At 36.5% G+C, this 285142-nt stretch overlaps 4 protein-coding genes, 23 long non-coding RNA genes and 1 other non-coding gene across 29 annotated transcripts; 23 read left to right on the top strand and 5 right to left on the bottom strand.

The window, feature by feature from the left end:
* Positions 1–1126: 1126 nt before the first annotated feature.
* LOC133530924 (uncharacterized) lies at positions 1127–2624 on the top strand. Its single transcript, XR_009801399.1, has 2 exons — positions 1127–2099; positions 2568–2624. It is a non-coding gene; the product is annotated as an uncharacterized LOC133530924 (long non-coding RNA).
* A 5993-nt stretch (positions 2625–8617) lies between these two features.
* On the top strand, positions 8618–10363 carry LOC133530986 (uncharacterized). Its single transcript, XR_009801423.1, has 3 exons — positions 8618–8642; positions 9550–9612; positions 10309–10363. It is a non-coding gene; the product is annotated as an uncharacterized LOC133530986 (long non-coding RNA).
* Positions 10364–12831: 2468 nt separating this feature from the next.
* Positions 12832–17288, top strand: LOC133531188 (uncharacterized). Its single transcript, XR_009801493.1, has 6 exons — positions 12832–12872; positions 13608–13631; positions 15308–15331; positions 16474–16497; positions 17116–17136; positions 17249–17288. It is a non-coding gene; the product is annotated as an uncharacterized LOC133531188 (long non-coding RNA).
* Positions 17289–18461: 1173 nt separating this feature from the next.
* LOC133531189 (uncharacterized) lies at positions 18462–21686 on the top strand. Its single transcript, XR_009801494.1, has 4 exons — positions 18462–18472; positions 19364–19381; positions 20486–20657; positions 21620–21686. It is a non-coding gene; the product is annotated as an uncharacterized LOC133531189 (long non-coding RNA).
* Positions 21687–49224: 27538 nt separating this feature from the next.
* Positions 49225–52719, top strand: LOC133530874 (uncharacterized). Its single transcript, XR_009801387.1, has 3 exons — positions 49225–49257; positions 50467–50523; positions 52683–52719. It is a non-coding gene; the product is annotated as an uncharacterized LOC133530874 (long non-coding RNA).
* Positions 52720–54596: 1877 nt separating this feature from the next.
* On the top strand, positions 54597–57252 carry LOC133530931 (uncharacterized). The gene is made up of 2 exons (XR_009801408.1): positions 54597–54815; positions 55962–57252. It is a non-coding gene; the product is annotated as an uncharacterized LOC133530931 (long non-coding RNA).
* Positions 57253–60429: 3177 nt separating this feature from the next.
* Positions 60430–62098, top strand: LOC133530916 (uncharacterized). The gene is made up of 4 exons (XR_009801392.1): positions 60430–60533; positions 61024–61047; positions 61334–61357; positions 62023–62098. It is a non-coding gene; the product is annotated as an uncharacterized LOC133530916 (long non-coding RNA).
* Positions 62099–77381: 15283 nt separating this feature from the next.
* On the top strand, positions 77382–77840 carry LOC133530883 (uncharacterized). Its single transcript, XM_061868940.1, has one exon. It carries the CDS (start codon positions 77382–77384, stop codon positions 77838–77840), a length of 459 nt encoding a protein of 152 aa, XP_061724924.1.
* A 4936-nt stretch (positions 77841–82776) lies between these two features.
* On the bottom strand, positions 82777–85405 carry LOC133531162 (uncharacterized). The gene is made up of 3 exons (XR_009801486.1): positions 85375–85405; positions 84273–84299; positions 82777–82919 (listed from the first exon to the last, which is right to left on the bottom strand). It is a non-coding gene; the product is annotated as an uncharacterized LOC133531162 (long non-coding RNA).
* A 490-nt stretch (positions 85406–85895) lies between these two features.
* On the bottom strand, positions 85896–91115 carry LOC133531083 (uncharacterized). The gene is made up of 6 exons (XR_009801447.1): positions 91094–91115; positions 90560–90607; positions 89620–89667; positions 88178–88189; positions 86389–86415; positions 85896–85931 (listed from the first exon to the last, which is right to left on the bottom strand). It is a non-coding gene; the product is annotated as an uncharacterized LOC133531083 (long non-coding RNA).
* Positions 91116–101600: 10485 nt separating this feature from the next.
* On the bottom strand, positions 101601–103811 carry LOC133531093 (uncharacterized). The gene is made up of 3 exons (XR_009801449.1): positions 103775–103811; positions 102070–102102; positions 101601–101633 (listed from the first exon to the last, which is right to left on the bottom strand). It is a non-coding gene; the product is annotated as an uncharacterized LOC133531093 (long non-coding RNA).
* A 4972-nt stretch (positions 103812–108783) lies between these two features.
* On the top strand, positions 108784–125877 carry LOC133530882 (uncharacterized). Its single transcript, XM_061868938.1, has 17 exons — positions 108784–108804; positions 109629–109673; positions 110765–110782; positions 111359–111373; positions 113686–113703; positions 114145–114207; positions 115623–115640; positions 115831–115848; positions 116309–116332; positions 116424–116453; positions 118537–118557; positions 118879–118905; positions 119898–119918; positions 122854–122883; positions 124367–124381; positions 125080–125118; positions 125842–125877. The coding sequence occupies exons 2-17, from the start codon at positions 109644–109646 to the stop codon at positions 125875–125877; spliced, it is 423 nt and encodes a 140-aa protein (XP_061724922.1). The 5' UTR covers positions 108784–108804; positions 109629–109643.
* LOC133531236 (small nucleolar RNA U3) lies at positions 110059–110167 on the top strand. Its single transcript, XR_009801509.1, has one exon. It is a non-coding gene; the product is annotated as a small nucleolar RNA U3 (small nucleolar RNA).
* A 2301-nt stretch (positions 125878–128178) lies between the features above and the next one.
* Positions 128179–135489, top strand: LOC133531199 (uncharacterized). The gene is made up of 4 exons (XR_009801496.1): positions 128179–128204; positions 128551–128586; positions 133628–133648; positions 135467–135489. It is a non-coding gene; the product is annotated as an uncharacterized LOC133531199 (long non-coding RNA).
* A 3007-nt stretch (positions 135490–138496) lies between these two features.
* On the top strand, positions 138497–155129 carry LOC133531088 (uncharacterized). 2 transcript variants are annotated; one of them, XM_061869187.1, is made up of 11 exons: positions 138497–138515; positions 140973–140990; positions 141359–141373; positions 147418–147444; positions 147901–147921; positions 148487–148519; positions 150794–150829; positions 153114–153146; positions 153764–153802; positions 154555–154590; positions 155008–155129. In XM_061869187.1, exons 1-11 carry the CDS (start codon positions 138510–138512, stop codon positions 155104–155106), a joined length of 363 nt encoding a protein of 120 aa, XP_061725171.1. In that variant the 5' UTR covers positions 138497–138509; the 3' UTR covers positions 155107–155129. The 2 variants fall into 2 exon arrangements, with proteins under 2 accessions (XP_061725171.1, XP_061725172.1); XM_061869188.1 differs by lacking the exon at positions 154555–154590.
* A 3042-nt stretch (positions 155130–158171) lies between these two features.
* Positions 158172–160001, top strand: LOC133531206 (uncharacterized). The gene is made up of 3 exons (XR_009801498.1): positions 158172–158212; positions 158704–158778; positions 159615–160001. It is a non-coding gene; the product is annotated as an uncharacterized LOC133531206 (long non-coding RNA).
* Positions 160002–167848: 7847 nt separating this feature from the next.
* On the top strand, positions 167849–175097 carry LOC133530932 (uncharacterized). Its single transcript, XR_009801409.1, has 3 exons — positions 167849–167868; positions 168135–168167; positions 175065–175097. It is a non-coding gene; the product is annotated as an uncharacterized LOC133530932 (long non-coding RNA).
* A 1279-nt stretch (positions 175098–176376) lies between these two features.
* On the top strand, positions 176377–178064 carry LOC133530925 (uncharacterized). Its single transcript, XR_009801400.1, has 4 exons — positions 176377–176417; positions 176827–176865; positions 177095–177186; positions 177976–178064. It is a non-coding gene; the product is annotated as an uncharacterized LOC133530925 (long non-coding RNA).
* Positions 178065–181766: 3702 nt separating this feature from the next.
* Positions 181767–184629, bottom strand: LOC133530881 (uncharacterized). Its single transcript, XM_061868937.1, has 2 exons — positions 182353–184629; positions 181767–181814 (listed from the first exon to the last, which is right to left on the bottom strand). The coding sequence occupies exons 1-2, from the start codon at positions 184627–184629 to the stop codon at positions 181767–181769; spliced, it is 2325 nt and encodes a 774-aa protein (XP_061724921.1).
* A 10877-nt stretch (positions 184630–195506) lies between these two features.
* LOC133531131 (uncharacterized) lies at positions 195507–197889 on the top strand. Its single transcript, XR_009801468.1, has 3 exons — positions 195507–195875; positions 196896–196922; positions 197850–197889. It is a non-coding gene; the product is annotated as an uncharacterized LOC133531131 (long non-coding RNA).
* A 1526-nt stretch (positions 197890–199415) lies between these two features.
* On the top strand, positions 199416–201462 carry LOC133530927 (uncharacterized). The gene is made up of 3 exons (XR_009801402.1): positions 199416–199447; positions 199818–199862; positions 201201–201462. It is a non-coding gene; the product is annotated as an uncharacterized LOC133530927 (long non-coding RNA).
* Positions 201463–224129: 22667 nt separating this feature from the next.
* LOC133530930 (uncharacterized) lies at positions 224130–225660 on the top strand. The gene is made up of 3 exons (XR_009801407.1): positions 224130–224284; positions 225293–225310; positions 225599–225660. It is a non-coding gene; the product is annotated as an uncharacterized LOC133530930 (long non-coding RNA).
* An 11111-nt stretch (positions 225661–236771) lies between these two features.
* Positions 236772–237912, bottom strand: LOC133530933 (uncharacterized). The gene is made up of 2 exons (XR_009801410.1): positions 237328–237912; positions 236772–237271 (listed from the first exon to the last, which is right to left on the bottom strand). It is a non-coding gene; the product is annotated as an uncharacterized LOC133530933 (long non-coding RNA).
* A 20142-nt stretch (positions 237913–258054) lies between these two features.
* On the top strand, positions 258055–261387 carry LOC133531168 (uncharacterized). Its single transcript, XR_009801488.1, has 4 exons — positions 258055–258077; positions 259842–259883; positions 260687–260790; positions 261311–261387. It is a non-coding gene; the product is annotated as an uncharacterized LOC133531168 (long non-coding RNA).
* Positions 261388–268780: 7393 nt separating this feature from the next.
* Positions 268781–270192, top strand: LOC133531025 (uncharacterized). Its single transcript, XR_009801435.1, has 3 exons — positions 268781–268819; positions 269335–269361; positions 269923–270192. It is a non-coding gene; the product is annotated as an uncharacterized LOC133531025 (long non-coding RNA).
* A 2116-nt stretch (positions 270193–272308) lies between these two features.
* Positions 272309–274954, top strand: LOC133531013 (uncharacterized). The gene is made up of 3 exons (XR_009801428.1): positions 272309–272335; positions 273591–273635; positions 274940–274954. It is a non-coding gene; the product is annotated as an uncharacterized LOC133531013 (long non-coding RNA).
* Positions 274955–277542: 2588 nt separating this feature from the next.
* Positions 277543–280344, top strand: LOC133530849 (uncharacterized). Its single transcript, XR_009801384.1, has 5 exons — positions 277543–277616; positions 278376–278393; positions 279171–279200; positions 280002–280010; positions 280293–280344. It is a non-coding gene; the product is annotated as an uncharacterized LOC133530849 (long non-coding RNA).
* A 1981-nt stretch (positions 280345–282325) lies between these two features.
* LOC133531185 (uncharacterized) lies at positions 282326–284663 on the top strand. The gene is made up of 4 exons (XR_009801492.1): positions 282326–282341; positions 283897–283929; positions 284369–284398; positions 284649–284663. It is a non-coding gene; the product is annotated as an uncharacterized LOC133531185 (long non-coding RNA).
* Positions 284664–285142: the final 479 nt, after the last annotated feature.

Here is a 285142-nt window from a genome sequence, read left to right as displayed (position 1 = left end):
TGGCCATTTCCAATATCGATCGTAGGGCTGCACTCGCGAAAGCCTCATCATCGGTTATCATAAATATTACTATTATGGTTATAAATAATCATATAGGTATACCATGTAGCGAGTGGATATCTTATTTTAGTGCATTAAATATAAGTGTTTATTTTTCTTGCTTTAAACTTTTCTTTGTACTTATACTATTCATCCATGTTTACAAATAATTAATTATTCTCTCAAAAAACTGGCATATTCCTTTTCTATATTCTAGTGATTTTACAATGTATGCACTTTTTTATTGGAAAATGTACAACATTATTTTTTATAATAATGTAGATATATTTTTATTTTATTTTTCTTGTATTATTTTTATTAACTTTTTATAATAAATGAATATTTATGGTGATTTTATAATCATCAAAAAAGTTATCTCGGAATTTAGGTGTAACAGATGTTTATACTATTTTATATTATTTATTGCAGCTGGCTGTACGTATAGTTTTTTATTGATATTAACATGGTAATATAAAAAAAATTGTGTACCCATAATAAGTCAAAATTCTCTTCGATGTTTTGTTTTTGACTACTCTGTCACGCTTGTTTGTCTTCTATAAAATAAATAAAAAAAACTGTAAACTTTCTAACTGTAGCTCGATGCTAGATTATAACTATCATACACGAGAAAAATTAAAAACTAAATTTCACCTCAAAATACCTATTACTTTCCAAGCTTTTCTTTTTACTGAAAGACCAAAATTTCAAAATTCAAATTATTATTTTTCAGATGGTAAGTCAATTTCTGTTTTATTTTTGAAGTATTGTATGTATGTTGGTCGATGACATTATATTAGAGTGGTCCAAAAATACAAAGCTATGAAATATCCTTTTCTAGAAGGTTTCTTTAATCCAATATACATTTTATTATTCATACTTACCAACATTTTGAGCAATTAAACATCATTTAGAGGTTGCTATAAATGAAACTATTTTGCCGTCCAAATTTTATTTTAAAAAATCCAACGATAATTCTTCTTTGAAAATGTATTTACTGGCCCTTTATACGTTTTATGCATTAGTTATAAGTATGTAACAATATGCCGGTAGATTTTTTTACTTTTAGGTTAGTTTGCTAGCTATGAGTTCAACTAAATGATTAGCAATGAGTTGAAATTTGGCACATTTCATAATAGACTAAAGAAAGCCTTGTGGAGATCTAATTTACTGTAGTTTTTATTCTTCATACAAATTTGGACCACTACACTATATGTTAAGAATATGATTGGTAACTTTTCCGTCTGTTATATGAAATAAACCATTTTTAGTAGTAACTTAATAAAGTTATAACTATATAATGTTAGATGATATAAAAAAATATATCATCTAACATCGTTACAAGAAACGTAAAAAGGAATATTAAAAAACCCCTCCTATGAAAAGTCTAGGAATAAATACTTACATTGAATGCTTATGCATAACTTTAATTATTGGATTGTTATAACAACTTAGGCATTATTACGGAAAAGTTATAATATTTTTAAATAATGAGTGTGCCTTATTTTGAAAGTATTTAAGAATGATGATTATGAAAGTCATGTGACGAGAAAGGTATTACGAATGAATGTGGAGGGATGGAACGGGAGAGGAAAACCTAGGAAACGGTGGATGGATTGTGTGAGAGATGACATGAAACGAACGCGAGTGAATGATGAGATGACGGGTGGCAGAAAAATATGGAAGAAAAAGACATGCTGCGCCGACCCCAAATGAATGGGATAAGGGCAAGCGAATGATGATTATGATTATGTTTCTGTAATGTTTGATTTCTTTTTTAGGTTTGATTATATATTTGATTATAAAATAATAATAATTATCTGAGTATTTGGATTAAATAGTTATTTACCTAATTGACTGATTAATTATGATACATCTTCGACTTAAATCTTCTAGTTCCTTAACCCCCTTGAGTTATAAAATGGTTGACGACGTACGTACGAGTTGCATATTTACTCATTGTTTCGAGGTTTTTGACGTAATATGTAAAAAAATTATAAATAAATAAACAAATAATAAAATAAAATTAATTTCAGTACATCAAAACTATAACTGCCAAAAATGTAAGTATTTGTTTAAGTGCGTGGTTATTCAGTTCTTACATAATGATAATAAATGAGAAAAAAACCATCAACGACATTAAGTAGTAATTATGAAATAACTTTTAGGTATATTTCTAAAAAAACAATGCTTTTGGAAATGATCTCTTGAACTGGATATTACAAAAAATATAACAATATTTGAGAAAATAAAACTTAATAAATACCTTCCACAAAACTTATATTGAGCAGGATCGATTATGCCATTAATGAGTTTTGTGTACAAATACCTTCTATTCATATATTTAAATAAGCATTAAGCCATTAATCCATTAAGTCTACCATTTGTATCTTCATGTATTGTGCAATTAAGTTAAGTAAATAAATAATTATATTTGCTTGCAAACCTTTTTTCGTTTCGTATAAATATACGGAGACCGTTGTTATGCGTAGCCCGATTTCGTTTCTAAAAAAAACTGCTCTTTATTTTAGGAGGGACAACTGCAAATGATCGTTACAAAACTTAGTGCAATGAGAAACAAGCTTAATGTAAGTATTTTTAAAAATAGTATATTATACAATAGTGATATAATGGTGAGCTTTTCAGTCGTGACCGTGATAAGGCCACGAAACTCTTCAAGATTAAAATAAGATCAAAGCCATAAGAATGTTTCTTAATAAAAGAAAAAAAAAAAAAAAAATAAGAAGTGATAAAATCTTAACCGGACTCTAGAGGGCCTACCGAGAATTACGTTCGACGTGTTGCCTCTCTGTCGCACTTGTAAATTCGTATGTAAGTGTGAAAGGGAGGCAGCACGTCGAACGTGGTTCGTGGTAAGCCCTTAGTACTCGTTGTCGGTAATTTATTCTGTTTTTTCGGTTGGCGTACCTTCGGTGTCCATAATCAGATCAGTTTGAAATTTATCTATCATTTAAGTGTGCTCTTACCTGCTCGTTGCGTGCACGAGTCTTTGTTAATAAGTTCAGCTACGCAAGCCACACGCGGGCACATGAACATTGAAGGCTGAGTGAAGCAGTCGCCATGGCCGAAACCGGCCGGTGTAACACAAGAAAACCGAAAAAATTTCACAGTGTATTCCTTATCACATTTGGAGACTAAAATGTCATACTTATACTTAAACTTTTCTGGATTTCGCCTAGTTTCAGAGTTAATACCAATTAAACATAAAACACCTTCTTATTGTAACTTAGTGAAAAACGCCTTTTTGATCGCGATGATGCCATTATGGGGCGTAGTCTAAATGACCTTATTAATAGATCCCAAATAGGGACAAGTAACCTTTGCAAAAACTAGGTTTTACAAAAGAAAACGTAAAAAATCATTTTTAGTACCAGTTTTACCATAACATAAACTTTTTATGTACAAATATATTAAAAAATTTAAAAAAAGAAAACTATTATAATATTTCTTTTTGGCGAAATTTACTTAAACTCAAAAAATTTTTTCCTTCTTTTGGCCTTAGAATTGCGTGGTTACAATCTTCCGGGTTCCACGTGTTACACCGTGTATATATATATTCTCCCATATATTATATGCATAGGCTTGCTTTATCCGGGAACCGGATCAAATTTAACTCATTTTACAGACGGACACCAGAATAAGTAAAACTATAAAAGTAAATCTAGTAAAATAACTAATTTTAATGTTTTATCTTCAGACGGAAGAATTAAACAACGGGGAACAAAAGGTATTTTGAGTTATTAATTTACTAGTTGTCTCTTATTTGTTATATCGTATTTTGGACCTCAAACCCGTTAAGATAGAAAATTCTTACAGTAGATGTCGCTATGTGCAATATAAAGAACGCTGCCCTCTCCACTCATAGACTGGGGCTAGAAAAGAGCTGCTGCAACTCACCCGATGCAACAGCGTGGCTCAACTGCCTAAATTTATTAGTTCGCGATAAAACTGTAAAATTGTATCTATGTAATTGTTGTAAATATGCTATACGATTATATGAATAAATATAAAGAATAGCAGCGTTTTACCTTACAATAAAACTCTTATTCACCACGGTCGCTGGTGGAAGGGATTAAAACTGGAAATGGAAACTTAAGGTGCAAATACAAGTATGGCGGTTGGTGTCAGTCAATCGTGAACGGTTACGTCATCTATTATATACAGTACACCTAGTGTAGATAAATTCGATTTCGAAACGTGACGTACGCGTTTGCGTTTAGTCTCATTTTGTATTGGATTTAGAAAGAGCGCGCCAAGCGGGACGTTTTTGAAACTCAAAATCCTATACGAAATGAGACTTAACGCAAACGCGTTCGTCACGTTATGATGTCGATCAAATTTACACTAGGGGTACAGAAGCTTAATGGAAAGATGCGAATGCTTCTGGTAAGCTTCCGTATCTCAGTTGGTAAAGAGCAATCGGGTCGGTGTTTCGAAATGTTTCAAGTTTGAGTCTTGCTGAATGAAGTACTTTTTCCATGTTTACTGTCGATGCTTCTCCCAGATAGTGTAGGCGCTCCAAGTTTTACTTGTGAAAATAAAGGTAAGCAATATTAAAAGCAAAATAATTATAAATGTTAATTTTCTTCTATTGAAAAAGACTTACCATAACTTTTCGGATGTAAAACATAATATAAATATAAAATAAATAATATTATTGTAATTACTTTGTTTCAGCTGGTAAATAATCAGAATTTATTTTTAATTAACATTCAACATGAACCTGAGTGTGCACATCAATTAGCGCAAGCGATCATATCCCAGGATAACATATCAATAACATATATAATAATAACATATCATAACATAACATATCAATTGTTCTCGATTTCAATTGTTTTGACAGCGCACTCTATGACGCCTTAGCGGAAATGCGTCGAACGCCACTCAGGTGTAACGTAACACCCCAACTTGCTGTATGTCAAATATGGCGTGATGAAACACTTCGTAGATGGCATGATTCAGTCGTTCTCCGACTGTCGTCAAGCTCACCATACTTATTAACCTATCGAATGAGCTAATGCTTTTACGGATACTGGAAAGCGATATGTAAATGTACTACATACCTATACGAGGCCTGGATGTTAGTGAGATGACGATATGAGTTGTGCTGGTGTCCGACTTTTTTACCTACATATAACATGAGTATCACATGATTATCCACCTGGTTTCTTGAGCTTAATAGTCGCCTCCAAACCTCCCCTTATAGCGACCCCATTCCTCACACAAAGTTTACCTTAAGTTCATATTAGCCTCACTGGATCACTGTTCACTTTGAGTACTGATAACGTGGGTCACAATATACCCGAGACACATAATTATTCTAATAACACCATAAGATCGTTCTTGACTTGATCTAAAAGCAAATATCACTGCCGCGTCGATTTGTTCGCACACAACCTCCTTTTTCCTACTGTCGTTCTCATCTACCCTCTCAACTTCCCTCAAAAAATCCCAATAACCTAGAAGCGGTTACTTAAGTTAAACGTGACTACTAGCGCCATCTACTCCATGACGTTGGCAAATATTAGCTGGTTCGCAATACGTTCGCGACACTCCCGCCCAGAAAGACAATGCTACTCTTAATTAAAATTAGATGTCTATAGGCAAACATATAAATAAATCAACAATCAGATAATAAGAACACTTGTGAATAACGATGTGTTTGAGCCGTCCATTCTAGAACCGCATGGTTCACCCTTTGCGTCGTGAATCGGCACGGCCTGACACTTTGTGCAATTTCTGATGACGTTACAGAAATGTGCTGAGACACTGCGTTTCTGATATCGATCCAATCGTGCATCTGGTCTGAGTTGAGTTGTGAGTCTGGTCTGAGCATTCATCAATGTTTGTGCTGAGCCAACTATTAACAGGATCCTAAGACTGATCTGAATACTGATCAATTTCCGTACTAAACTGATTGAAAGCAGGATCCTGAAACTGGTGTGAGCGTCCATCGATGTCTGAGCTGAGCTGAGTGGGATCACGGCTGCGACCTGTCATATTTGGTCCATTACTGGTCTCTCCGTCAACCCATGACCAATGTTATTTCCTACACTCCCGCGCGTACGGTTCTAGATTGTTCCGAGCAGTCCCTAGTTGCAATTTAGGTCACAAGAAGAGACCTCGTCATGCGGCCCATGTGTCAGAGAGTGGCAATGCGATCTGATATCAAATATCGGTATTGTTAAACAGTGAGAACTCCGTTCGCGATAGGTCTATCCCATCTATAACTACCGTCTGTGATTCGCTCTGTCACTTTGCTCCTTTGACATCGTTATTAACATAATAACCTATTTCACCACTTCAAGTGTCACAACTATTACTACAGTAGACGTAAACAACTGTAACTGTTTTGAACACTGCGACGATCGCGTGATCGAAAAGAACATACGTTTTTATATGCAATGATAGTTACCACACAGACAAATGCGGCCGTCTTATCCGAACGGGTGTATGTAACCTAAATTCCCACTACTTCTCTTTACTGAATATTACTCGCAGTAATCTACTATGTTAAATATTCGCTTTAAATCTATTCGCTTATCCATTAAGGCCACTGTTGACATTTCCATCTCTGGGTGCACCCACTTCATGTCCGGCAGCCCTCCCCAGCCAAGGGAGAATCACGCTATTTTTATATAATCACAAATCAGAATGTAAAATAGAATCTATCTACAACTCGACCACACTCCTTTTTTTTATGCTAATTGGACATTCAACAGACTTGTCAAATCAGGCTCCCACTTTGAACCGTCAAATCCAAAACAAGTGATGTGACGGTTCGAAGTGGGAGCCTGATTTGACAAGTCTGTTGAATGTCCAATTAGCATAAAAAAAAGGAGTGTGGTCGAGTTGTAGATAGATTCTATTTTACATTCTGATTTGTGATTATATAAAAATAGCGTGATTCTCCCTTGGCTGGGGAGGGCTGCCGGACATGAAGTGGGTGCACCCAGAGATGGAAATGTCAACAGTGGCCTTAATGGATAAGCGAATAATATTTGACAATATACATTACTAGCAGTGTAGTTGGTGAAGTAAGCGGAAACCAAATGGTCTGGCGAGATGTCCTTAATATAACAAGATGGTTGGATGGATCTCATATGGGTGTTAGGCGCAACGCAAATTATCAAATTATCCAACCATCTTGTTATATTAAGGACATCTCGCCAGACCATTTGGTTTCCGCTTACTTCACCAACTACACTGCTAGTAATGTATATTGTCAAATATTATTCGCTTATCCATTAAGGCCACTGTTGACATTTCCATCTCTGGGTGCACCCACTTCATGTCCGGCAGCCCTCCCCAGCCAAGGGAGAATCACGCTATTTTTATATAATCACAAATCAGAATGTAAAATAGAATCTATCTACAACTCGACCACACTCCTTTTTTTTATGCTAATCGGATCCCAGCATCTCCACCATGTCGTCAAGCTCACCATACTTATTAACCTATCGAATGAGCTAATGCTTTTACGGATACTGGAAAGCGATATGTAAATGTACTACATACCTATACGAGGCCTGGATGTTAGTGAGATGACGATATGAGTTGTGCTGGTGTCCGACTTTTTTACCTACATATAACATGAGTATCACATGATTATCCACCTGGTTTCTTGAGCTTAATAGTCGCCTCCAAACCTCCCCTTATAGCGACCCCATTCCTCACACAAAGTTTACCTTAAGTTCATATTAGCCTCACTGGATCACTGTTCACTTTGAGTACTGATAACGTGGGTCACAATATACCCGAGACACATAATTATTCTAATAACACCATAAGATCGTTCTTGACTTGATCTAAAAGCAAATATCACTGCCGCGTCGATTTGTTCGCACACAACCTCCTTTTTCCTACTGTCGTTCTCATCTACCCTCTCAACTTCCCTCAAAAAATCCCAATAACCTAGAAGCGGTTACTTAAGTTAAACGTGACTACTAGCGCCATCTACTCCATGACGTTGGCAAATATTAGCTGGTTCGCAATACGTTCGCGACACCGACAAAGTACCCTCAGTACAAGCCTTATAGAGCTTACTGTAGGACTTAGTAAATTTGTGTATGAATGTTTAGGCATTATAATTTCACTTATATATATATATATATATATATATATATATATATATATTATACGACATTATTACACAATTTGACTAAGTCCCACAGTAAGCTCAATAAGGCTTGTGTTGAGGGTACTTAGACAACGGTATATATATATAATAAATAAATATTTCTAAATACTTAAATCCATAGAAAACACCCATGATTCAGGAACAAATATCCATGCTTTGATATTTTTCACTTTAGCTATGATATGGTGTTAAATTAATTTGCTACATTTCCGTTTACTAGTAAAGCATGCTGTGTACACTTGTTTTGGATGACGTGCATTTAAGCCATGATATGCAATTGTCTGTTTCTCATGATTTATTTTAATACTACGTCGGTGGCAAACAAGCATACGGCCCGCCTGATGGTAAGCAGTCTCCGTAGCCTGTGTACGCCTGCAACTCCAATATTACGCATTTTTGTAATATAACTTTTTTTCTGTAGTTAAATCGTGTGCTCGTCGAGGTATGTATAAAAATAGGTTATTATTATAGGGATTATATATCGTGTCATTCACAATGACGCGTGGCTTGACTCGTATTATAATTTTATTAAAGGTTAGATTTGACAAATCTACGCGTCATCGTGGATGACACGAACTATAGCAGAGCTACTGTTTATAGTATAGTAAACACCTCTATAATAACAGGCACCAGTATTGGGATGGTATAGAAAAATCCTGTAAAACAAGTATTTACCATCCGTTTTTATTCGCTGGCAACATTTTACCATAAATAAGAGCCAAAGAGCTTTAATTTTTCATTGATGTTTGTTAGTTTGAAAATGATCGCGCCGTACATCCCATGACTGGAGCAAAAAACCACAGTTTTAATTGGTTACGAGTAATAATATTGAAACCAATTGCAGTAACTTTAATTAAATAGATAGAAAACATAAAGGACATTCAACTTTTAAAGCGTAAAGCGGCAGAAATTTTACAGGTGTCGGTGAAATATCAAAAATACTCAAAATTTTCTCTTAAATGTCCCATGATTGGTGCAGTTAACATAGAGAAGAAAAGTCTAAGAATAGCTTAGAAATCATCAGAGTTCAACAGCCAACCCACGAACAGTACTTGTATGTCCTACATTGGTAGATTTTCTAAGATCCAGAACTATTTTATAACCAAACCACACAGACATCGGAATTTACCTTAACTCCGCAACAGTAACAAGCTATTGCAGTCATTATCCGAATGTCACATTTAATTTAAAAATAAAAACTAGGCGATTTTTTTATCAAGCGATATTTACCAAATGTCTATTTGACGGAGCTAGACTCACTTGCGTTTTTTAATAAATATTTACTGTTGTTTCGAACTAGGCACATTCCAACAAAGAGTGTGTTAAATAATAATAATAAAACATTTTAGGGTTTGGGAAAAGAGGTGCTGAAGTCGACGGAAACATTTCAAGAAAAGTTGATGGAAACATTGGTATGTTATATTAAGTTGCAAAATGTCATGGAATAAAAAAAAATGAAAAATAATTGTCCGTACGCAATTAAACTAGGCAACCTATTTGCCTTAATGCCTAGTAATATCATTGTATAATTATTATAAAAAAATAAGAAATAATAATTTTATAATTGGGTACTTGACACATGTTGAATATTATAACAAAATATAGTTAAATGGATAGAAAATAAGCCAACCATTATAAAAAAGTTGAATTTAATAAATTATATTGAGATTATAAAAAAACACAATACTCCAGTCTCAAAAAAAAATTGTCTTTCAAAAACAGAAAAGAAAATGATACCATTATATTCCTTACATTTTATTGAAAAATAAATTGTACAACAACTATATACATAAACGCAATATTTCAGGGTCAAAATGGCAATTTCCTTGATCTTCCATACATTTAGGACAGACTTATATAATGTGACGTCACATCATATTATCATTTTATTAGAGGCGTTTGAATCGTCGAGTGCGAACGTCAGACTTTAACTCTCATTTCTGACCTTTGTGTTGCTTAAATGCCATGAGTCCTATATAGACATTGGATCCTCAGGAAAATCAAGATCGATTAACATTATTTACAAAAAACTGTCAAGTAGCCAATTGTGTATAACCTAAACGAACTCTACTGCATCTGAGCTCATATACATTGCTTTTTTTTTTCAGGATAAAGAAGATGCTCCTATGTCAGCGAAAGTGGTACGCTTATGTTTTTAATATATTTGTAGAATAATATTATAAAAAGTTAAAATTAGAATAAGCATTACTAAAGCAGGGACGCGTTCCATATAGATTTTCGTACATTGATTCGCCTGTTGACATATCTATTGTATATGTCCGATTTCTAAGATCAAGTTCGCCATACTCGTACATATTCTATGGCTACTTACTGACAAAATAAAAAATAAACAGACGGTCCGTTCCCGCCGTTCTTGAAAATACATACCTAAACTTGCCCGTCGCACTAGGGTTGCTTCTGTATTAATTTCGAATTTTAAAAAGGAGTAGGTAATATAAGTTTACAGACATACATACATCGATTCGTTTATACATACATCTTATCATGTTTACATTCCTTAGATACTGCATTTTGACGTACATGACAGTAGGTACCTAACTACCTACGTAGCGGCGGGGACGTCAAGTGAGCAACGCGCGCACAGCTCGACTAAGCTCTGCCCGAGAGCGCCCGAGAACGCCTGTAAATGTAACGTCTGTGTACGTAAATGTCACGTCTGTGTGCGTGCGGCGAAAATGGCACTTTGTACTGAGCGAACTCTGCTCCGGCACGCGCCGACGCTATTTACTTTGCGCTGACAGTCTATAATCTTTGCGTCTATAATCGCATAATTATATTGTTGTCCCGCCCATGACGCCGGTTGTCAATGACACTGTGCGAGCTTGACAGCAGGTTGCGTTGTACTATCACAGAGTATGGCCACCTCTTGTCTCCATCCTCAGATCAGCTCGATGGTACCATAATATTGCATTGTCACCCGACTTACATATGCATGCAAATTTTCAGTTTAATTGGAAGAAGTGGGTCAAATTAAATGCATACATTGCAAGTTAAGTAAAAGCTTGTAAAATAAACTATATTTATCTTATCTTTATCTTTGGAGCGTCTATTGAGCGTCGGCGTCTAGTCATCGCTTTGAAAAATGGTGTCATTTTGTCAACGTTGTGACGAGCAGCAGCCACAAAGCAGGGATCGTTACCGGTATTCTGATCAGCGGTTTTAAAGTAGGTATAACCGATTATAGTTGTATTTAGCTATTTATATCACTAAAGCTTTGATTACCGGTATAATGAATAACGGTATTCATTTCTATTAGCGATTCTGCCATTAGACAACAATACCTGTATTTGACAATTTACCCTTAAAAACCATTACCGGTAATGTATGTCAATGTCAATATACTCCTTTATTTCTTTCTTTGAAGATGTTGTGCTTTGCCGTATTGCTAAGTTGTCAGAACATTTCAGACTTGGTACTTTGGCTAGGCTTTTCCTTTTCGAATAAAATGAAGGACATCGTTACATAAATAATTTACTTTCAGAAGTAAATAATATTAATCTAGGTACTAATACTACTACTTATTCTACTACCTACTACTACTTCTACTACACTTTAGCCAGCTATTAGAATGTTATCGCCTGATGTTACAATATTACACCTATTTCTTGTGATTTACTAGTAGTGTCTGATTGACATCTTACTTTTCAAGTGCAATGAAGAGGTATTGAATAAAGGTATTTAATACGAGTATTGTAAATAGTCTATAAATAGCGGTGAAAACAAAAGGGAACTTAAAACCATACCTCTAATAGGAATATAGGTATTCTTTTTTTACCGGTAATACTTTGCCAATTTATTTACAGGTATTAAATAAAACCGCTTGTACAATCCCTGCCACAAAGTTGACTAGACACAGACGGCCGAGAAACGCTAACAGTGTGAGGTCTCTCAAATAAATGCTTGTAACAAAACATTGTGCTCACGTATATACTCGTATTTCTTTACAGCTGGTTTGTAACTATTGATTAAAAATTAATATTTTTGTTTCTTTTGTTACTAAGATAAAAACTTTATAATCATATTTTTTGCATAAAATAACTAAAGTAGAGATTTAAGATATCAAAAATAAAATGATTTTTTTTAAGTAGGAATGTATCTACACTCAATTTCAAAGGTACTATTTTCCGTAACGTAAACAAACAATAGTACGTAGGTCCCTCTCTCTTGCCTGACCCTGTGGCCCTGACCTCCGGCAGCTTGGGACTTGCCCCTTTGCTGGCGGCACTCTAAAATCTAGATTACGTTTTTTTTTATAAAGTATATATATTTTTGTTCTTTTGTAAGTGCTTTTCTATTCATATTGTAAAAAACCTAAGCTAAGATTCGAAATGAATAAACGCAATAAATAAAATACTTAAATAAATATTTGGGGACATCTTACATAGATCGACCTAGCCCCAGACTAAGCAAAGCTTGTACTATGGGTACTTGACGATATACACATACTTATTATAGATAAATTAATACTTATCTACATAGAAATTACCCATGACTCGGTAACAAATACCTGTGTTCATTGCACAAATAAATGCCCTTACCGGGATTCGAACCCAGGACCATCGGTTTCGTAGGCAGGATCGTCAAAAAATGTTTAAATAAATAATCTACATTCTATATTTTTTATAAATAGGTCGCGCAAGTTTTGTCACAGGTAAGACATTCATATTTCTGGAACAAGTATTATTATTTTAGTTGTTATTTATTAATAAAAAAAATATTGCACATAATACAAAAATCGTTGGCTAAGAGTGTATTTCTGCCGAATCCATTTATGAAAATAGTAAAATTTATAGTCATTAAAGTTAAAAATAAATACATTTCAAAAATGGATTTCGCAGGTTTACACTTTTAACCGACGAAATATGTACCTATTTTGCATGCAATGCATATGCATTAAGTATGTTATGCCATATGTATGTCGTTGTGATTTTTCAATTAAATTTTTTTACTAGCCTATTATGGTGTGTGCCTTTTGGCAAAGGCCTCTCCCCTTGTCTTTCATAATTTACAAATATACCTTAAGCGGGAAGAATAGCTTTGCGATCCTAGCGAAATAACGGTATTTTTTTTTATGAAATTCCATTTCAGGAAAAAACGTTTTCCACTAACTAAATCTGAACAAATCACTGTGATTTTGATATCGATCGCTTCAGCATAATATATTCTAGGTTTATAGGTTTCGCTTTAAAACAAAACATTTTTTTTTGTATTGAAAGTAAAGAAAAGGAACCTTGTTTTTTTTATTGTATCAATAACATACTAAATACGGAACCCTAAATATCATGGAGAATGAAAAATATTTAGAGGTGAAAAAACGTTTTCTCTTTTTATATGGACGCGTATACTTCTCTCCTAAGGTAAAACGAATGCATTTTAAACATTTCAGAAATTAAGTGACGTAACCAAGGAGGTAATGTATTAAAGAAATATTTATTATTTTATTATTATTATTTTCAATACACACTTTGGGAAATTCATTCAATTACTTTTATATATATATATATATATATATATATATTGGTTACTCATACTGTTCAGTGGAGATCTAGTGGCTGGTTCAGTTGAAGGGCGAAGGACAGAAAGCCGTCTTGATGGTCACATTTTGTATTTAATGAATACCACAGAGATGTACTTATGCAATTAAACATGGCGACAGATTGCCCGACCGTCGAGAACGGAGCCAGCGTGAGAACGAATGTATGAATGAATGAATATATACTGTTGGAGTTGCCAACACATACTTTGAAATACTGCCAAGATAGATTTAAATAACAAATTACCACTTTTCAACCATTAGTTATTCGTGTGCATAAAATAAATATATAGTACCTTTATAATTATTTTCTTGAAATAAAAAATATATGTTGACAAGTAGTTTTTAATGACATATTTTTTGTTTCTAAAAGAGAACCATTATTTTAGTATAGTGTACATTAAATTTAATTAGTGTACTGTACAATAATAAATTATACTCAAATAAGCAATTGATATTCAAAGGAAAGAACTTTGTATGAACATTTCAATAAACGAATAATTTTTATTGCTGTTGAGTGTCCTACACCAACTTGAAATGTTTAAGTTTTCCTACAAATAAATGTAAATAACAGGAGTTGGCTTAAGCAATATTTTCAAACATCTCTGTGTGAGACAAAATAATAAGGGGCCTGTATGGCTACCACCAGTTTGACACAGACATATTCCCTAGCGTGGGCGACCACTTCGACTCTTAGTTAGTTCGGCGCTCGTGCGCCCGAAATGGCTGACGTAGCCGGTCTTCGAGGTGAACTCTGGCGCACATTGAGGGCACGTGATGCCAGCCACGTAGTGGTAGTAGATGGCAGCAGGATGGCGTGTTTTCAGCTCCTCGCGTTTAGCGAGGTCAACTTTAATTTGCTCCTCGAAATCGCGCACTTTGTCCTGTACCAACCTGCGCCACTCAGGACGCTGTGCTGCCAAACCTTCCCACAGATAAGGCTCGATGTTACATATTTTCATGTGCCATTTCTGAACATCTTTGTATATTCATATTTTCATTATAGATATATAGAAAGCAGAGCAAAAAAGATCTTAAACGTTTTAACAATAACAGTTTTGAATGATTCACGGTTAGTTTCACTAGATCCCCGGTTTCCTAGTTTCCTGGTCAATTTAAGTCTAGTTAAACGATTTAACAACTATCTATAAGGAATAGTGTTCAGGTGTCAACAACCAGGTTTGTTAAATGGAAAGTCCTTCTTAAATGTTTACACCTAACTAACCTAACAATATTTAGGATGACCAACAGGACAGCGTCCAGTTGGTCGATCCAAGTATGTTCTTTTGACTGCTCGATCACCCATCCTTTCGAGGTGGCCAAGCCAACGGAGACGATGCGTTTTGGTCTCAACTATTATATTCGGCTAGGCAATCAGTTGTTCAGATAGAGTGGATGTAGACCTCCGTGAACCCGACGTCGGCGTAAGCTGACCTATAGATTCGCTCAGGATCGAGAAAACTGGCAAACTGTTGTGTTGGAGGCCAAGACTCATTTTTAGTCATCGCGCCAGCTAAGTAACTAACCTAATTAGAAATGGTTAACCTTTTCAGGAAATAAGGAAACTAGTATCTGAGGTAATGCACATATTATTATTTAATTACCTATGCAAGAGTTTGTTGTGGGTAGTATAATAGGAAAAAATCAAACTCTAGCTAGAAGACACGCTAATACCCTTATTTTGTTACACTAATTATTATTACAAGATTTATAATTTTATCTCAACTATAAAGTGCGCTCAACGACTTTTGAAATGTTTATGTTTGTATTTTTATTTAATTAATTGTTTTCACACTGTTTTAACATGTATTTGGACCCGGGTATGTCCTTAAACTACGTCCAAAAGAGAGGTATGGGCAATGTGAATGTCATCTCGCCTTGTGTGGTAGGGCACAGCACAGCAGATGTCATTCCAGATCTAGAGCAGAGCCCAACTGGGGAAGTACCTCCACCTTACAGAAAACCGTAGCCAAATAACACTTGACCCTACTCATAGTGTTGTGTTCCTGCCGGTGAGTAAGGTTGCCAGAGCTCAACGAGGGTGGGGTTAGGGTCGGCAACGTGCATGTAACTCCACTGGAGTTGCAGGCGTACATAGGCTACGGAGACTGCTTACCATCAGGCAGGCCGTATGCTTGTTTGCCACCGACGTAGTATAAAAAAAAAAAGAAAAGTGAAATTATATATTTAAATGTTGCCAGGTGAGCTGAAGAGAATTATCGCATTTGAGTGTCATAATTATCGTACCGATGAAAAAATAACGAATGCCTTTCAAAAAGGCACTACGCCTCTTTTTGCAAAATAATCTTACATGTGTTCATAAGTTTTATTTTAGCCTAAATCAGTTTTATATTTGAGTATTTTTGGGATGATTAAGGAGCCGAGCGCCCTAAAGGTGCCAATTGTAGTCTATTTCTGAGGGAACGTGTCATATTTTTCTTCGAATTCTACTCTTTTTGGGTGGCATCGTCCAAGTGCTGCAATTATCTAACTTTTACGTACGATAATGCTTTTTCAAACGTACACAGTAACGGAGCCCGTATTATCGTACATGTACGATAATTATCGTAAGCCTGGAAGCACTTCTAATAATTCTGAGTCGAAACAACCCAAATTTTGATATTTTAAAAAACACGTACACGAATTCGTGCATGTCATTGTATTGCAATGTTTATGAATACAAAATTAATGAAATATTTCTTGTTTTACTCCATTCAAGGATTCTGACGACGATCCAGAAGCTGTAAGAATAATAGATATTAAAAACCTTCGTTTGTTTTTTTTTTAATTACAAAGAGATGATAGATTATAAGATAGATTAGAAGATGAGATAAGAGATTATAAGAGATGTAAGCTTTTAAAAATTTATACCTATTGAATTAATTTTTCGCTCCTAACCCTTATAACAATAAAACATTGCGAAAAAATCGAACGAAAGAGCATAGATAGTTAATATACAATGATTTGAGTAATCATTTTTCCGTACTATTAATATCCATTTAACATAGAATAGTTTCATTACGGATCTTATGATGCTATGCAAAGGAAGCCACAGGCTGAAGGTAATAAGATAAGTCCCGCCGAGTTTCTTGCCGGTCCTTATTGGAATACCCTCCTCCAATTGAGGGAGGATTTAAATCTCGGGTCAGAAGTGTAGGGTTAGAGCCGGTGTAGCTTTATTTGACGTCTATGAATAATAAAATATCTTTATCTTAACTTTAATGTATAATCTGACAGAGTATACATTATACATACATATACATATACATGTATGTTAGTCTATAAGGTATGTGTAATATGGACCTTGTTGTCTGAATCAAATGTTAAATAAATAAGTAATTATCTTATTATTTTATTTTAGGGTAGCAACGGTTATGAACAGGTAATTCGTAATAAGTGTTTTGAATACTTTTTTATTTTTGTTTCATATGATTAAATACATCTGTGCAAACGAAATCGCGGGCACATTTTAATTAATTTATTTCACGTTTTAGACGGAGATAGACCAAATTAAGGTACATTATTTGTCTTCATTTGTTTATTTTTGCCTCCAAAATTATAAAAAAATCGGGGATGGCGGCATCAGGGACTGAGCATGGTTTACGTGAAACGGGTTATGGACATCTATTGCATAGGCCGAGCTCCGCGTAGGGCCAAAGCGTAGCCGGAGGTTAGTACTCAAATAAGGAACTATATAATAGTATAATGTTTAAATGCCGAAGGCCCGAAGGCTCGTAGATGTTCTAAGTACTAAGTCTACTAACCCGCGCCGGCGCGGCGCCGCGCCGTTATAGATTCTAATGTATAATTTGACGAGATGACCATGTAAGTAAGTAAGTAAATATTCTTTACAGTACATATGGTGCTACTTTACCGCACTAGTGCGAAAATTAGCATATTACGTTACTGTGTCGAACATTTAAAGGGCCATATGTACTGTAAAACGTTGTACGATACATGTGCGAATAGGTAATTCGCAACTCGTGTCGATTTAAAACACTCCCTCCGGTCGTGTTTTAATTTATCGCCACTCGTTCCAAATTTCCTATTTTTCGCACTTGTATCGTAATGTACTATTATTGCACCAACAATTATACATTTTACATACACGTACTAGAGTTATAGTGAATTGTGAAGAGCCATTTTCGCTTTGTCTTACTATCAGAGCTATTTTGCGTCAGTTTTGTGCATTAATGCTTGCATACGGTAACCTCAATCAAGAACGGTTGTAAAATTTATTTGAAAAAAGTCACATTTTTATATTTTGCAGCTTCTTATAATCCCGCATATTTTCATTTAAATAGAGTAATTTCTATCAAATGACCGCGCCATAACACTTTTCGTTGCGTCTAGTTGACACAACTAAGAGTCTAACTAACTAGACTGACTAAGAGTCTAGTCTAGAGTGAGTTGTTGATTCAGTTTTTGATCCGACCGACGCCGTCTACGGTATTTTATTAAAGACGTTCGCCACACGTTATACGTCAAAAATGTCAATATAAAATTGTAGTCTTCATTTTTAACCAGTGATTGCGGAGTTCCCAACTGTCATTGGTTACAAACCAAGAAAAAACCTTACAGCTATACCTGTTTTATCATGACAAGATTTTTTTTGTCGTAATATTGTGTTTGGTTACCGCAATAGTTACTAAATAATAAATACGTGTAATTAAATTTTATTTACCTTGATTTATTGATTTTTTCACCAGCCCTACCCAGTAAGTGTTCATTAAATATACATTACATTTGTATGACTAGAAATAGTGCCATTGACGATGCTACGCAGATTTGTCAAATCTAACCTTTCTTTTGAAAGCGACTACAAACAGAGAACCCGCCGTGTGGGTTCCCGGCACTCAATGTGTTTTAAATATATCCCGTGAAGAATTAAGGTCGATTTATATCTGCAGACATTGAGCGTGCTAAACACGTGCCGAGCATTTTTTTACCGTACAGTTGTCTGTCGGTATCTGTGCGGCCGTGTAACGATAGATATGAAAAGCTTGGGTGCACTACATTTTTTATAATTCAGTATTTTGCTCAACGCATTAGCATTGCCATTCAACGTGGCAATGCGGCCTGCCTTCTGGGCACACTGCCCATCGGCAGTGACTTGGAGGACGTGTTTTATTTATAGGACCTTTATTTTAAGTTTATTTATAGTTTTTATTATTATTTTTATGTTTATGTATAAGTTTTTTAAGTTTAGTATTATTTATGTTTAGATTATGGAAGTTAATTATTTCGAATATACGGACTTAAAAATTATATTACAATAGACATTATATCAATGACAGTTTAGATGAAATCATAATATATCGAAAGAAACGTATAATAAAAATTACATTATAACATATAATATTATGTCAAATGGCGTTATAACAAATATATGATAGTTTTTTTTATATAATATAATTATTGAGCATTACACCCGAATAGCTTAATAGATATTGTATAGAAGAATATTATATTTTGTCTGGCATGGCACGTCTTTGGCACGCATAATGTCTGTAGATCTAATATAAATAAATCGACCCTTAAAAAGACTAGAACATGAGGTTAGCAGCGACCAAGGAACATATTTAACAGTTGTCAATTTTAATTTACAGCCAATGGATGATGATGAGGTAAAAGGGATAGTAGTATTTGAATGTGGGTATCCCAAATACTTACTGTCGCGCCTATACATGAACTTCAACCATTGTGGTGCGTCTACCGCGACCACTGGAAGTTGAAACCGAATCAAGAATCTGGCATTCTCACATAGTTATCTTTACCGACTTAGTCGGTCCATAAGTTCTGTCATAAAGGTTTTTGTTGATAAAATGTAGAAATGATAAAAAAGTTTGTTTAACCCTTTGAACGCCAAGAACCCATAAAGTCTTCGTTACTAGTCGTGCCAACAGCATCAAGAACAAACCCTGTGTGCCACCGCGCCGTCGCGCGCCGTGGGCGCAGGCTAGGTGGTTTACCTATACCGTCATATAAGGTTCCCGCCGCGCCGCGTGGTTCTGTACCTACGTGGGTTCAGCGCCTAACCAAAATTTTAATGAGTTAATGACACATATACATAGGAAATGGAATCGAACCAGTGTCCAACTAGAGAACAATCAAATTATTTTATGAGGACGTTAGCCGCGTAAGCTAAAGACGCGGGTTCAGTTCCCGCCTCGGCCACCGGTAAAATTGTTCACATTTTCTTTAGTGTATCTATTTGAGTTCCAACCAGTGTCCTCTGCAATCGCGACAGATGCTACAGCCCGTCGACCACCAGGATCACGCCGGCCAGTGCTGGACAATTGTTAATTAGAATTGACCAATAACCATTACAAATTGAACCGTAAAACGTAACGGACGATTACATTTTACGCTTCAATTTGTAATGGTTAATTGTCAATTCTAAATTTTTTTACATTTTTATTAATGACATATGATGATTTATGTAACATATTTTCTAAAAACGTAATTCTAAAAACGTTCGGCCAACATTGATATCGGCATGCCACTTTCCAAGAATTAGCAACTTCATCACTTTTTCCTTTGTATATCAAATTTATTTCAGTTTATATTTTTAAGGATTATCTCTACTTAGCATAACGCAAATTTAAATACTAAAATAATCATTTGTTGCGACAGTAAACCAAAATGTTCACCCCCAGATAACTTTTAAATATGCACTTTTCAATGCTGGTTTTCAGTCACAACTAATATGAGTATCTTTTTATTCAAAGGGCGTTGACGATGAGGCAACATTAAGCGACGACGACGATGCAAACATGATGCAGGGGAATGGACATGGAAAAGGATATGGACATGGAAAGGGTTCCAAAAAGCAACTGTGCATATTCTCACCCGAGACTAGAGAGTACTGTGTTAGTCAGGCAAAGGAGCTGTGAGAATTGAGTAAGTCATAGAAAACTATGGCTATATTGTTATTGAACAGTCCTTTTTACTAGCTTCTATTTAGCTATGAATGTATCGGGTCAAATTTTGCAAGCTAAATAAGACTACGGGTCCCATTATTCGATTGAGCTTAAACTTAACACAAAATAATAGGAGGACTACTTATACTAGTTAAGAGCTAATCTGATGATGGACACATGAGGTAGCTATATGAACTGTATCATAAAACAACACAACTTAATGGTGTTGGGATTTGTTCGAATTTTCTCGATGAATATTACTTACCTCTTCTTCTCATGGGAGCCTAGGGTCCGCTTGGAAACTAATCCCGAGAATTGGCGTAGGCACTAGTTTTTACGAAATCGACTGCCTTCTGAACCTTCCAACCCCGAGGGTAAACTAGGCCTTATTGAGATTCGTCCGGTTTCCTCACGATGTTTTCCTTCACCGAAAAGCGACTGGAAAATATCAAAATATATTTCGTACATAAGTTCCGAGAAACTCATTGGTACAAGTCGGGGTTTGAACCCGCGACCTCTGGATTGCAAGTCGCACACTTTTACCGCTAGGCCACCAGCGCTTATAATGAATAATGAATATTACTTGCCTGTTGAAAGAAAAGTACAATCGGCGATAAAATCTTGTATCACAAAGTTTATTTTTACAAAATATTTTTTACATATAAAACTACAAAGTAATTTAAAAAAAAATGTAAATAGCGATTGCTTCCTAACAATCTTGTTACATGCCCAACCCGGTATAAATCTATGTATAATACTAGTTTTCTCTGATAAAGATCGTTTCGTTCACGACGACGTGTGAATTGGCTTGTACAGTCAATATTATTACATGTTAGATTTGACAAATCTACGCGTGATCGTGGATGACATGAACTATAAACTATGTAATACAAAGAAACTAGAGCGACTAGAAGTTTTAATCCAAACATAATTTTGTTTCAGATCCTGATGACATCATCCACATTTATTCAAGTGTTAAATTTTTAAGCGAATTAAATTTTATGAGTTTTTTCGTTTTTTATTTACCATTTTCATTATTTACTCGCTAGAAATCCGTCCTCATCAGCTCCGTATTCCCAGGTCCATCCTAAAGATGCTCGATATGATTAACAAAATTATTTAAATGGTGACGTTGGAATTCATCAGACTACATCAGTAGGGCTAAGATGGTCGGCTCTTTATCATTTGTTACCATGCCTGTCACATTCTAACAAGTACGTAAGTGCGAAAGTGATGCATGACATGCCAGTTCACAAAAATGTGACCATGATACCGCTGCAGCATTATTTTGGTAGCTCAGATGCTGGGCTAGTGATCCAGTAGTCGTGGGTCAAGTTCCACCCAAGACTGAATTGTTCCACTTTTAATTTGTTTACCTGAACTGAACTGAACCTGTTTGGTGCTGAACCAGCAGTACTGCCGAAGTAATGCGACTAGAGTTTGCACGACCGATTTGAAATGTATGGGAAGATCCGTGGATCCGGATCCAGATCCGAATAATTTCGTACATTTTGGATCTGGATTGCAAACCCTAAAAGTGACAAGATACTCGTATTAGTGCCGACTACATTACTGCCGCAAATATTGAACGGGCAAATCAACGTTTTGACCAACACTTTTGAGTGTCTTGCGTTGTTCAAAATGTCTCTTTTTTAACTTAAACACTATTCTATTTATTAGGTTTAACAGTTGTGGCCTAATTGTTAAACATACACAATAAACTGAAACATTATTTAAAGGGAAATTTTAAAACGAAAATAAAAGTTGTGTGTGTTGCGGACAAACTCAATGTTTAGCTGCAGTAATGCAGGTATAATCTGATGGTGTAGTATGAACACACCTCTACCGAATCTCAAGAAGACATCATATGAATCAGGTTCCATTTTACAAGCTGTTATTTAACTGGCCCTGTTAGTATGTATGTTAGAGTGGGTCAAATCTTGAAAGCAAAATTTCCCGATTTCCTATTGACCAGAATTTTGTGAATCGGATGACAATCCAATATTATGATAACATGATGCTGATCTGATGATGGAGATAGCAAGTGGCCTTGGGAACTCTGTGATCATAAGGATCATCCCTGTACTGGTCAATATAACGGGTAAGCAGACGCCGTAGACTGTGTAGGTATTACGTATATTGGGACCGGTTCATGAGTTGCCATGAGCTCATTAAATATATAATAGTTGTTTGTGTACCAAGGGAGGAAAAGTAGGAAATTGCGTGCCGCGTGTAAAATCGTTGCCCGAGCCGAAGGCGAGGGTGGCAAACACGCGGGATGGAATGTCCTACGTTTCCTCCCGTGGTGCGCATACTATTTTTCTGCTCGACGGAGGCGGAAAGCGGGAACTTCGTTTAGCGCAGCGGGAGCAAAGTTGACGCTTTCCGCCCGGAGCGCAGAAAAAATATTTTATTAGTTTGTCATAAATAAAAGTAAGAAGTACGTAAGAATAGTCAAAATATAAGCTATTTATAAATAATGATCCTTTTACTTGTAAAAGTTTTTAGATACATCTCTAAACATTTCTTGAGTCCACAACAAAGAGTGGCAGCGCCACATTAAGTCATATACCTACCACATACCAGATACTTGGCGGCTCTCCCACACTCTGTCGCACCCTTGTGTCCTGCCAAATGTATAGAGCTAATATATCGTCAGTTTTGCATAAACACTAGAATTTTAGGGCAGAATCTATCCCGAACCTGAACCTTAATACCCTTGCGAAATGTTACCCTTGTAAAATAAATAATAGTTATTTGTTTTATATAGTATATATAACTCCGCGTGCTAAATTTACTACTTAGCAAGCGTAAGATTTCGAAATTTAAGCACGTGCATATTATACTTGTAACGTTACATGCAAGCATGAAATGTACACGCTTAAGTACCCACTTAGTCGCTCTTAGCTCATGCTTACTTGAGAACTTAAGAATTTAAGGTTATTTTTCTATGAAACGTGTTGTGTGTAGCGGAAAGGATAGCTAATCGTTATGAGCTAGATGATTCTAAAAAAGTTTAGAATGTATAGAAATACCTTGACTTCATCGTTTAATAACTAAACCCCTTATTCATAAACGTCACCTAAAGTTGACAAGCCGCTTATAATCGTTTGTCCCTTTCCGACTTATTGGTATGATGGAAAGGGACAAACGATTATTAGCGGCTTGTCAATTCTAGTAGACGTTTATGAATAAGGGGGTAAGGTTACTTAGACAATACATTATTAGTAATAATAAAATGAAACATTGAGAATTAATACAAGCATGATACGCGCCTTATAAAAAATTCCCACATCAATCAAATAAAGCAAATCTGCTAATGTTGAATAATATTTTCAATAAAGAATTGACTCCCATTTTCACTATGTATGTTTAGTTGGAATTCATTTTGAGACAGAACATAGAATTCTTTGACTACCAATTTTAAACATGATCGGGGCAAAAATGAAGGAATACAAGACAACGGCCATTTCTAAACAATTTTACCTTCAGGTTAGGGACTCTCGGATCCTCAGATAACGATTTTCGACACGGTTAGATCAAAAATTAAAAAAAAATCTTAATGGCGATTTTTTTAAACTATTTTGACTTCTAAATGCATATCTCGTTTCTTTGCTGGGCACATCGCGCTTCTTTTTAATTAAATATGTTTAAGGTAAGTAGGTAAGCTAAGGTCCTTAAACATATTTAATAAAAAAAAAAAAAAAAAAAATTATTCGTTAGCATACATGATTTTTACAATAACAGGGTAGATGTCTCTTTTTAAGTATTCAGAGATACTTGTGATAAGAGACACCGCTCTTCCGCAGTAAAGTATCTTAACTAACAAAGGCGATACAGATTAACTTAAAAAAAAAACAGAAAATGATACTACAAATGAGACACTTCTACTGCTTCTTAATGTTTCCTAATTTTGTGTAGTTGTTAGTAAACTACATACCTATTAATCATTCGCATTGTATTTATTGTTGCTGTAATGTCTCATTAATCAGTTAACTGATAATTTCATAAACGATTGATTATTCGCTTAAAGAAATGACATGTTCAATTAAGATTTGAAATGTTTATATAAAGGCAAGATTTTGTCAGAAGTTATTGCTGTTTAACTGTCAACATGCAGTTGGTTTGGGTTTTGTGTCTATTTGTCGCTCTCACACAGACCCAGCCACCCCCTAAGAACGTAAGTTTTATTTAAATGAAACCGGCCAAGAGCATGTCGGGCCATGCTCAGAGTAGGGTTCCGTAGTTACTCTTCCGTCACAATAAGCTAAACTGGAGCTTAAAGTATGGTAGATTGTTAACCAAGGGATGAACTGTGGGTGTACGTCTTTTTACTATGAAGGGGAAACTTTTTGCAATAACTCAAAAACAGCTAAACTGATCATATCCGCTATAGTTTTCATTTAATGTCTTTCTTAAGCTCTACCTCCAAGATTTTTTTCATATTTTTTGGACCTATGGTTCAAAAGTTAGAGGGGGGGACACATTTTTTTTCTTTCGGAGCAATTATCTCCGAATATATTCACTTTATCAAGAAATGTTTGTTGAAGACCCCTATTAGTTTTGAAAGACCTTTCCAACGATATCCCACACTGTAGGGTTGAGCAAAAAAAAAAATTCACCCCCACTTTAAGTGTAGGGGAGGTACCCTAAAAAAAAAATTTTTTAGATTTTATTGTACGACTTTGTCGGCTTTATTGATTTATATATCCATGCCAAATTTTAGCTTTCTAGCACTAACGACCACGGAGCAAAGCCTCGGATAGACAGACAGACGGACATGGCGAAACTATAAGGGTTCCTAGTTGACTACGGAACCCTAAAAAACAGTTGTATATAATTTGTTAAAAGCATAATAAATATCTACAACAACAACAATACAGCGTGAAAGATAATACTATGTAATGTAATGGTTTAAATAGACTGATTTAGCGCTATGGAGAGCACACTTCTAACAGTTTTAGAGATAATCGGCCCGATTTGAAGAAAGATTAAGACACGGTTAAAATCTTTAAAAGATGGACTTTAAAACCAGAACTTATCGTTATCGTATCTCATTCTTAGAATCGGGCCGAATGTAATAAAAATACTGGGTTTTTAGGTTGCTTAAAGGAAAAAACGGAATTCTTATGGAATCAGTCGTTTAACTTGTTTGGCGGTCTGTCTATCCTTCTGTCACAGTCAATTTTCTCAGAAACTACTGGATCGATTAGGTTGAAATTTGGTATATTTTAGAAAAACACAGAAAAAAGTTCTTTACCATATTAATACAGATAATAGGATAACTATAAGAAGTCGGTATTCAAACGAACAACGAACTAAAGAAAAAAACACATCGTTAAAAATTATATGAATAAATATCCTTTATTTATTTTGTTTTATATCCTTATAAACAACTATTAAAATAATTTACACCTTTTAAACTAGAATAGAATAGAATAGAATAGAATATAATAGTTTATGGTATATCAAAAGCGGTGGTGGCCGAGTGGATATGACATCCGACTTTCAATCCGGAGGTCGTGGGTTCAAATCCTGGCTCGTACCAATGAGTTTTTCGGAACTTATGTCCGAAATATCATCTGATATTTACCACTAGCTTTTCGGTGAAGGAAAACATCGTGAGGAAACCTGCATACATCGGCGAAGAAGTTCAAAGGTGTATGTGAAGTTCCCAATCCGCATTGGGCTAGCGTGGGGACTATAGCCCGAGCCCTCTCGCGCATGAGAGGAGGCCTGTGCCCAGCAGTGGGACGTATATAGGCTAAATTATTAGTATATTATTATATGGTATATCACGGTAGAAGCATGAATGGAATGGAACATATAGGTATACAATACATGTGACACCCTGTAAGGGCAGAGCAATATAAGAGGGCTACAAGTAGGTGATTAAATTACAATTATTTCGCACATTTCATTATATTAATATTACACATACATTCACGCATGATCATTTGATTGTATTATTGAATTATTTCCTTACATAAACAAAGCACGGCAATATTTTCATTTACTGACTTTATCAAAATACCTATTCATTAGGATTATAAAAACATCCATTAATCAACCTACATTGTCCAGATATTTCATAGAGTTTGGGAGGTGGTTGCAGATTTTTATATTTTTTTACTTTATTTTTTTTTTATTTTTTTTTATTGGGAAACATACAGCACATAATAAAACAAAATGGTAAAAATTATCTAAATTAAAATATATCTAAATAAGGCCCCCGCGGCATTGCGCCAAAGATGCTGGCAGCATTCCCTCGCTGAATGGCAATACTTATGCGCTGCGAGAGAAAGCTGCCAGCTCTCTGGTCACCGGTAGAATCTTAATTTATTTATTTTAACTAATATTTTTATTTTCTGTTTTCTAGCTGGTAAGTGTCTATTTCTACTTCTGAGATTTATTAGTGAAGTAATATTCCTATTCATACGGTTCACCCTACCATTAGAATAAGGTAAATAAACTAGAGATCGGAAACCGGTATTTTTTTATGGGAACATAAACGGTAATATTTGTTCTTTGTATATTTCATTTATAATTGGGCAATGTAATAATACGAAGTCGTTATCTAATAACACAATTTCGAGAATTTCGAGTATTTTTATATTTTCTCGGCACCTGTATAATTTCTACCACTTTATGCATTAAAAGTTGAATGTTCTATTCGTCCTTGATGTTTTCAATGTATTTAATGAAAGATACTGCAAGTGGTTTCAATATTATGAACAAATTAAAACTATGGTTTTTTGCTTCAGTCATGGGATGTATGGCGCCATTAATTTTAAATAAAAAAAAAACTATGAACCATAAAACTTAAGCAGCTCTATGGCTTCTGTTTATGGTAAAATATTGCCAGAGTTTAAACACTGATGATAATTACTTATCTTACAGGATTTGTCTATACCATACCATTACTGGTGCCTGTTCCATTATAGGGGTGTTTACTATATGTAGGTAGAAAAAAAAATGTTGTCAGATATAGGTACTTGTTTTGTCTTTTTAATTTGTTGCTACATTATCGCATTGGGTTCAGCCTGTAATGATAATTGTATGTGTGGAAATAAAATAAATAAAAAATAACAACTGAGTCCTACATTTTGAGTTTAAAATAAACCGAAATATATGGTTATTTCGAAGTTTTTGCAAAAAACCGGTTCCGATCTCTGAAATAAACTCTGACTATGCTAACGCTGGCAGACATTCTAAAAATACCTGTTGTACAGAAAACTAACTAGAGGGGTTGTGTTACTTTATATTTTGTGTACCTATTTTTGGAGCTAGCTCTGTCAAAAATTATTTCAATGAATATTTTTGTATGTTTAGGATTACACCGCTTTTCTTTCTGGAGTTAACAAGCAACTTAATGGCGTAAGTACAAAAAAACACTTTTATCCTAATACTTTAAAATAATCACGTTAAATATACACTAGATCCAACTTAAGATTGCCTGCCCGTGCATACATATACATGGATGAATGAATACAGATTCACTGATAACTTTATTGTTACTAACTCATAACTTTGTTTTCCGCTTACTGCTCCTACACTAGCTACTTTAGATTAAAACATATTATTATTAAGGTAGGGCACTCAAGGTCTATTAACACATTGGTTATTATTACATTATTTTTTGTATAACCCTTTACGGCCGGGAAAAATATTTTGCAAAGATTCATAAAAAATGCATGTGAACCGTTTTTAATTGTTATAAAATACGCGTATAAAATGTTGAAAAAAATCCTAGTGTCCTTTATCATAAAAAAAATCGCGTGCACGAAAGTGACGTTCAGGAACTATCTGGAAATGCACGAACGTGCAAATTCATTGAGTTTTGTAAAATAATATGACTAAAACGCAACATTTTACAGAACAATGCATGTGTATGCTGCACATGCATAGCATATGAAGTAATCAGTATTCAATTTAGCATAATTATCACAATTTTCTTTAAGAATCAACATCTTAACGATTAAAGAATGATTAAAAACAATAATCAACAATTGTAGAGTACTCTCAATTCAACTACATCTAAAGGAAATGCTTGAAAAAATTATTTTGATGTGTAACGAACACGTTGCATTTAATACAACGAGTAATAGCCCTGCTGAAGCAGTCTGAAGCAGTCTGAAATTGGCGGGCTCTTGGAGATTTGGTATCGTCAAATTGAAGCATCATCTGAAACATCACTCAGACGCCTCAGACATGCTTCACTACGTCGTTTTCTTGGTGGTTTAACCAACATTTCTAAGATTTTGAAGCGAAAATCGAGTAAATCCAGTATTTCGCACCTAGGACGGCCTATGGCATCACAATCAAGCGAATATCCATAAAATGAATACTGATTCATTCACATGTAAAAAGAAAGAAAGAATTTAGTTTCAGTGTCCATCTCCTTGTTTAAAAAAAGGTCTCCCATGGGTTTATTAGTTCATAACTTTTTCTGAAGCTGTAACATACACGTATGACCGAATCTTTATCTCTCATCTCTTGACAACCTTAATGCTGATCGTTCCCGAGCAGTTGGACAGTAGGAAAACATATTTGTTGTCTTTCCTCCGAACTAGTGACACTGGGTCTGTCACCATCAGCAGATCTTTAGGTACATCTCATCGTATTCGTCGTTGATTCTTTGATTTCGTTTTCAATTCATTCAAAAAGCGAATAAGGGAATTCTTCGAGGTCATCGTATAATTCCTCAACATGTGATATACTCGTATCATTTTTGCACAAAATTTCAAGGAATTTTTTGCCTCTTAATGGACGCTTAAAAAAAACACAAATCTAACATTACAAAACGAAAAGTATTATAAAACTATCAAACATATGACTATTTCTTTTGATTTGATTTTCTGCGCAGAAGCCGGATAGACAAAAACTTGCAAATAGTTATGACCATCGATTTACGGGCTATGGCCGAACCCACAAATTCGTGCACTTCTTTTTTACGAGCATGTAGTTTCCCCTTAATAACTTATTGTTACTCTAATTTGTGATAAATAAACACACATAACTCTTTTACTGTAATAATTAAGTATTAAATAACAAGTTTGATACCAAAATTATACAAAATTAAGAACTTACGTGTGCCACTGCTCCCATCAAAAAATGCCACCATCTTCAAAGCAGTCTCGCGACGGACTGATCCTACTGACCTGCGGTATTTAGTACTGAAACGTGTCGCTAATGTCTGCAGATTCGATCGGAATAGGTCTGAGCTCGAAAAGACAATTTACTTGCGGGCAGGATTTTTTAAAAGTAATTTGCAGAATTATATCGAACCGGTCGTAAAGGGATAAGACTGTAATGTTGCCTAAATAAATTTAAAAAAAAGTATCTGACCCTGCAGCAAGTTTTCATACATTTTATCACGGACAAAGCTCGGAATTGGTTTTAAAAATAGCGGTAAATACCGCTTTTATAACCGTTTTAAGAATTTTACCTAAATTAACCAGTTTAGTCAACGAGCGTCGAGACGACCGGACAGCCTGGTGGTATGTCGCGTAAACAAAGACACCGTCATTGGAAGGAAACGGTTAATCTGACAAGAATTTAATGGAAATGTTCTCCTTAAAACCAGTTTAACGAACGAAGTTTTACGAATGAAACCGAAATTAAAAGGTATTGTGATCAGTTTGAGGATTAGAAGGGAGGCATATGGATAGGCGGGCTCCTCATCAATAATCTACACTTTGCAGATGATACTACCATTATAGACACAATTGACTTAACTTTCTCTGCTTCTGCAAAGGGTATATAAGACAAAACTCATGTTTGTGCAAAGGACAGGCCCGATAATCCGAAAGGGAGAACTGTCATACCTGGACACCGTACAGGACTTCATCTACCTCGGATAACTAATCACTGCGGACGGTGACTGTGAGCGAGAGGTGATCAGAAGAGCTCAGATAGCAAAATCCGCGGTTCAGCGGTTATAGAAGATCTGGAGGAACAGAGGAATCAGCAAAGCAACCAAAACCAAGCTAATGCGCACCCTGGTCTCTGAAAGCGAGTATTCGGAGTAGAATTGACGCATTTGAGATGTGGTGTTGGCGCAAGATGTTGGGGATTTCTTGGACGGTGCGCTGGACTAATCCGTCAATCCTGTAGGACTAAGATGGTCGGCTCTTTATCATTTGTCACCATGACTGTCACGTTCTAACAAGTATGTAACTGCGAAAGTGACGGGCATAGTGACAAGTGATAAAAATGAAACCATGCTGCCACCACTGAAGGTATTAAAATTCCAGTGCCGGTTGTCATCAATTTGTCTCTAGCGGATCCTTAGTTACTCTGGACACGTAGCCAGACGGGAGCCCGACAACTTCGAAAAGCGCATTAAGTGTGGCATGGTGGGTCGAGGGTACGGGGTGGAACTTGTACAGAATGCCTGCCAGGGATCAACACAGGCGCCTATTATTAAGAAGGAAAGGAAAATCGTGCAGAATGAAGAGCCTGCCTTGGTGTCTTAATACCTCAGACAGCAATTTTTCATAGGATAAAAAAAACTTCAAATTCTTTGACTTTGTTCCTATGCAAATAAAATAACATTTATTTTTTTATATTTTTCAGCTGGCAGTAAGTACCTACTCTAAAGCACTCACAATCAAATTTAAGGGCATATTCAGTGTCGTGTTGTGATGAGGAAAAAATAGAAGAATTTTTTTTTGACGCAAATAATTTTTGGCCTGTGTATGGAGGGTTGGCCGACTTGCACGACCTGCTCCATAGAATTTTTTTTATCGCCTCAAAAATAACTGTTCTTTTACTTTTAGCACGACAACGAATAAGCCCTTAAACGGATACCCACTATCGTTGTTACACCATGTATACAGTATTTTAAATGATCAACATCGAATGATAAGTATGTAATAGAATAACGTACATTTGTAAGCAAGTAAGTAGTTTTGGTAAACATGGCATATGACTGTAAATAATAAGATAGAAATAAGAGGGTAAATATATTTTTAATAATTACAGAAAAGGCCAGTTCTCCTGTCAGGGGGATCAAAAGATAGACAGGTAACGTTACACTATCTTTTCCACATTAGGTACTTGGTACTTTAGGTACCTTTTCCATACTTATATCTGGCATTTACTTATATAATTATATAGTATTTGTATTTTAATATATGTATGTATATATACTTATATATCCTTTTTTATTTATATTTCTATGATATAATGTTTTGTTTTGTGTTTATTCTGTGCTAGACTTCTTTTATTGCATCTGGAACACCTACTGACATGACATAAATTTATTTAATTCCGCTACCTAAAGTTTGTCTGGAAGATCTCGCTTTTTAGCGATAAGACCGCCTGTTGTTTACTTCTTCTTCTTAATGTGCTGTATTATCTGTATTGCGGTGTGCCATAAAGAGTATTTGTATGGTATTGTATTATACTTGTCTTAGATCACATGGACTCGGCTTCGCTGGCCGACAATATTTCTGTACGATGGAAACGGAAAACGGCGCCTACGTTTGGCACAATGTGCCGAAAGTTGACGATTCTCACTCAGTAAACAGAAACATTCTTTTCAACGCTTTTTTTGGTTGCGGTTAACGTAACACGCTTATTACTGCACACCTTGAAAATTAGTTTTCATTTCTACATGTAGAAATTGTAGAATGTCACGCTAAAAATTATGTTTTCAGACTCTGAAAGAGGCACAACTTGTTGCAGCAGTAAGTATATAATTATGTATAATAAATATAACTTCTAGCTCGAGTATTTACAGATCAAAGGATAAGGTGGTTTTAAAAAACCATATTTTTTGAAAAAAGTCCCAACCATTTCTTTTCTAAGTATTACAAGAAATATATCCTTTATAATAAAAATCCATAATTCTTTCATATTATATTGGTATAGAAAAATTTCGAAGGATTTTTCCTTATCTAAAATTTACATTCATATATAAATAAATAATTTCTTTATTCAGACAAAGTGACAGACATAGAACTCTTCCAACAGCATCCTAGCTGCGTTTGAAGAAAGTTTTTAATTTCAAATTTATTATTATCAATTAATTTTGTCACTACATTATTGTTCAAGACAAAATTAAATAAATAAATAAATATTATAGGACATTATTACTTTATTACACAAATTGACTAAGTCCCACAGTAAGCTCAATAAGGCTTGTGTTGAGGGTACTTAGACAACGATATATATAATATATAAATACATAGAAAACACCCATGACTCAGGAACAAATAGCCATGCTCATCACACGAATAAATGCCCTTACCAGGATTTGAACCCGGGACCATCAGCTTCGTAGGCAGGGTCACTACCCACTAGGCCAAACCGGTCGTCAAAATTATTTTATAATTTTGTTCATATTTGAAACGGTTTCGAGTCTCACGGAAGTCTTGTAGTTAAATTTATGTTCATTTTTTTGTTATAATTTTTCAGTCAGCCAAAAAACTCTTCGCCAAGACTCATAAAAAGGTAAGTAATACTAAAACATAATACTTATTTTTTTTTTGGGTTTTCCACGTGCTAAAGCAAACATATAATTCAGCCTATATCCGTCCCACTGCTGGGCACAGGCCTCCTCTCATGTGCGAGAGGGCTCGGGCTATAGTCCCCACACTAGCCCAATGCGGATTGGGGACTTCACATACACCTTTGAATTTCTTCGCAGATGTATTCAGGATGTTTTCCTTCACCGAAAAGCTAGTGGTAAATATCAAATGATATTTCGTACATAAGTTCCGAAAAACTCATTGGTACGAGCCAGGATTTGAACCCGCGACCTCCGGATTGAAAGTCGGACGTCATATCCACTCGGCCACCACCGCTTATAACGAACATACATACTAAGCAAACATACTGCAATTTATTAGACGCGTTTTACCTACCAATAAAACGCATATTAATTTACTTACCTTATTCGAAGCTTATTAATTGAGAGAGGCACATCGTTTCCCGCCATTGTATTGCTATCTCTTTCTAACGTATGGCTATATTTCACTCTTTTTCCCCCACCATTAGTGGACCACCACCTGGCAGTGGGGATGAGTTTTACTTAAACGAAATCCCAGAATGGCTCGTCATTGGCTCGAAATTATTTTAATGCCACCAGGCAGAGTTTACTCATAAGCTTCGAATAAGGTAAGTAAATTAATATGCGTTTTATTGGTAGGTAAAACGCGTCTATTAATTTGACTTGACCGTTATTCGAAGCTTATTAATTGAGACCTGTTTGTTATCGCCTGGTGGTGGTGGAAAAGAAGACGCCAATGTGACCTTATAACGTGATGATAAATTTGACAGGACAGAAGTGTATTAATATCTTAGATTCTGCAATTAAACATTTACTTCAAGAACATTCTATATATTATAATAGACAAATTTTTATCATCACCGTTTTATTAAGATTAGATTAGTTTTCTACTTAAGTGTGATACCGAATCAACAGTAGAGGATATAGGCATCACTTCATGCCTATAATATCGACAGAAAGTATTTTCTGAGCGCCAATTACCATGCACTAGAATGTCGTCTACAGGGAAATTGTCCACCCAATGTTTTGATGCCACAGCAGAGCGAATGCTGCCTGGGGATGCAGTAATGCCTACTTCCTTAAACAAGCTTTTAATCCATCCCGAAATGATCGTTCAGGAAGCACCTTTAATATCACCTCTTAGAGTAACAAATAAATCATATATGTTGGCTAACTCACGCCTACGTTTTAATAAGGAAATAGGATGCCACCCAAAACACAGGATTCAAGTTTTGACAGTAGTGTTGCAGGTTTCTGCAACAATTCCCATCCCGACTGCCTATAATCAGCGCAGTCCGTCTTAGACCCAAATGTCGGCCAAAAAACAATAGCATCGGCAGATTGCACAAAGTGTTGACAATCAATTTTCAACAACATCAAATCATGAATTCGTCTGCCGGAGCAAAGAAGCAGTAACATAGCAGAAAGTGCTTTCTAAATTAACTTTACATTTATTCAGATGATCGAGAAGAATTTCAATATTCTAAATAGGTGGTTTTTGGCCAATAGATTTCTGTAAAGCAATTGATTTAAGGACATGTTTAACAAGAATGTGTGAACTTAATAGGCTAGTATCCTCAGTATTACATTATGTTGACACTACGGACTTGTAACGCAATATAATTCTGTACGAAAGTTTATATATCAAATGAAGGTCTGACAAATATTTTGCTACGTCTGAACCTGGTGGTTTCTTACAGTTTACCATATGACTGGTAGCCCAGACGACCCACTTCTTCCACGCTATGTCGTAAGTATTCCCGGTAGACGTACGCCAAGATTGTTCGAGCAATTTTAATTGATCAGAATACCAGTCAGTTAAGATCGCTGATCACCCCCACACTTCCATACTTCTAGGACCATGTCCTGTACTTTCGGTGCAGGCAATCCCATCGTGACGTCGATCAGGAACCTTTCCAGGGCCCGCAGAGTGAATGAAGCTGCTAGAGCGCGTGACCTGATGTCCGCTCTGCAATAAACGCGATCCCATCGTGGTACTACTAGCAGATACGTGCCCGTTGCTTGGTTGAGATGGGCTAGCACTTTCGGCACCAGGTAAGGAGGTGGAAACACCCAGGCTAGGTTGTAATTCCATGCGTGTGAAAAGGCGTCGTGAAATAATGCCTTCGGATCATTTTGGTCCAGTAAGGCGTAGTTTGACACTACATGCGCCATGTGAGACGCAAACAAATCGATCTGGGGAACACCCCATTTTGAAAATACTTTCTCTAAGGCCCCCGGGAGCAGGTGCCACTCCGGGGCTTGATGAAGCCGCGACAGGTGATCTGCGTGGCTGTTGTATTTTCCCGGAATGTGAACTAAGTTCAGATGGATGCGGTATTGCTCTAAGATGCAAAATATCTGGAATGTTAATTCCAGGAGTGGATTCGATTTTGTTCCACCCTGATTGCGTAAGTAAGCTGTAGGGGCCGTTAGCCCTTACACTTGCTTGATGCGACTGGTAGCGCTGGTGGCGGAGGTAGAATAATACACTGAAGGTTGGATGGTTACTGAACGATTTATTGAGGAAAACCAGGGTTTATATAGTGGCTGTCTACGTGCATGGCATTTAGGTGACATTTAACAATATTAAATATAATTATAATTTCTTAGATGATTCATACCCTTGACATTTCTATTGTGCGTTAATTAATCTATTTTCTATTTTCTTAATGTCACATGACGTATGCATCACGTAGGGCTTACGCTATAGTTTATCGCAACGTAAGCATGTACAGTAATGAGACTGTACATAGGATAGGAAGGATACCCGAGATAGGATCTAAGTTACAATGGCTTAACCAATTAAAGGCTACATGGATAATATTACATTAAACAATCTGGATAGTGCTACATTAACCTAACCTAAAGGTCACATAGCTAAAGATACAATAGTATTTATAATCTTAGATTTCCTACTTATAATTACAAAGTGTTTTGTTAATATGTAATGTGCATTCGAGTTTTAATCTTATATTCTACAGGTAGGTGTGAGATTTGACAATGTTTCTCTTAGATAATAATGCTTGTCAGCTATTATATCACTATCACTTAGTAAGGATGATGGAGATCCCCCTTTTTTGGGATTCTGTTAGTTTGGTAGGTTATTGTTATTGGTTTCATATTGCATTCTGGGTGGTCTTATATTTTCATTATTATTTTAATGGCAGATTAACCACAGTACGGTTTTTGGCATCATGGAGTCCGTAGCAACCCTTGTGCATGTTCGCTCGCGCAGTGTCGCGTTTGCCGAGCGCCACGGGTTGCAGTTCCTTTACTCGCGGGTGCGCTATGACCATCCTCGTTATGGGATGGTATATCAATCTTGTATGATAACTCCCGAGGGCCATCCCTTTATCACTCTCCAAACTCCTGCATTGGAGCTTGGGGAGAGATTTTTTGGAGAACTGTCCTTCACGGCCCCGGATGGTGTACTTTACGGTGCGGAGTTTGAATTGTCGCCCAGCCAGTTGTTCTGGTTCGTCATTTGGGCCCCGCTTGACTTTGACTGGCTGTGGGGCTTTTTGGACGTGCGTGAACTTGGGGGCGATTAATTCAAATTCTTGCCAATTCTAGTGTGTGTGTGTGTGTGTGTGTGTGTGTGCGTGCGCTACTGCTACGTTCTTTGGATAGGTAAGTTGTAATATTTAATAGTGTTGACCATTAAATCTAAATTAATCGAGGTTGAATCCCACATTGCCGCTGGTGGGGAGGTGTTCGCTGGGGCTGCTTGTCGATTCTGCTCTGACTTGTGGTTGGCGCCTCTCCCTTGGTGTCGGCCGAAGCTCGATATCCTCGTAGTGCGGTTCCACTGCTTGCCTTGAGCATAGCTTGCGCTTCCTTAGTGCGCACAAGTTGGGATAGCACCTTCCCACCCTCCAAAAAATGGCAGCGGAGACAGCTGCGGCCAGCAAAAGGTAGCATATGGTATATTGATGAATGTCGTGGGTAGTGAGAGCTGTAGGAAGGTTTTGTTCCTTATCCCTTGCGTAATTTAATTTTTTCTCGATTTCCTTGATTTCCGCGTCATTGTTTGCCGTATAGTATAGATGCGGTATGTTATGGTAGGTTAGATTTGCAATCTTATTAATTGATGACGTTACTGATGGCACGTTGATATAGTAGTCCATCTTCACTTTGCTGTTGTAGTGATTTAACGAGTGAATAGTTAAATATTTAGATTGTAGTACACAACCTTGTGCTAGAGTGACTATTCCGGATGACGTCATAGTGTGTGACGTCACGTCTTCGTCACAAATGGCTCGTAATGAGCATGTCTTGCAACATATAGCAAGCCAAGTGTTCGGTGAGTGTAACTCGATCCAGGCGTCCTTGCATGACGTGTGCGTTATGTCACACGGTGTGCTCGTTCGATGACCTATTAGTTTTGCTTCGCATGGGATATTTTCATGGTGAAGGCTAAACACTGGTACGTTTTTGTTGCATATAAAGTTGTCGCTAGTTTTTATAGTTGTTACACGAGTTAGACCATCTGGGCCCGGGTGGACGTCTATGACGCGGCCAAGGGCCCATTTTGCAGGCGGTAAGTTGTCCTCCTTGACAAGGACTATGTCGCCCTTTTCAATGTTTTTGGTAGGGTTGTTCCATTTGCTTCGATGTTGGAGTTGAGTTAGGTAATCATAAGACCAAGCCTTCCAGAATCGCTGTGCCATATGTTCAATAAGTTGCCATCTTCGACGCAGATCGATGTTTTGGGTGAGATTGTGATCCGAGTGCGGCAGTGACAGGGTCGCGGATCCGGTTAAAAAATGACCCGGTGTTAGGCAGTTGTAATATTCGTCGGGGTCCTCCGTGAGGGGACAAAGCGGCCTTGAGTTTAAGCACGCTTCGATCTTCGTCAGTAACGTGATAAATTCTTCAAAAGTTAGTTTTTGTTCCCCGAGTACTCTTCTTAGGTGGTACTTTAGTGATTTCACCGCGGCTTCCCAAATTCCGCCTCCACTAGGCCACGCAGGAGCATTAAAGTGCCATTCCACTTCCAGTTTTCCAATTTCATTGAAAAAGTTTGAGTTGGTTAGCGTTTGCTTGAACTGGTCGAATTCTCGGCGCATAATCTTCGAGGAGCCAATAAAGTTTGTGCCGCAGTCAGAATAAACATGTTTAGGTGTGCCACGGCGTGCACATAATCGCTCAAAAGCGGCGAGAAATGTTTCGGCGCTCATGTCCGAAGTAAGTTCTATGTGTACAGCCTTTGTGGCCATACACACGAAGATGACTATGTATCCCTTCGATGTCTTGATACCTCGTCCCTTATTAATTTTGACTTCTACGCTTCCCGTAAAATCTACGCCAGTATGCGTAAACGGCCTTGATGGGATAGTTCTCTGCGGGGGTAAATCTGCCATAAGTTGGTAGGTGCTTGACGGCTTGAATCGGTGGCAACGCACGCAGTGTTGCAATTGATGTTTTACCGCCCGGTTTCCACCGATGATCCAGTAACGCTGTCTTATGAAGTTAAGGGCTACGCGAGCTCCGCCGTGCAATGTTGCCATGTGCCCGTGGTGAATAACGAGATGAGTCATGCGGCCCTTTCTGGGTAAGATGACTGGGTTTTTCATTCCATAGGGCAAGTTGGAGTTGTTTAATCGTCCACCAACCCGAATCAACCCTTTTTCATCTAGGTAAGGCTTCAGTTTGTACATGCAGCTTTGTTTTACTATAGGCTTATTTTTGGCCAATAGTTTGTATTCGCTATCAAATGCGTCCCTTTGTGCGCATATGGTTAAATATTCATTTGCAGCGAGCAGTTCATTTGTAGTTATATAGTTGGTTTCAGGTTTCTGTTTACGCCGCAAGGTTGTTGTGAATCGCATTATCCACGCGGTGATTCGTATGGCTCGTGATAAGGAACTGCATTTTTTAAGTAGGTCATATATGATGTTATTGTTTTGATTTGTAGTTAGGGTTGTCTCTTCGTTTTCCGCTAGCCCGATGTTAGTAGTGAAATGGCAAGTTGAGGTTTGAAGTTCGTTTTCCAGATTAGTTTCGGGAAGTGACGGACCGTGCCACCAGAGGGTGAGATTCACCAGTTTGCTTGGGTACACGCCTCGTGAAGCGCAGTCACTTGGATTATCCTCAGATTTGATGTAATTCCACTTGTCTGCTGGTATTATTTGTGTGACCTTTACTACTCGGTTGGCCACGTATTTTTCCCATCGTGACTCGTCCCCCTGTAGCCATGCGAGGGTTACTTGGGAGTCGCAAAATGCTCGTATAGTTACATCGTAGTCTTTGTAGGCTTCCAATACCTTCTTCATGAGTTGGGCTAGTAGTAGGGTTCCACATAATTCTAATTTTGGTAGAGTAGTTTTTTGCGATATGGGGGCCACCCTAGTTTTCGCTGCTAGTAGAGTTGTTCGCAGCTTCCCGTTGTCATCCTTAACGCGAGTGTAAATGACGCAGGCAAACGCTTTCTCACTTGCGTCAGAGAACCCTAAAAGTTCGATTTGCTTTGATGTTCCGCCGATCCATCTGTTTAGGTTAACCTTGTTTAGTAGTTGTAGTTCCGTTTTAAGTTTTATCCAATCTTCTTGGATTTGATGAGGCAGAATTTGATCCCATGAAATATTACTGGTCCAAACCCTTTGGAATATTAGTTTTGCCGTCACGGTGACAGGACTATACCAGCCTAATGGGTCATATAGGCGTGATATTTCAGACAGTAGAGTCCGTTTAGTTAAGTTTGACGCTGTGTCGTTTTGTAGTTCCCAGCTGAGTAGGAACGTGTCCGAGCTTGGGTTCCAGCCAAGTCCTAATGTTTTCATAGATTCTTCATGTTTGAAGTCGTATATTTGTGTTGAAATTTGATCTTTGGTTAGATCCTCCAGCAAAGTTGGGTCGTTAGCTGACCATTTTCGTAAGTTCATACCTCCACCTTTGAGAAGGCTTATTAGTGAGCTCTGTAGTTCTTTTGCTTCTTCGATTGAGTTGCGACCGCTGATGAGGTCGTCAACGTAGAATTCGTTCTTTAGTGTTTCGGCAGCTTCGGGATGTTTGTGACCATCGTCAATGGCCAACTGCTTGAGTGTTCTTGTTGCTAACCAACCTGCACATTTTTGGCCGTAGGTTACTGTACAGAGTTGGTATTCCTGAAGTTTTTCAGAAGGCGAGTTTCGCCATATTATTTTCTGAAGATGTTGTTGGTCCTCAGAGATCCATATGCATCTGTACATCATTTGGACATCAGCGCAAAAGGCGTATTTGTAGGACCTCCATTTTAGTATCAGGGTTTGAATGTCCCTTTGTAGGTTAGGACCCTTTTCTTGGAGGCTATTTAAGCTATAGCCGCTGCTGGTTTTTTGTGATGCATTATAAACAACCCTTAACTTTGTGGTGGATGCTTTTGCCCTCAGCACCCCATGATGCGGAAGGTAACAGTCTTGTGCTGAGGATGAATTAGAAGGCTTCATGTGCTGCAGATCGGAATATTCTTTCATAAATTCCCGATACATTTGGGCGAATTTTGGTTGCCTTTGCAGTTTGCGTTCTAGTTGTAGAAACTGAGAGATCGCTATTTGTTTTGAATTTCCCAGCTTTTTTTCGTATTTTGCGCTTAGTGGCATTTTCACAATGTATTTTCCATCGGGGCCCCGCTTAACAGTTTGCTGGTAGTAATCTTCACATTTATCGTCCGTAGACCTATCCGCGTCGTTTTGCGAGATGTCTTCATTTTCCCAAAATTTGGTAAGTTCATCCATGTTAGTTAAGGCTGCGTGGCAGCTGGGTGAGGTGGGAGTTGTCAGGCTTCCACTGATAATCCAACCTAGCTGGGTTTGTTGGGCAATTGGAGCCCTTTTACCAGCTTTTATTAGCCCGTTCATGAGGGCGTCAGCGTAGACGTGGGCCCCGAATAGCAGGTCTATGGGGCGCGACACGTCGAAGTCAGGGTCCGCTAGTTTTAAGTTTTGTATGTGCGGCCAGTCTGCTTTCTTGAATGTGGAGTTAGGTAAGTTCCTAGTTATTTTGCGGACGATAAATGCTTTTGTTTGAAATGTATAATCGGAATGCAAGGACTTGCCCTTAAGCTCTGCTTTTCCTTTGCAGGTTAAGGTCCCGATTCCAGTTATAGTCCCATTTAGCTTCTTCCTGGGTAGGTTTAGTAATTGTGCGGCATTTTCAGTTATGAGATTTAGCTGAGAGCCTTGATCTAGTAATGCGCGTAGTGTTGTAAATGTCCCGTTGCTTGCTTGAAGTTGAAGCTGAACCGTAGTTAGCAGGACTTCTACCTCATTTGTTGCTATATGATGGCTCGTTGGTTGTTGAGTGGAAGTTGATGGCTTTGGCCCGAATGGAAATTTTGTATGTTTAGAAGTTATTTGTTTCTTCATGTTATTATTGTGCAATAATGAATGATGTTTCATGTTACATTCCTTGCACGTATTTTGAGATCTGCATTCCCTGTCCCTGTGATCGGACAAACAGTTTTTGCAGACCTTTAGTTTCGCAACCATGCTGTTGCGTTGCGGTATATCCAGGTCAACAAACTTCTGACATTGTCTCAGCGAGTGCCCCCCTTCGCAAAGTGGACATTGACCGTGTGTTGCATGGTATGTTTTGAAGTTATTCTTGAAATAGTTAAAGTTATTGTAGTTAGGCTTCTTGGTTTGATATTCCTTAGTGAAGGGTTTCACGGATGCTTGCTTCTGTTGGGTGATGACATCCTTTTTAGCGCGTTTCATGGTTTCATAAGCCATGAATTTGCTCTCTAGAAAGTAGAGAAAGTCATGTAACACCGGAACTTCCCTGTGGTCTTGGAGGTCCCGTACGTAGTCGCTGTGTGTGGATGCGTCCAATTTCAAAGTCATCAAATGAACGATAATAGGATCCCACGTTGTGGTATCTAAGCCGATATTTGTTAGTCCACTTAAGCATTCGGTTATGACGTCATGCATTTTCTTCAGGTTGTAGGCATCTGGTTGTTGAATGGTAGGCAAATTCAGCATGGTGTTCATAAAGGAAGTAAATTGAAGACGCCGATTGTCATAACGCTGATTTAAAATGTCCCAGCATGAGTTGTAGTTGTCTGCGTTAATTGTGAGATGCTGGACCAATCTTTCTGCTTCTCCACGAAGTTTAGTTTTGAGATGCTGCATCTTCTGTGCCTTGTTGATTGTTGGATTGTTGTGGACGGTTTCTACGAAAAGATCTTTGAACGAAATCCATTGGTTGTAGTTTCCCGAGAATTCGGGTATCGAAATGCGAGGTGCCGATTTTTGATAATGTGACGTTGTCCATATCTTGCTGTTGAGATCCTTTCGCATGGAATCGTACCTGTTTTCTATGTCGGTGAATATATTGTAGTAAGTTTCATGAGCGCCTTTGAGTAAGCCATCTATCTCCCAGTGTTGTTTGTCTATGTCCGTCCATTTTGATTTTAGGATATTAAGATTATCTTCTAATTCCCATTTTTCATTGTTAGGTGCAATGGCAATTTTTGACATCGCTCGGTCGATTGCCTTGAAGTTGCATTCTTGTTTGCTTAACAGTTGAATGACGTCACTGGTTCCGGTTTCCGTTTCTTCCAGACGCTCTGTAAGGTCGAATTGTACTGAACTCTTCGCTTCAGTTAGCTTGTGAATCAAGTTTAGCATATCCGCCTTAGTAACGTCGTACATGTTTTTTGTTTTTGTGTGGATGTCTTCCTGAAAGTAGGTGATGTTTTTGTCCTCGATTTCTGTTTCGAGGACCCCATGTTGGCTCTCGAACTTATCCCATAAGGCGTCGAGATTGGCCAGCCGTTTGTTTAAATAGTCGCGAGTTTTCCTGTCCGCTGAGTCTTTCTTGTAGTTGGCGCACAGGGACTTGATGCTTTCAAAGCAGGCTTGTTGCTGCAGGAGTTTGCTCATGATGAGTTGAAGGCTAAGCTGTCGCTTGAAGTTAGTTGTTATGTCCAATCACCGCCGGGTTTCTTGTTACCGTGACAGGCGATAGGATAGCCAATTGTTAAGCTGATGTTCTCAGTAGTTTACCGAGTATGAGTGAGCTGACGAGTTTGATCGATGTGATTGAGCTTGCACCCCGTCTGTTGTAGTTGTAGGTTCCGGAGCGCAGCGTGGGTGGAGTATTACCTCTGGTTCAGCCCGATGTCCGTGCTCACAGCTCACAGGCAATCAGTGCTTTTAGCACGATATATGTGCCTTCTCAATTTACTGGTGAGACCCGCTTGTGGGAGGCCAGTAAACCGATTCACTATCGTAATAAGCAACAAAACACTAAATACCTTTTGTGAGCAGCGAAGGACCCGGAGAGGTTCGAAGGACCATAAAATGTAGGGGCCGTTAGCCCTTACACTTGCTTGATGCGACTGGTAGCGCTGGTGGCGGAGGTAGAATAATACACTGAAGGTTGGATGGTTACTGAACGATTTATTGAGGAAAACCAGGGTTTATATAGTGGCTGTCTACGTGCATGGCATTTAGGTGACATTTAACAATATTAAATATAATTATAATTTCTTAGATGATTCATACCCTTGACATTTCTATTGTGCGTTAATTAATCTATTTTCTATTTTCTTAATGTCACATGACGTATGCATCACGTAGGGCTTACGCTATAGTTTATCGCAACGTAAGCATGTACAGTAATGAGACTGTACATAAGCTAACACAGTTTTGTTGCCGCATTGGACAAGTACTGTAGAGTTGTTCAGGTACTGACAGTGACCTTCTAATACCCTTTGAACAGCAAGCATCTCTTTCTGATTGGAATGCAGCATTTGCTCCGATTTTGTCCAAAATCCAGTCAGGGCTAGATCGTCGAATTGGGCACCCCAGGCCAGGTCTGACGCATCTGTTGTTAAGAAGTGCGATGATGGGGGCCGGTGGATTGGCGAAGGCGTGCGACAATGATGCAACCACCACATCCAGTCCTCCTTTACCCGGTCAGGAATGGCATAAGTCTGACTTGAAAATCGTGGTAAGGAGTTGAGAAGGCTAAGTAGGGCTCGGTCGTTCAACCTCCCCTTCGGAACCGTAAAACTTGCGAAGTTTAGAAGTCCCACTAACCTCCCTAAATTTTTACGGTTGGTTTTCGCAGCGGAAAGCATTTGTTGAATTTTGCCTAACAAAATAGGGATCTTTTCCTCTGGAAGTCGTTTCTGGTTTCCCCAGGCATCCCACCAGACGCCTAAGTATACCAGTGCTTATTGGGGAGTCAATTGAGATTTTTCTAATTTCTAGTGTTTCTAAATCCTTTATGACCACCTTGATATGCCTGGCAAGTATATTCTTGTCTTGGTGAGCAATAAGGAAATCGTCGAGGTATACTATTATCCTTATATTCATGTCCCTTAGAACCTGCGCTATCCAATTGGTAAGGTCGCAAAGGTTTTCGGCGCAGTGCTGAGCCCGAACGGTAAGCAGGTCATCTGCATGAGCTCTTGGCCGTAGATAAGGCGTAGAAATCGCCTGTGTGGTGGGCTTATCGGCAGATGGAAGTACGCCTGGGACAAGTCTACCTTGCATAACCAGTCTTTCGGCTGAATGAAAATTTGGCACGCGGTGCACGTTTATCAATCCAAAATTTTCGGTCATTACATACCGGTTTAAAGCCTTCAAATTGAAAATAGGCCGGGGCGAGCCGTCGCTTTTGGGCACTATAAACATCGTTGATATGAAACTGGGAGACGGATCCACTACCTCTAGCACACCTTGTTCCTTCATTTGATTGATGATCTGCGTCATCTCGTCTGACTGCGGGCATTTGAGGTTGTTGCCGCAACAGTTTGGGTAAACCAGAGGTGGCTTCTGTAGGAAGGGTATGCGATACCCCTTTAACATCCGTAACACGGGATCCAGTGCGTTCGTGTTCTCCCATATGTTGTAAAACTGTGCCAGCTGGCCTGCCCTCAACCTCATGTCAATATTTACCTCTCTTATTGTACCTGTACCCCGCGGGGGAAGCTCTTTGTTTTCGAGCGATTCTGGGCTGATGTTGGGGCCTTTGCTGGTATTGTCTCGACCGACGTCCCCGAAAGGATCCACTGGACCCTTTCTTAAATGCACTGTTACATCCTTGCGAAGGATAGTTATGATTGTAATTACCCCTCTGGGGAAGATATGGCTGCGCGGCAGCATTTTCTTGGCAAGCATAAGCCTTACACGTAAAAGTGGTGCTTGCATGTGGATGATTGCAGTAGCCCTGCGAGGGCACTTTATGAGGCACTGCTCCCTGCGAGGGAGCGCCTGTAGTGGCCTTAAACTCATCTGCTTGCGAAACAGTGGTCTTTTTGAGAGGCCAGAAACACTTACGAGCTCCACCATAGCGCTCAATCTTAGCGGTGAATGCTTCGGTGTTGAAAAGCAACGAACTAGATGGTGGTATCTTGCGTATAGCCACCTTAAGCAAAGGCTCCTTGATATGCTTCGTGATACTATTTGGTATCATTTTATCACCTCGGCTCTGTGTCCACAAACCAGTTGTAACATGTCTTCGGATACTTTGAAGAGGTCGCCGCCCAAAAGGACGCTACTAACCTTGTCACGAAAGCTTTCGTACGAAAACTGTCCACCTGACTTAGTATAATCAAGTATTTCTGCCACTGCAGCGTGCAGGGCTTCTTCTTGTTTTATCAAACAAAACGTAAGGGCGCCATACGCTTTGTCAGAATGCACCAAATTAGGATATGTGTCACACTGTTTAACCTCTTCGTTAACCTCCAAATCAGTATAACCCGGAGAGTCCGGAGACCTACTATAGATTTTCTGAGTTTCGGAATAGCGAATGTCATTCCAGCCCTTACTATCGAAGCGTTGCACCTCACACAAAAGTTTTATTTGCTGTTCTGTAGCTTCAAGAATTGTTGGTTCCTTTAATATGGTTCCGAGGCCCAAAACAAAAGGTTTGGATGGGCCTGGCTGAGGTTCCGCTTCGGTATAAAGTTCTCGACTGACATTTTCCGAAACTATGGATATGCATCACAATCATCGTCACAAGTGTAATAGTTATCAGGATTAACAAGTGCTCGCAGCTCGTTTACTTGTTTAGTTAATGTATGGAGCCTGCGACGGGACTTTTGTCTGCCCCCCCTCTTCTTGCTGCGATAACGGCACTTGCGTTTCGAATCTGACCTTGAAGAGTCTGAGGAGTTCCTCTAGTTAGAGCAGCCACTATCACTACTGCTTGACTCACTAGATACATTCTACACATCCATAATTCTACAATACAAAACAACAATAAGAATCGAACGGCAAAAACCGTTTAAATAATTATAATTTTTCAACAAATTTGAGGGGTAGATTCGAAAGTCTTTGTGCAATGGAATAGAAACAAAATAAATAGCTACTCGAAGATTACTTACGTGAATAAGTTTTCACAAATAGGTAACCTTTTACTAGATACTCGCAGGTAATGAACACGGAACTATAAACTTAGATATTATGCTTGTACTTGAAGCGAGCAATAATTTTAAATAACGGATTTAACCAAAGTCGTACTTTTTGTTAACACGACCTATCGCGGCGGGAAACGAGACGCCAATGACGAGCCATTCTGGGATTTCGTTTAAGTAAAACTCATCCCCACTGCCAGGTGGTGGTCCACTAATGGTGGGGGAAAAAGAGTGAAATATAGCCATACGTTAGAAAGAGATAGCAATACAATGGCGGGAAACGATGTGCCTCTCTCAATTAATAAGCTTCGAATAACGGTCAAGTCAAATTAATATATAGTTATAATTTGAGAAATCTTCGAAGTACCCACTCTCAAGGTTTCCTTAAGATTTGAGGGGAAATGTGCAAACTGTTGTTACCCTATACATAAATTTACAGTGAAATAGAATTTGTATCAAATAAACCATAAATCAATTTCAACAGACATTGTACATTAATATTACAATTGAAATTAATTTCAGCTGTCTGTGAGTATTGCTCATTTTATTTTTAAATATAATTAGAATTACCATCAATTTTTACCATCAAATATATTCTCTACATCAAGTTATTTTATTATTAATTTCACAGCACATGAGTATATTATATATACCAAGGCATTGCATAACTACAAAATAAATGAAAATATAAAGAATCTTCTTCTTCCTCGCGTTGTCCCGACATTTTGCCACGGCTCAAGGGAGCCTGGGGTCCGCTTGACAACTAATCCCAAGATTTGGCGTAGGCACTAGTTTTTACGAAAGCGACAGCCATCTGACCTCCCAACCCAGAGGGTAAACTAGGCCTTGTTGGGATTAGTCCGGTTTCCTCACGATGTTTTCCTTCACCGAAAAGCGACTGGTAAATATCAAATAATATTTCGTACATAAGTTCCGAAAAACTCATTGGTACGAGCCGGGTTTGAAAATATGAAGAATATTTACACAAAAAAACACACAGACACAAAGCGACGTCGCGTAGATCTACATATTTATTTTGCGTCGTTTGATCGTCGTAGAATTGAAATGATTGAAATAAAATCAATTATTATGTTATATTGAAAAATGTATTTTACAGTACATATGGGGCTACTTTATAGCACTACTGCGAGAAGTAGCATATTACGTTACTGTGTCGAACATTTAAAGGGCCATATGTACTGTAAAACGTTGTACGATACATGTGCGAATAGGTAATTCGCAACTCGTGTCGATTTAAAACACTCCCTTCGGTCGTGTTTTAATTTATCGCCACTCGTTTCGAATTTCCTATTTTTCGCACTTGTATCGTAATGTACTATTTTAATACAGTTGCTCAAAAAGTGCTATTTTACCTAGCTGTTTAGAGTGCGGAAAGTTGGATTTCGCGAACTAGTGCTTTTTACTTTTCCACGTGTTCCAATTCACGACTACTTATTGATGAGTGTTAATGTTAGTTTCCTTTAAAAGCCGTAATCAACATAAAAACCTGCTGTTAATGTAAAAATAATAAATTTAAGCATATTTCATATATTCTTACTTACCTCTTCATCATTATAACACGTTTATTTTTTAATATTGAATATTGAAAAACCGTTCTTAATAAGTTGTCTGAATGGAACGGAATAGCTGCCGAAACGTCTGTCAAAGCAGAGGCGTTTTTTCTCACCGCAAGAATGTTTCAAGTTTCTAAAGGCAACATACGATATTGTTTTCATACAATTTAAATATACGATACACAAATAATCGTAAATAACGATACTTATGTAATAATAATATAATATTTTATATTTACAATTGTTTCTGTCTTATAGTACATGCATAAAAAAGTACTTGTTGTTTTTCTTATTTTTTCGCAACTGTATTAAAAAAACGTCGTTCGTTACACGTGCGGAAATGTCATCATACTTTCCGCACTAGCATCGAAATGTACTATTTTTTAGTTGATTTGGTTTTGAGCGCCTGTAATGTGCTGAGCTGAGCTGAGACCAAATGTAGGCCTCAACTGATCGCCTTCTCAAAGATGTGTAAAGTAATGATGTTTTATACGCACTTTCAGGTGGTAAGTCATTATTTAAAGATTTACTTTAAATAATGTTTTTAAAATATATTAGGAAAAAAATTAATGAAAAGATAAAACCACAAAAGTTAAGAAAATTTGCGTTTAGGGAAGACCGAGGTGAGTTAAAATAGAGGTTAGTTGAAACAACGTCACTTTTGCGGTATTTATAATCGTCTCGAAGCAAGGACACATATTGAGGGACCAATAGAGTAGAACGCGGTAAAACATCGTTTTCCACAACTCCAAGTTACAGGGTGCGTAGCCAACATGCCAATCGTTTACGCACCGTAGCGAATGAAACGCAACTTTACTGTCACTTTCGCACTAACATGGAATTGTGATAAAACAAATTTATAATTTGAACTGTTGCTTTCTTTCTTAGACGTTCTTTTTTCAGTACACGTTCCAATACTTAGCCTAATATATTTTTATTATTTATTAACTGATAGAGAGACACAAAGCGTTTCGTTATCCTGGCGCAAACGATTGTCACCTTGGCTATACAAGACACCCAGTTCTCTCAAAACTGGCGTTGTTTCAACCTACCCCTGTTTTAACTCACCTTGGTCTCCTAATATTTAACTCATTTCTGCATACAATTTTAGCACATCGGCAAGGCAACAGCTGAAGATGTAAGTATTTATTCGCACTAACCTCAGTAATACACTAATGTTATATTACATTTATTTGACGGTCTATATAGTATAAAGATATACGGCCCAATTCGAAGAATGATTAAGACACGTTTAAGTTCTTGGAAAGATCTTTAAAAGAACGATAACTAAACGACATGTCAAAATTGACGTTTATTTCGATTCTGCTGTGATCCCAATAAGATCTATCTACGATATTTCTAACGTCAAAGTGACATTGGTTGCCCGAATCGAGCTGCTTCTATCAAATACGACATGCAAACGATAACTAAATGAGAACTTATCTAAACCAGAACTTGTCGTTATCGTATCTCATTCTTCGAATCGGGCCGAAAGTAACCATGTTCTAACCCATTCAGTGCTAATCATGAGACGTTGTCGGTGGCACTACTTTTGCCAATCCAACTCTACCAAGAAGCCTAGCAGACCCTTGATGTTGCCGACGACTTCTGGAAGAGACCCCGGCGAATCGAGGTGTTGTGCCCGGTATTCTGCCATTCGAGAATGATGTGGGCGGCTGTCTCTTCTGCCTCCATGCACGCCCTGCAGAGGGGGCTATCTGTAACACGTAAAGTTAACAGGTGTTTGTTTAGTGGGGCGTAGCCAGTTATGGCCCCAGTCCGAAGCCGGAGCTGTGGCCTTTTCAGCTGTCTCAGCCTCCTTGACAAACCGGGGTTGATGTTTGGGAGGGCTTCTTTGGCCTGCCTGCACGTGCCTAGGTTAGGCCAGTACTGCTGGTGTTTTACCTCGTTGTTCTGTCACAGCATGTTCCGGAGACAAAAGAACAACCCAACTCTGGTAACCGTCTAAGAGTGCATCGTTCTTACGGTAGATGTCGCTAGGGTCCACTAGACCCATATGGTGGAAAAATTTGTTGCCTATGGATGAGCTCTTGGTGGCTCAGATGGCAGTGCGCTGGAGTATCGACCCAGAGGCCGTGAGCTTAAACTCACCCAAGACAGTAATTTATTCTAAGCTTAATACTCTTAGCATCGTTCGCAGACGTTTCTGCTTGTTAAAAATTAATTAAGTTATATCAGAGGTCACTAAATTTCTGAAAGTTTAAGAAATCTAATGACTACTTTTACTTTTTTCTGTTTAAATATAAAAAAAAAAAAAGTGGACATATTCTAGGGCTATAATAAGGCCTTGTTGTTTTTTTATAATTAAGTAAAATAATTATTTTAGGGTGGAAGACTACAAATCATCGTCGAAAAACTAAGTGAACTGAGTAAAAAAGTTAATGTAAGTATTTTTTAATATTGTAAAATAAAAACAATACCGTTTTTTTATTCTTCAAGTGTCTTTTATATTCAAAATCTATTGATTATCAATTAACATTTCATACCTGTGTAGTATTCAAAAATGTGGATTCTAACCTGGGTTGTAATGTGTAAATGTATGTAGAAAAAACCGTTCTCTAAAAATGACATCAGCAAAGCGGATGTCATTCCAGATCTGGAGCAGAGCCTAACTGGGGAAGTATCTTACTGAAAACCGCAGCTAAATAACACTAGACCCTACTCATAGTGTTGTGTTCCTGCCGGTGAGTAAGGTTGCCAGAGATCAACGAGGGTGCGGAGTGTTAAGAGTATAATTTCTATAGTATATCTCTATCTATCTTTTTCTGAATATACCAAAATCCAGCCAAGTGCGAGTTGGAATCGCGTACGAAGGGTTCCATACTATTACGTAAAAAACGGCAAAAAAAAACACGTTTGTTTAATGGGAGCCCCACTGAAATATTTATTTTCATCTGTTTTTAGTATGTCTTGTCTTGTCTTGTGTTGTGAAATGGCACGTTAAATCTCACTAGATTATAGGTATGTTATCTATGCTCATACTTCTACTTAACGTATTACTCAATTTTTAGTGTACCTATTTAGTTTAAGATTATTTTAGAGCGCACCGCCAACAAACTGTTTGACAGTTTGGCGAAAAATTAGATTAAGGTACTTAAAATATTGTATTTGTTTGTTAAATAATAAAAAAAAAGCAACAGAAATACATCATCTGTGAAAATTTCAACTGTCTAGACAACTGTACGGTTCATGAGATACAGCCTAGTGACAGACAGAGAGACAGACAGACGGACAGTGGATTCTTAGTAATTTGGGTACGAAACCCTAAAAATTTGTAGAATCTTTTAAATCTCTATTCCAAAAAAAACATTTAATCTTATTTTTGCTTAATTTTATTTTATATTTGTATTTTTTAACTAAAAACTTCTTTAGCGGCGCTGACACTTTTTGTGATGGGGAAAAAATGTTAAACTCGCGACAGGTCACGTGACCGACAGATTGAAAATTCGTAAGACGGACACGTGACCTGATCGAAAAATTGTTACAATGTCATTGAAGCCAGTAGAACGCAATAAATGAATATTGTATTTTACCACATAAATGATACTACTTTTATACTGATAATTAAAGCAATTTGTGGATAATTATTCCCTATTCCAAAATATCAAAAATGCACTACGTTAATATTCAAGTTTTCACTTCTGCCGGCACTCCTGGAGTGCAACCCTTTGTTTTTATTAGTGAAAAACTCTTGCGGGCTTACAGGTGACCCCAAAACGCTCACAAGAAAATACAAAGTCAATCTAAATAAATTAAATAACACAATTATACAAATTAAAATTAAATTACGTCAAATTACAATTCGATAAAAATTAAGTTACAATTAAATTTGATTATGTCAAATTACAGGTGAATAAATATTAAGTTACAATTAAATTAGGTATAGGTAATATAAACACTAAATTAAAAATAAATTAAAATAAATGTCAATTTCACAAAGAAAGCACACAATTATTTATTTACAATGAACGGAATAATAGATCTGAAAATTGAACTATTTTTGCTTTTAATAGGGAGCGTGCATGAACTGTAGGAGGCAGCACAGGAGCCGTCAGATTTTTGGCGCGAGGCTTAAATGTGATGTTTATTGTTTCGATGTAGCCCACAAGATGGCAGAACCTACTACGCATAAGAAAACACGTTACGTGTAAATATACATGTTTATGGTTCCGATTCAGGCCACAAGATGGCAGACCCTCCAAGGCGCACGAACCCCATAGTGCCATGTTATTGGCAAATACATCAGCGTCCTGGATCTGGGAAATAAACTGATGGATCAGTGTGACGGCTCTTGGGGGCCGATTTTTGAATTTCGACCACTCGATTTCGTGTATTTTCTTAAATAATATCTCCACTACTAGGCATTTAAATTCCACTCCACTCGATTCCCTATTTCTATCGCTCATATTAAAAAAAATAGCATTTCGCCGTTTTCCATAGATTTACGAGTGACGAAATCGAGCGCTCGAAATTCAAAAATCGGTCCCCTCGTAGTAGCTGCATTTATAAAATTATTTACAATTCGGTTGTAATAATTTACAGAGTGACAACCTAAGCGACGATGAAAAAAAAGTAAGTTCATTGACTTTCACCCGCCTGTGCCTATCTATGCAATAATATCATGTTACACCGTGTATATTTATTATGTATATTTTTATTGTAAAACAAAATATAAAATCGATTTTCATGACGTATTTAAATTAAGAAAAATGGATACAACAACAAAAAAATGTACCCAGCCAATTTGTTTTTCTCTACTTACCCTTTTTCGAAATAATTACAACTAGTTATAAAAAAAAAAGTAAAACTGATTTGTTTATTTACATATTTTGCAGCTGGTACGTATTACTTACCTATTATTTATTTAAAAACTGACAAACGTATATATATATATATATATATATATATATATATATATATATTTTTTTTTTTTTTTGCTTGTGGCCTAGCGGTAAGAGCGTGCGACTTGCAAACCGGAAGGCGCGGGTTCAAACCCAGGGTCGTACCAATGAGTTTTTCGGAAGTTACGTACGAAATATCATTTGATATTTACCAGTCGCTTTTCGGTGAAGGAAAACATCGTGAAGAAACCGGATTAATCCCAACAAGGCCTAGTTTACCCTCTGGGTTGGAAGGTCAGATGGCAATGGCTTTCGTAAAAAGTAGTGCCTACGCCAAATCTTGGGAATAGTTGTCAAGCGGACCCCAGGCTCCCATGAGCCCTGGCAAAATGCCGGGACAACGCGAGGAAGAAGAAGAGATAACAGTAGTTATAAAAATCATGTACCGTCTGTGCCCACATAAACATTACAAAATTAAAAATACATTACAAGCTATATCAACACGGGCCCTTCTTATCTCTCTCTCACACTGCGTACTCGTGAGCGAGAATGATATATGCGTGCTCAGGACCACGGATACCATGTTTAAGTATTTCAATTTGTTGTAAGTTTTAAAAAAGTACACAGTAATAGTTCCTTCAAAAATAAAATTGCGCATTTTTCGAAGCAATTTTCATATTTTAAAGCCTTTTGAATAAATTGTTGCAAGTTTTTAAATGTATTTTAGACATATGTTCGTGATTTTTTTTTTATCAAGCGAAAGTTAAAAAATCAGGATTTGTATTGCTAAAGTCCCTAGATAAAATCCTCAAGATTTCTAGTGAATTTTTTGAGAGCTGTATTGTTTTAAAACGTATTTAAAACCGACGTCGGAAAAAAAGGTAAAAAATAAATAAAATAGTTTTAAATACGTTATAAAATGTGTTCAAAAAGCGAAAGTTTTAAGAGGAAAAAATAGCTGTGCTATTCCTAACGAAAGAACGGTACTTTTTCTATGAAATTCCATTTCGGGAGAAAACGGTTTCCACTAACTAAATCTTAACATACCACTTTGATTTTGATGTCGATCGCTTCAACATAATGTATTCTAGGTTTATAGGTTTCACTTTTTTGAAAAAAAAAATCTATAAACCTAGTTTTTTATCGTGTCAATAACTTAGTAAAAAACCATGGATAATGCAAAATGTTTAGAAGTGGAAAAACATTTTCTCTTTTTGTATGAACGCGTAGATACGTGCTATACTTGCCTCTTAAATGTTACAAACTGTTTTTATCTAAAAAACCGTACAAGTGCGAGTCGGACTCGCCCACCGAGTTCCGTACTTTTTAGTATTTATTGTTATAGCTGCAATAGAAATACATCATCTGTGAAAATTTCAACTGTCTAGCTATCACGGTTCATGAGATACAGCCTAGTGACAGACGGACGAACGGACGGACAGCGGAGTCTTAGTAATAGGTTCCCGTTTTACCCTTTGGGTATAAAAGCCTAAAAAGCGGTTCCTACGATTTTTCAAAAACTCCGCTCTCTGAACCAGCGGCACCTTAATAGTCACTGTTTAACGGCACTTTACTTATTTCCTCTAGTTGAATCACGTGGTCAGTCAGGTACGTATTCGCCTTAGCTGAAAGGTATGGTTTTTTCTTATATTGTCTGATGCAGAAGTATACGCAACGAAACGACGCAATGAAATAAACAACAGTAGATTGTTGACCAAGGGAAGAAAGGAGCCCATTTCTGACGAGGTGTTTAGACGCTGACAGAATGGACTGAGAGTGCCTGTAATCCGAGTCAGAGCGGGTGTTTTTCACCCGAGTTAATCACTCTACAAAGGTGAGAGTCAGAATCGCGGGTGTACCTAAATAAAATTAAATGAAAACCATACCATATTTTTGTACCTAATTTGTACTATTTAGTACCTCGTTTAAAAAAATTTGTACCTCACGGTACGTAAAGTTATCATCAAAAAACAGGTCACCCGCCATCCTGACAGTCAGAATGGCGGGTGTACTTTATTACGCTATGTTCCCGTGGTTATTGATAAATTCTATAAAAGCCAAATTTTTGTACCTTTTTTGTACCTTCATATTCAATTATAATATGAGGCATTTTATTTGTGCTTTCCCAGTTTTACTCATTTTATATTTTGCTTGCTATTACAATTTTGCAGGCGTTATAATTTTTCAAGTTATCGATTTAATTTTTAAGAAAAAACGCTAAGGTACAATTATTTTTATTACACCAGGATTTAGTACCTTTAATGTTTAATCTGTTAAGTTCAAATAACTCAGTAAATCATGTCTTCAAAAAGGCTAGGCGCCAATTCAAAGAAATCTTCCTAAGAAAAATCATTTTTAAGACATGATTTTCTGAGCTATTAGAACTTAACAGATTAAACATTAAAGGTACTAAATCCTGGCGTAATAAAAATAATTGTACCTTAGCGTTAAAAAAGGCTAGGCGCCAATTCAAAGATATCTTCCTAAGAAAAATCATTTTTAAGACATGATTTTCTGAGTTATTTGAACTTAACAGATTAAACATTAAAGGTACTAAATCCTGGCGTAATAAAAATAATTGTACCTTAGCGTTTTTTCTTAAAAATTAAATCAATAACTTGAAAAATTATAACGCCTGCAAAATTGTAATAGCAAGCAAAATATAAAATGAGTAAAACTAGGAAAGCACAAATAAAATGACTCATATTATAATTGAATTTGAAGGTACAAAAAAGGTACAAAAATTTGGCTTTTATAGAATTTATCAATAACCACGGGAACATAGCGTAATAAAGTACACCCGCCATTCTGACTGTCAGGATGGCGGGTGACCTGTTTTTTGTTGATAACTTTACGTACCGTGAGGTACAAATTTTTTTAAACGAGGTACTAAATAGTACAAATTAGGTACAAAAATATGGTATGCTTTTCATTTGATTTTATTTAGGTACACCCGCCATTCTGACTCTCACCTACAAAGTGTTTTACAAAACATGACTTACAAGGAAAGGTACCCAACTGTCCGGTTCCGATTTGATTTATATTAGAGTAGTCTAAAATAACGGACACGTATTTTTTTTAGCTGCCCAAACTCAAGCTATTGGGAGAAATTGTCCTCCAAAGTACTAAAAAGTTACTAAATCTTCTAACTCCTATAGAAAGTGATGCTCAAGCAACTTGCTAGTTAATGGCTGGTTTGAGTATATGTTTGAGAGCAGGAAAAAATAATGAGCGCGTGTTTTGTTTTGCGCCATCGAATAAATTTACACTAGGGGTACAAAGCTCATCTAAAAGTATGGAAAACAAGAAATATAATACAGTTACGTTTATGTATATAGTTCTATATAATCTTTTTTTTGTATAAACTGTAAGGAATCGAATTGCTTCCTTCCTTTTGGAAGTTAAAAAAAAGCTTTTTTTAAACGTTCAGGACCTGTATTTTTTATCAATTCCATATTATTCTAATATTCACATTATTGTGATACATTTCACATTTTCTATCTATATTACAAGCTTTTGTTTAATTTGCCTTGTTAGTATGTATGTTATTTTGTTAGTCTCAAATCTTGGAAGTTAAATATGACCCACTTCCCGATTTCCGATTGAGCTGACATTTTGCACACATATGTAAATCGGATGACAATGCAATATTATGATGACTTGATGACATCAAGTTGATCCGATGATGGAGACAGGAGGTGGCCATGGGAACTCTGTGATAAATAAATATATGATAATGTGAAAAAAAAAACTTGTGTTTGGGTTTTTAGAATTGTCTCAAAGAGTATTAGTTGCTCGTGAAAAGAAAAGTACAGTCAGCGATAAAATCTTATATCAAAAATGAAAATTTTGCCATAAACTTAAATACTACCTATGTATATTATTAACGGCATATTGACCCAGGACGATTCATTAGACCTATTTTCGACTCCTGAACCGAGATTCTTAGCCACAGCCGGGCGCTACCTCGAGGCCATAGTCGCCCCGAGCACCATTAGCACTAATTAGATAATATGTACTTATATTTAAATTCTGACTTCTTGTTTTTGGTAGTAATTGAATATAGTTATGTTATAATTCAATTTTTATATTCCTATGTGTCGTGTCTGGTGTATACTGTAAGTGACATTATAATATATATATATATATATATACTCTTAGACCAAGGCAATACAAGTATGGCGTTTCAAATAATTGTTTTATTTTAGGGGATTCAACATGAGGCCACAAAGGCCATGTCAAAGTTACAAGGCAAACTAATGAATACACTGGTAAGTAGCACACAAACGTTTTTCAACAAAAATGCCACTTTAATTTAAGCTCCAATAGGTTACAGGGGCCCACTGATTACCATCCATATATTTATTTGTAAACATAGGTTTTCACAGATCATACAAATGTAAATAAGAAAGTATCACTATGCTTAGCCATTAGGCATACAAATATTGTCCAGATGGTGCATGCATATTTACAAACTTAATCTATAAATTATAATTTAAAAAATTAATAATATAATTTAATGTAATTTAATAATTGACATTCGTATATATACCTACTTAATTAATACTCTGAATTAGACAGGTATTCTCCAATCGAGTAGTACGCTTTCCTAACTAAGAATTTAAACAGACTCTTTTTGAATAATCCTATGTCATCTAATTTAGTAATATGGTCTGGCAGTTTGTTATAAAGTTTAGGAGCCATGCCGAAAACACTTTTGGCAAGAAAAGTTTTTATTGATCAGTCGAACGCCTTGCTATATCGGCCTGTCAGTTATTCGCGATTGTCAGGTTTTGCGAATAACTGACAAGCTGATATCGTCCAGCGAACTGGTAATCAGCGGGCCCCTTTAGACCGATTGGACTGGTGTTACAACAGGTCGCAAGTCGAAATCTTAGCCGAAGCGGAATAAAAAAAAGTCAAGTAGTATAGTTTTCAGACGTATATTCTTGATAAAAAAAAGATTATTGCCACTTAGTTCATTATTTTGTATTCCCGCTGTATATACACTATATGGAAGTACATAATATATTAACATACCTAGGAAGAGACAAATAAAGAGCTTACGGTTATGAGTAAAAATAATATAAAGAAAACGTTACAGCAGTAATATAATTATTTTGTAGTCAGACTAAATGAATGAAAATGAGAATAAAAATAATTTATTTGACACAACACACAATCTTGAAATTAACATTTTACATACTTTTGTAATTTGTTGTTCCAAAGAGGAACCACTCGGCATGTGTCGGAGCATGTGCGACGACGTCGATTTTCAGTGGCCCTACTTAGAACCTAAATCTTAAAATAGAAATAAAATACAACGTAAGAGTACTAAAAACAATGCGGAGCAGGTAGTCTTATAAATAATAGCCAGCAAAAACAGAATTAGAATTATTTAAAAACAGATGTAAACAAGAGATTACAAGAGAGAATGTGGAATTGAATTATGCAACATAAACTTTAAATCGCAATAGACACACGTGACTAGGAGGGACGTTGTAATTTCCTATTGAATTAAAAACGTGAAGCAGCGTTTCTTATTGGCGGTGGAATATTATTCCAGCATCGCGTGACATTATTAAATAAGTGACATTATGCTGTATTTTTTATATTTGCAGAGTAACGAAAACGCACCTGCTGCAGCTAAATTGGTAAGCTTTCAGTATACAAAATGGCAAAAAAAATACAGTCTGGACCATCTTGTATTTTGAATAGAAAATACATTTACATGTTTTAGACATTGATAGTCTCATATGATGATTGCAAAAAAATAAAGTGTAAGGGGCTCGAAACGTCGGTATATATATTCATTATGTACACGATATTCTCTCTCTGTTTACCATGCTTACTTTTTCTTTCATACCTACATTATTGAATTAAACTCATAAAAAAACCAAGTAAAAATTTTAATAAGTACCGTCGACTGGTTTTCAACATTGCCTATCATGCCAAACTTTGCCTGACGTGAACAAACAATGATTCTCTATCAAATAAATGTGTATGTCGTATTCCTTCTTTCCATTATTAAATATAGATAGCGATTTGGTAGAGTACCACTGTTTTGCAAGCCTGGCAATGTTTGGAATGATTAGGCAATGTTGCAGCAGTTGATTGTACCTACGTCGATATGTTTTCTGAAAGAGCTACGTATTTGTATGATTTGATGTACATATAATTATATTTTAATTCAAATTTCCATACAGAAAAGTACCTACTATATTATTTTCTTTCTATAGTAATTTAAATTTTATTTTTTCTTATTTAATGCATATTAATTATAAGATGTAATATTTTGAAAAGATGTGTCTCGCCGAGCTTCTTACCGGTTTAGGCTTAGAGCCGGCGTAGCTTTATTTGACGTTCATAAGCGCATTTTAATATGCCTACTTGAATAATAATCTATCTTTATCTCTTTATCTATACCTACTAATAACGCAATCGGCTGCCCGTACTCCTAACGAGGACCGATTGACCCTCACCCAATTATCAGTATAATAAAAATAAAAACGAAAATATTTTAATCGAAAGTTCTAGTCATGATCAAGTAACTAAAATAACGAAAGTCATATGTAATCTTATACATATAAAAAATAAAAAGCCACTAAAATTTTAAATTCGTTTCAGCTGGTTCGTACAATTTTATTTCATAATATGTTCAATTTTATAGAACGTTGAAATATTATTAAGTAAAGCTTCTCTCTCACTCACTCAACGTAAACGTGAGCGAGATGGTTGTGCGTGATTTGCGTCAAATATTAGGTTTAACTAGAGAGTTACTTCAAACAAAAACGTCACTTTTGACACTGACGTATCTATATCGTATCTAGACCTAATATTTGACGTATCTTAAAGTTTGAATCGGACAATTATTTTGTACCCTAAGCGTGTTAGTGGTGTTGTTTTCTATTTTCAAACCACTTTGATTTATTCTTATCTCAATTGCAAATATTTGACATCCGTCATTGACTCAAGTCGCGACATAATTAAAATATTTAATAAACAATTTTGTTTAAGTATATAGATATAACCTAAGTAGCTTTTTTACATTGGCACTGCTTTATTGATTCTACAAAACTTATTGCAATGAGCATAGCTTGCCCTGTCAATCCCTAGAATTATGTCAAATTCTTGTTTTTTTTTTTGGGAATTTTATGCCGTGGATGACAGCCCATTAAGCCAAAAATCATAGAACGAAATTAGAGACAGGGGCAGATGTAGCTCACTTCGCGATTTCGTCGCGCCGCCGCAAGTACATGCGGCCCACACCAATTCTGGTGTCTAGCAGTAGTGGTTGCCGCGCACCGCTACGGAATGAACCTTGCGGGTATATCATCTGTCGTAATAGACGCGTTTTGTTAGAGAGTGAACCATCTGTACGTAATACTATTATTTATTTTATGACAGCCCCATGCTATGATGGTGCCATCTATGCAAACCTTTGACAGTTGCCAACCCTATTGTCAGTTTATTATTGCTTATTTAGGTTTAGTATGTATATTGTATATTGATTCAAAAATATAATTAACAGCTATCTCAAGTCATGGCGAAGGTAAGACACATTTTATTGACTAAGTTTAAAATCCTTATTTTTCTTCATCATTATCATAATCAATTTTCTTTGCTGTATCCGGCAATGGCGACTCCATTACAATTTTATGAAATTATTCTGTAAAGCCCTAATGTGGCTCGCAACACCAAACGTTGTCTTGAAGATACGGTCACACGATGCACAATGGAGTTGTCCAGTCGAGTTGCGGGTATACGCCGTGTACGTGAAGGGATTTAGGTCTTGCGGATATGAAGTTTAGCATCTAGGTCTTCCAGACGCTGCTGCTCAAATTGATTTACTTTCTTATGAACACTAGAACGGCATTCCGATCTTTGTAATGCAATGTCCTCCCAGCAGTCAGTCGGTATACTCAAGCAACGAAGAGGCGTTTGAAAAAATCAAGTAACTCTCAACATCTTTTCTTCAAGTAACTTATCATTTACATTTCCACGCTTTAAAGAGGTAATTATATACATTGAACTTATTACAGCAATTAAAGGATACGACACAGAAGGTAAAGTTGACAAATTTATCATATTATAGTTCGTGTCATCCACGATGACGCGCAAATTTGTCAAATTTAACCTTTAATTATATGACAATACAAGTCAAGGCACGCGTCTACGTGAATGACACGATCTGTGTTACAAGCTTTTATTTAACTTGCATATATATTTGTACGGGTCAAATCTTGCAAGACAAAATTGACCCACTTCCCGGTTTCCGATAAGGCCGAAAATTAACTAACCTATGTCTACAAATAACAATTTTATACATTAATAATATTGTATTTATTTCAGCAAGCTCAAAAACTGACCAACACGGTAAAGTAAACAAAATATTTTTTTTGGCCTATTTGAGTGCCCAGGCTTATGCCCAACAGTGAGACCACTGTTGGGCATAAGCCTTTGCCATTTGTGTCCCAAGGGAGGAAAAGTAGGAAATTGCGTGCCGGGTGTAAAATTGTCACCTGAGCCGAAGGTATTGGCTAAATGTCTTTTTTTAAATAGCCGAATGTCAAATTGACTTCATTTCACATCGTCCAAATCGGAAACAATCTCAATGTTAAAAAGAAACGTTAATTTAAAAATATTGATACTTTGAAAAAATTATACGCATTCTGGAGATTTGAGCATTTTGACATAATTTCGTTTGATATCTAGGAATTTGCTAAATTCTTGTAATTATTTTGTTAGTTAATTATGTAGGAACTGTAATTAGCTTTAAGTAATATTGTATGCCCCTACGGGGTGTCATGGTCTGACTTGTTTGTATATAATAATATATGTTGTATATTGCATCTTAATTGAAATGTACATGACTTCACAATGAATAAATGATATGATAAATGGCTAAAACGAAATCAGTATACAATGAAACTAAAGCAAATATGTTAAGGTGGCTTTTTCATCCTTTGTTGCTGCAAAGTCTGAGTAAAACTTAACTTAGACGGCCTCTTTTTTAATAGAATGATCAAATAATCCCATAGATGGCGCTCTAACTCCTGAAACACACCACACAGACGTCGGACATATTTTAATTCAGAAATAAATATGTCTTAAAGCTATCGCAGTTTTATTTAAGTCCCTAAAAATATTTCTAATTCTATTTTAGATTATAAATGACAAGGTACGTAAATGGCGTAGGCACTTAATTACTTATAAATTTATTTATGAGTTCAATTGATCAGCAATCTACAATAAAATCCTATCTATTGACGTTTTGTTATGTAATAATTATGTTTTTCGGGTTCCGTACCCAAAGGGTAATAACGGGACCCTAAGACTCCATTATCCGTCTGTCTGTCTGTATCTGTACCAGGCTGTATTTCATGTACCGTGATAGCTAAATAGTTCAAATTTTCACCGCTATATCAACAAATACTAAAAACAGAATAAAATAAATATTTCAGTGAGGTGTTATACTAAAAACATGATGAAAGTGGAAAAACGTTTTTTCTTTTTGTATTTTCGACCACGTGGTATGCGTCCCTCTAAACAATAAGACTTATATTGCCTTATTTTTTTCTTCCTTACAAAAGAGTGGTCATTACTATGGATGGCTATCATTTTTTTTCATTCAAAGCTAATTAAAACTTCACCTTCTCACACATCAAACTTCTCACTAACTTGTCGCGTTTTTGTTTAAGGAAACGTCACTTTTGACACTGACAGATCCGATCCATATCGTATCTAGACCCAATATTTGACGTACCTATGTTAAAGTTACTTTAACATTCTAATCGGGCTGTTTGTTTCTAAGCTAAACTTATAATATAACACATGACGTCACTTACCGTCCTCATTTTATTTTTCTTTAGGACGATGGCGTTGAGCTCGTATGTTTTTTTTAAATTATATTTTATTTTTTAAGAGTTAGAGTTCTTTAAGAGTCGTTTTTAAGTTCTGTGTTAATCGAATTTAAAAAATAACATTAAGTATCTAAATGCTTAATGCTATTTTGTATACTGATGGCATTATTGATATACACTCTAACAAGCCCTTACACTGAAAATAATATAATCTTCCGAGCACAAATGAAAGTGATTTTCATTAATATTAATACATAATAATAACGTTTAATTCAGGCCAAGATTAAATTACACAATGAACATCAAATAAAAATAAATAAACTTAGAATTAAATTACACAATTAGAATTATACAAAAATACAAAATAAGAGAAATTACATCAAAAACAAAATTAATTTTCAAAATTAAGATTAATAACTATTAAGATTAACTGGTTTATACAATATCAGAAAATGTTTGAAAAACAGTAAAATATAAAACAGTAACGTTAACTGGTTGAACATTTTTAAGAATTGAAAAAACGATAAAAACAAACGAACAGTCACTACATTTTAGCTACTCAAAACAGTAAAATTTACAGTCTTTTCGGAACAGTAAAATTTACTGTTCTGTTCGATAGTCTCATATGGAACTATTTAAAGCATTAAACGTTAATCTAAATTTCAATTGTTTTAAATGTTTTTTCTCAGTGTAATAATCGTTTACGTCGTCATTTTGATGTTTGCGTTTGTCAGAAAAGGACAAAATTTAACAGAAGTTTGTTGTGTTTTATGTGGGGGTAAAACGTTAAGGTTTCTTTTACCTAACACAGTCAACCATTGGCATTTATCTAAGGACGGGCCTTACAGGCACTAAGAATGGTGCTAGTTCAGTGGTGTCACTCACGAATTCGAGCCAATCGTGCAGTCTAACGCAACTAGTTGCGTCCAATCGCACGCGTGATGCGAACTCATCAACAAATTGCGTTGTGGCGTTAGACTGCACGACTGGCTCGAATTCGTGTGCGTGACCACCGCTGTACTGAGGGCCTACTGCGAACCAGGTTGGACGTGTTGCCTCCCTATCACACTTACGCACAAATTTACAAGTGCGACAGAGAGGCAACACGTCGAACGTGGTTCGCGGTAGGCCCTCTGGCCCCATTCTATTGCCCGTAAGGCTCGTCCTTAGAAATATGTCAATGCAGTAAACCTTGATTACATTGTCAACTGAATAATTGTAGAACGATTATCTCTAATACGATAATTACCTCTAATAGAATTACCTCAGAGGGCCTACCGCGAACCACGTTGGACGTGTTGCCTCTCTGTCGCACTTGTAAATTCGTACGTAAGTGTGACAGGGAGGCAACCCGTCGAACGTGGTTCGCGGTAGGCCCTCTGTTGATGGAACAGTCAAGTGTAAAAATATGGGTGTACACATCTTACTCAAAAATATGTCCCATAGCATCTTATTCCAGTGTAATAAGAGCGTAGTACCATATTTACGAGACGATTCTTTCGATACATATTTTTGCACTTGCTGGACAAAGCAAACCTCTACAGTGTGTATTTTTGATATAATCGTAAACTTAAACTAAACGTAGGTTTTACTGCTATAAAACGATTCTGAAATATTTTTTATTATTCAGTCCTAACTCTGCAGAGCATAATTAATTTATTTATTTATTAGTATTTCTTACATCATGGTCACTTGTTACAGTTGTGACGTTGCGTCATTAAATGTGACGTTTTGAGTTAAAACAAAGTAGTGAGACTATGGAGTGTGGAATTAAGAGGAGTGGCATCTCTTATGGTAGAACTGTTGCAAAAGTGTCCAGCTGTCAGCTATAAATAATAGTTCCAAATCTCTCCAGAGTCCTTATTGACGGAATGAATTGCGCTGTCTATGATTTGATTTTTTTGTTCAAGTACTCTAGGTATTGTAGCGCCACCTATTTAAAGTTTTTTGATGACACTTTTTGGTACATGGAGATTTCGTACCTTCCGTAAGTGAGACATTGCATTGAAAGCTTTGAAATAAATATAGGATACTATATTGCTTTAAACTGTTGCTGTTAATGTGTAAAGCTACTAAAACCATTAGAAAACTAAGGGATTCAGATAGGGAGCCACTTAATAAATACTTATTTAAGCGACATTATCTTTGAATTTGATATAACATCAGTTTCTTGACGTTTATAAGTCGTACTTTAATTTTTATTATAGACAAAATTTCTAATTTATCTACCTATTTTTCAGTATAAGAATGCATACGTATGTTTTTCAAAATATAATTATCGTAAAATTTATTACTGGAGTCTATCTGTGCTATCTTATCTTATCTTATGATTTCCGGGTGCCCTTGCGGATACACTCGAAGATACACCCAAAAATTGTTAGGTTTAAAAAAAGAACAGGGTCACTTTTTCGGAAAGTGCTACTCTCTCCACAAATATGGTCGTTATCAAGCTGATCAAGTTACATATCAAAAGTATCTTCCATTCTCTTATAACTGAACAAAATAAAGATGTTCTAATAGGGTGACTGCTATAGTTTTTGGCCCCTCCACAGTAATAGGCCAATCTTGACAATAAGACATATTGCTTTGTTTTTTCTGCCTTTCTATGGAGTGATTATTACTATGGATTAGGCCAATATAATTTGACGTATCTCAAAGTTCGGAGCAGGCGAATTGTTTCCTGTCCTGTCCACATTTTCTCTTTTGGATTTTTTTTTTAATACTACGTCGGTGGCAAACAAGCATACGGCCCGCCTGATGGTAAGCAGTCTCCGTAGCCTATGTACGCCTGCAACTCCAGAGGAGTTACATGCGCGTTGCCGACCCTAAACCCGCCCCCCCGTTGAGCTCTGGCAACCTTACTCACCGGCAGGAACACAACACTATGAGTAGGGTCTAGTGTTATTTGGCTGCTGTTTTCTGTAAGGTGGAAGTACTTCCCCAGTTGGGCTCTGCTCTAGATCTGGAATGACATCCGCTGTGCTGTGCCTTACCACACAAAGCGAAATGACATTCACAATGCCCATACCTCTCTTATGGACGAAGTTTAAGGACGTACCCGGGTCCAAATGGATATGATTGAAAACCTTTTGACACAATTGGTTTTATATCAGACACAGAGTTCGGAGCATTATAAACATTGTAGGAATTCTGCTTCTCGCATTTAATTTTTATACTTAATAATAATAAAATCAAAAAAAGTCAAAGGTATAAGCAAAAGCGCATAGCTATGGTTAATATACATCAAATTATGTAAAAATCCCTCCTCTTAACTAATTCTTCTCGTTTTTTTAAGGACGATGGCTTAGAGCTGGTAATGTTTTAAACTTTATATTATTTTTATTCTTTTTAAGTGTTTGTTTATATTTAAGTTCTGTATTAGTCAACTTAGGTACTTAATGTTATTTTTTTATACTATTGTCATTATTCATATATGCCTGTCAAGTCTAACAAGGCCTTAATTATTAGACGTTTGCGTTTGTTAGAAAAGGACAAAAATTAACAGAAGTTTATAGTTTTATGAGGGTGTAAAACGTTAAGGTTTCTTTTCGTAGTAAACCTTGATTAAAGTGTCACCTATAATATAGTGTGTGAAAAACGATAGCTAGAACTAATAGGACAGAGCAAATTCTCTACAGTGTGTATTTTTGATATAAGCGCAAACTTAAAATAGACGTAGGTTTTAGTGCTCTAAAACGACTCTGAAAGATTTTTTCATTAAGTCCCAACTCAAAGAGCATTCATTATTGAAAATGTTTTGAGCGACAATGTATTTCTTACATTACGTCACTTGTGACAGTTGTGACGTCACGTCATTAAAAGCGACGTTTTGAGTTAAAACAAAGTAGTCAGACATTGCTTGCAGAATTATTTTAATGGAAAAATAAAAGTCGGGATTTTTTATTATAAATTATGAGTGTATTCATTAAAGCTCAAACGAGAGCGTCAGGATGGCAGGTGGACCTCAGCAAAATTGAACAAAATATTTATAATCATATTGTACCTTCGGTGTACCTCAGTGTATCTTTAATACAATCCAGTGTACCTCTCCCTAAAACGAGATATTTAACAAAAAAGGTCCACCCGCCATATACAATATAACTGCGTAGGTACTTTTAGTGCAGTATAATGCAAGATTTCATAGGTCCACCCGCCATCCTGACGTGAGAATGGCGGGTGGACCTTTTTTTGTTAAATATCTCGTTTTAGGGAGAGGTACAATGAATTGTATTAAAGGTACATTCATAGTTTACAGAGGTGCAATACAAATACATCCATTTTGCGTGAAATAGTGCAAGATCTAATACGACCTTAGTTGGATCATAGCTCGTTTTAGGGATAAGTAAACTGATTTATATTAAAGGTTTACAGAGGTACACTGAAAGTACAATATAACTGCATACTTTTAGTGCAGTATAATGCAAGATTTCATAGGTCCACCCGCCATCCTGACGTCAGAATGGCGGGTGGACCTTTTTTGTTAAATATCTCGTTTTAGGGAGAGGTACACTGAATTGTATTAAAGGTACACTGAGGTACACCGAAGGTACAATATGTTTATAAATATCTCGTTCAATTTTGCTGAGGTCCACCCGCCATCCTGACGCTCACATTTAAACTATTAAGGGCCTGTTTCACAATGTCCAAATAAAGTCCTGAATAAGCTACTTGCCACTTACGTGACGGATAAAGTCATAGTTGGCGTTTCACAATCTTCAAATAAGCTTAACTGGTAGATAAAATGCTAATTATTGCAGGAAGTTTTATCTGGCAGTTAATTTATTTGTTAATTAAGCTATCCAATACTTTACTTGGACATTTTGAAACAGGCTCTAAGTGTACACATTTTTATACTAACAAAATATGGGCCCAAATTTTAGTCTGAAACAAATGCATTTTTTTATTGACTATTGGCATCATCGGTTGGACAGAGAGATAGAAAAAAGAGGGTCAATATACGAAATTCTTCATGCTTAGCGTCCTTACTGTGTATTTACGACTTTTCCTAAGACCATATATTAAGGGGCTCCCCGCGGTTTTCATTGATTTTTGACAAGTTTTGAGCCATTACTCTTACTTTAGCTCTACAGATAGATTTATAAGACAAACGGCTATCGGTTATTCAATCTTTTATCTCCATATTCGTCTGCCGGATCTTGAAAGAAATTAACACTTATTTTTTTATGATTTTTTAAAACATTGTCTAAAAATCACTTTTTTCATAACTCAATTTCTGTGAAGGATACTCGTATACGAAATCTACATATTTCGCTTCGTCTTTGACGTCTCTAAAAACTGGTCTAAAATTTTTAATTTTAAACTAATTGACGACCGGTCTGGCCCAGTGGGTAGTGACCTTGCCTATGAAGCCGGTGGTCCCGGGTTTTCCTGAGTCATGTGTGTTTTCTATGCATTTAAGTATTTATATATTATATATGTACCTAGAACACAAGCCTTATTGAGCTGTGGGACTCAGTCAATTTGTGTAATAATGTTTTATTTAACACAAAAGTTATGGGCAGAAAACCAGTTTTTTTGGCCTAAAATTGTTCAACTTAGATGCCAAGACAGTGAACTTTGAAGTAAATATGGGATACTATATTGTTTAAAGCCGTTGCTGTTAATATGGTAAGCTACAAAAAACATTAGAAAACTAAGGGATTCAGATCGAAGGTCATCGACGCCAAGGAGCCCCTTAATGAACACTTATTTTAGCAAAATTTGTGATAACACACATTTATTGACTTGTATAACTCACATTTTAATTTTTATTATGGACAAAATTTCTAATTTATCAATCTATTTTTCAGTATAAGAATGGAGGCGTATGTTTTTCAGAATATAATTAACCTAAAATTTAATACTGCACCTCTGACACCTTTGCGTAATATATCCAAGTTATATTTTTATGTCTGTGGAGCACTTGGCATCACATGGAAGGATCGCGTGACAAATGAGTCTGTTCTAAGCGAGGCACAGCTCCCTAGTATCACAGCCATACTAAAAAAGAGACGACTGAGGTGGCTTGGACATGTGTATCGAATGGAACGCACTCGTTTACCTCGTCAAATCCTGCCAAGGGAGGTGGCAGACGCAAAAAGACCAGTCGGGCGGCCAATGCTGCACGTCAACGACTGCGTCAAGCGTTTCATATGGTCGCTATTCATATCTCATATAACCAAAGAAGACCGACCCATGTGGCGTCGTGTTGATGGTCAATCCAAGCCCGACGATGCCTGGTTTACCTCTTTAAAAGAGAAACGCGTGAGGCGCCACGAGCAGGCCTCCAACCCTCGCCCACCTGGAGAGCATACACCTGCCGCGTGTGTGGATCGGATGTGGATCGCGGTATCCTCTCTCGCATAGGGCTATACAGCTACGAACGCAAGTCTCGTTACCAGGATGCTGCTTAAAATATCTCACACAGATGAAATGTGTCATTAATGATGACATTCCCACACTTTATTATTGCAAATGCCATGCATAATTAGCTTCGTCCGACACTATGCACTTATTCTATTAATATTTTTTTTAATTTCAGGGAAACCGAGGAGCATATGTTGAGTGTTTCTTATTAATATAATTCTTTTTTTAATATCCTTTCAAATTGAAGGCAACTTTTTAGTATACGCATTTTAAAATATGCAGTATACGCATAATTGTATAAGTGTGTGTGTAGGGTATAGAAAATACCACTTAGATACTTAGACGGTTGACGCTTGACAGTCCTCAACTTCCTGCCTTGCACAACTAAATGGATCAGATCTGTCAGTGTCAAAAGTGACGTTGTTGGTCAAAGAAATGTCATTTGTGACACTGACAGATCCGATCCATATATAATCCAGATTGAATTCATATTCGGCTTCCGGTTCAAGCGCCATCTTAATAGTCACGCCTCGTGATTAATTTCTTTGTTTTTTGCTCATTAATTTTGTTTAAAGTGTAATATCGGTAGTTTATTATACAGTAACCTAATGTGGTAGTGTGCAGTGAATGGAGAATTAATCTTGAAACGCGTTTAATCACCATTTTGGAGTCAATGGCCGGTTGTCCACGTGCTGCTTGCCAGCTATCGCTTTACAAGAGCTGATAAAATCACCGTACACCATCTTGTACTAACCGTACAATTTTTGTCGTTTTTAAAGCTCCTATGACCTTGAAACTGGCGAAATACTCCCACTAAACTGAAGCCATAATTAAAAAAAAAAAGAAGGAGAACAATTCATATTCTCTAATTAAAATTAGAATATGTGTGGATAAACTGTCACCTGTGGTATTTCTAGACCGATACGACCTTCAAGAAACGAGCGTACTCCAATATATGCCGGCTATAGGTGCCGGTAGAGGTGTGTACACACTCGTATCGTCTCACCTTTTTCCGTCGAGTCGGTTTTGTGCCGAGATTCTTTGCGAGTGTGTACAGCCAGCATTACAACGAGGCAAACCAATAAGGACCGTCCACGATAAAAAGTGCAATGACCTGGTATATATTTCTACCGAATGCAGTTTAATAATCTATATATAAAATTCTATAGAAAAAAATCATTGCATTAAAATGTATGGGTGGACTGTAATGAATGGGTATATAAATATGCGTTTTCGCCGAATATATTCCATCTTACCTTACATTTCTTGTACAGCGTGTTTTGATAATCTTCACTCGCTTCTTGCTACAATTAGGGAATGCTAACCGGTTAACCGGTTAACCGGTTACCCGGTAATTTGACCAATATTACAGTCGGTAAAATACCGGTAATTTCCAGCCGTAACCGGGAATTTACCGAACGTTGTATAGGCAAATAAAAATGTAACAACCTGTTGAATTAGCCCATCTATGTCTTCGTACTTATAAAAAAAACAATTACTACGGTTTACGATTACGAAGAGACACTTAAAATACTTACTTTTCTGCATCTTATGATCTCGTCGGAGTAGGAACTAGGAAGCAATGTTTTGTGACAAATGAGTGGTCGCTAATCCCTCGCCCTTTCCCTTCTCGCCACCCCTACCCGATCCGCCTTACTATGTTCAGTGTCCTTTGTTTTAGTCTGTAGTGTCAGACAAGTGTGGAATGCGAAAGAACATTTTCTACCGCTGGTTACTTATGTTCAAGATATCGTTCACGAATGTCTAAGCAACGTTCTATATTTTATATATAATTAACAGAATGATCTGATGATGACATGTTCCTGATTCCAACTCCTATCTTAAGAGCCCGGTAACGATTTTAGAGCAAAAAATTTAAATTGAAAGATTTAGTCGTTGTAATTGGACACCTTTTGTTACGTAATATCTAAATAACAAGTATTGGTTTCTATTAGCACGTTTTTTCATCTTGCCTTTTAATAATGAGGTCGCAAGCGTGCGTCCCCGGTAATAGGTGACGAGAAGGGATAGTTTTTAAAAATTCATATAAATTATGGTAGTAAATTATACAAAATGATGTATAAGAACAGTTTCAGCAAATGTTGTAGATTGTTTAAGTATCAAAATTACGTTGAAATTAAGTAAATTTTCAGAGAAACGCTCACTTGTTTTGAAGTAATTTCTGGAGAAAATTGATTTCGTCTAACTTTCATTTACACTACTTCAAATTTATAGTAACAAAAATGTAGTTTATTAAAGTTGAAGTACAGGATATATGTAATACAAAATTACCATTTTTAGCAGTCCAAACTTAACGAAATTTACAAATAAGATCGACAAAATCACTGCTTTTCGCGCGTTTACCTAAACGTCCATCAGAAAAAAAATCATTACTAATTAAGTGAGTCTGTTTAAAAAAAAAATATAATGAAAGATAACAAGACGTGCTAATAGAAACCAGTACTTGTTATTTTTAATAGTTAACAAAAGGTGTACAATTTCATGCGCTTAATCTATCGATTTGACATTTTTGCGACTAAAATCGATAACGGCCTCTTAAAGTGCAATTTTAAAATAACTAGTGTTAAAATGATATGAAACTAATCTTGCTGTTAAATATTTTTTTTTCTTATATTTACTAGATTTTAATGAATGTTGATTACGGTTTTAGTTACTTTAATAACAATATTATATTGATAGATGTGTAAATGCAAACGTGTGTGACATTTAAATGACGACTGTCACTTTTTTGTTACCCTTTGATTACTGCGATTTTTAAAGAATTAAAAAAGTTTAATGTTGCTTATTTAATGTACAAGATCATTTCGCTTTGAAATGATACATGTTTGATTTTTTATTTAATATGATTAGTAAATATATCTTGTTTAATGTTTATAGTTTATTTTCATTATTTTGTTTTGTCGATGTTTCTATAACGTGCTGTTGATTACTTTTAAAGGTTACTGACGAAAATAAGGACACAATCAATAATAATGCAAAATCAATGTTTTTTATTTCATAAACGTATAACCGGTAATTTACCGGTTAACCGGTTAGTGGGACCTCGCGTCGGTAAATTACCGGTAATGAAAAACGCCCGGTTATTGCATTCCCTAGCTACAATGACAGAACAGTATTTATATATATATTTTAATACCACGACGGTGGCAAACATGCATACAGCCCGCCCGATGGCAAACAGTCACCGCAGCCCATGGACGCCTGCATCACCAGAGGTATTACATGCGCTTTGCCGACCCTTTAAAAACCTACTTACACTCCTTTTTTGAAGAACCCCACATGATTTACGCATATTAGAATATCATCTTACCAAAGAAAAACGTTTTGAAACTCATTTCTATTTGTGGTAGTCAGGAAGACTTTCTACTCGAAGCACTGAAAGTTGCTTTTGTATGGGAGGTATTTTTTTGTCAAAAAGTCAAGTTCACCAAAGATCAAAATCCATAGAACTATCTCAATATGAATACAATTGGAAAATGTTTTCTACTGTGAAGAGAGGACGTAATACGGTATAATTTGTATTATCTAATAAAAATATAAATAGAAAAACTAGGTAAAGACTGCGAGAAGACACTGTACAAAAAAATATTGGTACCATGAGATATATATTATATTGCTAAAATTGATAGACAACCTAACGTAATACTTATGCTGCAAATATCATTCTAAAATATTAATATTGTAGTAAAAATATTATTGTATTTTGAATAAACTGATATTAAATTAAGATCAACTTTAGGTAACCTAATGTAATATTATGTTTGTATTTTTATTATGTAGTTTGATATCCACAAATTAATTAAAATGCGTCCTGTTTAAAATTGAAAATTCACTTTTATTTAAAAGATTACCATATCATGCAGGACCACTTTTTATCGTGGACAGGCCTTACTTATGCTGAATTTAGGGGTGTTTCAACTATTTCTTGTTAGTTTGTCCGTCAACCAACCAGCGTAGTTTGCTATAAGAAATTCTACCTTCTTACTAATATCCTTTGTTATAACTACCAGAAAAATTATATATGGTTCGTTGCCAAGAAAAAGTCGATTCATCATAGGTGTTCTTAGTGTCCAATAAATATGTATATCTGTGTCATTTCAGCAAACGGGTTTCACCCCGAGTCCTGAAAGGGTAATTCATATTAAGTTTTTTTAGTTTTAAGTATTTTCTACAGTTGCTACAATTTCTTGTATTTAACTTACCCTGTAGTGTATGGCCGAGCTTGCCGGGGCCGGGGACTCTTAGCCGTTTTTCGAGTTTTGCCGTTCATGGCAGCCTATTGTGACGGACGGTTAACTACTGAATCCCAGACTGAGCATGGCCCGACTTGCTCTTGACCGGCTTATTTCATAGAATTAACATGCAATACAATACAATCAATGAATTTTCACTGATTGTAGTTATGTATGGAAATAATTATATTTCCATTTTATTCTAGATCAAGGAGTTGGCGGTAAGTCTGAACTGTGTAACCTGTGTAACCAATGTTAGTTTATATAGACCAAAGATAAGGTCAGAATTCCATTTTTATCACTTGTCACTATGCCCGTCACTGTTGCACTTACATACTTGTCTGAATGTGACATGCATGGTGACCCTACAGTAGGGCTAAGATGGTCGGCTCTTTATCTAATCTAATCTAATCTATTTTTTTTAATAGCCTGTTTGAGTGTCCCTCTGCTGGGCAAAGGCCGCTCCCCTTGATTTCCACGATTCCCGATTTGGTGTTTCCTCGGGCCAGTTATTCAGGCCATCTCCGCCTGGGCCTGCCCCGTACACGTCCCTCTACCGGCATCCACTTGGTGGCTATGCTAGCCCACCTCTCTGGGTGCATGCGGTAGACGTGACCGGCCCAGTCCCATTTTAGCGTAGCGGTTGTCTCGCCGACGTCAGCAATGCGGGTTTTTGAACGCAACGTGGTTTGGGACAACGCCCAAGTAGCACAAAGCTGCATTATATAATTCCACACTAGGTCCACATCGGTTGTTTTAGCACTTTTAACGACTTATTAGTGTCCACGCGAACTGTCAAAGCTGCATAAGAAATATCGTGACACAATATAGTGCATTTTTCTGTACAGTGATCCTATTAAGCGCTACACAGACGACACAGAATCACTGCTATTCAGCGTTTAGTAACGTTGTACCCTGTCTGCTGCAAAACCGCATTTTGTGGACACACATAGTGCTGTTCTCTGAATAATGGTTCACAGGTGTACCTTTAAAGGTCTTGCATTTTAAGAGAGAACATGTGAACCTCTATAAGGCAAACAGTCACGATGTGTAGTTCATAAACACAGATCTTAAACTCAGATCTTATCTCTTTGCTGCTTAAACGTACACTTTTACGCCATTAGTCAGCTGATAGAGTTTACTCGTATATCAGCATCAATATAGGTCACAATTGTAGCAAGTGTGTCTTTTATGCAGCTACACAGCAGCGTACTGCTATAAATCTGTACACTCGTGCCCGTCAATTCAGACATGGGCTGAATAATAGAATTTATGTCGGCATTTAGTCTGCTGGTTGAGTTATAATTTACCAGGAATTGAATTTTTATGACATCGGTGGTGTGGTGGTGTGTTTAACAGCTTATAATAGTATAAATTATTTACCTTACAGATAATAAAAACTAAAAATGAAAGGAAAGTCATGCATGGTTTTAGTTTAGTAACAACGGAACCCTAACAGCTCGAATCCATAGACGGAATATCTGGTTAACTGGTATAAATGTGAACCTTTACCACCCTACACAACGATCCGTTACTGATTTCTTTATCACAAGTGCTTCACTTTTCAACTCAAAGCTGAATTGTAACCCACACGTGGCCATTTATATGGCATTGAGCACTAAATTGAAGTTAACACTGACCACCCGTTTATCCACCATTTTAAGTACGCAACTCGTACTATTATAAAGATTTAGCTTTTATCCTTTTGGTTTATTTTAGTAAAGGTCGATATGGAACTGATTTAGATTAAATATAAATGAATATGTAAACAGCTTACATGTAAAATGAATATGTAAAAAAAAATATACGTGCAAATAGCCTATTTCATTTTAAAACTTTTTCACGTATTTGTAGATATTAAGAGAGCGCGAGGAAATTTTGACCTAAATATATATGGTATTTCACAATAAAGTTACATTCCCGATAAAACTTCACACATAAGTAATTAAATAACCCAAAGATTTACTTACCTTAACTTTATATTTGTCCACAAAATGGCAACTTCACGCACAACACGACTTATTAGTTTGCACTTCAAATGCCTCTCTCGTAGATACTGAGTAAAAATTAAAAACGCGTTTCTGCATTGTGCCACAATTTTACTGATAAGTTACTGTTAGCTTCTTTAAAGCATTTAAGATGTTCACACTTATCCCAATTTTGCGGATGAGTATGAGTATGGCTGCATATTAGCTATAATTAGGACCAAGTACCTCATTATTCAGGCTATGTTCAGAACTTATAGTAGCTGTTACCATTAATAATGCTAATATAGTGCAATTGTAACTCAATTGTACAGCATTTAGCCACGTAATTTGTGCCCAAACTAGAGTTACAGCAGCATTATACCAAGGTATAGTGCTGATATACAGCAATTTTAGCTGCTAATGGATCCATGGTGTACTATAAAAATGCAGTTATACAGAACCTTTGTGCTACTTGGGCGGGAACGCAATTTTGTCACTATTATTACAAAAAAGCCAACCCTTTTTTAATGCAAGACACCACTTTATTAGGAACCTTCAAGGTGGTTCTAACTACTTTTTACAAGTTTTATCTTGCCCTGTATGTTTGTGTGGGTAATCTTGGAAGCTAAATTTGACCCACTTCCCGCTTTCCGATTGAGATTAAAATTTGCATAAATATGTAAATTGGATGACAATGACATGGAGTTGTTCTGAAGATGGAGACAGACACGGCGTAAATAATAAATAAATCATTTGTTTAAATTATATTACGTTGGCGCAACCGTGTGATAGATATCATCACAGCGAGCGCGCTTTTTGTACCTATAGAGCGTTTTCACACGCGGTGCGCGCGCGCCACGTTTACTTTTGCAGTTTTGAAGTTTCTGAGGTACAATAGATATCAGGTTCATTAGAAACATTCGAATCTCACGGGAAGTAGAATCGAGTGCCATCTTTAAAAATCATGAAGCTAATTGCTTTGTATTCTTATGAAGCTTTGCATTATATTATATCTTCAGCACCTTGTGGCATGGCCTTTTAGGTTATCTGACATATCTGTAGGGCGATGGCCCTGGCAGCCACCGCAAGTGGATGCGTTCAGTTGTACGAGGCCGTACCGTACAGCTGCGATCGTGGCCCACAAACGGACTCGCCGGAAGATCAGCTCTGACTCTCGGGTCAGCATTATGCTAAGGCGAGCCCATTTCGTGGTAAACAATATGTCTGAATACTAGTTTTAAATATCCCTATAATACCTTTGTATGTTTATTACTCGTAGTTTCACGAAATAAATGATTTATGATTATGTATGCTGTAAAGTGGATTAGGCAAAAAGAAAAACGAACTTAATAAACACTTTAATAAACGTGTATTTTTCTCAAATATTCAGGAACAGCGTGCTAAGTATGAAGCAGAACAAGCAGCAGCGGCAGGAAATGGAGGAGCAGGGGTAGATGATGATGAGGCTGTGGCAGATACGTCAAGCGGGTTGCAGGGGGTAAATGAAGGCGGTGGAGAAAAAAAGAAATTGTGCGTGTTCCAGCCTACTCGCGAGTACTGTGTCTCTCAGGAGAAGGCCCTATAATATTTGAGGTACTGAGCTTGGCCATGGTTACTTGTTCTCAGTCGTTCATGCTTGACAGAAGTGTCGCGATTGTGTGATGGGATGTATCTGTTATGGATAATGCAGCCCTTGCAATCGCCACGGTTTTCTGCGTTACGGGAACAATGGAGTATGATGATTTATGCCGCAGCTTTTATCAGGTCAAACGCGTAGGGACCGACCTTGTCACCGCTTGTCTTCCACTCGTCTTTGGTTGACAAGTCGTTTTTATTCATGGGTTTCTTGCAAAGCTTTGCGAATTATAGAACTGCGCAAAGTAACACGAACTCTTGCATTGTTACTCTACGCTAAAAGCTTTTAAGACGAATGCGAGAACTAGGCAAGAATATGGTACCAGACGACGGTTTGAAGGTCATGTGGATGAATCAACTACCAGTACAAGTACGCACAGTTCTTTCTGTCAACAACGAGTCATCGCTAGATATTCTCGCCGCCATGGCCGACAAGATGTTAGAGCACGCCGAGCCAGTCACCGTTGCTGCAGTCACACGAGCCACAGATTTTCAAGCCCCGCAAAGCAGCGAAAACACATTTTTTGAGAAGTTATCCCAGAAGCTCGACAATTTAACACTCGAAATTGCAGCCCTTCGGTCCGGCGGCCGGCAACGCTATCGCCGTCCCTTTCGCTCTCGCAGCCGTTCCCGTTCGAGATCTATGTCGGCGCATGGAAATTCACGCAAGCCCGGTGATCCTGGATGGCTGTGCAGATATCACTTCAGATTCGGAGACAAAGCACGAAGATGTGAATCGCCGTGTAGCAAGAAGACTAGCTCATCGGAAAACTAATGCCTACACCGACTCTGGCGGGCCTCGGTGTACCTCCAGTCAGCAACCGCCTTTGTGTCATCGATCGCAACTCTCGAGAACGTTACCTCGTCGACACTGGCGCCGAAATATCAGTACTATCGTCGCATCACAAGAAGAACCAGTTATCAAGCACCTACAAGCTTTACGCCGCAAACGACACGCCGATTAAGACCTATGGAGAGAAAACAATCACTCTTAACTTGGGGCTACGGCGCGACTACCGTTGGACGTTTATCGTGGCTGCCATCAAGACCTCAATCCTCGGAGCTGATTTCCTTCGGCACTAGAAGCTGCTACCTGACCTAGATCAAAAGAAGCTCATCGACAAAACCACTAAACTCCAAGTCAACGCATTAACAGTTCGAAGTACTCAAGAAACCGTCTATTTGATCAGCAGCAATCAAGCCTACTACGAGATTCTCAAACAGTATCCTAATGTACTACGACCAATGTCTTTGAAAACGCCGGCCAAGCATAACGTGCAGCATTTCATCGAGACTACGGGCCCCCCACTCTTCGCCAGGCCACGCCCACTGCCGCCCGACAAATATGCAGCGGCGAAGGCCGAATTCGAACGCTTGATGGAAATGGGCATCTGTCAACCCTCAAACAGCCCCTGGGCAAGTCCGCTGCACGTTGTCAAGAAAAAAGATGGTTCTCTACGTGTCTGCGGCGATTATAGACGTCTGAACGCCGTAACACAACCCGATCGCTATCCTTTACCTCGAATTCAAGATTTTACGTACCAGTTACACAACAAGAAGATTTTTTCAAAATTAGACCTGAAGATGGCGTATTTTTGGATCCCCATGAACAAAGAAGACGCGCAGAAAACTTCAATAATCACACCGTTCGGGTTGTTCCAGTTTAACTCAATGACGTTCGGGCTCCGCAACTCAAGCCAAACATTCCAACGATTCATGCACGACGTTCTACGAGGCATAGATGGCTGTTTCTGTTACGTCGATGATCTTCTCCTGTCCTCTGAAAATGAAGAAGAACACAAAACACTGCTTCGACAAGTCCTGGAACGAATAGATAAATACGGCGTAACTCTCAATGTCGATAAATGCGAGTTCGGACGAAGAAAAATCAACTTCCTTGGCTATGAAGTATCACCCGACGGCATCAGTCCCACTCAAGAGCGGATCGAAGCAATATCGAATTACCCAAAGCCGAAGACAGTCTGTGAGCTGAGAAGATTTCTAGGCATGTTAAATTTTTACCGTGACTGCCTACCACATCAAGCGGAACTTCAGTCTCAACTCAACAAGTATCTGCACAACTCCAAGAAAAATGACAAGACTCCTATCGAATGGAACACCGAGTCAGATGAAGCTTTCAAGAAATGCCGCCAAAGCATATTGAAAGCAACTACGCTATCATATCCAGTTCACGGCGCTCCTCTATGTATCATGAGTGATGCATCAGACCACAGCGTAGGAGGATTGGTCCAACAGAAAGTTGATAATGTTTGGAAACCGCTGGCATTTTTCTCGAAGGCACTGAGTCCGACGCAACGCCGCTACAGTGTGTATGATCGCGAACTCCTAGCGATTTACATGGCTGTAAAGCACTTCAGACGACTTATAGAAGGCAATGACGTCATCGTCTACACGGACCACAGACCACTTACGCACGCGCTTACGCGAGCACCGAGCAGCAGCGACTCTCCGAGACGCGAGCGCCAACTGCACTTCATTAGCCAATTTTGTTCGAGCATCCAGTATATCCCAGGCGACAAAAACAACATCGCTGACGCCTTATCAAGAATCGAAGAAATACAATGTCCGTCCGCAATAGATTTCGACAAATTAGCCACCGACCAGCGCACCGATGAAGAACTAACAAAATTGAAAACTCAAGAAAATCTGAAGTTCACTGAAGTCACACTACCAGCCATCAATCGACCAATCACGTGTGAGCTCTCAACTGGCACACCGCGACCGTACCTACCTATCGCTTATCGTTATGCGGCCTACAAAGCGCAACACGATATAAGCCACTCAGGTGTACGCGCAACGAGGAGACTTATGGCATCTAAGTTCTTTTGGCCAGCAATGAACAGAGACGTCGCACTTTGGACTCGAGCATGCATTGGATGTCAACGAGCTAAAATACATCGTCACGTGATTCCACCTATCGGAGAGTTCCCGCCATCTCAGCGTTTCGAGCATCTGCATATCGATATCGTGGGACCCCTAAGAATATCAAATGATTATCGATATTGCGTCACAATGATCGACCGCTGCACGAAGTGGCCCGAGGCAATACCAGTACGCGACATAACAGCTGAAGTTGTCGCTAAAGTCCTGTACGAGCACTGGATTACGAGATTTGGATGCCCGCTACGCATCACGTCAGATCAAGGTCGTACCTTCGAGTCAAACCTTTTCAACGCTCTCCTGAAGAAGCTTGGGACCACAAGAATACGTACCACTGCCTACCACCCTCAGGCGAATTCTCAAGTGGAGAGGCTACACCGCACTTTGAAAGCCGCTCTTATGGCAAGGGGCGAAAGTTCAAGATGGTCCGAAGAGCTGCCTACAGTTTTATTTGGATTACGAGCCGCATTACGCAGCGATAACAACCTAAGTCCTGCATTGATGACGTATGGATCCCCACTACGCATGCCAGCTGATTTCTTCGTACCTACAAAGTCGACGATTGAAGATGCAGAGTTTGTACGACGTTTGTCAGAGATAATGTCATCACTTGTTCCTGTAACCCGGACGCACGCCACGCAATGGAGACCTTTCGTGCATAAGGACCTTGCGTCGTGCACTCACGTATTCGTGCGTAATGACACCGTGCGACCCCCGCTCACACCACCATATGATGGCCCGTTCGAAGTCCTCAAACGCTACGACAAGTATTTCAAGATACAAATGCCACAACGAACTACTGTCGTCACTATAGAGCGTCTGAAGCCAGCCTACATCTACAATGAAGACGTCACAAGCGACAGCCAGACTCCTGCATCTAGCCCAAACACTCAGACGTATGTGACGAGATCGGGCAGAGTCACGAAACGTGTTCGCTTCGCTTGAGAGGGAGTGCTATGGGACATGCGCTCGCATCGGCGGCCGGACGCAACTGAGGCGCGCGCAGGCGGCGCGCACGTATTTATGCAGCGGTTGGAGCGAGATGGAAGACAGGGCGTGCTACTCTCGCAAGCGACATTCTCTGCGGTAGTCCTGAATTGCTGTATTTTCTAATACCCACTTCATGCAACCGGCGATTGTGAGCGGGATAGAAGATATGCCATCGCACTCTAGAGAGGTGCGATTTACGTCAAAGGGTAGATTAGATTCTGTAGTTCTAAGATACCTATCTTTCTATTTTTTCGTAGGTTTAGGAATAGTATATAAGACGACGATACATTTCAATAAATGTTCATTATTTAACTGACTATACCGCTGTTTACACTTGACTCCTCCTGCCTGGACCCCCATATTAGAATACGGTGAAATGTCAGGTTCCTCGAATCTGGGCCAGCCTAACTCAGCGAGTACCTCAACCTTACAGAAGATCACAGCATAAAATAGCCAGCACTGTTAGTTACTTTGTAGGTATAAAGTGCTGTGATCATGATTGTACCTAAGTAACAGCTTCCAATAATAAATAAATAAATATTTGAGGACAATCTTACACAAATCGAGCTAGCCCCAAACTAAGCAAAACTTGTACTATGGGAACTAGACGACAATATACATACGTATATTATAGATAAATACATACTTATATACATAGAAAACACCCACTACACTACACGACTCAGGAACAAATATCTGTGTTCATCACACAAATAAATGCCCTTACCGGGATTCGAGCCTGGGACCATCGGATTCATAGGCAGGGTCCACTACCCACTAAGCCAGACCGGTCGCCTAAAAGATTTTTTAGCGACATTTTTAGGGTTCCGTACCCAAAGGGTCAAATACTGGACCCTATTACCGAGACTTCGCTGTCCGTCCGTCCGTCCGTCCGTCTGCCACCAGGCTGTATCTCATGAACCGTGATTGCTAGACAGTTTAAATATTCACACATGATGTATTTCTGTTGCCGCTATAACAACAAATACTAAAAACAGTATAAAATAAATATTTAAGGGAGGCTCCCATACAACAAACTTTTTTTTTTGCCGTTCTTATAAATAATGGTACGGAACACTTCGTGCGCGAGTCCGACTCGCACTTGCTCGGTTTTTTATTTTATTTTATAAAAATATGATAAATTTTGAAGTCACGTTCATATTATTGCAAGTAATGAAGTTGTTACGACGCTGCCAGAGTCTCTACTAATTCAGTGTGGATTCACCAAGTAAGACGAACTCTATGAGCGAATTGAAATAATTTACGTAAAATTTTGTTTCAGGTCAAGGAAACAACTGCATTTTGTCCAGTCCGTCCAATTATAAAGCAAATTAAATTGATTGCGTGTATGTTGGCTTTAATTTTTATATTTTTATGACCATTTCATTGGTGATTAGGTTTTTTTTGTGGTAGCTTTAATTTATTTGTAGTTTTAGCTTATTTAAGTTATTTGATATTTGTGTTATTTATGCTAATTTAAATATGGGTATTGTTCACTCTTGTTATCGTAATACTTTCTACAAAATATGTTTATTAAAAGATGATACGGTGTAAAAAAAAAAAAACTGTTATATTGATGATCATTTTAACAAGAGTTTTCGTTTGTGTATCAAAACCAAATGAGAATGTTTTAAAATTGATTCATTTTGGTTTTAGTTAGTTAAATGGTTATACTTTTAATTTTTAATGACACTTAAAAAAAAGTGCAAGAAAAATATTCCTATACACTTTTTACAACATATTTTTGGGCTATTCTGTAATATGTCTGTGCGCGAGTTTTTTACTTCGATAGGATAGGTGTAAATGACTTAAGACAAACACACTTTATTTAGACTGTTTAATATTCTTAATTGTACTCCTTTTGTTGCACAACGCAATATTTTCTATCCGGAGTGAAAATGCATAAGGTTTTCTTCTGAGATTCTTGTAACTCTTTACCTCTTCCTGACATGGGCCGCTTTGCCTTAGAAATGAGAAAGTTAAGCTCTAGTTTAAAGTAGCATTACTGTTGCAACGTTACTGCCCTAGCAATCCTAACACTGGCGGGCGTCGCAAGTCTTTGCTTTTCAAAGATAACAATAGAAATACTGATACTGATACTTGGGGTAACTCCAGTCAGCAGATCGTGCAGCAAGGACTAGGAAGGGTCGACTACAAGGGGGAGGGGATGTTGATACAAAATAGCAGTTTAAAATAGCATTACTGTTGCAACGTTACTGCCCTAGCAATCCTAACACTGGCGGGCATCGCAAGTCTTTGCTTTTCAAAGATAACAATAAAAATACTGATACTGATACTTGGGGTAACTTCAGTCAGCAGATCGTACAGCAAGGACTAGGAAGGGTCGACTACAAGGGGGAGGCGATGTTGATACAAAATAGCAGTTAGGCTGTAGTTTAAAATAGCATTACTGTTGCAACGTTACTGCCCTAGCAATTCTAACACTGGCGGGCGTCGCAAGTCTTTGCTTTTCAAAGATAACAATAAAAATACTGATACTGATACTTGGGGTAACTCCAGTCAGCAGATCGTGCAGCAAGGACTAGGAAGGGTCAACTACAAGGGGGAGGCGATGTTGATACAAAATAGCAGTTAGGCTGTAGTTTAAAATAGCATTACTGTTGCAACGTTACTGCCCTAGCAATCCTAACACTGGCGGGCGTCGCAAGTCTTTGCTTTTCAAAGATAACAATAAAAATACTGATACTGATACTTGGGGTAACAGTCAGCAGATCGTGCAGCAAGGACTAGGAAGGGTCGACTACAAGGGGGAGGCGATGTTGATACAAAATAGCAGTTAGGCTGTAGTTTAAAATAGCATTACTGTTGCAACGTTACTGCCCTAGGAATCCTAACACTGGCGGGCGTCGCAAGTCTTTGCTTTTCAAAGATAACAATAAAAATACTGATACTGATACTTGGGGTAACAGTCAGCAGATCGTGCAGCAAGGACTAGGAAGGGTCGACTACAAGGGGAGGCGATGTTGATACAAAATAGCACTGTAAGCTCGCATGACTCTGCTGATTCAACCTAAGCGGCAGCGAGTCGGTGGAATATATCAGCATCACATCACACCGGCTAAGCCTCAAACGCAAAATCAAACAAAGTACGCTCGCACATCGGCTCTTTACGCTGTCTGCCCGAGACACCGGAGCACCCAGTCGATAAGACTGGAGTGTAGAGTTTTCAGTCAGGATAGTAGGAGAGACGGGAAAGTTTTGGACCCGAATACAAGGCATCGTGAAGTCAGCATTTAAAAGTAAGGATAACTCGAAAAAACATTTAACTTATGAAATTGAAAAAATCTGAAATTACCTTTAGTTTTGCTTCCTTGACTACTTCCTAAAAAGTTTCAAAACAAGTTCAATGTTTGAAATGCTTATATTATAACGAATTTGACATTGAATGCATCGTGTAAAAATACACGATTGTCATCTGTATTCAGCTGAATATTATTACCTTTTTTAAGTTTGATATTTTTTTGGATATAACTATTTACAACAATATACTGTTTTTTTCGAGGTCATATAACAACGAGTAAGTATTTACAGGTACAAATCATTAAGGGGAAAGGGGACGGCCGTATTTCTCCATACAAACGAATTTCCCATTTTCCTCTCTTAATATTGACATAATGGAAAATATTTTTACTTAATTTTATGTATATTAACCATGTATGCGATTTTTTTTCGATTTTTTGATTATTGTAAAAATTAGAAGTGCAAAACAGTACTCAGGCAATTTTTTAAATGCTCCTAACTCTTATAATAACTAAAAATACGACATATATGCTGTAGTTAGCTGCATAGAGGCATAGCTATAGCTGTTCGACCAGCTGGTAACAGTGCTTTGTATCCTGCGCGGTCGGCTGGACTGTCCTGAGTTAGTTGGCGAGGCATGTCGACTTTTTGTCCCAGACGGGCGTGCGCGGTTTCGTGCTGACCGCCTGCGCCTCTTCGCGGTCCCTCCCGCCCGCACGGTCTCGCGGCGCAACTCGCCCGTTTGTCGAGCGTTGCACACGCTCAATAAGCTCACTGCTCTGCAACACTCCTGCGATTTATTTGCGGACGGCTGGACGGTTATTGAGAAAGATTGTTTAAAAATATGCGAGTTACCGACCTGATTTAATTATTTAAATGTTTAAATGTATTTTATGACATGACGTGTAGCTAATCCATAACCACATAAGCATTTATTATTATTAGTATTTTTAATATATATATAATGACCTTAGTTATAAGAAATGTAATGTCTTAGGCTAGTCCTGTATTGTTACATTCTGTGTTTATTTGAATAAATTGAAATTGAAATTGATAGCTGTAGTTAATATACGACAAATTGTGTCAAAATATTTTCAAAAATGTTAACATCCAGATAGGAAAAAGAGGAGAAAAAAAATAGTAAGGTATTTACTTACCTCCGCGGCCACTTTGGCCACCTAGACGTCATAAAAAAATTAACACAAGACAATCAGAAGCGTTACCACCAGTTTGACACTAACATATTCGCTAGTTCGAGCGTAACTTACTTTCTGTGCATCTCTCGTTGTCCGAGCGAGATGTATAGAAAGTAAGTTATGCAGACGTTAGCGTATATGTCAGTTTGACACTGATAAAGCAGTCGTGGTCAGGCTACTGAAGATATTTTGCTCTTTAATAACAGCAAACATTAATATTACGTTGATAATTAGCCCTCTAGCGTTGAATAATGTTGACAATTTATTTTTATATGGAGTAGCGTTACATAAAATGTTAGTAGACATTTTTGGAAGTCAAGTGTAATCACTAGTTTTTGTACTAAGTATATATAAATCGTACCAAAAATATATTTATTTACTTACCAGCTATAATAAAAATTAAAAAAAAAAATGTAATGTTAGTACCTATCCTAAAATTAGGGAGTGTATTGTAATAACAAGATTTTTGTCATTTTACTTACTTTTATCGCATCGCCCTTGTCTTTTTTATTTGTTTTCTGAATTAAGAGAAATAAAAAATAATTTCATAATTATTAATATTTTTGTAGTAATTACCTAAGTACTTACCTAATAGCGTATTTTTTTTTGATATGAGCTATTTAAATTGCGTTTACTATATTTAAATAAAATCTAAATAAACGAATAATATTAATTTACTAACATTTTAGACAAGCTAATAAGTATAATAAACATGTACGAGTATTTTATAACATTCACACATTTCATTACTTTAACAAGACTTGATTGCATATAATTTTATTAAGCTTTAAAAAAACACCAAGTGTGGGTAGTTCGAAAAACTCGCGCAGCTAGAAGATGTTGACTCCGAGACCACGCGCAGAGACTATGCCGCCCTTGAAACATCGCGGATAATTTTTAAGCCTATGTGCATTTTATAGTTTTTAAATATCTTATTCACGAAGAGCAGAGTCACAAAAGTAAATCAAAACATACCGAAGCGCTTAGAGTCTTCAAATTGCCCTATAACAAAAAAATACATACTATGATTGAAAAAGCCAACCAAAACTGATCTTCTTATTGATCTGATCCATAGATGGTAGGATCGTATAGATGTGCTATAACCGCATGCGCCCGACAAAATTATTTTCCTACTCCTCTACTGTTATCTGTCATTTATGCATTCATTAACACGAATATAAGAACATACATAAAAGATTTCAAGAAAAGTCTATATTGTCTATTCCTCATAAAAGCTCTTGTGCTTTTATAAGCTATAATGTTACTGCGATTAATGGCTACCAACCTAACAAAACCAAAACGAATACAGTTTTAAACTAAGTGCATTGATGCCAACTTACAAAATATTCATTTGGTTGCATAGTAAAAATAATTACGTCATAAGTCAGAAACACGCATGTGACACCCGTAATATAGCAACACCCATAGACTACGAAGACCGCTTAGCGTTGCTTGTTAGTCTCCGTAGGCTACGGTGGCCAAAATTGAGAAAAAACTGTCCAAAAAATTAATTTAGCAAGTAGCAAGTACCAGGGCCTCATGAGTTACGAGGAGGTGTCGCCGGCCGGCCGCGGCCCGGGGCGGGCCGGGCGCGTAACAAGGTATGCTCGCGCGTCTTGGCTATATACTTTTGCTGTAATTTGTTTACCTAAATTAAGATTTATTTTTGTTGACTCGTAGGAAAAATATTGTATGCAACGTTGTATAAGTAGGTCAAAAAATTCTCGTGGCGTATTCCTTTACAATGTTCGCCTACGCCTTCGGCTCCGGCTCACATTGTAACTCACGCCACTCGCCTTTTTTGACCCTTCTTATACAACTGATGCATAAAATACTAAAACACGTTCAACATTTCTGACAACATACCAAAAACAACCTACGTAATTTGGTCGGGTTCATTGTACCATAGAATACGGTGGGCAACAAAAAGCGTCTATGTCATTTAGGACTTATTTGAAGTAGGCATAAAGAGCAAATGAGATTATGACAAGGACAGACAATAATAGCGCTTTCTCTGCCACTCTTACTGAAAGTTCCGTAAGAGCAACTCGTACGGTCATCTCCCCCCTCCCCCATTTCGTCTCTATATTTTTGTACCTCTATGATCTGATCTTATTGAACTAATTTTCTTATTATTAAATCATAAAAAATATGAGTTGAGTACCACCATAAAAACAGCTTAAAATCTAAGCGGGCCATAAACAGATTTCCATGACCATATAATAGTGAGAACTCGTGAAGTACCTACCTAGTTAAGGGGCCCACTAATTATCAGTTCGCCGGGCGATATCGGCCTGTCAGTTATTCGCAATTGTCAGTTTTTGCGAATAATTGACAGGCCGATATCGTCCGGCGAACTGGTATTAATCAGTGGGCCCTTTTAATGTGACGTGTAATGAGCCCTCGTAGACGTCAGCTGGCAACTCCGTGGGTGGGTTGAGGAATGGCTGCTACCCAAAAACGTAAATAACGTTTGGCAACTTTCAGACCAATCGAACGTACACTGATATCAATTAGATGTCATTCAGTTATAGTGCACTTCTTTCGAACTTGTCCTTACTTGTATTGATGCGGGCGAGATGCACGATAACTGAATAACATGATTCAAATATCATTTCGATGTCAGTCTACGTTCGAACTGGCTTGTACCATTGTACAGTAAGCTGCAGAGGTAACTGGCCCTCACTCTGCAAACAAGTTCCTATTCTGGAGCCTTAGTTATCTATGCAGCTTACTGTACATCGAAGTTAGCTTATTAACTTACATTGTTAACGTGCTGAAATATATTTAATTAATCATTATTTTTATAACGCACTTGTCACATAAAACACTCCGTCAAAAAGTGTCTTTGTTATATTTGAATATCTACCTCGTTACGTAAGCGGATGAACAGACGGACAGAGGAGATTAAGGACCTCAACACACGTAGCGTAAGCGTAAGAGACGCGTAAGCGTATCGTAATACGCGCGTAGAACGAGAGCACTACGAGCACGAGCAAGTTCAAACAAGTCCGCACACGAAGCGTCGTCGTAGCGTAGCCTAAGGCATCTGACGCCGGCGATGATTTCAATTACATAACTAATTAGATTACAGTTATAAAACGAGTACGATTACGCGACGGTTAGTGCTCAGTACCCCTACTGTAAATTTATTCGATAGCGAAACGTGACTGAAGCGTTTGCGCTAAGTCTCATTTACGTACGTCACGTTACGCCATCGAATAAATGTACACTAGTGGTACAGTACCTACTAATACGTTAAAACCACTAATCTGTCCAATCAACAACTGTGGTATATATTTTTTACACGTAATTAAGTATTATAGTCAAGACACACACACACACACACCAGACATGTTTTTATCAGACTTGCGAAGAAAAAACTAAATTTTACGTGAAATAATTCTTAAATATGATGACATTTCAAACATTCGTCCGCCATATTGTTATGTTTTGACAGTTTACGCAATGAGGGCACAGACCTATCCCACGTTCAGTTCAGCCACAATTGAAATTGTGTAAAATTATTATAAACGGCTATTAAATTAATCAAATTAAATATTTTAAACATGAACAAAAATAATAAATTATAAACGTTAATATTAAATTTTAAAAGTACAACTCATTTATATCTAGTTGATTCGTATGAGTATTAGGAACAAAATTAAAAAAGAAGCTATAACTCCCTAGGGAGTTACAACCTTTTTTTTCACAATCCATAATTCCAGCAGGAACAATATAGGCCTTTGTCCTTCAGTACACCAGCCTGAAATAAGGCCTTTTTCGAGCAAGTGTGATGAAAAGGTATTTAAGTAATTTAGTTTTGAATCATAGTTGAGAGCTTCGGGACGTATTCTAATTTTAATTACAGGATATAAATTCGATGTGGATCGGATCTATGTGTTAAAAGGACATTTCCTCAACCAAAAACGACACTTTTGACAGTGACAGATCCGATCCACATCTAATACAAATCGAATGAATATCCTATAATTAGAATTAGAATACGCCCGATAGTTGGATCTTTTTACGGTACAAAAAAATGTCTTCAGACAGTTTTTGTGAGCCTAATAACCCTTATTGGCAGAATAAAATGAAACAGAAGATACAATTTTTTTTGTATTTTTATGTTTTTTTTTTCAATAATTTGTGGTTAATTTCATTGATTGTTTTTGGCTTAAATTTAACCGCTGACTAGGTACTTACCTGGTTAATTTCATTTTCATACCGATTTTGGATAGTTCTGAAGTAGTCCTGAAATCAAAATTAATATTTTGAAATCATTTAAAAATAACTTACGACGTATCACCTAATACAGGGTGATTTTGCTATGTCAGACCAAACTCTTTTTTTTTTATCTTTATTAAATAAAGGGGTTTTATCATGTTTGATGATGTCACCCCCATTGTTACAAATCAAAATCACAATTTTACCGTCGCTTAATTCCTAAATTGACAAGTTTGTACAAATCTTTAGCTTTTTTAGACAAAGGGTGTGCTAAAATATCGTTACATGTACCCACATTGAATATATTGATTTTATGCTTAATTATAAAAGCTTGCCTGTCAGCTTCGTTTCGGATACATTCCATCATAATGTGAGTAGCATCTTCTCTTGTCCCACATTCCGTACAGTTTTGTGAATGACTCTTGCGCATCAAAAAAGCAAAGCAGTTAAGTGGAATGTGTCCAGATCGAAGTCTGAGGGCTGTTACAATGTCTAACCCATACCAGATCCTCTAAACCATGGCACTTGACACAGATTAGGTTGAATTGTTCTGTACCATATACCTTTGTTCAGAGACCTCTCATCGAAATGCTCCTTCCATAAATCTCGGCATTTAGAACGTACAGACCAAACTCTGAGGAGTGGATATTCACCATCAGAATTTGGGATTTGGGCTGAAACAACCAACCAAACCCACCTTGGATAAGTACATTTCATTTTCATATCGATTTTTGATAGCTCTGAAGTCATTCTATAATCAAAATAATTTTTTTGTAGTACCAATAGGAAAAATAACTTATGACGCAACAGACCAATTACTAGTACATACAATATGTAATGTATAAGTGATCTTAAAATAAAATACCTGTTGATTATTTAAGTGCGAAATCGGAAGTGGGTGGGTTGTCCAAGTACTCACCGGTTTGATTTCATTTTCATATCGATTTTGGATAGGTCCAAAGTAATTCTAAAATCAAAACAATCACTGGAATACATGAAATAGTATTTTATACAATCGTGATATTATAATAGAGAGCTTTTCAGTCGAGCACCGTGTTTTGGCAATGAAGCTTGCTGAGTTGCCAAAGTCAGGTACGAGATTGAAAAGCTTGATTATATCACTATTGTATACAATACTTTTTCTACTAGTCAATAAAAATAATACTTTAAACTAATAAAATCATACAGGTAAACAAGCCAAAAGTATTGCGAGCAGCCGCGATACCTTCATACTACGTACGCGCCCCGGCCGCCGGGACTTAGAGTAGCGCTACCTCGTTTTCACGCAAAATAGACTCAATAGTTATCAATTTGCGGAGAAGGTCCCGCAAAACTAACTAACGCCCCCTTGATCGGGCTTTTCCGGACCTTGTGGTACGATGGGCGCCACAGGTCCAAGTATGTTAGAGAGAGTGAAGCTATCGACGTGTTAAAATATTTTACATTTACTTACATATGTGTTTTCGATTCGGCCCTGGAAGTGGAAAATAATTAAAATAAAATTTAGCTTGAACATTCCCTAGGTTCCCGTAAAGTTACATTCCGGTTGAGACAGCATTTACAGCACCAAGATATGTTATCCATCTCCTTGACGAATTACTAGAAATTCGTCCTTATTGCAGATGAAGCATAAGGATCCTTTATGCATGGAACGCCACAAAATGAGTGCCGCAAAGCTCCCAACTATGGTGCAAATTCAACTCGAATAATCTTATTTCTTCTTGTTAGTATTATTTTAGTGTCTAAGTTTTGGAGAGCCTAGACTTTAAGGGTAGGCTCACACATGTGAAAAAGGAATTATAGGGTTGTGACAATGCACATTACAAACGATTTTTCACGATTCTTGATTAAATATTTTTATTAAGTAAGCAAACCTTCACAATTGGACGCGATTGAAACGATTTGACGCGAGCGGAATCGATTTGATCGATAAATAAAATCAAACTCTATTGCAATTCAGTTCCGTTTTACATAAAACTTAGTATTAAGTTTTTGGCAAAAATTTCATTTTTGGTACAAGCTTTTATCGCTGACTGTACTTTTTTCCACAGGCAACTAATACTCATTGAGACAATTCTAAAAACTCCAAACACAGTTAGGTTGCGTTGTTTTATCACAGAGTTCCTATGGCTACCTCCTGTCTCCATCATCAGATCAGGTTGATTGTATCATAATATTGCATTGTCACCCGACTTATATACTCGTATGTATGCAATTTTTCAGCTTCAGCGGAAACCGGGAAGTGGGTCAAATTCAACTTGCAAGATTTGTCCCATACATACAGAGCAAGTTAAATAAAAGTTTCTAAAAACGATACTCACCGATATTAAAAATTATTATTTTATTTTTATAATATAATAATATATATATCTTGGTGTATTGTGTATATTATGATGAGGTATTCTAAGCTACGAAGACATGTATTTTTTGTCCTACTTAAGAAAGGGTTGGTCTGAAACATTAATGACATGGAATGAAAAAAATACAAATGTCACCCTACCCTTCGCGGTTGAAAAATACCTATATAAATAAATAAACCTACCTGAATAAATAAATAGGGTCTCTATTTGCAAATTGTAAAATCATAATTCTGCTCCATAGCACAAAATAAAAAATAAACAGAAGGTCCGTTCCCACCGTTCTTGAAAATACATACCTAAACTTGCCCGACTCACTAGGGTTGCTTCTGTATTAATTTCGAATTTAAAAAAGGAGTAGGTAATATTAGTTTATTCATGTTTACATTCCTTAGAGACTGCATTTTGACGTACATGACAGTAGGTACCTACGTAGCGGGGACGTCAAGTGAGCATCGCGCGCACAGCCCGACTAAGCTCTGCGTGAGAGTGCCCGAGAACGCCTGTACATGTAACGTCTGTGTGCGTAAATGTCACGTCTGTGTGCGTAAATGTCACGTCTGTGTGCGTGCGGCGAAAATGGCACTTTGTAGTAAGCGTACTCTCTGCTCCGGCGCGCGCCGCCGCTATTTACTTTGTGTCCATAGGTAGGTCTATAAATTTGTTAATGACACTTACACCTCCTGATTTGGCTATCAAATCTGCTACGCCTCCCTGTAAAAAAATAATCATATTAGGAGCGATCAGAAAATGGATTACAACACACGTTAATATAAAAAAAAGTTTGTAAACTTAGGAATTTATCACAAAAAAAAATTAATAATACAAATATAAATCTTTTGTACTTTCTAAATGAAAAAATGGCTTTTAACATTCTTTATGTCAAACCCTTTGCGCGGCAATGATACATTTTGGTCAAATATTCTGTAATTGTGATTTATCTCTAATAAATAAATAGTAATAAAGTTGTCAATAGTGTTTAGTTGAGTCGTGCGCGACAAAATTCCCGCGGGGTTTTAATGTTCCGTACCCAAAGAGTGAAAACGGGACCCTATTACTAAGACTCCACTGTTTGTTTGTCTTCTCATGAACCGTGATAGCTAGATAGTTAATTTTTCCACAGATGATGTATTTCTATTGCCGCTATTACAACAAATACTAAACACAGAATAAAATAAATATTTAAATCAATCAATCAATTCTTTATTTCGAGATAACAGTGATTCCATTTTTTGTTAGTATTACATAAGATAAGACTTAAAAACTAATGTTAATACTTAAAAGTTATATTAGACTTAATTAATTTAATTAAACTTATCATTATGGGACAACAAACGTGATCAGCAATCATCTTCAGAATGCTGTTTGTGCTATCCCTGGTTCTACGCAGTAAGGAGGCCGCTTTCTTGCGTATAATTGCTGCGAAGCCGTCGGTTCGAGCCTCCGCAAACATGGCGGAGGCGCTGCAGAACCTAGGCAGCCCAACCAGCACCCTGAAGGCATTGTTGTACACCACTCGCAGAGCATTATACGATTTTTGGGTATAGCTGACCCAAAGGCTACCTGTGTAAAAAGATGAACAAAACGCCTTAAACAAAGTTACTTTTACCCCTTTTGAACATCTAGCAAACCTTCGGGCCAGCATGTTCGCCCTTACACACAACGCTCTCCGTTCTCTCTCTATATCCTCATCGTCCTTTAAGTCGTCGGTAACAATATGCCCTAAGTATTTAAACCTATTGACTCTTGCGAGACCGGTCCCGTTGAGTCGAACTGGGGGCACATGCGAGGGGCATTTGTTCCCGGCGTTAAAGACCATTACCTCGCTCTTTTTACCAATGTAAATCAAACCGTGTGACGAGGCATAGGACTCGCATATGGCTACAAGCTTGCGGAGAGCGCCGACCGAGGGCGACAGCAGCACCATGTCGTCTGCGTAACTGATGCTGTTTAGACATACGCCATCAACATGGCAGCCGACATGAGTGCTGCTAAGCTGCTCAATCAGTGCGTCCACATACAGGTTGAATAATATTGGTGAGCTTAACCCACCTTGTCGTACGCCACATTCGAGCCTATATGTTTCCGTAACCTCACCCGCCCATCTCACACGGTTTTCTTGATTAAGATACCAGTACCTAAGAAGGTGAATGAACTCTGATGGTAGCCTTGACTTCTGTAATTTCTTCCATAAGATGTCGTAAGAGACGAGATCGAATGCCTTAGACAGGTCCAAAAAACAGGCGTATATAGGCGTCTTTCTATCTGTGTAGTATTTGACAGTGTGCTTTAAATTAAATGGGGCTCCCATACAACAAACGTGATTTTTTGCTGATTTTTGCGTAATGGTACGTAACCCTTTGTGCGCGAGTCCGACGCACACTTGTCCGTTATTGAGAACTAGACAGATTTCTATAATTATTCCAGTTCGTTGACGTGACCGGGAAAGTAGTATTTAAATATACCCATCGGGAAGTTAAAATTGAAGAACCAAATATAAGTAAAGTTATTAAATGAGTACTGTCTGTGCATTAACAGTGTCGGTGAATAGACTTAACATAAATTGTTGATTGAAAAAAAAACTTTATAAACACTCCATTTGTGTTTAGGGTAGGGAGGGAGTCAAGAAAATGTGACATGTTGTGACAAGGGGGAGGGCAGTTACAAAGTCTGTGACTTTAACTTCATCAGTAACTGAAAATTTCTTTATATTTTTTTTTATTCGCTGTATAGTTAAATAATAACTTTTTGGAACGAAAATCGGTTTTATTCGCGTTATTTTCTTTCCCAATTGGTTTTGTGTTATAAAATTACTAATATTTCTTGTCTCAAATATTTTTTTAATTAGAATAATAATAAGTACCGTAAAACCACCCAACTATAGTCCAAAGCTCCCAACTATGGTCCACAAATAAACTCAATTTTTCTCGTTGAGGTGTGTATTTTACTATATTTTTGTAGTTCTAAGGCAAAGTATGTTTATAAATGGAAGGTAAAACTAGGAGTAAACCACAAGGAACATTGGTATAGATACTTAATTTCCTTTTGAACTTGTGGACCATAGTTGCAGTATTGGACTAGAGTTGGGTAGTTTTACGGTACCTAGTTATTACTGTTTTCGTTGCCAACAAAATTGTCAAAAATGTGAACCAGGGTGAAGGGGCTTGCAAAATATGACCAAGTGTGACAAGGAGGCTCCCCGAGGAGGACGGGTCAAAAAACCTAGAAATTTGTGTGACGTAATTAATGGATGACCCCTAATGATATTGCTAATGATAAAAAGTATAAGATAAATAATATACGTTTTAAAATACAAAAGTTTTAGTTGTAAGGTTTTTTTATAGCCTAAGGTACTTACATTTTCATTTACTACCATATCTAAAATCTAACAAGAGAATAAATTATTACGTGACAGAAAAACGTGACATCTTTAACTGCAATTATATCCCATAAAACATAGGAGACTTCATAATCTGCCTTGGAGGATTTAAAAACAGGAGACGCCTTGACTGTAATTTTCTGTACAATACAGTCTGCCGATTTTTGCGGGGGAGAGGCACGTCAAATGGCTATTTGTACGTAACGTAACGTAATGTCAGATAAACGTCAGTCTATACAATACATATGACCATTGGCCGGGCTTTTCGACAGAGGGGTAAGCTTTTAAAGGCGACTCCAGTTGTTAAATTGACGACCGGTTTGGCCTGGTTGGTAGTGACCCTGCCTACGAAGCTGATGGTCCCGGGTTCAAATCCTGGTAAGAGCATTTATTCGTGTGTTGAGCATGGATATTTGTTCCTGAGTCATGGGTGTTTTCTATGTATTTAAGTATTTATAAATATTTATATATTATATATATCGTTGTCTAAGTACCCTCAACACAAGCCTTATTGAGCTTACTGTGGGACTTAGTCAATTTGTGTAATAATGACCTATAATATTTATTTATTATTTATAAATCCTCCAAGTTATCTGCTAAGTAAGCTAATCAGTATATCAATTGGAATGAAGACACATGTTTAATATATAAAAATAGGTGTATTGATAGCAAATGTATAAAATAATAAAGAATTTATTTATTTCAAGAATTTGGCATAACAAGAAATGTAGTATAGTGATCCCCACACTAGGCTCAGCTTGTAACGGGAATCTCAGGGAAGTATATTATATATAAAATTAAATTAAACCTTAAACTTAAGTTTTATTTACGTTTATACGTCATGTAAGATTTATAATTGTTAACCTTTTCCGAAAGAGTAGTTGTCTCTTAATACAGGTATCTTGAATACTTAAAAAGAGGCACCAGCATGGATATTGAAATGACACTTTAAGTTACTAAATATTATGGCTTGCCGACTGTTGTTGCTTACAAACTAGTTTAGGTCTGACCTCCGATCTGGTATATTTTCTGTAACTTCGGGATCTAGTTATTTTTTTTTTACGAAATAAATTTTATTTTATTTATATTTGACATACAAGATATTACATTGACATTAAAAATACAAGATATCAGACATTTTATAAATTTGTGATTTAAATTACTTTAAAATTTATTTTACAAATGAGAATTGCTTCAAAATATTATTCAAATTAAAGTAGGTAAACTCTACAGTAATACTAGTAAGATACAATAAATTATACTTTTTATGAAAAATTTAACATGTTCTTTTTTTAACTCATTGTGATCAATAGGATGATTGTAGGTACGACTTTTGTATACTTACAAACTGAAATTGTAAAACTTTTATATATTTTTTTTTACTTAAAAATTTTTAATGAAGTACATTGTTTTTACAAAAAGTACGTATTAAGCAAAAATAAATTAACTTACGCTTAGCTGAAATTTAAAGGTAAACTAGTAACTTCATATTTTTGATATATATACAAACAACATAACCTAAATTAAAGTATAACGGGTTGGCTTAAAGTAATGAGAAATTTTATTTTTGAACACCAGAGAATAAAGACAATGGCTATAGTTTTATGGATTTTATAATGACAAACTAGAACATATCCAGCATTAAAAACAAAGAACAAAATGCTCCCTTTCTTTAACTTCGCGTAACTTACTTCTGGCCGTTTGCATTACACTTTGGACAAATTTCAAGTCGAATCTCTTTAGGTAATTACTTTTGGAATTTCATTGTTAATTTTATTTTCTTCTCGAAATAACTTGCCACCCATCGCTATACACATATAAATGTACTTAAAATTGCCCAAAAACCTTCGAGTAGTTGAGCCTAAGGACATTCGGAAGTATGGAATCATTTAGTACTTTTGCCACAAGTGCCTAAAATTTGTCTAAAACACCATCACAATTCACATACATTTTTACCAAAACATGCAACTCTCCGAACGATTCTAAAGCACCATCCACTGCAGATCTGCGGGCAATTTTTAGTGGAATAATATTGGCAAAGATGGCCTTTAATGGACGAGAATCCTTCTTCCTCGCGTTGTCCCGGCATATTGCCACGGCTCATGGAAGCCTGGGGTCCGCTTGACAACTAATCCCAAGATTTGGCGTAGGCACTAGTTTTTACGAAAGCGACTGCCATCTGACCTTCCAACCCAGAGGGTAAACTAGGCCTGGTTGGGATTAGTCCGGTTTCCTCACGATGTTTTCCTTCATCGAAGCGACTGGTAAATATTAAATGATATTTCGTACACAAGTTCCGAAAAACTCATTGGTACGAGCCGGGGTTTGTTTGAACCCGCGACCTCCGGATTGCAAGTCGCACACTCTTACCGCTAGGCCACCAGCGCTTTTTTTTTAATGGACGAGAATATGCCGTAATAATTAAAATTAATGGTAAAACGACAGTTGTGAATATTGACCAAAACGTTGTACAAAGCATTATGTGTATACTTAAGTTATAAATGTAACCAGTTGTCAATATCAAGTAAATACCAAATTAAAACATTAAATATTCACTTGTAATAAAAATTTCTTTATTTTTTTGTACAATAATTGTATACACAAGCTATCTCTGGTAATAAAACCAAAAATCCATTAACCCGCATGTCATATCAATGTGGTTCAGTGAAGGGGACGGATTGAAAATCAGCGCTGCGCAGTCAATTTGTAATGAAATGGTTGACGCAGCGTATGCTGAGCCCGTTCCTTTTGCCGCGCATGCCAATTCTTTTTAAGTTAAACATTGTATTTGTGACATATCTGTTTTTTTATTATGTGGCAATAAATGGTTTCTTATTCTTATGTGGACGGTCAGAAACACTACAAAAAATCTAAGGTGGACTTTATATTATAGGTAGTATTGTTTACTTATAATGCCGAATATGCTCGAGTTCGTCATTATATAATCCAAAAACGAATAGCTTATGGTCTTTTTATTGTGTATTCTAAAATAAAACTTTTCAATACTTTAAGCCAACCCGTTAATCTAATGTAACTAAAACACAGAAATTACTATTCAGAAGCAAAGTACCTAAGTAGGAGAAGTATGAACAAATTGACAAGGTGTTTTGTTTTTGACCCATATGTCGTTATTTAAGGTAATTATAATTCATATCAGTTATTAATACTGATCATAGGTTCAGTGACTAACATTAACACAAACTTTTAATTTAATAGGAACAATATTAAAGGATAAATTGAGAAAGTGATACAAGAAAAAACCATTTTGTCCATATGTAGTAAAATGGGTAAAACGACACATTATCCTCTGTATAGCATAGACTATGTCGTTTTGTCCAGTGTATATGTATGTCGTGTTGCCCAATGGTAAACGCATTAAAAATTATATTTTATTAAAATAACTGCCCATTGTAATAAAATTAAAATAAATCATTTAGTAAAATTATTGGTATTTAGTTTCAATCAAAATAATCACAAATTACTACACATAATTGTCATTGAAACTGAAGAAACTCCTGTATAAGATAAACTTAAGTGAGTATCAAAAACGTTCAAGCTCATTTCAAGAGCCAATGATGCTGTACATCTCACAGGGAAAAATGGCAGCTGTATTGCTGTGTCGATAAACTCACTACAGCCCACCAATTTTGCAATAAGGCCATTGTGTCATTTTGGCCATACATGTCATTTTGTCTGTATTTCCCCTATACTTTTGCTACACTAAAGGTTACGTTCGGATGTCAACTGCAGCGACATCACTGTTGCGACGTCGTTGCCGCTGCCGTGTCTGTTAATTTCCTTGAAACTGGAGGGTAGAGGTAAGGACACAATATCTTATTGGAGAACTGTTGCAAGTGTCCAGCTGGCAGCTGTAACTAATAGTTCGAAATTTCTCCGGTGGCGCTAGGGTAGCACAAGGACATGACATGAACTTAGACGTTTTTGACGAAGTGAAGTGCGTTGTCAGTGATTTGAAATTTTTGTCACAGTCAAAAATTCGTTCGCGATCGTGACACCACCTATTTAAGGTTTTTTGATGGACACTTGTCTTTTCATACACATAGTTTGTTTATGTAGTGTATGCAGGGTTGAGGTAAGGACTCAACCCTGCAGACTTGAAACCATGAGTGACTCACTGAACGTCATAATCGCGGCAGTAATGCGGCGGTAAACGGCATTTTATCAAGGAAATTGACAGATACAGCAGCGGCAACGACGCGACGATGCCGCGTAGTAATGTAGCTGCAGTTTTACCCCTACCCGGATTTTAACCCGTATTGGCCTTAAATTACCTATTCTGCAGTATTCATACTAGTGATGGGTAGGACATCAATTTAAAATGAGTTTGTATGAGTACCTCATTCTCTAAAATGAGGTGTTACAATGTCTTACTTCAAATGAGGAGAGGTACTAGCAGTTTTGCAGCATCGACTATTCCATCAACTCCAACGGCAGCAAACCATATTTAATGTAAATACATATTTAGGCATTGCTAAACTTCCTTTTAAATATTTAATTGGAGTGCAATTCTGGAGGTTTAAAACAGAACTTTAACAACAGAAGACATACATTTAAGAATCAAACGAAGAAGTTGAAGTACATACATCCTATTGCAACTTAATTTGATGCTTTTATGAAACTTGTTCTAATTTAGCAGTTCATTATTTTTATTGTTAGATTGTTCAGTATCAATTTTTGCTACTTGATATCATTTTAAGTTTAACATTCATATATTGAAATAAATACTAACCATAAACTACCAAACAAACAATTAACAAACTAAGGAGAACAAATCCAATATTTTTTGTACCATTATTATATAGAAATTACTAACTTACCACCTCATAATTTATCAGTAATAATATCATTGTAATATGATAACAAACGAAAGCCTCAATAACGTTCGCGCGGTAATGCCACCGGCGTGTAATATACACTTGATTTTTGTATGCAAAAGACACAACGAAAGACCCACAGGTATATTTTATCGCGAAAACAATGTTAATATATTGTTATTTTGGCATAATTATAAGAATGGTCACTGATCACTATTTATAAAACACAACTAAAGATTACGAACAACTTTTTCGAGTTTCTCGTATTATAAATATGTCAAAATCATAAATGATCGAAATAGTTTACGAAGCACGTTAACAAAAAGTATTACAAATTCAAATCGTTAAAATGTACATGTTTATTTCACCTATACAAATTATATTTACTTTTTTTATTAATAAACTAATGTAAATTATCATATTTTGTGTACGCCACTATATTATATTTCAATAATTTAAATAATATTTTGGTCTCTTAAACGATAACTGTTTTTAAGCTAGCTTCGTAAATGCCCAGTGAGACTTGGTTGGCATTTCAATCGCTTATCAAGTAACCATTTCACTGTCCAGTCTAATTGATTCAGATTATACATGACACCAGCAATATGAGTCTTGAGGTCAGGTTATACTGGTATGCGCGTTAGTACAATAATAGCTAACAAATATGGAGGCCTACCGCGAACCACGAAGTTTTGCTTTGCTGTCGCACTTACGTATGAAATTACAAGTGCGACAGAGAAAAAAAACTTTCTTCGGTAGGTTCTTTGATGACTTAGATTTTTCGCTTTTGACAAGTAACTTAGCAATGCTAGGATCAAAATGGCGTAATATGTATGTAAGCTTGCGGACGCTTACGCTTGTTTTCTTTCGTGTTTCATTTTTAACGTATTTTCGATGAGGTGTTATTGAAGCACGGCGCGTGTCTGTCTCACTCCCTCTTTCGGTAAATCCAATTCATTGTTTCATTTTGAAAGGATTTTTGAGAGGATGTCACAGTGAGGCGAGTGAATGGTACAAACACAACGCATTTCTCGGTGGACCTTTTGTCCTTGCAATAAGGTTTGTAGTTGGGCAGTTGATAGTATGAGCGATGAATACGATGACGTCAATGACTCATTTCTTCATTTGAATGTCGGCGAGCACCGAGCGCCTCGCGACTCTTGCGAGTTGTGAGGAACGCGAGTGAGTTTGAAAGGCTGAGAGTTTTTTTTTTAATTTGAAGTGTTTGAGTGGTAAGAGCTGTGTGTGATGCGCGCGAGTAAATGAGTAAAATTAATTGAGGAGTGATGTATGACATTTATGCGGTGTGAAGTTCTGCGACAATTTAACAAAGTGAGTGGTACAAATGAGGTGCCTCACGAGTGAGCAACTCAACACTAATTCATACTGTACCTTCTGGTCATCTACGAGTTTCTTGGCTAGCTAAAAAATCAATTATTGGCTTTTGTAAACGCGTGTGGTAAAATTTAAAATGCAAAAAAGATACATATATTTTTTGTAAATTTTTCTTACGAATCTACTACTTATTTGTATATCTTTGGATTCCCTATAAATCCTGGTCTTTAGATAGGCTTACGTGGGGATATAGATCCAACACGTAGAGGCCCCTTGGAGAGTTTTAATGTCATGTAGAACGCCTGCTGGAACCCGTTTACAGGCGCAACAATAGACACCCATGAACCGGTCGCAGCAAGCATTGGGACTATTGTAGAAAAAGTTTATAGTATAACGGTCTATGGATTGAAGTTTGGGTGGACAATGAGACTGGGTTATTGAAAAGACGTCCAGGCACTTGCCATAACAATGCTTTCACTAGTTATCGAGGCAGACTTATTTATTATTAAGGTAACTTACTAACCTTTGCGACCTTGTTTGATTTGTACTCTGGGAGCTATAAAAATATTTCTAGTATGAAACTTGTCCTACGAGTAGGTATATACTTTTGTGGAATGCATCAAATCATAGCCTAGTCTACCCATAAATTCTATGACAACAACTTCGAATTTACAAATTAAAAATGTTAAATTAAAAGTTATTTTATTAACTTTTAATTTAAATAAATTAATAAATTATTTTTAATAAGTTAATTATTATGTATTCCATGTTGTCATCCCTCTAAAGGGCAAGCAAGTAGTGTCTAATTTACGGACGATTTTTGAGTGAAAATGATTTCTCAGCCTAAGAATTTGCCTAGAATTTATACTTTTTGCGACTTTTTCTAAAACATGTAAAATGACAGTTAAAAGAATTAAAGATTAAGGAGAGTAAATACTTACAATTTTCAAAAGATAAGAATATATAGTTATATTTTTTTTTCGCTAAGTTTGTTGTTAAATTACAAATTCAAATAACTTACAACAAAAGAATCATAAAATTTAATACTTGCTATCCTCTTAATTTATAAAATCCGTTTCAACCACTGCTGATATCACCTTTTAGGACTTGGGACAGCGAGGTTTGTAAATTAATAACCGGCCAAGAGCATGTCGGGCCACGCTCAGTGTAGGGTTCCGTAGTTACTCTTCCGTCACAATAAGCTAAACTGGAGCTTAAAGTATAGTAAATTGTTAACCAAGGGATGAAACGGTACCTTTCACCCGAGTTAAACAAATAGGAGTTAAATTTGCATAATCAGTACCTAATTAAAGTAAGTCTTTTTACTATGAAGGGAAAACTTTTTGCGATAACTCAAAAACAGCTAAACTGATCATGTCCGCTATAGTTTTCATTTAATGTCTTTCTTAAGCTCTACTTCCACGATTTTTTTCATATTTTTTGGACCTATGGTTCAAAAGTTAGAGGGGGGGGGACACATTTTTTTTTTCTTTCGGAGCGATTATCTCCGAATATATTCACTTCATCAAAAAATGTTTGTTGAAAACCCCTATTAGTTTTGAAAGATCTTTCCAACGGTATCCCACACTTTAGGGTTGAAGCGAAAAAAAAAACTTCACCCCCACTTTACGTGTAGGGGAGGTACCCTAAAAAAAATTAAATTTTTAGATTTTATTGTACGACTTTGTCGGCTTTATTGATTTATATATCCATGCCAAATTTCAGCTTTCTAGCACTAACGACCACGGAGCAAAGCCTCGGACAGACAGACAGACAGACGGACATGGCGAAACTATAAGGGTTCCGTTTTATGCCATTTGGCTACGGAACCCTAAAAATGGTTTATCTAAGTTATTTGTTGTTATAATGTACCTATTTCCAATACAATTAGTGACTCTCGACAAAGTTTAGTCGATGAGTATTTTTTTTTTAATTACAGGCTTGATACCTATTGCCTGCGGCGGAAGCACGATCGCATTTTTATCGCCTTTCACGTTCTAAAAAGTATAAAAGTGCGAAAATGTCAGGCATAGTGACAGGCAATAAAATGCAACCATGCTGCCACCTGGTGCCTCATGTGTAAATAAACAAGGTAGTTTAATGGAAAATTCTGAAGTGGTGCGGTGTAATCGATGGCCCAATATAGCGGACTCTCCCCTACAATATTAATACTCATTTTAAAAATAATAATTAAAGATATTTAATGACTAAGGACAATTATTACTTACAGTTTCTTCAGTTACATCATACGGTAGGGCCTTCATAAAATTTACTGATAATTATAAAGTCTTAAAATTATCATATTATCCAATAAAATAGGTATGTTATTTCAAATTATATGAGTTCCTCGTCGATATTAAGACTAAAATAATCTTATTGATGAAATAATTGAAAATAATTATGAAATTAAATACTTACTATCATCTTAAAATAAATATTATCAGTGATTTTATAAATAGAATTCATTCATAAAGTGGGTATATACTTTTGCAGCCGGGCGTACATTACAGAAAAAACTGAATTTGATAGAAATATCAGGAAAAAAACAGATGGAAGTTTGGCGCCACATTTTAACGCGATTTTGTCACTTCAATTTAGCAGAAGCTTAGGTACATTATATCACAGGGTTCTTTATAGTTATTTTTTGGACTTTAATTTGTTTATGATTTTCCAGGAAGTTCCCCAAGCCGACATTTGGCGCCCAACGTGGGGCAAATATTTTTATTATTTTACCTGGTCTAATCGACTGAGCACACGTTGAGACTGGAACAAAGAAAAAGATGTTTATATGGGGTGAATAAGGTAACGCGATGCACTGATATTAAAATCAAACTATAGGCACCAGACTCTTTAGCGCTTGAAAGCCGGTCAATATGTATAGCCACGTTTTAATTTATATATTAACTTTAACACTATGTTTTTTTTTTAATTTTATTAACATTTTATTATTAATACTAATTATTATATTAATCACTTTTAAGTACTGTTATATGACGTCGTAAAGTTTCACAATCTAGGATTTTTTACATGTGAAAAATTGGCAGACTTCCCTCAATTTTATAAGGAGAATTTTCAAAAGAAAAAAATACTTTTAGTGAAATATGTTATAGAAATTTACAAGTACTAATTCAACAATTAATGCTCACATTTTATTTATTTTATATTATTATTTATTTACTTACAAGAGGAGAGTTTGCATTGACGCACACACTTGCAACTAACACGCACAGTAAAAAACCTGTGTACATGATGTCTGTTGACAAATAAATCTAATTTTATCTATAAACAAACCAAGTTAATTGAAAACTAGACGTGAAACTATCAATTTGTACCGTATAATCACCTATCAGGATCAGTAAAACCTTATTGACTACGGTATTCAGAAACACCCAGCTATTAATTGCAGAGAAAATATAACTAATTCTCCAGAGCAGCCAGCACGCCAGATGAAAGTTGATTTAAATTAAATTGGATTCATAAAGCTCTCCTTTAGGCTCACGCTTAAAAAATCAAAAAGGGGCCTAGGCAAGATGAAAATCGTTCGCAGAGAAAAGAATTGAAACGCTATCTCTCTCTATCGCACTATTAACAAAGAGTGACAGAGAAATAGCGTTTTGTTTCGTTTTCTGCAAACAATTGTCATCTTGGCTAAGCCCCCAGGAGTCTAGATACCATCGTTTAACTTAGGTATTGGTGGGTATTTCCACATATATTTCAATATACATGTATTAATATATGGTAATGGTAAAAACACTTTTTTATCAAAAACCTAGAAATAAACTATGTATATTTATTTTTATAACTTAGACATTTATTAAAGATTTGACACATTTCTAAAATTATTTAATTGCCTTTCGTTACTTTTGTGAAATTTCGCTTAAAACAGATTCGTTTTCCTTAGCTTGAAATTGATTACATCATTGTAACTATCCACTTAAGTCGGTTTATAGATACGAGTAGACAGAAGTGCGTCAAATACGATCATGTACACACTGTGGCTACTGTGTTTGTTGGCTACCGCGGGATGGGGCATCGAACAACCTTCCCTGGTAAGTGTTAATACTAGTAAATCCAGAAATGGTTCAAGTACTGAGTCAATCAACTCTTAATAATACTAGTTGTTGCATAATCCTGAAAGCAATGATTTAAAAGAGTACCTAATTCATAAAACTGAGGAACTCTTTATAACAAAGACAAATTTTAAAATTCTACAACAAAAAGTTATATCCAACTTTAAAATAATATTCCCCGTTTCTTTTAAGCACTTTATATTTCAGCTTTCTTTATTTTGGTCAGGAGAAATAAGTGTCCCAATTTTGAAACATAGATTCAAATTTTCTATAAAATATAACCAAATTGAAACACCGAAAATGAACCTTCCCTCGACTCGAAGCTGTTACATCCTCTAAAAAGTCTCAGTGCTCGAAAATGGAGACCTTATGCTCTCCAAATTTTTTTGTTCTAGTGGTTAATACAATTAGTGTCTTGGTTGTTGATTAAATTTCTTTCCGAATATATTATTGATGGTGCATACTTTTCGTTACAGTCTCACCGTGTGTACTTGCAGTTGAAACAGGTATTTTATATATCATTAAAACAGTATCGCATAATAGCTTCTGTTTTTTTTTTTGTAAATTTAAGGCATCATAAGGTTTTGTAAGAAAATGGTAGGAAATAAAAAGTTGCTAACCTTGATTTATTCTACATTTTTTGCAGCTAATAGTAAGTATTTTAGATGAGTATACCTACATCTTTTTTACTTTATTGTTTTTTTTTTGTACCAGAAGAAAAATAAATTGTTTTATTAAACCTAAAAATATGTTTCAAGGCTCGCCCGCGTCCGCTAGCTATAATGGGGCAAAATGTAAGTGATCTACGCCGTTGCTTATTTCCAAATCATTTTATTTAGCTCTGTTCTAATCATGCAAGAAAAATATTTTATTTGCACCAATAACTTGACAATTTAAATAATATATTAAGATATTCTCTATTCCCACAAAAAAATTAAGCAGTGGTATAAAGGTCAAAAAGGTGCTAATAATAAGCAGTATTAATTATCCAAATAAAAATTGATGTTAAAACGTGTTATACATTCAACATTTAATTTCAAATTATTTTAAATTTTGTATTTCTGCAGCCGGCTCACGTAAAAAAAGTTGCGGAGGTAAGTAAATATTAAGTACCTATCTAAACAAACATTATAAGGTATGGACTTATAACATCACCTAATGTATTGCAATATAAATATACTTCTAACTTGAGTAGAAATACATTAAAGTAAATTGTAATAAACATTAAATACGATTTTAATTTAGAAGTTAGAAGAGCAATCGTGAAGAAGATAAAAGCTAAACATGAGTATCACTTATCAAGGCTTAAATATGTACTTATTTTTACAGCTAGCCAAGAAACTTTTCCGTGGCCTAAAGGTAAAGGAAAACACAGGCTTCGTGAATAACATAAACATTAAACATTTTCACATTTTATTTATTACTAAATAGCACATTGTGAATATAATACCAACATACATAATTAACTGGTGTAAATAGGAAATAATTTGTTTATCTTTAACTCTATAACTCTCCTGTCACTTATAGCAGATATATTTATACAAATATAATATTGTATTATATTAAACTTGTTTCTGTCCAGCGATAATCTATCAAATCCTACGCAATATATCTGTGGCCCTAGTGAAAAAGGGTACAAGTCTCTGGCAGTTTAGGTGTATAAAGGCATAAGTGTTACGTGGAACTTACACCCCTTTACACCTGCGCTGCCAGAGACTTGTACCCTTTTTCACTAGGGCCACAGATATATTTCATAAATGGATATTCAATTACCTAATAATATAAACTATTTAATTGTCAAACGGTCCACACATAAATGTGATGAATTTGTATCAGCCTCATTTTACCAACTCGCTACCATTATCGGTCCGAACCTATAAAATGAAAGACAACCGAAATTATTATTTGAGAGCCCTTAAAGATAATATATGTATTAAACCTGAATTAACCCGAAAATTAGCGCAATGCTAGTAATATATGTACGTATCGTTACAATCTCATACAATCTCAAGGTCATACAGAAGACCTATTCTGATTTAACAATTTGTTCCGGTTTTGATCTTGTTTTGATTACTTTTGATATAACGTTAAGAATCGCTCGCGCTGGTGCAGGTAAAATTAAGCGGAATTTGTGCGTGAGAAGCGAACGAATCACGAAGAAGGTCGTATCAAAATAGGCTTAAAACCATAATATATCGTTAAATATTGGGCCTCCTGGTGACGATCTCGAAAATATGTCACGCACACGAGACACAGATGGTAGCTTCTGAGGTCCTAGCGCGAAGAAAGAAAAATCAAATTTATTTACATAAGGCAGATAACGAAATTTTGATTTTAGTTTTGCGCAGTACGCCCTCAGATTTCGTTTTTGATACGAACCTTGCACGAGTTGCTGAAGTCGGTGCAATCCCAAGCATTTCTGGAAAGCACATATTTGATTTTAATTAAATGTTGGATTAAACAAAAAAATATTAATTACAGCTAGACGTAAGATTATTTTAGATATATCATTAATATTGACAAACTAGCATTTATGGCTTCTTTACCTATGTCTATATATTAAACCGAAATAGCTAATAGTCCATTTGTAACAGTTGATTCGAAAAACTGGCGTTTGGTTTAATAACTTACAAATGGAAGTTTTTATTAATTTATAGTAAATTGAGTACTGGTTACTACCTTAAACTACCCTCTGGCCCTACTAAAAAGGAAGACTCCTAACATGACTCTTTGCATAACAGTAAATTTTACACATAATTTTAAGTACCTGCATGTTTTAGTACGTACGTCTTACATACATTAAATTTAAAATTTCAGGCTGTAAGTTTTTGATAACATTAGTTACTCATACATATAATACATGTCGCCAAAAACCACAAATTTAAATGTAGATATCTATTTTTGACTTAAAAAACGGAAACAGTTTAGATTTAACCAATATATTTAGGAAAAATAGAATTACCTAGCGAAGACAAATTTAAACAAATGCATTTAAGGAACATGTTGGTTAAATGGAGAAAACGCTTTTTAACTCATAACCGTGTTCATATATGTAGGAACATAGTTTTAGAACAATTACTAGACAAGTAGACATTTAGGTGTGGTTTTAGTATGTATATTTTTTGTGGAAGGACTGACTACTAATAATTATTTCGTGTTAGTACATAGACCAGTTGAAGACCAAAATCGTAAGTATTCATGAAAGGTAACAATATGTCGTTATTTTGTTTTCTTCACACTTTTCGATACCGAGTGGGAACTGTTTATATAAACACGCCCCCTTAATCTGACAAGAATAGTGACACAAAACAAAATGGAACGCCATTCGATTTCAAAATTTACCAGTAAAATACACAATATTGAATACTTTTTTTTACATAATATATGTCTAGTATATGTCGTGCATATTCCTATTATATTAATATATAGATCATTCAATTATTATTAATGGGAATGTCATAAAGGAACAGATATACAAATGACACTCTCACATATGCATAAGTTATTAAATCGCTAGTGGAATGTCAAAAGAATCATTATAATGCTGTATTAGTAATACAGGATAGGGCTTTAGAAATAGCTCCCGGGCTGGAGCGTCGTTCGGGTTATCTGCCATATAGCGGAGTGCTAGCTTTGTATAGAGAAAACGTGATACCAGTCCGCGGCGCGGGCCCAAATTTCCACACCGTACGTCAACACGGAGTGGACCGTCGCGAAGTAGCATTCTCGCACCGCGGCTCTCCCGGTCCCGGTGATGCGCGCCAGTCAGCGCAGTGCGAAACAGGCGCGGCCAACCCGATTACACACCTGGTCTATGTGCTTTCAATCGGAATTGTGCCACTGTTCTTGATGCAAGAATATGAAGAATGCGAATTATGTTAATTTTGTGATTATTGTGTTGCAGTTCTGTTCATCATATTAATCAAAATTCACTTCATTCTTAATGAAAGCATGCCTCAAATATTGTAGCCTGAAAAAGAATGATTGTGAAAAATTTCATATTTGATTTCAGAAAGCCATCAAAGAAATGCCGACAATATTAAATAGCAAAACGGAGGTAATAACTAAAAACATGTTCTTACTCTTGTAACGTTACATTGAGTTAAAAACTTCTGAACACATTCTTCAAATGCTCGTCTTTTCACAATGAAAATATACAATATTGTATTATATCTCACAGTAAAAATTTCGGTAAAACTACAATTTTGAGGAAAGTATTTCTAAAGAACATGTGTGAAGAAGAATAAGTTATGCTCAAGCTGAATTATTTTTGCCCACGTGTAGAACTTAAAAAGTTTTTTTACCGATATTATGAGAAAATTTCCAACACAACATGATGTCCTTCGGAATCAACATCGTAATAAGAATGTGACTTATCATATCATAACGTATCTTCTTAAATATGAAATTGAACCTGATATGTGTTCGTATTTAAAAAATGATTTATTTTACTTCATAGAATCATTTCTATAGTAAGCTCTTCGCCACAGGCTATCACAATACGTAAGCTGACCCTATCCACGAAGATAAGATGTGGCGCGGTGACGTGGTGCGGGGGTTCTATTCTTTTCAACGCTGCAACTCCCAGCTATTTCAAAAACTGCTTCAGTTATCTTTGTTCTGCTAGGTCCGCCCAGAAGTTTATTCTTTCTGTACCCTCTTCCGCTTCAAAATTCTATAATAATTCCTATATATTTATTTTTCAAGCTGTTCGACTTGAGAATTTTCTGCCTATTGACTTAAGATGCGCTCAGTCTCCTAACTCTTTTAAAAGACTGCTTAAACTCCAATTTCTTATCTCATCCTCAATATTTTTATCTGGTTACTCTTTCTTTATAGCTGGCACTGTTATACATGTATTTATTTATGTGTGTGTATGTATGGATATGTATTTTTATTTTGTTTATTTTGATTAGCATGGTGATGTGTCTGTTTTCTGTGTATTTAGTGAAAGATTTCTTTTACCTACTGACATATGTATTTTTTTTAATTTTCGCTATCCAAAGATTGTCTGAAACACACGTCACGTTTCGTTGTCACGTTTTAGCGATAAGACCGCATGTTGTTTACCTCTGCTTGTGTTTCTGTTTTGTTTTGTTATCTTTTATCGAGGTGTGCAATGAAAAGTATTTGCATTTACGTTTTCAGGAGGATGAGGATTGCAAAGTAAATATATTTGACTCTTACACAGCGTGTCACGTAATAAACGTTAATTTTAAATATTAAATTATAATAAACATACGAGGGTGGTTTGAAAACTGAAAAAAAAGTAAAGTAGTTAAAAGTTTTTTTTTTTTTCAAAAGGAATGAAATTTTTAAGTACCATATTCTAGTTAAATTTTTGAATAAGAAGCGAGTAGTAGCGTGACAGGCAAAGCGAGGATGATCAGCGTTTAAGGAACTTTGGATATACGGAGTATGCGTAATAAAATATATGCAGTACCTTGGTACCTACATATTCCCATTTCAGCTTATGATTAGACAACAAAATCATCCGGTATATATTTTTTACAATAACAGTTTTGGATGATTCACGGTTAGTTTTACTAGACTTAAATCGACCGGCATATACCCCGGGACCGGGATCGAGCGCGGTCTACACAGCTTTGACACCCACCCGCTATCTCCAGTTACCCGTGAACAAGATGCATGTAACTGCGTAGCAATATCGGGAGCTCAAAAACAATATAAAAGGTTATCCCGGTCGATTTAAGTCTAGTATATTTTTTTTTTACATTTCAGATAATTGATTGGGTTGTACGTATGCAAAATGGAGCGAACGCTCAAGCGGGGCGCGGCAGCGGGGGGTACGGCGCAGAGTCCATGAGGCGTATTCTGAATGAATATTGATTGTATTGAATTAGATCTGTATCAGAAATCATCGCATTTATTCGTGATAAACTATAACATACAAAATAAATTTATAAACATAGAATAAATAAATAGTTTACCACGAAATGGTCCCGCCTTTGCGGCGGCGAAAGGGCGGCGATCAACGTCATCTAGTCTGCCGGCGAGACGTCATGATGACAAAAAGGCCATGTCGTACACGTGCTGGTAGATATAGATAACTAGACGATTCGTTAGTTGTATTGTACATGGAAATGATCTGTCAATGTCAGTAAGTAACATTTCTTCAATACCATTACGAATTCAGATCAATTTATACTCCGTTATTACAATCAAAATACGCCTACATGTTAAAAGTTAGTATGCGAACGGTTTCAGTACATGATGTTCAATGCTCAGTAGCATTCACTTGGAAACTTGGCGCCACGCTATATACCCCGCCGGCCGCTCCGCTGGACGCTTGCTATTAAGCCATACACTTTAGGAAAATAATTATAGGTCAAACACATGTTAGAATGCACATTACTTCTGTGAAAGTTAGAAAAAGTTGGCAACTTTAAAAAATGCAGTTGTAAACGGTCATTATTTCATTCAAAATTTGAATTTCGCGCCTTTTTCTATTGACAAGGTGGGTTTGTAAGAGAGTAGGTATATATTCTGTTTTTTGAATTTACGTCTTAAATATCTACTGAAAAAATATCCCGCCTGCACCCAAAGGATGCAGAGTAAAAATAGGGGAAAGGAAGGTAAAATTAATTAACATTGTACTTTTTCTGCTTGAAACACAGGAGCTCCTAGTTCAGGCATTTGTAGACTTTTTATTATCCCTAATCCTTGGTCTTTAAACCCCTTGTAAGGATACTGTTTAGTTTATATAGATATTTTTTCATTATTAAAAAAAAAAAAAAAAAACAAAAAAAAAAAAAAAAAAAAAACTATACTATTAAAAGTACTTGTAACGATCGATCCCTCCATCTTAAATATTGAACGAGCATTCGGGAGGTGACATGACAGTCGATGCAAATTACAAGTGGTTACGTTGATTGTATTATTAGAGAACTCAACTCGAGACAATAATTGCTTACTACTGTCGTGTGGTTAGTTAGATTGGAAGAGGTTATATTCATTGTGCCAAATAAATGTATTTTGATCACACCTACCTTTCTTTTAATATTATGGTTAGACCCCTTATACACTGTACAATACTTTTTTCAATAAATTATTTGTATTTGTTTTTATCAAGATAAGTACTTTTTTGGGGTTTTGGTATAAAAAATGGGACTTTTGTTTAGCTGTATCTTTTATGCAGTCTGTTTTATCTCTAACTTTGTGTGTTCAGATTAATAACTGACATGTAGTATCTGTTTTAAGAATAAAATATTATCATATCGGTGTTAGCATAATTTCCAAATTATTCATTGTTTTCATAACTAACTCAAAGGCAAAAAGGTCCGGGCACAACGGTCCAAAGGGAACAAGGACAAGGGTAAAGAAAAAGATTCGTCAGCAGAACAGACCTAAACATAGATTTTGGAAATATCTTGTTATCTGTGTTTTAATTAAAATCTGACTAATTCATATTATAGAACAATAAAGCCTTGTAAGTTTATACACAGGTTCCATAAATAAAGCTGTTGATTATTTAAATACCTATGTATTTTTTCCTTAAGTGTGTCGTTTTGCCTTGCCGTCCCCTAAATTTAGATTTACAGAACTAGACATAGCAAATGTCTACAGGAATCATTAGGGAGGAAAGGAGTAATGTATGGAAATTCATACTTTAGTTTTACTTCGATTGGCGTTTTCTATTAACGATGTAAATTTATTCGATAGAGAAACGTGACGTACGCGTTTGCGGCAAGTGTCATTTTGTATGAGATTTTTGAGTTTCCAAAACGTCCCGCTTGGCGCGCTGTTCAAAATCCCACACAAAATAAGACTAGTGAGACTAATGAGAGGTCGCAATTCTCAACTGATTCTCGTGAAATATTGTGACCAGATTCCATGATTAAATAAAAAGGTTTTTTTTACCGCACCAGATTTTTTTAAATGCGGAAATTGGCAAGGCCTATGACGCTTAAGATAATTGTTAGTTGACTGTGATAATAACTCAACGAATTAAATGTTTTTCCATTGTTTTTCACTTTAACATTTTTAAGCTTATCGCCAGTTCTACAGCTCACAGAGCAGAATCTAAATCACTTTTTAATTTTTTTCAGACCAAAAGAGTAGAGAACGTAAGACTATTTCTATAATATATTTTTTTTACTATAAAGTACTTACGCCATACATTTTCTAAGCAAGAAACACATAAGCGTTCCATACTATGTCCTTAGGAAAGGACATAGTATGGAACGCTTTAGCATAGTTTGGAATGTAGGAAATAATAATCTAACCCTACTGAAGGAAGGATTCAAACGGAGGGACATAGCTGTAGTTTATAATTATATGTAAGTATGTATACTTAATTTACATTGTATCAAAATATTTTCAACTATGTTAACATCCAGAGAGAAAAACTTTATAATTATGGCATCCGTGGAAATACCTAAAGTCAGGCCAAGATAAGTCAGCAGCGATTTTGATAGCCCAGATGTGGCAAGTGTCAAGTAAACGTCATAATCTCATTAGAAGTTGGCAACAGCATGTAAATTACTTAAAATACATCTCATCAACAGGACTTTAGCGCTTTTAAAGAGCACGAAATAGCAGAGCCTTGGGAAACTTACAAAAAGCAATGGGTGCGTATGTATCATAGAGTTAATTCTGAATATTATACTAAAATGACGGCCATAAAGCCAGCGGTCAATAGCACTATACTGTGAGAGGGACAGGAATATAATTATGCGTGTGCGATAGAGATGGGAAATGCCGGGTACCTACGAAATTCTTCGTGCTTACTCCTTACTGTAGTCACAGAATAAGTAATACAATTATCTCATAGAATAGTTACTGACTATTGCGGTGTTTTATTTTTCAATAATACACTACAATATAGATTTAAAGAAAATGCAATATTCCAGCAAATCTGATAGTAACAGCCTGATTCGGACAATGCTGAGATGTAACAATACGATACTGATCTGTCTAGACCTCAGAGCATGGATGGAATACTACGAGTAGAGTGAGGACAAGCGGCCGGTGGCCGCGTCGCAGTTGTTAAGTAAGACAGTTCACCGTCAGTTGTTACCGTGTGTGTACGAATCCTAAGACACAGAGAATATTCCATTTTTATCCAAAATGCCCAGTTGCACAATAATCTCGACGAATCGATTTCTTTCCACTCCAATGGAATCAGTCTCACATGTAAATACCTAAGTATGTACTACTAATTTTTAAGCGAGCAATTTGAAGGCAACGCGTCATATAGCACCTTATATTCCACTAGATCTGCACTATCTCTAATACTAGGTCCTAAAATAGATAGTGATGGCAGTACAACCCTACCTTTAAACATTTATAGTTCGTGTCACCCACGATGACCCGCAGATTTGTCAAATCTAACCTTTAATGACATGCCATTACGAGTTAAGATACGAGTTATCGTGAATGACACGATCTATACTTGTGATTCCTTCTTGGACAAGGATACGAGTATAATTATGTGATTAAACGAACTTACCGTAAGTGAATGATTTGTCAACCAACTGTCAAATGAGAGGTTTCTTTTTCTTTCTGTTATTTTTTAGCTTTGTAAACAGTGATTCGCGCGGCATGATGGATGCTACCACTTGTAATTCCCTCTTGGATAAGGAGCTTCGTATAATTGTGATCTAACTTCACTTAATGTAAGTTCGTTTGATCACATAATAGTACAAAGGTCCTACCGCGAACTTCGTCAAACTTCGTTCTTTCGTTTGTGTATTTGCATCATTATCACTCTTGCATACTTGAGAATGATGCGGGAATGACTTGTGCTTTGTGTGGGGGTAAAGAACGTGTAACACGCTCAGCGTCCAGACGTGGTCTGGACGCTGAGATGGTGCTAGGATGGGTGCTGCAGCTGTGGCCTTCGGAAACTCCGACCCAATGTATTTTGCTTCCATGACCTAAACCTCTCCACTAAAATTTGTATATTAGTACATGGGCATTGCTGCTAAATATGAAAGTACCAGGAGTGCTCGATAATTGGAATAAAACTATGTACTCTTTTCAGGACGGGCTGAACCCTACCGTAAGACTTTTTTTTTACATTGAACTCTTTGCCGTGTAGGAATCTTAGTTGTCACTTTTACCGTGACCGAATGAAACAAAATCATGATCATCAAATATTACGGCTACAGTCACGAAGCGTCACTAAGGCATCTCAGTTCCATTCTTTTGCTTAGCAGCTAATAAATAATTCAATTTTTATTGGTTTTCAGCTTTTGTCCAAAAACGAGGTAAGTACCAAAAATTTAATTGTCAGCATTCATGGCCCGAATGATTCTTGTTTACTGCACAATTGAGAATCCTTACCTCCTCCTTAATAAAAACCCTACCCCTTAATCCTTATCCTTAACAATATCTTTGATTTTAATTTCTTGTCACTGATAAATAACAGACGAAGGTATATATTTGTTCCTGAGTCATGGGTATTTTCTATGTATTTAAGTATTTATAAATATTTATATATTATATATATCGTTGTCTAAGTACCCTCAACACAAGCCTTATTGAGCTTACTGTGGGACTTAGTCAATTTGTGTAATAATGTCGTATAATATTTATTTATAATATTTAATATTTATATTTCGCAGTATAAGAAAACCCATCTTTAATAATGAGAAAATCTGAATTTTAACCTATTGTGTTGGAATGTCATACTTTATTGAAATAAAATGTTATATTATAAATTTTCAGTTTTTAAAATGCTGTTCTATGCCGGTATGTACCTAAATAATACTGTTGCCAAAACCAGAGAGTATTATCGATTAAGAGCGCAATTTTTTTAATCTTGTCGTTTTTAAACTTTAAGGCATGTATCCACCGACCCAGCGAAGAAAATGTACGTATAATATAAATATCATTATCAGTTTGAATGAAATATCCTGCGCTGGTATATACTTATAGAAACATTATGAAAGAAGACAAATCCGAAATCGAAAAAAATATATCTAAATGGTAAGAAAATACTAGACTTGACGGTGTATAGGTAGGTATACCTATATTTAACTAAGACTAAGGCAATACTGGACAAAAGGAAGGAGCTAGAAGGGCTGTTAGACAAAGAAAGAAGAAAAAGAACCCAAGTAAATTAGACGGCTGAAAAGAACCAGACAAATGAACCTCGCAATTCCTCAAAGCCCTCGAGGCAATAATGACGGAATCTAACTAGTAAAATAAATATCTCAATCTTAAAAAAAACTTAAATTAAATAAATATTAATAAATTACTTATTGATTAGAATGCCCTCTCTGTGTGCATCGCAGAACTAGAAGGCTCACCTGAAAACCCAACTCACGCGCAACGCAAGCAAATTTAGGAAACTTGATAGGGAATTAGTTCCGGAGTTGTCCGCAGCAATGGTAGAAGCGCATCACAGAGACTGCATTCTTTTTCAAAACGAACGGCGAGGTGATTGGGAGGTCGTTGCGTTAAAACAAAAGACATTAAAAATGAAGTTAATAGATAATTTTAAGTCTCAATCCTGGCAATTAAAGATGTATCAACGTTAGTGTCAATGTTAAATAGATAATAAAATCCTAGAGAAAGTCATCGCATTCATGAAAACTTAAAATCTCAAAACTGTAAGTACTGTTCTTTATACTACATCGGTGGCAAATAAGCATACGGCCCGCCTGATAGTAAGCAGTCTCCATACACTACTACACAAAAGATCCCTATGGGTCGGAGTGTATCCGCAAGGGCCCCCGGAAATAAGAAGATAATATAAGATAAGCAGCCTCCATAGCCAATGTACGCCTGCAACTCCAAAGGAGTTACATGCGCGTTGCCGACCCTAACATGCCACACCCTCGTAGAGCTCTCTGGCAACTTTACTCACCAGCAGGAACACAACCCTAGTGTAGGGTCTAGTGTTAATTGGCTGCGATTTTCTGTACGGTGGAGGTACTTCCCCAGTTGGGCTCTGCTCTAGATCTTTAATGACATCCGCTGTGCTGTGTGTGCTCTACCACACAAAGCGAGATGACATTCACAGTGCCCATATCTCTCTTCTCTACTGTTCTATAATAAATAAATATTATAGGACATTATTACACAAATTGACTAAGTCCCACAGTAAGCTCAATAAGGCTTGTGTTGAGGGTACTTAGACAACGATATATACAATAATATATAAATACTTACAAATACTTAAATACATAGAAAACACCTATGACTCAGGAACAAATATCCATGCTCATCACACATACATACATACATACACATGCATACGGATACTGCTTACCATTAGGCGGGCCGTATGCTTGTTTGTCACCGACGTAGTACCAAAAAAAACACGAATAAATGCCCTTACCAGGATTTGAACCCGGGACCATCGGCTTCGTAGGCAGGGTCACTACCCACTAGGCCAGACCGGTCATCTATGACCTCACATGTCTAGCACGTGTTAGCTTTGCAAGATTATTTTGGTTCTACAGCTGGGTTTGCCTTGTTATAGGGGTCCTTAAGTTAACCTAAACGTCCATTGAACGAGGAAACTACGGATGAGCTCCGGCCTTCATTGGGTGGTTTGAAAATGTGATGTCTAACCCCAAACTTTTTCATAGACTTTTCGTCGAGTAGTTACACAAATCTCTGTTTGGACATTTTGCTGGGATATCAGAGCCCCTAGTGTAAATTTATTCGATTTCTAAACGTGACGTACGCGTTTGCGTTAAATCTCATTTAGACACAGCGCGCCAAGCGGAACGTTTAGGATACTCAAAATCCCATACAAAATGAGACTAGACTACGTCACGTTACGCTATCGAATAAATGTACACTAGAGGTACAGTTAGCCGCGGCAGCGACCATGACCCGTGAAACCTGTGTCGAAACATCGGTAAATAAAGGTAATAAAATTAATTCATTATGGACCTTGTTATAAATGTAATTTAACTTAATTTTATTTTGTGAACTTTCAGCTTGCTGACGAATGCCCAAAGGTAATACCTAAAACTGTTTCCTATACTAAGGCTGGGGCGGAGCAGAAGGGTGGTGTTATAAAAACTCCAACAAGCCGTTGATAATCATTTGTCCCTATCTATCAATATGACATTACTATTTGTGAGAAAGAGACAAAATTTTACAATGGCTTACTAAGTTTGATGAAGAAAGTTTCGAGGCTATAATTTTCATTTTACTGATGTGTGCATTTTAATGCTTGGTATCACGTTGAATGATGAAAGTTATTTGATTTATGATTACTGTATAATCTACGAGTATTTCTACCCCAAATACGAATAAAACATTTTCTAAAATTTCAGTGCGATCCACGAATCTACAAAGAAAGAGTACGTACAATATTAATATTTTGTATGTTGTACGTACAATATTAATATTACGTAATATTACGTATCATGCCCAACGGGCTGGTCGTTATTACCAACAGCAATATGCAAGGTTATTTTTTATGATATATCGTAATGTGGAATGATATCTGGACAAAATTTAGTGTCGTGTGAAATAAGAACAACATGGTTATTTTTTTGTAAATTTTCATACTTTTAATAATGTAATTAACAACGGTAAATGTAAGAAAAAGTTTACTCCAGTCCGAGATATTTAACGGAAATTATAGTACTTTAACGCCATCGCTGTCGACAACAACGCTGATTTTTTTAGTGCCAATTTTATCTTCCTTAGGAAAACTTAGTACGCTCGACATATTTCATATTCTCGTACGATGGACCATTGGAGGTCTTAAAATAATAGTTGGGGGGGGGGGAGGGGCTAGAAATTACTGTTTTTATAAAATACAAAATTGAGGTATAAAAACAGTGTGATTAGATTGTGTGGGTTGCGCTATTTTAATGAATAATTTCTTGCGTTTTTTAAAAGTGATCTTGTTTTCCTCAGAATAAATGTACAGTGTATCGATATTTAATGCCTTGACTGTACATGGAAACACAGTTTTTTTATTCTGGTCAATAACCCTGCTTTTCCAATTTTGTTTTCTTCTGTCAAACTGCAAGACAGTTTTTTGGCAGAGGGAACTCCCTTAAATACAGAGGGGATAGCTTATTGCCTAGTTAATCAATACGTAAGTACGGTACATCTTATACAACAGGCGGCCTTATATTGATAGGTTGTAAAAGAAATTATCTTATAATATTAGCCACCAACGCAATGACAGTTTTTTTCATCACTCCATTGATGACAAAAAAAAAACACGTTTATGTATAATTTCACATGTTTGGTGCAATGTGTGAAGTTACTCGTATATGTAAAACATATATATCCATTCAAATTCTAATGTTCATTTATGTTTCCTGTCTTATTTCAGTCTTGTGAATACACACAAAGGGTAAGTATTATATTTGTGTATTCTGTAGCTATTATTTAAAAAAATGCGTTGCCAACAAATAATCATTCATATAAACAATAACTTAAACAAACACCTAAAAAAAATACTCTGTAAGTTAAAAAGTGATTGATTTTGTTGCTTGGAAAGCATCGATACGTAACCTAAAATCCTTGGCACAGAAATTTGGCATGTGAATCGTAAGATTCAGTGGATTCAGCCAGCAGAAGATTCTGAAAAATCATAGCATTCATAGGGCACATTTAGATCATAATACGGTTGTAAAAAAATAAGGTAGATGAGGCATGTAAGGCCCAGCGGGTAACAAGGCCCAGCATTCAAAAATAGCAGTTGCACCATTGGCATATTATAACTAAAGTCGGGCCTTACGGGCAATGAACTTGGGGCCAGTACAGCGGTGTCATGCACACGAATTCGAGTCAATCGTGCAGTCTAACGCTACAATGCGATTGGTTAATGAGTTCGCATCACGAGCGCGATTGGTCGCAACTAGTTGCGTATGGCTGCACGATTGGCTCTCGTGAGTGACACCGCTGAACAAGTACCAGTCTTAGTGCCCGTAAGGCTCGTCCTTAGATATATGTCAATGAGTTGCACTAATATTATTTTTATATCACACCACGTACACGTTGCACACAGAAGTAGTAGATACAACGAGCTGGCAATAACGCTTGACTTTGTACGCGCCGCTATTTTGTCAGTAGCATCCATACAGTCAGAAGCGAAGGTTGCGGCTGCGCTCGACAATTTTTTTTACGATAATAAAGTTTTTTTTATCAAGTTTCTTGATTTATTCTGTGCTCTAATGTATATGTGCCCCAACATAAGTTATCTAACTTTATGAGTAAGGGTTTTTTTTTAATATTACATATATTATTATTTTAAATATTCTCTATTATTCTTGAATTTATACTAGGGATAAAAAGGTGCATTGTCAGTGCGGTTAACAAGGCTCGGTCCCGGGCGTTACTGGTCGTATGAGATGAAATAGTAAATTTAAATACATTAAGATAATTTTGAGTTTTTTTTTCTCTTAACAAGGCCGATTTGATAAGTTTTAAGTAATTACTTACTGACTTTTTGATTCTTTAAAAAGCCTTAAGTTTAAAAATAATTTATAATAAAATTAGGTCGTTTTTTTGAGTAATAAATACAACAAACAAACAATACAATATAACAATAGTTAACAGTTTATGTTAAAAGAGTTGTAACTGATGAAGGTTAATTTTAGTTGTAGCCTACTATTTTCGATTAAAATAGACGATTTCTTATATATTTATTTCCACAGATTAAAAATACCTCCTGCTGTGAAGATATAAAATAATGTTTTTTGTATAAGTTTAAAGTTAAAAACCATTTAAATATGTTATTACTGCCAAAATGCATTTTTTGTGGGCCTGAACGTGAACACCCTGCTAGTGTAATAACTGAATAAGGCCCAAAATAGTTGCTTTATTAAACCTAGGTTTTTAGAGTGGGCCGTAATATTTTTATAACTATTTTGGCATATGAAAAAACTTAAACAAATGTTCAAACTATATTAAGTGAGCTCTGAATAATATCCTAATTATTTTTATAAACATTTCATTTTAAATTATATGTCTCACTAAACTCTGTATCTTTAGGTATTTAAACATTACATGATCAAATAATGTAGGTTTAAAGTCAGGTCGTTCAGTGACAAATCCAGGCGGTTTTGTATTTAGTTGGTTAACGAATAAATATTTTAACTACCCGAAAATGTACAAAATATTTGTTTACTTCTTTTTAAATAGCTAAAGATACATAGTTTGCCGAATGAATAGCAACCTCAAGATTTTCCCTTTCTCTAAGTAATTCGATTCGAAAACTGGTTAGACAACTTATAGGAAAAAAATACGAACAGAAGATTAAAACGCAAAAATAAAACTATTTTTGCACAAAAACTATTAACATGAAAACTGCTCCTAAAAATGTTATTTGATTAATATGTTGTTAGTTTACGTTCTGTTTGTTAAACATAACTAAAAATAACAATTCAATAACTTCGATATCCGCGATCCCAGCACACACGGCCGTCCGCTCAGTGCTCAGCGAGCTGAGTTCGGAGAAGGACCAGAATTCAATCAATCAATCAAAAAATGCGAGAGTACGTACAAGGCGCGCACTGACACAGCTGGCACCTTTAGGATGTTGACAGCTGAAAATCAGAAGAAAATCAGAAAGCTACTACGTTGGGCGTGTAAATAAGAAAGAAAGGCCTTTTACTGGTACCAGTATTGCAGTAGGGCTAAGATGGTCGTTTTTCTATCATCTGTCATCATGCTTGTCAAGTTCTAACACGTATGTAAGTGTGAAAGTGACACATGACATGACAAGTGATAAAAATGCGACCATGATAGGGACCGTACGCGTTGGAGGGTCTGCCATCTTGTGATCCGAATCGGAACCATAAACAGGCACATTCACGTCAAGTGTTTTCTTGTGCATAGTAAGTTCTGCCATCTTGTGGGCTACATCGGAACAAAAAACATCACATTTACGCCTCGCGCTAAAAATCTGACGGCTCCTGTGCTGCCTCCTATAGTTCATGCACGCTCCCTATACCGCCGCAGTTTATAGAAATGATATCAAGCCTGTACCTGAATCTAATTATAATCTATCAAGTTGTGAAGTCGAGGTGTGACCCAGATGTGCTGAAATAACACGTTTAATATAAAATGCTATGTATTATATATGTGGTTCTGTTTACACATTGATTAGTGTGCGAGTTGCTACACTTAGTTTTGACTACTTCAAAATATATAGTATGAATTGTATTTATATATTATCCGTGTGAAATATACATTTAGGTAGATATACAGTTGCCTGATTTATTTTTTATTGCGTAATCCTTGGATAAATCTAATGACTCTACTTTGTTTTTTGTATATTTTAGATGTGGCAACTTGAAGCCTGCCAAGTCCGGGTAGGTAATATACCTATATTTTGAAAATACAACCTTCACCAAGCATTGATGACAGTAAAACTCACTAAAAAATATTGTCATAAGTCAACACCATCCCTATAGTATTCCTGACGTGAATCACTCATTTCATAATGTTAAAGACGCTTGGACCTTTAAACACTTAGAAATGTAGTTAACATTAGTAAAGATGGTGGCGATTTTTACGTAAAGTTGACTACCGATTGTACAAACTACATCACCAGATGTCACTATAAAATTGGTACCATTTAAAGTCATGAATACAACATTAAGAAGGTTGCATATACCTCGTATGTCAAGACCTATCTTTATTCATAATGTGGTTACCTAGCAACTGTTGTTTACTCTCAAAAAAATGTAAACAGAGATACCATTGATATTTACTTATTATTTCTCTATTAAGTTTAAAGTACAGAGCAGAGCAGAGTAAAATTGGAGCAAGCATTAAACACGAGTCAAATTCAAACGGGGAAATTAGAATCCCAATGCTCCCAATGTTACAAAACCTGGAGGTTTTACAATTTTAACAGTGTTCAAGACAATGCCGGGAGGTTTAGATATTTTCGAATGTAAGAAGAAAATGCCATCTTCCTTTGCTCATGCAGCGATGAGGACAAGATGTCGGATGACATTACGAAGATTTGTGCAATTTGATTCCGCTAAGTTAGACGAGATACAGTGCATCTATTACCTCCATAGATGCGTAGACAAGATATAGGAGACCTACTGGCGGAGTCGATTAAAACTTCCTGTTATAACAAATCTCCTATTATTAATAAATAAATACAATAACATTCAAATGACACGGAAAAATCAACGATTGTTTCTGAATGTCATGTTTCAACTTAAAAACTCATCGTACCATCGACGTGTGGCCAAAAAAGCCAGACCGCCACAAAGACATACGTCCTATGCCTGAAATTATTCAGTACAAGAAGGACCCGAATCAAGACATAATTACTAATGCATAAAAATAAAAACCTACTCATTAACAGTACGTTTTTATGTTCATTACGACTTTTAAAGGAAACTAACATTAACACGCATCAATAAGTGGTCATGAATTGGAACAAACGTAATTTAAAAAATACATTTGAAAAGTGAAAAGCACTAGTTCGCGACAACCTACTTTCTGCACGCTATATAAAGAAGCACTTTTTGTGCAACTGTATTAAAAATACATTTACAGATTTTTGAATATGCTTACGTACCTACAAGTGTTTATATTACGAGTAAAAGTATAGGGTAAGAAACACATATTTCTGATCACGACTTATTTACCCTGTAAATCAGCAACGCATGCAGTTTCAAGTTTAAAGAGTAAGTTATGAACAGCGAATAATTTGTCTGAATTTCTCCGTAGTAAAATGTCAATTACCATGAGAAAATGGACAAAAAAAATATGCAAGAATATAACTACCTAATTAAAAAAATAAAAACAAAATTAGTTTCGCTTTATTTTTAGAAAGCCTGCAGCGCAGTAAGTATAATATTAGTATTGATTCGTACTCATAAAGTTACGTATTTGTAATAAAGTTTTTTTATAAGTAAACTCTACCATAATTAATAAAATGAAAATGTTAATAAAAAGGTATAAAACCTCTATGTTAAAATTTTAAATCATTTGGTTTGGTTGTATTAAAAATAAGCTTTTGCCGCTGACTATCGTGTTCTTTCAAGGTAACTAAGACGTAATATTCATTTAGAAAATTCTAACAAACACAATTAGTTTGTGTTATACACTCGGATGCAAAGAAATCGGACCACCCCAGCTTTTTTAACTGTCTTCAAGGACCATTATCAATCATATTAAGTCTGTCGTGTCTTAATTTATCGCTACTCGTTACGAATTTCCTATTTGTCGCACTTGTATCTTAACGTGCTATTACCGCAACAGCGCATATACGCTCTCCTTATTGTTCAAAAAGTGATGAGAAATTTTCATTTTATCTACAAGAGTGCCAAAGAAGCTTGATGCAGAGTTTAAGTGGAATTGTCTTCTAAGTTGATAATTCTGAATGATACATTTTGAAAAGCGTTCATTTGGATTTGATTTTTACTGTGTCACAGTTGACATTTTCCTTGCGTTGGTGTTATGGAAATCCTGCTCGGGTATCAATATTAGCACGAGAAGTTAAACAACAACTATATTAAAACACATATTTCTTTACTTTTCAGACTGGCTGCTCCAATTCCGCGCCGCAAATACATATCCAGGTAGGAGAATGTGGGGAAAAACCGAGACCTTAACGGATATGTTAAAAGGGATAAATGTAAAGATAAAATGTATTCCTTTAAAAGCTATTCAAAAATAAAAACAATCATAATGCACTAAAATATAGCTAAAATACTGTAGATATACAAATGTGGTTTAGAAAAGTAAACATAAAACATATTGTTTTTATTTATTGTCTTTGACATGTTTTTGTACATTATATTATATTTATCAAATGAGATCACTATTTTCATTATCACACATTGAAAAAACAACAACTTTATATCTTTATATTGTTAAGGTTTTTTTTTAATTTATTTAGGTAAACAAAAAGTCACTACAGGAAAGGCTTAAAATATAAAGTATTTTAAACACTGTTTACAGTATGTGTGACCAACACCGTTCACCACTTACTAATTAGGTACAAAAGATTATTCGGAGCATTTTTTTTACAAGTTTTACAACATTTGAGCTGCTCCGCGAGGCATTGACATTGATAAATTCATGAAGAAGATAAAATAATCTTTAACGCTTAACAGTCAACAGTGCATGCAGTGTTACGTTAATATTGAACAAGCTTTTATGAACATAATATATATTGTGTATAATGAGGTTATAAGTTGATGATTAAAATTTTAAAGGAAAATTTTATTTTCTTCTTTTTAGAACATTGAAATAAAAGCTTTTATTTAAAAAAAAAAAATACTTTTATTTTTAATTCTCAGGTCACGCAGGAGGTACTGCAGTTTTTATTTTATTGATTTAAGATACAGAAGTACTTAAAGCTACGGTCGGTACTATAATTATACTATTACTAGAATAAATATCAAGTTAGTTTATTTAGCAAGTACGCATATAACAATGATTCTGAAAAAAAAGGTACACCGACTTTAATCCCACACCACTACTCGAGAAGATATAAAGTAAATGTGATTAAAAATTTGGGTAAACCGCGATAAAATATGTAAGCTAATCTCTGTATCAAACTGTTAAGTGTGGTTTGTGTGAAAAAGCACTGTATAAGAACAATAAGGCAGGCCCTTTATAAGAACAATACTTGCCAAGCGTGTAAATGCAACAATAATTGTGACGTACTTACTCACTTCACGGGCTCAGTGATCTTGGCCTCTGATCCAAGAGAGCGCCACTCTGCCCTATCCTGCGCCACTTCGCGCCAGTTGGGTATTCCGAGGGCGAACAGGTTTGGCGTAAAAAAATATAAATTAGGGGCTGAAGTCACGGGTGCCGAGCTTTGGTTACAAAATGTCCAAGTAAAGATGCTATATGCCCCTTTTCTGACGAATAAAGTCATCGTTTCACAATCTTCAAAAAAGCTTAACTGGTAGATAAAGTGATAAATTTTGCAAGAAGTTTTATCTGGCAGTTAATTTATTTGTTAATTAGCTATCTAACCCTTAACTTGGTGTTTGTGTCTTAGACAAAGCTAACATTATATAAGATAATGCCGCTTGCGCATCCAGTATAAAAACATTTTTAGGATGCTGATGCAGCTATCAGATTTTTGCAGTGAGTCAGGAATGTTCGCGGGATTTGGAACATTCTAACGATAGTCATTCAAAGGCAGAAAGCTTACATTATATTAATGTTTCTTTTCCAGATATTGCAAAAGGTCCTACCTCCAATTATTTATAATATTGCTTTTATAAAATTAAAATTGCATGACACACTCTGCTATATTTTTTAATATGCGTGAACAACAAGTCAATACCACTGATGTATGTTGAGCTCATTGGAACCATTTACTGCCAAAGTAATCAAACTGCAAGTTCCCGGCCCTAAATTCCGCATCAAGAAAGGAGTTTAACTGGGTGTGACTCGGTCTTCATAGTTGTTTACCTCTTGCCTACAGAATGTCTACCAGAAGCTGGTGACCAAGTGGGAAACAATGGGCATTCATGTCGGCAATAATAGGTTTATCAACCTGCGTTTCGCCGACGATATATTCTTGTTCTCCCACACTGCACCCTATTCAGAACAAATGCTACAAGACCTTAGCACGGCAAGTTTTGCTCGGACTTGAAATGAACTGGACAAAAATCCAGTTAATGACCAACGTAGGGTCACGGTAGATGGGCAGGATATACAATGTGTTGACGAATACAGCTATCTGGGCCAGAAAGCATCCTTCAATAACAGGCAGTCCAAGGAAATCGATCGACGCATCGCTAACGCCTGAAAGTGCTACTGGTTCATGAAGGGCAGCCTTCTACTAGCATTTATACGCAAACACGTCGAGATTTGTATCCGGCCTATCCTAACTTACGGCGCCCAAACTTGGTCACTAACAAAAGCCTTAAAGTCCCAACTCAAGTTTTACCATCGAACAATGGAGCGCAGCAGCATACTCAGAGTCCGTAGAACCTCGTCCTCGTCCGTAGAAATCAGATAAGGAAGAGAGAGCTGCGGTCCAAAACTGTTATCGCAGATGTGAGTGTGAAGGCCACCAAGCTCAGTCGGATGCACCCGATGAGCCAAAATAGTGACTGAATGGGCAATCACAGATCACCAGACAGCGGCAGCCCAAACACTAGATGGCGAGACAACCTGAACTCATTTTGGCTGGCGAGAGCATGCACTAAGCCGTGACGAGTGGTAAAAGACAGAGGAGGCCTTTACCCAGCAGCAGTGAGACACAATATAGGCTATCAAAAAATGAACATACATGTACTAACCTAACCTAACCTAACGTTGATTTTGATATTTCTGTTTAGTAATCGGGCATAAGCAATAAGTACCTAAAGGTTCCGTTAACTAAAGATTGTCTGGAAGAGATCGCTTTTTAGCGATAAGACCGCCTATTGTTTGCCTCTGCTTGTGTTTCTGTTTTATTTTACGGAGGTGTGCAATAAAGAGTATTTGTATTGTACAGTCAAAGAATTTAATTTCCTACCCATTTCGTACCTTGTCACAGTGACAATAGTATGAGGTCTCTAGCGAGTTTCATGTTGTTTGTCACTGTGACAAGGTACGAAATTAAATTCCTTGACCGCGTACCTATGTGAACTATTAAACACAAAGCTTATAAGATTTTATAAATTTTCAGTATTTGGATTGCTGTACTGGAAAAGTATATTGCCATTTCTTACTTAATATATTAATATAATTTCTCTAATATTAACGTAAAGCAATTCTGGCCTGACGTGTAATGAATCCCTGTTTGGTTATCATACTTTTTTTCCAAATATAAGTATCCACTACTTAAGGCCGAGCGAGTATAAAAATTGCTGCTTAAAATTCAGTGGAATATAGATATATATAAGTACCTATAGTATTTACCTAAAGTTGATCTTGATACTAGTATTAGAGGTAGACGTTCTATGAGGTTTCATCAAATTTATAATTTTTATGTCTTATATTTTTTATATAATTTTCAGTGGCATAAAATTAAATACAAATATTTTTATAATTTTCAGTGGCAGCATTGCGAAAGTTTAGTACAATCATCGCAGGTATGAAATATTTTATATACACTTTTCGTCTTCATAGCGTTATCCTGATTTTTGTGGAACCTGGGATCCACTTGGCAATCATCCCAGGAATTGGCGTAGGCACTAATTCATATGAAATCAGCTGCTATCTCTGCCCATGAGCTGGGATTTGAAACCTGTGACCTCCAAATTAAAAGTCACGCGCCCTATCCGCTGGGCTACCAACGCTAATTATGTTTTTATACAAACAAAAACATACTTTAGTATACGAACGAGTATAGTTTAACAAAATTAATAAAATCAGGAAAAATAAACTGTGTAGTTTTGTAAATTGGTACACCTTGTAGTTATACCTTGTGGTGTCCAGTTGAACATATTAAAGGTCCTCGGGGAGGGGGATGTGCTGAGGATGTGTGTGTGTGTGGGGGGGGGGTTATCTCGAACATCTCAATTCAATTTTCTACAAATTAGGTCATATTTATATTTACTCTACGATCAATAATTTACAAGCTACAAGATGTTTAGGCTTCGCTCTGAAGAGTAAAGAAATGATAGTGTGTCCCTCTTTAACTTTTGAACCAATATATCAATAAAATCGTGAAAGTAAAGCTTAGTAAAGATTATATTTATTTTCATTTATTGAATATAAGTGGAGTAGACCGATCCCAACTGCGTATAAAATGTGGACAAGGAGGCCACAAAATCGCGGAATCCAAAAATCTAGTTCAAATTGCTATATGTACTGAACAGGGCAATACAGAAAATTGTGCCCACCATGCTATGCAAAAAACGAACATGAAGATAATGCAACTCAATCTCAACCACTGTGAGGCTGCACATGATCTCCTCATGCAGACCGTGCGTGAACTGGAGCTAGACCTAGACCTAGTGCTAATAGCAGAACCATTTACACATCTGAGTACTCAACCATGGGAAACAGACAGTACCACTAAAGCCGCCATTTGGTCTGGCAGCAAGTTTCCTTTCCAGAGTGAAGTAAACAACGGAGAAGCCGGCTTCGTAGCAGTATGGGTAAAAGGAATTCGCTTTTACAGCTGCTATGCTCCACCCAGTCTGTCTAGTGACGAATTTGCAGATTTCTTGGATCGGCTAACTGATGATGCAAAGCAACATTTTCCACTTGTGATAGCCGGAGACTTCAACTCTTGGGCAGTAGACTGGGGTAGCAGGGCGAATGCGAATAACTCACGGGGAAGGGCGCTACTCGAGGCTATGGCCAAGCTGGATGTAATCCTGCTGAACAGCGGTGTATCACCAACATTCACCAGAGGCAATCTCAATCATAGACCTCACATTCGTCAGCAGCAGCGTTACTAAGAGAAGCTACTTTTGGAAAGTGATGGATAGTTACAGCCAGTGATCATCGCGCAATACTCTGGGAAATTACGACTGATCAGAAACCTAGAAGAGCAAATAGGCAAGCCAACACAATTGAGTGGAATGTGAAATCTTTTGACCCAGTTTCCTTTGAAATAGCCTTAGATAGTGACTCAATTATCGTTGGAAAATCTGAGGAAACGACCGAAAACCTCATGATGAACGTTACCTAGGCTTGCGACGCGAAACGCTTCGCGTTCGTGCTTAAGCACGAACTGATGGAAGCGTGTAGGCGAGCCGGAAATAATAAAGCTCCAAAACTAGACGGAGTCCCAAATTGCGCCTTAAAAACAGCTATCAGGGCAGCATCGGCATTGTTCATGGAAGTCTACGACACATGTCTCAAAGAAGGCAGTTTTCCTCGTAAGTGGAAGCAGCAGAGACTGGTATTACTCCCTAAAGGAAAGAAACCACCAGATGAACCATCATCTTATCGTCCGCTCTGCATGCTAGACACAGCGGGTAAGATACTGGAACGGATAATCCACCAAAGGATCGAAGCAGCAGTTGACCCGTCGTTGGCCAATAACCAGTACGGCTTCAGAAAAGGACGATCAACCATAAATGCTATCAATCTAGTCGTGTCATCAAAGATGCCATTGCAGGGACTCGATGGAAGGGTCGTACGAAGAAGTATTGCTTGGTAGCTACCTTAGACATAAAGAACGCTTTTAATTCCGCCAATTGGAACTACATTATGCGGGCACTTGAAAGGAAAAGAGTACCAGGATACCTGCGTAAAATGGTTACGAGCTACTTCACAGATAGGCTTCTAAAATACGATACGAAGAACGGCCCCAAGGAATATAAAATAATTGGAGGAGTACCACAGGGGTCGGTCCTAGGCCCACTCTTGTGGAACATCATGTACGATGGCTTACTGGAATTAGTACTACCAGAGAATGTCAAACTCGTGGCGTATGCCGATGATGTGGCCGTTGTCATCGTCGCGAAATATCTAGATGAGATTAACCACCAATTTGACATCACTTTTGAAAAATAAACCAGTGAATGGCAACGGTGAACCTGCGTCTAGCCGAACACAAAACCGAGGCAGTGCTTATCACTAGTAGAAAAAAGGTGGAAACCATCAGCCTGATAGTTGGAAAACAGGAAATTACATCACGGTACATACATTGTATTTGGGAGTGATGATTGATGCCCAACTTAATTTCAAGCAGCAAGTGGAGCATGTAACTGCCAAAGCATCGGTAGTGAGGGCAAGCTTATCACGACTGATGCCTAAGGTTGGAGGCCCGAAATAGACCAGGAAGATACTGTTGTCGTCAGTCGTGACGTCAGTGCTGACGTATGGAATATCCATTTGGACGGACGCCCTCGGAGTACAGGAAACAAGAAGAAAAATCGCATCAGTATATAGGCTCAGTGCCCTGAGAGTAGCAAGTGCCTTCCGCACGGTGTCTGAGGAAGCGGTTTGCGTCATTGCCGGAATGGTGCCTATTGCTAGGCTAGCCAAGGAAAGACTAGTTCTTTACAGGATACGGAGGTCATCTACGTCAAGTGCTGATGGACTCCGAACTGAAGAACGACAACGCAGCATACGTCGATGGCAAACACAGTGGGATACCGCCACAACAGGCAGGTGGACATACCGCCTTATACCACAGGTAAATGTCTGGTTGAGTCGGAACCATGGCGAAGTCAATTACTATTTGACACAGATATTGTCAGGTCATTGCTGCTTTCGGGCGTACCTTCATCGTTTCAAACATGATGACTCACCGGAGTGCCCGTCCTGTCCTGGAGTTGTTGAAGACGCGGAACACGTGTTCTTTGCGTGTCCCCGTTTCAACTTACTACGCAATGCTCTGGAGACTGCCCTTAAACAGACGATTCAACCAGAGACATTAATAGGAGCAATGCTGTCATCCAAGAAGGCTTGGAACGCGACGAACACTTTTGCAACAAAAGCACTCCAAGACCTGCGTTCAACAGAAAGAGAGAGAAAGGAAGGAAAGAAGCAGCGACTTCAAGCGTAAGAAGGAAAAGCAAGGGCTAGATCCTCTCCCCGCGAAGTAATGCCTAGCGGCGGTCTGTGGGGAAGCAGAGGCCGGAGAAAGAGGAGGTTTTTTTAGTCGGTATTGAACATCTGAGTCGGACATACCGGGCATGGGCCCGATGATACGAAAATGTATTTCACACACACAGACACACGCGCGTGCGCGCACGCACGCAATAGTACCAATTTACAAAACTACACTAATTATTTCCCCTGATTGCCCATTAATTTGACGTGCCTAATATTTAAAGTTGTATTCGCTAGGTGCACGATAGGTAAATGCTGCCCTCTTTTTATGGGTAGTTATAATTAACGTCACACTTTATCCTTTTTTGAAGTGAAAACTTCTTTAGCGGCGCTGTGCACTTTCTATGATGGGGAAAAATGTCAAACTCGCGACAGGTCACGTGAGCGACAGATTCGTCAGATTGAAAATTCGTAAGACGGACACGTGACCTGATCGAAAAACTGTTAGAATGTCATTGAAGCCAGTAGACCTATTGATGCGGTCTTTATTAGACATTTAAATAGGTTCGAATCAAAATTGTTCGTTTCTTATTTCAGCTACCATAAACCTATCGTATCAGTTTTAGAGATTGGCGATGATGGTTCTAGTAATGCTGATGGTGTAAGAGTCGTTGAAATTATGGATAGAAGATGATTTTTCTGAGAGAGGGTAGAACTAGTTTTAAGATTGTTAGCTTAACAGTCTCTTGACGTGAAACATGTATTTCATACAATTTTTTATCTTTTTTTATTCTTTGACATTTGGAGAACCTTTACACTTCCAAATCTTATTAATGTCATTATTATTGTGTATTATTATTTTTCTCAGACCGTGGGGACCTTATACATCTCCAAACTTAACGTATTAACCGTGGAGACTATACGTCTCTGTCATATTGTATAATATACTTGACTTGGTACATACTAGTTATGTACAGAATGTAGCATTAGTTTATGAGACTGCTAGTTTAACAGTCCAGACGCGGTTTATTTATTTAGTATAAATTTTATTTTGACACTTGGAGAGACTTTACACCTCCAAATTTTATTAGTATTAGTACTCTGATATTGGGGACCTTTTACATCTCCAGATTTAATGTGTTTTTAACCACAGAGACTATACATCTCTATTGTATTGTAGTAATTATTTATTTTAAGATTATTATAATGTAATGTTTACCCAGGTATTGGCTGTTGTATTTATAAATGTTGTTATGTATTTTTCATGTCACTATATGATGTTACTATAAATGTTGTATTGACTAGTAAAAGAGCCCTTGAGGCCTACTTGCAGAATAAATTTTTGAATTTTGAGATAAACTTTTTAATGTTAAATAATTATAATAGTTCTAAAGTGTTAAATTTTTAATGAAATATAAATTGTCATGTTTGTGTACGATAGCGCAATAAATGAATATTGTATTTTACCATATAAATGATAGTACTTTTATACTGATAATTAAAGCAATTCGTGCAAAAAAATTCCCTAACCATTCCAAAATATCAAAAATGCACAATGTTAATATTCAAGTTTTCACTTCGGCCGGCACTCCCGGAGTGCAACCCGTTGAATAGCTTTGAAGTCTCTAATGTACGACATAATGTTTACGTCAAAACTAAGTATCTTTCTGCTTTCAGACTTGTGATTATCCTCCTGGGGTATGTATTATAATTTCCTCATTTTGCTATTTACATTAATTCAATTGAAAGCATCTAACGTAAATCAGTTAGTTTAAATCAAACAGAATGTGTTCCATGGTCTATAAAGCTGCATGCATGATAATCTGCTAATGAAAGAAGATATTTTTTTTTTATACTACGTCGGTGGCAAACAAGCATACGGCCCGCCTGATGGTAAGCAGTCTCCGTAGCCTATGTACGCCTGCAACTCCAGAGGAGTTACATGCGCGTTGCCGACCCTAACCCCCTCCCTCCCCTCGTTGAGCTCTAGCAACCTTACTCACCGGCAGGAACACAACAAAAAAAATTAAATTTTTTTTTAATTTTAAACAGAAAAGTTAAAAAACCAGCATGTTGCAACGCCATGTATCCTCCACATAAAACAATAATGATGATGCTTGAACATTTTTAGTTCAATCTATATTAGATATGCGAAGTAAAATCGATGTCTTTAATGTTTTTTATAAAGCCAATAAATCGGTTATTAATGTTATTATGAAAGAATATCTCCAAGCAAAATTGTATGCTAAACGATATAATATAATACGAATGTCGTGTAACATAACCGTGCTTATAGTCTACAAATAATATAGACTACATTATACGTCGATGGTGATGTAATGTTAATAAATAAATAATAAATAATAAATATTATAGGACATTATTACACAAATTGACTAAGTCCCACAGTAAGCTCAATAAGGCTTGTATTGAGGGTACTTAGACAACGATATATATAATATATATATATATTTATAAATACTTAAATACATAGAAAACACCCATGACTCAGGAACAAATATCCATGCTCATCACACGAATAAATGCCCTTACCAGGATTTGAACCCGGGATCATCAGCTTCGTAGGCAGGGTCACTACCCACTAGGCCAAACCGGTCGTCAAAATAAAAATAAAGATTGAATGCGACTTTATTAAATAATCGATGCAAGATGAAATTTGGAAGTAGCTATTTCAAAAGAGAAAGAACTTCTTGAAAGCTAGACAGACAGATCTGCCTGGCAAGAATTTCTTTCTCTACCTTGTGGGCTGATTTAGACGACACGCGAACTCATATGATAGATAGATAGATAGATAGATAAAAACTTTATTCGTTTCCACAACATACATGGTAGGTAGGTATCAATAAGAAGAACATGCAGCTTAGAATTATTCTTAAAACTAGTTTACAATTCTTGAATGCAAAACCATGTGTCGTGGCAGAGAATAGGCGCTGGCTCAGCATGATGACGCGGCAAGCCACATCGCTGATATTCTGCCAGGACCTTACAAAAACAAAAAAGACTGTACAACGCTTAATTCTTATTAATAATAATATGCGATTTTAGTTACATTGCGGACTATTGAGGTTGCAACCAATTCGGCCGACCGATCAAATACCGCAATGTAATGAAACTCGCATACGAGTTCTCGCACCGTGTACTTGAGCCCTATTAGTGATCCCATTAAAGAATAACCCTTGTGGTAACTTCGGGAGCGTGGAAATTTTGAAAATGGCAAATTTCTATAAAACATGAAGCACTTGTAACTTAAGCGACCTTACGCTACTGCAACGCTTAGCATCTTGCTAGTGTTAAGAGGCCGTTATGGATTTTAGTCGCAAAAATGTCAAGTTGATAGATTCAGTTGATGAAATTGAACACCAAGGCGCTGGTAGTGAAGTGGATATTTTCCATTTCCAAAATTATCCAGCTTTCGAAGCCAATGCATCTTACCTAAAACCGTAATAATTCCATCTTACCAAAACCGTAATAATTCCATTTTTATTTATTTCACAGGATTCAGAAGAAACACGACAGGTAAACTATAAAGCCTGCTTTATTGAATTCCGTTAACATTGGCATCTGGGTAATTAATTATATTCAAGGAAACTGAGTGAAGATCACAACTTAAGGAAAATCAATTGACAAAGTTACTGGATTATACATTCCACGACTCTTCATTTTCAGCACAGACTTTAACTAAAGCTGACTTATAAGTAAATGACAACTATACATATACTTTGTATCAAACGCCACTTAGGTATTTGTCAAGAGGACAATTAAAGGAGTATACTTACTTCACTGGCTCAGTGACCCAAACAGGATCTTGGCCACTGACACAAGAGAGCGCCACTCTGCCCTATCCTGCGCTACTTCGCGCCAGTTGGGTATTCTGAAGACGAACAGGTCTTTTATGATTTCGTTATTCCAGCGGTATCTGGGACGTCCAGACGGACGTTTTCCACCCGGGTGCCCTACATACGCTCTTCTTACAGCACGACCCTCTTCCATCCTCTCTAGAAGACCAATAAAATGAGCAATAAGGAGCATAATAAAATGTATCTGACGAGGATTACTTTTGATAGTTTTATCATAGTTTGATAGCTTTTCCAGGCATAGTACGATTTAAGATAAAATTAGAAGCGGAAAAATGTACCGTCTCGTCTAGTGGTCGTGATGGTCGTGAGTTCAACTCGCATCTAAGACAGTAATTTCTTCCATTTTTAAATTTATTCTAAGTTTACGTTTCTACTTGATACTAAATAACACGATTTATCGATTACATATGCGCCAATAGAATGTCAACTTTAGCAATCCGATTGAACGTACAAATTATAGTAGTAGTAGTAAAACACTTTATTGTACAAAAAGAAACATAAAACAGGAAAAAAACACATAGTTTGTACAAAGCCGAACTTATCCCTTTCAGGGATCTCTTCCAGTTAGCCTTTGAGAAATTGAGGAAGAATTGGAGAACGGTAGACATCAAAGCTGTACTAAACGGCATAAAAGAAAGTATTTAATTTCCTAAAAGATAGGTAAACCTATAAGTTCTACAACCTATAATATATAAATGGGATATGAAATAAAACATATATAATAAATAATATATAATAAATTCTTTACTATATAATACATATATACAAAAACTACCTAACCGCACACATCTTTTGGATTAAGTTCAGTCCGAAAGCCACAACTTTTTAATTCGGCTTTAGCGATGCGATCGATTGACACTCGAAGAGAAGACGGTAAGGACTTCCATAATTTGACAGAGTACACAGTAAAAGACTTGTCATAGAATCGACGTTTGTGAGGCGGGATAGCCAGAAAATGATCTGCACTGGAACAGAGCTGATGCTCGCTGCCTTCTGCTAAAAATTTAAATCTCTCCGAGAGATAACGGGGAGAAGAAGGAGAGAATAGGACGTTAACGAGAAGGGAAATTACATGCATGTACGACGCCAAACAGCAGCAGCCATTATCATAGCATATAGCATTAGCATACCTGGGCACCCATTTGAGTTGGGAGCGTAAAGATGAAATGTGGTCATACGTAGGCCAAAAATGTATCTGATGCAAACGTTTTGCAAACGTTCAAGCTTGTCAAGTAGCTCCTCAGTGAGATTCAGAACAGCAATGTCCGCATGGTCAAGAATTATATTGGACTTTCGGGAAATTTGACGTGTCTTCAAATTAATCTTTAAAGCTGAATTAATAAAATAGGTATTTGTTTCCGTATATATTAGTGAGGCCTAGAAAAGGATGAAGTACATAAATTAAAAATAGCACAATATTGTCCTCATGACAAATAAGTGGCGTTTGATACTAAGTGACATATACGTATCATAGCTGCAATTTACTTATAAATCACCTTTAATAAGAGTCTGGGTGGAAAGAGGAGAGTCGAGGAATGTATAATGCAGTAAGTTATTCGTCTTTTGTAATGGGGTTCGTTTGCGTCAAATCCGGTAGTTCTGATTTAGGAGGACTACCAGATTTGATGCAAACGCTAATGTCTAAGTTACTGTATTAGTAAGGGAACTAGGAAATTTAAACCGATTCTTAATTGTATGTAACGGTTAATACCCGGATATTAATCGAAATTTCATACAAATAAAAACCGGTTTACATTCCCTAAAGGGAAACCATTCGTTCTACGATTCTTCTCTTTCCGCACAGTCTACCCCAAATAACTAATGTATTTATATTTATTTTTACTCATATTTTAGGGTAGCAAGTCAAGTAAGGTAATCTGTCATTTTTTAAATTATTTTATTCACCGTACCAGCTTGTTAGGCACGCATACACTGCACCACGGCACGGATACGTCATCGCTATACATCACAACGTCGCGTCATCTGCACTGCATCACGCCTGCGTATGCGCCCACGTCACCACATTACATTGCAGCCGCCCCGCGCCCGCGCCGCGCATCATCGATATTGGGCAATTGGTCCACTCGTGTTTTTAAAACGGAAGAGCAAGCTCACTCGAGGCCTTTTTGACACCTAACATCGTGTCTTAGGACATCGCGTTAGATTATAGTGACAGTTATTGAAATCCCGCCAAAAGCCATACTTTTGGCGGGTAAAGTAGATATGCATTATCTGTGACACTTACTTTACTCTGTCTGTCAAGAGAGAAACAATTTGTAAAAGCATTGATGAGATATTATTGTAAAAGTTCCTGATTAAAACGTCTGAAGAAGAACTACGTTTTCATATTTAAAGAGTCATACGTATCCCCTGAAAGAGGCTCACGAGGTGGGCTTTCAATTCAGTTAAGCTTTAAATGTAATCATTAATTAAATCTCTTTTATTCGACGCATTATTATAATCTATCTCCTCCATTGCTGCCTCCCTATATAATTAGCTCGTAAAGGCTCTCTTTATTCTTCAAAAACTGACTGTTTTACTCGGTAGCAAATTTTGTTTAACCCTCATGCCTTGAAATGAATACCTATAATTCATTGAGAATAAAGTAGGTAGTCAGATTAACTGATAAACCCGATTCTAAATATTATTTATTTAAATAATTACAGCATTATGAATGCTGCATGCAGGTACGTCTCTTCACTACACCCAAGACCATATGAATATATTAAGCGGCCAATTAAAATTTACTTCATGACATCAAAATTATATCTAAATATTACGCGCGCCCATTTCGCTAAAATACTGTCCATACATGACTTATTTCGTTTCATTTATTTATAAATATAACATATTTACACGTCAAACAATTCAGCTAATCGATTTACATTATATATCACTTTATCTTAAGATAATTACAATTTATTTAGCAGAAATACACTTAGGTTAAGTTATTTGTAAAAGACTGTAAGACCAATTCCAATAATATAACGTGATACTAATCTAACATGGTTCAATATGAGATGGTCTCTCTCCTTTAGAGGACCTGCTGAATTGCGCATTATGTCAACCTTCAACCAAAAACGTCACTTTTGACACTGATAGATCAGTACGATATAATTAGAATAGAATAGATTGGTCGGTACTGTCGGTGTATGGATTGAGCGGTCGTCTCATTCAGGCACTGAAATCGCTCTATGAGGATTCCAGTGCTTGTGTGAGAGTAAACGGATCGTACACTGAGTGGTTTAGCATCGAAAAGGGTGTTAGGCAAGGATGTGTAGCGTCACCGTGGCTGTTTAATCTATTCATGGACATTAGTATGCATGATTTGAGAAATGATGAATGTGGGCTGAGAATGAAAGGTTTACTCGTCAAATGTCTTCTTTACGCTGATGACCTGGTATTGCTGGCGTCATCGGGTGAAGAATTGCAGGAGATGGTAACTAGAATGCATAGATCTTTTGAAAGGAAAGGAATGAAAATAAATGTGAGCAAGACGAAAGTAATGGTATTTGAAAAGGGAGAAAGTATGACAAACTGTGAAGTTTTGATTGCTTAAGAAAGAGTTGAACAAGTGAAAGAGTTTGTGTATCTGGGAACCTTGTTCACTAGGGACGGTAAACATGATGAAGACATTGAAAGGAGAGTGAATGCTGGGAATCGTGTGAATGGGGCACTCAACGCTTTTATGAGCAGCCAGAAGGTGTCGCAAAAAGCACGGTTGGCTGTGCATAGAGGGGTGTTGGTGCCTACACTTATGTATGGTAGCGAAAGTTGGGTATGGCAGAAGAAACATCAGAGTCAAGTGAATGCAGTGGAAATGAGAGCGTTGAGAAGTGTGTGTGGTGTAAAATTACAAGATAGAATTAGGAACAGTGTGATAAGGGAAAAGTGTGGACTGAACGAAGATGTAGTAACAAAAATTGAGAAAGGTATGTTGAGATGGTTTGGACACGTGGAAAGAATGAGTGAAAGAAGGTTAACAAAGAGAGTGTATAAGGGAGAAGTAGAAGAGGGAGCTGGAAGGGGTAGACCTCGGCGGACTTTCTCTGATCAAATCGGGGAAATCCTGAAGAAAGGCCAGGTCAAGAGCACCCTAAACCAACGAGCGTGTATGAGGAATGTCATGAAAGTGAAGGAAGCGAAAGAGGTATGTCAGGATCGTAGCAAGTGGAAATCCGTGGTCTCTGCCTACCCCTTCGGGAAATAGGCGTGATTATATGTATGTATGTATGTATGTATGTATAGATCAGTATCAGTACCCCTAGTGTAAATTTTATCAACATCATAACGTGACGAACGCGTTTGCGTTAAGTCTCATTTTGTATAGGATTTTGAGTTTCAAAACGTCCCGCTTGGCGCGCTCTTTCTAAATCACATACAAAATGAGACTAAACGCAAACGCGTACGTCACGTTTCGAAATCGAATTTATTTACACTAGGGGTACAGATTTGTATCATATTGGAATGAGATTTAAGAGGAATTCCTAGTTGCGATTTTTCCATACAAACGCTCTCGACTGTTTCCTCCCTGGATTTTCAACCTAGAGCAATGATTTCTTCAAATAAGATCAATGATGAAATATGATCAATGCCGCTATGTTTTGCTTTTTCGGATTATTTTATTTTGAAGAAACTTATACCGCCTCGAAAATCGCAAAAACGGCTCAATTGAATTGGTTGCAAAAAAGGCGCAGTATGCAAAAAATCAAAACATAGCGGCATAGATTATTTCTTCCTCTTACAGTTTCCGAAATTTCATAATGATTGGTTGCGTGTTGGAGGAGGAAACAGTCGAGAGCGAAATCTGGATTTTTGAGTTTTTTGCGTGGGAATTTTAGTCTGAGCTGCAGTTGTCCTTATCGCACGCACGCACTCCCGCCCCTCGCAGCGCGACATAAACATAGATTTCGATATATATTATAATGAAAAAAAAAAAAACTAAGGGTCAGGCATAGCTATGATTAAAACACATCAAATTGTGTAAAAATATTTTCAATAATGTTAACATCCAGAGAGGAAATTGGGGACTACGTTTGTATGGAAAGGCGGTTTTGGGGTGGTCATCCCCTTTCGTCTTAAGCCACTGAAAAGAAAAATCTTAAACACTTTCCCGTAAAATAAGTACGGTTTTTTTTTTTCAGAAAAAAGGTCAAAATCGGGTGTGTAAATGATTTTGGAATAATTTTCTCATATAGTTTATAAAGTAATATTAAATCCTGTACCTTATTCAAAACCTTATATTATAATGACAGCAGTGCTCGTTTTTCGTGTCGGAGGCGGTTATCCCTATATATTATTATTTCCCTTAAAACGTCAACTTTTATCTTTTAGGTTAAAATTTACTAACACTAGTATTGTAAGTCTGTATTTAACTAACAATCTATGGGTAAATTGGCCTGAAATAAAGAAATAAATTAAATTAAAATAAATTAAATTATCTACTGGCAACACCAGACAGCCAATTGCAAGTCTATATGAAAACAAGTTTTAGATCTGGTTTCCTCATTGGCGTCTTATTTTTCTCCAGGAGCGGTCGGCCTTGGTAAGTCGACATCTAATGAAACTGAACATATTGTTAACTGACCATTTGTAACATTTTTTTAAGGATAATGAAGCCGTCCGAAAAAGAGTGAAGGAAAAGAGAAGCTTAAGAGCCCTTAATCCTTGGAGCGTTCTCCGATTTCACGAAATAACGCTCGATAGATGGCGTTGGCGCTCGGTACGCGAGCGCCGGCAACGCGACGCGCGTTTCAATGCAGACTAGAATAATCTTGATAGTTTTCAATATAATTTCAAGCAACATTAATTTTAGTGTCATATGATATCATATGGGCACTCTTTATTTTATTGTATATGCACAGTAGTTTTTTTTTTATGTACACTACTACTAAGTGTACAGACTACAGAGTGTACTATAACCCTTGCTCTTTATTCTGTCTCTTTCACACCAATGGAAAATGAAGAAGTTACTAAATGACTGCAGGTATAAATAAAGTATATTAGTGCGATAGAGAGAGAGTAGTGTTTCGTTGTCGTATCGTAAACGATTGGCATGTTGGCTACGCACTCATGATACCTAGCCAAGAAGCCAATCGATTGCGCATATTAGTTCGATAGAGAGACAGATAGTGTTTCCTTGTCGTATCGTAAACGTTTGGCATGTTGGCTACGCACCCATGCTGCCCAGCCAAGATGCCAATCGTTTGTGCATATTAGTACGAGAGAGAGACAGATAGTGTTTCGTTGTCGTATCGATTGGCATGGTGGCTACGCACCCATGCTGCGTAGTCAAGATGCCAATCGTTTGCGCACATTAGTGCTATAGAGTTTCAGTGTTATCTGAAATCACGTTAGGGTTTGTATTATTATTTTTGACCCGAATGAAGTCCATCCAGGTTCTTATGATGGAGTCAGGAGTTGGTCACCAGAACTCCTAATCTACTCATTATAATTCCATCGTGCTTGGGCTCAAAAGATTTGCCCTGACGAACACCATCGATCTAGATGAGGTCCAGGGTCTCATGACGAAGTCAGGAGTTGGTCACCAGAACTCCCCAGAACTCCTAATCTACTCATCATAACTCCATCGAGTTTGGGCTCAATAGATTTACCCTGATGAGCACCATCAATCTAGATGAAGTCCAGGGTCTCATGATGGAGTCAGGAGTAGGTCACTAGAACTCCTAATCTACTCATTATAATTCCATCGTATTCGAGCTCAATAGATTTGCCCTGACGAGTACCATCGATCTAAATGAAGTCCAGGGTCTCATGATGGAGTCAGGAGTTGGTCACCAGAACTCCTAATCTACTCAATATAATTCCATCGTGTTTGGGCTCAAAAGATTTGCCCTGACGAGTACCATCGATCTAGATGAAGTCCAGGGTCTCATGATGGAGTCAGGAGTTGGTCACCATAATTCCTAATCTACTCATCATAACTCCATCGTGTTTGGGCTCAATAGATTTGCCCTCACGAGCACCATCAATCTAGATGATGTTCAGGGTCTCATGATGGAGTCAGGAGTTGGTCACTAGAACTCCTAATCTACTCATTATAATTCCATCGTGTTTGGGCTCAAAAGATTTGCCCTGACGAGTACCATCGATCTAGATGAAGTCCAGGGTCTCATGATGGAGTCAGGAGTTGGTCACCAGAACTCCTAATCTACTCAATATAATTCCATCGTGTTTGGGCTCAAAAGATTTGCCCTGACGAGTACCATCGATCTAGATGAAGTCCAGGGTCTCATGATGGAGTCAGGAGTTGGTCACCATAATTCCTAATCTACTCATCATAACTCCATCGTGTTTGGGCTCAATAGATTTGCCCTCACGAGCACCATCAATCTAGATGATGTTCAGGGTCTCATGATGGAGTCAGGAGTTGGTCACTAGAACTCCTAATCTACTCATTATAATTCCATCGTGTTTGGGCTCAAAAGATTTGCCCTGACGAGTACCATCGATCTAGATGAAGTCCAGGGTCTCATGATGGAGTCAGGAGTTGGTCACCATAATTCCTAATCTACTCATCATAACTCCATCGTGTTTGGGCTCAATAGATTTGCCCTCACGAGCACCATCAATCTAGATGATGTTCAGGGTCTCATGATGGAGTCAGGAGTTGGTCACTAGAACTCCTAATCTACTCATTATAATTCCATCGTGTTTGGGCTCAAAAGATTTGCCCTGACGAGTACCATCGATCTAGATGAAGTCCAGGGTCTCATGATGGAGTCAGGAGTTGGTCACCAGAACTCGTAATCTATTTATCATAACTCCATCGTGTTTGGGCTCAATATATTTACTCCGACAAGCACCATCAAATTACCATTATGATGAATAGATTAGGAGTTCTGGTGACCAACTACTGAGTCCATCATGAGACCCTCGACTTAATCTAGATCGATGGTACTCGTCAGGGCAAATCTTTTGAGCCCAAACACGATGGAGTTATGATGAATAGACTAGGAGTTCTGGTGATCAACTCCTGAGTCCATCATGAGACCCTGGACCTGATCTAGATTGATGGTGCTCGTCAGGGCAACTCTATTGAGCCCATACACGATGGAGTTATGATGAGTAGATAAGGAGTTCTGGTGACCAACTCCTGACTCCATCATGAGACCCTGGACCTCATCTAGATCGATGGTGCTCGTCAGGGCAAATCTTTTGAGCCCAAACACGTTGGAATTATAATGAGTAGATTAGGAGTTCTAGTGACCAACTCCTGACTCCATCATGAGACCCTGGACTTTATCTAGATTGATGATGCTCGTCAGGGCAAATCTATTAAGCCCAAACACGATGAGGTTATGATGAGTAGTTTAGGAGTTCTGGTGACCAACTCCTGACTCCATCATGAGACCCTGGGCCTCATCTAGATCGATGGTGTTCATCAGGGCAAATCTATTGAGCCCAAACACGATGGAGTTATGATGAGTAGATTAGGAGTTCTGGTAACCAGCTCCTGACTCCATCATGAGACCCTGGACCTCATCTAGATTGATGGTGCTCGTCAGGGCAACTCTATTGAACCCAAACACGATGGAGTTATGATGAGTAGATTAGGAGTTCTGGTGACCAGCTCCTGACTCCATCATGAGACCCTGGACCTCATCTAGATTGAAGGTGCTCGTCAGGGCAACTCTATTGAGCCCAAACACGATGGAGTTATGATGAGTAGAGTAGGAGTTCTGGTGACCAACTCCTGACTCCATCATGAGACCCTGGACCTCATCTAGATCGATGGCGCTCATCAGGGCAAATCTTTTGAGCCCAAACACGTTGGAATTATAATGAGTAGATTAGGAGTTCTAGTGACCAACTCCTGACTCCATCATGAGACCCTGGACTTTATCTAGATTGATGATGCTCGTCAGGGCAAATCTATTGAGCCCGAACACGATGAGGTTATGATGAGTAGTTTAGGAGTTCTGGTGACCAACTCCTGACTCCATCATGAGACCCTGGGCCTCATCTAGATCGATGGTGTTCATCAGGGCAAATCTATTGAGCCCAAACACGATGGAGTTATGATGAGTAGATTAGGAGTTCTGGTGACCAGCTCCTGACTCCATCATGAGACCCTGGACCTCATCTAGATTGATGGTGCTCGTCAGGGCAACTCTATTGAACCCAAACACGATGGAGTTATGATGAGTAGATTAGGAGTTCTGGTGACCAGCTCCTGACTCCATCATGAGACCCTGGACCTCATCTAGATTGAAGGTGCTCATCAGGGCAACTCTGTTGAGCCCAAACACGATGGAATTATAATGAGTAGATTAGGAGTTCTAGTGACCAACTCCTGACTCCATCATGAGACCCTGGATCTCATCTAGATCGATGGTGTTCGTCAGGGCAAATCTTTTGAGCCCAAACACGATGGGATTATAATTAGTAGATTAGGAGTTCTGGTGACCAACTCCTGACTCCATCATGAGAACTTGGACTTCATCCGGGTCAAAAATAATAATGCAAACCCTAACGTAATTTCAAGTGAAAATGCGTTTTTCAGAAAATCGCAGCCAAATAACACTAGACCTTACTCATAGTGTTGTGTTCCTGCCGGTGAGTAAGGTTGCCAGAGCTCAACGAGGGGCGGGAGGGGGTTAGGGTCGGCAACGCGCATGTAACTCCTCTGGAGTTGCAGGCGTACATATGCGGGCCGTATGCTTGTTTGCCACCGACTTAGTATTAAAAAAAAAGTAACACTGAAAATCCATCAATAAGCGAGTCTGTTAGGCATACTGTAAAAAATGAACTTTTATTAAGATTTTCTAATCGCAGTATATAGCACTTCTCGGAACTCCGTAGCTGATTACGATCGCAACGAATGCCTGACAATCGAGCACAGGTCCGTCCTCTAAGCGCGCTCCGCGCGGACTGAGAGCGGGGCGTCGCTGCTGCGTGATTTATACGTGTTTTAAAAAAATATAAATTTACGGCAATGTAGGTCCCATAGTTACGATTTTTTTTTTATAGGTTAACATAAAGTTACAGTTTGCTATAATATTATTTTTAAAGCAAAATATGCGTACAATTTGCGGAAATAAAATATAATAAAACCCTGTTTTCGCCAAAAAAATGAAGAAAACTCGGAAGGTATTTTATCAGTTTTTTCAAATGAATCTTCGATTGTTAATCATTCCAGCCCCTCGTACGAGATATGTTGAATCAAATTGTAGTCATTCATGTACCAAATGAATCTTGTTTATAGCAAAATTGAGAACCGAAACGCCACATCTCACTGCAAAATTTGGAAAAGACTCCCAAAAAACCTCATTAAAAAAGAGGTTTAAAAGAGAAAATGAAAATTTGAACTGTTGGAGCCCCTAGTTTAGGAAACGATTATTTAAGTACGTTATCAGTTTTTGAATAAATACTAATAGTTACGTCGTAATCTTGAATGAAAAAGGAAGCATTTTACAAAATACGCTCGTCTGTAGGAATAAGGACTCTTAATGAGCATTATTAAAAATAGAAGAGGAAAAATGATCGGCCACCTGTTACGACACGACCACTTCATCAGAAACATTATAGAAGGGAAAATAAATGGAAGGAGAGGGAGGGGAAGGACGAGATTGAAAAGCTTGATTATATCACTATTGTATACTTTTTCTATGAGTCATCTAAAATATATATTTTTTAAAACATTATCATAAAGATTAATGATAAAATAAAATCAGACCTTTACAATTTAATTTGCAATTTAATCCCGTTTTCGGGTGCTATAATTAGTTAGGCAATTTGCCCATAGATGGCGATGTACACAATTATGCTAATAGTATACTTCTGGTCAAAAGTCTTTCGTGATTATAGTTACATGAGAAAATTGAAAGTTTGTACGGGTTTTTAACCGACTTCAAGATTTCAAAAGGTCCTCCTTATCAATTCGGTTGCATGTTTCTTTTTTTACATGTATGTTACTCCATAACTCCGTCATTTCTGAACCGATTTAATAAATTCTTTTTTGTTTGAATTTATATATATACAGATAAGCCCCGTTTTTGTCAAAACTCAGTTCTGATGATGGTATCCATGAGGAATCGAGTGAACTCTTCAAATGTGAAAGGCATACATATAGTGATTTTTGTATTTTCTTTGACAAATCAAGCATTTACATAAAAAAAGTGATATTTGATGAAGTGGAACTGCTGACGATGAACAGAACGGAACTCTTCAACGATGCATAGTTCACGTTTGGCAATTTTTTCTCTTTGCATGTTTGTCAAGCAGTTCGGTTTTCAAGACATATTTTTATATTTCTATCCGATTTCGTTTTTCTAATAATTATCTGGTGCTTTATTTCATGCATGGCGTGAAATAATTTATCTTAAATACAGTCGAATACCCTATTGCGGGTATCTTACCAGTCAACCACAGGGCAAATCTGAACTGTGTCAAGGTGAGTGCAGTGACAAAAAAAACATGTTACCTCTTTTTCTACATAATTAGGCGTAGGACGCTGTCTTTTTAATTTCATCGTATGAAATCCAAAACCAACAATAATCGTTCTTTCGCCGGTCTCCCTCATTGAAGTTGTTTTTTTTTTCTTAAATATTATTATTTTATTTTCAGGAATGCTATAACGTGTACAACAACTGGGTAGATATATTAGATTTATATACTTTATATCCCTTTATTGACCGAGCGTTATTTCTTTAAGGATATGAAGCTTACCTTTTACATAATCCATACTACGACACTTATTATTATTTTGTAGGCATGCTACTTAATATTTATGTATATATATGTTTTTTTTGTTACATCGTGAATCGTTCGTGATCTGGGTTCTAGCAGAATTATCAGTGCTTCACCCGAAAGAGTGGAGCGTATTACTGAGCCAGAACCCTTTTGTTTTGCTGCAACGCACACAGCACACATTACCTTTAATTGATGCTTTTTGTTCTTTATTTAATTTTTATTTTGGTGTTGCTATTGTTTGTAAGCTCTGTAAAACTAAACATAGGTATTTCTTTGACGAAAACCATTTTCGGATAGTCTACTTTTTAGTTTTTATACTCATAATGATGTTAATGAATTGTTTCTTTTTAATTACAGACCTGTCTACTGCTTAATAGGGTACCTACACTTACCCAAGATACCTATATAATTATTATTGCATTCATAATATTAACTATCTTTAACTTTGAGCAACATTGCCTAACGCTGAACAAGCACAGGAATTTGAAAAAATACTTTACTCCTATGGTTAATATAGACGGCCGCTTGGAAAAAACCGCTGCTTTTTCGAGGCAGATACAATTTTGCATGATTGCTGATGTTGAGAATAGTTTCATTCCCATTTATCTTCGCCGGGCACAGTTGGGAATGAATAATTCCTACTTGTCCGCCGGGCACAGGTGAGACGAGGTGCGTTCCCAATTGTCCCTGTCGACCACAAATAAGAATGACTCATTCCCTCCGTTCACGCGAGGCGGGGATAAAAATTGGAATACGCAAAAGCATTGTTTGTATTACATAGAGTCCGTCTAAGCCTCACTACCGCCGTCTAAGCCGTCTAAGTCACTTCCACATACTATCACTGAAAACTCTATGCAGAGATAACTTGGTCCGACTGATTACCTAATAATCATCGGATGAAATTAACGATGAATATACCTATGTTATTTTTGATTATTTTTAGGTATTTTCCCAATGTGAAAAATGCCCGGAACAGGTTGGTACTATACTTATAGTGCACAAATACATATAGTACTTACACTATATGTATTTGTGTACTATTAAAATTCATATGATTTAAATATTCAAAATATTTATTCTGGTAGGTTTCAAGAAGGAAAATTCGAACATACATTCTGATATAAAATTATATGCATGTCGTTTGCACTTGTTCTTTTATGTATTGACGCGAACGAGAACGAATGATAACATAAAGATATCAATTAGATACATACTCGTAATTAGAAGTTCGAATTTGCCTCTGAGGCTCCTTCACGTGTAAAGCATTCTACGGGGTCATAATTTGCCATAATACAGCCAATAGGTACGAAAGGCACAAGCTCCATTAGCACTGTCACTGAAAGTTGTGTGTTTTGAAATTAAACGGCCCGATTCGAAGAATGAGATACGATAACGATAAGTTCTGGTTTAGATAAGTTCTAATTGAGATACCGTTTGTATCGACATACGACTATAATTGACAGAAACAGCTCGATTCAGGCAACCAATGTCACTTTGGCGTTAGAAATATCGTAGACAGATCTTATTGGGATCATAGCGGAATCGAAATAAACGCCAATTTTGACATTTCGTCTAGTTATCGATCTTTTAAAGATCTTTCCAAGATCTAAAACGTGTCTTAATTATTCTTCGAATCGGGCCGAAAATCTTTTTCTACATTATTTTATTTCCGCGCAGAGTGTATTAAATAAATAATGTTGTAATGTGTACGACAAGGTAATTCTCTACTCGCTTGGAATCACTTTCTTATCTCACCCTGGAATACTACATTTTATTGAAGACTTTTACTACTACAAAGAAAGCGTACGGTGGATTTCTGGAAGTAGCTTCACTGGAACGGATTCGTGATTAGCAAGACTACAATAAGGGTCGATTTATATCAACAAACATTGAGCGTGCCAGACACGTGCCGTGGCAGACAAAATAATATTCTTCTATACAGTGTCTATTAATGTATTCATATACAGATACCGTAACGCAGCGCAGACTCGACAGACAACTCTTTAGTAAAAAAATCGGCCAAGAGGCTCGAGGCGAAACAACGACTCTATAGAGCGTCTAGTGGTGCAGGGTAGAGCAAACGGAAAAAGACCGCGTAAAAGGCCACCTATGCGATAGACTGACCAAATCAAATCTACCATGAAGGACCCCTGAAGGCATTGGCCAGAATGCCCAACCGCGAAAAATGGCGAGAAATCGTACGGCAAGCAACATCTGCGCCTGATGTCAGCAGTTGACGACGACGCTCTGCAAAGAGTACAACGACAAAGAAGAAGAAGACAAGCATAAAGGAGTAGCTTTGCAGCGCTGTGTACGTTTTTTTACTAAGAAGAGAAGATATTTTTGCAATAACTCAAAAACGACTGTTCGTTCATTCGTTTTGAAAGACTATCCAATGAGACGACCGAAAGACCCCACAATATTGAGTCAAAGCAAAAAATAGATAAAAATAAAAACATTTTGTATGGGAGGAAAAATAATTACAGTTTATATTTTACCGTACTGTCGCAATGCATAATTTATGTATCCATGCCAAATTACAGCTTTTCTAGCACTAACAATTACGGAGAAAAACCTCGGACAGACGGACATGGCGAAACTATAAGGGTTTCTAGGTGTCTACGAAACCCTAAAAATGCAGGGCATGTGTCTGGCACGCTCAATGTCTGTAGAAACGATCCCCTTAATTTGGCAATGTTCGCTCTGACGAACATAGCTTTTGACCCTCTTTTTATATTTTTTCCTGACCAGAATTATTAGGACTGTTCAGGGTCAGGAGGGCTTGAACTCACTGCCTTGTCTTTTTGTGCCAAATTAAGGGTTTAGTAAGATCGAGTTGATTAAATGTTACCTTATTCATACTCTATCAACCCGCTGTCCGCCCGTCGTGTCCTCGTGCCCCGTCCCCTGAACGCACGACCGACCTCTCCCGAACATTTACGAACACACCATCCAGACGCTGCGGGCGACGGGCTGCTGCCCGCCGCGGGTAGCGGGTGTGAACGACCAAGGTCGTGACAGTCACACGAACCCACCGCCAAAAAGCCTTCCCCTACTATCGAACATCACACTCTCGTTTTAAATCTGCATGGATAAATTACATGAAATTTATCATGACCTTTGACATTGGTTCATGATGGCTAAGATCAGTACTACTGTAGGTCGGCCTTTAGCCTGTCCATAGGACTTTTCTGTTAAACCATTGCGGCTGCGTCCCTGATACACTTTCATGCATTTTTTTTAATTACAGAATCCAGATGAGATAGTAAATCCGACTACGGATAAGGTAGGTACAATATATTTAAATTTAACAAAATTTCTGGTATATTATTATTAGACCGCGAGCCAGGAACAATTTCTATGACCAATCGCCTCCCGGCTGAAAACTCGTGTAGTGATTAGCGGCTAGGTATGATGAACCCTCGTGGACGTCAGCTGCCGCTCCGTTGGTGGGTTGAGGAATGGCAGCCACCGAAACACGTAACTAACTAACTAACTGCTTTGGCTCAGCGATCCAAAAAGAATCTTGGCCTCCGAAACGAGAGAACGCCACCTGTCCCGATCCAGCGCGGTTTCCTGCCATGAATTGGCATTCAGCCGACGCAGGTCCGCCTCCACGACAACAAAAAAAAATTCATCGCCTCCCGTTTGATACTTTGTCAAATGATAGTTCAGATGCTGTTATTAATTTAAAAAAATCGTCAGCCGGTTATTTGTTGTATAGATTAACACAGATATTTCTTGTATAGATGTTTTCTATGTATATAATAAGTATGTATTTACACGTACGTATATTGTCGCCTAGTACCCATAGCTATGCTTCGTTTGGGGCTAGGTCTCTCTGTGTAAGATTGTCCCCAAATATGTATTTATTTAAAACTTAATAGTTCAAAGCATTTTTGTTTCTAATTACTAGGCATTTTCAGAGATATGATTATCAAATTGGCATAATCATTCATAATAAATAATTAACACTTCATAGGAATAACGAAAAGTATTTGTAACTAGGACCTATTTTACACATATAGAATATCTCTTAATCATAAGATCATGAATGCGCTCTTAGCATCAGCGCCCGAGTGTGATTTATTTGCTGGCAGGTGGAGCGAAGTGCGAGATGAATTGTTGAGGTTCTGTGAGACGATGGATGCACGTCCTTCAACTGTTTGAATGTGGTTGTTATATCTTAGTGTGGTAACCTGCCTAGAAACTGTCGATGCCTAATTAGTAATTGTACCTACATAATATTATTAGTTAACCTATTTTTGTTTCAATTTGTTTGTAGTTTTGCGGTGACTTAGTATATACTGTTATGCTGTACAACTATTTTGGAAATAAATAATAATCATCACTTAACCAATTTGAAATATTTTTTCTGATTACAAGTGTACACTTAAGTACAGATTAATGTCAAAGTCTAGTTGAGATGATTGGATCCATGAGGAGTTGAGAAAACCCATCTATCTTATAGGTTGATGAGGTCTGATGATGAAGAGCAGGGTGCGCAGCCAACATACCAATCGTTGATTACAACGGTCACTTTCGCACTAATATAGAAGAGTGATAGGCATCCGGTCTTCCGGTTCCAGCGCCATCATGATAGTGATTAATTCCTTTATTTTTTACCCATTAATATTGTTTAAAGTGTAATATCAATAGCTTGTTATAGAGTAAACTAATGTGGTAGTGTGCAGTGAATGGAGAATTAATCTTGAAACGCGTTTAACCACCATTTTGTATCCAACGGCCGGTAGTCCATATGCCACTTGTAAAGTCCAGCTATCGCTTTACAAGAGTACAATTTTAGAGTAAAGCTCCTAATACCTTGATACTGGCGAAATACTCCCACTGGACTGAAAAGAATGAATGATAGCCAGCATTAGGCACCCAGAACGGACACCTCAAGGACACGATCACTTCGTATGGCGATATATTTAATTATGTCTTCTTCGTTAAGATTGTTCAGCAAGTTTATTGTTAATGTTCATGTTTTTATCAGCATATGTGTCAAGGTCGAGTTCTAATGATGATCCATGAGGAAACGGATTGAGAGAACTCCTCAGATCTTAAGAGCATACTTATAAATATTCATTTTTATTTCATTCTGAAAAACAAGCATTTAAACCGTCCTATTTTGGTGAAATATAACTGCTCACGAAGACCGGAATGGAGCTCTTCCGTGATAAGTATTTTCGCCTTGGGGCAAAGTGTCATTGTTATGAGGTATTATTATGATGTTGTGAAGTAGGTCTTTTTTTTTAATAGGTAGATACAAATTTTATTAAGTAGATACAAATTTCCGGCTATTTTCGAGCATGTCTGTGGACACCGTTAATACAGTAGCATAGTGTGACATCATACTACAGCCAATATCAACGATGATGATAATTATGTACGCCATGAACGCCATGAACGCCACTTGGTGTTCTAAAAATTGTTTTCTACATAATTTATTTATTCGCCATTCGCATAATAGATTGTCAAACGTAATATAAGTGCGATAAGACAATCACCATTTCCTTTGATTTACTTGTATTACAAATAAAACATATTAAATTATATTTTTTCAGAAAACTTCAAGAACGACGTTAAGGCCATTACTGGTAAGTAAGTAGCCTAACTTGAACGGACTAAAGCAGCACCCTTCCGATAAAATTTCATTGTAGTTAATTACTTAAGTTGGTCAGATCTGTACATCATCTAGTTTAACCTTAAGTTCTATTCGCCTCTGTTCCTAGAAGGCTTGCACTTTCCTCTTCATTATAGTTACTTTTATGTCACTTTGCCCAAATTCGTGCGATGTCTCCCAGAGCGAGGGTTCAAAGTCCCATCTCCGCATGTAGTGCTTTAGCACATCTTTGTAACACAAAAGTCGGGCCCCAAAGATCCGAGAGACCCCAGCCCAGCAAGTCACGCTTTCGAGCGAGGCCGAAGGAAGAATCTAAATCTAAATGTTTAAAATCCAAGCCCTGATTTCTTTTGCATGCAAGTACGCCACTGTCAGACGCTCTAGGCGCCTCCGGGCCTATGCCGAGCTCGCTTATACTTGGCCGTTGGCAGAGGAAACTCGTCCTTCGGCCTTGCTTTTTGTCACATTTGGTTCATGGCCGTGATCAGTTCTATAGAAGATCGGTCTCTAACATGTTCACAGGACATTTTTCTTAAATCATTGCAGCTGCGTCCCTGATACACCTTCATGCATCTTTTTATTTTATTTTAGAATTCAGACGAGTTTGGAATCGATAAGGATCCGAATAAGGTAAGTACAATAAAATGCAGATTAAATAATTTCTTTTGTAACGTTATTGTTTCCATAAGGCCTTATGGGGTACCCAAGAAAATTAGGCTTATAAAGCTTGTTTATTTCATAATTCCCACATGAACATCGCATGCCAATATGATTCAAACTTAGCGTTTTTTCATCTGATTACGAGATGCGGGGAGGGCGTCGTTGGTTCAAATAAACATATTTGTTCAAATAAACAATTACACATTTCTTCTAAATTTCAGTTCTTTACGGTATGTGTATCAAAAATGTTATTCCATAATGAACCGCGACGTTGACGCTGCTGTGATAAAATTGGGTACTTTCAGGGCGTCGCTGGTTCAAATAAACATATTTGTTCAAATAAATAATTACACATTTCTTATAAATTTCAGTTACCTAGTAGCCAAAAGTCATATTCCACGTTAAGCCGAAAGCACACAGGTCCTAGTAAAGCGGTTCTGTGCGAAACAAAAGCTTAGTTACAGAACACTCCGGGCTTTCGGCCTTACGCGAAGCTCAGTCTTGCTCGCTCTTGACCATTAGTTTACTTCCAAGCTCTGCTCTATTGTAGCTCGCCCCTTGCTACCGCTCGCCTTGGCCTCGCTTTTTGAGACATTTGAACATCGGTTCATGTCCAAGACTTGTTCTACTGAAGCTCAGCCTTTTCCCAGTCCATAGATGTTTCTCGTAAACCATTGCGGTTGCGTCCCTGTTACAGCCTACGTGTTTATTTTCTTATTTAGAATTCAAAGGAGAAAATTGGATCATATTCGGATCGAGTGAGTAGATATAATATATATTAATATTTATCTAAATTCTATCCTATTATACGTGCAAAGACATACTTTTTTTGTAATGGTATTGTCGTTAGGTAAAATGAGTCGAGCAGTCTCCACGGAAAAACACATAAAAACTTGGTTCAAATTAGCATTTTTATATTTGACCACTTATTTTTAGGAAAAATTATATATTTATGAATCTAAAGGAAAGTACTAACAACGAAAAGTAAGACTATAACAAAGACCACTTATGATAACGCTTGCTCTGCCACACTGACATATATTTCCACAGTTTGCTGACCCCTGGTCATGTCGTTGGGTGTTAGTATTTATCATTTATATTTAATTTATAGTTTTATTCAAATAAAGTAACTTATATAACAATTAAATATTTTTATTTTATGTTTTTTTCTTCAGACAACTGCCAGAACGACTACTAGGGCTACTACGAGTACAAAAACACGACACGAACCAATACCGGTAAGTAGTTTCACTTCAACGGATTTGTTTATCTAAATAAAATTACAACCATTAGTAAGATCGAGTTATTTCAATACTGCTACAATACTAATTATGTATTAAATATTAAATTTATTTATTTTTGAGATATAAGAAAGTAATAAATAACAACGAAAAACTGCAATAGTTCTAAATAAAAATGTATAATTAATTAACTTAAAATACAAATGAATAATTTAATAATTTATTTATTTATATTTTAATTTTGGCTTCGGTTACTGAGATATTTGATCATAAAATAGAACAATTTAAATGGATTATATCGTGTGTAATCTTAAACTATATCTTCATAGAAAATAAGTTTTTCCCTTGTCCCCCCGTCGACCGACCGCTATTAAGAGTTCGAAACGTGGGGGTGTATTTAAAGCTCACTACACGCAGGGTTAGAGGACTGAGGATCAAATTTAGCTCCGTGAATGTCGAAATTCGAGTTCTGTATGCAGCCGAAAATCGGAGTCATGTCAGCCAAAGCTCTCCTGCACTTTGGCCTTCGGCTTTGCATGAAAGTACACCACGGTCAGACCCCTGGGACACCCCCGGCTCTTCGGCCTATAATGAGCTCGCTTACACTTAGCCATTGGTTCAATTCCAAGCTCTGTTAACCTTTGGCCTGACGTATAAGCACACCGTGATCGGCCCAAGGTGGAACGCGGCCTTTGGCCTTACTTTTTTCACACTTGGACATTGGTACAAGGCCATGATCAGTTCTACTGAAGATCAGTCTTTAACCTGTTCACAGCACGTTTATCTTAAACCATTGCGGCTGCATCCCCGATACACCTTCCTGCATTTCTTTTTTTTTTTCAGAATTCAGATGAACACATTTCTTATAAATTTCAGTTACCTAGTAGCCAAAAGTCATATTCCACGTTAAGCCGAAAGCACACAGGTCCTAGTAAAGCGGTTCTGTGCGAAACAAAAGCTTAGTTACAGAACACTCCGGGCTTTCGGCCTTACGCGAAGCTCAGTCTTGCTCGCTCTTGACCATTAGTTTACTTCCAAGCTCTGCTCTATTGTAGCTCGCCCCTTGCTACCGCTCGCCTTGGCCTCGCTTTTTGAGACATTTGAACATCGGTTCATGTCCAAGACTTGTTCTACTGAAGCTCAGCCTTTTCCCAGTCCATAGATGTTTCTCGTAAACCATTGCGGTTGCGTCCCTGTTACAGCCTACGTGTTTATTTTCTTATTTAGAATTCAAAGGAGAAAATTGGATCATATTCGGATCGAGTGAGTAGATATAATATATATTAATATTTATCTAAATTCTATCCTATTATACGTGCAAAGACATACTTTTTTTGTAATGGTATTGTCGTTAGGTAAAATGAGTCGAGCAGTCTCCACGGAAAAACACATAAAAACTTGGTTCAAATTAGCATTTTTATATTTGACCACTTATTTTTAGGAAAAATTATATATTTATGAATCTAAAGGAAAGTACTAACAACGAAAAGTAAGACTATAACAAAGACCACTTATGATAACGCTTGCTCTGCCACACTGACATATATTTCCACAGTTTGCTGACCCCTGGTCATGTCGTTGGGTGTTAGTATTTATCATTTATATTTAATTTATAGTTTTATTCAAATAAAGTAACTTATATAACAATTAAATATTTTTATTTTATGTTTTTTTCTTCAGACAACTGCCAGAACGACTACTAGGGCTACTACGAGTACAAAAACACGACACGAACCAATACCGGTAAGTAGTTTCACTTCAACGGATTTGTTTATCTAAATAAAATTACAACCATTAGTAAGATCGAGTTATTTCAATACTGCTACAATACTAATTATGTATTAAATATTAAATTTATTTATTTTTGAGATATAAGAAAGTAATAAATAACAACGAAAAACTGCAATAGTTCTAAATAAAAATGTATAATTAATTAACTTAAAATACAAATGAATAATTTAATAATTTATTTATTTATATTTTAATTTTGGCTTCGGTTACTGAGATATTTGATCATAAAATAGAACAATTTAAATGGATTATATCGTGTGTAATCTTAAACTATATCTTCATAGAAAATAAGTTTTTCCCTTGTCCCCCCGTCGACCGACCGCTATTAAGAGTTCGAAACGTGGGGGTGTATTTAAAGCTCACTACACGCAGGGTTAGAGGACTGAGGATCAAATTTAGCTCCGTGAATGTCGAAATTCGAGTTCTGTATGCAGCCGAAAATCGGAGTCATGTCAGCCAAAGCTCTCCTGCACTTTGGCCTTCGGCTTTGCATGAAAGTACACCACGGTCAGACCCCTGGGACACCCCCGGCTCTTCGGCCTATAATGAGCTCGCTTACACTTAGCCATTGGTTCAATTCCAAGCTCTGTTAACCTTTGGCCTGACGTATAAGCACACCGTGATCGGCCCAAGGTGGAACGCGGCCTTTGGCCTTACTTTTTTCACACTTGGACATTGGTACAAGGCCATGATCAGTTCTACTGAAGATCAGTCTTTAACCTGTTCACAGCACGTTTATCTTAAACCATTGCGGCTGCATCCCCGATACACCTTCCTGCATTTCTTTTTTTTTTTCAGAATTCAGATGAGGTTTTCAATCCGGATTCGAATACGGTAGGTATAACTTTATATACAAGTACCTAAATTTCTGATAATTATACCTGCGGAGTAAACATTTTTTGTAACGTTATTGGTTTCCTAAGGCCTGAAGTATGTACAGTCGAATCCGTTTATTATGACTCTGGCTAAATTTATGAACCGGTTATTATAAAGTCATTACAGGGTGATTTTTTTTTTTAATATGTATATTATACCTATACATATATCCAATTCCAACCGAAGGCGCCTAGTTAAAGTACAGCTTCGACACTCCGAGCTTTCGGCCTTACGCAAAACTTGGCCTTGCTCGCATGCTCTGGTCTATTGCAACTCGACCCTTGCTATAGCTCTGTCTTTGGTCCGCTTTTGGACATACATTGGTTTATGGCCGAGATCAGTTGTAATGAAGCCTGTTCAGTGTCCACAGGAAATTTCTCTTAAAGTATTGCGGCTGCGTCCCTTATACGGACTACGTGCATTTTTTGTATTTCTGAATTCAAAGGAGAAAATTGGATCACATACGGATCGGGTAGATATTATCTTAATTTCTGAAACTTAAACTGATTTATGTTTCAAGGCTTAAGCCTTGAAACATAAATCAGTTAACGACTTAAGTCCAGCAAGAAAATAAGGCTTAAAAGTCATTTTGTTTTATGATCTCCACGGGAGAACGTACAAAACGTCTCAAAAATTCTCGAAAAATATTTAGAGGAACGCACTAACAACGATAATTTAAACTATAACAAAGACCAATTAAATTTTAACGGTATCTTTCCCACTGTGATAGATATTTCCATTGTCCAGGGCTCCTTGGGTCATTATGAAGTTGATATCTATTATTTTATTAAGATTAAGTCTTACTAAAATACTACTGGCCTTAGCGTCTGTTTCAGACGATCTATGGTGCAATGTCCGAAAAACACCTTTTTTGGTGACTGAAAAGACCGATGCGAGACTAATAACTTACATATAAGTATTGTGCTACCCTCACTTATATATACTTTTTTGGGATTTTTTCAGACAACTGCTAGAACGACTACTAGGACTCCTCGTTCTACTCGTGCTACTAGAATGACTCGTTTCAACTCTATATTTGTAAGTATACTCAGACACACCCACTTTATCAGTACAAAAAGGCGCGAACTTCAAATTTTCTCTGGGAATCAACTCTTCGCGCCTAGATTTTTTAATTTTCCGCCGTTTTTCTACTGACAAAGTGCCATAGTATAACTTCACTGCAATAGTGTTTAGCTAGAATACGAAAGCTAGTCCGACATGTTTCAATCCTAACTTCTTCTTTTTTCCATCCTGTTACCCCCTGCTGGGATGTAGGGCTTTATATACAAGTACCTAAATTTCTGACAATTATACCTGCGGAGTAAACATTTTTTGTAACGTTATTGTTTTCCTACGGCCTGAAGTATGTACAGTGGAATCCGTTTATTATGACTCTGGTAAAATTGATGAACCGGTTATTATAAAGTTACTACAGGGCGAAATTTATTTTTTTCATATACTGTACGTCATTTTGTTTTATGATGTCCACGGGAGAACGCACAAAAACTTCTCAAAAATTCTCGAAAAATATTTAGAGGAACGCACTAACAACGATAATTTAAACTATAACAAAGGCCAATTAATATTTTAACGGTTTCTTTCCCACTGTGATAGATATTTCCATAGGCCAGGGCTCATTGGGTCATTATGAAGTTGATATCTATTATTTTATTAAGATTAAGTCTTACTAAAATACTACTGGCCTTAGCGTCTATTTCAGACGATCTATGGTGCAATGTCCGAAAAACATCTTTTTTGGTGACTGAAAAGACCGATGCGAGACTAATAACTTACATATAATTATTGTGCTACCCTCACTTATATATAAGTATTGTGCTATTATACTTATATATACTTTTTTGGATTTTTTTCAGACAACTGCTAGAACGACTACTAGGACTCGTCGTGCTACTCGTGCTACTAGAACGACTCGTTTCAAGTCTATATTTGTAAGTATACTCAGACACACCCACTTTATCAGTACAAAAAGGTGCGAAATTCAAATTTTCTCTGGGAATCAACTCTTCGCGCCTTTTTTTTAAATTTTCCTCCGTTTTCTACTGACAAAGTGCCAGAGTGTTACTTCACTGCAATAGTGTTTAGCTAGAATACGAAAGCTAGTCCGACGTGTTTCAATCCTATCTTCTTCTTCTTCTTCTTTCCATCCTGTTACCCCCTGCTGGGATGTAGGGCTCGAAGCATTCTCTTCCACTGACTCCGGTCCTGGGCAGCTTGGGTAACCTCCTCATACCCCATCCCCAATACACCCAACTCTTGCTCCACGGAACGGTGCCATTTTGAATAATAATATAGAATATATATGTAATATAGAATATGGGATTAAATTATTTAATTATTTAAAGAAGTGTCACGCTAGAACTGCCCGGGTCCGGGCCACCGAGCTCGCTTACACTTGGCCGTTGGTTCAATTCCAAACTCTGCTCTCAGTCGGTCTGGCTCGCCTATACTTGGCCTGAGTTTCAATTCCAAGCTCTGCTTTCATTCGTTCTGGCCCATAAGCGTGCCGCGATCGGCCCTAGATGGAGCTCAGCCTACGGCCTCGCTTTTTGTCCTATTTGGAAATTGCTTCATTATCGAAACAAGTTTTACTGAAGTCCGGCCGGCGTTTGGCCCGTCCACATGACGTTTCTCATAAACTATTGCGGCTGCGTCCCTGATACACCTTCCTTCATTTTTTATTTTATTTCAGGAATCAAATGAGTTTTTCAATCCAAATCTGACGAAGGTAGATACAATTTATTTATATTTAACAAAATATCTAAGTATTTATAACTACGATTTTTTTTGTAATATTATTCTTTCCATAAGGCTGAATAGGATACAGGAGGAAGATTAGGCTTTAAAGCCCGTTTAATAATGCCCACATGAAAAAACTCCAACATGGTTTAAATTTAACGTTTTTGTATTTGATTACCTACTTTCCTCAAGAATATGAAAATGAAATTCAAATTAGCAAAATAACTCCAAAAGAAATGTACAACTACATAGTAATAACAAGAAGTAACACTACCTACAACAAGGACAAATTTTAGTAACGCTTTCTCTGTCACACATATAGGAGAAGTGCCATGAAAGAGCCAGTTTAAAAGGAGGGCAAATATATAGTTCTAATGAAATAACGAGTGATATTTGATTTCAGAAGTAGTATTTGTTTATTACAGTATTTGTTTGGAAACAAATATATATGAAAATCAGGAGAAATCAGCGTAATATCAATTTCAATATTTGGCTCCTTTATATAAGATTGGTATTGAAAAAGCCACCGAAAGGTTATGAAAGAGCCAGTCTGTAGTTCTATAATTAGTAAGTGTAATTATCTAATGTAAAAATAACTGAGATAAGTTATAAACATATTTTTTCATTATTATTTATAACGAAGTAGATAGTAATTCTAGAACCCAACAGTACTTAGTTTTTTTTTATACTACGTCGGTGGCAAACAAGCATACGGCCCGCCTGATGGTAAGCAGTATCCGTAGCCTATGTACGCCTGCAACTCCAGAGGAGTTACATGCGCGTTGCCGACCCTAACCCCCTCCCCCCCTCGTTGAGCTCTGGCAACCTTACTTACCGGCAGGAACACAACACTATGAGTAGAGCCTAGTGTTATTTGGCTGCGATTTTCTGTAAGTTGAAGCTACTTCCCCAGTTGGGATCTGCTCTAGATCTGGAATGACATCCGCTGTGCTGTGCCCTACCACACAAAGCGAGATGACATTCACCATGCCCATACCTCTCTTGTGGACGTAGTTTAAGGACGTAGTTGGAAGTTATTCTTAACAACCGCTTTCAACGTAAAATTTTCCTAAGTCGTACTAATAGAAATATAATTAATAGGGAATATTACGCGCAACTCTGTGTAGGGGGCGCCACTACCACAAGAAAATCGAAATTCCGTTATTTAACGTCTCTATCACTCTTCCATATTCGAGCGATGAAGAGGCAGACAACCAAATTTCGACTTTCGTGTTTCCCGGTAGGCCCTTTGAACCGCTTTCGGCCTTACTTTTTGTCATGCTTGGACATTGGTACTATCGCTCGAATGGAAAGAGTAATAGAGGGGCAGGGGACCGATTTTTGAATTTCGAGCGCTCGATTTCGCCACTCGAAAATCTGTGGAAACCGGCAAAATGCATTTTTTTTAATACGAGCGATAGATATTGGGAATCGAGTGGTATTGACCACTTGTTTTCAATTCCGTTAGGAGAATAAATGCCTAATAGTAGAGATATTATTGGACAAAATACACGAAGTCGAGTGATCGAAATTCAAAAATCGGCCCCCAGATACCGAAATTTCGATTTTCGCGGTAGGCCCTCATTTTCATTAAAGGTTGGTCTTTAACCTGTTCGCAGAATGTTCTCTTAAACCATTGCGGCTGCAAATACAAATACAAAATACTAATACTTAATTAATAACGCCAAGTTCAGTCTGTATCAAATTTAAAATTAATTGTAATATTATTTGATACACCTTCCTGCATTTTTTCAGAATTCAGACGAGGTACATCCGAAAAAGGTAAGTACAATATATGTATGTATGTATATTCTTTATTGTACATAGAAATAAAAACACGAAAAACACAGTTACAGAGTAAATTAAATCCAACAAAGGCGAACTTATCCCTGTATGGGATCTCTTCCAGTTAACCTTTGAGGAATATATTTATTTTTAACTACATTTCTGACAAATTATACCTGCGGAGTAAACGATTTTTTTGTAACGTTATTGTATTTATAAGGCCTAATAGGGTGCAGAAAAAAATTAGGCTTTAAAGCCCGTTTATTTCATAATATGCACAAAAAAAACGCGTGTCAACATGGTTCAAAGAACCATGCTTCAAAATGCTACAAACCAACAGATCTGAGAAATAATATGTTCATGTAATAGATGTTTTATCAACTTGATTTTAATTAAAGCAAGAAATATTACTTTGCTAATGCGCGAGAAAATAACGTGTTAGTCAATCTGCAAAAAGTTAGTGAGTCAACTGACTGACTGACTGTCAACTGTTGTCAGTTGTCGGGTGTCAGACCGTCAACATCTCCAGCATCTCCTGAGGATGCCTCGTAGGGAGGCGAAACACGTGTCGAGTTTTGTATTTTTGGTGGTGGGTTGTTATATTTATTTGCGTATTTATTTTTGCGGTGGGAGGGTAGGAACATTAATTGCATGTAAAAATACGCAAGTAAGTATAACGGGTTAGCACTGATTATTGACTAACACGTTATTTTCTCGCGGATTAGCAAAGTAATATTTCTTGCTTTAATTAGCATGGATTTCCGCAAAGTAACGCCTGATACTATTAATAACTTGTTTTTATTATATGAACACCTAGTTGAATTGCATTGTAGTAGTACCTCTGTTAGACAACTATATATACTTCTGTTAGTGCTAAAGCAGCATAAGCTTACCCCTTATTATCAAAATAAAATTACAAGCAAACGAACTTTGACTAATGTTTGTGCACCATATAAATGTAGACTAGCTACGGCCAGACGGCAACAAAGATTTATGGGCATCTTTTTATATAATAAGATTAACAAAACCCTAAACATTTATCCCCTAAATAAACATGAGTGTAAGGAAAAACTTAAGTCCTGGTTGCTGTCACTAGACTATGTACAAACTGAGAGCATCTTACCCTGATTTACTCACACACACACACATCTACGCAAAAAAATATATATATGTAAAATAAATTGCACTGTATTCTTATTAGAATGGCATTTGTTTTATAATGTTAAAACAAGCCTTAATTATCTACTTTAAGTCTAAAATGAAAATGGTTAATGTTTTAATAGTTACTATTATGTTTGGGAGAGGACACTGACTTCTGTAACACAGGTTTTTACCTAGCTCAGAAGTCAGGGACTTCAACACTAAAATGTACTTACCTTAATGCCAATAACAATTTATTATTATTTTCGAAAGGGTTGGTTTTCTCAGCTCTAGGCTGGTAATCAGCTAAATTTACGGGTTATTTACCTTATTATTGTAGTAGTACCAAAATATTCAAGTTATAGGATTGGATTGAAATATTCAAATTAGCGCAATCATTCTTTAGAAAATAATGTCAAAGTACAAAGTAACAACGGAAAGTAAGACTATCTACAACAAGAACTTTTTTTAATAACGCTTTTCTTTCTTTCTCTGTCAATCTCATAGAAAGTTCCAAAAGAGTCATAAGACCATATCGTTTGGTTCTGGTTTTTGAGGTGATTGGGCCATATTTATTGTAAAACGTTATACGATACATATGCGAATAGGTAATTCGTAACTCGTTTTGATACAAAACACTCCTTTCCTGTCGTATTTCAATTTATTTCCTATTATTCGCACTTGTAGCATAATGTACTATTAACGTAGTTTAATGTGGCCCTGACACTTATTTTTATACTTTAAAATTAATATTGATGTCTACATTTTTTTTTATAGCCTATTTTGTGTCCCACTGCTGGGCACAGGCCTCCCCTTTTTTCCGCCACTCATCACGGTTTGAAGTATGTTCCCGCCAGTCTCTGCAAAAAGCGTCGAGGTCATCCCGCCATCTCTTTTTTGGTCTGCCTCTGCCCCGGCTAATCTGCTGTGTCCATTCGGTAGCCAATTTGGCCCACCGATCCGGGTGCATACGGCAGACGTGTCCTGCCCAACCCCACTTAAGCTTACCGGCCTTAACATCCACATCTATAATACCAGTTCTGGAGCGCAGTTCGGTGTTCCTAACTCGATCGGTTCTCCGAACTCCTAGTATGCTGCGCTCCATTGCTCGCTGGCAAATCTTGAGTCGGGACTTCTGGGATTCCGTTAATGACCAAGATTGGGCGCCGTAGGTTAGGATAGGCAGGATACACATCTCTATCAGAATGTCTACATTAAGCTATAATTATTAACATAATGCATTATACGTTGTGTGAAACTAGTGCGACAACTCGCTTGGAATAACCCTCACTTGTATTATAACTAAATAATAATTAAGTTTTATATTGTTTTAGGACCCTTCTAGTAGGACTACTAGGACTCCTCGCACTATTACGAAGACTCGGCACAGGTCAATAATTGTAAGTAACTTCACTGTGATTTGTTTAGCTAGAATACAATAATTACCAAGGCCGAGGTGTTTAAATCCTAGATAACGAATACTGGATAAAATTATTAAAAAGATTAGTAGTGTTCAAAAAAACTGGCCAAGTGCGAGTCGGACTCGCGCACCAAGGGTTCCGTACATAAATTGACGGTTTTCGCAATTTTTCCTTTATCTGTGCTATAAGACGTTGCTTCGTACCAAATTTCAAGATTCTGAGTTCACGGGAAAGTACCCTGTAGGTTTTGATTCCCTTGCGAGTATCGAAAATTTGCGGAAATTTGCGGCATAAACGACTGTATCTTTTGATTGCGTTGGCTTAGAAGTTCGATTTTTTCACAGCTCCAAGTCCGATTAAATCTTCAAACATCATAATTTTCTGTACATTTTCACAGTAGAAAATTCTAGTTTAGTGAATTATGCCATTTTCAAAATGATCCCACTTCCGATGTTATAACAATGCACCTTACCGCAAACATTCCATATTTAAATTTTTTATTATTCCAGAATTCAGGCGAAATAATCGTCAGCGGATCAGAGGTACAATGCAAAAGCTGTTTTTATTGAATTCCATTAACTTCGGCGTCTATCTGTGCAACGAGAGGGGTTAATGTACCTATTCGTAATATTTTTGGAAGCGAGGGTGGTAATTCCCGAATTTGCAATATTCTTACCCCCGGAGTTACACACAATGTTTTTCATCACACTTGCGAAGAAAAAACTAAGCGGAAATATTCTTCAATACGGTGACATATCAAACATTCGTCCGCCATATTGTAATTTGATGACAGAGGCATCGAAGGCACTGACCTTTTTGGCATTCAGCCACGATTGAAAATTTTGTAACAATATTTTGAACGGCTATTAAATTAATCAAATTAAATATTTTTAAACATAAACAAACATATTAAATTATTAACGACAGAATTTTTAAAGCAAAACTCATTTATGCTACTTGGTTTGTATGAATTAGTAACATAATTTAAAAAAAGTTAGCTCCCGCGGGAACAATATAGGCCTTTGTTCTTCAGTACACCTGCATGAAATAATATCTTTTTCGAGCAAGTGTGTTGAAAATTATATTATATGGTCCAGGCGCGCACAAGTTTTATTTCAATAATCGCGTAGCGTCTGATTGACGTGACTGGTGACCGAAGAGCTGGCGGCTTCCTCGCACAATGTATCAGGATTGCGATACAACGAGGAAATGCCGCCAGCATCCTTGGTACAATGCCTCAAGGGACTATTTTAGATTTAAGCTCGGCGGTTTCAAAATTTAGATTTAAATTTAAAATATATACTATGTACCTAGCCAAGATACATGGAAAAAAGGTTTTATTATTATTATTTATATAACTGTCAAAAATCTATATATAATAAAGAACTACTCCAACAATAAACTAGTTATAGTAATCATCTGTATATATCCATTATGTATATTGTTATTGTAAATAAATATACCTAGCGTTTAACAATAAACTTGTAATTTTATTCTTTTAATGAATTACAGTTACTTAAGGTAGGTATCCGGAATATAATGCTAGTTAATTGTAAATAAATAAAATAAACACCTTAGTTACTGAACTAAGGACCGGCCAAACGTCATAACCGGCTTCGGTTACGATTATGCCCGGAAAGTAACCGTTTATCGGTTATAATCGGCTATGGTTATTTTAGACAAAAATGATAAATTTACAATCAAGTAATTTAAAAAAATACGAAAATAAAGGTACAGTATTACGGAATGTGAGTATAAGTCTTCGTTTTTTAATAACGAGCTCAACGAGGGGTGGGAGGGGGTTAGGGTCGACAACGCGCACGTCACTCCTCTGGCCGTATGCTTGTTTGCCACCGACGTAGTATAAAAAAACACACACACACACAAAATACAGTAAAAGTGAAAATATGACCATGAATTAATAAATAAAAATAAAATAAAAATAAAAATAAAAATAAAAATAAAAATAAAAATAAAAATAAAAATAAAAATTATTTATTCTCAGACAATTAATACAGTCCATATTTGTTAGTATCAACTTACAACCTATGTTATGTTACCTTCCGCACAATATTCATATTCAATCAGAATATTTTATAAATAAGGGAGGGTAAATTAAGTAGGTATATTTTCGTTATAAAAGTACACGATTGACAAAAATTATAGTCACAGGCGTCACAGCCAAAAAAGGCAGGACTTTGTAGTCATCAGAAAATCAATTCATAGAATTTAAAAGTCATAAATTAATAACCGAACATAACCGCAACCGGTTATTCGAGTTTCCAATAATCGGTTACGAAATGTTGACATAATAATCGGTTATAACCGATGGTAACGGTTATAACCGATTTGCATTCCCTACATTTAACTTTTATTTCCAGATTCTAATCGATGACGAAAAAATTACTTTTGAGTATTTAAATAAAAATCTTAAACAGGTCAGTAATCTATGTGTAATTATTTCTTAATTCCTATTATTCTAATCAGAATATACTCTCCTAAATATTTATAATATTTATGTTTGTTTTAAATAAAAGTTATATTTTTTATGGTTTTGCATCTGGAACAGCTACTGACATGACATAAATTTATTTAAATCTCTTTCTCTTTTCTCAACTTTGCAATGAAATAATAATAATAAAAAAGGATGATTTTCTTATCTTTCTTTTTTTTCTTTCTTGTATTTTTTTAGTATCACTTTGAGGTTATTGAAAGGGGAACGGAAATTTTATTATTTTTGCGCTACGACGCACGGGTTAGGAGATACAGCCCTAGAAAGAATTTTGTATGACTGAAAAAAAAATCATTATATGTAAGTCTGTATCTCCTAAACCGAGCGTCGTAGCGCAAAAATAATCAAATGGTCGTTCCCCTTTAGAAACCCTTGAAATAATAAATAATAATACACAAACAAAAAGAAAAAATATCACAAAAAAAAAATGGAAGTAGGTAAGTCATGTCAAAATTTTAATTGCAAGTTTGAGATAAATACATATTTCTATTTTAGATCGCATCTAAAAACACGGTATGTATAGTTCAAAATCGAAAAATAACTAGACATTGTAAAAACAATAATTTATTTAAGTGACAAAAAATACGATTATATATTTTTATTTAAACGATAATGCAAGTTTTTTCAAACCCTTTCGGTATATCTATATAAGGAAAAGTACACTGTGTACTTAAGGTAAATGTACTTACACACAAACTATTATTTTTATTATTTTTTTTACAACCCAAACCATGTAGACTTCATACCGGTAAAATTAAAAAAAAAGGTATACATTTCAGTTTGATACATTGGCGAAGAAGTTAAATAAGTCGGTAAGTACTCCCTTCGGTCGTGTTTTAATATATCACCACGCGTTGCGAATTTCCTATTTTCTGCACTTGTATCGTGTACTTTACCACACTAGTGCGATAATTAGCACATTATATAACTATGTCGAAAATTTAAAATTTACTTCATTCTCAACTCGTGTCAATTTAAAACACTCCTTTCGGTCGTGTTTCGAATTTCCTACTTTTTGCTTACTGATGTGTCAATCGTTACAATTATTATATGATATGACAATGTGCATGACTTTATAAATTTAAAATATGATGTTTGTGTCGCGAACGTATTGCGAACCAGCTAATATTTGCCAACGTCATGGAGTAGATGGCGCTAGTAGTCACGTTTAATTTAAGTAACCGCTTCTAGGTTATTGGGATTTTTTGAGGGAAGTTGAGAGGGTAGATGAGAACGACAGTAGGAAAAAGGAGGTTGTGTGCGAACAAATCGACGCGGCAGTGATATTTGCTTTTAGATCAAGTCAAGAACGTTCTTATGGTGTTATTAGAATAATGATGTGTCTCTGGTATATTGTGACCAACGTTATCAGTACTCAGAGTGAACAGTGATCCAGTGAGGCTAATATGAACTTAAGGTAAACTTTGTGTGAGGAATGGGGTCGCTATAAGGGGAGGTTTGGAGGCGACTATTAAGCTTCTGTACCGTTATTTGAAGCCTATTTAATATTTGAGAGTGCGATGCTGTTTGACAGATGACGTAGCGGTTCACTATAGGCTGACACCTACCCCCTTTGAACTCGTATTTCAAGTTTTAGCCCCCTCCACCAGGCGCCCGTGGCCTGCGGCCGCGGAGCTCTTCATTGGCGTTCTGTTTGTCGGAACGTTCGGTTCACTGCAAAAAATTCTTAGAAATCCTTAGATTCGTAGAATTTTTTGTAAGTACTAATTAAAAGTATTGTAAACGGTTTTACCGTTCGATTGTTAATATTACTTCAATGATTTGATGGACAGCTTGTGTTCGTCAATGTGTTTAGCAAAGCTGACACCTCATCGATTCGCATCGCGAGCGCAGCGAAGCTGTCGCGTAAGTAAGCGATTCTTATTTTATTTTGTTTACAGCGAATCGAATCAGTTTAAGCACGGAGCAGGTCCTTGAAAAAGTGTAAATGTGAATGGCAGTTTATAGGCCACAGTTTTATTGTCCTCCGCAAGGGAGGTTATAGCGGTTCCTATTACAGTATAGAACTGCCTAACTTAGGAATAACTAAAAAGACGCGCTCTGCGACGTCGTAGCTTATGCTAATCAACTTGTGATTTTGCATTAAGTAACCTTAGGGTAATTACAATAATAATGATCGTAAGATATATATGACCTGATATTTTCCGTGCATTTCCAGATTTTCTGGTACTGTGCTGCTGTGATACAAATTATTTTATTTTGCATTTAAATCGAAATATCACAATAAAGGCTGGATTTGGAAGTACCCCCAATTTTAGAATGCTTGAGAGCTGGGGCTAAAACGCCTAAAATAAGCTAGAATAAGAAGCCATTAAAGAAAAACCATGTTTGGTATTGCCATGGGTACCATTAAACAGTAAAGTTACTCTAGTATCATGCTGGCTACCAAATTAGGGTCCTATCCGCCTTAAAGTCGACGAAGCCCCGCTGTCGCGGGGCTTCTATTTCCGCTCTGAGGGACGAAAGGTAACTAACAAACCTACATCGAAAACCTCCTTTTCGATCTTTTTGTTTATATCCTTTGGAAAGTTTTTTCTTAATAATACCAATTTTGGATGCACAGTACCGTCAATATCTTTGTGAATTTTATTTTCAATTAAGGTATTTGTACGTAATAATAAATAGTGCAACTGCTAAAAGTGCCTTCTAGTTAAAGCAAGGGATTTAAAAGTGAAACTCTTGTATGTAAAACTGACATATCCCCATTCAGTTGTGTTATTGTGAATTTCGTTTAAGGAGTTTTATTATATTTTTATACGTATAAAATTTTAGTTTTGACATGTATAACTGCATACAGGAGGGGCACTATTTACCCCTTTGCTATAACTATAGCCCTTGTGAGAAAAGGAGGTTCGAAGTATCTTTTCATGACTTAAGAACGTAATTGAGACTGGGAGGTCGGGTGGTTACAGACCGCCGCTGCCTGCACAAGGCATAACACATCCTGCTGCGTAAGCAGAGTTGAACAATATTGCATTATGTTAAATTAGCATACTGTAACCTTTCCCACCTGCGCAAGGTGTGGAGAAATTTACTACCATTGCGTAACTTATTGTACCTATACTACCTGTACCTATTATGGATATCCGCCATGGCCTACTACAATAACTATCCTGCTACTTAGCAGAAGGTTTATTAAAATATAAATATGTGCTGTTAAGCATACATACATAACGTACCTAATATTTCCCGCCTGCGTAAGGCGAGTGAATATTACTATTTAGCCAGCTCAAGACCTGCCGCCTGCGCAAGGTGTGCGATTTTCATTATCCTGCTACGCTAGCAGATGAAGCAAAATGGCTACTATAAGACCAGTATACTTAATATAATGAACATGGTTCCAAACGCCAAGACCTTTCCCGCCTGCGCAAGGCGTGTGAAAATGATTAGTCACTGGGGCTAAAAGTTAGACATGGTTTTGATACTGTATTTAGATAAAAGTATATTAAGATCATACAACATGCCTGCGCAAGGTGTGCAACATCCATTTGCCTGCTGCGCAAGCGGGTATCAATTGGTTCAAGGTATCATTAATCAAATATTGGTACTACAAACCATTTATGATACAAGTACCTACTTAACATGTATCTATTTCTATAAGCCAAGATTTCAACTCCCATGTAAATCTCCGCCTAATTCACAATAATAATTCATAATCATTTATTTGCACATAAAAATCCTACGCAAGGCCTTCGAGAAATAATTTTTACTATCGTTTTGCTGCGAAAACACACCCCACTAAACATGAGACTGGCCCAGGAAGACCATAAAACCCTAAAAAGATAAAATAAGCCTTGACACACTCACTGCCAGCGACTCGCTAGGCGTATTCCCTTTTAGTAGGCGCTTTGCGAGACATACTGTTTTCTCGCGTTATCAACTTCGCTCGTAACGCGTAGCTCACGCTGGCACTGAATGTGTTAACTGGCTTTCCGGTGAGTAATATTAAAAATCACCATAAGTGGTTCATACTTCATAGGTGGCCCATTCAGTCATGCTAATAATCTTGATAATCCAGAGTTCATGATACTGATCGTTAAATTAAAAATTTTAAATTTGTTTTGAATTGCCTTAATCAACCGGCCGCCCCGCCGCTACATAGTTCTAATGGTTTAAAGATATAAATATATTACCCTGGACTGGTTCAAGGTTCTTGGCCATTCATCATTTAACCCCATTTGGGTCAAACACAAAAAAGGTTGGGAAAAATGTATCCCGCCCGTAGCAGCATAACAAGATTGCAGCGGCATAGCGTAGCTTGCACTCCGTTAACGTTGCGTTGTCTACAGGAAAGACGTGAAGGACTTAATAAAATGTCTATGACCCACAACTGGTATATAATCATAGCTCAATGCAACTCATAAAAGCAGTCCAAATGAAAGAAAGCCATTTCGGTTATTTTATTAATCTAGATGAATACATCAGGCGTTAAAATATATGTCCTAGATGTCGGGTCGACTTCTTGTTAATAGCCAAAAGTGCTTTTTTGGATAACGGATACAAACCCTTAAGGGTTGAGATACATACATTTACCTATTGGTTCGAATCTACTTTAAAAGACTGTGTGGTTATGATATTCAATATAAAACATTACAAATTTCCCGGGTGGAATTAAGCAGGCGTACATAGGCTACGGAGACTGCTTACCATCAGGCGGGCCGTATGCTTGTTTGCCACCGACGTAGTAAAAAAGGCAAGCAACCTCGAAGGTTATTTCTATACCAATGTTCATTAATTGGTGTCCTATGAAATTATTCCCATAAGTATTCAGTTTTTGGCAACAATAATGTACAAGACAAAGTTTCTGTATTGTATACTGTATGTTACAAAATATATATGTGAGAATCAGTGAGCTCACTGAGATAACATTAGAATTGCTTTATATCACCGTTGATACAATGTAAATGCTAGACAAGTCTGCGCCATTGGGCATGGGCATGCCACAGGTTGAATTACCTACTTAAGTATATATAGTTCTCAGATCTCGTTTAAAGTAATGTAACATTAGTTTTTCTTCAAAAACATAAAAATAGGAAGGCTACTTAATGCCAAATGATTAAATACTGATTATTTTAACGAAGGTCTTTGACCTTACTATCTAACCCGTCAGTCAATAACATATCCTTGGTAAGATAAATAGTTATGTCCATACATCTCGCGCTTCCTTGAGCTTGCACCAGGTAGTACAAGTAGGTAATCCTGAAATAAGGTACGAGTATATTTGTGGACAAAGCTGGGACTACCAGTTAGCATGGCTATTACTTATATGTTTTAAATTATGCGAATTGTAATTTATTCAAACACTTTAGCGAACGTAGATCTATCATCTACGCACAGGCCTAACCTTGGCTTATCAGGAACGCAGACATTGTAATATGTGAAATACCAGACGATACAAAGAACCAAGCGGGAGAGCCTTCTCCTGGCAGAGTTTTCAATATTAAATTGTAGCTCACTAACTGAAATTGACGAGCTTTTAGTGCCAATAATACAGATCTTGTTTAAGATTTTAATCAGTCACTTTATGTTTTTAATATGTATGAAACTAAAGGCCAAGTAAGTATATTCAGGTGAAAGCCTTAAATATACCTATACATCTTGCATGATGGTACATAATTTCAACATGATACTCGTAATAATGATACCTCCAAGAGGAAAAATCCTAGTATTATTTTTGCTGTATTGCAGGCATTTAATTGATAAAGGTTATGTTCTTACCATACTGGCCCTAATTATTGTTCATGTAATAAAATAAAACCACATGATAGGCTGGTTAAAGTATGGGCTTAGGCCCAAAAATATTTTAGAATACTCTCTGGGGTAAGACTACCATCGTAGCGAATATCAAAGAAAAATTAAAATGGTTACAGCAAATAAGATTTGTTGTGTATTATGATTGAAAATTGGATATTCTACGAGCTTATTTACATTCTAAATGGCTATGCACTGTACACAACTACAACGGTGAGAGTGGTAACGGGTTGAACTCTTTTGGATGAGTAACATAATAAAGCTGTTAATAGTGCTACTAAATTAACCTACTATATCACTTACTGTCTATTTGTTATTTAAGAATGTTCAAAAGCGGGAAAATAAGGACAGCTAATGTTAATCCATGAATTAATTGTCCGAGAGCCTGATTACTTCTACAATATAATAGACGGTATTGCATGTTGTGATAAGTGCACTTTTCATATGATTTACTTTGCCCTTAAGACTGTAGGATTTTTGGAAAACAAACAAGCGAAGCTCTGAAAAATGTATATAAAAATCGTTTTTGTGAGCCTATAAGTTAAATTGTATCCTGCCTCATAAGTAAATACCAATATTGGGTAACCATATCTGGGTAAAAGACACTTTAAAGTGTCAATAATCAAGTTTATTTTCTTTTTGGCAAGGTAATATAAGGTCAAATATGAGTCAGTTTGTTAGAATGTGGACCTTGAAATCAATTGAAAGTATTGAAACACAGATAATGATCGCAATGTTATTTTTGGATGGATAAAATAAAAAGTATAATTATGTTTTCATAATTTATTTTAATAAACATACAGTTTTCTATATTTATAGGTCCTATCTATAAATAACATTGTAAAGTAAAATATGTCACTGCACACTTTAAGCCTTTTCACATTCATCCATGTACCCGGATTGTTAAGTACACTTGTACTTGTTGTCTCCACCATTTTCACATATCAGTATAAATTAATCACATTGGCGTTTTCTGACCACCAGGCGATCACAGACACGTCTCAAATATTAAATAGGCTTCAAATAACGGTACAGAAGCTTAATAGCAGCGTTTTACCTTACAATAAAACGCTTATTAAGCGAAATACCTTATTTGAAGCCTATATTTTTAAATTCGCCTGTGGCTACAACACTCAGTTGCAATAAACCAAATCACTTATATAATGCCCGTCGAGGGTATTTTTAACTCACTGCGTTTTGTCCTACCATGCAGGTTGCAATAAGCAACATCTACAGTCTATACATACAAGTCAACTGGTATGTCTCTTCATATTGAAAACGAAATAATAAATAATATTAAATGCAATCGTTTTTCGAATGTGGTATATTGCAACTTCGTTTTATTTATATTTTGAGACCCAATGAAGAGCTCCGCGGCCGCAGGCCACGGGCGCCTGGTGGAGGGGGCTAAAACTTGAAATACGAGTTCAAAGGGGGTAGGTGTCAGCCTATAGTGAACCGCTACGTCATCTGTCAAACAGCATCGCACTCTCAAATATTAAATAGGCTTCAAATAAGGTATTTCGCTTAATAAGCGTTTTATTGTAAGGTAAAACGCTGCTATTAAGCTCAAGAAACCAGGTGGATAATCATGTGATAATAAAGTCGGACACCAGCACAACTCATATCGTCATCTCACTAACATCCAGGCCTCGTATAGGTATGTAGTACATTTACATATCGCTTTCCAGTATCCGTAAAAGCATTAGCTCATTCGATAGGTAAATAAGTATGGTGAGCTTGACGACAGTTTGTCTTAATCTCTAACTTCAAAAAAGTTTCTTGAAAAATATATATTTTTTTATCGTGAAAATATGTTATTAACCCTTGGTAGGTTTTTCTTACTTTTTTGAAAACCCTTTTAGGGTTTTGTTTATTTCGTATTCGTTCCCTTTTTATACTTATTATAAATAGGATTATTTTTAATATAATTTCAGATTTCTGACAGGGAAAAGGACGAAGCTTTAATGGTATATTAAATATGATACACATTAGTTACCTCTGAACTGTAACCTTGTATATTGTAAAAGGATACCATGTCGATATTTCATTTGCCGATTTTTTATTTGACTGAACGCGTTTTTTACAAACACCGTTAATGTTCCAAGTATTTGAAAAAAGGCCCTCTAGAAGCCATTGCGTGAGGTTAGGGCAGGTTGGTGACCCTTCTAAAAATCCAACGGTTTTACGGCCAAATTAAAATTTCGGGATTTTGATAATTGGATTTAAAGTTTTTGGAAATGAGGATGAGATGTGTAACCTTGCAAAAGATTCCCTTTCTCTCCTTCCTTCCACTTTCTTATCACCGTACTTTCTTCCAGAAGTACTTGTTCATCATCTTTTCTGCGTTATTCTGTTAAGGCCTGGGACCCAGAGATCCTGGCTTATGCTTGACAACTAATCTCAATAATGGCGCACCAGTTCTTACGAAAATTACTGTCATCTGACTAACCTTCAAATCCAGCAGGCTAATTGAAATCAGTCGGGGTTTCTCACGTTGTTTCCCTTTTCCGAAAGGCAACTGGCAAATAATAAATGACGTATCGTACATAAGTTCCGAATTATTCTTTGTTACGAGCCGGGATTTGAACCCGTGACCTTTGATTGAAACTCACACGCCATTACTGCTAGGATACCAACTCTTCTAAAGGTGCTTGTTGCTAGAATTATAATAAACAGGTTAAAGGGTTTAAGTTAGTTTGGAATATAGATTACACAGACTAAAATATATCTAAACATAAAACTAATTAAAAACTAACATAAATAACAAAAATATAAAATAACAAAAACTACAAATAAATTAAAAATAAAGGTAATAATAACAAGAGTAATACAGGTTAAATATCCCGATCATCAATATACCGCCTAAGTATTAATAAGAAAAAATAACCCAATTTTATCTCAGACATGCACCTATACAAAACTTAGATATTTTCGATGAATTAATTTCCAGCAAGCTGGAAATCGTTTGAATTACTTAATTTGGTCTTAAATGCGTGCAATCCAAGTTTGTGCGATCTCAGACCTGAAAATGAATTCCTCAAAATGCTTATACGCTCTTAATTGATTGGCCTACTTGTGAAATACAAAAATAAATAAAATGAAACCTTTTTTTATTACAGATGGTGTGTATACGATGACTATTTTAATTTATACTAAAGTATTTAACTCTAATTTTATTATATGAAAACTGGTTATGTAGATTACAAATTTTATCAACATACATATATCTAAAAGGTCAATATTGTTTAACATTTTTTTTTTCTTAGCTGGCTTTTTTAGCGTCCAAGGTAAGAAATATTACACAAAAATATTTAGTTTATTTATTCCTTAAGTTGTACGTTGGCTCAGACACAACATATATAACAATGAAATAATATAACTTTGAATTAATTCCTTATTTTATTTTTTTATTTCTAATTATGCGGATATTTTATTTGCTGAGTGTCTGTTCTGTTCTGCTAAAGGATCAGGGGGCCTAGCCAAGATGACAAGCGTTCGTAGAAAACGCAACGAAACACTATCTCTATCACTCTCCCATATTAGTGCGATAGAGTCAGTGTTTCGTTTCTTTGCGAACTTTTGTCATTGGTTAGGCCTCCAGGACATATTTTGGGGGCAAAAGCTGTAAATATCCAGAATCAAACGAACACTCCTAACTAAATGTCGTTTTTTTTTTCATACATAACTTACCCTCAGGAAGCTGTCAAGGAAGGCAAAAAATCATACTTGAATAAGGTAAGAAGCTGTTTTTAATTAAATCATATTTACATTTCATACATTCAGTATAGGTATATATTTTATATGTAGCTATAATGAATATATACAAGGTGCCCGTGAGCAATAGCGAGAGAGTCAAAAATAAAGGTAAAAAAATGAATTCGCGATAGAACTTGTTATTAAAAAAATATGTGTTCAAAACGCGAAAGTTATAAATGTTGATTTTGCTTTTATTTTCATGTAAAAGCCGTCACATGGTGGACACAAACGGTCCAAGAAGCTGTGCATCTTCACTCCCGACAGAGAATACTGTGTCGCGCAGATGAAGGGACTCTGAATGTGAGTTCCGCTTGTCTTTAATACAGTACAACCTCGATAGCACGAATCTCAAAGGATGCGACAAAAAGGTAATGTTAAAGACTTTTCGTCTTACATAAGATGTCGATTTAGATAAAGATAATTTGATAGTTTATTATTCAAGTAGGCATATTAGAATGCGCTTATGGACGTCAAATAAAGCTACACCGGCTCTAACCCTATACCTCTGACCCGAGAAGATTTAACTCCCCCCTCACTTGGAGGAGGGTATCCCAATATGGACCGGCAAGAAACTCGGCGGGACTTAACATGCATGAAATAAAAAAAAATATAATTTAGATTACTCTAGAAATCATGCAATTACATGCAGTAGCTACATCTATTTATAGATTTTTTTTTTCTATTGAGCGAAAGTCAAAAACCCAGAATTAGAATCAATACAGTCCCTCAAGAAAGGCCTAAAGACTGCTAATTAATTTCATGGCAGTCGTATCCCGTGAAAGTAAATGTTGGTTACTTCATCTTAATGCGGTTTAATGACATTTAGATTACATTTTTATGTCAAATATTGCATGCTATAGCTTCCTGTATGAGATTTGGTTTGACTGATTTGGTTACCCGACCAGAAATATATGATCATTGTCAGGAGGGCGCTGTTATTCTCATGTATAGGGTGACAGTTCAGTTTAGTACGAAAAATTTAGTTCCAATGGAATTCTGCAATATGGCGCGTGATCATATATTACTGGTTACGCTTTACATAAGTTAATAAAAACGAAAGGGTTATATTATTTATTACTTTTGTTTCAGATTACAATCGTTTACAATTTGGGCTATTTCTTGGCGTTATGAAATCAAATTAATAAATATTTTTTAGAATACAATCGATTTTTTAATTATTCGTATACATTATTTTATCTTCAATGAAGAACAGTAATTTTTAGCACTGTCCAATTTTAGGGCGACTGAAAATATATAGAGCAATTTCTCAATCGTAGGTATATTTAACTATACCTCATTTATCAAAACAAACTAGTATATCTAAGAAAGCAATTGGTCAGCGATATTTACATGGCGGCCAACGTTCAGTAATAGTACATTACTATAGAGGCCGGGAAACGTAGGGTTGCATGCCAAGTAGACATATACCGGATAGAGATACGCGGCCGGCAACCCAGTTTCTCGCCGAGATTTGTATAGTGCTTTTCTCAAACTTTCAATCAAAACAAAAAATGTAGTCAATTTGTTTTGTGGCGAACTACTCGGCTCGCCACTCTACCAGCGGTGCCCTACGCGCGTAAGTCCGCGCGCCTGCGCGATGCGCCGCCGCAGTTGCTTAGCAACGAATATGCACAACAAATCACCGTACCGTACCTATATTTGTTGATATTTGAATGCCAAGACGTTGTGTCACAATTTGACGTTAAAAAACAAAAGAAGGTTGCTTTACAGTCCTAGGTGTGTAAAGCAGTATGAAATTCCTTTACATATCATCTTTACTCATCGCACCTGATATTAGTATTTCCGGACCTAATTTGACGTAAGTCATGTCATCATTTCATAGCAAGTTTGAGAAAACATCTTTCTCTTCTAAGTTGCGGACGCTTTATATTCTCTCCTCAATTGGCTTAAAAACGTCACTTACTGCTCACTGCTAGCCTTTCTCCGCAGACTGGTTGCCCTTGGCATAGGCCTCTCCCACAATCCTCCATACGTTTCTGTCCAGAGCCTGTCTTCTCCACAATGCTCCAGCTATGTGCCTGAACTCGCATTCCCATCTCATTTTTTATCCACCATCATTCCTTTTCCTATCTCTTGGGTACCAAGTTGTGAAGTCTTTTGACCTTATTTCTCTTTTGTCTGAAAGGGCACGACCTCTTAACCATACAAACCTAGTACTTGTTTAATAATATTTTTAACATAAAGATAATTTTTCAATAGTTTGTATAGGGTAAAAGTGTGTCTCAAACTGGCCACATTTTTTATTTTAGTTTTAATGTGACAACACTAAAAACATTTGTCTTTATCATAACAATAAGAAATTGACCATGTAACATTTTTAATGAAACGAAATATACGTTTCTATTTCTATCTAGCTGTGTTTTACTATACAGTACTCATTTTCCTCTCAGTATATTAGCATTAAAGAAAGTATGTTTACACGATTTGATGTAAATTTACTATAGCTGTGCCCCTTTTCTAGTTTTTGTTTTAACCTCTAGTCCCGATATCCTAGTAAAAGGACAGATTTGAATCAAACTCAAATAGAATAATAGTATTTTATACAATCCTGATATACTTTTCAGTCGAGTAGCGTCTTTAGGCAACGAAGCTTGCAGAGTTGCCTAAGTAAGGTACGAGATTGAAAAGCTTGATAATATCAGTTTTCTATACAATACTTTTTCTAGGAGTTATCTAAAATAATACTTTTTTGCGCCCGCGCAAATTTAGTCTATTCTATGGGAGCGCGGCGGCAGATGAATGGTGTCGAATAAATGACTAGCATAAACCGTGGGGACTCACCTGTGACGTGGTCTGCAACTTCCTCAGGGGCCCCTGGTTTTGGTTCCTTCGATGGTGAAATGTCGTAATCTCACAGGCTGGCGTCGGGAGACGATTTCTATTTATGCTGTACACTGTGTCAATTTGATTTTGGGTTTTTCGACTCAAGCTTCGACGGAGCGAGCAGATATCGCGCGTTTCGATTTGGAGATCGTTGGCAAGAGAGAATGGCAACACTCGAGCTTCGGTGTTGCGCGCTTTGAGAAAAGCGTTCCGTTTCAGGCTTATCCCGTTTGGAATATGCTAGTCCATGAAGTATTAATTGATTTAAAAATAATAAACGAAAATACGTAGTATTTGTGTGTACATATACAAAAGTACCGAACATGCCGCCGACCATAAAATAATACTTATTTTATTTAAGAACTACTATGCTAACTTAGGACTAAAACATGTGATGCTATACCTAAGTGATGCCTATTCAACAGGCAGGGGGCAGACCTTAACTACAGGTCGCTTGGTAAGAGTATTACCGATGCGTACAGTTACAACTCTGGTAATACCGTCGGCGCCGGGATGCAGTTGATGCACGCGCGCGAGACGCCATTGCAGTGGTGGCAGTGTGTTGTCTATCAACACTACTACAGAACCCTCCCGAAGGGGTGTGTTAGTATTATCGTGGAACCATTTACCTCTTGGTTGTAGCTGGTGTAAATATTCTACGCTCCAGCGTTTCCAAAAATGTTGAACAGCTTGTTGAATAACCTGCCATCTAGCGAGGCGGTTTGGGTTGTCGTTAGACAAGTCAAATTCAGGTAAAGACGTTAATGGTTCCCCGATGAGGAAATGTCCAGGAGTCAGGGGTAATGGATCAGTAGGATCATTACTAAGTAGACACAGAGGTCTTGAATTACATACCGCTTCAATTTGACAAATCAAAGTGTTAAATTCGTCCTGAGTTAGTTTTAGTGTACCTATGACACGATGTAAGTGTCGTTTCAGACTACCTACGGCTCGTTCGACGAGACCGGCAAAATGCGAAGCATATGGAGGATTAAACTGCCAGGTGATTTGCATGTTTGTCAGCTGGTTGTTTATAGCAGTCTGATTTGACTCGTTTCGCAGAAACGTGTAAAGTTCGGAAAGATACCTGTCACAACCTACGAAATTCCGTCCGCAGTCAGAACGGATTGTTTTGCAATACCCGCGTCGGGATATGAACCTACGCAATGCGTTTAGAAAAGACTCGGTTGAAAGATCGGGAACTAATTCCAAATGGATTGCTTTCGTTGATTGGCAAACGAACACGCATACGTATGATTTATAAACTTTCGCGTTACGAAGTTTACTTGATTTAAGGAAGAAGTGTCCTGCAAAGTCAACGGAAGTATTTAAGAAGGGACGAAGTGATCGAACCCTAGTAGTAGGTAACTGAGCCATGGATGGCTGTGGTGCAACAGGTCGTGCACGAACACAAGATACGCAGCGTCGTGTACGCATACGTACAGCATCGCGAGCACACAGGATCCAGTAGGTCTGTGCGAGGGCAAACTGCAAAGTTTGAGGTCCCACATGTAAATGTGTTTTATGATAGTAATCAATGAGAAGATTCGTGAAGTGATGTTTCTTGGGTAACAAAATCTGATGCTTGGCATCATACGGAACATTGGCCCGATTTATCCTGCCGCCGACCCTGAGAAGTCCGGCATCGTCCAAGAAAGGTTTCAGTTTCTGAAGACGTTTTGTACATCTATCATCGTCCTTGAGACGCGAGATGTCTTCGGAGAAATAGTCACTTTGAACAAGTGATATAATTCGACTGAGAACTTGTTTTGTCTCAGGAACCGTGATATATTTAGTCGTCGGACTGTTCGCCTTACGACATTTATTTATAAATCGTAACATATACGAAATGACGCGTAGCATCCTTGGAAGCGATGAAAATCTTTCAATGAACTCTAAATTATTAGGTTCTTTGGTTTGTGTGACAAGAACATGCTTACGACGTTCTTCGTCGGTGTGACATACGACGTTAGTCTTAGGCCACTCAGACTCATTTTTACTGAGCCAAGCTGGTCCCGTGAACCATAGTTGATGGTTCAACTGAGATGGGAGGACACCACGAGACGCAGGGTCTGCGGGGTTGTCTGCGGATTGAACGTGGTGCCACTGTGAGGCAGGCACGTTGCTTGTTGTCTCCGCTATGCGGTTAGACACGTATGTCCGCCACTTGTCTGGAGATGAACGTAACCAGGCAAGAGTTATAGTGGAATCGGACCAAGCGTAGACTTGGTCGAAAGACAATCTACTGCTGTAAGCAGTGAGGACCTTTTTTATCAATTTTGACAGTAGATGAGCAGCGCATAGTTCCAATCTCGGGATAGTAAGCCGTTTCAAAGGCGCAATTTTTGTTTTGCCCATGAGAAGGTGGGTGCTGATAGCACCATTCGAGTCAACGACACGAATATAGACGCAGGCGGCGTACGCCTTTTCAGAGGCGTCTGAAAAGCCATGAAGTGACACTTGATGTGTACTCGGAAGCACGTGACGAGGTAACGCGATGTCTTGCAATAACGGCAATTCGTCGATGAACCGAAACCACAAGTCACAGATACCCTGTGGAGAGGCAGAATCCCAACCTGAGCCTGATACCCATAAAAGTTGGATTAAATGCTTTACAAATACCGTCACTGGACTTAGGAATCCGAGGGGATCGTAAATTTTAGCGATTTCTGCTAGCATTATACGTTTCGTACATTTGCGCGAGTTAGCCACTCCATCCGTTTGGTAGGTGAAAATATCAGATTTAGGGTTCCACTTGAGCCCTAAGACCTTGACAGAAGTGTCAGTGTCAAGTGCTGACAGAATAAGAGCGTCATCATGATTGGATGCATCATCATTTAAATGCGATAAGAACTCAGCACTATTACTGGTCCATTTGCGGAGTTCGAACGTTCCTGCTTTACAAATGGAAAGTAGCTGATGCTGAAGAGTGAGAGCATCTTCAACCGTATCAGCTCCAGTAACGACATCATCAACGAATACTTCGTTAAGAAGTACTTGCGAGGCAAGTGGAAAGTTAGCAGCTTCATCAATTGCTAATTGACGAAGTGTGCGCAAGGCTAGAAAAGGCGCGGAAGCGACGCCGAATGTGACAGAGCACATACGATATTCCTTGACGGGATCATGGGGAGAGAATCTCCAAAGAATCCGATGAAAGTCACGGTGTTCCTTACAAAGACCAATGTAGCGATACATCATTTTGAGATCAGCCGTAAAGACGATTTTATGAAGTCTATACTTCAGTAAAATTTCAGAAATGTCCTGATGCAATTTCTGACCAGTGAGAAGATTATCGTTAAGAGAACGACCTGATGTAGTTTTACATGAAGCGTCGTACACAATGCGATACTTCGTAGTGGATGCGGAACCCTTCACCACAATGTGGTGGGGTAGGTAGTAGGGGGGAGTGCCAGGACTCGCTGAGTCAATGACTGGCTCCATATGTCCCAAGTCTAAATATTCTTGGATACATTTATTATAGTTCTCACTTAAGGCAGGGTCGCGAGACAGGCGTGCCTCTAGTTTAGTTAAGCGTGAGAGAGCTATAGCACGAGAATCGCCCAATGGCGGAACATTCTCCTTGAAGGGTAGGGAAACTGTATATTTCCCATTTGCATCTCGTCTGTGAGTATCAACGAAGATAGACTCACAGCGCAGTTCTTCTTTTGTAAGATGTGGATGTTCTGGTATGGATTCCAATTCCCAGAACTTTTGAAGTTTCATGTCAAGTTGGCAAGTACTCAAGTTGACACTAAGTCGTTTCATACTGTCATATGAAATTCTACCACCTAACATATAACCAAAAATGCTGTTGATGGCCACGGGTGTGCCCGGTGAACCCTTGATATTGTCCAGTAGTAGTATGCTATCCAGATAGTCAGATCCCAGTAGCAGTTCAACGGGCCGCGTCGAGCGCAGTTCTGGGTCCGCTAAATCAAGATTTTGTAGGTGTGGGAACTTCTGAATATCCCCAATTGATTTTGGAATATTAGCAGTGTAGCTTGTAAGATTAGCTAGGATAAGAGCCTCGATGTGAAACTTCGGCTCGGGTTTGTTGTGAGGCGTGACCTCGCACAACACGTAACCACGTGGTTGGACTTCGCCACCAATGCCGGTGAGAGTGGTACTCGTCTGCGCGGAGTACCGCGGCAGGCCGAGACGTTGGACGCACGACTCAGAAATGAGCGTGGTCTGCGCTCCTTGGTCCACAAGGGCGCGAACGGACCGCGGCGTGTAAGGCCCCTGGTTCAGGGGTCGTAAATTTACAAGCGCAGTCGTGAGTAAGACCGTACAGTTCTTACTGGAAGGGTGCTCCGTAGCTCCATGTAATGGAGTGGGCGTGTAGGTTTCCGCTACTGAGCGCAACTCAGGGGAAGACGAAGACTCCGTAGTCAGTAAGACGTTTGGAGAGGGCGCATCTTCATGTAATGAAGAGTGATGCCTTTGAGTGCAGACGCGGCAAGTATGGCGCGACTTGCAGTCTTTAGCATCATGACCAATAAATAAACAATTCGTACAAAGTTTATTTTGTTCCACGAAATGTTTTCGTTCCTTTAAAGTGAGCGTATTAAACTTCTCACATTTATATAAAGGATGTGAATTGTCCTTACAATACGCGCATTTAATTTTAGTTAAATAATCCACCGCAGTTGTAGCATGTACACTCATAGTACGCGAGTTACGCGCAAACGAAGAGTTATTATTGCGCGGTGCATTATATTGCACGTCGGAGTGCGCGCGAGTAAGAGACATCGCACGCTTTCCCGCCAAAGCATGGCGCGATGACGTCACCGCAGCTGACCGGGCCGAGCCGGCCGCTCCGCCAGCAGCAGCGAGCGCGGGCGCCGCGCGCTGCGCAGGCCCCGCGGATGCACTTGAAGTACGCGCGGACGCGGTCATCACTTCGGATGCCGCTAGTTCCTTATCGAGGAAATCGAGTAGTTCGGTAACGTCAGGAATTTCACATGAAGTTTTTAATGATAATTCAAAACGTCTACGAATATGAGGTGTGATTTTGCGTAGCAAAATATTTAAAAGTACGAAACTCCAGTCGTCAACTGGTAAACCTAATGATTTCAAAGCAGTAATATTCTCGTGATAACAATTCATCAAGTTACGTAAACTTGATTCAACATTTTTCTCGTTAACTGACTCACAGTCAAAAATGTTGTCAAAGTGTTTTGTGGAAATAATTCGTTTGTTTTCATAACGCGAAATTAATACCTGTAAGGCATTTTCGTAATTAGAATCCGTAACAGGAATCGATTTGATAAGATTATACGGTTCATCTTTTAAAAACAATAACAAATACCGGAAGCGTTCGACATTTGTTAAAGTGACGTTGTCATGTACAAGTGATTTAAATAAATCATAGAAAGCATTCCATTCAGTTAGAACACCTGTGAATGTTTGAAGCGATAAGCGCGGTAAACGAATATGCGATTGATTTGATTGCTGAGCGCAGCAACTCGCATGTGACACCCCATTAAATCCGCCGCAGACGGACGTAATGCTTTGTTTACGCTCCTCCTTAAGCGTATCTAAGGCAACTTGGACCTTAAAGTACAAAGAATCGAATTTATTTCTCACACATAAATTATCATCGCGGTTGAATGACTCATTCTTAGCCGATAATTTTTCAATTTTCGCTTGAACTTGGAAAAAATGATTTTTTAATTGAGGCTAACTCTTTAACTCGAACTCGAAATTCGGCTGCATTATTCGAACAGTCTACAATTTTTTGAATATTATTAATAGCTAAATCACGTTCGAATGTCAATTGTTCCATCTCCATAGTGGTCATTTTGTAAGAAATTGAGTTATTATACTGTGGAAAATAATAACGTTATCACGAGATAAGAGATGATTAAACTTGTTAATCTGTATAGTAGGTATATATGTTATGTTAAGCTATAAGATTTATAAAATGTTTGTTTGTAAAAATAGTTATATAATTTGTCGCAAATTAAAAGTAAGTTGTAATTTAAGAGTCCTTATTCCTACAGACGAGCGTATTTTGTAAAATGCTTCCTTTTTCATTCAAGATTACGACGTAACTATTAGTATTTATTCAAAAACTGGTAACGTACTTAAATAATCGTTTCCTAAACTAGCGGCTCCAACAGTTCAAATTTTCATTTTCTCTTTTAAACCTCTTTTCTAATGAGTTTTTTTGGGAGTCTTTTCCAAATTTTGCAGTGAGATGTGGCGTTTCGGTTCTCAATTTTGCTGTAAACAAGACTCATTTGGTACATGAATGACTACAATTTGATTCAACATATCTCGTACGAGGGGCTGGAATGATTAACAATGGAAGATTCATTTGAAAAAACTGATAAAATACCTTCCGAGTTTTCTTCATTTTTTTGGCGAAAACAGGGTATTATTATATTTTTTTTCCGCAAATTGTACGCATATTTTGCTTTAAAAATAATATTATAGCAAACTGTAACTTTCTGTTAACCTATAAAAAAAAAATCATAACTATGGGACCTACATTGCCGTAAATTTATATTTTTTTAACACGTATAAATCACGCAGCAGCGACGCCCCGCTCTCAGTCCGCGCGGAGCGCGCTTAGAGGACGGACCTGTGCTCGATTGTCAGGCATTCGTTGCGATCGTAATCAGCTACGGAGTTCCGAGAAGTGCTATATACTGCGATTAGAAAATCTTAATAAAAGTTCATTTTTTACACTATGCTTAACAGACTCTCGCTTATTGATGGATTTTCAGTGGTCCTTTTTTTTTATACTACGTCGGTGGCAAACAAGCTTACGGCCCGCCTGATGGTAAGCAGTATCCGTAGCCTATGTACGCCTGCAACTCCAGAGGAGTTACATGCGCGTTGCCGACTCTAACCCCCTCCCGCCCCTCGTTGAGCTCTGGCAACCTTACTCACCGGCAGGAACACAACACTATGAGTAGGGTCTAGTGTTATTTGGCTGCGATTTTCTGAAAAACGCATTTTTACTTGAAATTACGTTAGGGTTTGCATTTGCATTATTATTTTTGACCCGGATGAAGTCCAAGTTCTCATGATGGAGTCAGGAGTTGGTCACCAGAACTCCTAATCTACTCATTATAATCCCATCGTGTTTTGGCTCAAAAGATTTGCCCTGACGAACACCATCGATCTAGATGAGGTCCAGGGTCTCATGATGGAGTCAGGAGTTGGTCACCAGGACTCTTAATCTACTTATCATAACGCCATCGTGTTTGGGCTCAATAGATTTGCCCTGACGAGCACCATCAATCTAGATAAAGTCCAGGGTCTCATGATGGAGTCAGGAGTTGGTCACTAGAACTCCTAATCTACTCATTATAATTCCATCGTGTTTGGGCTCAAAATATTTGCCCTGACGAGCACCATAGATCTAGATGAGGCCCAGGGTCTCATGATGGAGTCAGGAGTTGGTCACCAGAACTCCTAATCTACTCATCATAACCTCATCGTGTTTGGGCTCAATAGAGTTGCCCTGACGAGCACCATCAATCTAGATGAGGTCCAGGGTCTCATGATTGAGTCAGGAGTTGGTCATTAGAACTCCTAATCTACTCATCATAACTCCATCGTGTTTGGGCTCAATAGATTTGCCCTGACGAACACCATCGATCTAGATGAGGTCCAGGGTCTTATGATTGAGTCAGGAGTTGGTCATTAGAACTCCTAATCTACTCATCATAACTCCATCGTGTTTGGGCTCAATAGATTTGCCCTGACGAACACCATCGATCTAGATGAGGTCCAGGGTCTTATGATGGAGTCAGGAGTTGGTCACCAGAACTCCTAATCTACTCATCATAACTCCATCGTGTTTGGGCTCAATAGATTTGCCCTGACGAACACCATCGACCTAGATGAGGTCCAGGGTCTCATGATGGAGTCAGGAGTTGGTCACCAGAACTCCTAATCTACTCATCATAACCTCATCGTGTTTGGGCTCAATAGAGTTGCCCTGACGAGCACCATCAATCTAGATGAGGTCCAGGGTCTCATGATTGAGTCAGGAGTTGGTCATTAGAACTCCTAATCTACTCATCATAACTCCATCGTGTTTGGGCTCAATAGATTTGCCCTGACGAACACCATCGATCTAGATGAGGTCCAGGGTCTTATGATTGAGTCAGGAGTTGGTCATTAGAACTCCTAATCTACTCATCATAACTCCATCGTGTTTGGGCTCAATAGATTTGCCCTGACGAATACCATCGATCTAGATGAGGTCCAGGGTCTTATGATGGAGTCAGGAGTTGGTCACCAGAACTCCTAATCTACTCATCATAACTCCATCGTGTTTGGGCTCAATAGAGTTGCCCTGACGAGCACCATCAATCTAGATCAGGTCCAGGGTCTCATGATGGACTCAGGAGTTGGTCACCAGAACTCCTAGTCTATTCATCATAACTCCATCGTGTTTGGGCTCAAAAGATTTGCCCTGACGAGTACCATCGATCTAGATTAAGTCGAGGGTCTCATGATGGACTCAGGAGTTGGTCACCAGAACTCCTAATCTATTCATCATAATGGTAATTTGATGGTGCTTGTCCTGACTCCATCATGAGCCCCTGGACTTCATCTAGATCCATGGTACTCGTCAGGGCAAATCTTTTGAGCCCAAACACGATGGAATTATAATGAGTAGATTAGGAGTTCTAGTGACCAACTCCTGACTCCATCATGAGACCCTGAACATCATCTAGATCGATGGTGCTCGTGAGGGCAAATCTATTGAGCCCAAACACGATGGAGTTATGATGAGTAGATTAGGAATTATGGTGACCAACTCCTGACTCCATCATGAGACCCTGGACTTCATCTAGATCGATGGTACTCGTCAGGGCAAATCTTTTGAGCCCAAACACGATGGAATTATAATGAGTAGATTAGGAGTTCTGGTGACCAACTCCTGACTCCGTCATAAGAACCTGGATGGACTTCATTCGGGTCATAAATAATAATACAAACCCTAACGTGATTTCAAATAACACTGAAACTCTATAGCACTAATGTGCGCAAACGATTGGCATCTTGACTAGGCAGCATGGGTGCGTAGCCACCATGCCAATCCATACGACAACGAAACACTATCTGTCTCTCTCTCGTACTAATATGCACAAACGATTGGCATCTTGGCTGGGCAGCATGGGTGCGTAGCCAACATGGCAAACGTTTACGATACGACAAGGAAACACTATCTGTCTCTCTATCGCACTAATATACGCAATCGATTGGCTTCTTGGCTAGGTATCATGGGTGCGTAGCCAACATGCCAATCGTTTACGATACGACAACGAAACACTACTGTCTCTCTATCGCACTAATATACGCAAACGATTGGTATTTTGGCTAGGCACCAAGCAAGTGTGTGGCCAACATGCCAATCGTTTACGATACGACAACGAAACACTATCTGTCTCTCTATTGCACTAATATACTTTATTTATACCTGCAGTCATTTACTAACTTCTTCATTTTCCATTGGTGTGAAAGAGACAGAATAAAGAGCAAGGGTTATAGTACACTCTGTAGTCTGTACACTTAGTAGTAGTGTACATAAAAAAAACTACTGTGCATATAAAATAAAATAAAAAGTGCCCATATGATATCATAACACTAAAATTAATGTTGCTTGAAATTATATTGAAAACTATCAAGATTATTCTAGTCTGCATTGAAACGCGCGTCGCGTTGCCGGCGCTCGCGTACCGAGCGCCAACGCCATCTATCGAGCGTTATTTCGTGAAATCGGAGAACGCTCCAAGGATTAAGGGCTCTTAACATGCAATGTTAAATACAAAGATAATATTTCCCGTCGGTAGAACCCGAGCTAAAGAAATTTGAACTCTGTGCCGTACGCAATACGAGCGACAGTTTACTCGATACTGTTATCGCGACAGTAAACGATATTGTGGTTTTCGGTACGTTATACCAGAACCTTAAAAAATACACTTAAGTACGTAAATACTAAATGTAATGTAATGTACGTTGTACAAAATAAATAAATAATTTGCGACAAAATATATTTAGACCTAGGTATTAATTAGTACTAGGCAAATGACTCCACGCGCGCCGCTGTAATATCTACCGCCCGGTTCTCGGAAATTATAGACGAATGTAATTTCGCAAAAAGTGCTCAAAACCATATAAAACTATATATAATTAGAATGATCTCGTTGAGATCTAACTGTACGTATCAGTATTTTTGAGAAATATTGCACGACGTTGTCGGAAACTCGATATTTTTAATTGTAAGCGGAGGTAGGTTCTCGCTAACTTACGAACAAAGGGAAAGGAATTTACTTGAAATTACTTTTGTACAGCACAAATAATACGCATAAACCGATACCAGATAGTAATATCCGGTTCGAACACAATTATGTCGAATAAATGACTAGCATAAACCGTGGGGACTCACCTGTGACGTGGTCTGCAACTTCCTCAGGGGCCCCTGGTTTTGGTTCCTTCGATGGTGAAATGTCGTAATCTCACAGGCTGGCGTCGGGAGACGATTTCTATTTATGCTGTACACTGTGTCAATTTGATTTTGGGTTTTTCGACTCAAGCTTCGACGGAGCGAGCAGATATCGCGCGTTTCGATTTGGAGATCGTTGGCAAGAGAGAATGGCAACACTCGAGCTTCGGTGTTGCGCGCTTTGAGAAAAGCGTTCCGTTTCAGGCTTATCCCGTTTGGAATATGCTAGTCCATGAAGTATTAATTGATTTAAAAATAATAAACGAAAATACGTAGTATTTGTGTATACATATACAAAAGTACCGAACAAATGGTCATATTTTTATAGTTGACTACAGCGTATCGAAATGAATCTTATAATTGAGTTGGGAGCCCATACTTGAAAAGTACGCAATTATAGTTTGGTATACGATTTCTTAATTCAACCATTACAGTCAATGAGTAGAAAAAAGGGTTCAAAACTAAAGTTGCGACTCTAGGACTTTAGGACTAGGAGTAGGGCTCGGAACCGTTTCTTTAAGAACCCCAAAATAGCCCAATATTTAAATTATTTTTTGTTTTTTACGTTGGACTAAATAATGTATTTAGGTAACAACTTCGTACTATTAGATTGTCCCAATAAAAATGAAATAATAAACCAAAAAAACGAAAAAGAACGTAATAATACCGGTATTTTCTGTATGAAGAAAAAACCGGTGCCGCGCCTTGCTTAGGAGATTGTCTATGGCAACAGTTGGATTAGGTTTAATAAAATAATCAAAAACTACAAGAGATAAATAAAATGGCAGACATATTTGGAGTCGGTCCACGCTAACTCTGCAGCAAACAAGTTTACGGCCCGCCTGATGGTAAGCAGTCACCGTAGCCTATGGACGCCTGCAACTCCAGAGGCATTACGTGCACGTTGCCGACCCTTTAATAACCTGTACACTCCTTTTTTGAAGAATCACATACTGTAGACCCTCGGGAAAACCTCGGCAAGGAGCTCATTCCACAGCCGGCAGCTTTATCATAAACGTCAAATCTCTATAAAATGGAGTTTACCGGTCGAAGTATTTCACAGATGGCGCCAGCATAGTTTGCCCTGTCAATCCCTAGAATTGTGTCAAAAATGTATAACCCTTTAAGACAAATCTCATAGAACGGGGGCAAGCTATGCCAACCTTTGACAGCTGTCAACCCCATTATGACGTTTAAAATAACACGTGTACGATCTGTACTATCAGCCTATCAATCTCGCTGCAGAGTTAGCTTGGGTCGACTTTAATCTTTGTATGAAAAAAAAATGTATTTATTTAGCAAGATTATATTTTATATAAGGCACTTGAAAACAATTAATAAAAAATATTTATTTGTACAGACGAACATCTTCTCAAATTTAAGTTGCTTAATCAATTAAAATAGTTCACACTGTTCGAAATCAGTTAATATGTTGCATAAGACCTAGGATTGGTTTTAAATTCAAACATGTAACTTGAATAGGCGTGATCAATTAATTCATACCACGGACGTAATTCTTAATTAAACATTGACGTTTTGACTCCTTAACTCGAATTAGTATGGCGGTATGGCCCTATCCGGCAGAAAGCACGAAACTTGGCATGCATATAGCTTTTAGGTTTATAAGATAAATAGAAGTAGAAACACGCCGAGAAGTTATTTTCTCCTTCCTTCCTCATCCCACTGATTCAGCCCGGTAGCCTCGAGATCGTACGTGACTACTCCTTAAAAAGAGGGTCCCCAGATCCAAGGTCCAAGGTGCCGAGCAAGGCTCGGAAACTGGTTGAATTTCCAAACCGTTATCATTACTTGGCGCAAAACCTTCTAATTTCGGTTTTGCTGGAAACTGTTATTTTAAACCGGTTTTTATGACAAAAATTAATTTCTAATCAACCGGTTTAAAGCAATAAAAACCGGTTTCTTCCTATGTCGGTGTCTATGTTTACGTGGCACACCACCAGGTCGGCCGGCCGTTTCGGCGCTCGTTGAATAAACCTGATTTTTTAGGTTACGTTCGCGTTCTTGTAAAAGTTCGGAGGAAAACCGATATAAACCGGTATTTACCGGTATTTTACAGACCGGTGCTTGGTTCGTGCTTTCTGCCGGATGGGACCATAGTTGAGGCTAAGAAAGCGCACCTACAAGTCTTATTTTCTTGTAAAACTGAGTGAATCTCAGTCATCTTATTCATCTACGTCCGTGTCTTATTCTCATAGCGAGATCTTTTTTCTCATTGGTTCAAAAGGATCCGAAGTCGACAGTTGACACGTCGGACTTGTATAAAATGACCAGGGATGTCACGAATATCGCATTCTTCATATTCGCGAATGCGAATGCGAATACAAATGTAATAATATGTAGTTGTTTATTACTAATTAGAAAAAAATGTGTTAGTACATAAAACATAGTTACCTTAGAACGGGATGTTATTAAGTGTTGAAAAATGCTGTCTACGGGTCAAAATGCATTACTTGAAAACAGTTGCGCGCACTCACCGACGGCCCGATTCGAGAATGAAATACGATAACGATAAGTTCTGGCTTAGATAAGTTTTCATTTAGATATCGTTTGTATATCGTATAATTGACAGAAGCAGCTTGATTTGGGCAACCAATGTCACTTTGACGTTAGAAATATTATTGGGATAACAGCGGAATCGAAATAAACGTCAATTTCGACATGTCGTTTAGTTATCGATCTTTCTAAGATCTTACGTCTCTTAATCATACTTCGAATCGGGCCGCAAGTGCCCATATGCGACTTACGTGAATCGACGAGACAGGACACGACCTGCGCTCATTCGCATTCGCAAAACATTCATTTCATTTGATGCGAATGCGAATGTCGATGCGAATATTTAAAATGATGCGATTAATAATATAACTATACGAATTCGAATATTCGTGACACCCCTAATAATGACGTATTCTGGTTGTAGACCGTAAATTTCGTGGACATCAGCTGCCTCTCTCTTATTCATCGCATCCCGATTGAAACTTTGTCAGAAAATTGTTTAGATGATATTGTGAATGCTACTTCAAAAGTCATCAGCCGGTTTTATCGCGATGGAAAGACCGTCAGCTGCATCATACCTATTGGTCCTGGAAATCAGATCCTGGTTTTCAGGATATTTTTTTTTCTGTCAACCGCGTACTTGCTATGAAAGTAGTCGTTGATAACAACCACTAACTGACTTTTTTTTATGGGACAATCTTACACAGATCGACTTAGCCCCAAACTAAGCAAAGCTTGTTTTACTATGGGTACTAGGCGACGACGATTTCAGGGTTTGTCCAATGGCTAAGGCCACCCTGTATTATAGAAAAATGAGTGCCATGTAGAGTTCAGTCCAAGTAGAGTACCTTCACTTTCTTTATTAATTTTCTTCTATTAAAAACGCAATTTGCGCGTGAAATTTCTAAATCACCCAATTAAATACTTAACTAAAACCTAATTGGTGAATGTGTGCGTAAAATTGATTTAAACATGCAAAAAAAAACAATTAAGGTAAGTTTATATAAATACGTACGGAAGTGTGCGTAATCCCGGCATTCGGCTACCGCCATGTACACACGGTTGCTGTTGTGTGCGTTGGTTGTCGCTGTGTGCGATGCTCAAGCGGAAGCACCTCTCGTAAGTCTTTTTCTCTTCTTTTCCTAGTTTAATTTTACTTCAACTTTGGGAACAAATCAATTTGCTTTTAGCAAATATTCTGGTTTGTGTTTTTTAAAGAAGTCACACTAAGTACTATAAAGTGTCGAGATAGTTTGGCACCAATATTCCCAGACTGAAATGGTTCTTTTCACCCGAGTTAAACACTCTACTTTTCACTTCGAATACGAGGAAAGTAAAAAAAACACGGCTAACTATAAAGTTCAGTAGTATTTATTGAGGGTGATTTCAATTAAAAATTTAAGTAAAAATATCGTTATTTATGGAATGGGAAATTAATTATCGGAATGGGAATAGTACAACAAATCCATTTTAACCAAAATTTTAAATGCAAAAAGTAACAAAAAACGTACTTAGAAAGTACAGTCTAGAGCAGACACGTATCATTTTCTGCACACTTTTTAGAACAACAACGACCCACTTTCAGAGCATGAGATGCAAATGAAAAATTATAAACTGAAATACAGTTTGTAACAAAACGAAATGCAAAGAAAGAAATCATACTGAGATTTACTACGGGACCAACTCCGAAATCCTGAAAAAAAAATAACTATCCCAAATTTCAACATCAGACCAGCAAAATTTATGAGACGAGTAATTTTTTTCGCGACTTAATGGTTTGACACATAGTAAAAGTTGATCAGTATAACCTAAACATTATTGGGTCTCTTTCTTCGTCTTTCGTTCTATTACATTCTGTATTCTAAAGAAAAAGTGACGAAGGGCTCCATTAGTGGAGGCCGGTTAGCCGCAATAGCGAAAGACGCCGGTTCGTATCCGGCCTCCACCTAAGGGCGTAGCCAGCCTGTGAACTAAAAGAGGGGGGGGGGGGGGGCAAGTTGATATCGCCGGAGGCCTAGGGGAGGCAGAGGCCGCAGAGGGTCATACATTGTATATATAATTTGAGCTCCACGAGGGGCAGCTGCCCCCCCCCTTGCCTGTACCTGCCTACACCCATCCATCACTAGATAGTGGCCGTTGCAGCCAATAAAATACGGCGCTTCGTGAACTAAAGATCTCCTCTGGCAGGTTTGGTCCTTAAGACTTAAGGATTAGGGGGAGCTCTCAACTTTATTCCGGATACCGAATTTGTTTATGGTGTCACATTGACACATTAGATTTAAAAAAAAAACCTTTATTATGCCTTAGCCTTTTTTACAAGCTTTTTTTTAACTTGCCCTGTTAGTATGTATGGGACAAATTTTGCAAGTTACTCGTAAATTTAACCCCCCGGTTTCTGATGAAGCCGAAAATTTGCATCCATATGTAAGTCGGGTGACAATGCATATTATGGTACCATCAAGCTGATCTGATGGAGACAGGAGGTAGCCATAGGAACTCTGTGATAAAACAACGCAACCTAATTGTGTTTGGGGTTTTTAGAATTGTCTCGATGAGTATTAGTTGCCTGTGGGGAAAAAAGTACAATCAGCGATAAAAGTTTGTACCAACCATGAAATTTTTGCCAAAAACTTATTATGCCGTGTAGAAACGCAATGAGGAGGACAACTTTTGGTACTAGATGATGATATTGATTCATAAACTTACATGCAAAGAAAACATTTAATTTATGACTTTTTCATTTACAGTCTCATCTAGTCTGCCTGCGGCTAGATCAGGTAATAAAAAAATGGAGTAATGTTCATAAAAAAAAATTAAACGTATCGTGTATTTAAAGACATTTTTTTTTCTGTTTGCGAATTTATTTGATACAAAACGATGTATGTTTTTGCTCGTAAATTTTTAAAATTGTGCAAAGCATATATATACTATATTTACTGATGATACATAATATTGTTTGTTTCAGCTAATAGTATGTATATTATTATTTACACACTGCAGAGTTCCCTAAATTAAGTCATTAAAATGTCATTATCTCTTTCATAATTTTACTATTATTGAAATACGCTACCACAGAATAATATTAATGTTAAAATTAAATCAACATATAATTTATATCATTTTGTAGGCACAACCTAGGGCTATCGGCGGGAAAAGTGTAAGTTTCTTTTTGGAATAATACGAGTACTAACTAATAACCAACTAAAGATACCGTAAAACCACATCGTAAGTAATACAATACAACACAACACAACGCAACACAACACAACACGACACAACACAACACAACACAACACAACACAACACAATATAATACAATACTCTTTATTGCACACCTCACATAGTTTACAGTAATTAACAAGTAATAGTACCTATTTCTAGTATTAAAACTATGGTCCACAACATCAACACGTAATTTAATATATCTTAGTTTTAGCTCTTCAAGTGGCAGGAACTGACTCCCGGACAATTACGCCAATTAAATTTGAAATTTGATTAATTAAAATATTTCGAAATTCCAACCCTTAAAAAAGGCATGTTGGCTCAAAACTGCGACATTCAATTCATATTTACACCTGAAAGTAAAAATACAAGCAAATTTTACGGCTCGTGTTTTTTATTGTCTCTCGCGCAACATGTTTCGGAGAGCCTAGGTCTCCGTTCTCAAGAACAGTGCCAGTAGCGTTCACCTTCGCCGCGCTTCGCGTACATGTCGCGCGAGTTATAAAAACACGTGAAAATTAGTTATACATATTAGCTAAATGTTACTCGTAGTGTCTCACGAGGTGAAGTGTGTGTGAATTCGAAGTTATCGAGTTTGTTTTGGTATTACGTTGATGTTAGTTATCTCATTTGTCACGTTAGGGATCTTTTCAAGATTTTTTGCCTTAAAAAGCTAGCTAGTATTTATTATTTATAAAATAAACTAGTTAGCTACTTAAATCTTTTTCCAATGTGGCAGAAGACTAAATATTATTTTTAATTGATATTTAAATTGACTAAACCCATTCCACCTCAAATAGCAATACTATCTAGTTTTAGTAATTGTTAGAATGAAATGGAGAAAATCATATAACGTTGTTTTCTATGGATGTTAACATTCTAAAATTTACTATACCTTCCTAAGCCATGTTTAATAAATAGATCTGTACACATATAATATATGATGATTTTGCAGCCGGCACAAGTGCGAACACTCGCACGGGTAAGTATTAAATAGACAATAATATTTGATAATATTTGATTATTTATTACAATTTATTTACTAATATTTGATGTAAAAGAGAATTCACAGTCAATTTAAGCATTCATGCTACTTTCTGTGAAATCGTTAATAATTACCGGTTTATTTTGGTTTGACTCAGATCTTTCCTAGAAATGTGAATGTTTTTTACTTAAGAACTTTATTGTAACCTAAATAAACCGGTTTATTCGACGTGCGCCGAAGCGGCCATCCGGCCTGGTGGTGTGTCGCGTAAACAAAGACACCCACATAGGAAGACCATTTTTAGGGTTCCGTAGCCAAATGGCAAAAAACGGAACCCTTATGGATTCGTCACGTCTGTCTGTCTGTCTGTCAGTCCGTATGTCACAGACACTTTATTCTGAAACAATTTTTTGCTCTAAACCGGTTAATCTGACAAGAAATTAATAGAAATGTTCTCCTAAAAACCGGTTCACGAACAAAAACGAAATTAAAAGGCTTTGCGCCAAATTCATGATAACGGTTTGGAAATTTTACCGGTTTCCGAGCCTTGGGAGGGGGGGTGGAATTATGCATCGGACCGGCCATACGATGGTTGAGAACACGCACTATGGAATGGGCCACGTGTAGATGCGTACGTACCTTTGATGTGCGGACAAAAAACCGACACCGTAGCCATCGCATCGCCATCCCGCCGCGCCATAAGACATCCGACACCACTAATCTCTCTACACGCTGGCCCACCTTAATGGGCCAGTATGATGGCCCATCCTGTAGAGGAGCCATAAAACAAGGCCGATTTCAGAGAACTTTGTATGACATTTTAGTTTGTAAATGCGGTCAAGATTTAAAATCTGTCAGGCTTTTCAAGCCCACGGTGTATATTTTATAATACACAAAAAATTATACCTAATCGTGTACTTTCAGATCGCCAAAAGACTCTTCCATGGCCTAAAGGTAAATAATAAGGATTAAATCTGAAGTAGGGAGAGGGAGGGGGAGGGAGGAGGCAGGGGGTGGGAGGAGGGAGAGGAGGGGGAGGGGGAGGGCTTCCACGCGATCATCAGGAAGCCTTGTAGCTCGCTATTGAGGTTTTAGTCATTCGTTGGTGGTTTTAGACGATAGTTCTCCACTGGTTAGTCCGTCTTTTCCCGGATGGACCAGGAGGCATGCGTAAACGCATTTCTTTCTACGACGTTAAAAAAGGTATAGTAAAGCATATTTTGACTTAAGATTTTTTTTTATATTACAACAAATCACACAGTTATAAGTAGTTTTATAATACCTAAATCATTCAACGACAATTATATTCGTTTTAGCTCGACGTAAGTAATTTTTGTGTGTTATCCTTAGGAATTGAAGAATATTAAATTTGATTTAAATAAAACAATGAATTTAAAGCTTCATGCTGTCCTATTCTTGTGATATTAGTAATATTTAAAATACTAAAAAGTACAAAAAAAAATGTTAATAAATTGTTTAATAAACTTTACCTACCGTTAAAGTTTAAATTGGTGGTAAAAATGGTGTTGCGTGGATTAATTATTAAATATGATTTTTCAGAATGTAAGTATATACTTGGCTACTTTGGACCCACCAAGTAACTTTAAGATATCTATATTTTTACAATTATTATTATTATTTTTACACCTTTAACGAGCAATTGTTTTATAGCATTTCGGGGATCTCGGAAACGTCGATGACAAAACAGGGATTTTTGGGGGCAAAAACTTGATCTACTTAGGTCTTATCTCTTAGAAAATGCGCATTTATGAGTTTTTATATATTTTACGAGCAAAGCAAGGTCTCCCAGATATTATAATTTACGAAAAAATAGAAATAATCATGCCCGAAGCGGTGATTTATTCTTTAAACAACAGTTTATATTCTTTGGCTGGGTATTGTCATAGGGAAAACCTGTCGTATTTGCATCTGCACGTCAATTAGATACAGTCAGAAAGGAAGAGCTTCGCTTCTTCTACTCTGGCGACCTTCTGTAAGTGTAGTATGTGAATAAATGCAAGAGTGCGAAGTAGCGAAGCTTGGTGACGGTTTTACCTCATGAACGGTCTTATCCCACATTGACCTTATGTTTAGTTATTAAATAATTATAATAATCATTCAGCCTATATAAATCCCACTGCTGGGCACAGGTCTCCTCTCACTCTCGAGAGGGCTTCGGCTATAGTTGGCCACGCTGGCCCAGTGCGGGTTAAGGACTTCACATACACCTTTGAATTTCTTCGCAGATGTACGCAGGTTTCCTCACGATGTTTTTCTTCACCGAATAGCTAATGGTGAATATAAAACTCATTGGTACGAGCAAGGCTTTGAACCCGCGACCTCCGGATTGAAAGTCGGACGTCATATCCACTAGGCCACCACCGCTTCTATTAAGTACATAGTTATTTAGAATAGGTAATATTTTGTATACTTTTTGCTGTGTCTAGTTTTATTACTTCCATATTTTTACTATAAAATTTACTGTTTTTTACCAGGCTGTAGATAACGCGGTGGCAAAAGATGTAAGTATTAATGGGTGATTTGTAATTTATCGTTAAAATTATTGACATATCTATGGGCGGGATTTACGAGCACTCAGAATGGTGCTAGTTCAGTGGTCCAATCGTGCAGTCTAACGCAACTAGTTGCGACCAATCGCGTGCGTGACGCGAACTCATCAGCCAATCGCGTATTGGCGTTAGACTGCACGATTGGCTCGATATCGTGTGCGTGACACCGCTGTACTGGCCCCACTGTTATTGCCCGTAAGGCCCGTTCTTAGATATATGTCAATGTTAAATATCTTAGAACAAAAATAGATCTTATTTCTAAATAAAATACTGAATAAAGATATATACCTAGATTTTTTAAATGCCTTTATATTTTTTACAGGGAGGCCCAGTAAAGATTGTGACAAAACTATTAGGACAAAATAATGTAAGTGACTTGCACCATTCCTCGAACCCGGGGTTAACCAGTTAAACCTGGAGTTACCATGGTTACGAGTACAACTTGACACCGGGTTAACGGTTTAACCGGTCAACCCCGGGTTAGTAGGATGGTGAAAGTAGCGCTTAGGAACCTAATAATGCTTCAAATAGTATAAGTAATAACTTACTAAAATCATCCTTTTTAAAACTGCTTAAGAATCCGCAGCAAGCTCGGTTCTTTAAACGATTAGCTAGATTGCTCTGAAACTTTTTAATTCCAAAATATGTGTAACTTTTTCTTAAGTTGTAATTGTTTAGTCATCATTTGTGTACTCACTTGCTTCCTAGAAAACTTAACGTAAAAATTGTAAACTTATACTAACTTAAGTCTAAGTTAGTATAAGTTTACAAGTTATCAGTGGTCACTGATAGTATCAATCTCACTAGTTGCTTAGCATATATTATTTTACATATTCTAATAATTAAATAAATAATAATACGCGGAAATATTATTATTTAATTATTAGAAATTTAAATATATATTTTTGTTTATACTACGTCGGTGGCAAACAAGCATACGGCCCGCCTGATGGTAAGCAGCCTCCGTAGCCTATGTACACCTGCAACTCCAGAAGAGTTACATGCGCGTTGCCGACCCTGAACCCGCCCCCCCTCATTGAGCAGCATTACCTTGTTTATATTTAGTACTTAGGATAAAAAAGACATATGTAAGCAACATCTGTTACATGCATGCCGTGTTTTCCTGTAATTGGGTGAATACTCAAGCAATATTATTTTATAACTTGTCATTTGTAAGTATTATTTGTATTGCACGTGTTGGAAAACCTAAAAAAATAAATAAAACATAATATTTTACGTAAAATTACATAATATGTACCCTGCAAGGGCGCAGCAATCTTATAATTAAATAACAAAGTAGTACAAAAATGTATACAAAATTATTCGATATCACAGGCAGTATTTACAGCAGTGGCAGTGTTTTTTCACGATTTTTTTTTTTTAAGGGCTAAGTGACTGACTTTCGTCATGAATATTTATTTGCCTTTTTTTATAACAAAGTAATGTGGGAAATTGTAAACATATCTTTGACGTCGACTGTTCTACTACTTAGAACTAGGGAAGAAATTGAATTACCTTTTTCAATATTTTGATTTGTTTAATTTTATAAGAGAAAGAAAAAAATACGACTCCTTACTTTGCTGAGGCTGGATTCGATCTGGCGTCTTAGCCACTTTTTCTAGTATAGGTATGGCATCTAATTAATATTTTATTTTGTAGATTTTTAAAGTAAATATAGTATTTAAATTCATTTTGAATTTTACAGGCCAAAAAAAGGGTAAATAATCAAAACTTACTTTAAATTATTTATAAGTGGGAATCAAGGACCTTACAATCAAACTTAAGTCATCTAGAGTCTAGGAGGCTTATTCTAGTTGTAATAACAGGTTATGAATTTGTTCTGTATTTGTTATGGATACGAGTATAATCTGTCATTGTCAAAAGTGACAGTTTGAAAGTAGTTTTTATAGAATTGTGCATAAAAAGGTCTGTTTTGTCAAGGGATGTGACGCGTATTAATTACCTGCAGAAATCCGCCGAATATTCCGCCGAATGTTCGGTTCAGGTCTTATCGAACCAATTCAACATTTTTCAAGTTTTCAACATGTCTCATCATGTCTATAAGTGACAATGGGAAAACGTAACCTTTTTCAGTGTTGCAAACAAGACAAGCATATTTAAAAAAACACCGAATAATTCGGCCGGATATAAACATTGAAAAACTTGCCGAATATGCCGAATACCGAATGTTTACGGCCCATCATATTCGGCCCATGTAAATTATATACCGCTGAATTTAAAGATAAGTTATCTAACAGTATCGTGCCTAATATCAGCTTCTTGGTTCAGAAGTCTTGAAAAAATAGCGTCACGTATTATATATTATATATATTATACCCGACACTAATTCAGTCCCACACAGCCAAAACTCTCAGTTAACTGTACCCCTAGTGTAAATAATTTCGATTTCGAAACGTGACGTACGCGTTTGCGTTAAGTCTCATTTTGTATGGGTTTTTGAACAGCGCGCCAAGCGGGACGTTTTGGAAAGTCAAAAATCTCATACAAAATGACACTTAACGCAAACGCGTACGTCACGTTTCGCTGTCGAAAATATTTACACTAGGGGTACAGATAAAATGATTTTTTACTATTCGATTTGAGTGTCTCACAACTGGGCGAAAACCTCTCCCCTTGATTTCCACAAGAGTTAATTTAAATGTTTAATACTTAACCATTATTTAATGGATTCTCTTGTTATTTTTAGCTGGTACGTAAAATTGTGTTCCTTCTAACAAACACAAGCAGTGTCGTATTCAGTAATAATTAAACGATAATTATTTTGGAGTGTTCAGAAAAAAAATTACCCGTTTTGCCTTATTTATCCTTAATTTTCTATACAAAATTTATTAGTCAGTTTTGTAACGGTCCATACAACATTACTGTTTACACAACAAAACTGACAATTAAAAGTCGGAAACTTTTTTTATTGCTTAAATCGATAGTGCTCGCGATTCTGAGTAGAAATAACTCAAAATTTACTAAGTTTACAAAAAGTACAGGGTACACCTTTTTCTGAAAATGCCCATTTAACTCCCTGAAATTTATCGGAAATTAGTTACGGAGAAATTATCGGTATTAAATTCTTACTGAATCGTGATAACTTACAATCCAAAAATTTTGAATACATTCATCAGTTTATATGGCATTACAATATAATTTTAGCGAGCACCCCAGTATATATTACTCAACAAGGTTTATGACTGAAATCTGTTTAATCAAACCCATCTCACAGTTTCATCCGCTCATCTTCTTCGTGATCTTCATGTTTGACTAATATGGAGATGGCATAATTTATAATCGATTCTTCTATTAAAACATTGGGATCATTCGAAATACAAACTGATATTGATTTTAAATTCTCTCGCACATATTCGTGCACGCGAATTGCACCAAAAGTAGTGCCAAGGTCATATCAGAGCAATAAGGGTGAACCCAGACAAGCGTAATTTCGTGGGTTGTGAGGCGCGTAATTTCGGTTACTTAATTAATTTCTGCTGCATTCAGTTTCATAGAAAATCCCCTGTTTGATTCACACGGCGATGCAAAATGAGTAGCCTTACCACGACTTCCTTATCGGTGTCAAACTGACATATTCGCTAACGTCTGCGTAACTTAATTTCTATAGATCTCGCTTGCACCAATATGCCAATACGATTGAAATGCATACACGCTAGCAAATATGTTAGTACCAGATTCGTGGTAAGGCTAATTTTGTCTGCCGCCATACATTAGAATTTCTGTAGCTGAAATTACGTAGCTCAAAACTGACAAAATTACGTAGCTCACAACTCACAAAATTACGTAGTTCATAACTCACAAAATTACGCTCGTCTGGCTTCACCTTAAGAAAATAAGTTGAGCATTTTAAACTTAAATTCTAAATAGCCACAATAATATGAGCTAACACTTAAAAAAAATTTATACCACGTCGGTGGCAAACAAGCATACGGCCCGCCTGATGGTAAGCAGTATCCATAGCCTATGTACGCCTGCAACGCCAAAGGAGTTACATGGGCGTTGCCGACCCCCTCCCCCCCTCGTTGAGCTCTGGCATCCTTACTCACCGGCAGGAACACAACACTATGAGTAGGGTCTACTGTTATTTGGCTGCGGTTTTCTGTAAGGTGGAGGTACTTCCCCAGTTGGGCTCTGCTCTAGATCTGGAATGACATCCGCTGTGCTGTGCCCTACCACACAAAGCGAGATGACATTCACAATGACCATACCTCTCTTGTGGACGTAGTTTAAGGACGTATCCGGGTCAGTGCCGGATTAACCATTAAGCAAAATAAGCACTTGCTTAGGGCACCACGTCTAGGGGGGCACCAAAATCGTTGGCAAAAAAAACGGGTAGTTTGTACATGAACCTTTGTGCGTCGTGTATAGGGCACGTAAGCGCGTCTCCAACGCAGGCCTTTGCCCCTACGAGGAGGCCCATTCCATCAGGCTTGCAATATCGTCGTTGCGCTGTCCAAAGCTGATATGTGCTCGATTTTTGATTGACAAATAGTTACCTAGCAACAATACACATAAGGTTAATTAAAATCGCGCACTAATCAGATTTGGAAAGCGCACCGACGATACTGATTTTTTCCTCATACTTTACCCATTGGTTCGTGGTTGATTTTTGATTTCCAGTATTCTGCAAATCTGTCAGCCTTTGGGCCAAAGGGCCTTACACCCAACGTAGACCTCAGTTTTAGAAAGCTACTTGTCTTCAATCCTACGTGGAGCTTGTTCTTCAGCCTTCTCGGAGAGTCGAATTTAATAGTAGATCTACTTTTGTCTTAATTTATAATTATGTTGTGTCCGAATTTCGCTCTCTTGCAACTCGGCCTTCGGCTTCGCACTGAAGTCTTAACAGATTTTCGAGGATCGGAATTTGTCACTCATGCTGCCCGAGCTCTTGCACACCAGATTGGTTTGCGACGTATTGCACACGGCCAAGCTGCAGAGCCGCGATCGTGCGAACTAATTGTCAAAGTTTTATTATAAAAAAACTGATGACGGAATCAAAGGCTAAAGTGCAGGTTTGGGGCCCCACGAAGGTCGAAAACCAAAAGCATACGGTTTTATTTGAACCAAAGGTTTCCTTTACCATAATTAATCTTTGTTTTCCTAAGATTTAATTAAAAAGTGATGCCACCCAGATTTTTGATTAAGGTTTTTTCAGCTTCGGCGAAGTCGGTCAGCCGGAGGTCAATAACTGTTTAAGTTTAGATTCTAAGTTACGTTTGGTATCATTTTCGACAAAATCTAAAATGTAGATCATACCAAATTTCATTCAAATAGGTGCAGTCGGTTATTGATTCCCCACATAAACTTCCACCCTCCTTTACACATCCTTAGCGATGATTTTTTAGATTAAAACTATCCTGTCCTTTCTTGGGACTAAACTAATTATCTCTATACCAAATTTCAATTAAATTGGTTCAGCGGTTGAAGCGTGAAGAGGAATATTAAAAAAAATTAAAAGTTTACACGTTTCCACTTCGGAATGGTGTCAATGTTATACTATACCATACTCGTAAATGAGTTCGGCATTCCCGATTTATACGAAAACGATACCAAACATAGCCTACTAGCTTAACTGATGTAGATAACAAGATAAAGTTGAGAGCCCACCCCCTCCTCTAAAAATGTACACTACAAAACTTGGTGGCTCCACTTCTTAACTAAATCAACCCTTGGGTCCTAACTCCTAGGGGCCAATCCTGCCAAAGGAAATCTTCGGTTCGAAACGCCTATTTCATCGGCTGCAACTAACTCTAATCAAGTGCCCTCTTGAGCGAGGCCAAATGCGGAGCAGCAGGAGAGCCATGATCACATTGGTTCGATTTCGTTAGGGCTTATTCATACTCGGCTTTTTACTTTATGCAAAAGTTAGCCTTAAGCCTCACATAAATCAGGCTTTCGTCTCTCCCTCGCGGCTGAGCATTATGCCTTGTGTACAATTCGCCATTGGTTTTTTTTTTTACAGCGCGCCGCCATCAGACTCTCCGGGCGTCTAACCTTGTGAGGACCTCAGCCTTCGGCCTCATTCACACAATTTATCAATTCCAAGTTCTTCTTTCTTGCAGCGTGGCCTTTGGCCTCATACGTAAAAGCGCCGATCGGACCGCGCTTTAAGCCTTATGAAGAGCTCAGCTTTCGACTTAGTTTTTTAAGACACTTGGCCATAGATTCTTGCCGGAGCTCGGCCCTGCTGAAGCTCAACAACCTTAGGCCTCTCATGAATGCGCTTCTCAGAAAAGCTCTCTTTTCAACCCTGTGTGGAGCTCGACCTTAGTCCTCGCTTACACTGGGTATTTTTTCAGTCACAAAACCCAGCTCTCTCGCAACTCCGCCTTTAGGTCTTGCTCGGAAGCGCCAAGTGGGCACTCCGGATCTTCAACCTTATGAGCATGGCCGTTGGATTAGTTTTTTGACTATTGCCACCATTGGTTCAATTCCAAGCACTGCTATCCTGCAGTACGGCCTTCGGCCTCGCACGATTGCCCGCCACGGTAGAAACAACTGAGGGTCAACCGCGAACCACGTTCGACGTGTTGTCTCCCTGTCGCACATACGAATGTACAATTGCCTCTGGGCCTCAGTCCTTATGTAACTTTCGGGTTACTTTTGGTCATGTTACTTCTAGGGTTTATTTGTGAAGTGAACCAAAGCAGGTTTTAATCACATAGTTAGCCGGAAAGGCAAGTACACAATCATAGATATAGGTAATTTCAGTCATTTAGTTCACGCATGCTTTGATAAAGGTGACATTAGGATGGCGACTGCACCAGCATTACTGTTGCAACGTTACTGCTGCAGCACTGTCAATTTCCTTGATAAAATAAGTAATGGATTGAAAATACAAATTGCAGCAGTAATGCGACCATGAATGTCACTTAGTTTACCAACAAAAATCAATGTTGTCAATGTAGCCTAGGCAAAGGGGGCACCAAGATCTAGAATGCTTAGGGCATCAAAATTTCTTAATCCGGCACTGATCCGGGTCCAAAACCAAATTAAATTGATAAATAGCTACAATCTAAGCTAGTTCCTGAATTTTAATTAATTTTCGACATTTTCAACAGAACACAATAGTCAATGGACCGCAGGTAGGTGAAATCTATACTTTCTGGACACAATAACATTTCTCTCCAATTAATGTCAGAACTTTTTGGCATTAAGTTTCTTATTTATGTACAATAAATTGTTTACAACATACATACATACATACATACATACATACATACATACATACATACATACATACAAACAAACAAAACAACGCAATTCAATGTGTTTAGGGTTGTTAGAATTGTGTCGATAAGTATTAGTTGCCTGTGGAAAGAAAAGTACAGTCAGCGATAAAAGCTTGGACCAAAAATGATTTTTCACCGAAAACTTATTTCTATTCCAGTTCTCAGATGTATGTATTAGATTATATTACTAATTTAATTGTCTAAATATTTATGGCACATTATAAAACAGGATAATAGGTAGAAGACTGAGATAAAACCATAGCTAATAGTTGAATTATGTATAAAAATTCGATTCCGCTGTGATCCCAATAAGATCTATATTCTTTTTTTTTTCCTCACGTTGTCCCGGCATTTTGCCACGGCTCATAGGAGCCTGGGGTCCGCTTAACAACTAATCCCAAGATTTGACGTAGGCACTAGTTTTTACGAAAGCGACTGCCATCTGACCTTCCAACCCAGAGGGTAAACTAGGCCTTGTTGGAATTAGTCCGGTTTCCTCACGATGTTTTCCTTCACCGAAAAGCGACTGGTAAAATATCGAATGATATTTCGTACATAAGTTCCGAAAAACTCATTGGTATGAGCCGGGGTTTGAACCCGCGACCTCCGGATTGCAAGTCACACGCTCTTACCGCTAGGCCACCAGCGCTTTAATAAGATCTATCTACGATATTGCTAACGTCAAAGTGACATTGATTGCCCGAATCGAGCTGCTTTTGTCAATTATACGACATACAAACGATATCTAAATGAGAACTTATCTAAACCAGAACTTATCGTTATCGTATTTCATTCTTCGAATCGGGTCGAAAGTAGCACTTTTTGCTTGAAAACATCACATTTACCCCGATGCCTGACATAAAACGTTACATTTTTGCAGACTCGCATTCGCAACCAGAAGAATCAATTTCAGTACAATACACTTATGGCGGTAAGTCTATTATTTTTATTTTAACCATTTATAAATATGCAAATATTGTCAGAAAATATGCAAACTTGAACCCTATCACTTTGAGACAAAGTTCAAAATCACGTGGGAAATATATTTCTTTCGCCTTATAACAAATTAAATTTATGCCGTGTGGTGTGTTTTGTACTGAAAAGAAAGTACCATAATTTTGATTAAAATATCTGCGGTATAAAAAAGTGATCCTAGTGACCATAATTTTGTTTTTCGGGAATAAGAATGGTTTTATGTTAAATTATATACTTTATCTATTATCTTAAAAAAGGCAAAATTTAAAAATAATTGGTTGTTTTAAATGCCAAAAATGATACAATTCAGTTCCATGTTTTTTTTTTTGAGAATATATCTGATTGTTAGCGTAATAACATCGTGGCACATATTTTTGAACCTTCGATTTAAGTATAAAATATGCCTATGAAACCGATGGTCCTGGGTTCGAATCCTGGTAAGGGCATTTATTTGTGTGATGACCACAGATGTTTGTTCCTGAGTCATGGATGTTTTCTATGTATTTAAGTATTTGTATATTATATATATTATCGTTGTCTGAGTACCCACAACATAACACTTCTTAGCTTACCGTGGGACTTAGTAAATTTGTGTAAGAATGTCCCTATAATATTTATTTATTTATTTTTATTGGTGCACACGACAGGAAGTGAAAGTCGTGCGTATGATACGTGCCAATTATCAAGATGATCGTCAAAGTCTTATCAAAACAAGTTCAAATTATTAAATTAGAATCGATCGCCATGTAATCGCATTTTCCCCGACTGACCTTATATTTTTTAATAACGTTTACAGCCACTTAAGAAAAAAAAGAAGGTACAATATTTATAATTTATCTCTATTTATAATCTGAAATTGGTGTGGATATTTTTGTATAACCGGTCGGTTTAAAACAACGCTTTATTTACATTTTTACATTACTGATATATTCAGTAACCCAAATTAAAGCCAACGTTGGGACATCGTTGCTAATTTGGCGAAACTCGCAGATATGTGGTGGCGTCACCGAAATATTTTTATCGCTCATTTTACACGAAACTTTTGCTATAGTTACTTTAAAAACAAAAAACATATTCATCTTATACTTAAAACTAATTAAAAGAAAAACTGTACGTCAATTGGCGCTAAATGAAAACTTTTTTCACGCATGTCACGCATTCTTTTTTTTTTTTAATTCAGAGGCAAACTAAAGTCGGGGCCTATTTCGGTATCATTCGATACAAACTAACGTGCGTTACTTTAAACCGACCGGTGTTACGGTGCATTATTACATTACTCTATAGTAAGCGGATTGCAAAGCCTGTAAGCGACATGTGGGTATAACCGGCCAATTATTTATTGGAATAATTGTGATGATGAGTTAGACAGAAAGTATTGTGTGTAATAAGCTGGTTCAATCTATGTTGCTACGCGGTTATTCAATAGCCCACACTCTCTCTTTCGGATACGCGTATCATGAGGGATCATCCATTAATTACATCACACGATTTTCTTGGTTTTTTGACCCCTCTCCCCCTCCTCGTCACATTTAGTCACATTTGGCAAGCCCCTCTCCCCCCCCCGTATGACGTCACATTTTTGGCAATTTTGTGTTCAAGGACATCGGTAAATCGAATTAGGCATCAAGGTATCATTCATATTTTATCAAAATATTTTTGTCATAAAGAAATATTAGTAATTTTATAACACATAACTGATTAGGAAAGAAAAGTAAACGAATAAAAACGATTATCGTTCCATAAAGTTGTTATTTAATTGTACAGCGATTTAAATATATATATATTGTCGCTTACTGATGAAGTTAAAGTGACGTCACAAAGTTTGTGACTCCCCGTCCCCTATGTCACAACGTGTCCCATTTTCTTGAGCCTCTCCCTTCCCCTAATCGTGTGATGTAATTAATGGATGACCCCTGATCGGTAAGTATGGACGTGTTTTGACACTGTATCATGATACACGGTTATCGATATCGGTCACGGTCAGATATATGATACGCCGCGATCCATCTCGAGTCGGTTTTTCCCCGATCGTCAAAGGGGATACGGATACGCTTTTGGCAAGTTTGTACGTGTACCGATCCAAGCACCGATCACATCAGATCCAGTGCTATCGTAACAATATTTTCTTGTTTTTATATTGTATTGTGTTATCATATGTCTATCGTTTTTTTAACCTACTTGTTATTATAGTTGGTCAAACAAGTTTGTCAGTAGAAATGCGAATTTAAGTTTTCTATGGTACGATAATCCTTCGGCCTACATTTTTTACATTTGCCGCATTTTTTTTACTGACGGAAATTGCTCGACAGACTTTACTATAAAACAGGTTTGCTATTAATACATTTCAGTGAGCGATTTCAGCAGGTGACATTTTTGGTCAGCATCAGCACGCAGCTTAGGGGGCTTAGCCAAGATGCCAATCGTTTGCGCTACGACAACGAAATGGTTTATGTTCCTCTACTATAACTCTTACTCGTACGTATTAGTGGAATAGAGAGACAGGATAGCGGTTAGTTGTCGTAGCGCAAACAATTCTTGGCTAGGCACCTTGTACAGACGAACGATCACAGAAAATAAGTTATTTAAATTCTGATCGACGTTTTCTATGCGTATTCTTGCCAGTGCAGCGCAAAGCAAGCATATGGCATGGGCATATATAGGCAAGGTGGGGTCGCCATATGAGGTTAGGTATAAAAGGAAACAACTAGGTTCGAGTTTAGACGTATAATGCGTTAAATATTACGTACATGGCCTTAAATACTATGGTCACCTATGCGCGTGTGTTTGTGTGCAAGGTGTAGTACACACACACACTAAAAACTATAGTCATTTTGGCTAGACTCCAGATATGTGTGTCAGATCTATCTGGTATCTGACGGATAAATCTGTCAGTTAAAAGAGGCAGACATATCCGATGTCTCTCCAAACAACATCAGCAGTTATGTACAAATTAATTTACACGTTTACTTTGATTCTAGCTGGTATGTATTTAATTATAATATAAAATAGATCAATTGTTTCTTTCATATTTTGTTGTCTCATAATATTGCTTTAATATAACAATATTACATTAACTTTGAATAGTTATTTTCTTAAAACCAATAAAAAACCTTTAATTTTTTTGTAGTTTTATAAATAACGTTTTCTTAATCTCAGTCATACGGTATCAATAATAATTTTAATTCTAAAAATAATATAATTAAATTTTTACGTACTGTAAACGCTTTCCGTAGAGGTTTTCAAGTTTATTTATGATTACAGTTCTATAATGTAAGTATAAAACATTTTATAAAATCAACATTAACGGGTGATATTTGTCGTTATTTAATGTAATAATTTTAAAACATACATCAATTAGTATTTTATTAAGAAATATAATTATGTTCTTCTACGGCTTGGAAAGAATTTGCTAAATTCTGTTTTATTTTTATTTTCAGACGGTACGTAGTTAATGTTTTTATTTATTTTAATAATAATATTGGGTTTTTTAATTCCTCACCAAATATAATAAAAGTAAACGTAAGTACTAACCTTTGTATATTATTTAAATATATATCTTAATAAATAAAGAGGCAGTAGATTGCATATGTATATAGGGAATGCCATGAGGCATTAAGTTCACCATTTTTATCAGTTTTGATGTATAATAAAATTTAAATCAATTAATAACATAATGCATATGTACCTGTCTGATCTTACCTATTGAACTATTATTAGTAGGTATATATTGAACCGGCAAAGAGCACCAGTATTTTATGCTATGGGTTGTTGTTGTTTTGACAACAAACCATTGAAGCGGAGCGTGAAGCTCGCGATCTAAACGCGTAAGCGCCATGAATTTTACAGGTACGTAGTACAGTACCCCTAGTGTAAGTAAATTCGATTTCCAAACGTGACGTACGCGTTTGCGTTTAGTCTCATTTTGTATTGGATTTCGAAAGAGCGCGCCAAGCGGGACGTTTTGGAACCTCAAAATCCTATACAAAATTAGACTTAACGCAAACGCGTTCGTCACGTTATGATGTCGATCAAAGTTACACTAGGGGTACAGGTTGCTATTGCGACAATTTAATTATTTAGTATGGCTTCTCTATAGTAATAACTCAATGACCTGCCATTATATTATTTATCCCAAACTTGGAAATATAGGCTTTAAGATTTATTTTATTATTTTTCAGCATGACTCACATACTCAAATCAACAATTATTACAACAGGCCCCCCAGCCGTAAGGTAAGTTATTTTATAATCCCGTTTTCTTTTCTCCTTGGTTACTTAAAATAATTTACATAAAACTTTTGTTCTCTAAGGGCCGATTTTTCAATCCCCAGTTAAACAGTCAGATAGGTTTTATTCTATAGATAGCGGCAATTTCGGTTTTTCAACAGTCAGATAGCAGTTAACTGAGGAATAAATCCGTTAACGGAGGAATAAAGTTATCTGTCCGTTCAAGAGCCAGTTAGTACCTATCGCTCTGTTAAGTTGGACGTTTTTAGGTTATGTTACAACTTTGAACTGGCTACTAGAATAAAATTTAGAATGTTAATAGAAAAATATTAACAACAATAATAGTACTAATGTGTTAAAAAGTAAATATCTAATGAAAACTATATTCTTGATCTGCTTTTATTAATATATGTAGCATAAAAATATATAAAAAATTATTTAATATATATATCTATTTATTTATTATTAAAAATTCGGTAAATAAATGCACTTCCGATTTCTCAAAGTTCACGTTTTTTCATATCTCTCATTTTTCAATGAAATGATCACAAAACAACTCGGATTTAAATAATAAGTACTTACTTGGGCGACCGAGCTTTGCTCGGTTATAACTATTTATTGTATTATGGTGGTGTACAGGTGATAATCTTAACTACATTTTTTTACTAAATTAAACTTGTCTTAAAAAATTATATATAAACTTGAACATATAAAAAAAAACAAAAGTGGACCAGACGGACAGTGGCTGGCATCTCGAAATTAGCGACCATATTCTGCGTCGAAAGAAAAACGCATGAAAACTCGAAAACACGCGTTTTCCCAAACATAAGACTAATCTAGATCGATTGTATACCCTCAAAAACCCCCATATACCAAATTTCAGCGAAATCGTTAGAGCCGTTTCCGAGATCACGGAAATATATATATATATATATATATATAATAATTGCTCGTTTAAAGGTATAAGATTAAATAACACGATACTGTTGTACGTATATTACGCGGGTAATAATAGTAATGTAATGTAATAGGTTATGTTTTGTTTGGCAACAAACATCAAATGTCAACTAAGCGTTGTGTTTCTGTTTCACTCTAACATGGTGAATTCTGTATCTTTGCATCCTGCTCACACTTGTTTAAAACGAAGTTAGCTGGTTAAAACCACAGATAACTATTCTCTGGATAAAAAAGGAATGAAAAATTGAAAATCTTTAACCAACAAATAAACAGTCAGTTATTTTTATCGGTGGGATAACTATTCGGCGATTTATCTGGGAATTGAAAAATCGGCCGTAATTCTAATGTAATACCTATTTATAATAACAATTATTATTAATCGTATGGCAAGATTCGAGTCGCTTAAGGTATTAGAAAGTATATTAAGAGTTAGAGAACTATATCCAATGTCTTTGCCCATAGGGCTGCGTCTTCACTAGGAGCAAGCAAGTCTTCATGGTTGCCAATAGGGTGCGCCAAAGTTCATATAAAATTGCAAATTCGATTATTGAAACTCCGAAAATGTTTCTCATAAAATTTTACATTCTAATGATCATTACACGTATTTATTTTAAACAATAATGATTGTAACTTCTAATTTATTATATTCATAATGTCATTCCTCATAAATATCTCTATTGCTAAAATTGATGCATATATCGATTATTGAATCTTCGAAAATGTTTTTCATAAAATTTTACATAGTCATTAATTTTAATTTTAAACAAAAATGATTGGAAAATCCTGTCACACAGGTGGGTTAGGTTAGGTTAGAATTGCGACCCTCGCAGAACCGTAATCCTGTTAGAAAGGTAGGTTAGGTTAGGTTAGAACTGCGACCCTCGCAGAACCGTAATCCTGCTAGAAAGGTGGGCGATATTATGCTAGTCCTCGTTTTGACTACTATAACTTCTAAATAATACATATAATTATATATATATATATATATATATATATATATATATATATATATATATATATATATATTCTATTTTAATATAACTTCTGATCAAACAATTGTATGAAATAAGTTTATAAATAAAGAAATTCATACAAATAACATTATGAGCACCGATACATTCTCAGTAATAACATTATGGGCACCGATACATTCTCAGTAATAACATTATGAGTAAAAAAAAACGGAATATGTATCGTTATGAATAATGTAGGTAGTAGTATAAAAAACCATTAAAAAAATATATGAGAAACAATTTTCGGAGAAACGATGATTATGACTACAAAGCGGTATCATTAAAAATATTCGAATAATAAATTGTATATGAGCCAATATGGACCCTTGCCAATAAACTTTCTCTTAGGGCAGTCGACTGTTATGTGGTAGATAGTCTGCTTTAGAGCTCCGCAGTCACACTCTGGTGAGTCTCGCCACCCGCACTTGAACATATAATCGGCACAGCGTCCATGCTCAGTTCGAAGTCGGTTGATCTGGCACCATTCCTTTCTGGGAGCCGAAAAACACCCTGGCTTTTTTGTAGGGTCGAAGTTCGATAGGGACTGTCTAGGCGGATCTGACATCCAGTCCTTTCTCCATTTCTCCTTTATATTGAACCCACATTCCCGCAGAATTTTTGCTGTTTCGTATGGTGGGTTCCGAGATTTCAGGCGGTGCTTTGGTGGGTGTAGGAACTCTTGATAGACGGGTGAGTTTGGGTGCTGGACTATAACAATATACATAATGGATATATTAGAGGATTACTATAACTAGCTTAAACTAACTATTCCTACAACATGCACAATACTACTTATTTTTTTTATTGTCATGTAATATTACATGTTATTTACAGGCCGGTACCGGTACCAGTAAGAAAAAGGTATTATTCACAATTTCTTGTTATATTTTGTCATTCTTTATATAGTTATAGGTAAAAAACTTAAGTAAGTCACCTGTTGTATGTAGTTGTGACGTGTTCGAATAGACAATACATGTTTAAAAGACACACACAAACAAAACAAATGTCTATTCGAACACGTCACAACTACATACAACAGGTGACTTACTTAAGTTTTTTACCTATACGTCACTTAAAATCGATTTTGATATATCTTAATTTGTTTTAATAAGGGCCTGCTTGGCCAAAGTGTGGTTCTATTCATATTCGTCTGTTAAACCGTTGATAATAGTGTGTCCCTATCCGTCATTTTGACTTTTCTATTTGTAACAAATTAATTAATGTTTATAATTTTTTACACTACAATTTAAAACAACAAAAATATTATTAACTAACCATTTAAATTGTTATTATAGCTGGTATGTAAATTCGTTTTTATTAAAAAAATACTTTTACTTAATTACATATACCTACATTACAATAAGATCATTTTCTTTTAAAAACTTTCGATTAAGAATTGTCCGTTGTTTTTGTATCTCATGATAATTATCAAATAATTCCTTCTTTATTAGTCAACTATACCGGTGGATACCAATTTTAAGTAAAAGTTTGATATTTTTGAAGAAAAATATACATTTAACCACAAAAATAAATCGCAATACTCGTCGAGTTAAAAATTAAAAAACTTGCTGCATAACACAACCCATTCGCATATATGAAATTACTCAATGACACAATGCCACGATTTTTTTCTGATTGCAGTTCCATAATGTAAGTATCAAAAATTAGACAAAGTTATTACTGTATTTACTGTAAATGCAGTGTTGCTTAGATAAGCAGATAGGATAGGGAGATAATTACGTAGATACCTACTACAGAACGCGGCCAAAGAGCAAAATATGTCATGATTTTAATTTTGATATGATCGCTCGCAATGATTGCACTGGGAGTATTGTCATTATCCTAAGATAATAATATCACAATTTGTACAATTTGTCTTGTTTCTGACCACTCTGACACGCTTGTATTTGTGGATTCTATCAAATAAATAAATAAGTCGAGTGATATTGCATGTCTCTCTAGCTGTAGATTGTAATTTTCATGAGAAAATTAAAAAAAAAACATCTCGCACAAAAAGCTACACTCCGTCACTTTTTTTGAAGACGAAAAAGAAAACAACGAAAATAATTTAGACCCTACTTAAAATGATATTTGCCACTCGGGAAATATACATTATAACTGTCAGGACTGTTAATTATATGCATGTTAGTAATAAGTATATTGCAGGGTGTCACATGTAAACCTACAAGCTCCATTTAATAATATGTAATGTGATATAGAATAAACATTTTTGAATTTTTAACTTTTGGACCGGATGGTCTAGGAGGCCGATTTTATTTTAACTATTTGTATAGGGCTTGTTCTTGTTTAGATACAATCTTGGCCAAATTATCAAATTATAAAATAAATCTACCAAATGACAAATCGGCCTCTAGGTTTGTGAAATTGAAAAGCTGATTCAAAGTAACAAGTAACATGTTTTACAGATTAGATGGATCATTATTAATTTAGAATTTATATATATATATATATATTCTATAATTTATCTGTGGCTACACTTCTTATAAAACAGTGGTCTGATATTAAACATAGCATAGTGTTTATTTAGATTATTTTATATTCAGCGATTTAGTAAACGTGTTTAATTATGCTTTACTTTTATTTTCAGTCGGTACGCAAGAAATATTTTTTGTATTTATTTACTACCAAAACTGTTTAAAATGAATAATATAACACTTCCCTAATTTTATAAATATTCTTACTGAAATTACACTGTTGCTTATATTTTTACTTTGGTTGCTTTTTTTGTCGATTTTTTCTTGGCTCATTGAGATGAAAATTGACTGGTCTAAATAAATAAGTCCTTATTCTGGGTGTAATAAATACTAAATCACAACTTGTCCCCAAACAATGTGTGTAATATTCTGTTGAGTTACAAAAATACCATACTTCAGAACTCACAGGATTTTTTTAGGGCTCAATTCACCAAATATTATCGAAATAGGAAAAAAAATACATTAAAATAAATATCAGTTTATAGTTTCCTGCTACCCAACGGTTGTCTGGAAGAGTTCGCTTCTTAGCGATAAGACCGCCTGTTGTTATCTAACATTTACGTGTTTTTTTCATTTCCTGTCTATTTTTAACTGTATGGTGCACAATAAAGAATATTTACTTACTTACTTATTCATTGAATTTTTTTTCTCAGGACAATACATATACTCAAGTCAACAATTATTATAATAAACTGAAAGCTTTAAAGGTCAGTTATTTCATAATTTTTAACACCCTATTTCTATCCTCATTTTTAAAGATATTTATATAGGGAAATAAATATATTATATTAATTATATAAATATAATAAACAAAGCTATAAATAGACGAAATCTTTCGCGCACCGAAAACCCTGATGTATGATTATAAAAGTAATAAATATTTCATCTGCTGAGTTCTGTCATTTTTACTTTACCTGCATACCTTACTGCATACTTTGCCTTAATTCTTCGTATCATGTAATACACGTTACACATGTAACATGTAATATTTCATATTATTCGCAGCACGGCAACAAGAAAAAGAAGGTACTGTATTTTTTTAATTTAATTTGTTACCCTTTATAACAAAGTTACAAATTGCAAAAATCTAAACGTCGGTGGCGATCAAGCGTATGGCTAACCCGCCGCGCCGGTCAGCAGATGGCGTAGCCTTTGAGAGTCAACTTTTCTTTGAGAGTCAACTTTGTTCGTAGGGCTAAGATGGTCGGTTTTTTATTATCTGTCATCATACCTTTTTAAGTGCGAAAGTGACAAATGATATGACAAGAGAAAAAAATGCGACCATGATATTAAAATTAAACACTTGAATGGATTCGATTTTAACCGAAATTTTTAATTAAGGAAATGCTTGTTCATTTTCATTTTGTTGTATTTCTTATATAAGCACAATTTTACTGTATGTCTGTCTTAATATTTTCCTCTGTTTTACGAAAACGCATGGTAATTCAATGTAAACAACTCCATAATTTGGTAACTCAGTGGAAAAATACATTTATTTTTTTATTTATTTATTATACGTAATTTAACAAATTTTATCAACATCTCCCTGCAGAGATAAAATTTGTTCAATTTGAAAATTCTGAAACCTTCAAGTTTACCAAATTTTATCAATATCAGATTAAAAAAACCACACAGTCTCAGAACCACACTCACTAGGTGTTAATACTTCCAGAGAGCCTACTTGCTTTAATAATGCAAAAAATAATAATTTATTATTTTGATTGTTTTTATAGCTGGTACGCAATTTTAAATATTTACATACATACATTTTAATACATTTAAACCTACATTAAATTAGAAAATAAAAATTAACCTTTTCGAGCAATTTTAATATTATAAAAAAAAACTTAATTAAGGACATATTAAACGTCCTTAAAAAACTGGTCAAGTTTATTTAACAACAACGACGATTTCGTACAATTCGGACAAACACAAACAAAGGCGGTTAAATTGCCAAGTAAGTTTGGAACTGTTGTATTATATCATTGTACTCCGAAATAATGCTCAATACGAATTCGTCGCATTTGGCGTCGAGACACTTGGTTCGTGAGGCAGAGGGGCACAGATACTCCACAAGGCACTGGGCAAGCGGCTGAGGGAGGCAACGGGCGACCCCCGCGCGGGCAGCTTTCTCGCGCAGAGAATTGCAATCGCAATCCAGCGCGGGAACCCTGCCTGCGTGATAGGTACCCTACCAAGGGCGCAAAATTATTGATAGGTATTTCTAATGGGTGTGTAATGTTTTTAATAATAACAATTTGCGAAATTTCATTTTTCATAATTTGAATTGCATAATTTTGATATGCAGAAATTATGATTTGGTATAAAAACAAATACAATAAAAACGAATTGCATAATTTCGAAAGTAATTATAGTTTAGTAGCATAGTAATGTATTTGCATAACAGGCAACCAGTATAATGTTCACTCTGTATACTATTTTATACTCAGAACGTTTTTTATTCATGAAAACCAACAGCATAATGTTGAAGGTGTGGTTTCACAATCAAACCACGGGAAATCGTTCATAAACTTTATTTGATTGAGTTTGCTGAAAGTTTAACAACACTGAATTACTAATTAATAAAAAAACATAAAACATTATATTTGCATGGAACATAATCGATTTTTCTAAGCGTCAAACTTACCTACATCCGTACTTTACGTCTGTCGACATATATTTTACCGCAAAGCAGCGGCCAGTGTGAGTTGGAACCTTTGTGGTTCCTAAAGGATTCAGATAAACTTCATATAAACGCCTAGTGAAAATGAACAAGCAAAAATACAATTTCCAAGACATATGGTTCTCCCCATATGGTCGCAGTTCTACCTAACACTCCTCCTCGCTTCGCTCGTCGTCGTACCTAACGGCGACCAGCTTTAAAGTTGAATAGGTAGATTGTTGTATAATTTAATAGTTTGATTGACACCAAGTATATTTATCATAGAACACTATGTCACCATTCGTTAAAATTTAGTACTATATTTTAATTATTATACTAAATGTATGTTATAACAAGTAAAATTATTCCTAAGGATTGTTATGAAGAATGTTTTTATGATGATAGAGCATTCTGTCATTAAATTAGTATGACTAACAACTTTATATGTTTTGTTTTTATACATAATGTTTATTATGAGTTTCAATAGTAGTTAAATGAAATTATGCTAAAAGTTTGTATTAAAATTGAACGGCACCCATTTCTAATTTTTAGCTTTAGTTGTTGTATTGTTAGTTTTACTTTTTTGTTCATTTTGTGAGTTTTGATTGAGATTGAATGCAAATAATTTTATTATTTATTTATTTCTTCTATAAAATATCTTACATTGAACAAAACAGAAAAGTGCCGTGAAACCCTATCGGGTTTGTATCGATGCTCTATTCGTGGATACATTTTACATAACAAATTGTTATGATACATGGGATAAATATAAATTATATAAAATTACAAATGAGTTAAGTACAAGTAAACATCTGCGGGTATAACTGAATAGTTCATACTCAAGTAGGTATTAAAGATTAATATAATATTATTGATGCTTTTCTCTGTTCATCAATATAGAAACTCCCTGCCTATTAATTTTAGGCCTCTAAAATCCGATGTCTGTATACAACTTTCCATATTTGAAATCGACGGACAGACAAATAGACATGGCTTGAGGACCTTTCCTTAGTATGTAAGGGTACAAGGCATGGGTTTACCAATTTTAAATAAAAATTATAATTATATTTGACATAGGTTTGAAAGAAGTAAATTGTGGCAGACCACAATTACCAGACCTTATTTGAGTTTTATACAATTTCTCATAATATGGTAAACACAGGGATAGTTTAAGGTTAATGTTTACTCAATAATAATAGTTGTTTGCTCATATTCATATTTTTGATTTCAAAATTATTTTTCAGGCCAATTCTGCTGGAAAGGTGATTTTAACACTTTATTCCTTTGTTATTTTCTTGTTGTATTTTAGATAATTCGTAAAAATAACGTTATATTTTTTAATCATTGTTAGCCTGGTGTCGAAGTAAATATGCATTATTTTTACAACACAATAAATAACTTAACTATAATACTTAAACCCTAAATCTAAAAATAAATAATACTAATCTTGAAATAAAATACTAAAAAGATGCATGGTGCCGTAGATGGCAGCATTTCCTCACTGTATCGCAAGACTACTCGTAATTCTTTGAGCGGGGAAGCTGCCAGCTCCGCGGTCATCGGTGACCTTTGCAATCCTTTTGGATAATTCCTTAAAAGCCCGGTAATGATTTTAGAGCAAAAATTTAAAATTGATAGATTTAGTCGTTGAAATTGTCTTTTCATCGTTTTTTCATCTTGCCTTTTAATAATGAGGTCACTACACTACTTCAAATTTATAATAACAAAAATGTAGTTTATTAAAGTTGAAGTACAGGATATGTGTAATACAAAATTACCATTTTTAGCAGCCCAAACTTTACGAAATTTGCAAATAAGATCGACTAAATTACTGCTTTACGCGCGTTTACCGAAACGTCCATCAGAAAAAAAATCATTACTAATTAAGTGAGTCTGTTTTCAAAAAAATTATTTATTAAAATGAAAGATAACAAGACGTGCTAATAGAAACCAGTACTTGTTATTTCTAATAGTTAACAAAAGGTGTACAATTTCATGCGCTAAATCTGTCAATTTGACATTTTTGCGACTAAAATCGATAACGGCCTCTTAATAAGCTTTAGGGCGCTTGGACCTCATGTGTTCGCCGCCGAGACCCCTATATTTGGTATTTTTACATTTTTTAACCGCTTGTGCCGCAACACCATACAATAAATACAAATACAAAAAAAATACACCATTACTTTACTTACTTACAATTACAATTTAATATTAATTTAGAGTTTTTTTGTGTGAATAATATAAACTTTCTTAATGTAATTGTTAAGTGTAATTAATGTAATTAAATAATTAATTGTTTATTTATTTCTAGTTGGTATGTAAAGTATTATTAAAATACAATTTTATTATAAATACAAAAGCTAATCTGTTTAAGTATATCAGTGCGAGGTGTATCAATAGAATTTAATTTTAGACATTTAAAACTTTTATTGTAATTTAATGGGTTAATACCTGAATAAATAACATTTTTATTTATTTATTTATTTTTATTTTTATTGACCAATCACACAATAGGACTTGTGTTGTAGGTACTTAGACAACGATATACATAACATAATTTGTATAAATACTTAAATACATAGAAAACACCCATGACTCAGGGACACTTATCCGTGCTCAGCACACAAATAAATGCCCTTACCAGGATTTGAACCCGGGATCATCAGCTTCAAGGGCAGGGTCACTATTCACTAGGCCACACCGGTCGTCAACTGTACATATATTATGTCGCTGTTGGTGGTTTATGAATCTTATTATTTGATACGTACACTCATCTGCAAAACTGCATACGTACACTCATCTGCAAAACTGCATACCCATTTTATCAATGGAATTCTTTCGTAACACGGATGCATTTTTGCAGCTACGCTTACCTTCTCGTAACATTTTTTTTATTTTATTTCAGTGCCTATTCTTCGAGGTAAGTATTTTTATTATCCTATTTTTATCTTAAGTAGCGCTTATATAAATATTTATTACTTGTTTACTTCGTAAAGACGAATTCATAGTAAATTTACTAATTACATGAACAGCTTGAGTCCCTAAATGTAAATTAAAGCTTTGACGCCAAGAGCCACTAAAGTGGTCGTGTGCTGTCGTGCCCAACACGCCAACGACCACTAAAGGGTTCATGGCAGACGCTGTCAAAGCAATTTTACTGTCGACAAATAAGGTTTAAATTCGTTAAAAACCTCAGGTTTTCTCAGCTACATAGTTATGGAATTTAATTAATTTAATACAAACGTACTCATGTCGATTGCCACATTTACTAATGAAAAAAAAAATCTAAATTTATTCGAGTGCTTGTTTATATTATTGCAGTGGGTTCCGGTAATAAAACTGTAGCATATTATGTTCTGTATCGTATCATAATACATCTTTCTATGTAATTTTGCTATTTTACTTTCTTGTAGACTTTTACTGTAGTCTTTTTTACTTGCTTTTTGTCTCAGAAACACTTGTGCGAAAAATAAACAGATAGAGATACTTAAAGTTATTAAAAAAATAATTAAATAATAATACTAACGCACAAATAAAATTAACTTAAAAATACTTAAGTAGAAGGATTTTTCTTATACGGTTTCTTTTATTTATATATAGTTTATATTCTATGTTTCGCTTAACCAAACTGACCTTAGTAATATTTTGGGAATTACATAAGTTTAAGTTTTCAGAAAAAAGTTTACCATTTTTTTTACTTTTCAATCTTTCAATTTGAGTAAAAGTTAAAATACATGCTTTTCTGCTTTGTTTTCTTGGCATCTTAATAACATAATGCCAATGTCTTTATGTGTCCTTAATTTCAAAACAACTCAAATGCCTAGCTGTTTCCTTCTTAAAATGGCCGAATGTCATAATGACTTATCCATATCGTCTAAGTCTCAAAACACTTCAATGTCAATAGTTATTTGTACAACAAGAGAGCAAAGTTTGATATTCCTGCGAGTGCTTGTTTTGAGTCCCGTGCAAGCGAAAGATTCTATAATAGATTCACGAGCGTAGCGAGTGAATCTAATTTAGAATCTTGAGCGCAGTAAGGGACTCAAAAGCGCACGAGATGTAAATAACTTTGATCTCGTGTAGTACACACAATTTTTCACGTCAATCAGCCATCAAAAAATACAACCTGAAAAAATGTAATCCGTCTTCATCACTATTTCACTCATGTTTTCTGAAGGTATTCTAACAATTAACTTTAATTACCGCGATAAAACAAAACGAAAGAAATTTCAATAAAATGATACGAAAATAATGAATTAACGAACATCAATTGACAGTTCAATAGTCAACTTTTTTTTGTTAAAAAAACTTTGTAAGATACGGTCCGAATTGCGGATACTACTATTTGTCAACTATAGCAGAGATCGTTAAAAATCGTTAAGTAGAATTATTTACTGCGTAACAATTGCGTAAATTTGTATAAGTATATTGTTTTGATTGTAGAATAAAATACGTAAAATATGGTATTTTTATTAAATTTTAAATTTTGATTTCATTAATTAATTATTACGAATGAAGATTCGTAGGGTGTTTTGGAACGATCCGGTCTGACTTATTTCGGGGGTTTATTATAAACCGTCAATATGTCGTTGAATTACATATGCACTGTTTTGTCTCTTTCTTTTTGCTAATGCCGTGAAAGGGACAAAGACAATAGAATCCAAATACTTCGAACATGTATTAGGCCCCGCACTTTGAAATGACATTCGAATATGAAGGTCACTTGAATGTTATTTTGTCTCACTCAGTGAGCAAAATGCGATTTTGCTCACTGTTTTTAAGCAGCAAATTACCCCTGTTCCAGCTGCTGACGTGAAAAAAAAATTTTTCGTCAAATGCCGCATTTCCGATGGGATTTTTTTTTTTAAATATATTCGGTTTAACTAGGTTTAAAATAAAAGGCATTTTTATAACTTATGTCGTATTAACAATTATTGTTTAACAATCTGTTGGAATTAAAGAGGATGAAATTACATAAAATAGCACTCATTAATTCAGATATTATGACACCGCGTCGATTTGAAGTTTACACAGATTGGTAATGTGGTATTTTGAGAAAAAAAGTTAGGTAATCTGAGACTCAAGTATTTTGACACGAAGCTTTTTGAGATCTAAGAATTTTGGTAAATGGGTAAAATGAAATTAAGGTGCAATGAAACCAAAGCGCATTTCTTTCATTTTCAGGATAGAAAGGCTACAACTGAAGCGGTGCGTAATGTTTTCGACTGTTTTAATAAACTCTTTGTTTTAAGTACTCTTTGTGTTGAGTTAATATAATTCAGTCGTAATATTATAGGCGGTAAAAAAATAACTTAACAGAAAAATAATAAAGCTAATATTTAGGGCATTATTTGTTTTCAAAAACTTGATTTATTAAAATGAAAGATAACAAGACGTACCTACTAATAGAAATCAGTACTTGTTATTTCTACTAATTCACAAAAGGTGTACAATTTCATCGACTAAATCTATCAATTTGACATTTTTGCGACTAAAATCGATAACGGCCTCTTAAGCGTTGGGGAATTCTGACCAGCTCCCCGAAGACTGGCTTACTCTGAAGAAACGGACCACTCAGCTGTTAAAGCACCAATTTGCACCCATGTCCATAGACAAAACTGCATTTTCGTATTTAAAAAAATCGATAGGCCATCGTAGACGCAAGAATCTTTTAAAGAGGCATTTAGTTTTTTTTTTGGTATTTAACACACTCAAGGACACTACGCCAGACACAATAAAAAGAACAATGGGCGTTACGTCTACAGACCTCTACTGTCCACAAACGTGTTAATTCCAGGCTAAATATTTTTTATACGATCACAAGTAATTTAGTATTACGCAAACATTTGACACGCTCCTAAAGCTATACAAAATTATGTCGTACAGTCAGCATCAAAAGTAGCGGATGAAACAACGCGCCAAAAGTATCTGATATTCCGGATAACTTTTCCAAATATACATAAATTTCTAAAATTCGCGTTCATAAGTATATCTTTTATAGTCTTAGTTGTTCTATATTAAAGACATCACTTTTTGTTAAGTTGCTACAGAATGGTCGATACTTGTGAAGCGTTATTTTATCCGCTATTTTTGATGCTGACTGTACCAGACATTTTTGCGCAATGGATGCGTAAAAAAATATTTTACATTCAACTACACATTTTTTATTAATTCGGTGCGACAGAAAATACATATAACTTTTTTGTACATTTCCAGCCAAGAATATGCCCCGAGGTACTTTATTATAAAAAATAAATGTAAATGCTATAAAACCTGTCCACAGACTCCTAGAAATTATTCACTTGTTTACGTCGTTGTAAAAGAAAACGAAATCTAAAGCAATATCATATATTTAAATCAAGTTCAAGATTAGTTTTATTTCATCAATTTTTTATATTTTCAACTATAATTTTTTTTATTAAAAAAGGTTAAGAAAAATGTATTAATAAAACAGGCTAATTTTCCTAATACACAAATTTTATAACATGTTACCTCAAAATACATTAAATTATACATTTTCAGAACTCCGGCAGCGGCGGTGGCGGCGGCGGCGGCGGTGGCGGCGGTGGCAGCGGTGGCGGTGGCGGCGGTGGCAGCGGTGGCGGTGGCAGCGGTGGCGGCGGCGGTGGCAGCGGTGGCGGTGGCGGCGGTGGCAGCAGCGGTGGCGGATCGGTAATATTTAATTTATAATTAATTCTTTATAGACCTATAACTAACAAGTAATTTTTTTTTCGTGAAACAATGACACCGCATAATGTATTTGCATATTTATTACTAAAAGTTATTAGTAACTATCTCGAACGTCAGATTGTGGCAGACGACTGACCAGAAACCGATAGGCCAAGAAATCCTTATAAGGAAATGGGGATGGATCGAACACACGCTCCGTAGACCGGACAACCACCTGTGCAAGCAGGGTCTCCGCTGGCAATCGACTGCCAGTAGACGGTCAGGGCGGCCTCGTACCACATGGAGGCGATCAGTTGAGAAGGCGGCTGGCTCAACTTGACTCGGCTGGAAAGAGCTAGAAGTAGCCGTTGCCCTATGTCTCTAATGAGGGATAAAAGGATTACATCATCATCATATTCAATAGTTATTTAGCCATGACCACTCCTTACCGATTAAGTATGTATATTTGGGTCAGAAAATAACGCTAGACGGCCCTTGTATGCTGAAATTAGTAGGCGCATTCAATTGGGATGGGGCGCATTTGGCAAGCAAAATTTTTGGAATGGTCAATTTGAGCTCTTTCAAATGATATGACCCACTTGATCTAGTCACTAGACTTTGAAATTTTGCCCCCTCTTCATATTGGGCATTTACCATAGTCATCAAAAATAGAATAACAAAATAATACTTTCAATGTGTTTGGGTGAGCGTTGTTCATAACTATTCCAAATTTCAAATCGATAGCTTAAATGGTTCTCGAGATATTTAGCGATGTGACAAACGTACGGACGGACGGACGGACAGAGTCACACCATAAAGGTTTTTTTGTACCTTTTTGGTACGGAACCCTAAAAAGATACTCGTACAGAGAACTAGTTGGAGTTTTACTAAGTAGGTATCAAGAGGCGGACTTATCGCCTATCATTATTATTTTATTTAAGTAAGAAAAAAGTAGGTAGACGATTTTACAATAAAAATAAAGTATATACTGGAAATTGGTAAAAACAAATACAATCTGAAATATTCATAGGTGGTCAATACAAAAAGTAAGGGTAGTACTTATGGATGTTTATGTTGGGTGAAGGCACCCATTTCATCCGTGAACTTTTGGTGCTATGAAAAGTGTAACTAAATGTTCATTATTTTTTTTTCTGAGTAACGACGGATCGGTATTTCTTTAGTTTTACTTATATTCCCAACTCCCAGAATATAATTAATTTTTGGATTTTGCAATTTGAGCGGCAATGTATTTGTGACGTCGCCTCATTAAATGCGACGTTTTGAGTTAAAAGAAAGTAGTGATTGATACCTTTCATACTGATTTATTTTATATGGAAAAATAAAAATCGACGGTTTTATAAAACCTGTGAAAGTGTGTTAATTAAAGCCTTTGGTTATGTGGTCGTTTCAAAAATATACGCTGTATTATTAATATTTTAAGCCTATCGTGTCCCACTGCTGAGCAAATGCCTCCCCAAATTTCTCCCCTGATCTATATCCAGTGCTGTGCAATTAAATGTGTATGAGAAATTTCCACTACTAAAAAGTACCTATCTGTCGGGTGTGTCGGGTATGTCGGGTGAAATAAATTCACTCGTAAACTATTTGCGTTCTGAAAAGAGAAACAAAACGTACATTTCTATTGCAGGGTGGCGGCAGCGGATCGGTATTTTTTTGTTTTATATTAAAAATATATTTCAAATGAAATCGGAAAAACAAAATAAACTGTTATTTCTATTGACAATAAGAAAAAATAGTAGTAGTAGGTAGTCGGTGAACGCACTCATTTCACATGTGAGCTTATAGCGCCTTGAAAATCGAAACTAAAAGTACAATAAAAATGTACAGTAAGTTGCAGAGAAAAGCAGATTACACACAATCCACCAACTTGAAATTTAGACCAACCGCTTTTGAAAACACGTTTGATGTTATGTTCAGAACTTTCTATTTTGATGCTTACGTGGCGAGAGGGCGGCGCAAGAGCGGGGCGGCGGGCGGCGCAGGAGCGGGGCGGCGGGCGGCGCGGCAAGCGGCCGATGCTGTTGTTCAAAACAGATTCATTTAATTCTGTACATTTTGATCGTGCCGCGCGAATCATCGCTCGTGCGTCCAGTTCGCGGCCTCAGTCGCATTTATTCTTGCGCATTCAAGTTGGACCCGTCAATAATTTTATTAAATAAATTGGCATGCATCAAGGCCGCGGCAGTAATGAAGCTGCAGTTGTCATTCAAATGTCACATTTATCCAAGGTTAAGGAGTAGTTATAGATTCTTCCCGTTGTTAATTCAATAGTATACCTTCGTAATATACATTATTTCTTAATTTTCAGTGGAATAAAGAATGGCATAACGAAGTAAGAATAATAATATGTTTAGTTTTACCTATACTATTTTTCATTATCATAAATGTATTTTTTTGTTTCTTTGTTTCCTTTTCATATCTTTTGCGGTTTCTAGCCGTTAATTCAAAATATTATTTTCAATTTTCAGTGGAACGAAGAATCTCATAGTAAAGTAAGAATATACATTTTTTTTCATACTCAGTATTTCTCTTTCATTTTCAAGGTTTTTTATTAAGACATTTGCCCACTGACACTGCCCGTTGCTGATAAAATATTTTTTGTTTTCAGTATAGCGAAGAACATCATGAATCAGTAAGAAAAAAATATTGTTTTGTTCTAATTATATCATTTCGTTATATATAGTTAAATGATAAATATTGAATAATTGTGAATTTATTTGGTTTGATTTTGTTTGATATTTTACAGTTGGTATTTTCCTTGCGTTGGTGTGAAGTAATATTTTTTGTTTCACTCGGTGGCAATTTTTTCAACCCTCGTGCCTTGAAACCCTCGCAACGCTCAAGCTTTTCGAACCACTCGCTACGCTCGTGGTTCAATTTTAGACTATTTTACTTGCTCGGGTATCAAAGTCAGCACGAGAGGTATAACATCAACTTGGCTCCTTTATAAAACAAATACCTATTTTTATTATATTTTCAGTGGAATGAAGAATCTCATAAAAACGTACGAATTTTTTTATACAATTTATTTCATATGTTTTAAGGTTTTTTTGTTATAGTAAATCTTTTGCTTGTTTCAAAACAAAATATTATCTCTTAATTTTCAGTGGAAAAAGAAGTATCATGATAAAGTAAGAAAAAAAACGTTTTAATTATTTTATAATTTTTATAGTTAATAGTTTGTCGAATTTTAAGATGAAATAATCGTTTGTGTCTCAATAAGATATGCAAAATGACATATCATGGCGTGCGTGGGCATACAGATAACATAGAAACTTGTTTGCAGGGAATTCAGTTATCTCTGCAGCGTACTACTGTACATTGAATCCTGATCTTAGCGAGGAATTGAAGTGTCAACGCCCAGGGTGGAATTAATTTTGCTACCATTTTTCAAAATATTATTAAAGTAAACAATATAGTATGCATTTAATCGATTATAAAGAATTTGTAATCGAACAGAAAAGTGACAGTTTCATCTCTTCTAGCAGGAAAGGCCCTTTTCCGAATAGGTTAAGTGAAAACTTTATTTTCTATTTTCAGTGGCACAAGGATCAGAAAAATGTAAAAATACTGTTTATATATATTTTTTTTTTCATTAAAGTTGACTGTACAAAATACGAAAATAATGTAAAAGTTCCGAGCATTTTGTTCTCAAAAATATATATTTTTTAAAAGTGAGAAGAATATATCCCATTTCTTTCATAATTTTCAAACGTTTAATATATACATATTTTTTCAGTGGGACATCGATTCTCATAAATCTGTACGAATTCTTTTATATATATATTTTATTGTATTCTGTTTCCTTCATAATCTTCAAATAATATAAGCGCTGCTGTCCAAATTTAACATGAAATAGTATTTTATACGATCGTGATATAATGGAGAGCTTTTCAGTCGAGTACCGTGTTAAGGCCACGAAGCTTGCTGAGTGGCCTTATTGGGTACGAAATTGAAAATCTTGATTATATCACTATTGTATGTAATACTTTTTCTTTGAGTCAACAAAAATAATACTTTAAACTAGTAGAAGCATATAGGTAAACAAACCAAAAGTATACAACTAACATACGCGAGCAGCCGCGATATAATTCATACGCGTGGTACGCGTCCGGCCTTCTCGTAAGTCATGAACCCATGATGCCCTGGTACTGCTCCTTGCTAAATTAAATTTTGGACAGTTTTTTTTTCGATAGTTAATAGTTCCTGCATAGTTTATTTGTACCGGATAACTTCACAACCGCGGTAGCACGTAAGGGGAGACGCGCGCGAAATCTATTTGCCATTGCAGCCGGTAAAACTCAAACACACCAAGCCTGCAATGCACCTACCGCCAGAGCCATTAAGCTGTTTAATGAGTTTCTGTCACAGATCAAGGACGCTGACGTATTTGCCGACAACATGACACTTTAAAAGCAAAAATTGTTTCCTTTGCAAACCATCTAGTCCGCACATAAATAATTACAAAGTGACATTTATTTTAATTTAATTGTAATTTAATGTTATTTAGCTGTAACTTGACATAATAAAATTTCATTGTAATTTAATGTTATTTAGCTGTAACTTGAAATAATTAAATTTAATTGTAATCTAATATTTACTTATTTGTATAATTTATAATTTATTTATTTATTAAATTTGCATTGTATGGGTATATCGTGTGAGCGTTTTGGGGTCAACTGTAAGGCCGCAAGAGTTAGTTACAATAAAATAAAATAAAATGAAATATTGCTATTTATTTATTTATTAAATTTGCATTGTATGGGTACTATCGTGTGAGCGTTTTGGGGTCAACTGTAAGGCCGCAAGAGTTAGTTACAATAAAATAAAATAAAATAAAATGAAATATTGCTATTTTCAGGGTGTCACATACGTGGTCTAACCTTTGAAGCAATTGTCTCTACTATACAACCTAATATAAATAAATAATTTTAGCTATCGTTTTGTTTCGGCTTCTTGACAGCGGCGGCATGTGATTGGTCAAATTTATTATAGTTAACTAAAGCGTATCGATACGAATATATATAACTTGAAACGGGTCCCATAGTGAAAAGTATGACGTATTTATTCAACCATTACAGTCGGCAAGTAGAAAAACATTGTTATTTTATTTTCAGCACGATGGCGAAAACCACAGGCATCATCATCATGATGTATGAGTTTTAATTTTTATATAATTTTTATTTACTTCAATTTCTTTCATATTTTTCGAAGGCTTAATGTAGTAAAGCTTCTGCTGAAAGGTTAATATAGAATTTTTTTATTTTCAGTGGAGCCAAAATACTCATGATGATGTACGATATTTTTTATTTATTTTATTTTATCTTTAAAAAAATAGGCTTGGTATAATAACGAGGAATGCTTTTTATTTTATTTCTTTCATAAATGTCTTAATATTTGGTGTAGTAATGCTTCTAGCTTCTGTCGAAAACTAATATAAAATAAATTATTTTCAATTTTCAGTGGCATTCAGATGCTCATAGAAAAGTAAGAATACCTATTTTTATAAGTTTTTTAAGATTTGGTTTAGAACATATTAATACGTAATGCCAAAAACTATTAAAATATATATTTTTTTATCATTTTCAGTGGCATGAAAACCATCATGACGAAGTAAGGAAAATTTGTTTTATTTTTTTCTTTCATACCCTTTTTAAGATTTGTTGTGGCTATTGCTGAAAACTAAAATAAAATAGAATTATATATTGATTTAATTTTCAGTGGAGTTCTGAGGCACATAAACAGGTACGGAGATTTTCTATTTTTTTATAAGTTTCTAAGTAATCATATGCCTAATCATTATTGCATCTACTCGTAGACACGAGGCAGCGTGTCTAGCCAAGTTCAAAAGAAGAGAACTTACGACACAGCGGCTGTGTGTTACATTACACGAACCATTTGGAGTCAGTTTTGACCCCTACGTAACTCAAAATCTATTAAGCGTAAACATATGAAATTTGGTTCATTTATTAACACCGTTAAGGCTAAGTAGGACCCCAAATTTTATGAATATAGCTGAACCGGTTATTAAGATACAATCATCTAAAAATTGGGATTTTTCTCTGACTGAGACTGACTCACCTAACATCAAAAACCTAACCTACTTCTAACCTTAACTTCAAACCTTTTTAACCCTATTAGGGGATGAATTTTCAAAAACGCTGAAATTACATTTCACGTATTATATTAAACATCTTCCCCCTTATTCATAACTAAAGCGGCTTGTCAACTTTAGTAGACGTTTATGAATAAGGTAGCTTATTGCGAAGTTTCAAGTTCCTAGCTTAAAATAAAACGTGAGTGCCATACAAACGTTCAACCCCTTTTCAACATCATTAGGGGTTGAATTTTTCAAAATCGCTTCTTATCTCTTGTACACTTTATAAATGCAACCTTTTGTAGTTTCGACTCTGCGTTAATCAGTCAATCATTCAGTCAGTCCGGACACGTGCATTTATATATACACCGTGTTTTTATTGAATTCCGTTAGCTTCGGGATATCGATAAGTACGTTTAAGGAAACTAAATGGCGTAGTCAATTTTCAGAAAAACATTTTTTTTTTTATATTTATAAAAGGTTATTAAATGTTGCATATAGCGTTGTTGTAACACGGGCATTACATTTAACTCAACCAAACAATTGAGAACTGTGATATATCAATGTCTTTTGGAACATCGATCGACAGATAGTACTTACGTTTAGTAGCAAATATATGAACTTGTACTAAACACTAATCAATCATCAACTTAAACAGGCCCTAAGGAAAGTGTACACGCTCGTAGGGGACTTATAAGATAAAAATTAACTATTGATTATCTCCGAAATGGAGTTAATTAGAATACCGGTGTCTTTGAGAAAGTTACTTAATTTAAGCCCAGGGATGCACCTTTGAAAATAATGAAATTATAAAAACACGGTGTATAGATTAATAATAACATATTGTCTTACAAACTTATTTATTTTACCCAACTTTAAAACCCTCTTCTTCTTCTCTGTCTTTTCGTCCTTGACAGAGCGGTCGTGGTTACGTTGAGGCGTCCATATTGGTAGTAGAGGCGGACACAGCTCTTCTCACGATCTCCCGCCATTCTCTCATGTGACTTTCTTGGGAATGTAGCCTCAGTGGTTTCCCATTGCCTTCTGCGCCAGATATTTTAGCAATTATTTAGTTTACAAGGCTCGCTGTAGCCTCTTCCATCCCAGCTGGACTGGCATAGGTGGTTGGTTATTCCGCCATTTGCTCGGACCCTATGTACGTCAACGTTTAGTCCATGGTTTATATGCTTGCTGTTTCTTGTACTGTGCAATAATGTTGAAATCATATTTTAATTTTCAGTGGAGTTCGGAGCAATCCAGAATACATGTACGTTAATTTTTTTTTATTAAAAAAAATCGCTATATAGTATATATTATGTATATATGTCACTTTATTGCACATAAACAGGTTAATTACGATTTAAGATTCAATTAACTTTATAGTCCTTATACTTGCCAAAAGTATAAAAGTATTGAAAAATAAAATGTGCTTTCTCATTCAGGATGATGACGAATCCGGTGGAGAGGTACGCATATTTATATACTCGTATATATATAAATAATTTGGCGCCCTATTATACGACCACAAAGGATACTTACACGATAGATTCGTCAGCCCAGACCGGCGTATAAAAATCAGAAAAAATAGAAGAAACTACACAATGATGACTAAATTACTGTAATTTTAAAGTATGTCGAATTATTAACAGTATTTCCACCTTTCATGATTAAATTATCGAATAGAAAAAAAAAAGAATTATACGACCATAAATCTCAAGTATTTTTCAAAAAAATTCAACATAAATGTCGGAAATTACTGTCGTGGTAAAGAGGCGTAACTACATAATTACTGCTTTTTAGAATACGTAGAACGAAACTAGGCTATGAAAAAGATAGTTATTTAAATACTCTATGCAAAATTGTAGAACAATCGGTACATTGTAACAAAAGTTATTCAGTTCTTTGTGTCTCCTGAAAAGGTTCTTGCTTATACGCCCCTTTAGCATGAAGCCCTCGATATATATTGATATTCCCTGCAAATATTGCTAGTCCCATCCATGGAAATTAGTTGAGTACTTTACCATGTGCAGCTTCCAAGAGCGGCTGGGAAATTCCACTAAAAGGTCTACTTTGTCGGAGACGTGACGTATATAGTTGCTACCATAATACTCTGCAGAAATCTGTACGAGTATTATATTATACTATTGAATTGAAAGGTAAGTTATCGGCTTCTTAGCTTTATCAAAAGTGTACAAAGTAATAGCTTACGTACGTATACGACACTGTTTTGAAATTCCACATATGCAAAGCCGCTGTTCGTAGTGTACCTACATACCGTGCCTACATCGAGCACCTACGCAGGAGAGGTTCTTCTGAAGGTCTCCAACGCTTTTAATTCTATCCTGTTCTGTCTACACGCTCTTGTTCACTCAAATCAAAGATAAAATTCCGGCTACCTATAATTTAATGTTACATATTTTATACCACGACGGTGGCAAACAAACATACGGCCCGCCTGGTGGTAAGCAGTCACCGTAGCCAATGGACGCCTGCAACTCCAGAGGTATTACATGCGCGTTGCCGACCCTTTAAAAATCTGTACACTCCTTATTTGAAGATCTTCTTCTTACTTGTTATATCAAACTAACCTTTTAGTTTCTTACATAGGTTGACTAATGACTCTCCAGGTCCAGCAATTTTATTTTACTAAATTGAATTTGTGTAAAATGTATTGATGAATAAATTAGTTTTCTTATTTTTAGGATAGTAACGAATACGGCGGCGGCGGTAGCGGTGGTGGCGGCGGCGGCGGCGGCGGTGGCAGCAATGGCGGCGGCGGTGGCAGCAACGGCGGCGGCGGTGGCAGCAACGGCGGCGGCGGTGGCAGCAACGGCGGTGGCGGTGGCAGCAACGGCGGCGGCGGTGGAAGCAACGGCGGCGGCGGTGGCAGCAACGGTGGCGGCGGCAACAGCAATGGCGGCGGCGGCGGCAATGGTGGTGGCGGTGGCAGCAACGGCGGCGGCGGTGGCAGCAACGGTGGCGGCGGCAACAGCAATGGCGGCGGCGGCGGCAATGGTGGTGGCGGCGGCAATAGTGGTGGCGGCGGCAATGGTGGTGGCGGCGGCAATGGTGGTGGCGGCAATGGCGGCGGCGGCGGCGGCAATGGCGGTGGCGGCAATGGCGGCGGCGGCGGTGACAGCAATGGCGGCGGCGGTGGCGGCAATAGCGGCGGCGGTGGTGGCAGTGGCGGCGGTAGTCATGTACGTAAAGTAAATTTCTGTTAATGTATTCACTGACCGAAACCGGACTTCTTGCTGAAATTGTAATCAAGGTTCGGTTTTGTTAGTCTTAACCCAAACCGAACCTTCGGTCGGAAACTGCCGAAAATACAGCCATGGTACGGCCAAAAGGTTCGGCAATATGGCCTAAACCGAACCATCGGCCGAAACATTTGTATGGCGAAACCGAAATTTTGCAGATAAGCGATACAGAACCGCGAGTTCGGGTTTCGCCCGAGACAGTGAATTTTCTACTTTTCATTTATTTCTAAGCTTTGTGGTATAATTCGCAAACGCGGCTCATGGGAGCCTGGGGTCCGCTTGACAACTAATCCCCAGAATTGACGTAGGCACTAGTTATTACGAAAAGCGACTGCCAATACCTTCCAACCCAGAGGGCAAACTAGGCCTTGTTGGGATTAGTTCCGTTTCCTCACGATGTTTTCCTTCACCGAAAAGCGACTGTTATATAACAAATGATATTTCGTACATAAGTTCCGAAATACTCATTGGTACGAGCCGGGGTTTGAACCCGCGACCTCCGGATTGAAAGTTGCACGCTCTTACCGCTAACCAGCGCTTCCAATTGCAGACGTTTCTGCTTAAACGTTTCTGCTGTTTCTGTTTGCGTTTGCGTTTCTATTCTATTCTATTCTTAACAAAATTAATATACTTGGCTATGTCTTCACTGTCATCAGTTATTGTACTACGACAGAGCAGCTACAAGTAATAGATGAATAGGTACGGAAATAAAAGTGCAGCTGAATCAGAGTATATACCGGGTGTTTTCTGTAACAGGAGCAATAAATTAAACTGTAGGCTGTACTCCTCAAACTGACCAATATTTGTTCAGCAACTTTTAAAAATAACTTATGTTTTGATTTTTATTACACATTGAACTTAATTCTAAGACACAATGTATTGCGAATTTTGTTACGTTTAACACACAAGCAACGTCAAACACACTGATGTCAGCGTACATTGAAAATAATATTAAATTTGTATGAAAAAGATAAAATCTAAAGATTTCAAATATCAAACATTTATTCAGCAAATAGGCCACAGGGGCAGTTTTACATGTCCATTTTTACAAACAGTAAGAAATATGGAATCGATGAAATAATATATACTTTATTAGAGATGTATACTGTCTCTAAATATCAAATTATACAAAAAAAAATATATTTTTAAAAAGTTGTTAATCAAAAGTTATAAGTATCGTTTTAGGAGTACAATATAAGGTTAAATTATTTTCTCGTGTTACAGGAAACACCCGGTATGGCGACACTGACCTTTTGTACAAAAAAACATATTATTACGCGTATCTCTAACTTTATTCTACTTTCAGGGCTATTACGACTCCAGTAAATGGGTAACTATGTTTCTTTAAGTAATAATTTAAATGATTTCTCAACTTAAATAAATAATAGATTTAAGGGTGTGTTGTACATGTTATTATATTATGGTATTTTTGAATGATTTGAAGTTTGAATTATATAATGTTAAAATTAAGGTACTTATTATATTAAGTATCTTTGCTTAAATAATTGCAATTTAAATGTCTTACGCCTCAACGGCGGTTACCTATCATAATGTCGAAATTCGTTACTCCGAATATTATTAGCCCGAAAACGTTTCCCTTTTTTCCACTTCGCGTAATTATTGATTGCCCGAAATTACGTTTCCCATATTATTATGTCCCCTATTTTTATTTCGTCGCAATTTCATTTCGCTTATGATTCGAATCGCCACTTATTGAAATCCCGAAGTTTCATTTGCCAACTAATTTATTTGGCGTAAAGTTTTACTTCCGAAATATTACTTTTCCGCTGTGTCAAAACATCGAATCGCATGAGTTTGCAATGTGTATGTTTGAGTTTGTCTCCGCGGGGTCGCAGTTCTAACCTAACCTAACCCACTTTTCTAGCGCCAGTTTGTCTCCGCGGGGTCGCAGTTCTAACCTAACCTAACCCACTTTTCTAGTGCCAGTTTGTTTCCGCGGGGTCGCAGTTCTAACCTAACCTAACCCACTTTTCTAGCGCCAGTTTGTTTCCGCGGGGTCGCAGTTCTAACCTAACCTAACCCACTTTTCTAGCGCCAGTTTGTTTCCGCGGGGTCGCAGTTCTAACCTAACCTAACCCACTTTTCTAGCGCCAGTTTGTTTCCGCGGGGTCGCAGTTCTAACCTAACCTAACCCACTTTTCTAGTGCCAGTTTGTTTCCGCGGGGTTGCAGTTCTAACCTAACCTAACCCACTTTTCGTGCCAGTTTTTTTCCGCGGAGTCGCAGTTGTAACCTACTTAACCCACTGTTCTAGCACGAGAGTCGCAAAAATCAAATCATAACACAAAAAAGCGACAAGCAACAAATTTCCAAATGCCGGGAATAATTAATAAAATCTGTTGCAATTTTTTTTATGGCAGTCGGTGTAATGATATTAGGGGAAATGAAATTTAGGTGTAACGTAGCATCGGAATTATGAAAAGTGGGGTAACAAATCAGTTGTCAAACAATAAAGTTGGCAAACGTTCTTCGGGCTATTGAGTTTCGGGAAAACGTTAATTCGGGGAAACAAACCAGCGGCGTTTCGTAAGTATGGTAAACAAAGCAGATGGATTTTAAAAAATCGGGGAACTGTTTTCGGACAAGTGAAAATCGGACAAGTCAGTTTCGGAAGATCGATAGGTTACCCTCAACGGCTCATAAAGGCTGATGTACATAATTCTATATGAATATACTGTCACCTATCTATTACCTGTGATGACGAAATAAATAAAATTTAATTTAATTTAAATTGAATTGGAAAGTCCGTAGTAAGCAAAAAAAATCTTTTTTCAGGAGCAAAAACACACTAAGGAAGAGGTATATAAACTGTTCTGACTGTAATAATATTATATATAATTACAAATAAAGGCTGTCTTTCCAGGATGTTTATTAAGTCACCTGCAATAATTTACGGGGTAAATATAATATACATCATATTGAGCCACTTTTACTATGGGACCAACCCTAAAATCGCGAAAATAAATTTAGCCTCCCATAGAAAATGTCAAGGTGAGACAGCCAAATAAACATCCTGTATAAGGATCTGCCCAACCTAGCATAATAACCATAACTGGCTTTGTTTTTTGGTAAACAAACAATTTAACGTATTCCTTTTGTGCCATAGACTGTTAAGAGCAAAATTTTCTCAATTACTTACTTTAAAGTTTTATTCAAATTCCAGAATTCATGGGTACGATTTTTTTTGTATATTAATTAGTGTTCTATTCTCATAGTAAGCAAAAATCTTTTACAGCTACATCTACTAATGACACTGTTTTTTTTTCAGAAAGAATCACATACCAATAAAAAGGTACAGAAAAGTGTTTTTGATAGTAACAACAATTATTTATATTATTTTATCTATTATAAGTAAAACTACCTTTAATAAAGCGCTGTGAGTTAATGCCCTTCTTCAAACGCAGCCCGCTAAGCACTGAGCGGACTGCCGTGCGTGCACACACAATTTTTGGATAAGTACATATTTTTATAAAAAGTGTCATTTAGTTTTATAAAAAAAAAAAACCATATAATGTATTTCATCATGCGCGCCGGGGCTACAATGCAAAACCGTCGTTGTGGCCCTCATTCCAATTGAGTCAAAGTCAGTATTTTATTTATTCAAATAGGTAGGCCTAGCAACAAGCACTTTTATATTGTCAAGTTTAACCACATCTTAATCTAAATATCAGACCAATTTATTGATGCAGTTATTACTGTTAAAAAAAATGATTATATGTATGTCAAACTTAAATAATCGTTATCGTTAAATACCAAAATTCTATAAAAATACTAGTCTAAAAATTTTGTAGAACTAAATCTAAATATCAAATAATACGCATTACTTAATATATACATTAAGTTATCAATTTAATCATTATTAACATAACCAGTAAATTGAGTAGGTATGGCTGGTCTAAAGAAAAGTAGTCAATATATAAGCATGTGGCTAAAATTTTACGAGATCTACAGTAGTAGGTATTGCGAATAAAACGATATATAAGACGACCCATTGGTGGGTCGCGAGCGAATATTGAACGGGCCCTGAAACATAAGACATTCCGAAGGCCGACATTCCGATCGGGCTATCTGATCGTTATCAATAATATTTTATACGCCCTTTTTAAGAGGGAAAAATAGCTTTGCGATCCTAGTGAAATAACGGTACTTTTTCTATGAAATTCTATTTCGGGATAAAACGTTTTCCACTAATTAAATCTTAACACATCACTTTGTTTTTGATGTCGATCGCTTCAACATAATATATTCTAAGTTTATAGGTTTCGCTTTAAAAAAAAATTTTTTTTGCAAATTAAAAAAAAAAGGATAACCTATTGACCTAGTTTTTCATTGTGTCAATAACATACTAAAAAATCGTGGAAAATGGAAAATATTTAGAAGTGGAAAAGCGTTTTCTCTTTTTGTATGGTCGTTCAAGTGGTATATTACTAAGACGGCCAAGAGGTGGGTTCCGAATTTGGCAGTTTTTGTTAGATGAGTAGGAGCCCAGTCAACTTTGGGAGCCACTGTCCTTTACATATATGCATATATACCTATATATAATGTAGATTGTAAGTAATGTATATAATTTTCAGTGGCATGGTACCGGCGGCCATAATGGCCATAAAGATAATAAATGGGTATGTTTTTTTAATTAACAATCTAAATGATTAATTAGTTTAATTACTTAGTTTCCGTACTTCCATGAAAACAGCCCATAGCGAGCAAAAAACTCTTTTGATTTTGTTGCGGCAAGCAAGAAAGTTTACTCAATTTCATGGTAGATGGCGCTGCTCTGCATACATCGCGCGTTACGAGTTCCCAGCCACCTATATAAGCGGCGGCGGATTGTCAAGCTTTTTATTTTTGCAATATTCTTTAACGAATGAACATGTATACGCGTTTAAATGTTATAATATAAAAGTGTGTTGTAAATGGCGTCTCAATTCTTATTTCACAAAATATGAGTAACTAGTGTGTACAGATTTTTTTGAAAAATGATGGAACCAGAGAGTTCTTGAGGTATACAGCCCACAGAGCCAATATTGATATGATATCTCTTTCGATTTTAATATAATTTTAATACGACCTTGAAGATCGCTCCTGCTGGTTGATACATGCGATATTAAGCGAGTCCAATCAGCAAGACGATCGTCAAGGTTATATCAAAATCATAACACTTTTTATTTTGAAATAACTGTCCTAATTTCACGAGTTCTAGTAGGTATTAGACTACCATTAATGCTTGCCGCTTTCAGAATGAATATTCGATATTTATGATATTTCTGTTTGAAGAAAAAATATTATTACTTATAGATTATCAGAAATCTACCTCGAGCGTTTACATTCCCCACCACAGATAGACCGTATCCCTTTTCAGTATATCAAATGAAATAAAAAATAGACGTTTCCTCAATTTCCTTTTTTTTTCAGTGGAGTGGTGACCGTGTAAATTGGGTAAGTTTTTTTTTAAACAACATATGATTATCATTACCCACACAGTTTAGGTATATGAAAATAACCCGTTGCGGGCTAAAATAAAAATAACTATTTAATAATTTTTTTATTAACTATATGTTAGAATTTGGGGGCAATCTTTATACAGATCGACTTAGCCCCAAACTAAGCAAAGCTTTTATTATGGGTACTAGGCGACGATATGCATACATAAATACATACTTAAATACATAGAATATACCCATGACTCAGAAACAAATATCCGTGCTCATCACACAAATAACCCGGACCATGGGCTTCATACGCAGGGTGAAGCCAATGCCGGATTTAGAGGTCTGGAGGCCTCGGGCAATAAAGGAGTGGGGGCTGCCTGGCTCCAAATTATTTACCAAAGAAAATGGTAAATTTTCCGAAGTCTCTATTGTGGGGGCTGTAGCCCCGGTTGCCCTCCCCTAAATCCGGCCCTGGGTGAACCAATAGCCTAGCCATATATTTTGACTAAGCTGTAGAGTTTGTGAAGTTAGGGCTTGTCAAGTTAGAAGCTTGGCTCTACAAGAGATCTGATAACTTTTTGACAGTGCGAGCCTTATGGTCTCGTCTTGGCAACATTTTACATGAAAATGTTTTTGATGGGATAGTTATTTACGATAAGAAAATAGGAAATTCACAACGAGTGGTGATAAATTAAAACACGACCGATGGCTGTGTTTTAAATCAACACGAGTTGCGAATTACCTATTCGCACGTGTATCGTACAACGGTTTACAGTACATATGCCTCTTTAAAGTTTTGACATATGCACGGAAAGTGCTCATTCCCGCACGCGTACTGGAAAGTAGCACCATATGACTGTATTGTAAAAAAGCTTTTTTAACTTCGATGAGTTGTTCACTCAATTGATATTTTTTTAGGACACAGACAATGGACAGGTACGTCAAGTTTTTTTAGCCTACGATAAAAAAAATGTTTTTTAATGGCCATGCCTTTGGGTTTTTTCTGGGTCTAATAGATAAGCACCATTTAAAAGACAAAAGGAGTGGTCATTTCTCCATACAAACGTACTCGACTGTTTCCTCCGTGGTTTTTGAAGCTAGATCAATGATTTTTTCAACACATATTATTATTATTAATATGTGTGTTTAACTGTTTCGTTTTTATTTCTTATGGCGCTAGTGCACTTCAAATATTAGAAAAACGGCCTAATTTACTAGGCCACAATTCTTTGTGCATGTGCATGGTATTCAAAACTGAAATCAATTAAGTAGCCTAAACAGCAAAACAGTCCGACATAGATAATTTCATTACCATTTAGATCTCAAAATTTCGTTACATATGATTAAGTTTCGGAGAAGGAAACAGTCGAGTACGAAACATTGTTTTTTGAGATTTAAACGCAGGATTTTTCGCCTTATCTGGCTGGCGTTGTCCTTATCGCACTAGTTTTAGGAGCCGCTTCCGTTAGCGAGACGGATATAATATTTAAATCTCAGCTCCCGTATTGTACAACTGTATGCCTAAAGACAATTTTTTTTTTATCAGACCAGCATAAACGTACATGGTGTACAGGTACGAAAAAATGGTGTTTGACTCTATAGGGACATACCTACAGACAAAGAACTAGAGAAATACAGAAGTAAGATTAGAGCTACAATTATCCCACGTGTATGTTTTTTTATATACTACGTGTGTGGCAAACAATCATACGGCCCGCCTGATGGTAAGCAGTCTCCGTCCAGAGGTATTACATGCGCGTTGCCGAGCCTAACACTCCGCACCCTCGTTGAGCACTGGCAACCTTACTCACGGGCAGGAACACAACACTATTAGTAGCGTCTAGTGTTATTTGGCTGCGGTTTTCTGCAAGGTGGAGGTACTTTCCCAGTTGGGCTCTGCTCTAGATCTGGAATGACATCCGCTGTGCTGTGCCCTACCACACAAAGCGAGATGACATTGACCATACTTCTTTTGGATATAGTTTAAGGATATACCCGGGTGCAGTGAGTGACTCGACAGCGCAGCTTGATAACGACAAATATTGTGGTGCCGCGCAAGATGTTTGACAATATAAAACATTTTAGTGAAGTTATTGTGTAGTGGGCTTCGAGCAACACCGGCTCCCGACACTTCGGTAGGGAGGAATCCAAGCGATACACAAATACATAGAGAATGACAAACGTCAGAGACAAATGTTGCAAACCTCGATCTTCTTTTGTGTACGGACGAGTCACAACATGCACCGCCATAGGTACAGTTGTACCTATGCTTCGGTAGAGGGGAAATAGTATGAATGCCGTCTCCCTTCCTGGTGTTGCTCGAAGATTGTGGGTAATATTGAATAACCTGTTAGCAATACGTGTCAGTCATGTAGACCGTTTTTCAAAGTCAAAAATGTAGTTGTGTGTGTTATTGCGTACAGATCTCTCCGTAGACACATTTGCCGTCGGCTAAGAGTGTAAACCTGTTATATCGACATTTGAAATTTATTTATTTTTACAAGCTTTTATTTAGTTTCACCTGTCCCGTTGTCTCACGTCCCGATTAAGCTGAAAATTTGCATACATAAATGTAAGTCGGGTGACAATGCAATATTGTGGCACCATCGAACTAATCTGATGATGGAGACTTAACACCGAGACTTGGCATGAAACTTTGCCAAAAACTTATTAACTTCTTGTACATTTTTGGTTACGACCATGGGCATATATTAGTGACCCAGGCGACCGTAACCATGGCAACTAAAGACAAGAAAAAGTTGATTTACCCTTATTCAAAAATGGCTTTATTTGATTTACACTTTTAATGCTGTTTCTAATCCCACCATACATCGATGGTCAATCTGAGGTGTGTGTGTGACCCATCAGAATGTGTAACCCAATATAGTGACAGTTTCTTAAATATTATTTTATAACCATTATTTTGTTTCATTTTATCTTCAGACTAATATAAACGCCGATGGACAGGTACTGAAAATTGATTTTAACTCTAATATAATTATTTCCTTAAATTCGGTACTAAAGTTTTGTCGACGAAATCAATGTTCGAAAAGTCGAGAACTCACAAGTGCGATTTTTTTGTCTGAATAATCTGGGTCACATAAATAAGAACGATATACTTAAATTTCGTTTCGAAGATCATCACTGCTTCGACTGCGTACTAGACACATAACCTTCTAATAAATTCAAATATCTCATGAAGTTATCAGATTCATCTAATTGCCTAGATTGATTGAGGATGGTTGAGGATGTCGTACACGTACTGACGGAATGTGTCCGGAACGCTGCTCAGAGGCGCGGTCGTGTCAGTGGCAAGTGGCAATGGTAGTAACTAGGATGGTGTAACAGTGCCTTGGCATCACCATCGTCTGATGATGCCAAGGAACTGCTTAATATTTATTTTTCCTCATTGTTAAATGTTACTTAGATACATGTAATATTTTGAATATACGGGAGTGGCTTAGCGTATAGTTAAACCTCCCAGGTTAAATAAATGAAAAAAAAATCGTCATAGCACAAAAACTCCCGTATTCGTATACATACGTCGCATAAACGCAGTCAGAAAAGAAGAGCTTCGCCCCTTCTCTATCGACCTTCAGTAAGTGGAAAAAATGTATACAAATGCACGAGTTAGACACGAAAGAGCTTGTAGATGGTTTCCCCACTGACTAAGTTAAAAAAAGTTAGTTACTTACTGACTTACTTGGCTGGGGCGATGACCTAAAATGAGTCGTGGCACAAGAGCACGCCACGTTGCTTTCGACGAGCGGATTCGCGCCCGCTTTCACCGACACCGAGCTCACGCGTTAGGTTTGACTTCTTCATTGTGTGATCAACCGAACCCCTAGTGTAAATTTATTCGATAGCGTAACGTAACGTTCGTGTTTGTGTTAAGTCTCATTTTGTATGGGATTTAGAAACAGCGCGCCAAGCGGGACGTTTTGGAAACTCAAAATCCTTTGCAAAATCGTACTTCACGTTTCGCTATCGAATAAATTTACACTAGGGGTACCGATCACATCATGGTTGCCACATGAAATATCTTCTAAGATATGGCCACGACAAATTTACGCATTTGTTAGCAACACTGGTAAATCCTAGGAAATATTGTAGATACGAATATTATTTTTCCACACAAAGCTATCGTATTTGACTATTATAATACGTACCTATAATTTGTTAGCTTTTGTCCACCCATATAAAATGGTAGTTTATTTATTTTATTTTATTTTCAGATTAGTCAAAACATCATTGAAGGGGTATTTAGCTTTGATTTTTGACTACAATATTGTTCTTTCATTTTTATATTTTCGAAATGTGTTTTTGTATTTTTCTTTAAAAAAAATCCTAACTATTATATTTTGAATTGTGTAACCAACGAAATTAGGGTTCGTTAACTCATCAGGCCAATTTTTGTCTGAATATTCTGATTAAAAAAGGTATTTTATGTTCATTTGATAAATAAATTTAAACGGAAAAACTAATTATATTATATACCAACGTAACGCAAAGTCAAAACCTGATAGGCCTAGTGGGTACCCTGCCTATGAAGCCGATGGTCCCGGGTTCAAATCTTGGTAAGGGCATTTATTCGTGTGATGAGCACGGATATTTGTTCCTGAGTCATGGGTGTTTACTTTGTATTTAAGTGTTTATTAATATTTATAATATCTCTTTGTCTAAGTATTTATTGTTTTATTATGAAGGTTAACCCGTATTGCACTTTTGCCCTTCCAATTTGATGTTTTTCTTTTCCTATTTTTTCTAATTAAGTTCCAACCCCGTAGTTTTTTTACGTTATTTTTTGTTATCATAAGTATTTAAAATTAAGTAATACATTTTTAATTTCATTCACAGAATATTAATAACGGTGGAGGACAGGTACAGAAAAAAAAAATTGGACTGTCATAATAATTATGACCATAGGCCCAATTCAGATTTAACAACTAATTACCTACTGTTTTTATATTATTTTGATACAACCTTGAATATCGCTCACGCCGATTGGTGCATGCGAAATAAAATGAGAGTAGTTCACTCACGCGCCAATCACCAACACGATCATCAAGGTCGTATCAAAACCAGATAAAACCAGGGACCCGTCCACGCCTCCCCAGAAAAAAGTCTTTAAATGGCTTAGCCGTTCATCGAATAGCCCTAACGATTGGCTTTCCCTTTGAATGGCTTACCCGTTCATTTGACTTAGCTCTAGGAAGGGGTTTTCCTTTCAGAGTTACCGCTAAATGAAAGGGTATCCCCTTCCTAATTCAAAAATCATGACGCCTGTGCTGTCAACGCGCTAGACACCCAATCCTACTTTTATATATAAATAAGCAATATTTGATTCTATTTATACCAAGAGAAAGTTGAAAATGGCATAAGCGTTATAATTTATAATCGATACCCCTTCAAGGGGTTAGCGCATAGGAACGGGTATCAGCTTACCCGTATTATGAAGCGCTTAAAAATCCAAATGAAAGGGTTTTAGTTAGCAACGGCTTAAGGGGTATTTCGTAAGGCTTTGCTTACAGCCTTACGAAATACCCCTTCAAAAACCCTCGAAGGGGATACCGGACCGGTCCCTGGATAAAACCCGTAACAAATTGTTAAGTTAGAACGGGACGATCCTCAATCATGGGAAGCCAGCCAAGGTGAGAGCAGAGTGCAGAGACATGATCATATTTGTGAAGGCAAAAAATTTAACGTACCACCGATCTGGCCTAGTGGGTAGTGACCCTGCCAATGAAGCTGATGGTCCCGGGATCGAAGAAGGTAAGGTAAGGACATTTATTTGTGTGATGAACACAGATATTTGTTCCTGAGTCATGGGTGTTTTCTATGTATATAAGTATGTATTTATCTATATACGTATGTATATCGTCGCCATTTCTTAGTTCAAGGCTAGGTCGATCTGTGTAAGATTGTCCCCAAATATTTATTTATTCATTTTATTTATTTACCTATGCAGTTATTGAAAAGGCGATCCAATTTATCGAGAAGTTCTTTGGATACACATCATTAGAGTATTAATGGGCAAAACTTGTTTGAAGTTGCTAAGAGAATGAAGAGCTCGTGACCTTCTGACTTTGTGCCAAGATAAATACAACGTGTCTCTAACCTCCAGAGGTTCCTATTCATCCTATTCATCACACAGATGGACAGAGGTGTCGATTAGGGTATTTCTAACGTATGTACTGTCTCATTCCAAACTCCACAGTATTAACGGAGAAATTAATGATTTACGATTTAACACTTCGGAAAAGCCTGTATGATACACAGTTATTAAACAGTATGTCACGTCATGCCACAAGTATCACTTTAATCTTAACGTCATTGTCACGACTAATTATATGCTCCTGTTTATTGATGATTTATTGGAATTAATTTAACTTTTAAAATGTGTTTTTATATTTATCTAATCAAATAATTTACCATATTAGAACATTCCTGAGAAGGAACTCTACTCGGGATCTCGGTTAATGTCCAGAAAGTGGAGACACGTTGTATACATTATGCCAAAGCAAAGTTTACAGAAACTTCCGAGAATGATCCTGCATCTCTCCAATTCATAGCACCGTTGATAAAATTAAAATAAAATCTTATTTGTTTTTGTTTTAAGGGCGGTGGCGGCGGCGGAGGTGGCAGCGGTGGTGGCAGCGGTGGTGGCAGCGGTGGTGGCAGCGGTGGTGGCAGCGGTGGTGGCAGCGGTGGTGGCAGCGGTGGTGGCAGCGGTGGTGGCAGCGGTGGTGGAAGCGGTGGTGGCAGCGGTGGCTCCAACCATTGGGTATAAAAAAGTGGTGTTTTACTTAGGCCTTTTACTTAATTTCTTAAAATTTTAGATTAGTTGTAGTTAAAGAAAGTTTTACCAACTTATTGGAAATATAATATCCTTTTTAACACATTTGCTTGTAACGTATGTTTAACTTACGGCCCGATTCCAAGAATGAGATACGATAACGACGATAAGTTCTGGTTTAGATGAGTTCTCATTTAGATATCGTTTGTATGTCGTATAATTGGCAGAAGCAGCTCGATTCGGGCAACCAATGCCACTTTGACGTTAGAAATATCGTAAATAGATCTTATTCGGATCACAGCGGAATCGAAATAAACGTCAATTTTGACATGTCGTTTAGTTATCGACCTTTAAAGATCTTTCCAAGATCTTAAACGTGTCTTAATCATTCTTCATATCGGGCCGTTAATTGAACCGCTTTTAGCCTCATAATCCTATATAGTATTGAACCCGCGTATTTTTTTCATTTTCAATTGTTTTTTTACTAACTGTTTTGCCAATTAAATTGTGATGAATATATAAGTTTTCTTTTTTTCTCGCAAGTATGTTGAAAAGCGTCGTATGAAACACGTGTGCATTGGTCATTACACACATCGGCAGCTCGCGCGCACTATATCGGTATTATTACCACTTTAGTGTAATGACTAACTGAGCACACTCGTATTATAATATTGTACTTTTTTTTTCAGGGAGGTTCCCAGGGAGGTGGACAGGTATGATCAAATATTTCAATGTTTGCTTTTTTGATTGCCTATTCATTATATATATCACAAATTAAGCCGCTCACATTGGATGCGGATGCGCATACCGCTCCAACGTGCGAGCGGGACACCGCTTAGATGAATAACACTAACACTATCACCCTCATACACCAGATCGGCGATCGGATTATTTTGATTAGCAGTCGAAAACTCTAAAGAAAATTACAGTCGGTGATAAAATCATATGTAACTTGTTAAATTCATTTTTGATTGTTGTTTCTTATTATTATTTTTTTTATTTTTTATCGTTAGATATAGAAACCGCGCTGGATCGGGACAGGTGGCGTTCTCTCGTTTCGGAGGCCAAGATTCTTTTTGGATCGCTGAGCCAAAGCAGTCAGTCAGTCAGATATAGATAAAATTAATGTAGCCCTTTTGAAGAGTATCTCAATCTAGGAAGAATAAATACGAAATTACAAAATCATAACTGGTCCCTGAAAAAATGTATGCAGTTTTTCGTTGAGATACAAAAACACCATCTTCATTATCATATCAGCCTTTTACCGCCCACTGCTGAGCATAGGCCTCTCTTCGAGTACGCTCCTTATCCCGGTCCTGGGCCAATCTCATCCAGGAGTGACCCGCAATCTTCCGAATGTCGTCCACTCAACGAGCCAACGGACGCCAGGCACTCCTAACCACCACACCATACATTTCCATAACTTGGGCGAAGATTTTCGTATTGTGATATGATGCTTATATTGTACAGAATAGAAAACTATCTAGCCACCAAATTTGATCTAAATCTGGCGAAACAAAAAATCGACTACAAAAAATCGGGTTTAAACCAGCTAAAGGCTTAAATGATTTTTGGTTTTCAGGGCGGCGGTGGCCAATGGGTACGAAAAATTGTTATTCTACCTTATTATTCAATTATTACTTACTCTTTAAAGATATTTATCTAATGTATTTTACCTGATTTTCAGAGTGCACAGGTATAACACTTGCGTGTTTGATTATTCATTTTACGATTTCTTTTTTATGATTTGATCATGATTTATCGTTACGATTCTTTTAATGTATATTTTATAAATTCGTTGTGTAAAGTTACTTCTTTACTTTTCTATTTTGTATGTGTGTCTAATGTTGTGTCATTTTTTTTATATGTATTTATTGTAAACATTGTGTTACGCTTCGTGCTGTACACGGTCATGGCCCCGACGGAAGACCAGCGCTAGCCCAGCCTGGCTCAGGCACCAGGCACAGATTATATTATTTTTTTATATTTTTACACAGATATTTTTTTTTTTTTTTTGTTTCTTAAGGCGATAGTGCATTTCAAATATTCGCAAAAATAGCCTAATTTACTAGGCCGCAAAGAGAAGCATAGTATTCAAAACTGATATCAATTAGCCGAAAAAACTAAACAGTCCGACACAGATAATTTCATAATCATATAGATATCAAAATATCGTTGAATTTGGTTAAGTTTTGGAGGAGGAAAGAGTCGAGTACTACACATCGTTTTTTGAGATTTAATATTTAAATCTCAGCTCCCGTATCCTCTTAACAGGTAGATAAAGTGCTAAGTTTTGCAGGAAGTTTTATCTGGCAGTTAATTTATTAGTTAATTAGCTATCCAATACTTGGACATTGTGAAACAGGCCCTAAATAATGTAACCAAAGCAAATTTGGTATATAATTGTTATTTCGTAGTTATTTTACTCAATTTCTTTTATAATATTATTAGAATAATTCTAGTTAGTGCGGCTTTTGTCTGCTTTATTGTAAAGATAATTTTTTTTGTGATCTGATTTGGTGGTGTCTCTAGCCAATGGGTAGAAAAAGTGTTGTTCTACTATTTTTATCTACACATTATAAGCCCTCTATGATGCGTTCAAAATCGCACATTGCGGCCATCAAACATGGATTCTTCATCCAAATATTTAACAAATAGAGCTACCAAGAGAATTGTCTCTGCAAATCCAAAAACAATTCTTACCGGCGTCGCAAAGAGACCCAAGAATGAAAACGGCAACAAATCAATTATTTAATTATTTGTTGTTTGTAATATGGATATCTGGTCCGAAATAAAAGCTTTTATTTATTAACATAATAAGAAATACATATTATAGGACGTTACTAAACAAATTGACTAAGACCCACAGTAAGCTCAATAAGGCTTGCGTTGTGGGTACTTATGTAGACATGTTTATTTATTGTTTTTTTTTTTGTTATTTCTAGGGCAGCAGTAGCTCTAACCATTGGGTATGAAAATGTGTTGTTTAACAAATTTTAATTATTATTACTTTCATTTTGAGTTCTTTCTTAAAATTCTTAATAGTTAATGTTAAGGCAGCATTTGTCTTAGATATTTCATCTTATATAATAAAAACGTGAGTAACTCACGTATTTTACATTAAAGATTGACACTTACGTCGGACGGCCAACGCATGCTCCCGTTGAAGCTTCTCGTTATCGAGCGAAACTACATCTAAAAATCTACCTCTGTTAATAAATTTTGTCTGCGATTCCCGAAATTTTACTATTAAAATGTTTCCTTTTATTTCAGGGAGGTTCCAGTTCCAGTCAATGGGTACAAAAGAGTATATTTTGCCTATCCTTGTGCCGCCCACCATACAAAATTATAGCTAAGGAAGTTTGAATCTAGTACAATTTTTAATAAGGTTGATTTTCATTTGCTCGAATATTTAACGAGACAATCGAAATGCTGCTTTGTTTTTTTTTAGTGAAAGTTGATTTTCCATCAAAACGGAATGTACATCCTAATGTACATTGGGCAGCACGAGGCTACATCAATTATTATTCATTTTCATTTCATTTCATTTATTCATAAGCAACTTGTACATCGCATTTGAAATTATACATTAAAATAGTCTAACATAAACACAATAACCTATACACTCACATATTACACGTTAATTTGCTCATCGATAACCAAAATAATTCACTAATTTAAAAAAATAAACAGAACTTATAAAACTAAAAAAATAAAGAATATGTCAATCATGTCAATATTAACTGTTGTGAGGACATTAAGCCGCAACCAGGATGGAAAAGAAAAGAGAAATGGAAAACGTAAAGATTTATTTTATTTCTTTATTGATTTTTTTCCCTTAGATTTCTATAAAATTTGGTGGATAGACAGAGTTTCCTAATCTGTACAATATAAATACAATTTCAATTTATGTCCTAGAAAATCCTCTAAGCTACTAAAACGTACGGTATTTTTGTAACTAGGGGCCGACTTATGAATTTCGATCGCTCGATTTCGTGTTCTATCTTTAATAATATCTCTAGTGCTAGGCATTTTAATTCAACTAATTGAGTTAAAAATTGAGTGCTCAATACCATTAGATTCCCAAATTCTATGGGTCTTATTTCAAAAATAAATCCGCCGTAAACCACGGCTTTTCTACTTCGAGTCAGTAGAAAATCTGCGGTTTTACGGCGGATTTATTCGTCGATTTCGTGTGACTTTCTTCAATACTATCTCCACTACTAGGCATTTCAATTCTGCTAATAGAATTGAAAACGAGTGATCAATACAACTAGATTTCAAATTTCTATCTCTTGTTTTTTTTTTTATAGCTTTTCCCCATTTTACGTAGGTTTTCGAGTGACGAAATCGAGCGCTCGAAATTAAAAAATCGGCCCCCAGAACACAAAATTACATACATTTTTCGAGACAGAATCGATTTCATGGGTATTCCATCCAAATTGAGAAGATTTGAAAACCAGCCAATTATTATTAAATTATTTTCAGTAAATATTTTAATTTGTTTATATTTGAAGTAGCTTTATATTGACACCTGCCGCGATAGCAGAGGACGCTGGTTCGATTCCAGCCTGGGGCCAGGCCTTGGTCACTTTTTCTTAGTATATGACATTTATTTCAGTTTATAATTTATACAGCCAATTATTATCCAGATGTAACGAAAAAAATCATTCATTTCGGTAACGAAAATGTATTTTTTATCAATTTTAGACTGCAGGAGGAGGCGGAGGATCAGAAACAGTCATTAACGGTCCACAGGTAAAATTATATCATCTACAAAAACTGTTAAAATTATATCTGTATACATGTACAGTCAACCAATTTGAATCCTAAGCCACTATAGAACCTTGTCGCTTTAACTACTCTATACATGACATGCATCACTCAATAAGCACTGTCGTAGAAGTCATTATGACATGGTTCTATAGTGGCCTAGGAATCAAATTGGTTGACCGTACCTACGAACACCACTTTATCTTTGGCTTTATAAGTATTTATATAAGTACTAATTTATTCGCGACGTATCAGCATTGCGATACAACGAGGCTATGTGGTCGGACTGGCCAGCATCCTTGGTACAATGCCTCAAGGGCCTATTTTTAGATTTAAGCTAGTTATTTATTTAGTTTAGTAGTTCCACAGTTGCTGTAGTCCCCCTTTTAAACTTTATTTATTTTTAAATTTAAGGCTAATTTTATTTATTTTAAGATTTAGGTTTTAGTCATAGTTTGGTTCAGTTGAAATTTTTTATTATATACATATACTCTGGCAAAGCGGCTTTGACAGTAGAAATGGCGGCAAATTTGAATTTTGTTCCTTTTTCAACTGACAAAGTCGGCTTGCCAGAGCATAAGTCAGTAATCCTATTTAGTTCAGCGAAAAGGGGGCTCAGGAACGCTTCGGCCCCAGTTTCATTTCGTCATCTCCATAAATCGTCCGCACTGTTATGTCGTCACCCTACAATTCCTAATTCGTAACCTTCCTAACTCGTCCATTTTCTTATATCGTCAATACCCCATTTTGTCTAAATTCCTATTTTGACCATAGTGCCAACTCGTCCAATATCTGATATCGTCAATATACCATTTTTGTCTACGTTCCTATTTCGACCAAAGTGTTTTATTTTATGTTTTATTTTCACACTTTCATTTTGACTTCGAAAAAAATATTTGACTGACTTTGACGACTCCGTCGATTCTAAAACCATAGCGAGCATCCAAAAGTCCCAAGCCTAACTATTACTATGCTATGTAGTTGACGAGTTGGCACTGTGGTCTAAATAGGAATGTTGACGAGTAAGCACTATGGACCAATTAGGAGTGTTGACGAATCGGCACTGTAGTCTAATTAGGAATATAACCAAGTTACTACAGTGGCCCACGTAAGAAAGCGGGCGAGATAAGAAAGTGACGATATAGGAATGCTGGCGAATCGGAACAGTAGACCAAATGCGAATGAGAACTACTTAAGAAGTTGACGAAATGAAACTGAGGCCGAAGCGGTCCTGAGCCTTTGTATGGACAAATTACTGGTTTGATTCTTCAAAGTCTTCAAACTATAAATAAACCATGAATGGCTTAATAAAGTAATTTTTTATAAAGCTTGTACATTAGAATGTTTTTATGAATTACAGTTTACTAACGTACGTATCATAAATATATTTTTAAAAATTACGTTAACATTTGTAATGTTTACAAAAAAGACGCCAATTTTCTAAATTTTTTTTGTGATATCCTAATTATTTTGATTATTATGCTCGAAACCGTGAAGAGTGAGGTAAGTATATCTGAATTAGTCTCAGTTGAGGCCTTTGCCCTGCTGTGACATCATCATCATGGTGGTCTTTTGGTGATCCAACCTTGGATGTAGGCTGTGGGATACAATAATTTTTTTTTACATTAACTTTATTAATGTGACTTAACTTTGTTTTCAGGATGAAATCGGGTCACAAGACAATGTATTTAATTACTTTAACAAGAAACTCAGACAGGTCAGTAATATAATTATTCATTTACTAGCTTTTACTTCCCTAATTTTCAATTCTTTTATTTTATACCCATAGTACGGTCAAGGAATTTGAATTCGGTAGGTTTTGATATTTTGTACCATTTTGTTGAAATAACATATTATATTTTCGTTTTAGGCCGTATCTAAAAAGAAGGTACGTATTCATTTTTTATTTTTAATGACCAGTCTGGCCTAGTGGGTAGTGACCCTGCCTATTATGGTGCCGGGTTCAAATCCTGGTAAGGGCATTTATTTGTGTGATGAACACGGATATTTTGTTCCTAAGTTTTAGGTGTTTTCTATGTATTTATAATTATATATATCGTTGTCTAGGTACCTACAACACAAGCCTTATTGAGCTTACTGTGGGACTTGGTCAATTTATGGAATAATGTTTTTTTTTTTGTTAAAATTATGTATTTATACAGAGAATAAATATACAATGACTAATAAATAAAGGAAACAGCAATGGTGACATAAGGATAACATTTACTATTCGGTTTTATGGACCGATTTTTTTTTTCTGTTACATTGGATAAAATTTGATAAATAAATAAAAAAATATTATAGGACATTATTACACAAAAACCTAAACCTAAAGAAGTCCCTATTTTGTACCATATAAGTTACGATTTATTATTGATTCCTCTTGGAATAAGAAATTCTTCAAACACCCAAATTTTGTCTAAAGGCCTGTTTACCAATGTCCAAGTAAAAAAAAAAAAAATATTTCGAGCTTTCGCTAAGATCACACTTAAATATTTACACTATAAAATTGGACATATATGATTTAAATTTATAAATGAAATGAAATTAAAAAGAATAATACACTTATTAGACAATTAAAATAAACAATAAAACCACCTACCGCCTGTTGTTTACCTCTTCTTTATGTGTTGTATTATTTGTACTGTTTCTGTATTGAGGTGTGCAATAAAGTGTATTTGTATTGTATTGTATTGTACAAATAAAAACAGGTCTCATTAAATGTCATAAATGAGTAATGTGTGTCACATACACAAAGCATCGGATAGCTTAACAAATAAATTAAATTAACAAGCAAAACTTAGCACTTTATCTACCAGTTATTTTAAGATTGTAAAACGCCAACGATGACTTTATCCGTCAGATAAGTGGCAAGTAGCTTAGAAAAAAAGAAGTAGTAGAAAAAAAAATATACCAAAATAGAAACCTGTCCATTCGGTGGCAAATTTCTCCGAATTTATTTATTTCTTTATTTATTTTAGGCCAATTTACCCATAGATTCTTAGTTATACGAGTATACAGGCTTACTATACCAGTGTTAGTACATCTTAACCTAGGTCTCACAGCTTCATTTGGGGTCTTGCTACACAGGACAGCAGACGCCCAGTGACAAAAAATGGACAGTCCCATTTCTCCGCTATATCTACCAGCAAGCTGTTCGTGCTAGGTACCCCGCAAGCGATACATTTGAGAGGCGATTCTTTTCATCATTACTGCATGAAAATCGTTTAGTTAGCCGGTAAATTAATATCTTTTTTATTTATTTTTCAGCTGTCTAGCGCGACAACTTTAAGTGATTCGGTGAGTAATTACGCTAATGATTGTCGTAATTACAATTTAATTTGACTTCACAGTGGCCATGTAATGAGGGCTAACGCATTTATTTTCGCCGTTGGGGGCGCTAGTGCAGACGGAGATCTTTCAAAATGCCAAATCCATTGTATTTTCGGGGGTTATTTTCACTCCTTATTCGTAATTATGGCAAATCTTTTTTCTATTATTGATTACTCATGGTAAACTTTAGATACAGTTCAATGGTTTAAAAAAGTACATGCAGAATTAAACAGGTTTAAAAACAGCATATAGTTAGACGTTGAAATACTAGTCTAACCCCCGTATTCATAAAACTTTATAAGCCTGAATAAATTAATTTATGTTTTCTCTCTTCCTTGCAAATATAAAAGTTATAATTATAAAATGACAGACAAGTGATTAGTACATCTCCTTCTTCCTCGCTTTGTCCTGGCATTTTTCCACGGCTCATGGGAGCCTGGGGTTCGCTTGACCAGTAATCTCAAGATTTCGCGTAGGCACTAGTTTTTACGAAAGCGACTGCCATCTGACCTTCCAACCCAGAGGGTAAACTAGGCTTTGTTGGGAGTAGTCCGATTTCCTCACGATGTTTTCCTTCACCAAAAAGCGACTGGTAAATCAAATGATATTTCGTACATAAGTTCCGAAAAACTCATTGGTACGAGCCGGAGTTTGAACCCGCGACCTCCGGCTTTTTTTTATTATAGTACATACTAAATATAATTTTTTAAAGGTGCATTTGTATACGATTTCAGATTTCGCCTAAGCAAAAGGACGAGGCTTTACAGGTACCTACATTAAATTTATGACGACCGGTCTGGCCTAGTAGGCAGTAGCCCTGCCTTCATGATGGTCCTGGGTTCGAATCCCGGTAAATGCATGTGTGTGATATGTGTGTGATAATATTTGTTCCTGAATCATGGGTGTTTCCTATGTATTTAAGTATTTGTATATTATATATATCGATGTCTGAGTACCCACAACACAATCTTTAAGCTTACCGTGGGACTTAGTCAATTTGTGTAAGAATGTCTCTATTATATTATTTTTTTGTTTATAAATTATAAAGAAAAAATAAGTTCTCCATTTCAGCTTGGATAAAAATTGTTCTCGTATGCCTGTTCTTCTCTGCCTTATCAGTGTCAAACTGACATATTCGCTCACGTCTGCGTAACTTACTTTCTATTTATCTCGCTCGCACTAATATGCGAGCACGAGCGAGATGCATAGATAGTAAGTTACGCACACGCAGCGAATATGGCGGTGTCAAACTGGTGGTAGCCGTACAGGTCGTATTTCTCAACCGATTCTCGTGAAATTTTGTGAGCAGGTTTTAATTTGCTTTCGTCGATTCACTTTTCATTTTTTTTAATAAGAGCGCCGTGGAAGTTTTTGGTGTCTATAGCTATTCCAGCTACTATACACAAAACAGGTCCTGGCCATAATATATTTACTAATAAAATATATTTTTATTGCAGATGGTGAGTACACGATTCATATTTTATTGGTACTAATCGTAAAAAAAAACTATGTGAAACTATGGACCGGGTGCGATATCCAATCATTTACTTTTGACAACTTCCATTGATCAAAATAGCCTTACAATTATATATTAGCAATTCTTATATAAATTATATCTGCTTGGCCCTACTTATCGTTATATCTAGCCAATATTTCATGACCAAAAATGATGTGGTCATAATTTTGCTATGCAGAGTTAACTTGGTTCGACTCTGTTTTGTTAAAAAAAATAAGTTTGTGCTAACCAATTAGCTACCAATATTTTTATAGCTGATATACTCGGCTCCTGTAGTATATTTAAGGCCGAAACATTGTATGTAGGTTTAGTGTTTTTTTGGAGAAAATTGAAAAAATAATAATTGCTACTTAAAAACACCCCGTTAATAAGATAATTAAATGAGAACAGATTCTAGAACCTCTTTTACCTGACACTTAACTGGCCACTTCAATCAATTTTTCGTGTTATGGCTCCATTAAGGTGTTGATGATTCTCCCAATGTCGAGGTTGGATAAGACATAATTTAATTTTATCATACGATTAGAACCGGCCAGTAAGTAAGTATTCTTTATTGCACCAACAATTATACATTTTACATACATGTAAAACTACAAATGAATTTTAAAGGAAAACAGAACCAGGTAACAACAGGCGGTCTTATCGCTAAAAAGCGATCTCTTCCAGACAACCTTTAGGTAGCAGGAAATTTGCGGCCAGTTTACGTTGACAAATCAAATGACACGTTGTCAATGACATTTAAGACGAACAATTGTTGACGTGACGTTTATCTTGTCAGTTACCACATGATGATTATTTTTAGATAGAATAATATATTTTTGTTTGTTCGGCGAGCAAAAAAAATGATACCTATGAAAAGTTTTTTTTAATTTCTATTAAAGTTAATTAGTTTAATGTACTTACCATGTCATATCGGTAACTAATTTGTTAGCACCTATACCTATATGTAGAGTGGTATGTATATAGTTTGAAAAATATACAGTTTGAATGTTTTATGTTATTATAGAATTCTTTCTCGTTGTAATATCATCAGCCATCCTATTAATGTAATATTATATTTTTTTAGCTGGCTTTAGTGACGTCCTCGGTAAGTAATGTTCTACAATAGTAAAATAAGAAATGTTACACATTAGTAAACTAAGAATTGTTCCTCTGGCTTTTTAATTTACTGGCGGAGGTATGTATACTATTTTTCTGTTCGCCGGAACCAGAAAGCGGCAACTTCGTTTAGCGCGGTGTGCCGAAAGTTGACGCTTTTCGGCCTGAGGGCAGAAAAATATTTATTAAATCTACTTAAGAGGGAAGAATACCAACTACTCGTCCAAACAAAAAGAGAAAATGTTTTTCCACTTCTAAATATTTTTTTTCTTCATGTTATTGACACATTAAACAATTTGGTTTACCTATAGGTTTTACTTTTTTTTTTCAAAATTTGCAATACAAAAAAAACAATAAAATAGTTTTAAGAAAAAAAGCGAAACCTATAAACCTAGAATACATTATGCTGAAGCGATTAACATTAAAATCAATGTGATTTGTTGAGGTTTAGTTAGTGGAAGCCGTGGTCTCCCGAAATGGATATTTCATACAAAAAGTACCGTTATTTCGTAATCATAATCATAAATCTTTATTTGCAATAGATATAGTACTAACTCCTTAGGATCGAAAACTATTCTTCCCTCTTAACAGATTTCTTGAGATAACATTCTTGCTCAGCATTTTCTATCCAGTTTTACATATTACTCTTATTTTATTTTAATGAAAAATCGATAAAAAATAAAATTTAATGTAGTTACACAATTGCTCACTTTATTAAAGTATGACTCGCGGTAAAGCGGGTTGGAGTCCGACGCTTCGTTTTGTATAACGAGTGATCTATGGAAAATTGAAGTGTGGGTCACCTCAGCCCGGACCCGGAACGTTCGAGCATGAGTCATATTTTAGTAGGTAAATAGGGTAAACCGTTTATTACTGGCCACCCTCCAATTACTGGCCACCTTATACTAAAAGGGATTCTGTTTAATAATCACACAATTTAAGTTTACTTGAGTATAAGGTGGCCAGTAATTGGAGGGTGGTCAGTAATAGACGGTTTACCTTACCTCATAACATTCAGTAAATGCAACCCCAGGTTTAATACGTATTACTTTAAATTACAGCTACTTTTTAACTGTATTGTTCTTACTGAAGTGAATTATGAGGGCAGAATAGCTTTGCGATCCTAACGAAATAAAGGTACTTTTTCCATGAAATTCCCTTTCGGGAGAAAACGGTTTCCACTAACTAAATCTTTACAAATCACTTTGATTTTGACGTTTCGCTTTTTTTTTGTATTGCAAATTTTGAAAAAAGCATAACTTGTAAACCTAGTTTTTCATTGTGTCAATAACATACTGAAAAATCATGAAGAATGGAAAATATTTCGAAGTGAAAAAAACAATTTCTCTTTTTGTATGGTCGATCACGTGGTCTACTTCCCACTTAACAAAAAACCGGCCAAGTGCGAGTCGGACTCACGCACGAAGGGTTCCGTACCATTATTTATAAAAACGGCAAAAAAAATGTTTGTTGTATGGGAGCCCCCCTTAAATATTTATTTTGTTCTGTTTTTAAGTATTTTTTGTTGTTATAGCGGCAACAGAAATACATAATCTGTAGAAATTTCAACTGGCTAACTATCATGGTTCATGAGATACAGCCTGGTGACAGACGGACGGACGGACGGATGGACGGACGGTCGGACAGCGAAGTCTCAGTAATAGGGTCCCGTTTGACCCTTTGGGTACGGAACCCTAAAAACACTTGTTTTTACAATTTTATAAAATGTTACTTATTTTATTTTCTCCTTCAGGAATTAGTTAACCAAGTAAAACTGAAATCTCCATCGAGTAAAGTAAGAATTTATTAATTTATAGTCTAGCTAATAATGTGTGTCAGTCATAGTAGAATCGAAAAACTATACTCATCTCTCTTATAATACTAGTATAAGAAAAAGATAGAATGATTGGCTCTGCCTATGCGCGTCTGATTTAGATTTAATCACTAATTACGATTTGATCTGGTTTTGATACGAATTTGACTGGAAGAGAAAAGGTTTAAAGGTTGACTGGAAGAGATCCATTATAGGGATAAGTTCGCCTTTGTATATTGCCAACATTTTTTTTTTCTTTTATTGTATCTTTACCTGTCTCTTATGTACAATAAAGTGTTTACATACATACATACATACATACATACCTTGACGATCGTCTTAATGATTGGCAAGCAACGCACGCACGAATTTCCCTTCATCTCGCATGCACCTAGAGATGGGTAGTGAGTAAATACTCTCGCGTAAATACTGAGTATTTACTCAATATACCCGTATTTACTCATTTATACCCAAATTGGAGGGTATAAACTATTAAGAGTGCTGAAAGGGGTATATAAATTTAAAGTATAGGTGTATTTTGTAAGCCGCTACTGGATAAAGTACTCAAAATTGTAAGAAATATTTTTTAAAGGGGGTTACAAAAAACACAGAAACCATGAACGTGTTGCACATCATTAAATGGGTCTTTAAAAGTAACTTGAATGTTTCCAAAAACTTTATTGGATAAATTGAATGCTTTTGGAAAAAAACCTTCAGCGATAAAAGCTTGTACCAAACATTTTTTGCCAAAAATGATTTACTTACCGTTTCGCTTTTATTTCTAGGTAAAACAGTTCCAGGGTGGATACAAATCGAAAAAGAAGCTGTGTGTATTCTCTCCCGCAAAGGAGTACTGCGTGGAACAGCAGAAGGGACTCTAAATAAAAAAGTGAGTTACATTTGTCTAAAAATACCAAACTCACTTATTATTAGAAGCACTGGTGGCCTAGCGGTAAGAGCGTGCGACTTGCAATCCGGAGGTCGCGGGTTCAAACCCCGGCTCGTACCAATGAGTTTTTCGGAACTTATGTACGAAATATCATTTGATATTTACCAGTTGCTTTTCGGTGAAGGAAAACATCGTGAGGAAACCGGACTAATCCCAACAAGGACTAGTTTACACTCTGGGTTGGAAGGTCAGATGGCAGTCGCTTTCGTAAAAATTAGTGCCTACGCCAAATCTTGGGATTAGTTGTCAAGCGGACCCCAGGCTCCCATGAGCCGTGGCAAAATGCCGGGACAACGCGAGGAAGAAGAGACCAAACTCACTTCTTGTTGGTATTTATTGAACATCTGGGTTGGTAAAAGTAGGGAACCCCAACTTCTCCGTTGGTGCTCAACATTGTCACAATAATAATTTTACCAATAATTAATACTGAAGGGTTTAATATATTTTGTTTTTGTTTCAGGGTCCGATTGTTTAACGATTTGTGCTATTTTTCGTCAATGTAAAATGGTGTCAATAAACATTTTTTGGGCAATATTATCGAGTATTTTCTTTAGTTATTTTATCATACCACTAGCAAAAAGTACCTACCAACTTAAGCATTTTAGGAGATTTGAAATGGGGACAGAATTTAGGAATCCTTACTAGTTCTAGATACCTTTACTTTTTCTTATATGATAAGCAAAATTATAAGAAGGTTTTTGGCTAGTAAATAATAATAAAATAAACTAGAAGTATTATGATCTAGTCCCACAGTAACCTCAATAAGGCTTGTGTTGTGGGTACTAAACGTTGATATACTTATAATAGATAGATATAGCAACGTACATAACTCAAGAACAAATATTTGTGATGGAAACAAAAATAAATGCCCCTAGCAGGATTTAAATCCGGGACCTTCTACTTTATAGGCGCATTTTTCATTTCATTTTACGTTTCCGTACCAAAAAGGTACAAAAGGAACCCTTAAGCGCTGTGGTCTCTGCAGCATTTATGCTGAGTCAGCGCCTATTCTTTACCACAACACATGAACCTCTACTAATATCTCTACTAATCTAAAAATAAGACACGTAATATATTGTTATTGATATTAGTGTCAAATTGTATGTTACTTTTTTTTGTGTCTTGTTAATTTTCTTTTTCTCTTGTTATTTGTTTGTCACAAAGCATGTAAGTTGTGGTTGAATAAAGATTTTATCTATCTTATCTATCTATCTTATGGTGCGACTCTGTCCGTCTTCGTCCGTCCGCGTCAAAACGCCAATCATCTCGAGAACTACTTAAGCTATCCATTTGCAATATGTAGTTACGAACAAGGCTAGCCCGAACGCATTGAAAGTGTTATTTTTTTTTTTTTTACTATAGAAAAAGCTCAATATGAGAGAGGGTCCAAAATTTCAAAGTCTAGTTACTAGGTCAAATGGGGTATCGTTTGAAAGAGCTTAAACTATACAATCCAAAATAAATTTTTTCATAGTGAAAATGAAAGAAAATGTAAAAAAATACCATTCCATTAAAGCTATCTAAGCTAGTTAGGCTAAGCTAAGCTAGGAAATACAATAAAGTTCCCAAGTATAAAGCAGAAGGCATTTTAGATATTAATATTGTTATAATTGAACACAATTTGTAACTGGTCCAATAAATACTAATTATGGATGCTTACGATAAGTATATCTTACACTCACTTAAGTTTGGTTTTAATAATACCCTGTAGCACTAAATACGAGTAATTAGGGAAATATTTTATTTCAGTAACCAGATTTATCCTTTATGTTTAATACACATATATTTGGTGGGAAACCTACACAAATCGACCAACCGGCCGGCGCTGGCGATAGAAATTCCTAAATTATAAGTATATTATACCTAATTAAATACCTACATAGAAAACTCGTAACAACTATAGAGGATGTACTTAAAGAGTCAGCAATGCGCATGTAATACCCCTGGAGCTGCAGGCGTCCATATGCTACGGTGATCGCTTACCATCAGATAGCCCGTAATTCCGTATGCTTGTTTGCAACCGACAAGGTGTACAAAATGGTTCATAAACACCCAAAACTCAGGAACAAACATTCCAGCTATTCGTAATAAATTGATCCACAAATAAAGGCTCTTACGTGGATTCCACAATCTACACTGACTTGGCAAAAATTTTGTTTTGGTGTAAAGGTCGTTGATAAAAAAAATCAAATCATTGACAGCGCACTTCACTCCGTCAATAACGGCTAAGTTTATAGCTACTCTAGTGCCACTCTGGAAAGATTTGGAACTGTTATTTATAGAAACAACTAACTTTGGAACTATTTTCCTATTAAGAGGCTGTCAATACCTAAAACGCGCACACTGTCTATTTGTATCGGAGTAAATGAGATAGCACTGTCGCATGTTACTGGGCCTGGGCAAGGGAATAATAAGAAAAATATTTAAATAAAAAAAGTGGATTATTATTGTAATATTTAACTCAACCACGGTTTAGATATAAATGTTTTGAAATTGTGATTTTAATTGCAGACCCATAAGTCAAATCAATAAAGACATAAAACCGTTTAATTGTGATTTTAAGACCAATCTTTGCAATTATTTTCTATCGAGCCGATTTCGTTCAATCGTGTATCGACTATCGAGTACGACCACGGTCTTTGAAATATAATTAATATGAACATATATTTTTCTTACTTGACTAAAACAAATAGTCTTTCTTAAAAGACTGTTTAAGTAACATCAATTTCAAGGACATTGGGTGTTGACAGCCTCTTAAAGAGTTTTCTCCTTACTTCTACCCTCCATAAACAATACGTCTACTGTAAGCAGTGTATAAGAAGGAGTAAAATCTCATTGTATGAAAAGTGTCCATTAAACAACATTAAATAGGTCGCTCCACAATACACCGAAATGAAATGTCATAGACTTAGTACTTTATACGCATGCGTCCGTGAGGGACAGAACATACGTGACAAAATTAGAACACGTTTTAACATTCCCGACAACATACCAAAAACAACCTACGTAATTTGGTCGGGTTATTTGTTACCCCTCCCCCATTTCATCTCTATATTATTATATACTCGTAGTATAAGTTCTTGTCATGTCCCTGTGCCACCCTAGCGCCACCGGAGCGATTTCGAACTATTATTTACAGCTGACACTATAGGGAGCGTGCATGAACTGTAGGAGGCAGCACAGGAGCCGTCAGATTTTTGGCGCGAGGCGTAAATGTGATGTTTTTTGTTCCGATGTAGCCCACAAGATGGCAGAACCTACTATGCACAAGAAAACACGTGACGTGTAAATGTGAATGTTTATGGTTCCGATTCAGGCCACAAGATGGCAGACCCTCCAACGCGCACGGTCCCTATATCACACTCCATTATTTAGCTGTCAGCGAGGGGGGTATGGAGTGCAGAAAAAGAATCAAAACCTTTATGTATGAAAAGTGTCCATCAAAAAACATTAAATAGGTGGTGCCACAATACACTGAAATGAAATGTCATAGACCTAGTATTTATATAGATGTGCTGTACGCGTGCGCCCGTGAGGGACAGAACATACGCAATAGATACGCATTACCACAAGGTTCGCAATTGGGCCTGCTTTTATTTGTTGTCTATATAAATGACCTTGTCGCTGAGTTGACCTGTCCTTGCCTTTTACATGAGGATAATCTCAAGATATTTACTAGTATTAAGAATACTGAAGACTGCACAAAGCTTCAAGTAGGGCACAGTACAGCGGATGTCATTCTAGATCTAGAGCAGAGCCCAACTGGGGAAGTACCTCCACCTTACAGAAAACCGCAGCCAAATAACACTAGAGTAAGGTTGCCAGAGCTCAACGAGGGGGGGGGAGGGTTTAGGGTCGACAACGCGCACGTCTCCTCTGGAGTTGCAGGCGTACGTACATAGGCTACGGAGCCTGCTTACCATCAGGCGGGCCGTTTGCTTGATTGCCACCGACGTAGTATTAAAAAAAAGGATGTACTTAAATACAGACAAGTGCTTCACGATCTCATTCACAAACTCGAAAAAAAATCTTTTGTCTACACATTAAACAACGTCGCAATAAATCGCAAGCAAGTCATCCGCGACTTAGGAGAGTGTACTTCGACTAAAAATTAAATCCCATCAAAAACATTTTTATGTAAAATGTTGCCAAGACGAAAAAACTTGTATAACAAAAAACTTTTTTTTTATGAAGAAATCATTTGAGACTGAAAACAGACACTTCTGTTTTCAGTCTCAAATGATTGCTTCATCTGAACAGAGTACGAGTACCTTCAAAAGCTCTTTAAAATTACATACTTCTATTAAATAAACACTTTACGCGTGAAATTTCTAAATTACTTTATTAAGCTAATTAGCTTAATCTAATACGTGATTGTACGCACAAAATTGATTAAATCATGGCCACACGCAATTAACACAAATGTATATATAGCGGTAAAGATGTGTGCGTAATCCCGGCATTCGACTATCACCATGTACGCAAGGCTGTTGTGTGTGTTAGCTGTCGCTGTGTGCGTCAATGCTCAAGCGCTTCTTGTAAGTCCTAATCAAACCCCGCTAGCAATGATCTAAATCACGGTTAAAAAAATATATCTACCGTAGGGAACCTTAACTTACCATCCCCGCCCAAGTAATAAATTAAAATAACAATTATATTACAAGAAAATAAACGACGACCAGTTTGGCCTAGTGGGTAGTGACCCTGCCTACGAAGCCGATGGTCCCGGGTTCAAATCCTGGTAAGGGCATTTATTCGTGTGATGAGCATGGATATTTGTTCCTGAGTCATGGGTGTTTTCTATGTATTTAAGTATTTATAAATATTTATATATTATATATATCGTTGTCTAAGTACCCTCAACACAAGCCTTATTGAGCTTACTGCGGGACTTAGTCAATTTGTGTACTAATGTCCTATAATATTTATTTATTTATTTTTATTTATTTAATAAACACCTAATGAAATCACAATAAATACCTAGTCGGTCATTAAGTTCTGTTATCAGGTTTTCAACAAGTTTTCAACTGATTAAATATGAAATAAACCTTAAAATAAAAAAGGGCTCGAAAACTTAAACGTTTCGTTTCATTGAAGCGAAAACCGTCAACGACCCACCACTACTTACACGACGCTTGGTGCCCTGTACCCCTAGTGTAACTAAATTCGATTTTGAAACGTGACGTACGCGTTTGCGTTTAGTCTCATTTTGTATGGGTTTTTGAACAGCGCGCCAAGCGGGACGTTTTGGAAAGTCAAAAATGTCATACAAAATGACACTTAACGCAAACGCGTTCGTCACGTTACGATGTCGATCAAAGTTACACTAGGGGTACAGAACTCGATGCGTCTCGTACACGTAACGTTTTTACGATACGCTTACGCTCCTGCATATATATAGCACTAGAGACATTTCAAAATAAGCTAGTCAGACCAATCTAAGTTAGCAGCGAATTTGAATGAACCTAAATGGTGCAAATGTTATTTTAAACATCAAACTTGTATAAAATTATGACATTTACCGTAACACTTGCACTAGGGCTATCAAAACCGCTGCCAACTTATCTTGGTCTGACTCTATTCGTCAATTAATTATTTTAATTTTATTGTATTTTGTATTAGTGTAATGGTAAACATTGTTGATTTATTAAGATATTACATTATTTTACATTATGTAAAAAAATAGACTACGGATTTAATTTCCAGAAAGTGATCTCTTGATCAGTCACAAAGTTAACTACCTCTAAAAGATAGGTGTCGCTGATGCTATCAGATGAATAACATTGATCACCATCAGTGCAATAATTTATTATGTTTATAAATTTTCAGTCCCAACGAATGTGCCTGGCTTTGGATGAGGTATTTATGAAAAATAATTTTAATTTTCGATGACGTATTTGACTGAGTTAATAAGATAATTCCCATTACACATTAAGGATTCGATTTTAACTACTTTTTTATACTTTATCCTTCTCTCTCTCTCTCTCTCCGCAGCATTATTATTCCCATCTGATTGTGGGGTCTGCTTTCCTTATCTATTCTTTCCACTTCGCGCGATCCGCCGTGTCGTCCACTGTAACGTCGCAGGCACTCATGTCTTTTGCTATGGTATCTGTCCATCTCATCTTGGGTCTTCCTCTTCCTCGGGACCCAGCGATGTTCAGACCCATAGCAACATTCCCGATGTAATCAGGTCTTCTGTTTACGTGTCCAAACCATCTCAGTCGACTCTCTTTTACCTTATCGGCGATATTACGTACTCCGAGGGTACCGCGAACGTACTCGTTGCGTTGTGTATCTTGTCGAGTCTCGTTACTCCGCACATCCACCGAAGCACCGGGTGACTTGCTGTCCATCGATAACGAGAGGGTCTTCGGGCTGGTCTGGTTCGTTAGACACCATGTATTGGGATTTGGCGATACTCAGCATCAGGCCACCCGCCTTTAACTGACGTTTCCAGTTACAGAGAGCTTCTAACTCTTCTTGGGATGTAGTGCAGATGGCTACATCGTCTGCGTAAATAAATGTCCATGGTGCTTTAGTTTGGGCATTTTCAGTGAGTGCATCCATCACCAGGCAGAAGAGGTATGGACTTAGCACAGAACCCTGGTGTACCCCTTCACCGACTGCTATTGGCTTAGTTTGCCCCACTGTGGTTCGAATTACCGATTTTACGTCTCTGTACATGTCAGCTATTATGTCAATGTACCTCTCCGGGATATTTTTCTTCCGAAGACTCCACTGTCGGGCGAGGATCGCGGTCAAATTTCCATGTCTAGAAATCAATAAAAATCGGTGTGGTTTGGCCCTGAATTCTTCTGCAACCAGGATTATGGCAAACATAGGGTCGATAGTGGATAGCCCCGGGACGAAGCCGTATTGGTTTTTAGATAAGGAGCTCTCTGTTCTTAATCACTCGTTCATAGAGCTTCATCGTGTGGCTCATCAACTTTATTCCACGATAGTTGCTGCACTCATATCTACTAACCTTGCCCTGGTAGAGAGGAACGATGGTGCTTATCCTCCAGGCCCGGTATACATGATTCCAGGCTTTCAGAAATAGATGGGTAAGAAGATATATTCCTTTCTCCTCTAGGCATTTCCAGGCTTCAATGGGGATTCCATCAGGGCCCTTGGACTTCTTGTTTACTTGCTTGTTTGTTTGTTTTTCATACTTAATCCTTGATTTATTTCAATACATTTTATTTGAAGTTAATACATTTTTGTTTCGATATTTTGAATATGTAAAATAATTGTTGTATTATACTGTAACTTATGTTTTGTTTTGTTTTAGATAATCGTAAGTATTTATAATGTGTATCTTTTTAATATTTATATGTAACCTATAATCACTGCTTTAAACTTTCACCATTTTTACACATTATTAAATAATATAAAACTAAATAAGAATATAAAACTTAATAGGCGATTAAGTCTCGTTAATATTATTTAATAATGTACCAATAATGTCCAAAATAACTATCGCTAAAGGGCTTAAAACCTTAAAAATAACCAATTCCTTCAAGAAGTGTGATCAACGTTACATGAAACTCGTATTTTACATGTCAACTGAAGAGATTCTTTAATGCTCCGTAGCGTAGCGTAGTCATCTCGCTCTGTCACTCTTGCATATTAGTGTGACAGTGACAGTTGCGTTTCGTTCGCTACGAACCGTTGACTACGCGGGCTACTCACTTTTTTTTTTGTTGTCATTACGAAAAGGTAAGCATTTGACCACAATGTCACCTCACTTGATTTTAGACTGTTTCGTCTTAATATTTAACTGAACAATTTAGTTCGTTTTCAATAGTTCTAATAGGTACTATATAGGTATATCTATAATATACTATGTATTTTGAGCATAATATGTCTAGGTCATGGTACGTACACAAAGACGTCAAACGGTAAATAAAATCTAATATCCTTATGGCTTTTTTAGGATAAACCGACTACTTTAAGCGGAAAAAGTGTAAGTCATTTAAAATAATTATATAAATAGCCGCATAATAGCATTTACAGAGTTAATTATTTTTTTCTACTGTTGATCCATGTTGAAAATTTTAACAATAGTACATTACGATACAAGTGCTATTCGGTCATGTTTTAATTTATGTATCGTACAACGTTTTACAGTACATATAGTCCGTTAATTTTTCGACATAGTTACGTAATGTGCTAATTATCGCACCAGTGCGGTAAAGTAGCACCATATTATGTACTGTAATAGTTATTGCAGTGGATGAGTTTCGATTGGGAAAGGGCAATTCGTGGAAGTAGACAAATCCACGAATTGCTGTTCCTGCCGAGGCATATATAGTGCTTTTCTCCAAACATGCGACAAAATAAGGTAAATTTAAGCATCAACCAGCCCTCAAATCGAACCTGCAAAAACAATTTCCGTACGTTATCATGAATTATTGAAGTGATTTTGTTATAACAACTAAAAAAATAAAAAATATATCATAAATTATAATTATTTTCTAGCCGAGGCATGTGCAAAAGGTTGCAAAGGTAAATATTGAACAGGAAAGAGAAAAGGAAAAGTGTATTTTAAATTTTCAAGAACAATTTACTCAATTCAAAATATAGTCACAAAAATATTATAATACGCGCTGTGATTGCAACTTTCATTGTTGTAAAATTAATAAGCATTATTTAATTAAATCTATCTTCTCCTTCTTCCTCGCGTTATCCCGGCATTTTGCCACGGCTCATGAGAATCTGGGGTCCGCTTGACTACTAATCCCAAGATTTGGCGTAGACACTAGTTTTTACGAAAGCGACTGCCATCTGACCTTCCAATATAAACTAGGCCTTGTTGGGATTAGTCCGGTTTCCTCACGATGTTTTCCTTCACCGAATTCAAATTCAAATATCAAATGATATTTCGTACATAACTTCCGTAAAACTCATTGGTACGAGCCGGGGTTTGAACCCGCGACCTCCGGATTGCAAGTCGCACGCTCTTACCGCTAGGCCAACAGCGCTTAATTAAATCTATATCATCTTAAATGTATAAAAATACAAATGTTTACTACTTACAGAAATAACGTAGCGCTCTTTATATTTCAGCTCGCTAAGAAACTCTTCCACGGCCTAAAGGTACTTACAGGAACTTATCGTAAATACTTATACTCTGGCACATCTACTCTATGAGTAGATAAAGGCGATAAATTCAAAAAAATATAGGCTTCTTGTTCTTTTCGTGTCGAGGTTCCTTTTTTTATACGATGGAAGCCCAATAGGCAGCGGTGTTGACCGCGTCCCTCAGATCCAGAAGGCCTACCGCGAACCACGTTCGACGTGTTGCCTCTCTGTCGCACTTGTAAATTCGTACGTAAGTGTGACAGGGAGGCAACACGTCGAACGTAGTTCGCGGTAGGCCTTCTGCTCCGAGCATGCGGGCATGCGGGGCACGCCAGTAGATGTGCCATGGTTTGCGTTGCTGTGTCGCTGGTACATTGAGTCGAGGAGCTACGGAGCAATCCCCATTTGGCCATATTTTGCTTGGGTCCTGAGCCTGTTTAAGGACTTCCAAATTGGCCAAGGTTCTTTATGGCCAGGCGGTAGTTGCTCCGAAGCCTGCACGTACACGTCTGGTGGAGGGCACCGGGTCTGCCACAGCAAGCGGCGCACATCGGGCAGCTCACCCTGAAGGGGGCTGGTGAAAAATATAGGCGCAAATGGTTAATCTCCGAGAGAAAATTTAAATTTCACGCTTTTTTCTACTGACAAGTGTGTGTTTGACCATATTAAATCTTTTTGATAAAACAGTTTACAACTTATTTAAATATAACGACAAATATATTTATTTCAGCTGGACGTAAGTTTTTATAGTTACGTAATAACAAACAGAACCCCTAGCGTAAATTTATTCGATAGCGTGACGTGACGTACCGCGTTTGCGTTAAGTCTCATTTTGTATGGGATTTATAAACAGCGCGCCAAGCGGGATGTTTTGGAAACTCAAAATCCCATACAAAATGAGACTTAACACAAACGCGTTCGTCACGTTTCGCTATCGAATAAATTTACACTAGGGGTACAGGTGCAGATTGGAAGACGAAAACATGACGAATCTATAAGGGTTCCGTTTTTTGCCATTTGACTACGGAACCCTAAAAAGCTAACAGGGGGACCATTTTGGAGAAGAGCGGCTATGAACAGGAACCACTGGAGCGATTCAGAGGAGGCCTTTGCCTGGAGGCAAACTGAGTTGCGCAATATAATATAATGTAAAAAATAACTTTACCCTATCTCAGTAATAAAAGCTTTTTATTTATTTACTCGTATTAATAACAAGCAACAACAACAACCATATAGTGAGACGTATATAAGTTTTTAATTTTAAAATCCCCCCTCCTGACTCAATTCAAATTCAAATCTTAATACTTAATAGCTTACCTATATTGTATTTGTGTAACTTAAAAAGCGGAGGAATGTCAAAATTTCGCATTTAATATTTTTCCAGTTAACTCTTTTATAATTAATTCATAAGGGTAGTTATTTTATTTAAAAAATTAGTAAAGTAGAAAAATTCAGTAACCAGAGGCTTCCTCGTATTAATTTATCTACCCATTTATTTATTTATGATATTGATGCTACATTTTCTGTTTCAGCTTGTAAGTAGATAATTAATATACCTAATATACTTACTATATGTATACATATAGACAACCTGATATAGAACGTGTCATCCACGAAGACGCTTGCCGTGACTTATTATATAATGTCATGTTATTAACGGGTAGATTTGACAAATCTACGCGTCATCGTGGATGACACGAACTATAAACGGTCTTCTCTTACCACAGTTTTGACACTGACATATTCAATTTTAACCCAAGATATAACATGATTAAAATCGACTTGTTCATATCCCTAAAAACGCACACATACAAATACAAATACAAATTATTTATTGTTTGAATGTAAGTGGTTATAAATGGTGGTAGGGTTAGTATTTTGTTACATCACAATCAACCAGAATTTGGCGTACAATATCCAAGTATTCTCTCAATATGCATGTCATTAAAACCAATTAAGAATAAAAGTATAACAATGTCAGAATAAATAAAAGTATTAATTATAAAAAAAGTCAATAATAATTATAAAAAAGAATAATAATAATAATAGGTAAATGTCATGCATATAGAAAAGTAGCAAACACATTTTTTCGTAATAATTCACAAAATTTAAATGTCAATAGTAATAAAATGGAATAACATTTTTTTTTAAGCATTCGTGGATACAAAGTTCATTGTGTACACAACCGTGTAACCACCAAAATGGCTACGATTTGGTTTGAAGTTCATCTTGTCAACAGTATGGTTGTCCTTTTTTGACAAATGGCATTTTTACAAGAGCGAAGAGAGAGAAGTGATACTAGTTGCTGCGCCGTCAAAGAGAACAGATAACGTTGGACACTTGCTTTTCACAATTAAACTTTTGATTTCAGGCCATAGATAATGCCGTAGCACAACTAGTAAGTACTTATGAAAGGTTGGTAATCATCCTTACATGACATCCAGCGGTGGCAGCATGTTTCCATTTTTATCACTTGTCACTATGCCCGTCACTTACGCGATTATATACTTGTTAGAACGTGACAGGCATGGTGACAAATGATAAAGAGCCGACCATCTTAGCCCTACTGATCTCACAACAAAAAAAACAGGAGATCGATTCTATTTTAACAATTCGTTGTGGTACTTGTGGTATTGAACACACACACACACACATACACAATTACACTATTTAACGATAAATACATATAAATCTGTCACAAGTACATAATATTATTTTTACAATCAGCTTTCAGTCAAGTACCGTGTTTAGGCAACGAATCTTGCTGAATATATATCTAATACTCCTTTTCGTACAGTAAATTATCTGTATCTACACCCACAACTATTAATATTAATTAAATCTAGTGATAAGCTTAGTCTAATTAGTTTTAAGTATGTATGTAACCCATAACTTGCATGTCTGGTTTAACTGTAAATGTAAGTTGGTGAATAAATAAAAAAAAAAAAAAAAAAAAAGTATATTTGTTTACACTTTATTTCACATGACTCAATCAGTGTAAACGATCTTCAAGGTCTTCAAAATAAGTATCATAACCGTAACAAGATATAAGATCGGAATCGCGCTTTTTGCTTAGTACCATCCACGACATAAACATGGAGGTTTTAGAACGCAGTGTGGCTGAGGAACGGTGAATTATCTTATTATTAAGATGACGAATTGTAAATTTTTGCGTCAGGTATCTTGATTTATCCCAGCAATTACAAAACTCATGAAAGCATTATTTGGTGAACTGGGTATTCAAGGCATCGACTTTATTTCTGTAGTTGCCATTACACGATTGGTTAACTTTTATAGCAAAGAAAATCGTATCAAAGATGCCTCTTTTTAAACAGACAATTTAATTTTACCGGCAAATGAGACCGGTTCAAACCTGTAAATTTTCCATGTAGATTAGTCTAAACACACACTTAAATTCTATAGTTGTGATTTTTCGATTAATTCTTGTTCTTTTTACTTTAAACAGTAAAACCCGTGTTGCCGTATACGAGCTTATAGAATAAGCTAGCGAAAAAGCAAATTCACTACGCGCGAGCTATGGGCATGATGCGCGGGTTTCGGGAAGGAAGCAAGCGCCGCAATTTCAGATTTTATTGTTTAACGATGCGTCACCTTAGCTTGGTTTTGATATTTTACAAATGCATTTCTTACAGGGAGGCGCACAAGGGATAGTATCAAAATTATCAGGACCATTAAATGTAAGTGACTCACATGATAATACTAATAATAGGTAGTTTTAATAGTTTTATTTTATAACCCCCTTATTCATAAACGTGTAATAAAGTTACGATGCCGCTAATAATCGTTTGTCCCTTTCCGACGTATTCGTATGATGGAAAGGGACAAACGGTTATTAGCGGCATTGTAACTTTTTTTTTATACTACGTCGGTGGCAAACAAGCATACGGCCCGCCTGATGGTAAGCAGTCTTCGCAGCCTATGTACGCCTGCAACTCCAGAGGAGTTACATGCGCGTTGCCGACCCTAACCCCCTCCCACCCCTCGTTGAGCTCTGGCAACCTTACTCACCGGCAGGAACACTATGAGTAGAGTCTAGTGTTATTTGGCTGCGATTTTCTGTTGTTAGTACATGTTTATGAATAAAGGGATAAGTGTCAAACTTACAATGTGCTGTACTTAATAGTACATTATGATACAAGTGCGAAAAATAGGAAATTCGAAACGAGTGGCGATAAATTAAAACACGACCGAAGGGAGTGTTTTAAATCGACACGAGTTACGAATTACCTATTCGCACATGTATCGTACAACGTTTTACAGTACATAATACATATGGCCCTTTAAATGTTCGATACAGTAACGTAATATGCAAATTTTCGCACTAGTGCGGTAAAGTAGCACAATATGTACTGTAAAATTCATTATACGCAAATTTTATTTTGTATTTCATGAAGACAATATTATGTTTTTATACTTAAATTATCATAATAGTTTTATTATAATCAAATAACTAAACTTATCAGAAACCGTTATAGTAACAATATTGTCAGCTGGTTATGACCGAAACATTATGAAAATAAAACAATATTTTCAAAAGTTTGTTGCACACTACTTAGGTAATTTTGATGTCGCTAAATTTTTAATAATCACATAATAATTAATTATTTTTATAATTAATAATTTGTGTCTAGATGGTCTTTAAAGATAATGGTGGTTAAATAATAAAATTAGTAATAATAATTGTCATAAATATTCAGTATGAATATTCTTATTTTATTTGATACACAATTAACAATTAGTAAAAACTAAACTACAAAACTTAAAACCTAGATCTAAAAATAAATAAAACTAGTCTTAAAATAAAATAAAACTATCCCCCTGCGGCATGGTGCCGTAGATGCTAGCAGCATTTCCTCGCTGTATCGCAAGACTAATCGTAATAATAATTAATTATTTTTATAATAAATAATTTGTGTCTACATGGTCTTTAAAGATAATGGCAGTTAAATAATAAAATTAGTAATATTATTTTCAATTACAGTCCGATAAAAAGAAGGTAAGTAATAAAACAAATAAGCAGTAATAAAACCTACGTACTCACGAATTTCTCTTAACGATAGGAGAAAAAAAATGACTAATTTTTTTTTTACAAATTATGATACAATTTCGTAAGAGACAAAAAAATATGTAAATTCTCGTTGAGTTACGAAATTCCCATACAGTAAGTCAGTGGAAGATTTTGTAGGACAAAATAACTGATGTCATTAAGTTATCGTGCATTTTGCTTGCTTGTCCGTAATTCCGTAAAGCCTGACCAGTAATATGATCACGCGCCATGTTGCGGAATTTCATTGGAACTAAAATTTTCATACTAAACTGAACTGTCATGCTATACATGAGAATAACAGCGCCCTCTTGACAATGAACATATATTTCTGGTCGGACTTTACTTGATTATGTATTGGCCCGAGCGAGACGCACGATAAAACATGAGTCAATAGTACATTACGATACAAGTGCGAAAAATAGGAAATTCGAAACGAATGGCGATAAATTAAAACACGACCGAAGGGAGTGTTTTAAATCGACACGAGTTGCGAATTACCTATTCGCACATGTATCGTACAACGTTTTACAGTACATATGGCCCTTTAAATGTTCGGTAACGTAATATGCTAATTTTCGCACTAGTGCGATAAAGTAGCACCATAATGTACTGTAAACATCATTATGATGTCAATGGTGAATTGGCTAAATTGGCTTGTATTAAAAAAATATCCTCTAGATCACTACACTTATAGCAGGGTTAATATAGTTTATTTCCTATTCAATACGTATTATTAAATGGTTTCCTTTTTTTCAGTTGGTATGTAAAATTGTGGTTAATTTCAATTTCAATTTATTTATTTTGCTAACATACACATATTTCGATTAATACCTATTAAGTAAGATATCGTGCCTTGACCTTGCCTCGCAAATTTTGCGATTACTAGACGAAGATATCGGATTATATCCATCGAACCCGATTATTTTCTCTTTTATATTAAATTTTACAGTATTAAAGGCAATTTTTAGGGGAGGGTGGGGTATCTACCATACTATAATATTCTTTATTGGTCGCCTATAATTTAAAGAGCTGGTAATGATGGTAAGAGACCGGATGGAATGACACTAATTCCGTGGAAGTTGGGACGGGTGCTGGTGTGGGACGCCACCTGTGTAGACACCCTAGCCCCGTCTCATCTCCACGGCACTTCTGTTAAGGCTGGCGCGGCGGCAGAGGCGGCCGAAAAATTAAAAAAAACTAAATATAGGGGTCTCGGCACCGAATATAATTTCGTACCATTTGGCGTCGAGACCCTTGGTTCGTGGGGTCCGAGCGCCTTTAACCTTTTTAAGGAATTTTCTAAAAGGATTAGAGAGGTCACTGGTGACCGCAGAGCTGGCAGCTTCCTCGCTCAAAGAATTAGTCTTGCGATACAGCGAGGAAATGCTGCTAGCATCTACGGCACCATGCCGCAGGGGGATAGTTTTATTTTATTTTAAGTCTAGTTTTATTTATTTTTAGATGTAGGTTTTAAGTTTTGTAGTTTAGTTTTTAGTATATTTACCAAATAATCATTAAAAAAAAAAAAAAAAAAGAGCTTAAACTAAACAATACATTGCATTGGAGTTAACACGGACAACAGACACTGGGTTAATTCTGGCAACTTCAATAATTAAAAATAATAAATGGAAAACATACAAAGGAATTGAGCACGTTTTTTTTGGGATTTTGAAGAAGTTTGAGTTTTCCCTTATGTGTTTTTAATTTACCCACTGTCCCCGAAGTGTTACATTTCTAATGGAAATTAAGTTAAAAATAACTTTTTTATTAATACTCATATATTTTCCTATTCCAGTTTTTCAATGTAAGTTGCAAATTGATTAGTTTATATTCCTCCTTAAATATCCTGATAGCCTGATACTAATTCACTAATTTACGCTAGGGCGGCACGTATTGCAACCCTATGAGGTACAGAACATTACGGCCCAAAGAATCTGGAATTTCCTGGATTCAACGGGCATCAGTAATGAACTTTAAAGGGCTGTCACAATAGACCAATGCCTGGTCGACGTGGCATTCAAAGGCCCACAAACTACAATAATAATAATAATAGCCTGATACCAATTCACTAATTTGCGGAAAAGCTAAAAGGAATGATTTTGACTATGGACAAGTCGATTGTTTCATTTAAATTGTATTATAGTGGCCGATGACATTTTCTAATATAGTAAAGAAAAACACTGCCTCTAAGTAAATACTACGGATGAAAAATTAAACGATAATAAATTAAAACAAAATTCCAACTAACAATAAGCCACCGAAGTTTAATATATATTTAATGCATTAAGAAGTATTGTCTGTAAATATTTGAACCAGGTTTTGTATTTTGACTCATATTTAATCATATTATAAAATTAACAATCTGCATTTGTGCATTAAAATTAGGCAGGAAAATAATTAAGTGATATATTTATTCAGATATAAACTAAGTAAATTAAATTGTTTACTTTGATTTCTAGACGGTACGGAAATATTGTAATAATTTTTATACTATTTTATATATTAAATATATTTCAAAAATGATATGACAATAATATGAGTCTTAATATTTGACTAACTATTTACTAATTTTCTTTTTTATTTATTATAGAAAGTTGTTACTAAGGTGGTGGTGAGTTTACTAGTTTTATATTTTGCGATTGAAATATTAAAAAGAAAAAATTATAAATATTTAATTTGATTATTTTCTTTTCCATTCTGTTATACAAAGTGTACACAGATTTTTATCCAAATAGTTTTTATTTCCAAACAGTGTACCCACTAAAAACAAAAGATAACTCAACGTAGCTGGATTAAGTATTCAGCAAGCAAATTTCATATTAATAAAGATGGTAGTGACCCTGCCTATGAATGGTTCGAATCCCGAGAAGGGCATTTATTTGTGTGATGAGCACAGATATTTGTTCCTGAGTCATGATGTTTTCTATGTATTTAAGTATTTGTATATTATATATATCGTAGTCTGAGTACTGTGAAGGTTGGAAACTTCACAGTCTCGTGGTAGATAACTGGCAACGATTATATGAATTCAGAACTATCTCCCTGCTGAAGGAATAAAGATCTGCAGGCGATTCATTCCGAAAGCGGCAGTCATTTATGGTAGTCGATATTTGTGTTATTACTGTTTGAAGAAAAAATATATTCATAGATTATCAGAAATCTACCTCGAGCGTTTGCATTCCTCACCGCAGATAGACCCCTTTACAGTACCCACAACACAAGCCTTCTTGGCTGACCGTGGGACTTAAGTAATCAATTTGTGTAAGAATGTCCTTATTTTTTTTTTTTTTGTACTAATTTTGGTACATGAAAAATTCTCAATCCAGCGTTGTCATTAATATTCATTACAATTTATTCTCTAAAATTTCAGCATGACACAGTACCATCGGTATGTACTTACACTAAATTTTTAATCATAAAAGATTGACTCAAGGAAGCATATGACGGATGATCGGTGATCAGTGTGATCAAGTGTCGCAAGTCTCGACCTGGGCCGTTTTAACGTGAGACATTCTTCGGTATAACCAAAGATATATAACTCCGTATAAAATAAATAAAGTCTAAAAAAAACGTGTCTCGAAAAATCAAGAAAATTTTTTGCTCGAATAGATGGCGATATACCTTTGACTTATACTCGAGTAAATGGCGACATCATTTGATATTTAAGAAATATCAGTGAAAGAACATGGGTCAAAATAGCCTATGTCATTCTAAGAGTCTTAGTCCTACGTCGATAGATGGTAGTAAATTTAGTTGACTACAAAATTTACTTTGACAATACGCCTCTATATTGAATTCTCTTTGGTTTAACTGACTCTAGTCTCATATCCTATTTAAGAAGCTCAGTACCTATTTAAGAACGGCGCTAGAAGGAGAAGGGTCTGGGTCCGGGCCGAGGTTTCCGACACTTTGTTTTCTATGACGAATGATCACCGTGATCAGTAGTCACGTGATAAATTCTATAGAAAATTTAAGTTTCGGACGCCTCCTCCTTCCACGTCTTTTTAGTCATCCTTTATTAACTATTTCTCCGAGTTGCAGATTTGCAAGAAATAAATGTTCCCAAAAATCTGAAAAAATATTTTATTTGAATTTTTTATCCACTTTCCGGCCTTTCTTCCTCAATAGAAGACTTCAATTTCATTTTTTTTTTTCGCATTTTCAGGGTCCTCAAACAGTAATCAATGGACCGCAGGTACGAACCTCCTTATTCATAAATTGTTTATTGTTTACTTATTTATTACAAAATATATAAGCATTACAGTCAACAAAAACCATGTCGCTTATATACTAACCCACATAATATACATATACATTTAGATAGACATAACCACAAAAAATAATACAACTGTCATAAAAAATAAAAAGTTAAATTAAATCAAGTAAAATGTCACAATACATTAAAAATGCATGTATTCGTTGTAAATCATTTTTAACTTAAAATAATTCCTTACAAGCACTACACACAAGTATTAATTAAATAAATTAAAAAATGATGCGCTACAAGCCTCAATTAGATAATAATGTAAACTAAAGTAGAGTAAATAAAGAAGCACTCCAGTGGCGGGCCTTATTCGAACCAGCGTCTTCGGCTAATGGCATGGACCTCTAAACCACTGCGTCAAGAAGAGATAAGAGGATTACGAATTTAGGCGATAAAAAGTGACAACTATGATTAATTTCTAGTTTTAATTATTTCAAATATTCATAATTGTTAGTAACATCATCTTTTTACGTTAACACCGCAGCTCATGGGAGCCTGGAGTCTCTTTGGCAACTAATCCCAAGATTGACGTAAGCACTAGTTTTGTGAAAGCGACTGCCTTCTGGCCTTCCAACCAAGAGGGTAAACTGAGCATTATTGGGATTAGTCCCGTTTCCTTGCGATGTTTTCCTTCACCAAAAAGCGACTGGCAATTATACCAAATATCAAGTCGTTGTGTCGATGTGGTCGTCGTGTTTGTTATACAAATTTAATACAGTTTTTTTATTGCAGTTCAATAACGTGAGTACCACTTTTCTTTGGATTTTATTTTTTATGACACTTTTATCTCTAGACCTACGTTAGAAAAAATTGATATATTAAATATGTGATAATAAAATATTTACGAACTAATCTGAGTTTTATTGCTTTTAAATATTTATCTTAAGTGTAGTCAACAAACTTTGTCTTTCTAGAGGAGAAAATGCAGTTTTTCGTACTGATTTCATGGAATAAAGAGAGCTGTTATGAATCTTATGATAAAATATTTTATAACAATAAATTGAGGAACACTTTTATTTTCAGGATCACATTGGACAGCAAAGTAATACTTATAATTATAACAAACTCAGAGCGGTTAGTATTTTTTTTTCTGGCGCTTAGAATTATGTACTATAAGTAGGTAAGCTTAGTTGTATCGTAAGCGAATCTCAAGATTATCTACATTAAAATACGGACAAAAGAAAAAAGTATGTTTCTAATGGTGGTTTTTAGATAAAGGTGTTAAATGCGCGTTTCAATTTTTTAAGAAAATTATAAAATTATTTTTAACCTTAATTGTATTTACAACAATTTTATGTTATTTTCAGGAAAAAAAGAAGGTACCGTATTATTGACATAGAATTATTAGAAAACAGTTCGCTTTATGAGACTTTTTTATTTAGTTTGCCAAAACCGTAGTAGCTACTGATCCTTTAGAACAGTTATATTTATTTTGTTTAACCAAGAACAATGAAAATATTTAATATAATTAATCAAGCAACAAATAATATACTATCACTTTGTTCTAGACGACCATTCTGCTGCAATAAAAATACATTATTTGAATAATTAACATTTGATTTTATTATTTTAGCTGGTACGTATTTTGATAAGCATATAAAGAAATCGTTGCGAACGAAACAAATATAAATTAAAGCGGCTCTGCGGAGTTCTAGAGAATGCTTGAAATGCGACTTAAATGTTTTAATTCCACAAAAACTAAACATACAGTCTATTATTAAAATTTTACTTGACCATATCGTTGGGTGACTACCGAAACTAAAAAATAATTAAACAAAAATCAACCTTATTTAGGTAACTGTACGGTTCACTATGCTATGAACTTGTGGTGGTAGTGGTCATTAGTGAGTTTTGCTGGTCACCTGACGATATACGACTAACATTCGATACACGATGGAAAAAAAACTAAATCTGGCGGTAATTTGACATGTTTTCTTCCTCTTACCATAAAGTTTACCTTACCATAATAAGTCGTATAGTAGTAATAATAAAGTTGATTTTTGTTTAATTTGGCGATTGGTCTGGCCTATGATGCTGATGGTCCCGGGTTCGAATCCCGGTAAAGGCACTTATTTGTGTGTTTTTGTTCCTGAGTGATGGGTGTTTTCTATATATATAACCCCTCAGCTGTGGGAAAGCCGGACAGGCTCGATCAACTTTGATATATATCATATATATGTAACCACTCACTTGCTTCATATTTTTCAGTGACCTCTATTATTATAATAAAATAAGGGTGACAGCTGTCGGGGTCTCTCACAGCTGAGGGGATAAGTATGTATTTATGTATATACGGGGTTTATATTGGGTTGCATAAAAGTTTAAATCATATCTTTGATACACATAACAACTTGTGTCATAATCATCATTACACATACAAATGAAAAGTCATATTATATTGTGTCATACATTTTTAGCCATAATATTTGATGACTTACATAGCAGTTCTCATATATTTTTTGTGAATACCTAACGAACCTAAGTTAAAATTTTATGCGAATTAAATTTATGACTATAAAAATTATGACATAACTCATTTATGACAAACCCAGTTATGCTCAGGAATAATTCTGACTAAAGATTTTTATGACTTACAATTTTATGCATAAAGTGTTAAGTATGACAATTAAAAATATGACAGAAGTTATTATGCGACCAGAGGGAGTCCCGTATATACGTACTTATATATATCGTCGCCTAGTACCCATAGTACAAGCTTTGCTTAGTTTGCAGCTAAGTCTATTTGTGTCAAATTGTCCCCAAATATTTTTTTTTTGCAATTAGTGAGCGTTGGTTGTATACCGTCGCATATGAAAGAATCACGCAAGTAAATGCATATTTATATATCTTTAATTGTCTGCATGCTTGTCCCCTTGTACATGAAGGTATCGGCACAGCTAAGATATAATAAAACATTTTATAATGTTTATGTATATTGTAGTTTACGGTATCTGAATAAAATAGAATAAAAATGAAAAGAAATATAATGAAGTCTCCTATAGGCAAAATAAAAAAATTGTTACCTTTTTTTAATTTAATATTTGGTATTAATTATAGGGTCTTCTCATCGGGGTACGTTGTTTTCCTGTAATATTATCATAAATAATAAATTTTATAAGTAGTAAAATTATATTACTATTTGAGTTACATATGCCTACGCAGTCGCTAGCGTAATTGTTAAATGCCAACTCATGGTTTACCTCACTCGTTCCTCGCTCAGCGCATTGGAATTGTCAAATGCCAACACATGGTTTACCTCACTCGTTCCTCGCTCAGCGCATTGGAATTGCCAAATGCCAACTCATGGTTTACCTCACTCGTTCCTCGCTCAGCGCATTGGAATTCCTCACTCGTTCTTCGCTCAGCGCATTGGAATTATCAAATGCCAACTAATGGTTTACCTCACTCGTTCCTCGCTCAGCGCATTGGAATCGTCAAATGCCAACTCATGGTTTACCTCACTCGTTCCTCGTTCAGCGCATTGGAATTGTCAAATGCCAACTCATGGTTTACCTCACTCGTTCCTCGCTCAGCGCATTGGAATTGTCAAATGCCAACTCATGGTTTACCTCACTCGTTCCTCGCTCAGCGCATTGGAATTGTCAAATGCCAACTCATGGTTTACCTCACTCGTTCCTCGCTCAGCGCATTGGAATTGTCAAATGCCAACTCATAGTTTACCTCACTCGATCCTCGCTCAGTGCACTGGATTTGCCATCCAGCGACGCGGCCAGTCTTATGGGCACATTACCAAATGACAGCGGCATAGGAGATATCTGTACATATAATTTAGATATATAATTGATTATATAATTTAGACCCCATAGGTTAAGATAGATTTAGTTTAGTTTTAGTTTCAAATTGTATTATGATTGTTATAATTTTACAATAAATAAATATTAACTTAAGTTTTAAGCGTGTTTTGAATAAAGTTTCTTCTATTTTATTTTATTATTATTAAAGTCGGCTATAATATTCTTTTTGTGAAATAGATTTGAATTCCTTTGTTATTGCAGATTGAAACGGTAATCAAACAGTTTCATTACGCCATTGTTATTCTAAGTTCTATCTAAACTATTTTTCTTATCACAGGACTTTTTTCTTGACTATTTGAGCCCTGATAGAACTTAGAAAAGTGTTATTTGGTTTAAAATTCAATGACTAAGAGGCCAATTCAAAATTTAAAACTTAGATTATGACATTAAAAGCGAGATGAGGAGCACTGGTGGCCTAACGGTAAGAGCGTGTGACTTGCAATCCGGAGGCCGCGGGTTCAAATCCCGTCTCCTACCAATGAGGCTTTCGGAACTAAAGCATGTGCCAAACGGCAGACAACCACAGTTTCTGCAAAATGACCTTGGTAGAAAACAGCGGTTTTAAGCCACGTAGCAATTAAGTGGTTGAAACCAAATTCAGCATGACCTTTAAACGCCCTTGGTAGACAGCCGTACTCTGCCAACCACGCGGAGTGCTAGGGTCGGCAACGCGCATGAAACTCCTCTGGAGTTGCAGGCGTACATAGGCTACGGAGACTGCTTACCATCAGGCGGGCCGTATGCTTGTTTGCCACCGACGTAGTATAAATATATATTTATATGTATATAACTTTTATTTTATTTCTTTTCAGTCTGATGAACGCGACAACCGCCAGATTAACATCGTAATTAAATTAATTTTAAAAATATTTTCATATAACAATTACTCAATATAAGTTGAAATGCGTACAACTAGTTTTATTTTAAATGCTTTTTCCATGTAACTAGTTTTAACCAAAGTATTTGGAAAATAAATACTAAAATGTTTGTTCATAGAAAATGACGTGTCTGTCATCCGTGATTAAATATTATATAATTATTACCTATTTACAACTAACGGCAATGAGAATCTATTTCATTTAAACCAATCAAGCATTTCAAAGTGATTTATTTTACGCTTTCGTTTTACGGTCGCCATCACATATATCGGAGCGGCCAAGGTCACAAATATCTGAACACGCCTCTATTGTCAAGACGCTGGAGTGCGTGTTCAGATAATTTTGAGCACCTCGCCCGCTCCGATATATCTGATGGTGACTGCATGATAAAATTTTTGATTTTCAGAATAATTATTACGGACCGGACGGGGGACGGGTAAAATATTATTTTTCTCAATCATGTTCGGAATATTTCATTAGAAAGACATTTCATTAAAATTTAGAAAAGAAAAACGCAGCGAACAATATTGTGTATAATATATTCCGCCATTTTTTTTTTTTCATAGAAAATAGCCGAGAATCGTATCCGAGAGTTGTTTCCTACTTGTTGAATTGAATCATATATATGGCCAAATACAATTTATTTAAGTTTCATAAGGTATATATTTATTTTTTCTAAATTTTAGGTCAATGGACAACAGGTACATTTAATACATTTTATAAAACGAAGTCCACCACGTCTGTCTCTATGTGATAAACTCAGAAACTACTGAACGGATTGTCATGCGGTTTTCAGCTATCAATAAAGTGATTCTTGAGGAAGGTTTAGGTTCTGTCTTCGGAATTATGTGTAAAGGAGGGTCCAATTCGGGGAGATAAAAATCCCTGACGTTTGTTAATATTTACATTTTTACAGTTAAATACATCTAAGGAGATCTTACAATTCAATTTGTTAATATTTGAATATGTTTGTATTAGAGCATCAATCGAGCTCGTGCATACATCTACACATGTATTAATCACATTAAATAAATTGGCTACACTTAACGATTACCTTATACATTCGTATATAATTTTAAGTTGTCTATAATTATTAACGTTTACAGAATATAAAATACCTTTACACAATAAAAAACTATGTTATTTTTTAACTACTCTGTATCTTTAGGTTTAAATAAAA

Source organism: Cydia pomonella, chromosome 24 (genome assembly GCF_033807575.1).
Source record: "Cydia pomonella isolate Wapato2018A chromosome 24, ilCydPomo1, whole genome shotgun sequence".
Taxonomy (NCBI): domain Eukaryota; kingdom Metazoa; phylum Arthropoda; class Insecta; order Lepidoptera; family Tortricidae; genus Cydia; species Cydia pomonella.
This window is presented reverse-complemented; position numbering and strand designations above follow the sequence as displayed.

Coding starts and splice junctions, on each gene's coding strand:
- LOC133530883 (XM_061868940.1), top strand. CDS start 77,382: ATGGTACCAGACGACGGTTTGAAGGTCATGTGGATGAATCAACTACCA.
- LOC133530882 (XM_061868938.1), top strand. CDS start 109,644: ATGCCGACAATATTAAATAGCAAAACGGAG. Junction 116,454..118,536: donor ACCGACCCAGCGAAGAAAAT/GTACGTATAATA, acceptor GTGAACTTTCAG/CTTGCTGACGAATGCCCAAA. Junction 125,119..125,841: donor CGCCGCAAATACATATCCAG/GTAGGAGAATGT, acceptor TTTAATTCTCAG/GTCACGCAGGAGGTACTGCA.
- LOC133531088 (XM_061869187.1), top strand. Junction 147,922..148,486: donor CCTGTCTACTGCTTAATAGG/GTACCTACACTT, acceptor GATTATTTTTAG/GTATTTTCCCAATGTGAAAA. Junction 150,830..153,113: donor TAAATCCGACTACGGATAAG/GTAGGTACAATA, acceptor ATATTTTTTCAG/AAAACTTCAAGAACGACGTT.
- LOC133530881 (XM_061868937.1), bottom strand. CDS start 184,629: ATGACCGCGTCCGCGCGTACTTCAAGTGCATCCGCGGGGCCTGCGCAG. Junction 181,815..182,352: donor GATTCCTAAGTCCAGTGACG/GTATTTGTAAAG, acceptor TTCAATCCGCAG/ACAACCCCGCAGACCCTGCG.